The sequence below is a fragment of the Chelonia mydas genome, chromosome 7, assembly GCF_015237465.2.
Source record: "Chelonia mydas isolate rCheMyd1 chromosome 7, rCheMyd1.pri.v2, whole genome shotgun sequence".
In the NCBI taxonomy this organism is placed as follows: domain Eukaryota; kingdom Metazoa; phylum Chordata; order Testudines; family Cheloniidae; genus Chelonia; species Chelonia mydas.
In genome coordinates, this window is record NC_057853.1 from 54,292,690 (window position 1) to 54,581,047 (window position 288,358).

The 288,358-nt window shown below is 48.8% G+C and overlaps 1 protein-coding gene, 2 long non-coding RNA genes and 1 other non-coding gene across 8 annotated transcripts; 1 reads left to right on the plus strand and 3 right to left on the minus strand.

Moving 5' to 3' along the window:
- Window positions 1-78,894: 78,894 nt before the first annotated feature.
- LOC119566836 lies at window positions 78,895-106,059 on the minus strand. 3 transcript variants are annotated; one of them, XR_006292280.1, is made up of 6 exons: window positions 105,956-106,059; window positions 105,102-105,390; window positions 103,552-103,629; window positions 84,692-84,753; window positions 79,518-79,890; window positions 78,895-79,102 (listed from the first exon to the last, which is right to left on the minus strand). It is a non-coding gene; the product is annotated as an uncharacterized LOC119566836 (long non-coding RNA). The 3 variants fall into 3 exon arrangements; XR_006292279.1 differs by lacking the exon at window positions 78,895-79,102 and having other exon boundaries at window positions 79,219-79,890; XR_005226263.2 differs by lacking the exons at window positions 78,895-79,102; window positions 79,518-79,890; window positions 84,692-84,753 and adding an exon at window positions 88,841-88,945.
- A 5,948-nt stretch (window positions 106,060-112,007) lies between these two features.
- Window positions 112,008-215,954, plus strand: PAX2 (paired box 2). Of its 3 annotated transcripts, none has more exons than XM_037905329.2 (10): window positions 112,008-113,551; window positions 116,955-117,123; window positions 118,571-118,768; window positions 156,003-156,088; window positions 158,053-158,172; window positions 183,785-183,960; window positions 185,706-185,832; window positions 205,111-205,212; window positions 210,665-210,751; window positions 212,263-215,954. In XM_037905329.2, exons 1-10 carry the CDS (start codon window positions 113,509-113,511, stop codon window positions 212,382-212,384), a joined length of 1,230 nt encoding a protein of 409 aa, XP_037761257.1. In that variant the 5' UTR covers window positions 112,008-113,508; the 3' UTR covers window positions 212,385-215,954. The 3 variants fall into 3 exon arrangements, with proteins under 3 accessions (XP_037761257.1, XP_043407564.1, XP_043407563.1); XM_043551629.1 differs by having other exon boundaries at window positions 116,958-117,123; window positions 212,244-215,954; XM_043551628.1 differs by having other exon boundaries at window positions 116,958-117,123.
- Window positions 136,346-138,529, minus strand: LOC122466623. The gene is made up of 3 exons (XR_006292282.1): window positions 138,386-138,529; window positions 137,214-137,320; window positions 136,346-136,764 (listed from the first exon to the last, which is right to left on the minus strand). It is a non-coding gene; the product is annotated as an uncharacterized LOC122466623 (long non-coding RNA).
- A 31,944-nt stretch (window positions 215,955-247,898) lies between the features above and the next one.
- Window positions 247,899-248,005, minus strand: LOC114019754. Its single transcript, XR_003564758.1, has one exon. It is a non-coding gene; the product is annotated as a U6 spliceosomal RNA (small nuclear RNA).
- Window positions 248,006-288,358: the final 40,353 nt, after the last annotated feature.

The window sequence follows — 288,358 nt, forward strand, 5'->3', positions numbered from 1 at the left end:
TCTTGCTAGATTTCATCATTTGGGTTGAAATCTGGTGAGCCATCTATCTGACCCTTAGACCTGAATCAGGACACAAAGCCCTAACCCCACACTGATTTTGGATCGAACTCTGGCCAAGATCCCTGGCCCATATCTGGCTACTATATGATGCTGTTCCAGCAATTTCTTCTTCCCAGAAAATGTATATATATGACCATAACACCTCCCTACATTAAAAGAACATTATTCAGGTTGCAAAGTCAAGCATTCAAAAGTTAGGAAATGCCTAGAATTAAGGATGCCTGTGGAACCTTAATTCAGCCCCCTGTACATATGCATTATGATACAGTCCTTAATGACATGATGACATACTATTTTTTTCCCACAGGATCCCTGCCTCATTCAGTGCACAGGATGGATGGTGCTCAGCTAATGAGCAGTTATTCAATATTTTGTTTTCTCATTGTTCAATGTATGTCCATAGGCCTTATGTACAGCAGTCCATCCAAACCCTGCTCCAAAGACAGAATTATTTATTTCCGCAGAGACTTTTCTATGACACACAACATTCTGGTATATGAGTGCTTCAAACATTAACACATTTATTTTCACAACACTCCTGTGAGATGAGAGGGTGGCGTTATTCCCGTTTTACAGATGGGGAGCTAAGGCACAGAGACATTAATGTCAAAAGTTTTGAGTGCTCAATTAAAGACCCCCTAGGACTTGATTTCTCAGACTATGTAGCATTGTGTAGCACGTTCCACGTTCAGAGCACAGCTCCAGTTGACTTCAGGTGCAGCTGGGAGTGCTCAGCACTTCTGCAAATTAGACCCCAGAGTCTTCAGTCAGGCACCCAGAAAATGGGGAACACACAACTAGTGACCTTCCCTGAAGTTTGGTGTAAGTGACTTCCAAGCATCACATAGAAACTCAGTGGCAGAGGCAGGGATGGAATTCAGTTCTCCAGGGCAGCATTCAATTACCTTAACAATGAGGCCCTCCTCTCTCTCCCCACAATCCCCTGACTCTTTCACAACACACCTTCCAACTTCTGCTACAAATGAGGCTGTATAGACTACAGTTTTCTTCACTAAACAGTCCTGAATCACCCCCAAAGCAGTTCCATCCTGTGCACTGAATGAGGCAGGAGCCCTGGGGAAAATAGAAACTGATCATGCATAGGCAACCTTAATTCTGGCATTTCCTAACCTTTGAATGCTTGACTTTGCAACCTTTCTAATGCTCTTTTAATGTACTTTTTTGGCCTGGAATTTCCTAGGTTTTTAAAAGAGAAAACTGGTAAAACAGAAATGGCCTCATATTGACATTCACATGGGTCATCAGCAAGGTTGGAACCGTTAAATCTATCACACAGACCTCTGACACTTCGGCTAACAGAGTACCTGACAGAAGTAGTAGGTTGTCATCTTCTGTGTGCACCAGCACTAGGTTTCACAGATGTTTGCTGACAACAGTGGAATGGTGAGACTCAGGAATCTTGGGTTCCAATCCAGACTTGTTTTGGGCACAGAGTGTTCTGCCTTCCCTGTCCCCACCCATATGCTTGTCCCTTTCTGTCCAATCCCCTTTCACCCGTACCTGCCCTAGTCCTGTCTCTTCCCACCCTGGCTCCTTGTCCCAATCCTGTTCTCCTAGCCTTCTCAGTCCCAGTCTCCACTTCCCAGGCTTCTTGGTCCAGTCCCAGTCTCCAGGCCCAGCCATTCCTAGCCTCCCCCTCTGGCCTTTCTGTCTGTGTCCAAGTCTTTCCCCACTCCCAGTCTCCCCTCCTCCCCACACCCAGCACCAGTCTCCCTGCCCAGCCAGTCCCAGTTCCTCCTCCTGGCTCCTTGTCTTGTCTGTCTTTCCCTTCCCACTCGCACTGGATCCCAAGTCTAGTCTCCCTCCCCAGGATCCTCATGAAATCTCATTCTCTCCCACCTCCCGCCCTGTTTCCTTGTCCCAGCTCCCCAGCATCCCAGCTCCTTGTCAGATCTCTCTCCACTTCCAGTGCCCCATTCCCACACATACATGCTGGTTCCCATCCTGGTCTCCTTGTTCAGCCAGTCCCAGTCTTTCCCCCACCCCCAGCTCCTTATCAAATCTCTGTTCCCTCCTGCCTCCCAGCCAATCTGGCTTCCAGTCCACCCACCATTTCCCTCACTGGCTCTCAGTCCCCCATGAGCTCCCAGTCCCCTTTCCTTACCCAATCAGTCCCAACCTTCCCTCCCCTACCACCCAGTCTCCTTGTCAAGCAACTTCTGGTCTCCACCCACACCTCCCAATCAGTTTCATTCCCCCCACTATCCAGTCCAGTCCCACCAGACTCCTTATACCATCTACTCCCTTCCCTCCCTCCTGGATTGTCTTTTGTCCCCTCTGTATTCAGATCAGAGAGTGTCCTCCTCCAGGCTGCCTTCATAGAAAGAATATCAGGGTTGGAAGAGACCTCAGGAGGTCATCTAGTCCAATCCCCTGCTCAAAGCAGGACCAACCCCTGCTGGGGGGTGGAACAGTCACAGACAGCACAGGAGAGAAAGCTCCCTGCTCTCAGTACCCAGCCCCACCCTGGCCCAGAGCAGCAATTACAGGGAAATTCCTTCTGATCCCCTATAGCCCTGGGACAGGAGTATGGTTCAGCTTCTTTGTGGGAAGACACACGGGCAGTCTTAGATGTTGTGTCGGGATGGAGCATGCTCAGGGAGGATGGAATCTGCAGAGATTTTAGCTGTTATGCTCTAGAAAGTCTAGAGCATGTGCAAACTGTGATTTTTCACTGACTTATAACTTGGCCAAATGTGGGCAGATTTCCATGGAGATGTCAAAAGGCACATCCCTGACACAAAGGCCACCCCAGCCAAATGTCAAGTCTCTTCTCCAAAGCATGGGGTCATTAGAGCCTCTCAACAAAAAACCTTCCCTCATTTTTTTTAAGTTGGGCAAAACAAAATATTTTCCCCTAGTTTTGTTCGTGGAAATGGCTGAACTGTTTGGGTGACATTTCCCAAAATATTCAGCCTGTGGCAGGCACCAAGCATCTAAACTTTCTGCCCAAACAGTCAAAGTTTGCCAAAGTTATAAGCAACTGAAAACAGGGTCTTATAATGGGAAGTGTTGGCCAACCTCAATAATAGGGAGTGTTACCAACACCACCTATCACACAAAGGGTTAATACTGTTCTGAGACAGGCAGTGTTTATAGTAGGCCCTTGGTAAACAGTCCTGAAATCACTCTTAACCCAGTGCAAGGGGATGGCCAGTTGGCCTCACAACAGATATATTCCAACTCAGTAATGCCATGAATTCTAACCTGATTTTATTACTTATGGTTTGTACCATGCATATCATTTCTGAGCAACTTGTTATTTTTCCTAGAACAAGAGTCCTTCAGCTCTTTAATTCTGCAGATCACTTATAAAGACAGACTATCTGAGACCTTCCCCGAAGCCACCCTCTGCTTGATTCTCAAAACATGTCATCCTACAGGGCACCAGAACCCATGGGATTGCTTTACCCATGGATGACTCAGGACCACACTTAAAGAAACACTGTTGTAAGAATACAGCTAGAATCCAGGTTTTTACTCCATTCAGAAATATATTTATGAGTCTTCCAGCAGCCTTTGAATGGATAATCTTATAGAAAATGTGTCATGGTTTTAGAACAACAGGTTTCATTCAATGGCCTGTTCTTCAGAAAGTTTCTAGGAAAACTATAGAGAAGTTATACAAGAAGGGATCTTTCAGCACCATGGACAGAGATCTGACCTCAACCCTGCTTAGAATGACAACCGCATTCAGAGTAATAAATATACCACAAATCAAATATCAATGGGCTGAATCTCTTAGCCCTGCCTCCATTTTTATATGCTTCTTGCTCAGGCAACTTGCACCCAGCTGAAGCCAGTGGGTGTTTGTCTGAGTGAGGACATCAAGATTTGGCACTCTAAGAGCAACAGCATCAACTGCAAGATTAATCTGCATAATGATCATACAAGGGCTGATGGCTGTGGGCTCTCCAGTGCCAGGATCCTTGTGATTAGTGATGGGCTCACACTAGAACCTCAGATCTTCCTGCATCCCATCCACACATGAATTTGGGAGATGTTTAACCTCTTGGACCTACACTCCCTCATACAGTTCTGGGTGAAGGCCAGATCCAAAGGCAAAAGGAACCTGCCAGCTAGATCTGCTTTGAATGCAGCCCACTACCATGGAAACCATACAAGGGCAGCTGATCTCACTAGATTTCATCATTTGGGCATAAAACTGGTAAATCATCAAATCTGACCCTTAGGACACAAATTCTAACCCTACACTGATTTTGGATCCAGTCTGGCCCAGATCTCTGGCCTAAATTATGTTGTAATATTAGATGACGCTGTTCCAGCTATTTCTTATTTGCTCACCACCCTGCTAATCAGAGATCCAGCTTGTTAGTTGAACAATCAGGTAATTGCACCTTGCGTTTTCAAAGTGCCTTCAACAACCATGAGCTAATTCATGTTCATAACACTGCCCTGAGCTAGGAATTGTTATCTCCACCTTACAGATGGAAAAGCTGAGGCAGAGAGATTTGCTCAAGGATACAAAGCAAAGCAGTGGCAGAATAAGGATTAGAAGAAATTCCCGTGGTTAATGTTATTAACCATCCAACGAAGCAACCATCAGCTGCCCAACCATTGACTAAACCATCCATCAGCCTAATAATTAGCTAATTAATTGAAATTCAGACACTAAACTTCCAGGGCTGGATCCAGCATCACTTACTCAGGCAAATTTCATGTTGGCTTGATCGGAGTTTGATCTGAATAAGATCAGGGCTTCACCCAGCCAATGGGCCATCAGGCAACTAGTCAGAAAGCAACTGAATAGTCCCCCATTTAAGCAAGGGACTCTGCTTAGACTGAAAGCTCATGGAGGCAGGGACTGTGTCTCCCTATGTGTTTGTACAGGACCCAGTGTGAAGGAGACACAATCTCAGTTGGGGCCTCTATGGGTGACCATAATATAAATACTACTGATCGAATGCCAAGAATGTCCCTGCCAGGGAGATCTGGATTTCAGCTTGTTGTGTTTACACAGGACCAGATTTTGAGCCACCCCTCCCACCCGTGTACCAGCTGTACTGGTGTGCTGGGAATGTACACTGTACCACATCCATGGGTGTGGGGATGCAGGTATGTTCCCCTCCCCAAAGCAAGGAGAGGCTGCAAGGCAGAGTGCATGCTACTTCCTGAGTCACACTACGTGTCCTGAGCTGTTCCAGGTGCAGTGCAACAACGTGGTGCTTCATACACAGGGCTCATGACAAGGCCACTGCTGAGCCTTTTGCAAACTATTTTTTGGCAATACAGTCTTAATGCACTGACGTTTTGGGCCCCACCAAGTCTGTGGTTCTCAATTGCAAAGGGATTGTATGGTTATTTTCCTCAGAGTGAATCCTTATCCCCTTTGGAATCTCCCAAGGTCGGAAATCCCGTTGAACCAGCACAATCATCAAAACTGTAAGGCACTGGCTGGAATTTCCTTCTAACAAACACAAAAAAATCCGAAAGCGCAAACATTTTGCAAAGCAGTAAGAGGTTGTGAACTGCACTCTAAGTGGTGCCGTGTTGCCTAAGGCTCCATCCACCAAACCGTACTCACTCAAATAATTCTTACTCATGAGAGCCGCCCAGCTGAGGTCTACGGTGCTGCTTGCATGAGTCAGGGTTACTCAAGCAAGTAAAGCTTACCGTGTTGGGCCCTCCATTGTGGTGTGCGGATGAAAGGTGCTTTATTGTAGGAGAGCAAAGTATTATTTGTATGAATAAATCATGATTATTAATAATAATATATAGGCTCACACAGCACGATTTGGAGCCAGATTAAGAGGAAAAACCCACCCTTCTAGAAGTTCTTGGAGCTTCATCTCTAAAGTTTTGGTTCCGCTCAGTATAAAATAAATAGGGGCTGCTGCTGAATTTGTGTCTGGGCCAGGCTGGATTCTCAGCCCCCTCCAATCACCCCCAGATTCAAAGCTGAACAGTAAAGCTGGTTGGGAAAGGGTTTTTGGTTTTTTGTGTTTTTGGGGAGGAGGCGGAGGGGGGAGTTACCTGTAAGAAATTTAGACAAAAATGGAATATTTTGCTTTGTTTTGGTCTAAAATGCTCTTTGGGATTTGGGGGAGGAGGGGAGAGGGAGGGTTGCAAAAATAATTATTTTTTTCAGTTTGGGGGTTACTGACGAAACCCTGAAAGTGTTTGATGAAAATGGACGTTTTCCATCAAAGTTTCTGTTTTGTCAGAAAAAGCCATTTTCTATCTTAAACAAAAAAAGGCGTTGATGGAAAATGTCTGATCAGTTCCCAGTGACCAGCTCTGTACAATGTTCCAGGCTCACCTCTAAGAATAAGAATAAAAACTTGCCACAGTTAGGCTGAGATTTTCAAAAGCAACAACTGGGTGCCCTAATTTTTGAGGGGTGCAACTTGAGATACCTGAGAGGGGCCTGACTGGCAGAGAGCAGGGGGTTGGCATATTCTGATGTTTGGGTGTCAAGCTGGGCTCCCAAAATCACTCGTCTCTTCCAAAAATCTTGGCTCCCACCTCCAAAAGCGGGCAGAAAAATAATGAAACCATCCTGCCTCTTGCTCCCCAAAATCTGTAGCGCTAGAGCCATCAGTGCTCACCATTCCCAGCTAACCCCTGATAACTGCCCCGCGTCCCTCCATTGCAGGGGCTCGTTTGCTGCTGGGGCTTCAGAGAAGGATGGGAAACGGGCCGAGGACAAGGAAAAGTGCAGCATGCAGCTTCCTGCGGCCAACCTGCGTGCGGAAATGTGAAAAATAACCCTGACTGGTTAATCCTGGCTGTGAGCAAACAATTAGCAGGAAGCAGAGGCAAACAGGAAAGCTGATTTAATTATGTGACATTGATACAGCCAGTGATCTGAAGGGGACTGGGGGGAGGCAGGGGGTGAGGGGGTCAAAACAGTTTGTAAAAATCTGTTTCACAAAAGCTGTTGTTCCCCTCGGGGCAGAGAGATTATTGTGGCTCAGTGTCTATCAAACATGAGGAGAGAATAGGGCCAGGGGCAAAGAGACAGCTTCTGAGTATGAAGGGCCCTTCTTCTCCTCAGCAACCAGGAGCCTGCCAAAGAATTCCTGTAAGCTCCCCCTGGCTTTGTGTGACCGCCCCGGCTGTGGGGAGCAATACAGCAGGCCTGGCTATTGTCGGCGCCGCTCAAAGGGAGAGCAGAGGGGTGGGGGTGGGGGGGACAGGCGAGGGGGCTTAAGAGGGCTGGTTGTTATCAAAGCCGGGGAGGTTATTGTGCGGGGGCACAATCGTGCTGTTTCTGAGCTCCCTGAATGTGACTGTTAATGGAAAAGCTGCAGGGAGGGGGAGGGGGGGCTTGCTCAGAGCAAACTTGCAGGGCTCTTCGTCTCCAGGCCTTTGCTCACCCCCCGCCCCTGGACACACGTGTACATGTTACAGGCATGCACCTATGGAGACATACGTGCACACACACAAACACATGCACACCCCCCCGAGACCCACAAAGACATTGCCTGATGAATATAGACATGGGCACGCGCACACACGAATGCTCGCGCAGACCCATGCACACAGACATATGATAACAGACACAGACATATGTGCTCACACACATGAGTGCACACACAGATATATGCCAGACACAGACACACGCACATAGACATAATGCACACATAGGCAGACACCCAAAGATGTATGCCAACAAACACAGCCATATGCGCGCGTACACACACACACACGAATCAATGCACCTACAGACATATGACAAGACGCACAAATGTGCATCTGCACAGCCACACACGTAGCAAACGTACACACACATGCACAGATGGCACACCCCTCTCTGCAGCTCTGGCCAGTAAAGTCCCCGCAGATCATCCCCCCCATTAGGAAGGCCCATTCTCCTACCACATGGGACCACGAGAGGACCACAAAGCTCTTGAGAATTTTTGACACTGAGCAGTCCTGGAGCCTCACAGCTACACCTGTGCTGCAGTCCAGGAGAGTTGAGCCATTTGTTATTCAACAGAGATCAGTCTGCTGGGGAATGGGATTTCAAGGCCCCAGGTCTGTGTGCGCTATACATGGGCGACATATTAATGATTACTTATGGTGATTATTATGTACGTACTGTCAAAAATGGCACTCAGCATAAGAATCCTCTGAGGACCTATGCCCCAAAGCCGCCCCGAGATGATACTGACTGAAAGCAAAGGAGAACCTCACCCAAGATCCCTCCAAGTCTTCTGGGGGTGTTTGGATGAGCCCATCACAGAGAGGGGCCAGATGGTGACTCAGATTTGGAAGCCCCACTCAGTTCAGGGGTGCTTGTTTGTGTGTAGACATTTCTACGGAGCTTGGCACTTCATAAACAGTAAATTGAGTCCAGCCCGTTGGGTGGGGAAACTGAGGCACATATAAATTACTGTGACCTGCCTAATGTCACACAGGAAGTCTGGAGTGGAGCTGGGAACACAGCCCCAAACTCCTGAGTCCCTGGGCTGGATTCTCCATTGCCTTGCACCTCGGGTAGTTACTAGCAGCTGTGCATAGTGGGCGTCAAATGATGTCACAGCAGAATTCCCCACTCATGCCAGATGTCGCGATTTCTAACCAGGGCTGTGCTCTAAGTGCATGCTGGTGAGCCCTCCTCCCCGCAGTGCTGGGGGTTGGGTTCTGGCCCATCTCTTATTCAAAGCTGGTCCATATACAGGAATGACTTTCAAAGCAGGAATGTAGCCTCTTTCTCTATGGGCCAGGGGATCAGCTGAGTGCCCCAGTGTCCCAGGAGCTCTGTTCTATGCCAATCAACGCCCAAGATAGCCAAACACGAGAACCGAAGCTCATCTCAGCAGAACTCTCACCCCTCTTCTCAGTAGAAGCAAAAGGGACCTCCCCTTCTCCGGCTGGTCTAGTGCCACACGCCAGTGAGGTGCCCCGTCACTGGGATCAGTGCAGCCCTCTGAGACTGGGCCCACATGATTGCATAGTCACTCTCACACGTGTGCCAATCCCCCCCCAATATAGTCAGTCAGATGCACCCCTCTCCTCACGCATGCACCTGTGTGCACCCCCATGTGCTAGGAGCAGGCCCGCCCACACACAGGGGCCACGCAGGTGTACAGGCAATGCAGACCCAAATGCGCGTGGAGGTGTGCACTCACCTCTCTCTCTCCTAAAGCCCAGCAGCATCCTTTCGGCAGATCCCCAAGTGTCAGTGGATGCTGCTGATCCAGATCTGAAAGGCAGGCAGGGAGTTGGGGAGTGGGATTGGGAGGGACCCCAAGAGAGAAGGAAGCAGCCTCTGACAACACTGGCAGGAAAAGTGGGGGGGCTGAGGCCGTGGGGGGAGGGGAGGGGAAGCAAGACAGGGAGGGCTTCTCACTGTGAGGGAAATTTTATTTTTAACAGATGCTAAGGCAGATGGCACAGAATTAACAGAAAATGGGAGAGGAAAAAAGAGGAAGAACATTACTGGCTCCAGAGAGAGTGGACATTAAAAAAATAAAGAATAAGGGAATGAAAACAAGTTTAAGTACTCTCTCCAGAGGAGGGGGAAGGGAAAGAGAGAGGCAGAGCAGGGACGAAGCAGCGTGATAATAACCAAAGGCGTGAAATTGCAAAAGTAAAATTTGTGGCACTCGGGAGGGGCTGATAAGGCCCCAGTTTCATTGCAAAACTCACTCAGAAATTACTGATGTGATGTTTTAGCCTTTATCATTAATAATAATCGAGAGCGGGGAGGGGGAGGAGTAAAGGGAGGTATGAAACAAAGGGGCAGCAGAGGGAGAAAAATCGGGTGAGTGTGTGAGAGAAGGTGAAAGTGGAAGGGGGGAATGGAGTGATGGGAGAGGAGGAAAGAAAGAATGGGAAAGGGGAAAGGAGGGAGAGAAAAGGAAGGGGGAGGAGAGGAAGAGGTAAGAAAGAGAGGGAGGTGGTGGCAAAGGCAAGGGGAAGAGAGAAGGGTGAGGGGGAAAGAGGGAGGTTAAAGAACAAGAGGAGAACAAAGGGGAATGAAAGGCACAACCTGGAGTTAGGGAAGAAAATGCCAGACTGAGAGGAAAAGATGGACTGGGGGAATGATGAAATAGCTGGAAAAGACAGACTACAGGACGGGGAGTAGAAAATGGGGAGACAAAGAGATATGGCCATTCTGCTCGCCTCCCAAATTAATTGAGGATACATCAACCCAAGCCACTAAAGCAGAGCTATTATGAATGGGTTAGTCACAGGTGGAGTTAAAGGCCTACAGAGGGATATTAGCCAAAATTGAGTGGCTTTTAATTTCTTTCTAACGAGAGACTGTGGCTGGGGAGTCAGACACTGCCTCAGCTCCGCTAGGCCTGAAGGCAGCAAAACACAAGAGCCGGCAGCATCCCACAGCCATGCTCAACGTGGGATGACCTGTGTGGTACATGCAGTGAGGTGGAAAAGGCACCCGTGAACTGACCTGTCGGCCACATGTGATTAAATGGCAGAGCCACACACAGGATGATGGGGGGCGCAGAAATTAGAGCTGGAAAAGACCTGGGCCTGACCTACACTTAAAAATTAGCTTGACCTCGCTACACCACACAGAGCTGGGAAAAATTTCGTGCACCAAGCACCATGCTTGGTGGACCTAGCCCTCAGTATAATTGTGGCTAAGTCAAGGGAAGAATTCTTCTGCCGACCTAGCAACTGCCTCTTGGGGTGGTGGATTTACTGCAGGAATGGAAGAACCTCTTCTGGTGCTGTAAGAAGCATCTATGCTACAGCGCTACAGAGGCACAGGATTGTGCCCTACAATAAATTGCCAATGCTTTGTCACCTACCTGCATGACGGGGTGCCGCTGGGCCCTGGGAGAGTTTTTTCCACAAGGCATTCTACCCCACTGGTAGGAAGTTTCCCCTGATATCCATCCTGTTTTTTCCCTTCATTGAGAGAAGGAAGGATCTGTGGTCCAATGAGTTGGGCACAAGAGCAGGAGCCCTGGGCTCTAATTCTGGCTTTGCTGCTTGTAATTCACATCATCACTTGGTTTCCCCATCTGTTCTTTGGCAATAATGCAGTACTGTTAACCCTGGGCATTCAAAAACGATGCATCAGACCCCAGATCACAAGATTGGCTTAAAAATCTTGAGATTTTTAAAATGACACACCAGGTTCACTTTACTTGCCTTTGGGGGGGGGTTGAGCCTTTAGGATTCATGTTTTCAAGCTTTTCTGCACAACTACATGGGCTAGAAACTTTTTCTTTTTTAAACAAAAGTTGAGATTCTTACATAATCACATGACTCCAGAAGCTGGAGATTTAAGAAAACCATCAAATATCATGAGAGTTGGATACCGAGAGTAACGATACCTTTCCATTAGAGTTGGTTGGGAATTTTCTGGCAAATGTTTTAGATTGTCAAAATCCCCTGATGAGATATTTCTGAAATGAAAAGTTTTGCTTTTTTATTTCAAAATGACTTTGTGTTTCAGAATTTTAGTCAATTTATACTAAAAAAAAAGTTAAAAATTCTGTAAAAGGTTGAAATCAAAATGAAACATTTCAAAATTATAAAATAAAATGTTTCAATTGACAAGAGTCAAAGTATTCACTAAAAATATTTGAGATTTTGACTTTTTCCTCCATTTCAGGACGGGAAAAAAATTCTAAATCTTAAAAACGCTTGTGGGAGACAAAAAAACAACTTTCCGCCCAGCTCTGCTTTCCACCTTTGTGAAACATTTTAAGATCTGCAGATGGTATGTGCTAAACATTCTTAATTTATGTACTAATTTCATCCCATTACCGATATGATCCAGCCTAAATAATTCCACTCTCTCCTCGGTTTTTTTCACTGTTCAGATGAATTGCATGTCCACTCCTTTAGCTATATTTGGATTGGGTTGTATGGTCTGTTATGGCTTTTGGAAGTTACTTAGGAACTGATGCGCTTTCAAGTGAAAGGCACAGATTAGATGGTTTGATAATGCATGTGATCACTGATGGTACAGTTAATAAACATGTGCAGAACGTGTATGAAGAACAGCAGCAAGACGGCCTGGAAATATGTAAGATCCCACATGAAAATTGCAGGAAAGTACCGTGGTACATGTGATAACATGCATAACACAATTTCGCTTGTGCGAAACATATGCTAATGTGTACTTATATATAATATGAAAGCCACACAGATGCTGGCCTTAGTATGTGTAACATCATATAAAACCCTACACCACTTGCCATGTACAAGGATATGCTGAGCACTGACCATATATGGAAGTCACATGCCAGTTCATCTGAGAAGTATCTATAAAGAAAGTCTAATATTCACTGATATATAAACCTGTGCTACCGAAACACAACAGCTCACCTGTATGTTACTTACACTTACCTGGGGAAGCCTTAGCCATCTGATACAGCAGATCATATAAGAAGCCACTAAGGGACAATGTTATCTACTGGTTAGAGCTAAGGGATGGGAGTCAGGACTCCTGCATTCTATTTCCAGGTCCCACTGTCCTTTCAGCTTTCTGGGTCTCTGCATCTCTCTCAGTAAATGGGGGGTGATGAGCCCGATCTCACAAGAGTGCTGCAACTAAGGTTTCAGTAACCTTTTTGTAAAGCCCTTGGGACTATTCATTGAAAAGGTGCTAGAGAAATGCCGCATACTTTGTTATTATTATCTAACAGTGACTCCTGCTGGGACTCCTGCTGTAGCTCCGAGAAGGATTTCCCCACAGCCAGCACTATCGCACCATTCCTTACGGCGCCTCCTGCTGGGCAACAGAGTATCTGTGCTGAAACACCCCAGAGCCCCGATCCAGGGCTGGAACACCTAGTGCTGGGCACAGAGAGCTCCAGATTCCGGAGTTTGGAATTCAAATTCCTCCAGGTTTCTGAGTGGCCATTCCCATCCCAGCCCCTTATGGAGAGAGGCCCAAGTCTTGCCTTTGGCTCAGAGCGGGAGCAGGATCCAACCTCCCGCAGAGCTGAGAGGGGCTGGGAAGGGATGTGAGGTGCACTCCTCTTGCAGGAGCCCATCTCCAGAGCTGGATGCTCCAAGTGGGCAGGTACTAGTGCTAGAAGATCCCTTGGGCATGTTTCACTCTAGGCTACTCTGGGTGGGGCAGGCTGTCCTCTTAAAATCCCCTCCGGGCAGGTGACAGAGAGAGTGAGACAGACGGTAAGTTCCATAGGCCAGAGCAGTACATGGCCTCTGCTACATGCTATGGAACATACCATACCACTTTGCCTTATGATAATGCCCCTGGCGGGTAGCTTCACTCTGAAATACCCCCGGGGCAGGTCCTCTCTCGAATGCTCCAGGCTTTCCTGCTGCAATAACCCGGCAATGGGCTGGGTCGAAGGGCTGGGCTAACCCAGGGTCAGGTTTTCCAGCTGACTTCCCTGCTGGGTTGTGGTGGGGAGGGATGAATTTCCTGCTGATTTCAATAGGCCTGTGCTCCCCTGGGCTGCCAGCTGAGGCTGTTCCCCAGGGAGCTACGCCCCTCTCAGAGTGCATTAATGCTCAATTACTGAGGGCTGACTGGCCCTGTTGTCCGGGCAGGGGTGGTAGCATGGCCCCCTCCCTTCCGGGGTCGGGGCTGGTTTACCAGGGCCCAGGTTGCTCCCATTAGCATATCAGTTTAATAAGATGTAATTAAGTACAAGGGGTTATGGCAGCAAGAGTAGCAGTCAGCCCAAGGCCTGGGAGCCAGCGGTGTCAGATTGCGCTTCCAGTACTGCACTCACAAGGGCTCCTCTGCTTTGGCAAGAGCGGCCCAGAGCTGGGGTAAATCAGTGTAGCTGCACCGGAGCAATGCCAGTTTGCACCCAGCTGGGGATCTGGCCCATGAATTTCAATGGAGCGATGCTGATTGACACCAACCGGGGATGAGGCCTTTTGGCGTCTAGGGAGCTACATTGATTTACACCAGCTGGGGATTTGGCCCTATATGTCCTTCCTGCTCTCTCCTCCTGACTCCCAGATCCGTCCCTCCCCTTGCAGCAGCAGCCAGGGCCATTCCCTCCCCATAGCATGCACAACATGGTATTTCTTCCCCCTGGGGATGCGGGGGAGGTGGGCTGTCTCTTTCCACCTCTTTCTTTCCCATTTCCATTTAGCAATTTTGCCTTTCCTGAATAGATTTTCATCTCTGGTAACAGAGCCCTAGTGCGTTCCCGCTCGCCTTGGTGATGGGCTGTCATCAACAACAACAAAAAGTTGTCTAGGATAAATATCCTCCCAACTCGTCCACCACTTCCCCCCTTCTACGTGTCTACTGAGGGCTGAGTCCATAGACAGAATTAGACAAATAGATCAGTCGTACAGATAGCAGTCGTGTTTCATTTGTTACTCAGATTCCTATGGGCAAGGCAAATAAAAGAGGCTGAAGAAAATGGAAAAACGTTTATTTCCTTCTCATCCCTTAAGGACCTGCATTTTCTGAAGTCACTTGCATCAGAGAGTGAGAGAGGCTATTCCGGAGAAGGTCTACATTTGGTTTGTCATTTCTATTGCACCTTCCACATAGATTCTCAAGCCCTCGCCGATGTGAACGAGTTAACCTGGTAGGCAACTGGGAAGCTTTATTATTATTGCCATGCTACAGGTGGGGAAACTGAGGCAGGGAGCCGTCTCTATGTGATTTATGAGAGTGCAAAGTGGTGCCTCCTTATGACTTGCCCCAGGTCTCTCAGCAGCAGAGTCCAAAACAGGGATCCTGGCTCCACCCACTCCTGTTCTCTGAGCACTAGATCACATAGCCGGCCTTCACCAAGTGAACACCTGCCCCCACTACCTTCCGTTTAGGGAAGCGGCCTGCAAATGCCTCCCTTAGTCACTCCACCTCCAGCAGGGCTCCAACTCGCTGAGAATGAACTCAGGCCGCCAGGCCCGGAGTCTGGTTCCCACTGGGGTGAGTAGAACGTAGCTTGTGAATGGAAGGTGCCTGGCAGCCCAGCCCACTTCACAAGGAGATACCTAGGCTTTTGCGTTGGCTCTTCTAAGGAGGGGAAAACAAGTTATGTTTGCCAACTCTCGTGATTTTGTCTTGAGTCCCACACCATTGGGTGCTGTTTTTAAAGCTCCAGGCAGCCGAGACCCCAGGGCTGGGTGAGAATCTCCACCTTCATTGAAAACAGGAAGTTTCTAGCCCTCTTGGTTGCAGAGTAAAGCTGGAAAATGGGAGCCCTAATGTCTCAAAAAAAAAAAATCCATGGAAGGCAAATAAAGAGAACCCTGGATTTCTTGTTTTTAAAACGCTCGTGATTTTCACACCAACCTGACGATTTGTGGAGAGAGGGGGCAGACTCATGACTTTTGGAGGCGTTGTCTTGGCCATCCTGATAAAGCTACCAAGCATTCATTCAGCGTGAACCTCACGGATCCTAATGCCTCCGAGATCTAGAGCAGCTTGGGTCCCTCTGCCCCTTTAATGGTTAAAGATCCCCAGCATGGGTCCTTCCCCCAGTCCTAGCCCAGAGGGAGCAGCAGGAATAGCTGCACTAGCCAGGAGGAAATGTGCTAGCGAGGTGATTGACGAAGAGCTGAACCTTAGTTTAAGAGGAGTCTTGGCTTGGTGCCCTCCCTGTTTTAAAGTCTCGAGCCACAGAGGTTAATATGTACTTGACGGATGTGCAGAAAGAACCTGGGTGGGGGGGCAGGTTGCAGAGTCCAGGTCACCACGTTTGTTGGTTGGGGAGGGCTTGAAGACTACCCAGCAGAGCTGCCGAGGTCTGGGCAGCTCCAGTTTTGACAGTGTACGCAAATTGTTTCCTGGTCTGATTTGCCTATTTGCATCTGATTTGCATCTGGCCATAAACTCCAGCTTTGCAAGCAATCATGTAGGTTTAGTGCCAGTGCAGCCCTGGTGAATGAAGCCCTTGGTTTATCTAGAGGGCAAGCGCCCAGCACATGCTGCCCTGCCAGCAGGCTTCACCTGATCTGGAAGGGGACTCCCGCTTCAATCTCCACGGCCCATGCAGTTCTCAGTCTCGCTGGGGTGTCTGCCAATGGGTGTGAAGCACGGTGATGAGTTTGTGACATGGGAGCTGAGTCCAAGACAACCCCTTTTCCCCCGCCAAGCCTGCTGCTAGTATCAAATTCACAGCGGATCTGGTCCAAACTCACTGGGGCAATGATCCCACCTGTACCTCCTGCCTCAGCCTTACGCATGGGTCAGCCAGAGCTCCATAAATGGGACTCAGGGCAGCAGCTTCAGGCACCTAAGCAGGCGGGTAGGAGCCAGAGGGCAAACAGGGTAGAGGAGCCAGACACTGAGTCACCCTTCAGTCCAGCAGGGATGTAAGTGGACGTAACTTATATACAGTTGTGAAGAGCATCAAAACTAGGAGCACTGACAGGAGGAACCTACCAATCCAAGGCCATCACGCGTATGCTAGAATCACTACAAACGGCATCCCCTCGAGGCCCCATTGTGCTCGGTGCTGTACATGCACAAAGTAAGACACAGGCCCTACCCCAACTAGCTCACAACCTAAATGGACAAGACCAACAGAGGTGGGGAGGGGGTGAAGTGACATGGCCAAGTTCAATCAGCAGGTCAATGGTGAAACTGGGAACAGATCCCAGACTTACTAGTGTATGCCCTAGCCACTAGATCATGCTGCCTCTCTACATCTGAGAGAGGCAGGATCTGGGGCAGCGAAACACCTAGCCCAAGCCTGCCTGGCACTGTCATCCATCACAATCAAGCTGGGCATCACCTGAGTGCTCTGTGAGAGCTGCAGGTGGAAGGCGAGGTCACGCCAGCGGAGACCCAAGGTATGGGGTCCTTTCTAAAACATTGGTGAAAAAAATGCCCCCTTGACCCAAACACCTGCCCCGAGCTTTGCCACCTCCCTGCCACAGGGCCAAGGCCGCCTTGGCTGGGTACGGGGTAGATGTCCGGGGGAGGAGAGCGGGATTTTTTAAAAAAAAGGATGAAAGAGACAACGAGCAGAGGCATAGAAAGAAAAAAGGAGTGGGAGGGAAGAAAGTGAGAAAAAGAGAGAGTGAGAAAAATGACAGGAGCTGAATTTTCGGCACCCTCACTTTAAATCAAGATAAAAGACTGAAATGGAAAATAACAGTCCAGAGAAACCCCCGGACGGCTTTGGGCGCTAATGGAAACACATGGCTGAAGGCTGTAGTGTTGTCAGCTTCCCCGTGCTCTGACATTCCTTTCTGATAATCCGGCCTGCCATAAAATTAGAATAGCAAATACCTCCTGACAAAGATGCATGTTTCCCTCTATTGTGCCATCATAAAAAAAACTCCGCTGGTGACTCGAGGAGCCGCAAACTTCAATTTAAATTTACAGTGCGGCGGAAGGAAAGTGATATGCACTCAAAAATTTTAATAACCTATTAAGTTACGACTTCAATTTCATTTTATGAATATTTTCCTTGGGGAGCACTGCTATCACAGAGAAAGATAGAAATTTAAAAAAGATAAATAGTGCCATTAATCTCCAACATTTCTCTTCCATTATCCTTGAAAATTAGGAGTTATTTTTGTTCAGATCTTCATGTAATTAGCTCCCTACACTTGATTCACTAGCCAGAAAATGACCATGTTCAGAAAATTAAAAATTTGTCATTAAGTGGAATTTAACATAATATCATTTATCTTTATCTATTCCCCAGCTGACAGCAAGAGCCTTGGAAGTGATACAGGCTTCTGTGTCAGAGTGTAGAGGCAACTGCTCGACATCAGAGGGAGAGTGCGCAGGGAGGGGGGGAGGAGAGAGGGATGTGGGAGGGCAGAGGGAGACGGGGAGAAAAGGGGAAGAACAAAGGGGAGGGAATGTAGCAATGGGAAGGGAGGTGGGAGACAGGGGAGGAAGAGACAGATGGGGGGAGTGTGGAAGACAAAAAGGAAGTGAGAGTGAGTCAGAGGAAAAGGGGGAGGGGGAGGAGAAGGGGGTCTGGGGATAGGGGAATGGATGAGGGAGGGAACTAGAGGCATGGGGAAAGGGGGGTGTCAGAAGGAGAGGCGTTTCAGAGGGAGACGGCAATGGAGAAAGGAGGTTGAAGTGGAAGAAGTCTGGCCGAGGAGGGCTGGCTGCTGGAAGATGCTGCAGATCCCTGGGCAGACGGCAGCCCCATTGACATGGGTCACCTGGGATATATCACAATGAGAGAGAGTCAGGGGGACTGGCTTTGGAGGGTTGGCATGAAACCCTCGCCCCTGTGAAGTCAATGGGCCTTTTGCCATTGACTTCAATGGGGCTAGATTTCACCCTGTATATCTAAGCAACCTTCTGTCCACTCTTCTGGGGAGAACTCTCTAAGCCCCTTTTCTAAATGGCACTGTGGGAAACAGGGGACTCAGGACCAAACTCCGTTTTCAAGGATAGAGTTGGGCCATAGCTGCCTATTAAAAGACCAAGGGCCAACATTTATTAAAGCACCCCAAAGAATAACAGAGTGACTCATATTGGTAAGAGGCCTTCTCTTCAAGGGCCTCAATGTGATCCCATAACATGACCTGTTTAAACTTCATAGCACCTCTCTGAGGTAGGGATTATCATCCTACATGTGGGGAAACTGAGGCACAGAGCCGGGACATGACTTGTCCAAGGTCACACAGGTAGAGCTCGGAATAGAATTTATATTTCTTTGGTCTACTCCCCAGTCAGTCATAATTATCTATGTGGCGCCAGTTATATTGGGAGATGGATCTACCCGAACCAGAAGACTGGATCCAAACCTTCTTGAACTTTTGGATTCCTCTTCTGGATCTAACATATTTGCCTCCTGACCCACTAATTTAATCTATCCGTATCTATCTCTCCATGGGCATAAAATCTCTCTCAGAGGAATGTGAGACAGCAAGTAGGATGAGGGAAAGGAGAAGAATGGCATGAAGCAAACACCACGGGCAGGAGCTATTTTAAATAAATGGCTAGCTAAAAGAGCCAAGGACATTAGCTACTCAGCAGTTCTAGCACAAGAGCTTCGTGCTATTTTAAGCAAGGCTCTTTGCTTCTACATCTTGAGTTAAAGTTTTTGGATTTTTCCACTGTTTCCAAATATGTTTTGTGGATCCATCTTTAGCTGAAAGTATTCTTCCTTCTAAATCTTTATTTGCGAACTCCCAAAGTTTTGTCATGCCTTGGAACTCAAAAATAAGAATGGGCTGTTTTACAACTATAATAAAATTTGGGGGAATAGTCATAAAGATATACTCCATCACAAACAAGGTGTCCCTCTTACATTTCATGACCTTGTACCTTGTTATGTATTATTCCATACCAGAATATATCATAATATATATTCTTTATATAAATAACTACTGTATTCTACATCAGTAAGGAATAGTGCATTTTATGACCTTGCGCCCTGTATGTAATACTCCATACCAGAATATAATATCATAATATATGTTCTTTATATAAATATAATACCATACTATACATCTGGAAGGAATAGTACCACAAGGTGCAAGGTCATAAAATAAATAAGAGAAACATTCTATTATACGTGTTATACATAGTGCTATATGGCTGGCAGCCTAAGGGAGTTAGGTACCAAATACTCATGTAATTTTAATTTCCTGTAGACACCTTTGAAAATACTAGTCCATAGGTGTCATGTACAGACACACATATATATTTTGCATACACACATAATCCTGTATCTTTCTATCTGAAGAGACAGAGTGAGCTGAGGTGGGCTAGTACTATTGTATACATTCTACAGATGGGGAAACTGAGGCACAGAGAACTGCCCCAGATCATGCCGAAAGTCAGTGGCAGAGCCAGGAATGGCATCCAGGCATCCTGGCTCATTCTGGATGGTTCACACTAGCCGACCTTTCTAAAGCAGAGTTTAATTATTGCCATGCTATAGGTGGGGAAACTGAGGATTAATTCAGTCAAAGTATATACTTGGGGTATGGCACGTGACTTCAGTTGGTTCCCTCATGCAATGGCATTTTACCGATCTATCTTTATGTGCAGAAAATTTGGGCCAAATCCAGGCTTGGTGTAAGCACATGCAAGCCCATTGACTTCAATGGACGCTTACACAAAGACTGGATTTGGCCCTGGATCAGATCCTTAGCTGGTGTAAATTGGCAGAGGTCCAGTACCATCAATGGAACTGTGCCACCTTACATCAGCTGAGCATCTGACCCAGGAGGTTCATCTCTAGAGATCTGCAACGGGAAGAACCTTGGACCCATTTCCCCATCAGAGTCACGCTACCCCCTCAAACCTCTTTTCTCATGTAAGGAGCTCAGGGAGTCAAGCACACACACACACACACACACCAACAGGGCCTGCATCCTTAGTGCCAGAGTGGGGAATTCCCAGGCTGGCAGGGAAGAACGGTGAGAAGGAATTTCAAAGGAAAGAATCTCAGAACACAATTTTTGGCATGTGTGCTGAGTCATCACAGGGCAAATCCCCTTGTGCCCAAAGTTACTGTCTGGCACCTCCAGCAGGTGGCCTCCTTCACACTGTTGGTGGGCAAAGCCATGACAACAGGGATCTGTTTTCCCTAACTGGGCCCAGCACGGAGAGGACAAGATGTGGGTGTATGGGGGACAAGCCATCTTTGCTGAGCTTCCACCCTGGTCATACTGAGCTGACCTGCAGGATGTTCCATAACCCGCCTCCCACTCGGGAAGCCAGCTGGCTTGGAGGCCATGGCCTTCTGCCCTCTGACATGGTGGCCAAGCAGCAGAGAGCCTGCACACAGGCACAGACACTTGACAGCGAGGGGACACGACCTCTGCTCTCTCACCCCGGCCTTCACTACTCTGTCATGGCCCCCTGCATTGCCACTCTGTCCTTGCAGAAGCCTTTCCTGGGTGGTTTTCCTGATGCAAGCTCTTTCCACTCCCCGCTTCCCATATACCACTCTTCCCCTGGTCCCTCTCTCCAGCTCTCTCTACCTCCCCTACCCCTCTCCATCGCGTAATCTTCCCCTCCCTCTCCTGCCTGGCCTCCCCCTTTCCCTATAACCTCATGCTCCTCCATTCTACTGCCCTATCTCACCCCACATTGTCTTCCCTCTGCCTTATTCCATCTCCCTTCACCCTGCCATACCTCCCATGCCCATCTCCGCTCTCCCCACCTCCACTTTCCCACCCTCTCCACTAATCTGCTTCCCCCACTTCCATCCCTCTGATTCCCCTCCTCCAGCTCCCCTTTATTGTCCCGTGAGCTCAGCCGCCTGTCCCCCTTCCCTCGTCCCTCCCTCTCCCAGCCCCTCCTGCCTCTCCCCTCCCTCTCTCCTGCTCCCCGGCTCCCCCTCCTTTCTGGAGCCTCCACGCTGCAGCCTTAAAGCAGGATAAATGGATATGGATATCGTACAATAAAACCTTCAGAATGGAGAGTTTTGTGCAAGTGAACGGCAGCCAAGCCTGAGAGACTGAAAATTGGATAAAGGGATTAAAACAGTAGCACATTAACAGGAGATTTAGAGTGTAATAAACTCATTTCATAATAATATGTGCGTTGGGGCTGGTAATAAATCATCGCGGGATCCCTGCCTTTCGCGGTGCTGGAACGAGGCAGTGACCCGAATGCGGGGTAGGATTTCAGCGAGATGTGGATTAATTTCACAGGGTTCTTGGCCAGGAATAGAGCGGCTGCGCCATTGCTGTACAGCTGCTGCCGCTGCCGCCTTTCGCAAAGCACAAAGGCAAACAAATGAAACCAAACAGGAGGATCTGCAGGAACTGTGGGGCCTGGGGCGCTGGTTGTGGGTCAAGCAACGCCCACACCCCACCGAGCCAAGGGGACGGTGTGATGGGGATGTATGATCTTCATTGCGCTCCCAGAAAATGTCGTCCCCCCAGTTGCCCCCAGAAATGCCAAGGAAAGGGGGCCAGAGCAGCAGGAAGCAGCTGGTTGGACACAAATGTTAAACAGGTGACAAGATCTGCAGGATCATGTCCGTGTGGTAACCTTGCTAGACACACTAAGGGAAAAGACTGAAGAACTCAGTAGCCAAAAATGGAGATGATTCATCAGCCCATGGGATGTCGTATTCCAGGAGCATAAGAACAGCCCTAGGAGATGACGTGGGAGAGCTGGAAACTGTTACAGGCTGAAATCCCACTAACCTCAGATGTGGAGAGCTTGTGAGAAGTTACAAAGGAGCTGAAGCCTCAGGCTCAGCAGAAATGCTGAGTTGGGACATCTCCAAAAGTAAGAAAACAGATGGCTCAAAGCCAGACGGAGATTAGATGAGGCAAGCACCTTAGAGCAGGAGATAATGAAGGTGTAGAGAAAAGAGGATGGAGACAGGACATCCAGGAAGAAGAGATTACAAAAGGATGAGAGGGTGAAGGGAAGACAACACAGACCTCTGAAGAACAGAAGGTGGAACGCTCCCAAATAGAAAGAAATTTTAAAAATTGGCCTTAGTATCAAGTAGAGACAATGTGGCCTAGTGAATAGGGCACCAGATTTGGTGGCCCTGGGTTTTGTTCCTAGCTCTTCCACTAACCTCTTGTGTGACACTTCACAAGTTATTTCAATCCTCAACAAAGAATAAACATTTCTTTGTCTATGTAATCTATTTAGACTGTAAGTTGTTTGGCAGCAGGACTGTTTCCCAAGGACTGGAGTCAAGACAAAGGTATGCCAAGCCAACTGGACAAAGATAGAAATGGGATGGAGAACAAGAAAACTCTGGGTAAAGAGAAGACATGACTGGGTCAGACCTGAAGGAAGAGAATCTGAAGGTAAACAAGGACTTGATTCATCAGGAAGAAAGAGAGAGTGAGCTAAGGGTGAGGATTAGGGAGTTAGATGGAAGATTGTGAAGAAAGGCAAGGCTCCAGAAATGAGGAGATGGGAAAAGAGTGATCAGCAGCAAGAAATAAACCAGAAGGATGAAGAGGAAGAGCAGAGATGGGAGGGCTGGAAGGAAAGAAGAAAACAGAGGGCTGGAGACATAGATTGAAATCATCAATGTCTTCTTCAGCATGAAACCCACAGGATTAGCCCCACAGCAGCTATTAAACCACTGGCATCAGACCTACCTCTGGGGACTTTGCTGAAAATATTAGCCCCTTCTCCAGGCAGCCCAAATCTAATGGAAGCAAAAACACTACAGTTCACAGCTCAGCCATCTGCCTGTCTGAACAGGCTGAGGACGTTCAAACCAAACAGGGCATGTAACTGCCATTGGGATGGCAGTCCAACTGTCAGAGGCAGCTTTCTGCGTCTGATGCAGAGAATTATGTCCATATGCAGGGCTGGTTTACACACACATGATGGCCTCTCAGAGTCTGTGTGGCAGGCAAGAATCCCTCTTTCGTTCCCAAGAATGACACCTGTGCGGCATCAGACAAACTTCGACGCAGTACAGTGCAGTGCAAAGCACGCTGACTCGCCCGGTGTGAACCGCGGGCCAAAGGCAGAGGCGATGTGAGTCTGCAACAGTCTGTTGATTTTCGAGGAGGTGCTGTGCCTCAGATCCATGCATTCACATTCATTCCCAAAGGGTGGGATTTTCCAGTGCACTCAGCATTGGCCTAACCCTGCACCCCTTGAATCTCATGGGAGTTTTACCACTAACATCAACAGGAGCAGACGCAGGCTAATGCCCAGTGCTTTGGAAAGTCCTGAGTATAATAATCTAATCATCATTGCACCCAGGCCCCAGTGATTTGATCCAAAACATTTCATGTATGCAAAAGGAACAAATTAGAAGCAGAACAGTCCACCCATACAAAGACACAGGAGAAAATTAATCCCTGGTGTAACCCCATTGAAGGCAGTGGATTTGTACCAGAGTTAAATTTGGCCCAGGATGGTTGGAAAACAGCCTATCTAGGAAACAACAGCAGTAAAGTTAAACAAAGGAAAAGGTGTATTGTTTCAAAGCTGTCAGCTTGCCCCCCTGTGGAGGGCGGGAGCTGAAAATCCCTCTGTTGTCCCCTAGCCAATACCATATTTAGTGGGTGAGGAGGTCACCATCTCAGGAGACCTCCAGAAGAGAAACAGGGGGTGGGGTGGGGGGGGGGGAGGGGAACTAGGGGAGGATAAAAACAGGTGGAAGACAGAGAGGCAGCGTTGAGAGAGAAGGCACTGAAGGTTAAAAAGAGGGAGAGTAAACCAAATCAGCACACAAAAGGGTGAGATTTTCAAAGCTCCCTAAGAGATTTGGGCACTCAATTCCCATAGAAATGGATGTCCATATCCCCAAGGTAGCTTTGAAAACCTCAGCCAGAATGTCTCAGAGGAGGAGTTGAGAACAGGAAAAGCATTGCCTCTCTCTGGAATAGAGACAGGTCCCAACTGGAACAAATTACCTAAACTATCAAGCTTTCTCCAAGGACACCAGCTGGCTAGAAAACAACAATGCTGATTCACAAAAGAAATTTGTCAGGAAGAACAGATAAGCAAGAGACTCACCCCAGAATAGCCAGGTGGTTAAAGCACTCAATGAAGCTGTGGGAGAGCCAGGTTCAAGTCTCCTCTCCTAAAGTGGCTGGCCAGGGACTCGAGTGGCTTGGCCGCCAGGGAGGGAGGATGTCTCCTTCTTTCTGGTTGTGACCAGCAATTCCATCTTGTGCCTGAGAAACTTTCTCAACTAAATGTTCATCAAAACCAACATGTTTCCACAAAACATCCACTTTGACAAAATGGCATTTTTGGATAGAAAAAAAGAGAGTTGTGTTGAAAATTTTCCAGCCAGCTGTGTTGGCCTGGCTACCAGTCCCATGGTGTTCTTGCTGCTCTAGGAGGCAGGAGGCTGGATTCCCCCATCAGTCTCAACTGATTTTACTTCACTGATTTCAAAAGAGGTTCAAATGACACCGAAAGACGATGCGTCTCATCATTCCTAACTCCAGAGGCTCCTGTAGGGCATGGCCCTCTCCTAAGCCTACAGTGTGGAACTGTGGCTATCTAACACAATCTAACCTGTTGCATTTAAGAATTAGAGCTGGTTGAAAAATACTGATGATTTTTCATGGGAAATTTTTTCCAATCAACAAGAAAATGTCCAATGAAATTTTTAAAGTTTTTCCATGAAAAACTGAAATTGAAAACTGAAAAAAAAAAAAAAAAAAAAAAGTTTCCAGAACAAACAACATCTAACAGATTTTGGCTTTCAGTAAACATTTTCAGTTTTTGAAAAAATGTTCTTGGTCAAAAAAATAGCTTTTTGGTAAAAAGGTCTAGTTTTCGACTACCATTTTTGTTCAAAATGGTCAGAAAAAAAAGATTACGCAAAATTGTTTGGATTTTCATTTCCAATTTTTCAATTAAAAACTGGAAAATTTGGCTGAAAACACTATTAAGAATCCAGAGGCAAGTTAGGAAAAACAATAATCTCTTACTATTTCTAGTGTTCAATGCAGCTAAACTCAATTTAAATTGCATGAGCAGGCTGGAGGGGCAGGATTCCAGAAACTCCTCCATTCACCAAAGCAACTCCACAGGACACCTGGAAGAGGAGGATGCTACTTGCTGAAGATAGACTCCAAAGGCCTTTCACGTGTGTGACATAGGCAGAGCCTCGACTGCTCAGCAAGTTAAACTGCATTATAGGGTCATGGTGGTGACGGCTGTAGGTAGGTAGAGTAAGAGAGCCGCTGTTCCTGTAACCTGGCTTTCAGTCATTACCACAGCTCTCAGCACCCTAGTGAAGAGTAAATTCACGCAGTGACTCATGCCAGCTGTAGCACTACAAAATAATATTCAGAAAGCACTAATAGATTGGGAAGAATTGTATTTGCACGATTTGAACTCTACCTGCCACATCAGCTGTCAATCACTGCCATGAAGGGCCTGCGTGTCTAATCCAAATTGGATCAAAGTGCGCACCTGTCAGCTTCTACATCAATATACCACCAATATGCTGGCAAGCCACCCCACAGGAGTGGGCAGCAGCAGTCCAGACAGCTTGTGTAACCTGAGAGAAAATACCGGGCCAGATTTTCGGGTTTGTTCCAGTTACTTTGTGCCACTTTGGTGCAGTAAAGGGGACAGAAAACTGCTAAATCTCCCCAGCATGGGAGAGATCCCAGCTGCAATAGCCAGCTCCTACACCATGCCTGCCTGTGGCCCTGTGTATCTATCTGTCTTGGTTTTTGTACAGTCACCCGTCACCATGATATCTGAGTGCCTTCCATGCGAAGTAAGCACCAACTACTAGAAGCAAGCCTGTGGGGTGGTAGGGGGCGTGGCCAAAACACAGTGTGAGAGCCGCCGTGGCTAGACTGCTAGTGTGTTCTAGCAAGCCCTGGCTAAGAAACAATGCCTTGGAGGCCATAGATAGCCTAGATTAGAGCAGCCCAGAGGCTGGACTAATCTATATGGGGACCTCAGAATCAGGGAGCCACAACTGGTTCCTTTGATGAATCCTCTCTGAGCTGTGGCCTAGGTTTTGTTCCTAACTTTAACACTAGCCTGCTGTATGAGCTTAGGAAGGTCATTTCATGTCTTTGTGCCCCACCCTTTGTTTTGTCTAAGTCTGCTTAGATTGTCAACTCTTTGGGGCAGGGACTGTCTCTCGCTGTGGGCTTGTACAACACTTTGCATAATGGGGCGCCGATCTCAACTGGGCCCAGAGGTGCTCCCACAGTACTCCTCATAGTACCCATTTCACAGAGAAAGAAACCAAGGCAAAGAGAGGCTGAGCGACCTGTGCAAGACCACACAGCTCATCAGTGGCTGAGCAGGAGTTCCAGGATCCTCATTCCAAATTCATTGCACTAGATTATGCTGCCATCTCAATTAAGACCTTCAAAGTGCTCTGGGATCCTGAGGTTGAAAGGCTCTATAGAAGGGCAAAGAGCAGTGAGTGTTCTTACAGACATTTTATTTTAGTAAGACAAAGATCCACTATTAGTCGTTGGCTGACTGTTTTCTTTCTGGTTAAGATAACAAGTTTGTTGATTTTGTGTAAGAGCAATGTTAAAAGCATCCATTGCTTTGAGCTGTGTGCACCTGTTCCTCTTGTGAGGTCACACCCCCAGGGCTCTGTGGGTGGAGTTATGCACAGGAGAGGGACCTGCCCACTTGAATGAACAGCATGGTCCTTGTGAAATCCATTCATTTATTGGAATAGTGCCCTCTCTGTTGCTCTGGGGTGACTGCACCTTGAACATTATGCTAATTTCTGGATGCCTCTCTGCCAGAATGATATGGAGCCCAAATCATCACATACAATCTTTTCTCCCCTCCCCAAATTAATAAGAAATGTGTTCCCTCCCCCACCGCATTTTTAGTTTTACAAATCCAATTATCCTGTTTCTCAGTGGGCCAAAATCGTCCATTCTGTCTTTCCTCTATTGAGGCTGGAACAAGCTGTATGCACCCCTACAAATAGGGCTTACGTAGCATGTGTATGTAACGCTGACAGACCCCGGTTGTCAGCAGGAGGGATCGAACCTGGGATCTCTGCAGCTTAGTGCATGAGCCTTTACCGCATGAGCTAAAAGCCAACTGGCTGTTAACTAAGGCTGTAGAGCAGGCTCATTTTACCTCTCTCTCTAAGTGATCTCAGTGCCACCAGATGGAACAGAACACAACACCCAGGAGGTTTGTGGGTTACATGTGCACAAGGGTGAATTATATTCTCTTGTCTAGATCCTCAGGTAGTGTAAACTGCTGTCAGTGCATTAGCATCAACAAAGCTGCAATGATTTGTACAAGCTCGGGATCTGGACCTTCGAGTCCAACAGCCCTCCATGTTTTTAATGCCTGGACATCAATATCTCCCACTAATATTTCATTCACCCGAACAATCTGTCCAGCCTCTTTTTGTCAAAGCAACAAAACATAATAGACATCATTGAGTCTAATTTCCCTGAAATGTCTCATGCATGTAGATCTTGCCATGAACTACGGAATATACTTTGTTTGAACTTTGCAGCCATCATATTCCGTGTATTAGTCATTCTCAATATGTTTCTGTTGCATTAATGGAAAAATATGGGAGCCCTCCGGTGGTAAAAATAATACCTTTAATTTCCCATAGATGATAACCAGAGACTGTAACCTAGCAGATAAAGTGCCTACTTCAGCTTTTGAAGGTACAGCCACGAGTTTAAGATTGTACTTTCATTAAATGCTCTTCACTTTATTTTATTGATGTCAGTTTAGATTAATTAGCTCTCATTTTTCTAAGGTAATAATAATAATAATAATAAAAGACAGTGGGCCAAAGTCAGAGGTGATGTAAGGGGGTGTGGGGTACAGACAGGCAAAAGGTGTGAGTGGAACAGAGCATGAACTGCTGGCAGGTGGGGCTCGCCTAAACTAGGGACATATTCATTGATGAAGGTATAGCATTGCACTGGTGCAAAAGTAAATTACTAGGCTAAATTGCAAAAGTGCAAGCGCCAACTCACACCACTTCAGTATGTCTACACTGAGGGTTTGCACTGCTTTTGCTTCACCAGTGAAAAAATACCCCAAAAAGCAAAAAAACTCACACCAAACAAGACAACCTCTGATACAGATAGGGTTGGAAAAGGTTGACATGGGCTGGCCAAAGCTGTGATATCATCTGGGTGAGAAAAGGGCTGGTCATTTCATTTAAATCAGAAGTGCCCTAATGCTCCAGAGGCAACGGTGTCAGATCACAAGGCTGCTCCTACTAAATCCACCAGGTAACTTAATGGTGATCACCATGCTCAGTGCCAGGATCGCTCGGTATCTCCTGGCAGCAGCACCCAGAGCTCAGTTCCTGCTGATCTGCAGGTATGTCACTGAGGCAATTCACAACACAGGGCCTATGACACACCATTGAGCCATTTTGATTCCATCCAGCAGGGGGCAGAATCTCAAGCTGGGCACCATCAAAACAAGCTGGTCAGTGACCACCTTCGAACATTTTCGCCTTAAAAATGCAGTTTTATCCTGAAAAGCGATGGAAGAAGCTGCATTGGGTTCTGTCTGTTCTCTCAGTGACTCTAGATCAAATGCAGCCCATCTGCAAGTAAAAACATGGGTCTTTCTAACTGCTAGCCCTGTAAACTCAGCCTGAGATCTGACAGTCGAGCTGGGTTCTTTCCTGCCTGTGCACCTTTAATAGAGTAAAGGATCTATAGCCCAAATTAGGCCACTCACTGACACTCTGGCTCCCCCTTTGGCTTGCACAGGTATAACAGATCAGTCAGGTAACTGGAACTCAGTTAATAATTCTCCTGATGATGCATGAGCCAGAGCGAAATGCAGGTCATGCCCTCCTGGCTGTTTTGGCTCTGTAGGAGGGAAGAGTAGCTATGACTCAGAAGGGAGTGGGAATTCACATCTGCTCTGTGGCCCCTTTAAGCAGCCATGCAGCCCCCACTGCCTTAGGAGCACTCTCATCATAGGGCACCTCCCCAACAGGGCCAGAGCCAGGGGGGCAGGTTCACAACCCGCCCTGAAGAACTTCCCCCCACCCCATCCCTGCACATGTGGCACCAAGGGCAGGAGGAGGCATGGCCATGCTGCTCCTAGCTTTTTTGCATTGGTGCAAACTCTTAGAGAAGCACAAGGCTCCCCCTCCCCAATCCTGAGCCGGGCTCAGCATCACACTGTCGCAAGTCAGAGCTTATAACAGCCCCTGCCTCCTTACAAGGCAGAACTGTGCTTTGACTATCTTGCCTGTTCTTACATGCGTGGGACACTTTGACGTTCGCACTCAAAGACGCCAGCCTCTAAACAGCTCCAGGTGCAGACCTAATGCTGAGGGGGAAGAGAACTCACCGCCACAGCGCCCCCTTACACCAGGATATGGCCTCATAGGGCTTGTTCTCCGCGAGGGCCCCGTCTGGCTGCCAGTCCAGATCTCAGCCCCTTTAGGTCCTTCCCTTCCCTGCTGTAAACTCCCAGGTCACGTTTCCTGCCTCTCACTCGCTGAAGTCCTCTGCTCTTCAGCCCTACTCCCAGGTCCTGCAAGGTGCTTCTTTGACTGAGCACGGTCTCTGGTGCTTTCTCCCTCTCCAAACCCATGGGAGTCAGCGAGGCAGCCTGGGGCCTAGGTAAGGGCAAGGCATAGTCTGTGTCTCCAATTCAGATTTAGTGAAAATGTTATGGAGCCACATTCTCTCCTTGGTTACAGCTGCTGTAACCCCATTAGTGCATCACTAGCCCCTGTGCTACCAACCGAGTTGGCTAGATCCAACCCCAGTTTCCACCAGCTGAGGATCTGTCCCTATATTTTTAGAGGCTTTTCCATGGTGCTAGAACACATGGAGAACTACTGGATAGAGGTGCAACATGGCTGCATCAGTTTGACAGTTCCCATATTAGAATGTTTGCTGGGGCGCCTTAACTGGAGTGTTATTTGTTTTTTAAAAAAAGTGTTGTGGGAAGAGAAAAGATAGTGCAAGGCCTTCTGGGAAGAGTCATATGCAAATCAGCTGACACAGGAGCAGAGAGGAGGTTTAGCTGTTATCATTTCACTGCATTACCAAAAGGCAGCCACTCCCAGCCACAGAGAGCAAAACACTCCTCTCAGCTCTGCCCCGGGGATTCTGGACTCTAGTGTCCTGCCCTCCCAAGCATGCACGGATCTCTCATCAGGTAAGTGAAAAGCACAAGGAGGATCCACTGTGCAGATCTAAGAGCACAATGTTGTCCCAGTGGCAGTGGCCCTGCGCTGCGTCTGTTCTCCCTGCTTATTAAATAGGCTCAGCTCACCCTGACTATCTTCAGAGCCAGTTGCTTGATGCAAACACCGGAATGTTTTGCATCAAGGTTTTTCTATTGCTCACTGTGCCGGGAAAGAAATTTCCCAGAACCCCAGAGCCATTCTGAGCTGTGTGTCAAGCAAGGGAGGGAGCAGACTGGGAAAGTCTGTACAGATTTTTGGGTTCACATTCCATCGTGCAAGCTCTATGTCCAATGCCTGGCTAATTCACTTTGGGTCCCAGTCTGGCTGATGCTGGGGCTAAAGTGGTTTCACAGGGGAACAAGAGGGAGCTCACACCGGTCCACATTAAAATCCCTGAGTCAGAATGAGGGGGAAAGGAAATACAGTCCTGGTACTCAACCAAGTCCCACCCAGAATCCCCAATTCCACCCATAATCCCAGAAGAGCTGGATGTTTCTGCTGAAAGAATCAGCAACTAAATAGTTTAGGTTAAGATTTAAATTGTCTTCTTTCAATTTCATAGTTAACAAGCCATGGAGAGGAATAGGGACAGGTCACTCCTGTGTTATACCCTCCTGGTTCTGATTTTGAGACATTTTCCTTCTGCTTTCTGCTATTCTGGGACAATAAAGTAGGAGGAAAGCTGGTTTAACCAGCCGCCAGGGAATGCCCTCAGGTGCAGAGGGCTTTGAGCTAGTGAATGACTCCATGCCACTGCCTCTCTTAGCCCATAGTGTAGGGGCAGGATGGAAGTGATGCCAGGGGAGAAGGGAACCTGTCCCGCGCACCATTGTACTCAGGCTAGTCTGAGGGCCATTGCTGCCAATCATCAGTCTGAGCATCCCCTAGGGTCATAGTACGGTCCATTGTAGACAGGACACAGCTGGGAAATTTGGATCCACATCCAGGTTTGGATTCTGAAACTCCCAAAGTTCAGGGGTGTTTGGAGCTGATGTTTCAGATCTGGCCTGTCTCCTCCCCCATGGAAACAGTTCCATGCTGTTTAACAATGTCACAGCTGCACGGTTGGGGAGCACAACCCACCTCAGAGTGGGAGGGCCGAGTGGGGTCAGAGACCTGGGGCCACTCTGGGCATGTTTTTACAAATATTTGCGCTTTCACAACATGCTTTTGAGGCTCCCAGACCATTTCCTTCATCCTTCAAACCGTCATTGGCCAAGGGATGCATAACAAAAAGTATGTATAGAGCCTCAGCGGGCGTAAATTGCCCTCGTCTTGCTCCATTGGCGCTCTGCCCTTTTACACCAGGTGGGGATCTAGAGTGTCAGAGATTGGGTCTTTCTTGGATCATCATAGAAATAATATATTTATAACCATGCTGTAGCCCAGAGCCAGACGCAGCCCTCAGCTCAGCATTGCCCAGTTCTGTTCTCCATCTACATCCCAACAGATCTATAGTCACCTGTCAACACTGGGCCCAGGGAAATGTCCATTGACACTGCGTGAGCGCGGTGGGCGGGGGGATGTGCATTGCCAATGAACTAGGGCAAGGGAAGAGGCCCATTGACATTGGGTGCACATGGAGGGAGATTCCTGCTGATGCCAGTCTTGATGCCTGGTGAGCATGAAGATCAGAGATACCCCGACACTCGGCAAGAATGGGACACCATGCCCAGAAATATCCTTTTGCCAGGGGAATGAACAACCCCAGATCCCTTCCCGCACCTTCCTAAGAGCTAACCAAGAACCTCAAAGGAAGGCAAGCCTTTCAGGGCCATCTCTTCAGCCTTGAAAGCCCAGGAGATGCAGAAAACAGAGCTCTTCTTTTCCTGAGGCCTCACACATGCTCCTCCATCCACTCCCCACATCAAAGGCATGTTTGCTTAGATTAGTGTGTCTCCAGCCCTTTCGTTCTGCAGGCCACCTCTCTCTCAGCTCGTCTTCCTTCCCTACCTGCCAGGTCCCCATGCCTCCCAGGACCTTCTCTGTCCATTCGGGAGGTCTCCACGGACAACACTCTAAGCTAATTGGAGGGAATTCCCCAGCAATTGCCAATTCTCTTCCAAAAGTCCATCATTAGAGCCCCACCCGAGTGGTGGGAGGAGATGTGAATGTGGTTGGGTTTCTCCAGGGATTGAGCTCTATCTTTCTCTAAGGCCCAGCAGGGAGGGTTTCCTACACTTCCCCGGGGCCTGCACCAGCGGGTAGCATGGCAGCCTACACTTGCAATGAAGCAGTATTCCAGCCCGAGATTTATTTTGTTCGCCCATCTCCAAACCCTGTTTCTAAAACAGCATTAACAGCACAGCAGCCGCCGCCGCAGCAGTTCCGTACAAGTCACATCAATCCCATTCCCAGGGGGGCAAACCAATTTCTCTTGTTTTTCCGCCCGTCTCTCTGGCTGAACCTCCAGCAGCCTTCAATCCCATTAATCCAAGCACTGCCGGCGATGACGAAGACTGATTTCACCGGCAAACGATCAATTTGTATCTCTCTCCCTTTTTTTTTTTGGTGCGGATGTACAAAATATCATGAAAAAGGTGTTAGTGGTGATAGTTCCACAGCAGTGAAATAATAGAGTAATAAGGCAATCCACTTTTGACCTTGCAGGACAGCTAATTCATCTACCCATCTATCTTAATTATTCCCTGGGTTACAAAAGAGAAACTGTACAATTCATTCATTCCATTGTGACAATTCCATTTTCCACCCCCAGTAAAGCACCATCCTTTCTCAGCATTGATCCTACCATAGGACACATCCCCCAGCCAGTCCACCCACACCAACATACTCATTCGCTTGGGGCCCTATCCAAAGGCAATGGAGATGCTCCCGTTGACCCCATGGGCTTGCTGCAGCAGGTCCTTCCACATTTTCCCAAGCAAACAAGAGAAAACACCTTTATAAGTTGCATCAAAACCTAACCAACAGCAGCTCTGATCCGCATCTCAAACCCACCCCCTACCCTCCAAAGCTGGATCCTCTCAGTCCAACAGCCCTCATCATACTTAACTCCCAGGCAGGGAAGAGAGGGGGGCAGAAAGCATCACTGGGCTTGGAACAGAGAAGAGATGCTTAGGAGCCAGGGGAAGAGTGGGCAGATAGAACCGAAGGTAGAAAGAGGAGGGACATAGAGATCCTTGAGTGTAAAGTGAGACCACATGGTGCTCCAGGTACAGAAAGGACATGGCTCAGAGTCTGGAGATGGCACATGAAGCCCTGGGCACAAGAAAGCAGAGAGAGCCTAATTTCAGAGGGAGAGGCCGGGACATACTGAAGAGACACAGCTCAGGCACAGAAAGGGCACACTGAACCAAGATACTGCAAAGGCATTTAGTGCTTGGGCTATTGCTCAAACAGTGTCTGCTTGGCCAGGTCCCCAAACTCCATTCCCCCCTTTCTTTTGGCCCCGTTCTAGGTCCTGCCCTCTCTCTCTCTCTCTGCTGTATTTTAATGTGCCCATCACCTTGATATCTGGGCACCAAATATAACATTTGCAGCTTCAAGGCCATCCTGGCAGGGCTGTGTTCTCTGCTGCCCCCTCCATCGGCTGCCCTTCTTCAGGCTATGAAAAGGAGGAGAGGACTCACTGGCAGAAATGTCACTGCCGCTGTTGAGAACAGGCTGATGTAAACAGATGTGTTTTGCATGGCTCTTGGAAAGAGGCAATGCCCTGTGGCAGAGAAGGCCACAGCTGGGTGACCGTCCTCATAACTGCCTCATTCCCAGCACTGGTGGGGAGCTTCCTCGCAGTGACATCATGCCAGCTGTTCACAGTATGGGGGCAGAGCAAAGGGAGAGGTGGCACTTAATCTAACTGGGCCCTACCTCATGGAGGGCCTTGAAGGTGAGGATGAAGGCCTTGGATTGGATCTGGTACTGAATGGAAAGCTGTAGTCTCATCCCACATGTCCTGCCTAGGAGATGGGCACCTGCTTTCTGGACTAGCTGTATGTATGGCTCCAGACAGAAGGCATTGCAGGAGCAAAGGTGTGGATCACCGTGCCCCAGTCTGGGTCCGAGAGGAAGGGGCGCCATTTTCATACCAATTGAAGATGGAAATAAGTGGCCACCTGGGCATTCAGGTGTAGAGCTGGGAGTGACTCCCTGGATGTTGCCAGACCCGCTCAGTGCTTCCCCATGCCCTCTTCAGCACCTTCATCCTACTGGGGCTGAGCCTGAACCAGTGTTTGCTCATCCTGGTGCTAGTATGTGCCCCTCCCAGGGGGCACTGAGTGACTGCTTTGCTGCTGATGGGGAGGAAACCTACAAAGATTTGTGCTGCCAATATATGGCTGGCGTCTGAGGCCCCAGCATCTCACAGTGCCCTTGTGAAGAGAAGGGAAAGAACCGAATCCTGTGGGACTCCACAGAAGAGAGCTCTGGGAGGGAGGGACCTGCCTTAGAGGCGTGAATAGAACCACCCAGTATGGACTCCATCAACTGCTGCTAGGTTCTGCCAACGGGCTAGGAATGCCTGTGTACGAAGACAGCTCTGTAGCCTTGCTGGGAGGAGTCCTGGCTACTGGTGGACACTTGGCAGCCTTGCACACTCCCACTGTTTCAACTACCACTTTTCTGTGGATGATTCTCAAAGTAACATCTCAGCTCCACAGCCTCTCCCAGTCTCATGGCTCCAGACTCCACTCTGACATCTTCTGACTTAGCTTCCCCCCAGTCCTCTGCCTGTCTCCCTTCTACCACTCCACTCTCCTGCCCCCGAGACCTGCATCTCTGACTCTTCCCTCCAATTCTCTCGCCTTAGCTAATCTCTCGCATTAACGCCTATCACTCCTTCCTCTTTAATATCACTGAAACCTGCCCCTTCCCTGCCCTCAGGTTCTCTCTCACCTGGGTGGTTTTTCTTGGTGTTCCTGCCTCTTACCAGCCCCCTCTGGTCTGTGTAGAATGCCCCTGGGAAAGTTACCTTCCACCCTGACCACATTGCCTCTCCCCTCCATTGGCTTCCTGTCTCTGCCTACATCAAGCTCCTCATCCTCACCTACAGTATGGGACACCACCTAATCCCACACCCACCTAGATCTCTGCTTTTATGTCCCTCATACCCACTCCCATCCCTCCTCAATAACCTCTCTTCCTTCATCTCCTTCTCCCACTCCAGCTTCGTGCCGTGCCTCATGCTGCCCCTTATACCTGCAACAGCCCCTCTTCTGGTCTCCCAAGTTCCCTCTCTCCCTTCCCCTTAACTCACTTCTTCCAGGAGTCTTTCTTCCTTCGTTCTCCTTGCCAATAATCCCTACACGCTCCCAGTGCACTGGAATCCCATTTCTGCTCCGAAACTCTTTAGGGCAGGGAACATGTCTTCTTACTCAATGTTTGTACAGTGCCTGGTGAACATACAATGCTGTAAGGGATTAGTAGTAGTAGCAATAACCACAAATGATCATCATATTGGCAAATACAGAGAAGGCAATTAATGCGCTTACTGCCAGCGACAGAGTGGGTACATAGAGGATGAAGGATACACAGAGCCTATGGTAGAGAGTTGGGACCTAGAGTCTGGGACACAGAATGAGTCAACACCATTGATCTGAATGACTCACAAATGTACATGAGATGATCTGGGGCCAGGGTGCCCAGATTACAGTGAGTAGTAAGCGGACATAAGCCAAGAGTCTCTGGTGAATACTGGAGTACTTGCTGGAACAGTGGGGCATATAGAGCTCAGTGGATAGGAATCGTGCATGGAAATGAGACACAATAGAAAAATGCATGTTAAAGCTTTGCAAGTTTTGATGGATTCAGGGGGCTGGGATTTTCTTCCCAGCTCTACCGGGCCTGTTTCGGATCTAAAATACACCACTGTTATGCAGGAGTAACTCCCTCTAGCATGGGTTCGAGATCACAGCTAGGCCCAACTTGCCAACCTCTGTAAATCCTGAGTAACCCCCTGGATTTCAACAGAGTTACTTGGATTTCATACCGGTGGAGCTGAATGCAGAAAATGGCCAAACTCTTTCCTCCTGTGTCTACGTTTCTCTATGGGGTACTGCAATCTGGACTTTGGATTTCCAGGTGCTCTTTTCCATCATGTTAGCCTGCTTCCTGGCATTGGAGATGAAGTGCAGCTAGACAGGTTAAGGCTTGCAAATAGGCTTATCATTTACCACTTGTGTGTAGACAGCATTCCAAGCAATGTCTTTGCTCCATTTCTGCCTCTTGCTCAGTTGAAAGTTAACTTTAGGGTTCCATCCTTGGGCCGTCTCCTCTCACTGATTCTCAATAGCCTTTGAAGCAGCTCCAAACATGTTCTCTCCCAGCAACCCCATCCCCAATCTCCCTTTCGTTCTCTGCACAACTACCAACCCAGACAACAGAAGGGACGGAGAGGGGGATGCAGGAGGAAGAGAGAAATCAAAGGAGGGAGGAGAGAAGGAGGCAAGGGGAATGGGCAGAAGAAAATACTAGAGAGAATGGAAGTTTAAGAGAGAAGGAAAGAAAGAATGAGAAGGCGGAAGTGAAGGAGAGAAAGAGATGGCGGGAGAGAGGGACTGGCAATAATAAGGTCATTTGTTACAGGAGCTACTTCTAGTCTGTGTATGTAACACAATTTGAGCTAATTGTATAGTCCTCACTTTGGGGACACTTCTGTCTGTCTCTGAAGCTTTTTCTAATTTCCCCCCTTAATGTACGATTTCAGAATCTTTCATTCTAATGATTTTAATGCAATCAGCAAAACTATGCATGTAATTGGCTTTGGCACGGCGCTCGGGTGGAGTGGCACTCGGGGAGCGCTCCCTGAACCCAGGACTCCGGCAGGAGAATGCAAAACAGGCCCGTTTTCAATCACTGCGGCAGAAGGCAGCCGGCAACGTCTGCGAAAGGCTGCCGAAAAAAAACATTTGTCGGAAGACAATGACAAAAAAGGGGGTCTCAGCTCGGTGCTATTCAGAGACAATTTGTAAGCACGGCTGTTGAAGTCGATCCAAAGGCTCCTGAACAGCTGGAGCTCTGCAGTGATTGATAAGTGCGCCCAGGAGAACTTCATTTCTGCCTGAATGAAGACAAAAGCCCCACGATGCTGGGCGGATGGGTAATGTCAGTATCATTAAGTAGTGAGAGTGGATATGCCAGACCTTCAGATGGGGACACAGTCAGGGCTACGACGAGAGGTCAGGGCACCCTCCCTCCCCACCCCCCAGTCTCAGCACAAACACACCCTTTGCTAATTGTAATCACGGTGTAATAAAAGGCTCCCAGTCCTCTGAGTCCCACACAACGGGTTTGTCTCCGTGACTACTGGTGAGGCACTTCTTCCTGACTCAGCCAATGGTGATGCAGAGCAAGCTGCCGGGAGCATGACCAATGACTCCTGCAGAGAGATTTGTGCCACCAAGCCTCCAGCAACCTATGGCAAAGGGGTGCCTGCCCACGTTTCCACACCAGGAGAAGCACCAACCACACTCTGGAGGGCAGTCATGTTTCATCTATGACTGGATGGCTCCCCCATGGCCGCCCCACTCCCACTGCCCCTTAGCACCCAGGGTCCCCCAGCCCTACCCTGACACCCATAAGCCAAGCTAGTAGGGGGGCAGTCAGTCAGAGTGAGACGGGGGCAGGTCCCAAGTGATCAGAAGCTGACCAAGATGGTGCCCAATGGGACCATGTATATATGCTTTCCACAGACCCTCATGAGCCCTAGGACCAGTCCTGCTTGAGCCATGCACCATTGCTCACAGTGTCTCTTCTTGAAGCGTTGCCAAACCTCTTGCGCAATATTTGGCATTTTCCTAAAGCCCAACTCCTGGAGCCATGTGATTAGGTGCGGATCTCAGACTGCATTTTACCAGTCAGTCCCCTGTCAGCCCTTGTTACAGAGATAAGCCTGAAAATGTGTCCCAAGCATATTCGACAGGTTCAAAAACCAGAATGTAAAATCAAAAGTACCCAACATTTTAAAAAAAACTCTTGATTTAAAAAAACAACAACAAGGAGTCCAGTGGCACCTTAAAGACTAACAGATTTCTTTGGGCATAAGCTTTCGTGGTAAAAAACGCATGTCTTCAGATGCATGGAGTGAAAATTACAGATATAGGCATAAATATATATTGGCACATGAATATTGGCACATATATATTTATGCCTTTATCTGTAATTTTCACTCCATGAATCTGAAAAAGTGAGTTTTTTACCCACGAAAGCTTATGCCCAAATAAATCTGTTAGTCTTTAAAGTGCCACTGGACTCCTCATTGTTTTTGTGGATACAGACTAACACGGCTACCCCCTGATACTTAATTTTTGAATATCTCATGATTTGGGGGCTAAGCCCCAAAATTCATGATTTTTGAAAGCTTGAGGTTGGAATACTGCTCACTCTATCAAGTCGAATTCATGCACGCTGTCCTGACCTTCAAATTGCTCAGTGATCTGGGCCTAGGGCACTTAAAAGCTCTCTGAAGCTCCAGGGTGAGGATGGTGTTCGACAACTCCACCCATCAGGGATGATGGAACTGCCCACCACAAGCGTACAGTCTGTGCAGGAGAAAGAGCTGTTGAGGAGTCAGTCCCAGAGCGTGGAACGAACTCTCCCAGTATCTAAGAACAGCCTCAAATGTCGCCAACTGCCCACTCCAAGTGCCAGGCCAATGTCCTACACCTGCCTTCTCTAACACACACACAAAGCACAGCAGGCAGAAAATACAGATATTTTTAAAATCCCATCATTTTCCCCGTAGAGAGAAAGAAAGGGGACAAATATTAGTCAAATCACTTAATGCGTTGCTGGAAGGTGCTCAAGACGAGATCCTCAAAGGTATTCAGGTACCTAAGTCTCTTGGATTCAAGGGGCCAACAAATTTACTCTAATTGTGAGTTTGGCTATAAAAAGTAAGTTCATAAAATGTCACAATATCCTATAATCACAAATGTTAATGGGAAGAGGAGCAAGGAAATGAGACAGAAAAACTAAATTAGTCGAACCAAACAGCCTTCTAATATAACTCAAGGACTGTGTCAAAGGCATGGTAAACAGTACAGTGTGGGCCCACAAATTAACAAACCAAAGCTGGTGCATCAAATAGTAGGCCGAATTGGTGGACAAAATAATAACAGAGTGGGCTAGTCCACCCATCACTCTTTTCTGGGGCCTTAAAGAAAGAGACTTTGGGTGGGGGGGGGGAGAAAGAAGAACAGATGGAGGCTAATGATGCAAGCTTCACAATCATGGCTCCCACCCTCATGTTCCCCTAGAATAGCGCCGAAATATATCTGGGCCTCAGATATTAGGTGATGATGGGGGGGATAAAACCCCCAAAAGAATGTAGCAGAGGGTGTCTCTGCTAAGATAGCCCATTCAGCCCATCTCCAGTGGTTTCCCTATAGGCGTACTGGGCCAAATTCTCCTCCTGGTTATTTTGGCTCTGGTGGTACTGCACAGGGATAACTGAGGGAAGAAACAATGTCCACCCTTGGGGTTCATCATCTTTGCTTCCCTTTACCCCATGTCAGGCTGGCAGTGCAGGAACTAAGAAAGAAGAGAAGCAGCATGACCTGCAGGACAGGGCTATGGCCTAGGAGTTCTGTGAACTGGGCTTATCCCTAACTCTGCCACTGCTCTGCTGTGTGACCTTGAGCAAGTCACGTCCCCTCTCTGCTCCTCCACCTTCCCTCCCACCCTTCTCCTGACTTCTCTGTTAGATGGTAAGCTCTTTGGGGCAGGCTGGATGCCTACCAGTGTGGGGCCTTGTAGAAGAGTGGACTCCCCACGTGGGTATCCCTAGGGGCTGGACATGAGGTAGCAGCTCTTTCTGCTCTAGTGCCCCCTGCTGAGGCCACCCCAGTCCCAGGCAGTCCACCTCAGCCCCCTGGCTGGTTTAGTCCCACCCCTTCAGGGGTAACAGAAAGTCCAACACAAAAAGTCTAGTGTCCTTACAAAAGGTCTTTGGCCCTGACTCTATGCTGTGTGGCCCTCACACCCCACTCTGGGGCCTCCTGCTGCCCTCCCCAGTGGCTGGTGGGGGGACCCAGGCACTCCCACTGCACCAAGGTCCAGGCCAGGGGCCCTACAACCAGCAGCCAAGGTCTGTTCCATCAGACTCCTTGCTGCTGCCTTCCTGGACTTCTTCCTACTGTAGCCTTCTCCCAGGCCTTCTCCCCACAGGTTGTCCCTTCTTTCAGGGCAGGACTTGCAGGGCTCTCCCCTGGAATCCCCAGCAAAATCCCAAACCAACAGTACAAACTTAAACCAACCTCTGCCCTCCTCCTCACCCTGCAGGAGCCTTCCTGGGCTCTCTGCTACCAAGGCACCAACTGCAGAGTTCCTCCATCTCTTCCTGAGAGCCTTCAGCACCAGACCTCCTCTCTTTATAGCATCACCCAGCTCCTCCCCAGCTGGCCTTCATCTCTAGGTAGGCCTGGCCCACTGCCCAGGTACAACCAGGTGTGTAAATTGGTCTTTCCAGCCCACATTAGCCCTTTCACTGCCTGTGCCGGGTAGACACCCCATCACAAGCTCCAATCCAGACTGGGGCCTCTAAGCACTACAGCGATACCATTTAAAAATCACAACAGAGCCTAGTGTAAGTAGGAGCAACCCCAGAGTTGCTCTAACTTGCACCCCCTAGAACCACCATCCTAGGGACTGTTCCAACAGCCCCCAATCGGCAGAGCTCAATGTCTTCCTGCTTTTCCTCACCCGGCGGCGCTCCGGGTCTTCGGAGGCACCTCGGCGGTGGGACCTTCAGTGCCGCCGAAGACACCCGGAGCGAGTGAGGGCCTGCTGCCGGAGCGCCGCTGGGTGAGTAAAAGTGCCGCAGCGGGTGGCTCCTTTTTTTTGGATCGCTCCCCCTGTTTCCTCCACCTGGCTACGCGGCTCGCCACACCCCCAGCATGGCAGGAGGGACAAAGCAGGTGGCATAAAGCCCACCAAGGGATTTCCCTGTGCAGTGTGGGGGTCCCTAACTGCCACTTGAGGGCATCACTCCTTCCCCTTTATGCTGCCAGCCTGGCCCAGAGGCAACAGAGTCGGGGTCTGAATCTGAGCTCAGTGATCCTGAACTGCCATGTGTTGGTGGCCTCGCATTGTTTCCCTTTGGCTCAGTACCCACCGTCAATGCACGCCCTTATAGAAGGATCAGCGCTAAGAAACCACAGGGAGTGAGGGCCCAGATCCACCAAGGTATTTAGGCTCCTAAAGTCCATCGATTTCAATGGAAGTTAGAAGCCTAAATACCTTGGTGATCTGGGCCTGAGTCCTTTACGGGTTGGTCTCTAAACACCAGTTATGTCCTGGTCTCTAGGCACTAACAGTAGAAGTGGAACCTACCAGAGCATGGAAGATAAGAAGTCCTGCTTCTCCACAAGGTTGTTTTATGACTTCCACAGCGGCAGCCCAGTATCATCTCAGATTGTGAGCTCTTTGGGGGAAGGGGCATCCTTCTTGTTCTGTGTTTGTACAGCACCTAGCGCAATGGGATCCCAGGCCATGACTAGGGCTCCTAGTCGCTATGGGAATTAATAGTCATAATCTCATCAATCCAGTCCGTCCATACAGAGTGCTGCCTTAGTCAGGTCTTCCTTGCTAGCACAGTCAAATATCCTGCTCCACTTCTTACTGAGGATAAGAGTAAAGACCACTGACTTCTCCACCTCCCATGAGTTGACCTAAAACCCAGGAACCTTCTGCTGCAGAGGCACCATATTTTCAATTTGCCTGAATCCAGACTACATCTGATTCTCTCCATAGGGCATTAGGCCAACGATCAGCAGGAAATCTGGTTTCCATTGGTTTAGTGAGGAGCTTTAGCCCAGCTGTTATTTGTAAACGTCATTTGGAAACTCAGCATCAGCACTTGAGTGTCAGCCAAACCCATCACCAAAGCGTACGCATTGTTCCCTAATCCAGCCGTCCCCAGAGCTGGCATTGGTTTATTGCTCTGACTTCAGGCTCAGTTTGTAAAGCAGCCATGCAAAGCACTGCAGTGTTATTTGCTGTCAGGTGGTTGGACTTCCATATAGAACTGTCTGGGTGTGGTCCCCATCTCTCACTAACATTTGGGGAGCTCAGCGAGAGCTAGTCATCTGTTTGTTTGCAATAGTCATATAGCAATGCCCTCAGCATCTGTGAGGTAAGTATCATTAGATAGGGAAATTTTACAATAGTTTTACGCTAGGGAAATTGAGGCACGGAGCGATGAAGTGACTGTCCAAGGTCACATATTGGTAGATCCAGGGATAGAACCCAGGTGTCCTGATTTCCAGTCCTCTCCTGTAACCATTAGACAATGCTCCCTCCATTTTTGCATCCTTACTTTGTAAAGACTTGGAGAACACCAGGATGAAGTGGGTCATGGTCTCCTAAGGTAGCGCAATGTCTTTTACTAGGGAATTGGAACGTGTGACTCGCTCACAATAATGATGATATTGGTAGCACTTCATAGCAAGGATTCCATGTCGAGTCACATTTATCTGCCCTTAATTAATTTATCTGAATCTTTAACTAGGGATGAATCACTTCAGACCAAATAGCAAGCAACCGAACCTTCACCCAAAACCCAGACCCAACAGGGCTGAACAGTCATTGAGGTTTCTAAACATGACAATAACCTTTTGCATGTTACTTTTCATATCTGTGGCTGCCTCTGAATTTCTAGGGTCCGGCTCCTACAGGAAGTGCTCTGAATCCCATGGTAAACATGCTTTCAGATTTCCTGCCCAGTGTTGCAGACTTGGGATGATTCGGTGAAGCCATTCAAATGAACAGAAACCGGGTGTCCAATCTTCTAGGTGGCATTGCAAACTTCAGCCTTAGGTACTGGTTCAAAATGAGCCTCTCTGCATTTTTCTTCTCACCACCATCCTTCCCAGGCTTGACAATAGCTTTACTCCATGCATTAAAAGTACACGCATGAAGTGCTCAGTATATTGGAATCATTATATGCCCACATCCTACAACATGTGGCAGAAGTAGAAGCCCAAATTCCAGAGCTGGATTCTGAACCACACCTAAACTGGTACCAGGGATTTAGTTCGGGCCTATCTCTAGTTATAAGAGCATTACCTGTTAATGGCCTAACACTGGTTCCTGGCCATTTGTCCCATATTTTAAGAAGGGCAGTGTCCCTCCTTGGTGCTTCAGTGAGCCAAGAGGACAGCATTTGAACACTCAAGGATGGGTAGATTTCCAAACTCTTCTCCAGCCTCCCTCAGTCTCCTGTTCATTTTTGAATGTAATAACCAGTGATCACTCTTGACAGAGAGCAGCGAAGTGTCTAGTGCTTTAAGCAGGGTGAGGGCAAGGTGTTCCCCAGGGGCTGTGTTTTATAAGAGATGGTCCCCAACCTGCCTTTCGAGGTGACCCTCCCAAAGGTGATAACACCTTGTGAGTCTCCAAGCCTGACTGGCTCCTAGAGTTAAAACCCAGTGAACCTGACCGGATCAGTGATCATGTCAGAGCTCTGCTGAATTGGTCATTCCCACTCTCTCTGCCTGACCTTTCTCTTGCACGGTTCATGAAATCGGGAAAACTCTCTGACACAGAAACTGGAAGACACTCGATCTGTCTGTAACAATTTCCAGCAGCTTTGTCGGGAGCAGACACGGTGCTGGGAGAATAAAAAACAAATACATTCCTCCCGCGTTTGATTCTTCTCGCCTGCCGTCACTCAATCATTTCTCCTTTCGTTTCCACTCTTTTCCACTGCTTTGCAGGTGCCTCCTTTCTTTTCCCCTCACCAGGCAGCTGAAGACACATTGGAGGGCTGCAGGAGGGATCTCCACTCAGTTCATGAATCGGACTTGTTATTCACCAGGGATGAACCCACCCCAACACAAGGGGCTGGCTCAAAGCCTGGAGGTGGTGGGACAATCAGTGGAGCAGCTGGGGTAGCAGGGTCATATCCATGCATGCTATTATCCTTATTCTTTGCTTTGCCCTGAGCAGGATTACGTGTTGTTGTGCTAGGTGCTGTACAAACACATGGGAACACACAGTCATGTATGTGTGTACAGCATACGCACATGATGTCAGCACTGTGTTTGTAACCCCCTGTTCTGCTTGATATCCACCGCCATACTGGCCAAGTATGGGATAGGACTCGTTACAGAGTTAGTGAGAGTTGCTTGTTAATCAGCTGAATGGTGAGCCATTCAGAACAACTTTTCCTTCCTCTCCCCATCCCACTCCAAGGAGATGTTCCTGGTAGAGGGTGAACATCAAAAGATTTATGGTCAGGCCATCAGCTGGTGCGAAATGCCATAGCTCCACTCCATGGCATAGCATCACTGACTATACTGATGGACCTGTGGCCCTTACAGGCCAGTTTGTGTTCAGAATGGGATGCTTATCCAAACCATTTGAACCTGGGCTGCAAATTCCCCAAGAACAGCCTTTCTCTTGAGAGATACAGCACATCTGCTTCATACCCTGGCTCAAAGACAAGGAGAACATCTGTCCTAGAGGGTTTGGTCACAGCTGATTGCAGTCCTGTCCAGACCTGGGAAGTCTAAAGATGGTGGGGGAGTTTTTTATGTGTCTAAGTATCTCAGAACCCTAAAGAACTTTCTCTTCTAGCCACAGGGGGCAGCTCAGAGGAAGGGTTTGGACCCGCTCCCCCATCCCTGTTCCTGTGCCTGTTTGTTTCAGAGATGGGTGCCAGGTTTGGTTCCAAATCCAAATGTGCAGGTGGCCAGAGCTGGGATTTTATGCAGACCATTTTAGTGACAGAATTCAGATGGGCAGTGGGACTCCAGCTCCAAACTGTCCCAATGCCTGGCGGTGCTTGGGTCCAGAGCCCCGGAGCCCATTGATCTGAGCATCACATTATGCAGTGTGAGAGGGAACCCAACAGGTGAAGCTGTAAGACCCTCCCTGCCTGAGGCAGCTGATCAGAGCTGCGCCAAAGGCAGCTGCTGGTTTCCTCCTTGGGAGATAATTACGGCAGCTAGAAAATGCCACTTGCCGTGTTGCTTTTAATTCATGTCAACAGAACTGACAGCTTCAGTTACACTCATTCTAGGGCTTCAGGTAAGAGCCTGGGAGTGCTGGAACCGCGCCAGCGCAGCACGGATTCAAGGGCTGGGAGCCCCTGTCTGGCTCTGCAGGACTTAACCTCCACCTTAGCCCTGCTCTGCGGTCACCTAGGCAGACTGTTCTGTTTGTTGTGCCCAGGCCATGTACCATTCAGCTAGAGTCAGTAGGTTCTCCAGGTGGCGCAGGGAGGCTAGATGGCTTTTCAGTCACGGCACTGGCCTGGCTCTAAGAGATCTGGGCTATATTCCCAGCTCTGCCACTGACCCCCTCTGTGACCTTGGACGAGTCATTTATTCTCTCCGTGCCTCGATTTCCCATCTGTAAAATGGAGGGGAACAACACTTCCACGGTCTGCCTTGTCTGTTTAGACTGTAAACTCTTCAGGGCAGCAGCTACCTCTCACAAGGCATTTGTACAGCCCTTGCCACAAGTGAGATCGTGGCCTCTTGCCCCAAATAACAATAATCCCACAGAAAGAAAAGGAGTACTAGTGGCACTTTAGAGACTAACCAATTTATTTGAGCATAATAATCCCACAGGAAACTATTCCCTTTGTCCCCAACCCACAGGGAGCATCCTTCAAACACAATCCACAGGCGGACAGAGCCAGTGACAATTAACTGGGTCAAAGCGATTTCTTTTCATTCATAATCCCCAGTCTCTTACATGGGTGTAAATCAGGAGCTCGGGTAAGAAAGGTGAGAATCAGACCCTAAGTATTTATATTCTCCATTAACATGGGAACATATAGATGGCATTAGCAAAGCCCATTCTTGAGTCACGCCGATACCCCAGGTTGAACTAGAGAGGGAAAGAGACAGCTTTGTAGCTTGGAAAATAAAGAAATAGTAATAAAATAATGATAATAACAGACCCTTCAAAGCAGGCTCTCAGAGCACATTACTTACCTTCATTCATTAAACTTTCCAACCCCCATGTGAGCTGGGTAAGTACCATTATCCCAATTAGAAGGGTTCGGCCCATCCCATACCCAGGACAGGTTGGATTTCCTATACAGTGAACTATAACCCTTCCCATTAGCTGGATAATAACATTTCCTCCTCACTGGGCAGCACAGTCTACTTCACATCACCGCCAGCCGTCTAGAACACACCTCCTTTCTGTGCCTGGGCTGCGGTCTGAACCTCTGGATGGGACACAGTCTCCAGGATGAGTCAGTGCTTGGAATACGCTGTGCTGGGAACTAGAAAAAGGGATACAACTCTGTAAGCCAAGAACCGGCTACCCAGCACCACTCTTAGAGTAGTCTGCTTCAGAAGTAGCTAGTGTAACTGCATCCTTGGCATAGGCTCACCCATTACTGGGCTGTGTTATTGTCCGCATTCGAGAGAGGGGTGCTTTAGTGTGATTTCGTGGGAGATGGGCAGTATTTGGTGGGATGGGTTGATATCACTCAGGGATATTTGGTATGATAGATCAGTGTCATGCAGGGTTTCTTTAGAAAGCTACTCTGAGTTGGACAGAGCTGGGTGGGAAACGTTTTTGTGAAAACACACCAAAAAATGAGATTTCAGGAGTTTTCCCCGTTCTGAATTGGGACGAAAAGTCAAATTTTTTCATAAACCAAAAAGCCCAAAAAAATCTTTTGTTTCACATCATTTGAAATCTTTCAGTTCAATAATTTCGAAATATTTTGTTCTGATTTTAACCATGTAAAACAATTTTTTAATTACACTTAAATTAGCTTAAATTTCAAGTAATTTCGAACCAGAAAATGGATATTTTTTAATTTCAAAAATATCCAAACAAGAGATTTCAACAGATTAGTCATTTTATTTTTCCAAATTTCTTCAAGTTGAGCCAGTCATCAGAATTGAACCTTTCCCATGAAAAGTTTCAGTTTAGCCAAACCTACATTGTTCTGGAAAAAAAACAAAACCATTTTGTTGAAAAATGCCCAACCGATTCTCGTGCTGGTGTGCTATAGGGGGGACTGCGGGAAGGAGGTTGGCACCAAAGGTCAGGCACTCTAGTAACGTATATTGGTGTGTACCAGGCTACTAGGGCCTGGTCTACACTGGGTGTGGGGGGGGTCGATCTAAGTTATGCAGCGTTAGCTACATGAATAATTTTGCTGAAGTCGACATACTTAGATCTACTTACCATGGTGTCTTCACTGTGGTACATCGTCTGTTGACGCTCCCGTCAACTCGGCCTACGCTTCTCGCTCCGGTGGAGTACTGGAGTCGACGGGATAGCGCTCGGCGGTCGATTTATCGCGTCTTCACTAGATGCGATAAATCAACCCCTGCTGGATCGATTGCTCCAGAGGTAAGTGTAGACATGCCCTAGATGAGCTATGCTATTATATTGGTGTACTGGGTGAGACATGGCAGTGTTATGCCAGGGTACGTAATGAGACATATTACCATGGGGTGAGCCCTCAGTATCACAAGCAGGTATTAGATGAGATACATGGGGATCTGGTATGGTTTAAATAGCTGTTGTAAGATAAACATTTACAGCCCGATCCTCAGATGGCATAAATCAGCCTAGCTCCACTGAAATGAGTAGAGCTAGGCCCATTTACACCAGCTGTCTTCTCAGCATCCGCAAGCTACAAACGGTTCTCGTCACAATTGCCTCCCCTCGCCCCCCACTCCCTAACATTATGGGAAGCAAAGGAGCAGGAGAGAAACTCAATGGGAAATTGTCTTGTTCTTTAGCAGTCCCTGGTTCTTTGTGGGCAGACAGCTCCACTTGACAGCAAATTGAAAAAGAAGCTGTTTTGGGTTTGTTCTGTCTCCCCCCTTCCCTGCTTTTCCTCTCGAAAGTTCTTAAGTGAAATGTATCACAGATTCATGTCCATAAAAATGGGCCTGGTTTGATTTTAATTTTGAGAACAATTTCAGTACCCCTTCTGAGGAAGAGGAGGAGGAGGTAGGATGGGGTCATCCATCGTGCATGGCAGACAGAATTCCAGCTGCCAAGCTCTGAAATGAGAGACTAAATGTTGATGAAGTTGGAAGAGGAAGGAGCTCCACGGCGCTGCTGCGAGTGCGTTTTCGGCAGTTCTCCCGAGACAACGGGGAAAGAAGCAGGTCGGTGTCTCAGGGGAACCCACACCTCCCTCAATATTCAGAATAGTGAATATGAAACGCAGGCGGAGTTATCAATCTTACTTTGACGGCACAAGGAGCTTCATTTGTTAGTGTGGGACGTGAAGGGGGCCGCTCAGATGCATTCGCTGATTCTTCAAAACACATTTAAACAGGGTGGCTTTGCTACCGCTCATTTCACCGCAATATCAACTCAGCAAGAAGGGAAAGAGACACGTGTCCACACCGCAGAAAGAGAGCAGGAGAGAGGCCTGGGTGGGCGGAAGCATGAAATATACTATTAGAGTGGTGTACACTTGGTGTACACAATTGCAAGCATACTGTACTGATCAGCAATACTTAGGGCCAGATCCTAGCTGGGGTAATGCAGAGTAAGCATCTCTGAAGCCAGAGGAGTTAGGGCAACTTACACCAAATGACCAGCTAACCCTTAGCATTCAACACAGTGAGCCAGAGTCTCATCTATTCTCTGTAGATTCTTAAACTGCGCTCACCACTGTAGGATCTGAGGCCCTGGAGCAGCTCATTTCCTCCTACAAATGGGCAGAGCTTTGCTGAAACCAGTGGAGCGGCACCGTTTATACCAGCAGAGGCTCTGGCCTATTTTTGTTTTGGTTTGGGGGGTTTTATTATCATCAGCTAATTAATCCTCACCACACCCCCATGAGGCTGATCACTACTACCATTCTTCCTATTTTACACATGGGGAAACTGAGGCGTGGAACGGTAACCAGCCTGTTTTTGCAATAGGCTGTACCCCCACAGCTCTAACTGCAGCCAGCTGTCACCACAGGGGCTTGGCTCTTCTGAAAATCAGGCTCAAGGTGACTCAGCCAAGGCTGCACAGCAAGTTGGTGGCACAGCTGGGATTTCCTCTTTAAACCAATGGAAAATAAAGATCCTGATCCAGGAACACAGAAGTCACTGGGGTCACCACCTAAAACCATATCATTGCTACAAATGATACTTGTAACACAGTCAGAGCAACAAGGAAGTTGGACAGAATGGCTGCTCTGTCAAGGTCTTCCTCCCCTTCCCAACCGGTGGTTAAATATAACAATGTTTCATGCTGGGGTCAGCCTTACAGCCTCTGGATTTGTCTTTATTCCATAGCACACAACCCACAATTGAGGAGTTGTGCCATTTATCCCTAATTCCACATCACAAACTGCACAAGCATTAGCCCCAGAGTTTGGAGAAAGATCCCAGCTAGTCCCAAAGTCAGGCATGTCCAGATGGGAGGTTTAGATTCAGGCCCTTCTCTAAGATGTGCATTGGGTTGATAGCTGGTTTTTGCTGAACACCACCACCGAACTAAACACCATAGGGCCTGGCACGCCGGCAGCTCCTTTAACGTCAGTGAGGGTACTTCCAGTTCACACTGGCTAAGTGAGAGGAGGATCAGAGCCCTTGTTTCAAACATTTGAATGGAACAGTAGTTTATGTGCGATATACTGGCCAGAGAGTACAAGAGCTAGTAGTCATGGGACAAAGATCATGAGGAAGACCTCGAGTTTGAGCTGCTGAAGGAAGACAAGACAAAGCAAGACAAAGCCCTGGCTGGGATGATTTGATTGGGGATTGGTCCTGCTTTGAGCAGGGGGTTGGACTAGATGACCTCCTGAGGTCCCTTCCAACCCTGATATTCTATGATTCTATGATTCTATGAAAGGATGGTGTCAGCTTGAAAGATGCACTTGACAAGAACAGTTGGCAATGAAGAACAAGAGCTATTGACCCCAACTGATGGAATAGGACAAAGAGAGAAGAAATAAGATACAGTGGTTTGTAACAGATCACACTCCCTGGCCAATGTGATAGCTCAAGAGTTCCAAAGCTGGGTGCTGAAGGTTGGGCTCCCAAATCCACACATTGGCACCTAAATAACAGTGGCCTGATCTCTAGAAGTTCTCTGAATCCAGCTCTCCCGCTGAAGTCAATGGGAGCTAGCAGATGTCAGCACCTTTGGAAACCAGGCCAATTTTATTTCAGTGCCTACGTATTAATTTAACATCCTCAGCTGGTGTAAATCAGCATAACAGCACTGAATTCGATGGATCAATGCTGTTTTACATCAGCTCAGGGTCTGCTCCAAAAAGATCCTAATTTTACTCAGCCAGGTTTGAAAATATTGTCCCTAACGACGAAGTTTCCCACTGACCTAGAACAGTGAAATTTGGTGTCCTCATTTAGGGTGAGCTGATGTCTACAGAAAATATCTCAGGTCTGTAACTTGACCTTTCAGAACTCACTGAAAAGTCATCAACGATTTCCTCTGACATCGACCAGTCAAGTGTCTTTACATATGTATTAGGAGTAACAATTTACCAGTTATATTAATTTGTTAGTGCAAGCCAGTCATGCCAGGCACAAGACCTCCATTTCAGTCTGAGCTCATGAACTGGATTTATCAATTTTTAGCCCAGAGCATTTTCATAGCTATGTTTGTTGGATCAGTGATTATCAGAATTACATTAATTCCAGTGTTATATGCTGGTGTCCAGGGACAATGAGTCAGATCCTCAATTGTTCCTCAACTGGAGTAAATCAGCATGGGTCCACTGAAGTCATAGAATCATAGAATCATAGAATATCAGGGTTGGAAGGGACCCCAGGAGGTCATCTAGTCCAACCCCCTGCTCAAAGCAGGACTGATTCCCGACTAAATCATCCCAGCCAGGGCTTTGTCAAGCCTGACCTTAAAAACTTCTAGGGAAGGAGATTCCACCACCTCCCTAGGTAACGCATTCCAGTGTTTCACCACCCTCCTAGTGAAAAAGTTTTTCCTAATATCCAACCTAAACCTCCCCCACTGCAACTTGAGACCCTGTCAGTCTGCTGATTTACACCTGCTGAGGATCTGACCCAGTGTATTTACTCTTGGACTGTTTGGCCCTGGGTTGATATTGGCGTGTCAGTGGCAAATGGAGCTGATTGAATAATACAAAAGTAATTGGTGAATATTCTCATTTGGGGGCTGTGACCCAGGGAGCCCCTCCATTCCAGCTGGCAGGAGACCCGCCCCATACTGTAGCTCACATCAGGCCTGACACACTCAGTACCCTCAACACAATGTTGTCAGAATATGTATCTCAGAGGTGTCATGTAAGCTATTGTATGTAAACTGGTGACAAGCTGGTCCAGAAAATTTGTGTGTGATGTATGTACGGGTATGTACAAGGAGATCTGTATGTGTGCTGGAAGTATGCTCTGAAAATGTGTTTGGGAGGCAGTGTACATACCAAGTCTTCCCTAGACAAAGGAATGTGAGTTACATGTCTGACCAGCTTGGTTACAGACAGAGAACAATGAAAGTGCATTTACATATAAGATAAACAAAGCCAACAAGCAGCACAGGAGACAACCTAGCAAGCGTGCCAGGGGATGGAGTCTGCACCCCAGCAAGCCTTCCTGGCTCTTGAGGCAGAGACAATGGACTTTGGGAAATATAAGCAGAGCAACAGACATTTTAGTTATCCATCACTTTAGGGACAAGAGAGACCAGCGCTCTTGGAACATGTGGAAGGTGGATCCTTCACCCACATGGGTTGAAGATGCTGAGAACTTGATGTAAGAGAGAAAACTGCTTAGGCAAAGGTTGTGTCTGTAAGGGTCGGGGGCACAGGCAGTCTGACCTAGCAATCACACCTGGGCTGGGGACTGCCCACCAGGGACAGTACTCACCAGGCGGAGTTGGAGGAATCACAAGAGCCAGGTTCTATAACCAAGAGTCAGAGTCAGGCTGGGATCAGAGACTGGTGATAGTACCAGGTTAGAATTGAGAGGCAGGAATCAGGGTCAGAGTCAGGCTGGAATTGGAGACTGGAGATCAAGCAAAGCCTGGCATGGCAGCAGACCAAAGTCTATAGGCAGAGCCATCCCTTTGGTACAGCAAATCGGGGCGACCGCTCCGGGCCCCGCGCTTTGCGGGGCCCCAAGGGCCAGTGACATTGGCCGGAGTGGTCGGTCCTGGAAGTGACGGATTCGTCACTTCCACACCAGGCCCTGTACCCCCCTGAGGATGGCCCTGTCCATAGGATTGCCCAGACAACTTCCTGGGGCAACTCCTGGGGTTAAAGAGGGCACCTGGCCAATCAGAGGGCTCCGGGGTACTGTCACTCTGGGGCTCTTGGGCAGTACTTCCTACAGCGTGCGCCTTGGCCAGGGGTGCTGGAACAATGTGTATAGTGAGGGTGCTGAGAGCCATTGAACAAGACTGTAAATCCTGTATAATGGAGTTCACTTCAAGCCATGGGTGTGGTAGCACCCCCAGCATCCTAGTTCCAGCACCTATGTCCCTAGTTGCACAGTTATATAGTGGAATCATGGAGTTATCAGCTGTCCCAGGCTCTTCTGACCTGGGTTCTAGTCACTTGGTCCTTGTATCAGCTTGCTAAAATTAAGTTTTAGTCACTAGAAAGCATGTTTTATTTGTAACTAGCCCTGCTTCTTTTTATTTTGCTTAGTGTCACTGTTCTTTATTAATAAACTTATTCTTAGCTTTACTGTAAACCATTTCCATGCTGTGATCATGAAATTGAGTATGAGTCCTCAAGTAAACTAACAGACTGGTGCGTGCTCTGTCTCTTTGGAAGCAGATTTCGAGTGCCCTGTGAGAGGGACTGGACATGGCAGGAAGACATCTCTGGGGATCCTGGAAACTGGAGTTCACTGTATGTTACCTGCAAGGCAAGGTTTAGACCGGCAAAGACTCCAGGAGTTTGCTAGTGAAGCAGATAGACTGGGTGGCAGGGACCTGACACACAGTCTAGTCTCCACCAAAGCTCTCACTTGCTGACAGAGGGATAACACGATCGCTTACAGTACTGGGTGTCCTGAACAGAACATCACAGGGGCCGGTACTGTCCATCACTATGTACATGTACAGTGCCTAGCACAATGGGGTCCTGGTCTCAGCTGGGGCCTCTGCACTCTATTGTAATAATCATAAATGAATGTGATATGTATGTTGTTATGATACAACAATAACCTGCCCAATGGGTTTTACAGAATAGTAAGGGATGCTGAATTTACCCCATTCTATTTCCAGCATACATCTGAAGAATCGTAAGCAGTGTTAGCAGGAGGATGCTCATGCCATTCCAGCTCTCTTAGGCTGGATAAAAGGGCTAGGGGTCATAAAGCAGCCTCCGAGGAGCATTCCCCCGGAGCAGGCTCTGCGAGAGACAACTGTACGGCTGCCTCCCGAGGACCCCCTGGCAAGCCCCAAGGTAGGATGCATGCAGGTGGTGGTGCTAATGGCAGGAGGGGCATATTGGTAGGTTCCAGGTAGCGCTTCAGCCAATAGCATGGCCCAGGGAGGCTGCCATAACAGACAGGCCCCCAGGGGGCCCCTCCAGGCCCTGGAGCTGCCCACTATTGCTAGGGTACAAAGGTGGTTTAAAGCCACCACAGCTTTCCCTCCTGCTGGGCTATGAGTTCTGTGCTGTGCCTCCTAGAGACAGCAGTGCTTCCACCCCATGTGCCCTAATGAATCAGGGTGAATGATCCAGGCAAAAGCTGCCTTTTAGCAATCACCATCTCTTCTCTTTGATTAAAATGATAAAATTAAATAATAGCACGGTGCCGGTGAGGCCAAGATGAGCGAGTAGGACCCAGGCTTCGATAGCCACATCTAACCACAGGATGGTCCACTATCAGCTAGTACATAGCTCCCAAGTCATGGTCACATGGCCAAGGTGCACTTCAATCGATGGTGTGTTATTCATTTTCCTCCTCTCCCCCCGTGCACTTCAATGTGTCCATTTGTTTCCTGACAAAGAAAAATGGCATGTTCAGATCTGAATAATAAAGAAATAAAATGAATGTGTATGTAATTCTCACTCATGTTCAGACACAGTGGAAAACTACAGTTGGACGTTCCTCATCAGTTTCAGCTCACAGAGATCTCAACAACATCCTTACCTATGTCTTGTTTCATGTGGTTCCTACAGGGTTTAGGGTCCATTCAGGCCTGATTTGGTGCAGGTTGGCGTGACAATGCAGCAAACTCAGTAATGTTGCACTCAGTGCATGATTACAAGTTCATTAGGCTTCACTTGGTTTCATCTGAAACCAGAAGTGGGCATAACCTCTCTTTTGAGCTGCTCTTAAGCAAAAGAGTTTTGGTCTTTTCCCTTCAACTATGAGACCAAGAAGTTTCCTTTTTAAAAAAATAATTAAAGTTAAGGTTTTCGCAAAGCAACATGACTCCAGGAGCTGGGGCTTTAAGAAAAACACTAACAATCACGAGACTTGCAATAAAATCATGACAGCAGGCCACCCTTTATACCCAGAGTCCACCTGGTCTGGATCTGTCTTGTCTATTCAGATTGTCAACTCTCTGGGGGCAGAGATTGTCTCCTATTCCATGTCTGTACAGCGCAGAGCACAATGGATCCCTGATCTTACTTGCGGTCTCTAGGCAGAATTGTTATACAAATAAATAAGTTACAGTAAATAATAATAATACGAAATAACCGATTCACAGCATATGTCCTCAGCACAGGCCTGATTCTCATCTTACACCAGTGTGACTCCGTCAAAGTCAATGGAACTATGCTGATTTACACGAGCAGAGGAGCTAGCCCACTGACTTCATTGGGATTCCTCCTGATTTACCCCAGTGGACGTGAGATCAGAATCAGTCCCTATCTATGCTGAGTGTCCCTGCTCAGCATATCTCTCACAGGCCCACCCTCAGGGGATTTGCACACTGTACTTTAGCAGATTATCATTAGACTCTCTAGTGACTCTGGGAGAGCAAAGTAAATGGCAACTATGCAAATACAGCATGCCTGCAATATGGCAAAGCCTGGGTGAGGCAGACTGCAGAAGTAGCTGTATTATTTTTATGAAATTATTATTTACTATCCCAAGCAGGAGTGATGCTGCCTCCAGCAAGGTACTTTACAAAGACACACAAAGATGTCATCCCCTGTGGCTTTGGCCACAGAGTAAATGACCTCTTCTCTGGTCGCTCGTTGCCTTCTCCCAGCTCCTTCCTGGTTAACAGAAAAGCAGAAGGAAAGTTAAAGAGCAGCAACAGCTGCTCCGGTATCTTCCCAGATGTTCAGCTACTTCCAGCCCATTAATGGTTTGAGAAATCATTCTTCAGCGCAGACTTCGCCCCCTCGCCAGCTTCGCTCAGAGCTAACATGATGCCAACAACAGAAGCGAATGGCCCTGCCACACTTAGCACCTAGAACCCTCCTGTAATTCCCTAGCCCCAAATGCAGTTAAGGTAAATATATATATATATATATATATATATATATATATTCCACACTGTGAAATATAAACCTGCAAGGGCCTGGACATTCCCAGCGAGGGGGTGCAGGTGTATTAATGAGAACTTTTCTACCTTATTTGCATATTTAATAAATATGAAACATTAACTCAGTCCTTCTGGGTTTCATCTTCTAGCATATTGTAGTCCTGCCAGTTTGACATTCTTCTGTGGATTATAACTCAGTTACCGTTATGCTCCTCAGTTGACTGCCAGGGTCAGTAATAGGGAGAATTACAACAGCTTAGTGCCAATGTCAAGATCAGTGGTATGGCTAATATTAGGGCCAAGCAGAGTGCCACTGCTCAAAGCTACAGCAGGGCGAATGGTGGTAGCTAAAGGCCAGTTAAAATAGGTCAACATTAGGACTTCTTAATAACAGCCAGTATGGAGGAGCTAGAACTAAACCAATTACAGGAGTTAATTGCAGGAGGCTATCGCCAGAAACAATTGCAAGTACTAAGAGCCAATTAAAATCACAGGGGCCAGTAAGAGGGCCAATATTAAGATTGATAATGGGTCAGTATCAGGAACGATTTACATCAGCTGGCCCAGCAACTTTATTGTGTCCATGAAATGGCTCTCTTAGAGGGTGGCTTTGATGCTGCTGGGGATGCAGGGAATGGGACCTGGGGTGCAAGGAAGGTTTGGTTACTCTCACGGTGGTGTTAACTGCCCTGTGTTTGTAAATGCCTGCCTGGGGTGGGGTGGGAGGAGGGTCTGCATGCTATACTTACAAAGGAGTCACTTCACATGTGAAATCTAGCCTTCCGCCTCCTTGCCTTTGGGGAGGATGATACTGGAGAACCTAGCAGCCCTGGTTCTGATCCCTTTCCACGGTTAATTACTTGTCGATACAGCGGCACATTATGAAGAAATAATAAAATTCAAATAAAATTGGTTAGTCTCTAAGGTGCCACAAGTACTCCTTTTCTTTTTGCGAATACAGACTAACACGGCTGTTACTCTGAAACCTGACATTATGAAGAGTGTGTGAAAGGCCTTATCAGCTTGCTGAATAACCTCAGGGTTTTCACTCCATCTCTACAGCTCACACATTGTTCTTAGCACCTCGCCCCCGTTCCCAGCTAACCTGTGCGATTGCATCAGCTAGACAGACATCCGTCCCTCCCCAGCCAGGCCGCTTCCCGCACAGCAAGGTGGGCAGTGAGAGCCATCAGAGGAGGGGAAATGCTACCTCCATGAAAGCATGAAAAGCATGCCTCTGCCACACTTTGCCCTCTAAGCCAATTCAGAGGAGCATGTGGATGAGGAAGAGAGATTAGAGTACCAGACAATGCCACATGTGACCACAGATGGAGATTTCTCAATGGGGCAAACCTTGATTCTGTTAAAGTCAACATCAAAAATTCCATTGGCTTCAATGGGCCTGGGATTAGGACCCAAATTATTAAGCTGCTCTGGATCATTTTATAGGAAGCTTGTTGGAAGGTGTAGGGGAGTGGTATATGCTCCATTCTCTATCTGTTTTGCTCACTCTTTGGATAGCTCGTTAGTGCCCTAGGTTAGACTCTGGAAAGTCTGGCACCCTGCCCCTCAGAAAATAACTATTACCCATTGGCATCACATACGTTTCAGCCAGCAGGACGTTGGGCAGACTGACCATACTGTATTCACAACCAGATCTGGGGTGAAGCACATGGCAGCTTGTAACAACACTAATCAACGTGAAATATACATCTAATGCAACTGCAGCTCTTGGAGAGAGCGGACTTACCCAGAAGAGAGCATAGCTAGGACTCCAGGCTAACGGTCATACATTGTCTACAATGCCATTGAGCCAGTCATTAGCATCACCCTGCACTTGAAAGGCAGCACAGTACCCCTAGCAGGGTGCTGTGGGAGGGGATCAGTACCTCCTAGCACACCAATTCATCAGCACCACCTGCTTTTCTCTTGAAGCTCTCCCCTCCAAGTTCTGGCCCATGGTAGCACCACTTAGCTAGGAGAGGCATATGGCGCAGGTTTGTATGGCCTTAGGTCCGTAAATTACCTCCCCTTTCCTGGCTCTAAGACATTCCCCCGAATCCAAACTGCAAGTCCATCTCCATGATGAAGCAGCCAGTCGAAATTCTGCCGGCTTTCCAGCACACCTCAAAGAGGCTGATGCAAATCCAAAGAGACACTGACTTACCTGCCACAGAGCTACCTCCATGACTGCCAGCACGGCACAGGGACTGGTGAAAAATGCTGTAAATTAATTAACATCAGACCTCTTGTAGCTGTTCATTTCTGTAAACAAACATTTTAATATGCAGTAATTAATTATATCTGCCATGCTGTCCCCCTCCTCCCATTGATCTTTCTTCAGTTTTCTTCAGCGCTGCCTCATCTCTTTTCGCTTGGTAAAACAGATCACACAAGAGACACTGCGCTCCCATTAGCCTGCCAATTATGGCCTGCTTCAAAGGAGGTTGTTTTACTCTTCTTAATCAAACATTGCCTTAGTGCTTTCTGTGCCTGGCCTGGGTCCCCCATCCTTCTATCCATCCCATCCCCACCCCTTATCCCTCCATTTCTCTCTCTGCCTAATTCCCCTCCTAGCACCTGTGCAGGAGGGGAGGTCTGACCCAAAGGTTCAGTGAGGGTGGCATGTCACCCTCTTGCGTGCAAGGCCAGTGGAAAAGGAGCATGGCAGTGGGCATGGGATCTACAGGAAACCCAAATCCCAGAGCTCCATGGCCTCCCCATGCATAGCACCTAGCCCCCGTAAGCTGCACAGGACCCCGCGCTCCCTTCTGTGGCCATGCAGCTCCCCTCCCAGCCATGGCTCCACCCTCTCCAATGGGGTTTGTGTGGCTCGGGGGGATGGCAGCTGCCACGTGGAGCTCCGGTTACCTACACTACAAACTGCAGCTCAGGCACTGGGGCTTCGGGGGGGTTGGCTGAGGTGGCACAATCCCTGCTTCCGTATCCCTCACCACGAGCAGGCCAGGCCCGGTGCAGGCGATTACACACTGAGGGGGAGAACATACCCACTTACCGACTTGTCTCCCCTGCACGGATCCCAGACTGCACATTATTGTTGATTACTCTTGTTTTAGTATACACATATGCCTTAAATCTCCGAGCTGCTTTACAGAACACAGAGAACACCTGCTTTCTGCACGCCGGCCTTCTGCACAGAGTAGGGGAGTGGAATATGCTCCATTCTCTATCTGTTTTGCTCACTCTCTTTGGATAGCTAGCTAGATATAATTTTAGTCTCTCTCTTTTTTTTTTTTGGTGTCATTGTGCATCTCCTGTCTGTCCGTCCAGCCACCTCCTCTGTATCACAGCACCATAGAAAGGGATGATTTGTCTCTTAGGGTCACAGTGATATAGCCGCAGAATGGCCTCTTGCTTTTTAAAATTCAGATCCTTTCCACAGAACAGTTTATCCCCTGCTCTCCTACTCTGCCCTCTCCACTCTCTGAGCCCCTTACCCCCACTCTGCTCCCCATAACCGCTTCTCCTTGTTACACCTTCCTTTATTTGCCTATGTTTCTCTGTGCTCTGTTGTGAAACAAGGAGCCGCTGAGGCGAACCCACCGCCGTGCCTAACTGTGCAGGAGGAGCTCCGGGAAAGCCGCCTTCCTGCCCGTCATGAAGGTCTTGGGAGATGTTCTCTTGGCCCCCATGGCTGTGTATGTCTGACATGTTTCCATGGGGCCGACCAGTCAGCTGATCTCAGCGCCTTTCCCAGGAAGAGTTTGATTTAGCAGCAGCAGAGGGCCAGGCAGCTTGTCACTGCATGTCACTCTGACAAGCCCAACAGCTACCACCTACGGTCCCATCCTCTCCTCTCCAGCCCTGCTGGGCCAGCTCGGCTCCTGCCAGCTGGAGAGCAAAAATACGGCAGAAGTGCTCCACAGGAAACCTGAGGCCAGGTATCTGACAGCACTTTTAATAGGAGGATGCAAATTTTAGAGCAATGGCCCTGACTCTGAGCACCCCCCCCCATTAACCTCAAGGGCCCCCCTTCCTAGTAAATGGGGTTCCAAGCAATGCTCAAGCAGGGGCAGCCATTGGTACCCCTAGTGGAATGTGCCACTGTCCCAGCCAGTCTCCAGCATTGCAAGAAATGGCTACAAAAAGCTTCTGTGGAACTGGATCTTCCTATGGCAACAGAGCTAATGCACCAGGAGAGAAAAGGGCTCAAGATAATATGGATGATCTTTCTGCCAGGGAGATCCCAGCTCACACACGTGTGTGTGCTCACACAAACACACTCACACTTGCACAAACGCACACATACATGAATGATTACCCAGGAATTCACACACCCACACAAATACCTGCACTCCAACTCCCAAATAGGGATTGGCTCATACACAAACACACACTCACGCACACCACACCATTAGCATAGGTAATCACACACGTACATTTGCACACACATGCCCTATTACCCCAACACACACACACACACAAACATTCACCAACAACCTTTCACACACAACACACAAACATTTACAGATACACGCAGAGTCACCAACACTATAGCACCCACAACACACAGTCACAAATAACCAAATATACATCATCTGCAAATACACCTGTTTGTGTCCACACAAACATTCACACACACACACACCACACGCACACGTGCACACACGCACACAGAGCTTTTCACAGATCCTCCCATATTCTCTCTCCCACACACAGACTCACACATCCACACACACATTGTTAATTAGCAGCAGCCAAACATAGCAGGGCCTTTGATCTGTGTGTGAAGGGTTAAAAAGGAGAAGCAGGTTGTGGCAGGAGTGTCCCCATAGGGAAAAAACCATGGACCAATGGTGCTCTTAGGATGTAACTATTAATTATAGAGGTGGAAAGGGCATCAGAAGAGCAGCACTGGAGCGGAAGGGGTGAAAACAGAAAAATGAGACCCTCTCTTTCTGGTAACCTCCCATAATCTCTCTCCACTGCCAGCCCCAGTCAGTGTCACCCACTGAACCCACAGCCAGCCCAAGTGACAATGTAACAGAAGACAGGATTCCCCAGTGGTGAGCAGGCCAAGGCCCCCATGGAGGAGCCAGCTCCCCTGTCATGCCACCCGCTCGGTTCTGAGCGACACTGATGCTTTTCAGGTGCTTATCCCAGTGGAGCCTTTCGCAGGGGGCTCATGACAGATGAGTGCCACTCCAGGCCATCGGGCAGCAGATGGGAAACAAATAGGCTGGGGATCTCAGGAGACCTGAGCGGCTCTGCAGAGGGGATGGCCAATAAAGAGCTAAACAGTATTCGGGGTGGGGGGGGTTATTTTAGCTCACTGGAGCTTGGCAGTAGGACTGGGATTCCCTCCCCCCACCACCCTCAAATTACTCCAGCCTCCTCTGAGCCTGGCCAGAACACACAACATCAGCAGCCTCGGGTTCGCCTCCTGGGCAGGGATCTGTCTAGGCACCACAGGCCAATGACAGATCCCCGTTGACTTCAATGGACTTCCGATCAGGCCCCTTTCACTCGCAAGGAGCGGTGCGGGGCCGGCGGAGTTGTAGGAAAGAGATCTCTAATGAGCAGGCCGAGAGGCCGGGGTTACGTGCTGAAGCTCTAGTCTGTGTGGTAGCAGCCTAGCCCCAGTGTCCATCCTTGTGCCCTCGGTATCATCCTGAACTAGGTCCCCCCAGCAATCTGGCCGTCTTCCTCCACTTCAGCTTGTCACGCGACAGCCGCAAGAGCCATTCTCATTGCTGCTCCTTCACGCTGACCTGAACATTCAGGCTTGGATTTTAATGGGGTCAAAAGGAGTTAGGACACTGGCAGCTGGGTGCCCCACTCCCTTTGGCTCATTTGTAACACGAGCCTGGGTTGCTTTCTAAGCAGACTCGGGTGGTAAAGGTGAATGGGCCAGAGGCTGCTCTAAGTTACACCCCCGCAGCCCACTGGACATCCAAGTGCGACAGGCAGAGAATGTCACCTGCTGCATCTGGTGAGCCCAAAGGCAATCTCAGGGTGCTCCAGGGATACCTCCTCTTGCCAGTGTCACAGTGACCAGCTGCCCGGGTATAGCACAGGTTCCATGCAGCGTGCGCAGTGGCTGATTGTTATTCATCCAAGACGGAGTGGGGGTGGGGGGAAGGGGGGAAAGAGGGCTGTATAGGGTGTGGGATGGGGATTCATGTCTCCCCTAATGGGTTTTAATGTCAATAAGACTTTGCATTTCCATGGCACCTTCTATCCAAGGGCACTTTATAAACACTGGACTAAGTTCTACTCTCTGTGTCACCCCGGCGCACCTGTTAGTTTTGGTGGAGCGGGTTCAGTCTGAGCAGCAAGTAATATTAATATCCACATTTACACCTGGGTAAATTGAGGCATGGAGCGCTTTGCCTTCTTAGCCACAATCACCCAGTGAGTTAGTGGGGGCCAGGCAGGGACCCCAGGAATCCTGACTCCTAGTTCCCTTCTCTTACAGCTTGATAACAGTCTCATAGCCTCCTAAAGGATAGATTATCCTTCTAACTAATGGATCCACTGCCAATATCTACCCTGTGCTAGAAAGAAGGCAAGGCTTATTTTATTACTCTGGGGCACTCTCCTATGGCTGACAAGCCGCTGGGGAGTGAGTATTGCTGCCCACCTTTGACAGGTGCTAGGGATGCTCTGGACCTTTCAAACTATGGGCCTGATCCTGAGTGGTGTCACCACTCAAGTCAATGGGAGTTGTGGACACGGCGCGCCTCTCAGGATTGGGCCCCACATTTGCAGTTTTATTATCCATTTTTCTTTTAATGTCCTGCACACTTGAGAAACTCTCTACAAGAGCGAGGGAACAAGGGAGAAGGAGAAAGAGAGGGAGAGGGAGCTCATCACGCCCATAAAAGGGATGGATTCTGATTAGCTGAAGTTATAAAAATGATTTATACCTGCAAACATTATTTCTACTTGTATTGTTTGCCTGCGAGCGTTTGCATCATGTCACGGACACTGTAGCCAGCCTTGGCTGTCCCTGGAGACAGGACAGATGGCTAACATCCCATTTGGATCAAAGAAACCCCAAATGCAGAGTCGGGGTGACCAGAAGAAAGCCTGTCAGCAGCTTGGAGCCTCATAGCAAGGTCCAGCCCAGAACAGCTAGAGCAGAGACCTGGGCATCAGAAAAGGGATTCTGATGTCAATTTCTTTTCCTCTTGCAGTGCCAGGCTTTGCATTTTCTGATCATGGGAAGCATGCTGAGTCCTGCCCATATTGTGTGCTTTCCCCGCCTCCCCGCCAGCCCAGATCTGGGTTTATTTCCTCATCCGTGATTATTGTAAAGAGGAGCAGAATGAAATGCAGATGCAAAACATGCTCGTAAGAATTTCCTCGCTCTCTCCCCCATCTGCCAGAGAATAGATTTTAATCTTTAATCCATGAGCAATCAGCGAACACTAGCGAATTGCAAATTACAGATGTTTTACTGTCTTTGGCATTTTTAGCTTCCCCACTGCCACTCAGTGTCTCTCTCACATCCTCCCCTCTTCTGCATTCATCGGATGCCACGCGCCATCACCAAAACCATATGACACTGTCATCATTTGGTAATTAAACCTTTACTCACTTTAAATACGCAAAGCTGGCTAGGGGAGCGGTACTTAACCCTTTCTTGACGAGCTCTGCCTGCCTGTTGGCGTCGGGGAGTGGGGCGGGAACGGGGAGGTTGAAGTCACAGCCATGTTTAGATTTGTTTCATTGAAAGCACTGGGACACCTGGAGACGCAAAAATAGGTGCTGATGGTCACTGTTCGCCTGTCAGGACTGGGGACGTGGGCAGTCAGGCCTAGCAGTCAGAGCTGGTGTCAGCGACCAGGAACCGTGTTGAGGGTCAGAACCCAGAGTCAGGAACTGAGCAGGGCTGGGAACAAGGGGCGATGACAGAGGCAGGCAGAAGCATTGAGCAGCCAGCAACCTGCTGGCGCTGCTGGGCTCAAGAGCAGGCTGGCTGGCTCCCTGCAACCAATCAGGCAGTTCTGCTGCAGCCCATCTGGGCTCCGAAGTAGGCCTGGCGACTGAACTAGCTAGTGCCAGGTCCAGCCGCAGGCCCTCATTCCTGGCTGTCCCGGCCCACTCGCCTCCACTTGTTTCTCAGGCTTCACGCATGTGTAGCACCTCTGCCCAGTACAGGCGCCTCAGACAACAGCCGAAGTGGCTGCTGGGAGACGTGGGAAGGCCCAGATAAAGGTCTCCAGGAAGGTGCAGGACTAATGTAGCCTGCTGGTTCGTGTGTCTTATGCAGCTGCTCGGTGCTGGCTCCATAGAGGCTGTGGGATTGATACAGCCCCCACCCCCTAGCAGCTCTCTCTTCAGCTCAAGCTCTTATGATGCCTGCTGTCAGCTGTAGAGGTCCCCGGTTCAATCCCCAGTATCAGCCAACATGGCAGGCTGTCATTACCAGAGATGCTGCAAATGGATGTGCTTCTTCAGTTCATCTGCCCGGAATGGTGTTCCTAACTCCCCTTGGCAGACAGGGCATCTTCCAGCCATTAACACTCGAGGGGGGCAAGCTTACAGGTGTTACAAGCTGCCCTGCTGCCACCTCCAGCTGTGACCTGATCTGCTTTTCTGGGCTAAAATGGATCAGCATTATGGCTGCATAGACGGGAGAGTTCCAAGGAAAACCCAAGTGCTGCAGGAACAGGGATGGGCCACCTTATGGCAGCTCTGCAGGCAGAGAACAGTGGCTTTGCCCTTGGCAGCCCCAGGATCAGGGCAGTTGAGACGGTGGCTTAGGGCCACCCCCAGCTGCACCACACATGAGCTGAGCACAGCTGAGATCCTGGCACATATTCTAGTCCTTGCCTCCCCTGGCAACTGTCATTCTAAGCACGTAACAGGAGCCCGGGCTATGGAGAACTTCATAACTATACCAACCCCCATCCCTTCGGTAGGAGCTGAGCGATGGTTTCGGAGGCAATGGCTCTGAGGAGCAGAACATTACTCCAGCAGAAGTCACTGTAGCACACTGTGAAGGAGTGTTATGGGCCCTTGACTCTACCAGCAGGAGTTGCTGCAGGGAAGCGTGTAGGAGCGCCGGCTGTGTCGGGGGACCTCACAGCCACGCCAGTCCCGGCCTTCCCATGCTACGGGATGATGACACAGGAGGCTCACTGCTCTTCCAACCCCTGCCTGTCCTAGTGGAAATCCCAGGGCGATGGGGAATACGTGATGGTGTTTGCATTATAGCCCCGCTCTTGATGAATCCGGTCTTTTCCCAGCAGAGTTTGGCTTAGAGAGGGTTACATGTGGCGCGAGAGAGGGGACAGTACCCATTTCGCAGAGGATCGGCGGGCCTGTTTCCCATACGAAGGCTGCGACATTTGGAGAAAACATAAACAACAGCTGACAAGAGACGGCACCGCAGAGACAATAATTGTTTCACCTCCCTCCACTCCCCTCCCAAGAAACTACCTTTTCGATTTTAGCTGAGGGGCATCAGCGCAGGCCCCCTCCAGCCTGCAAATAGCTAGAGCCTTAATCATTTTCTACAAGTTTGTCAATGTAACAAGTGTTTGCCCAAGGGGCACCTGCCTCCTTCCTTCCTTCCTTCCTTCCTTTGTTTGTTTGTTTGTTAGATGGAAGGTGCATTCCAGCCACACCCACCCACCTTCCCCTCCTATCAGTAGGCCGGGAGACGTGATTCCAGTTCCGGATAAGCAGAGATGCAAACAGGATGCAGGTGTGGGGCATAGCTATGGCTGCCAGCATGTGGCTGATCAGAGCTCCGTGTCTGTGCCCTTCGTAGGTTAGGAAGTGGTGCTCTGTACTCCTCTCTCTGTCCTCTCCCGCCTTTCATCCCCCTCTTGTTCATACATGCATCAGCCGCTGCAGCACCATGCTGCAGCCCTAGGGGAGCGTAAGCCTGTGGCCACAAAGTGACAATTCTTCTCCTTCCTACTTACTCCGCTCAGCTTGTGCCATGTAGAGAGGATGGAGCAGAAGGCCCTGGCTGTGCTGGAGTGAGCTGGTCACAGCCAGGACACAGAATCTGCTGCATTCTCCCTGCAAGGTCATGAAATGACTCCCAAGGACCTACAGAAAGCGTCAGGGACTCCAGGAGAGTGGTCGAAACATTTTTAACAGAAAAATGCTTTTTTGTTGAAATCTAAATGTTCCACACAGATATGTCAATTTCATAAGAACATAAGAACAGCCATACTGGCTCAGACCAAAGGTCCATGTAGCCCAGTATCCTGTCTTCCGACAGTGGCCAATGCCAGATGCCCCAGAGGGAATGAACAGAACAGGTTAACATCAAGTGATCCATCCCCTGTCACCCATTCCCAACTTCTGGCAAACAGAGGCTAGGGACACCATCCCACAACATTTTTGACTGAAAAGTGTCAAAACCAATCATATTGACAGCCTCCTTTCGGTTTGATAATGTCGAAATGCTTCATTTTGATACGATAAAAATGTTTCAGTTCGACAGTCTGGTTTTATTTCAACTTTGATGTGACACTCTAACATTAGTATTGCCTAGAGTATATGTTATATTTAAGACATTATATTACAATGTATCATGACCAAAATTAAACATTTTTATGTTTTTAGGTCAACATCTTTCAGAATTTCCAAGCCACAAAAAAATTCAAAATATCACCTCTCCGTTCCAGTTTGGAAAGAAAACAAATTTCCAAATGTCCAGATTTCCCTTCGGATGGAAGTTCTGCTTTCCAGCCAGCTCTGATCTGGATTCTGCTGCAGGCCAATGAGCAGCTCTGTCACTCCTGGAACCCTGCACTGGGATACAGTTACAACCTCGGCAGTTCCATGGGCTGTTGCAGTTATTTGGGCCCCAATCCTGCTATGTGCTGAGCACTGTTTAGAGACACTGAGTGCCCTCAATTCCCATTGACTTTAACAGGAGATGTGAGTGCTCAGCACCTGGCAGGCTTAGGCCCTGTATGGGCCTGATCTCCATGTTCAGAGCCATCAGCAGTGGGAGCTGCCAGTGCCCATCACCTCTGGGTGCCAGGACCAAATGTCTCCTGGAACAAAACCTGAATGCAATAGATTGTCTAAGCGCAGGGCTGTCTAGCTGACATCCTCTCCCCCACAGTTATGCTGGGAATTCTTCACAGAGGGGGAGCCTGGAATAAGAATTAGCAACCCACAAGTTTAATAACTGTCTGTACAACAAGGAAAGATGGAGAATTGAGGGATCCTGGTCAAGGTTCCCCCACAATTTGAAGCATTTGATGAAATCAGAGGGAGAACGTAGAGGATCCAGCAGTGTTACTGTTAGCCAGTGAAGACACACTGACATCAGCTGGAGAACATGGGGACCTCAGAGCTCTGAGAGCTTCCCAGTAAATTCAGAGCTTTCTACCACCGGCAGCACTGTTTGTCCTTGTTTATCCCAAGGATAAACAGCCCTGGAGGTTTCTACTCAGGTGAGTCCTAGACAAAGCTGACCTGGAAAGGGCAGGAGAAACTTCCGCTTTGCATCAGAGGGTCCATGTTCTTTTCCCTGCACAAACTTTGGGTGAAATAGGCCAGCGGTGAAGTTGGAACCTATTCAGCCGAATGAACAGTCAAAGCCAATGGAAATACACCTCTACCCCGATATAACGCAACCCAATATAACACAAATTTGGATATAACGCGGTAAAGCAGCGCTTGGGGGGGGGGGAGGGGGCTGCGTGCTCCAGTGGATCAAAGCAAGTTCAATATAACGCAGTTTCACCTATAACGCGGTAAGATTTTTTGGCTCCCGAGGACAACATTATATCAGGGTAGAGGTGTATTAGAGTAATCCTCTTCACAATATTTACCCAGTCCTCATCCCCATAGTAACTGAGCAACTCATAATCACTAATGAATTGATCCTCAGAGCACCCTGGGGGTAGAGAAGAATTATCCCATTTTACAGATGGGCAGCAGCAAAAGAAGGTAGATTAAATGATTTGGCCAAGAAAGTCTGTAGCCAAGCCAGGAATTGAATCTGGGTCTCGGCACAGTTCCCTGACCACTGCGTCTCGCTCTCATTACACACCACGCTTCTATCTGCGTGCGCTCTATGGGCCTTTTCAGTACTAGGGCCCTCACAGCTCACATCCTGACCATGTGCAATCCCATCCACAAATCAGGACTTCATCTCAAGGGACCGGCCAAAATGGGTTGCCGATGGCAGAACTGATTTTCAATTATAGGTGAAACCAATGTGGACTTGTATCCTGGATAGATACGTAAGGAGGCTATTCAAAATGGGGAGAGGGTGGGTGTGATCTCCTGGAGGTGCAGCTTTTACTGCACAGAGAAGTTGCACAGTGAGCACAGGGCTGAGGTCCACATGGTGGCCTGGCCTTATGGCCCCCGCCATCTATCGGGCAGCACAACTCCCGGATGCAATGCTCCCTCTTGGCTGCAGCCCCTGGCGTGAAGAGGAGGCAGCGGGGGTAAACGGGCTGCACTGCAGGGACTGTCATAGGCTCCAGCTTGGTCACAGCCAGCCACGGGTGTTAACAAAGGCTGAGAAAGTGTTGAGCATAACCCGAAATGTGGCTCCATTTCTGTATCACCCTTCTCTCAGCAGGGCCGGTAAAGGTTCCTGCTCTTCCATTTCCCGCTATCAGTCGAAATCTCCACGAGTTCCCCCGGCACCACAGCACTAGCTGCAGCTCAGCCAGATTGTAAATGACCCCGGTGAGCTGCTATTCACCAAGGGGAGAGACGCTCTTGATAACGTTGGCAGGTGTGGAATGCCCCAGTGAGCCTGCTTTGGCCCTGTCCATCTCCGTGTCAGATTGTAAACACACTGAGAGCTCGTCTGCTTCCATCTGAGTAGCTCTGGGCTCAGCTCCAGGGCCTTGTTTACAGTATGGGAAGTGGACTTTCCAGTTTCGCTGCTGCATCAGGATGTGTGAGACAGAGCGTCCACTCCCGTCCTCCCTCCCCCCGTCAGCCCTAACGGTGATTAATAAGGACACATCTTTCTAGGGGTTTGCACCCATTTTTCTTAAAATACTGCCTGACAGTGGGAAGGAAGCAGAGACAACAAACCACCGCTTACATGCCGAAGGGCCCTGGGGCAGCAGGTCTTGGAAACGCTGTGATGCTGTTCCATACACAGACAGGGCACTGGGCTACTTCCAATGACAAATTCTGCTGTCAGCCTCGGATTTCCTCATGCAGTCGAAGGAAGGCACTGGAACGACTCCAGAAGCTCCTTGTGTCATGGAACCATTGTTATTCACATGTGATAACTTCTAGGAGATGACAATCCGAGCAGCAGCTTCCATGGTCTTCTGGCATTCCCAAGAAACCCCTGAAGCTTCCAGCAGAGGGTCAAGAGGTGGCACAGGGAGGATTCCCTGGAAGATCTCTGGGGCAGGAATCCCATTTGTTCCTCAGGGGGCAGCCAAAACTATCCCAAGGGCAGCGCTATCTAGGGATACCTCTGTCAGTGCACCCTGAAGAGATATCCTGTCCCCAGGGCCCTTTCCCAGGGACTTCATTGGCAGAGGCGGCCACCTGTCCCAGTAGTAACACTACCTTGTAATAACCTTATACTTTCATTGTGCCTTTTGTGCCAAGGGATGCCAAGGATATGTGCATAGTAATTTTTGTTTGTTTCCCTTAAATAAATGAAGGAGGAGGCTCTGGCACAGAGGATTGTCAAAGCGGGTGGCTGGATATGCACAGTCACAAGCAATGGACTGCATCGTGGGTGTGTGGCCCTGGAGCAGAGGCAAAGCATGGGAGGGAATGCGGGGTCATGTGCCGCCTGCCGCCCTCCCTCCCCGCCCCCAGATTTGCTGCTTGGCTTGTACTGAGCATGCTCAGTAACATCTGCTGAAGTTACTGCCCTCCCGCTATGGGCAGGTACAAGTCGCCTCTGCCCTGGGGACAGGCACTCACATCCTCTTTTCAGCATTCCATGGTGATCTCTGTCCAAGGGCTGACTCACCATCACAGATTCCTGGATTTCAAGGCCAGAAGGAACCACTGTGGTCATCTAGTCTAACCTCCTCTATGACACAAGCCAGGGAACTGTCCCAGAATAATTCCTAGGGCAGATCTTTTAGAAACACATCCATCTTGATTAGAAATTTTTTCAGTGATGAAGAATCCATCACGACCCTGGGTAAATTGTTCTAATGGTTAGTTACTCTCACTATTAAAAATATACGACTTATTTCCAGTCTGAATTTGTCTAGCTCCGACTTCCAGCCATTGGATCGTGTTCGATCTTTCTCTGGTCGATTGAAGAGCCCATTGTTAAATATTTGTTCCCAATGTAGATGTTTATAGACTGTAATTAAGTCACCCCTTAATCTCAGAGATGCTGGAACTAGGGGCGCTGGGGGTGCTGTCGCACTCCCTGGCTTGAAGTGGTTTTCATCATATCCATGGTTTACAGTTTGGTTCGGTGGCCCCACCATACAAATTGTTCCAGCACCCCTGCTTAACCTTCTCTTTGTTAAGCTAAATAGATCGATCTCCTTGAGTCTATCACTACAGTCTATCACCTCTCTGCCTGGTAGGTGCTTGACACCCCGACCCCCGCCCCTGTACTGCCTCTGGCCCCGCCCCTGCCCCACCCCCATTCGCCCCCTTCCCCAAAGTCCCCGACCCACCCTGACTTTTCCCACCCCGGCCCCGCCCCCTTCCCGCCCTCATTCCACCCCCTTTCCCCAAGCCTCCGCCCCTGCCCTGCCTCTTCTCCGCCTCCTCCCCATCCCTCCCGGAAAGTCCTAAGCACCACCAAACAGCTGTTAGGCGGCAGGCTGGAAGCATTGGGAGGGAGTGGGAGGACCAAGGACGTGGTGCACTGCAGGGGGAGAGAAGGAGGTAAGGAGGGGGGAGCTTGACTGCCGGTGAGTGCAGAGCACCCGCTAATTTTTCCCCGTGGGGGCTCCAGTCCTGGAGCACCCACGGTGTCGGCGCCTATGACTAGAAGGCATGTTTTCCAATTCTTTAATCATTCTTTTAGCTCTTCTCTGAACCCTCTCCAATTTATCAACATCCTTCTTGAATTGTGGACACCAGAACTGGACATGGGATTCCAGCAGCGGTCACATCAGTGCCAAATACAGAGCTAACATAACCTCTCAGCTCCTACTCGAGATTCCTCTGATCTTGCATCCCGGGATCACATTAGGCTCTTTTGGCCACTGGGAGCTCATGTTCAGCTGATTCTCCACCATGACCCCCAAATCTCTCACAGAGTCACTGCTTCCCAGGATAGAGTCCCCCATCCTGGAAGTATGGCCTACATTCTTTGTTCCTAGATGTATACATTTACATGTAATGTATTAAAACACATAGTGTTTGCTTGTGCCCCCTGTACCAAGCTATCCAGATCGCTCTGTATCCGTCTGTTTCATTATTTACCACCCCCAGCAGGTTTTGTGTCCTCTTCCTCTCCACTAACCCTTTCACCGCCTGTGTGAGGTAGACACCCCACCAGGGTCTCTCAGGCCATGCAAATTACTCAGAGGCCAGAAGGTATGAGCCAGGACTGACGGGGCAAGTAGTTTCCCATCACCCCTCTGCTGGTTACCCGGCCATCCAAAGAGGCAGCTGTGGGGGCACAATGGCATAAGTTCCTCGCTTGCAGATGTTTTCTCTGGTTGCTCACCGGTATGGTGTCCTGACCTCTGGCCCCCTGGATGCACAGGTCTGCTGCTGCTCCCCTGAGCCTCGCCTAGATGACACCATTCTCCAGCTGCCCTTCACACGGAGGTCCTTCCTTTTCTTCGCAGTCTCTTCCACCACCCTTCTGTGGCCCCCGCTTTGATCCCGGGGGCAATTACCTGCCACGACCTTGCATAAGGACGTAGAACTGGAAGGGACCTCCTGGGTCATCGAGTCCAGTCCCCTGCCAGGGCAGGTAGCTGACTCCTATAATCCCATTCCCAAACAAGCCATGCTTTCCTTCTGAGCCGCATTCATCCCGGTAGGGATTGGAGGAGGCAAGAGCACAGATTCCTGCACCCGCATTCCCACCTCTGGCTCTCTACCCCACTTCCCTTCATGGATCTCTGAACAGCTGGATGTGCCTTAACCCACCCTGCTGCTTGGCCTGCCGGTAGAAAACTGCTCTTTCCTCCTTTTCTTCCTTTGGATTACAGGTGGGGCTCCAGCTTTGCAGCTCTAGCTCCTTTGAGGGCCAGGGAGCATCCTGCTCTAGAGAAGAACCCAGCAGGCTAGTGCTTGGAAGCATCTGATCCAATTGGCCAGCAGCAAGTGATTGGGGTTGATGATTCCCAGCTCGGAGATACAAAGGAGGCCCCAGCCTAGGGCTAGGAGAGGCTGGCCATGCACTCAGATGTGGCTGCAATGGATGGTTGTGAGAGATCAAGCAGGCCCGTAGACTGGGGCAGAACTGGACCAGTCAGCTACTCGGGGCCAGAAGGCCCCACAATCCTGGTTGGGAACAGGACTGTTACTTGATGTAATAACATCTATGTTTCTTTTTCTTTGTGTTGAAGAATAAGCATGGCCCAGCAGCATGGGCAGCAGATTAAGCTGGGTGTGGGTCCCCCAGCCCTACATTCCTGTTCCGGGGGGCGCTGGCTCCAAAGTAAGCTAGGATCCTAGAGCAGAGAGACAGGGTGGGACAAGTGGGCCTAGGCACCCAGAAGACTTTCATCCAGACCTGAGTGAAAGCTTAATCGCAGGAGTTCTTCCAAAACTAGCCTGGCCAGAGCATGGGGGATGCGGAACATACTGCAAGCGATGAGCCAAAGGGGGGCTGGCAAGATGGGACTTCCAGGGAATTTCCAGCTCATATATTGGTGTCTATAAGTGTCCAACTTTAGCAGTCTTTGCTTCATCTCTGACTGGCCTCCTTCCCCCTATGGAGGCGACAGGACAGCTCCTCACCACACTTCGCCTGAGGTCTGGCATTTCCATTCATGTCCATTTGTGAACCATGCAGCTGGGATGTGGGCGCCGCCCGGAAAGGCAGAGCACCCTCCCAGCCTGCACTGCTCTCTGACATGCCCTCCCTTACAGCACAGCTCCTTTGGGAATGGCAGGCAGGGAGCCAGCAGGGGAGAAGGGGCTGGGCCTTGAACTCCCTCAGGAGCACTGAAAAAACATATGGCATGGGAGGGCCGATAGGGCTTAACAAGCAGAGAGACGCCAGGGGGTTAAGTGCCGGGGAGCCCTGGATCTCTAGCCACCTCCTTCCCTTTCACTGTCATGTGCAACCCACTCACTTGTCAACTTCAGTTACTCCCTTAGGGCCTGATCCAGCACCCAGCTCAATCACTGAAAAGACACCCTCCTATGGGTTCCAATGAGCTCTGGGCCACGGCCTTACAGACAGTGTTTGCCAGGCACATTTCCATTGTGGAGAAGTGCCGGGGTGGGGGGGCAGGGGCGCAGAGTGGGAGATCAAGGGGAGGTGGCTGAACTTAATTGTTTTAAGCAAGGCAGTGAGCTAGGGCAAGGGAGGGGAAAAGATGGGGGGGCACAGAACTATGTAACCTCAAACCCTGTTCTGGGATGGGTAATGGAGCAGGAGAGGTGAAGAGCATAATAACAATTAACAGATAGCCATTAATAATACAGATACTTAGTCCTGCCTTGAGTGCAGGAGACTGGACTAGATGACCTCTCGAGGTCCCTTCCAGTTCTATGATTCTATGATTAACAAGTCAGTAGGTGCCACCAATTACTCCTGTGTGGTAGCTGAGACTTCTGCTTCCCCCTCCACTCCACCAGGCATTGGCTGGGGTTTCTCAGGTGGTACTACAAGGTAACTGTGCACAGTTCAATGGCAATCGCTGTACTTTGATGGGCACTTTTCATCGGCCAGGCACTTAGCAAATTGATATACCATTGCACGTAAGGGTAGTTTCATCAGCCACTGAGATGCAGCCAGCTCTAGGGCAGTTAAAAGCACCCTACATGGCAATGCTACAGGGTGGTTTGAAACAAGAACTGCTGTATTCTCAGAACCAAGCAACTGTGCAATGAGACGGTGCTGGAATAGCTGTTCACAGAAGACTGGGATAGCCTAGCTTGGGGAGCAAAGGATAGTCCTCTTTGGGGTGGTGCACAGCCTTCCTCAAGGCCATTGGGCCAGCATCTGACATAGACGCCTCTCCCAGACATCCACATACCATGTCCATTCAGTGCTCACCATAGGCTGCAAGATGAACCTCTATGTGCCCAACCCTGTAATCTTTATTAACAACATTTGCAAGGCAGAAAGGACAAGGTGGAGGAAACACCGTTCAGGTGGAATGCACCGTGACCTCAAAACACTCGAAGGAGAGCATGTAGCTTATCTCGCCATGTGCTTGGGAAACGGCGCCTGCCAAGCAGTCTAATGGTGACTCATCCCAAAGTCCTGAGAAGACCCCATCACTTCACGCTTCGCTTTGCCAGCTGCTCCTTCCCCTGGGATGCAAGGTTGGGACCTTCGCACCACTTCGCTTCAGCCCCTCACCTCTATTTCAGGGCAGTTCATTCAGATTCCTCTCTTTCAGACTCCAGGGTCAGATCCTCCCCAGTATAAGGTAGCAGAGCATCACTGAGGTCAATAGATGGCACCAGTTTATAGCAGCCGGTGATCTGGTCCCCATGCCCCAGGGGCCTGCTTCTCCACTTCCTTATGGAGCCACATAAACCAGTGAAGGGTGGATGTCAAATACTATTAAGTCAGAATAGTGACACTTTTCACCTGCTTTGCCTTAGTATAAAAAACTTCACGCATGCCAAGGAGTGGGGAATCCGATCTATGCACTGAAATCTGCTCAGCTCTCGTATCAAGTCTCAATTAATTTTAAAACGAAAGGAGAAACATAAGTTGCAAAGACCTATTGCATCACAATTTCCCTCGGGGTACGGGGACAGCCATCTCCAGAGAGGAGGAACCCACTTCCAGGCAGAGCTGACAGATCTTTCCTTCCTCCTGCAGAGCTGACAGATCTTACTTTCTTCCCCCACTGACAGTTGGTTTGTTCAGTACCCCTCCGCACTTGGCATGCTCCTGGGATCTGCGCTCCACGCGCCCCGCTGCTCGCACCTCCAAGCTTCAGGTTGAGTGCCATTGGTCCAGACAACCAGGGAACAATGGGGTCCTTGTTGCTGCAGATGTTGGTTTAAAAACAGAAGAGGAAGGGGAGACTTGGAAATATTAAACATAGCAGTGGGTGCAGGTGGCTCCCATCTGGTGTGCTCCAGCAACTGATGTGACCATGGGCAACTCCCTTCTCCATTCTGTCCTCCTGTTTGCACTCCCAGCCTTTGTCTGTCTTATCCATTTAGATTGTAAGTTCTTCATGGCAGGGGCTGTCTCCTGGTATGTGTATGTACAGCGCCTAGCACTTCGGGCCCTTATATTGGTTGGGCTCTCTAGGGCTACTGTAATGCTAATAACAAATAACACCAGTAACCACGGCATGTCACTTGGGCGGAAAGTCATGGAGAACTGGAGAAACACTGGGACAGGCATGACCTTCAACAACCAGCAGAGAGACCAAATGTTCCTGTAGCTTTGTAGCGGCCCTTGGAAAAGCGTCTGGCAAAATCCCACTAGAAAAACAATGTCAGAGCAACTTGGGTAGAAGCAGGATCATGTGGACTGAAAACAGGCTGCTGGACCAGAAAGCCAGGGTCTGGTAACACAGTGGTGCACCGAGCTGAGGGAGACGCCCATTCGGGAACTTTAGGGTTTGGTGTTCAAATATTGAGAGGGAGTGGGAAAGGGAGTGAAAAGTGAAATGAATGAATGTGTGGATGATACTAAGAGGTGACAAGTTGCAAAAGCCAGAGAGGACAGATAAATAATGGGCTTGAAGACAATGGGAGCCCTACCATTGACTCCAGTAGGCTCAGTAACCCAAAGCAGCCAGGAGGTTAGAAGCATGATCAAGAGATGGTCAGATGAGGTTAGAAACCTGTTCATGAAGAGTCCGCCAAGTGAGACAGTGGTTGTCAGTTTGGCCTGTTCGTATCCCTGTTATTTGCTGTTCATGGACCTTCGGGTAACCAGATACGGGCCAGCAGCTCCCAGAAAGTGGGTGTCAGGTGAGCCACCCAGATTCATGTGATCAACAAACTAAATGAGCTGGGCTGCAGAGCTGGGATAGACACGGGGCAGTTACGAAGCAGGAAGGGAATGGGCCTTCCCTAGCAGAGTGAACAAGAGTAACAAATAATGCCGGAGAGTCTTATAGGATCAGTTCAGGAGGGCAAGTTACAAGAACTAAAGGGGCCCGATCCTGAGCTAGTGCAAACCAGCATAGTTTGGGTGACTTGTCGGCTGGCCAAGGGGGTATCAGGGAGGAAAGAGTCTCTGCAGGGCATCCAGCACAGTGAGGAGCCAGATGAGTTATTTAGGGTCTTCCACGGGGGTGACGCTAAGAGTGATGGGGCGGAAAGGAGCAAAGGGAAATTTGAGCTAAATATCAGGAGAAACTTCCTGGCAAAAAGTGAGATCTCTGCGGCTGTGGAACAGCCTCCCCATGGAAGCGGAGGAAGCCTCGGGGTTTGAGTCATTTACAACTCGACTGGACAAAGCACTGGAGCATATACTGAAAAGCGCAACCCAGCGGTGGCCCAAGGGGAAGGGGGTGATAAAACGACCTACCAGGTCTTTTCCATCCCATTGGCAGATTAGGAGATAACAAGGTACAACTTACAAGGCGTGCGGCTCTACCACAGAGGGGAGCATTGCAGCGCATCCAAGCGAAAGCCAAACTAGTGATTAGGACGCCTGTCAGGACCCCCAGTCCTCGCCGAGAAGTTTGGCTCATCAGCCCACGATGTGAGTTCCTTCCTTTGCCCAAGCAGCCTGCTGATTAACTAGGAATTAAGCTGGCATGAGACAAGAGCTTGTTGATGTCTCTATAATGCTTCAGTTGATAGACAAAAATAACTTTTGTGACATCTATTCTGCTTCATCTTCTGCAAACATGTCCCACGCTGCTGGGCTGTCAGCCAAGGTCCTCCTGACAGTGCAGCATTATACTTGTACTGCAACAGGAAGAGATGTGTACACTCACTCGCACATCCAGCCCTGCGTACTCACACAGATAACGCACAAACATGTCCCCCTCCCACACCAAACATATATGCACACATTCACGTGCAAAGACTGAGGCACCCACACATTTGTATGCAAATGCAGACTTACACACTACATGTGTCATTGTATGTCTGTGAATGTGCATGCTTGTGTACAGGGGTGTGGATTTGAATGTGTAGGTCCCTGTGGATTTGTATGTTCTGTGTGTGTTGGCCTGTGGATCTTTGGACACTCTAGCACCCACACATCGATGCACAAGTACATAGATAAACACACACACATACATATGTGCAAAGATGCACAAACTTAAAGCTACACATTCCCACTCACACACACACTGGCATATAAACATGTCTATGGATGCACACTAACACCACACATACTAAAGACATACAAACACATATATACCTGCAAAGATGCATAAGTATCTACACACAAACACACTCACATATGAACATATTTACCTACACGCACATGCAGGGACACACACACTACATACATATTCAGACATGCCTGCACAGGCTCACAGAGTGCATGCAAACCCCTAGAGAGACTCTGGCATTTTCAGAAGCACACTTACATTCATGTACATGTCCGAATGAGGATGCACTGGGAAATGAAGTGATTCCAGTCCCATGAGAGAGGGAACAGAACTTCCCTTGCTAGGAATCTGCTCCTTGCTGCATACCCCTTCAGAGCCAGATTATTGTGGCAGGAAGCTGGAGTAATTTTTTAATTGAAGGTTTTTGTCACCATATTAAGCAGCAAAGAATTTAATATGAGTGTGTCTAAAAGTGTTTTCCTTCCCACAAACCAACCTCTGGAAAAAGTCAGAAATGCCACCCTGTTCCTGGTACATGCTCCCTCTCCCACTGCTTCTCGCCTGCACCTCTGTGCGCAGTGCAGCATGACACCTTTCTCCCCTGGACCTGGCACAGCACGCCACCCTGCACTTCCGGGCCTGACACTGCATGAGAGTAAATGACTGGTATAAGCCCCGTTTTGCACCGGTGCAATAAGTCTGTTTGCACTGGTATAACTATGAATATAGTTCCCTCGTCTAGACAAAAGCATAAGGCTGCCAGGCCTAAAGGCCCAAGATTGCAAGTTCAAGTTCTTTTGCTGACAAATACCTAATTTTCTCTGTCACACAGCCTGTTCTCCATGGTTGGCTCAGTGACACAAATCCAGCCATCCTCTACAGATTCCATTTCCCCTCCACCGACTCCCTATTGCACACTGGGTTCTCTGCAAACTCTCTGATGCACACTCAGTTCACCACAGATGTTCCTATGCGTGTTTACTTCGCCACTGCGGTACCTGCTGCATATCTAGTTTTTCAGTCTCTGATGCAAACGCTGTTCCTCTCCAAAGTGGCTGCTTCATAACCACTCCATTCACATTAAAAGCTTTAATAACTTTTGAGTTGGAAAACAATTTCCTTCAAAAGTAGCCAATGCACCGGCTAGTAGGAAAATCTAAGAGCATGAAAAGTTTGAATTTATTAAACCCATCTGTGTTGGAATCAGGACACCACAAAAATATGTGAGATGCTAAGAGGAAGTCAAAAACAGGCTTCATTTTCACGAAACACAGGTGAGCACAACTGCTTCCCAATAGCCACAGGGATCATTCTCGGGCTTGGCACTACTCCCCAGCCCTTTCAGGACAGGAGCAGTGGGTTTGGGAAGAAAAAGCAGAGTATAGAATGGAACAGTTCTTACCACTTTCATTGTGGTTTGACTGTTCAATGAAAACCGAGGCTATCCCTAGAGATTGCATCCTAGTGAAGTATAGCCTAGGCTTTTAGGGTTTCCCCTTCAGCTGACCCCATTGTCCATGGCTTCTACCTTCACTTGGTACCCAGCAGCAGCCAGCCAACTTCTTATTTTCTTTGAAACAGCTGAAAAAGCAGGTTGGCTGGTTCTCGTGGTAACTAGGAAACTAGTAACGGGACATAGAGTCTTGCATGATTTCATCACCACCACTCTGAGTACAACCCAGATCTACAGAACGTGAAAACTGTTACCATCTCGTGTCTGCATTTCACTGGTCTCTGTGAAAAAGGTCTCCCTCCAGGCTGGACAGGTGTCCTCATCACACAAACCAGCACCACTGATGGGCTTCCTTTTCCACGATCTCTACAGCAAGGCCAAGGACTGCATGGGCCACCCTTACAGCTGGTCCTTCCAGGCCAGACTTCAGGACATGGATAGGGACAGCACAGGGAATTTTGCACAGTTTCTGCCTGTGGATAAATGAAAAGCATGTGCCTGCCTCATCACTGTGTTACTCCTGTTTTATGCCAATAGACGGTTATTATTTATTTGTGTTATTATTAATAATATCATAAGCAGCCAGCAGGCAAACTCTGAATATCAGCTCTGTGCCCCAAACAAACCCCACATAGAACTAGAACCCATGTTAGGTTCTGAGTTCAGTGCATTGGTTATTCGAGTCCGAGTTCAATGCTCCAAAGCCCATTGAAATGGGTGGAGAGATTCCCATTGACTACAATGGACTGTTCCTGAATATATCAGCGATCCCTTCCTGCATCATGTCCACCTTCCCCTCTTTCCTCCTCAAGGTGACCCTGGACCGAGTCCCTTTCTGAGATAACAGGAGTTGTTGGGGATCATATTCCTGCACACTCTCCTCCTCACCTTCTTCTTTCTCCAGCATCACCGTAATCTCTGCCAGTCTTGCCCCTTCCAGTGGTGCTTCCTGCAGCTGTCTGTCAATAGATCTATTCATCTGCTCGGTCTTCGGCTGACACGGTCACATCCCTTCATGCAGCAGAAGTCTTCTTTGTCTTCATAGCAGAACAGGATCCCAGTGCATCCTCTGCACTGGCCTGCCCTCATTCTGTTGCCCACTAGTCTGTCCTGGTATTGCTCAGCTTCGCCTTGTGGCTATGCTCCCTTTTATTTCTCCATGCCTTCCAGGAGTTATTGGGGCAGGAACTGTCTTTTTGTTCTGTATTTGTATAGCACCTGGCACAACGGGCTCCTGGGCCATGACTGGGGCTCCTAGGTTCTACCACAAAACAAATAATAAATGATACTCATAATGCGGCAACAGATACTTCTGCTCTTCTCTGTAAGGCCAGGGCAACCACCGGGGACAACCTGCAGGACTGGGGCCTTAATATGAACCTTCCACTATAACTGAATTAGCAGCATCCCCTTTATGGCAACCAAGCCCTCTTGCCACCTTCTACTTTGCCCTCCTACTTTGTAACTCCAGGTTAACTATATCCCTATGTCCCTCTGCTGAACCCTCAGCCTTGTACTCTAAATACATATATTCACTGGGCTTGAGGGCAATAGCAATCAATTATTGGCCAGAGTTTAATTTAGCTTTGGTTGGGCTTTATTTATTTCACTTAAGAACATAAGAGCTCCTATATTGGGTCAGACCATGGCCCATCTTGCCCAGTATCCTGTCTCTGACAGTGGCCTGTACAGAGCTTCAGGGGGAGTGTACAGAGCAGGGCAATTATCAAGTGGTCCACCCCATCTTCCACTCCCAGCTTCAGGTAGGTAGAGGTTTAAGGTTGCCCTGAGCGTGGTTGTGTCCCTGACCATCTTGACTAATAGCCATTGATGGACCTACCCTTCATGAACTTATCCAGTTCTTTTTTGACTTGCTAGTAACAATAACTACAAGCTATTAGCCAAGAGACAGTCATTAGCCATTGGAACAGCTTAGCAGGGCTGCCGGCCATTCTCTATCACTGCCCATTTGTAAATCAAGACTGGATTGTTTCTAAAAGCGACGTTCGAGTTCAAACAGGAATTATTGTGGGGGAGGTTTCTAGCCTGTGTTGTGCAGGTGTCAGACTTGATGGTCACAGTGATCCCTTGTGGCCTCAGAATACGTGAATCGATATTAAAATCACATTCAGACAAGGCGGGCTCAGCACCCTCCATTCAGGTTGCAAAACCACCAAACCACCAAGCAGCAAATCCAACTCTAACCCCAGCAATACCCCTATAACTTCATTCAGGATCACAGCTGCTATTTTCCACTTAGCTCTAAAACTAGAGGTAAAATCCCCTGTGTTAATAGGCTGGGCTATGGGCTCTACTGCACTAACAGTGTGATAATATACAGCCTCGCACCAGAGCCCTGAGATTTGGCCATCAGCACAGAACCAGCTCTAGGCACCAGCAAAGCAAGCCCCTGCTTGGGGCAGCACAATTCCAGGGGCGGCGTTCCGGCCTCCCCCCACCCTTTTTTTTTTTTGCTTGGGCAGTTGCGCTCTCGGAGCTTGGGGTGGCAAATTTTTCGCTTGGGGCAGCAAAAAACCTAGAGCCGGCCCTGCATCAGCCTCTTCCGAAGGTTGTAACTCCTTGGACTACCATTCCAGGGTGAGGAGATCTCTGACCTGTAACACTGGGAATGTGAACCCTGGCACCGGATGCTGGTGTGGGGATCCTTCTGCACTCTCAGACTTGGCGTTCTGGAAAGGCTCTTTCCTCTCCCCCCCTTCCCCTGCCGTGTGCGTGTGTGTGTGAACATCATGTTGAATTAGCACAGTAAGATCCACACTTGCTTAATTCTGAGGAGTGACTTTATTATTTGTATTGTTGCAAAGCCTAGCAGACCAGGATGCCCAGGTGCCAGGCACTGGACAAACAGAACAAAAAGACAGTCCCTGCCCCAAAGAGCTGACAATCTCAGTGTGATGTTGTCACAGGCTGGCTGGCCCTTTACAGCAAGCTGGGCTCAGTCTTGCCTCTGACCTACCAGCCAGCCCCCAGCTGATGGTGATATGGCAACTGAATGATAATTTGTGACCCCACCTGTGAAAAAGCAGGGAAAAGACTATACAAACCCAGTGGAGAACTTGCTAGGAGGAGACACAGGAGAGAGGAACTTGGTTGGTTCCCTGTTTAGGAAATGCCTGAGCACATCAGGCTGGAAGAGACCCATGGACAGTAGGTTCGGGTCCTGTAGGGGCAGGGAGACCTTGGAGGTGAAGTGCTGGAGTCCCCTGGGGAAGGGAGGCAGTGGGGGAATCCTGCTGGGGAAGAAGCAGTCTAGGAGGCATTCTGCAGGGCCCAAGGGTAGGGGCAAAGCAGTAGGCTTTAGAGCAGCCTGAGAGGGGCAGGAGAAATTATTAGCTTAGAGATTGATTTTGAACTAACAGTGGGACCTTTGTTACTTGCCAGGGGATTGAACTTGTAAGTGACCTAGCCAGAGGCCCAGACCACAGAAGACCCATCAGAGACAGGCAAGGATCGTTAAAGACAAGGATCCCCTGCAACATCTTGCCATGCTCTGCAAGGACCCAGCCATAGCAGATGTATTCCTGACTAAAGTGCTTACAGGTGGTCTGAAATGGGGAGGTGGAAAAAATGCCTTGAGCCCTTTTGTTTTCTCTAGGATGGATAAAGATGGCCTGGAAGGCTTTTGACCACAAATAAATAAATCATTTTGGGGCTTGGCTTGTTTCTCAATTCATTACTAAAGCAGGTCTCCAATACCCTGGGAGAGTCTATGGCTTCTACATAATTAGTGAGACAATGACATCACAGGAAACTAAAAGCTGAGAGGGAGAAGGATTTTTCCTCAGACTATGTACAGTTCTTGGGTTTTGTGAACACCTATTGAACTCTGATGGCTATTGAACATGTGCAAGAAAGGACATCTTTGTTAAACATTCTACACTCCCTGTGTCTCCAAGTCAAGCTGTGAGAGGTCACCAAAACACTGGTGAGATCCCAAATAGTCCTCCAGCAGAACCAGACTTCCCCACCTTCAGGCCTTCTTTGTGCAGTATAAATCATCAAAAACTGGGGGAGGGGAGCCCTTCTGCATCAAATGTGCCCCTCGGCAGGCAGCAATTCTGTGCCTCTGGCAGTCGATCCTATAGACATGGAGGGGCTTTGTCAAAAAGGGGCAAGGCCTACCCAATTCCTGCATAGCTTTCTGTGCAGAAGGGCACACCACATCGTGCATGCTAGTTTGGGCACCTCTTGAGGCAGAGTAGACAGGGCTCACACGAGCCCTTCACTAATGTGGAGCTGGCAGGAGCCAACTGCCAGTGTGTGTTTGTGCAAAGGCATTAGCTGCTGCAAAAAGCCTGATGCAAACTAGTGCATCCAGCAAACATGTTCTTGAGCGTCTTCTTTGTTTTATTTATTAACTCGTGAACAGACTTTAAGGCCAAAAGGGACCATCATGATCATCTAGTCTGACTTCCTGCACATTGCAGGCCACAGAACCTCACCCACCCACTCCTGCAACAGCCCCATCATCACCTCTGGCTGAGTCACTGACGTCCTTAAATCTCCCCTCCTGATGCAATGGAAAAGTGGCCTGACTTTGCCCAGGGCAATTCCCAGGCAATTAAGACATTTCATTTCATAATCCCTTATAAAATAGTAAGGCAAAAATCATGAAATCCAGCATGAGCACCTGACTAAGAAACCAGAGAGGGGTTTGATCCAAAGACCATTTAAGTCAATGAGAGCCAATCCACTGCTACGACTAGGCCCTTAGAAAGGAAGGATGGCCTTGTGACTTAGGCACTTGTCCACCCGGGCTCAGGAGAGCTGAGCTAATTCCCAGCTCTGCCACTGACTTCCTATGTGACCTTGGGCAAATCACTTGACATCTTCTTTATGTTTCTGCTCCCCAGCAATAAAAAGGGGATAATACTCCCTTTTTATGCCTTCTCTGTTTAGACTCTGATTCAGGAAAGCCCTTAAGCACATGCTTAACTTTAAGCATGTGCTAAGTCCTGTTGACTTCAATGGTGCTTAAAGTTAAGTAAAGCAAAACAAATGGTCTTAAAATTAATCACGTGCTTTCCTGCATGGGGATGTTTTCCTCAGTAAGGGTCTTGGACTGCAAGCTCTGCACAGAAAGGGATGTCTGTTATTAGGTGTTTGTGTGGTACCTAGAGCAACAGGGCCTTAATCTCAGATCGAGGTGCTACTGTAATACAAATAAATAATAATAATAATAATTTAGTTCCACTAAAAGATTATAAACCCTCTTGCTTTTTTAAAGAGAAATTTGCAGCTTTGCAACTCATTTGCTTTAAATTAAGAGCATGAAATAAATAACAAACACCTACACTGTTACAATTGGACTTGGAAAGATTAGATTTTTATCGGTAAATGTCGATTTTACTGCACACTTACAAACCAACAAAAAAATATTTCCATTGATAATAGCAGAAATTTACAGATAGAGAAAGTAAGAACAATGCTGCTTGAGAACTTAGTAGGGTTTAATTTAAATCTATCTACTCTCGACATTTTAAAACGTCATGTTGCCAACGGCTTTAAAGCTTTAACTTTTTGAAATCAACGTCGACTGTCTTTAAATATTTATTGTCTGATGCCTCCAATAATTTCCCCAACTGTGAAAATTTAAATTGATAAATAAATGTTTAAAAATAGACATCAGTATTATCTCTCAAAATTATAATAAAACCAAAATCTGCCAAACATAGTTATAATAAAAATAACAAAAATTAAAATGAGAAATCAGGAAAATTGTATATATAATTAAACTGCTTTTGCTTGTTTTGTTTTCATTTTCAGGTTATTCTTTAGACTCTGAACTTAAAACAAATTATGCATATGTATCAACTAATAGCATTCTAAATTAGGGAAATGATCTTTGCCATTCAGATGACTGAAATGACCTGTTTTGTATTTGCAAAGAAGGTAGAAGCTGTCTTAATAACTCTATAGCAATATGGCCAACCCCAAGCATTCAGAAATCACACGTCAGGCCCCTGAAAAATCATGAAATTTGCTTATTGATTATGAAATATTAAAAGAATAATAATAAAATTTGGATTCTTTTTATTTACCTTCTGGTTTTTGAGATTTTAGGTTCCATTTTGGGTTCCATTTTCAAGCTTTCTTCCTTTAACTAAAATGACAAGCAACATGCTTTTTAACATACAGGAGAGCTGGGATTCTCGCATAACCACTTGACACCAAGAGCTTTAAGAAAAACACCAAATATTGTGAGATTTGCAAGTTAGCTGCTCTAGGGGACCGCAGCCTGAGATATAGCCCTAGCTAGTAGCTGACTCCTATTCATGCCGCTGTCATGAATATGCAAGCAATGCCTATATTGCACTCTCAGCCACGGTCTAGGCTGAGTATCAGAACAAAGTTCTGAAAGGCTAACAACCAAGGGAAATACAAACCATCTCATCAAGTTAGAAATACATTCAGAATTCCCCATTCACCAGGGGTGGGGGCATTCAGTCTGTTATTGGGATAGGATTCTTTTTCCTGTTGGGTGGTCATTTTCCATTGCAAGTCTAATTCATCATCATGGCACCGACAGCTTTTTGTCTGGGTGGGGTTTTATTCCTATTTAAATCTAAGGAAGTATGGGGGGGCAGTTAATATAATAGGTTTCAGCACATTATTAACTGAAAATTCACCTCTGCTAGGCTGGTATGGTTCTAGATCCTGTACCATCCAGCTCTACTGGTGTCTAGGGCTTGGGGTCCTCTGGGGGGCTCCCCAAAGGTACTTACACACCTAAGTCCTGTTTTTAGGCACCACTGTGACCCACAAAACTCTCACTTAGCTGCCACCTACCCTGCAGGTGCCTAAACGTGCTCGTTGCCTAAACATTTGGAGTAAAAGGTCCCCAGGTGCCTGCGTTTCTGCCTCACTCTAGGTGCCCAGACACCTTTCTCTCACCTGTACTTCACAGCAAGTCACAAACCAGGGAAGATGAGCGTTCAGCCACCTAACTCATGTGCAGAGCCAGGTCTGTTAGGCATGCCCAGAGGCCACCTATCAATCAGCCCCCGCATACAAGGTCACACAATACAGCTCTGAGGAAGAAGGGGCAGGAGGTGCTCGCTCCCTCATAACCATTAACCTGGGGCCAGGGAACTGAACCAGATGTAGGAGGCCCCTAGTTCAAGTCTCCCCTCTGCCTGATGAAGACAAGGAATCTTCCACGTCTCCAGTGAGTGCCCTAACCACTGGGTTATAGAGTCCTCCTAATGCTTTCTCTGGCGCAATGACCAGTTAATTATTTAAATAAAACAGAAAAACTTCCATGGGAGATGCATATCAGAATAGCCTCCAGCCATGTGCAAAAATGGCCCTACCCCAAAAAAATCCTGGAAGAGGCTCTATTGAGACCTGCCAACTTATGACACTCAGCAGTGCAGGAGGATTAGCTGCTCGGTCCCTTTCCCCAGCAAATCAGGATCAGGTGAACTGGATAGAGCTTGGCTAGGGAAGGAAATGGGACTCCTTATTTCACACCCCATCATGTGGGGGAATAAACCAGACCTAACAGAGGCAGCACAAGAGACTGGGAGAATGGAGACTTCTGAATACACCCCCCCTCCCTTCTCCCTTCGAAGGGAAGCTGAAATAAAAGGCAGAGGGAGCCTTGTGTGTGTTTTTATTATTATTATTTCTGATTAAAGAGGAATTCATTTCATCTCTGCCTCCTGCCAGGGGCTGAGGTGCCACCATTGAGGTTAACGGTGCGGAAGAATACAAAAAAATTTCATTGAGGAGGATTATAAAAGTTACTAGCTGGAACATTAACAGAAGAGTAACTTGTAAAAAATGCAATATTACAATATTCACAAGGACGGTAGAGCGTGGTAAAGCCATAAAATTCAACATTAAAATCTTCTACAGCCTAGCTAACCTAGTTAACAAACATTGTATTGGAACTACTTTTCTGCAGGGCTGAGGGATACGCTTGGCCCTGGCTGGAGTGCTGGGGCCAGCCGGGAGAGGAGGCAGCTGGTGGGGTGGGTGCTGGGGCTGGGTGGCCAGTGGCGTCCTGGGAGGGACGCTGTGGGGTGGGGTCGGTGTTTCTAACAGTGCATGGGGAAGGCGAGGGGGTGGGAAATGGCCTGATCTATGGATCCCACTTGGACCAGGGCTCCAGCCCCACGGCATGACATCTAAGGCGTGGCATGCAGCCGGGTGCTCGGTGGGGGGCAGAGGGGCACTAAGGATGCCCCAATTGAACATCAGAGGGACCCATTCCCCAGTCCCTCCAGGGGGCTCCTTACCCCGCCGCGCAGCGCCTTCGGTCGCAACGTCTGCCCCCCCCTCCCCCCGGTCTCTTTAAAGCCATTCCCCGGAGCTAATTGCACTTGTAGGGTTTGCCTAGCTCGCCCAATTCACCCCCGCCCCTCCCAAAGGTTACGTCCAAAGAAAACGTCCAGGCGGCCAGTTCGCTTCTGGTTGCAGGGATTGGGGGGCGGGGATTGGGGGGCCGGTCTGGGTCGGGATTGGGGTGGGTGTTTCCGGTCCCTTTGCAATGGGCTTTTCCCCTATCGAGGGTCCTTTTCCTCTGGGGATGATGCCAGCACCAGGAGGAGGCTGGGGGGCAGCGGCTCAAGGGACGGGGAACCCCACTGTTCCCCCCCCCCAGCTCCCGGCCTGCCCTGCTTCGCCAGGGCCATGCCCCAGGCCCCTCGGGGTGCACGGATCTCCGGGCAGGGAGAACAAGGCACAGCTGTTGCAGGGGGGCGAGTGCCCGAGGAGGGTCGGGAGCCAGGTCTCCGCTGGAAAGGGTCATGGGAAGGGGGAAGAGGAGACGGAGATGCGGGAAGAGTAGGGGTGCGGGTGGGGCAGAGAAGGGGAGGAAACCAAGCGTGCCAGGGGGTAAGAAGGTGAGGGTGAGATCTCTGCAGTGGGTCTCCGCACGACCCATATGTCACCCTCCTCCCTGGAAATGGGACTGCAGCGATTACAAAGCCAGTGTCCACTACACACGTGGAGTCGGGAACCATGGGGCTTGAGCCCCAGAGCCACACGGCTCCAAGGTCTGGCAGGCAGGAGGGGCGAGCATCTGGGGATCCGGAAGTGGCACCAGGCCTGGCTATGCTCAGCCTTGAGTTATTTTGCTGGTGGCCACAGAGGGAATTATTATCTGAATGCGCTGGAAAGTTACTTTAAACCGTGAGGCCAGTTGTCTCCGCCCTAGTTGAATAGTTAGATCCACAAAAAAGTGGGATCTAGCCATTAAAAAATGGATAGCCAAAGAAAGAAAGAGAAAAAGAAAGAAAAAGACAATGCAAATTGTATAGCGAAGGAAGGAATAGGAGGGGGAGGGATAGCTCAGTGGTTTGAGCATTGGCCTGCTAAACTCACTTTCCACAGTATGCATCCGATGAAGTGAGCTGTAGCTCAGGAAAGCTTATGCTCAAATAAATTGGTTCGTCTCTAAGGTGCCACAAGTACTCCTTTTCTTTTTGCGAAATACAGACTAACACGGCTGCTACTCTGAAACCCAGGGTTGTGAGTTCAATCCTTGAGGGGGCCATTTGGGATCTGGGGCAGAAATTGGGGATTGGTCCTGCTTTGAGCAGGGGGGTTGGACTAGATGACCTCCTGAGATCCCTTCCAAGCCTGATATTCTATGAAAAGCAGTAATGCTGGAGTGGAGTTAGCCCACCTGTGCATTGTCTGATCAGCAAGGCGCATTAATGCCCTGGGTCACCCCGGTCCAATCTGCGCCTCTGGGTCATTTGGTTTCCCTCTTTGCGAGGAATTTGGTCTTTACACAACAATTCCTCGGGGGTTCAGTGGGGGCCCTGCACTGATGCGGAGCCGATGAACTTCTTGTCATTCGCGCGGCTTGGGCAGTGATTTGTCCGATCCAGAGCAGCAAACCCAAAGCATCGATTAGTTTGATTTGTCGCCAGCCCGATGTGCCCAGATAAACGGCAGCCAATATATTTTGCAGCGCCGATTGAATTTTTCACGCCAAAGCAGTCGCGGTGTTTTAAAGGTTGCACGGAGGAAAATCAGGTTATTCCATTATTGTGTTATTCTATTACTGACTTTATTAAGCGTTATAATAATAATAATAATTAATAATTAATAATTAATTGAGAATTAATCGGGACAGTTCTGTTGTAAATACGCCCAATTAAAGGGAAAGTACTCCGGCTGCTTCCAAAACTGTTACTGGCAGTTGTGAACTGTTACGGCATGAGGCGAAACTTACTTCTCTTGCAATGGGGGGGGGGGGGGCCTTTCCCTGTTGTCTGTCGTTTTAATGTTGCTTGTGGCTGCATCTCTCTCTCTTCTCCGCTCTCTCTCCATTCTCAAGGCTGTTGAGATGCAAGAAGCAGGGAGTGTGAAAGGGCCAGAAGAAAGACAGAGGAAGAAGGGGGGCGGGGGGGGGGGAGGGAGAGAGAGAATTGCCATGAGCCGCTATGGAGTGAAATTCAGTTCCCTGGGGAGTTAGCAGACAGTTTGTGGAGATGTTACTCCAGAGTTTCAGACTATGATAAATATGATAATTTGTATAAAATTTGAATGGGTTCTTGTTTTCAGGGAGAATGCCTCTGATGATGAATGTTCATGATTTTCAGATAGATGGCTGATAAAAAGTGTATTGAATTGTTGAAAGCGATTTTAATTTTAATTCTCTACCTGCAGATGTCTGCTAATAATAATGTCTCCTACTAAAATAGGAAGGTGTCAGTTTAAGCAGCAGTATCTCGCTTCACTTCATCCTTCCTATCCCCAGACTGTGGCAACATTAACCTCTTCTTATAAAAAGGCACATAAAATTATTATAATTACAGAGTTATTAATTTTAAAAAGAGGGTTAGCAGGGTTTTTTATTATTATTAATAGAGCTCACACACTACCCCTCGAAGTAAATCCCTCTGTGAAGTGATGGAACCGATTGCTAATTCTATTATTAGATATTGCCAAGGAATTGCCTTTCGGGTTTTTAATTAGAGCCATTGAAACCCAAAGAGGGTGGGGCTAATTATTTTTATTCCCCCCCCCCCGTTTGTTGTTATTTAAAAGCCACTGATAATTCTCCTGCACTCAGATTTCCACCAAAGGGGAAATACGGTATGAAGATCGCTGCGTTTGTAGGTTTTTCTCCCAAGCAGCGTGTGGGTTGCGTTAATTGGGTTCTGTGGGATCGCCTAGACAGGGGTAGTTGGGCCAGGGATGCCGCTTTGCACCCGCCTTCAAGGGCCTCTGATCTGGGCTGAAATTTCACTTCTAAAAGCCAACCAAACAAACAGAAAAAAAAAACCCCACCACAGCTCTGGTAACATGAAATCAATGACCTGGCAGTTACACTCCAATTAGCGCCTCCTGCGAAGCAGCCCTGAGCCAGTGCAAGAAAATCAAACACAACACAGAACTGACATTCTTCAAAGGGTCCAGCCCCCTGTCTGGGCAGCCCAGACACAGCCAGAAACTCTTTGGGTTCCTTTCAAATAAGTTTGCGGGGGGGAAAATGTATTTGCACACACACAAACACACAGAGAGACAGTATTCAGCGCTATCATATTTGGGGCTGTGGATTGAAAATGAATCCGTTTAAACCAACAAAGCAAGAATCAAACCCACTCCGATCCCTGCGAGGTAGCCATCAAATAGACCACGATTGTAGTGTCCTTTGCAGGGCTATTCCCCCCACCCCCGCCGAAATGCACAGACAAATGTTACATTCATCAGAGGCTGAAATGTGGCGCTTGTGGTTAATTCAAAGTCGGATGATACAGGACAAGAGCTGGAGAAATTATTCAATATTGTGTATTAGTATTTAGGGTGACAAACCCCTGAAACAGGAGTTTCTTTGAGAAATAGGAGTGTTGTTTTAGCAACAACACAATCATCTTGCGAAAGAGTAAAGAATTGTGCAGATCGTATCAATTCTTTATACGACGACATCAGGTTAATATTTTATATACACATGCCCAGAGAAAGCGATATCCATATAAACACACGGAGCTAGATACACTTATGTCTATACACTTGTGTACCTTTCTGTATGTGTATGTGTGAAATATTAACTTGGTGTCTTAAAAATAATTGGTTATCTCCAATAATACATTTACATATTAAATGTTTTATATTTTATAGAGAATTGGTTACTTATACATTTCACTGGACACATATATACAGGTCTATCCAGAGAATCAGAGAACTGGTAATACAACGAGTTAGAATTGATAATATAAAGAACAGTCATAGATAGTCATATACAAAGAATTGGTAATATATATTATAGTGTGTGTATATATATATATATATATATTCTCAATTCTTTATATGACTAAAATAAGATCCACAGCGATGAACATATGTATATGTGTGTATGCCTGTATGATATATAAACACACGTATATAGAATCATATGTCTTTATATAGATTCTCGAGTCTTTATATGACTATGAAGAACTATGTAGACAGGTTTCCACTCGGAATTAGAGCAGTTGTAGGTTTCTGACCACTGCCCCATCGAGGCAATTACCAGCAGGGTTCAGTTGTCTGGTCACCCTCAGCTCTGTATTCAGGGCAATTAGAGAGCAGGTACCGCTTCAGAAAAATGGGTATAGTAAGGGGGAAAGGAGTTCAAATTATTGTAAAAAAAAAAAATGCACATAAACGATCCCAACAAAGTAGGGAAGCAGAAGCAGCTTGGCGTGCAAGGTTTCATACTGGAGCTGCTTCTGCTTTAGACCTCGGGATTAATCAAAGAAATCGGTGCATTTGATGAGGAGTTATTCCGCAGCTGAGCTCTGGAAAACTGCATCCCTGCTTTCTTTATACATTTTATTATTTTCAATTGGGTTGAAAAATTAGGAGTGTTTAGAAAAAAGAAATACACATTTCTTCTTCCAGCGGGCTGGAAAGCTTTTATTTATATTCCCCCTCTTCTTGCCTTTCCTTCCTTTTCTATTCCCCCACCTCCCCCTTCTTCCCTGTTTGGGAGGTGGGGGTGAGGGGGGGAGATGCATTTGAGAATGCCAAAGAGTGGACTGGATGTTCATGTCCTAACTGAACTTGTTCCTGATTCTAGCCTCCCGCTCCAGCATTTGTTGTGCTGGTTTCGATTTAGAAGCCCAACTCTCTGCTTGGCCCCTCCATGCCAATGGGTGCCAGAGAGATGAAGGTGGTACACTTCTGGCTAAGCATGTCAGCTTCTTTTTAAGTTTCCTTAAACTTCTCTCTCTCTCTCTCTCTCTAAAGGCTCGGGCAATGTCTCTGTGTCGGGGTGGGTGGGGAATCCCTCCACGACTCTGCAAAACTTTAGTCTCAGGGCAGATTGAACTCCTGGCCTGGCGACAAATTATCCCTGCAGCCAGAGGTGCCCATCACACACCGCCCTTAGCAACTTTCTCTGCTGAAATGCGCTTCCAGGGCTGGCAGCCGTTGGGCGGGTTGCTTTCTTTTGCTAATGCAGCTGGTTGTTTGTGCGGGACCGCGCTCAGAAGCTGCCCCCGTCACTTGGCTGTGCTGAGGGTGCAGCAAAAGAGATCTTGGAAAGGGACACATGCCCAAGAGGCGAGTCCTGTCGCGCAGTTGCTAAATCCTGTCCTTGCTTGCACAGGGATCGCTTCGGAAACAAGGGAGCTTTTCTATTGACTGGCTGGAGAAAAGCAAGGATTTTTTCCCTTCCTGCTGCATGGGAGTGGGTGGAGATCTTGAGCCAATTTGTCAGTTATTAAAGGACCCTGCCTGGACCTGGAGAGCTCAGGGGCATTTCTCATCTCAGCTCCAAGTAGGAGAGAAAAAAATGGCAGTCAGCTATCTGTGATCATTGACTCGAGGGCACATTTCACATCATCTCTCAAATCTGCATTTTGTATGAAGTGGCCAAAACGTGTGCTGGGTGCCTAATTTTCTCTCCCTTATAGACGTTAAGGAGACTAATGAGAAATCGGCTTGAAATTAGCTTGTTCCCACCCCTGCAGCCTTTTCCCTCCCTGGGGGAGATTGGAACCCCCCCTTTATAGCAACTGGTTGAGAGCCGGCCGTAACAGGGTTAGGAGACAGACCTGCAACTTTCCTTTTCTCTGCAGCTCCCAGACCATAGCAGGGACACAAGGTGCTGGTCCTGGGATAAGGTGGCAGGCCCAGGAGTTAAATCTCCCCCCCCCACCCCCGCCTCTTACAGTCTCTAGTGATGTTCTTAGCCTCCCCCTAAACACAAAAATCTTTGTCGCTCTCCGAATATGCAGAGAGAGGCTTCACACAGCAGAGCTCAGCCAGTCCGGAGCGACGAGTGGGGGTATTATTACAATTATTTCTACTTATAATCATTTGTTTTCCTAGAGCATGTCTAATCCTCCTCCATTCAAAGCAGACTGTCAGGGGAGGGTACACTGTATTTGGAACTTCTACAGTTCTCCACACCTCCAAACCTCCAAATCTTCTTTTCCCCGCTGGGAGGGGAGAATGGATTCCAGGCTATTGAACTGCACGTGTGGTCACATAAACCACCGAGGGTGCAATCCCGGCTCCATTCAAACCAGCAGCGGGCCCGGATTTCATCCCTGCTCTTTTAGAAATCAGTTCCCTGTGAAAGGTGGCTGTTTCTTCAGCTCTCTATTGGTTTTCAAACTGCTACCGCTACCAAGCTTATTTTTCCTCCTTGGGTGTGAGTCCCCTTCGGCAACTGAACTTGTAGTAGGAACGGTATCAGATGCGGGGATCTCTGTGTTAGCCACCCAGTTCTGGCTCCGGAGAGAGGCAAGCGACTGAGAAATACCAGACTGTGCCCCGCAATGTCCTCTGGGGGTTATATTCAAAGGCCGAAGGCTGTAGTCAGCTCAGACCAAACTTCCTGGCAAAGTTTTCTGGGAGTCATACAGGGCGTTCGATTATTGATTAGAATCATGTATTATTGTTTCGTTGTGGAGGGTGGAAGAGAGGAAATGAACTGGCATAGATATAAATGGGATCTCCAGCACCGCAGAAGGACAGGAGCAAGGCCCGATTCCCTAATCAAATCCCCAGTTCCTCTAAGAACTGTCAGGGGGTCACTTTCTGGAAAAAAGGGAGCGTTAAATACCGTGTGTGTGTGTGTGTGTGTCCCTCCCAGGCGGCCGTGTGCGCGCACACACACACACACACACACACACTCAAAGAATCCTAAACCGAAGAATAAAAATTCAAGCTAAAAAAAAAAAGTGTGGCAAAAAAAATCTTAAACTTGAAAAACAATTTAAAACAGCGATTTAGGGGCTTCATAAAATCCCAGTGTAAAAACCACCTCGTCTTGATGTGTGATAAATGTTGCCGCTTTTCCTTTCTCATGCTAATATCCACCAAGAGTTTGACTTGCCCTTAAAAAAATCTCATGTCTCTGCTTCCCTCCTTCCTTTCTCTCTCCCCTCTTTCCCCTCATTCTCTTGGTTTGTCTTTTTCTTTCTTACTAATAAAATACTATAATCTATCTATTCACCCTCTTTTTCATTTTCTCATTCAGTTTGCCCTTTTTATTCTCTCCCTTTGTCTTTTGTTAGTAATATATAGATATATCTATCTCCTGGTTTTTATCCTATCATTCACTTTTATCCTGCTCTTATGTTCTCCTTTTCCTTTCTTTTTCATGCTGCTAAAATTTCCTCACTCCCTTTATATCTCTCCCTCCTCCTTTTGATTTTCTCTCTGTTTCCCCTTCCGTTTCTGCTAAGGACCTTAGCCCCAACAAATTCACACGGACAAATCCAGGCTATTAACTTTATAGTAGGTGTTTCCCTCCACCCATCCCAGGCTGTCCTTTACAGAGGGCAAACCCAGCCCACCCCAGCTGACAGCTCCTCACCTGGCAAACCCGATCTCTAGCGAGAAACTATTCAGAACCCACCCGGAAGAAGAGTAATAATAGTTCACCAAGCCATGTGCTTGCAACCTGCCCGCTTCCAGCAACTCCTCCTCACTTTCGTGCTCTGAGCAGCCACCTAGGGGAGTTTGATTGCATCTCAGAGCCACTTCGCTGGGTTTTGTGCTCGGCTGGGTGGGGGCTCTGTGTGGGGAGCGGCTGGGAATGGATCTTGATTTATCACCGAGCTGCCGGGGGTGTCCAAAAATATCGCCCACTCGTCCGTGCTCCAGAGGACCTGACCTGGGGGAGACACCGCAGAAGGGAGCTGCAGCCTGCAGGAGTTTCTGGGTGGGGAGTAGCTCCCCGCACGGGCCGGCTGCACTGCCCCCTCTGGTGAACGGATCTGCTCCCAGGGCAGTGCCCGAGCGGAGTTACTGCGGGGGCTTTAGCCTGAAATAGCAACCGGCTAGGGCAAGCGTCCTCCTCCCAGGGCCTGGGTCAGAATCGACAGGCATCGGGTATGGCTTTCGGGAGGAAGTTTAACCCGCGGTTGTTTCAGAAGGGAGAAAACTCTCCCTTTAGCAAGGATGGATAGAGCCGCTCCAACTTTGTGTGTGTGTGTGTGTGAGAGAGAGAGAGAGAGAGAGAGAGATGGTTAAAATTCCCTTTGCGAGGGCAGGTGTTTTAATTGCAAATGCTCTGAACAGTTTGGTTAATCATTTCCTGGAGCTCCAAACGATGATGCTAAAGATACCCCGCAGCCCAGTACTGCCCCCTGGGCTGAATCCGCTCTGCTGTGCCTTCCAAATGGCCCTGCCCCACACGCCCGTTTACTCCGACCGCAACTTTAACCCCCGACCCAGCCCGTTCGCTTTCTCTCTCCGCTGGGGCCCTGCCTTGCGCCCAGCCATGTCACTTCACGTGTGTCCCATGCAAATCCCAGAATAACGCCCCTCAGAACTCCCAGACACTCGGCCCAGCCCGGATCCTGTAGCCCCAGGGGGTCTAGTCACTGATCCCTCAAGGAGCAACGCACTGAAATCCCCCCAGGCCAGGCCAGGCCAGGCCCGGCCAGGCCCGGCCCAGTTCACCCAGTAACCTGGCCTGCCTTGCCCACATCCTGGTCCTGCCCCATGGCAGCTCCTCTACCTGCTCCCTAATCGCCCAGGTCCTGTGGGTCCCTATTCCCTGGCCTACCCCAACCCGCATTGCAAACCACATGCACCATCTCTGCATCTCCCTATGGCATCAGATGAGCATCCTCATCTACCCCACTCCTAAACCCAAGAGCCATCCTCTTGCCGACTCTCTACAGCCCCAAGCATCGCTATCCCCGAACCCTGGCGTTCCCCGCCCCGTCTCACTTCAGCCCAAACCTCTGGCTCAGTCCCAGCCCCGCAGCTAATTCCAACCTAGCCCAGCCCCGGCCTACCCAGCCCATGCATGAAGCCGGCCCAGCGCTAATCTCACAGCAAACCAGCTACAGTTGGATCCCAGCGCAGTTTCACCCCCAGCGGACTCCTCATCCAACCCCCCCCCCCCCCATCCCACTCCTGCTCTAGGTGGGACCTACTTGAAACGTGGACCCCGTTCCCACCCGTTCCCTCTGCAATGACAAAATCCCGCAGTTCCAGTCTGACAGTGCCCAGGAGCACCCCCTTCTTCCTTGCTACCCCCATGACACCAAACACCACCCCAGCGGCAGGTTCACACACAGCCCCTGAACCAGAGGGAATCCCAAACCACTCTGCTCCAGCAAGCCTTATTCCAAACGCAGGCTCCTCTCAATCTACCCCTTAGCCTGGGCAGTCAGTGCTCAACCCACCTTAAAGGATCAATGGCAACCCCAGCACCCAGCTAACCTCCCTGCACCCCTGTACCAGCTCACCCCACTTCTAAACCCGGAGCCCATCCACTCCAGTCCCCTCGACCAGGCCAGCCCGAAGGCGCCTGTCCAAAGCAGCGCCTGTCCCAAGCCAGCGCTCACCCCGAGCTACCTTCCTCCTCCGACACTCCCTGCTCAGTGTCCGGGGAAAGCACCCGGAGGAGGTGGGGAGAATGAGCCCTGGTTTGTGGAGCCTGGTTGCTAAAAGACATTGGACTAATCGGTAGGCAATGGCAGGAAAACGGAACGGTCTCGGCTTCCTGGCGATTCTCTACAGGAAAACAGGCGAGAAGCCTGCATTTTCATTCTACACCAAAATGCATTCTACACCAGCCCCACCCAAGGAAGCCCGTTGCTTGTGACAGTGTTGCCTGTTGCAGTGAAATCTTTCTTGACCTATGGAGAAGGTGATTTGTGCCATCACCCCCCGTCTCCTCTATTTCTTTAAATGTTGGCTCCGTGATTTATTTCCTAAAACGACCAGAGTCAGCTGGTGATCTGAGCCCGGAACTAAGGAGCAGATTTCTCCAAGAGGGGGTTTTATGAACTGAATTATCGCAGTTATAGGAATGAGTGCCAGGTGCTCACACTTTGCAGGGGAGAGTCGCTTCTCTCTCGCTGCACTTCCCTGGGAACTTTCTCTTCTAGAGTTAACTATTAACTGCTGGAAAGCTAGCAATTTTCTTCGGAATGTAAACTATTTCCTTTATACGGGAGATAGACGGAGTGATTGATTAATCTGAAAATAGATATTAAAATTAAATCTGGCTAATATGTGTGTTCATTTTAGATATACCTCACCCAGAGAAATACAAATATAGATCTATGCAGACCACAGGAAAAGAAATTAATTCATGCATTCAAAGTGATTCTCTCTTTTATTTGTGTTTGCAGGGCGGTATTTTAATTAATATGTGCACTTACTAATGTAATTATGTACTATAGGAGATTATGTACTGCATGCATGTTATGACTTTTAAACCAAACTTTGTACTTTGGGATAATTTAAGCATTAGACCCAGATGTACAAACACTCTTTCCTTAACCTGTGTATTAGATCATTTTAACATTAGCTTTATATTTAAAACAATATACATTTAGATAGATAAATAGATGTTTATAATACATTTTAAAGAAAAAGACTATGTATAAACGTGTACAGAATATATGTGTGTGTACTGTTTGTTGCCTATATAGGGATAAAATATAGAGAATATATATAGTTCGTGTGTCTTTTTCTAGCATCTAACTATATATTTACACGCATATCGATTTGAGTGTACATATATAGATATAGATGTATACATTCAAATCGATATGCGTATATATCTATATACACACACACATACATACACTATGTAGAAGTATATGCATGTGTATAGTCAATCTAACGAGATATTTACACACATACAGATGTGAATGTGCACAGCGTGTAAATATATATATAGTGTAAATATCTCGTTAGATTGTATATACACATGCATATACTTTTACTTACACGTACTATGCATAAATATATACGTGTGTACCCTGGATGTTCATATAGGAAGAAAATAAATGATACAGCAGGTGTGTCTATATTTCTAGATTCTAATTACTGGTATATCCGTTTAGCAAATATAGCTGATATTTCTGTGTGTGTACATACATAGGTACACACACGTACACATACGTGTCTGGCACTCAGGGATTTACGGAAATTATTTCGGTAAGCACTTTTGCTTTTTGTTTAAGAACAAAGGATCCGTGCCCCCTTGCCTGACCCCAATAGGAAACGTTACATCCCGGAAATCTGGGAAGAGAGCGATCAACATCAATCCGGATCCTTCCATGTGTTGCTTTTATCCCTCCGCCAATCCCGCTCTAATTAAATGGTGCCTATTTGAATGAAGAGGAAGAAGGGTTCTTTGCAGAGAAGCGCCCAGCCCCACGCTGCACCTGAGACACGCGCGGGGCTCTGCGCCCCGGTCCTTGCCCAGCAGCGAGCTGGGACTGCCCCGGTATACAGCACAGCCCCACAGCCCCGGGCATGCGGAGACACCGCACGGGTCTCCCTGCGATACTTGGAGCCCCTCTCTCCCCCAGCCAGGGTTGGCACAAGGACCCCCCCCCCCCGCGCTTGTCGTCCCACTCTGCCTACCTTTCTCCATTGCTCACTCTCTGGTTCCCTCTCCCTCCTGTCCCACCCCTCGCTCTTCTCCTGCCCCCGTTCGTTGTGTCTCTCCCTCGCCCTTTTATTTTCTTTGCTCCCGCTATTTTTTCTCTTTCATCCCCCTGATTTTTTCTTTCTCTCTGCCCTCGCCCTGGGATCTTCCCCTGCCCCTGTTAGCCTCTCTTTCTCTCCCCCTTTCTCTCTCTCATTCCCCACAGGCTCCCTTTCCCTTCCCCTGCGTTATTGCTGTTTCCCCATCTCCCCCCAAGTACCCCAACACACACCACACCCCCCCTCCCCGTTTGTTTGTCGGGGGGCCCGGACAATGCCCGCGGTGTGCGAAGTTCTAACTGGTTTGTGTCAGGCAGTTCTTTCTCACTCCGATGTAGCCTGGCGTGACGGATTAAACATCAACTAGTTAAATAAAAATTAATATCAACTGCCTCCAAACTTCTAATGTCATGTTGTTTATAACTAATGAACTGATTAGGGGATAAACACATCAGGAAGACATTTCTGCTTCCCTGCTCTTTTGAGAGAGGTTTGCAGAACTCAAAGTAAATCTCCCAGAGTCCCTTTTGCTGTGTTTTCCCCCCACACTAGCTGGGGAGGGGTATCCTTCGGCGGCTGTTGGGGGCAGGATTGGAGGAATCCGGGGTGCGCGTGTGTGTTGGGGGGAGGTATTTGGAATTATTTAACTATCTCCCCGTGGAGGCATGTTTCAAAGCAGCGATTCTGCTTTGCTCGGAGCAGGATTCTGCCCGGGTGAGGGAGCTGGTGAATTTCACTAGACAATAACACAAAGTAGCCTTTGTGATGATGACTTCGGAAAATAATCATTCCTGCCATCACTGACTTCTTATTGTCTCCTATTTTAATATTTAAAGGGCAACTTTTTTCTTTGCTTGAAGCGACAATCGATTATTTTTAACTGTGATGAAACCAGCGTCTCATTCCACCCCTGTATTTTATACAATCATCTACTTCGCTGCATTTGGTCCCCCTGTATCTGGTGTTAACATTTTCCTAAAGACTTGAGGGAAAAACAACAACTCAGCCTCATTGTGGGGGAAAACAATCCCAAGCTTTTAAATACTGTTTGCCCAGTACTGTCGGCCCTGACAAGACAATAATAACAGGGGAAGCTTTTTAAAACCAATTTAGCAAATGCAGAAATGCAATTTTAATGAAGAATCGATAGGAGAATGGTTCATTTTCCCTGGGACTCCTTGTTGGAGCTGAGAGAGATTTTCAATCAATGCAAGGATGGAGGGGGGAAGCGAAAGAGAGAAAGAAAAACATTCGCTCGGGGGTGTCTTTACCCCTGGGGATTTTTCTTCTCCGCTCTTAGGCTTTGAAACCGTGAGGTCTTTAGCAGGGCTTCCAACATGGGACAATCGGATATAGATAGCTCGGTAGATGGGTGATTTAAAACCTCTCGCTGAAACACACAGCCAAAACTCCATCATGCCAGACAGAGACTTTACAAAACTGCCTGCATGTGTACCCAAAGTGAGCTTCTCCCGCTAAACGAGCGAGCCCCGGGATGTCTGGAGACTGAAGGGGCAGGGTAGCCCCTCAGGCCAGCCTCCAGAGGTGGCCATCTGTTTAGATGAGCTGCATTGAACCCCGTCCTCCTTGTCCACTTCCCAGCCTCCCCACCCCCTTTCTCTCCGGCCGGGAAACCTGCCTGGCACCACGCCGCCTTCCCTTCGCTTGCACCCAGTTCTCTCCCCTCCCCCGCTGGCCCAGCACCCTCCCTGTAAACTTCCAGGAAGTTCCTCCGCAGCCCTGCCTCACCTCGCGCCCCTGTCCCTGCCCAGCCCCGCTGCCGGGGTCAGGTGAGTCCCGCTGCACTTTGCGAAGCGGCAGCGCTGCATTGGCGTCGGGTGTTATTTGTTTCCCCCTCCTTCGCGCCTGCCCCGGCTCAGTGGAGCGGCGGCTCCCTCTCCGGGGCTGGCTCTTTCTGTGTGTGCGCGGGGCGGCTGGGTGCGCGCTCTTATCGAGACCGTTTAGTTGTGGGTGGTTGCGCCCAGATCCTGCGAGTCCGCGGGGGAAAGCGGGACACCCAAGCGGGGAGGAGGCGCAGCAAGCCAAGGCCGCGGCGGATCTCCTGGGCTGCAGCCGTCCCGGGGAGACGGACCATTAGGCAAAGGATCCATGGCTCAGAGCTCAGGGAGAGCAGGTAAGGGGGCGGGGGCGAGAGGGTGCAGTGAGGGGGCGAGCCCTGAATATTCAGGAGGGAGGGGATGAGCCAGTCACCCCAACTCCCTCCCTTGACAGGAGGCAGCCGCCTCACCGCCTGGGCCTCCTCTCCTCCACCAGGTCCCCCAACACTTCCATCCCACCTGCTAAATACCCCTCCCCCCGCACACTTCCTACAGCCTCCGCGCTTCAGACCACGTCAGGCTTGGTTTCTCACCTTGTTTAGAGTGGGTGCTTTGCAGGCAACCCGCAAGAGAACGTCCAGATGGGTGTGAGAGACATACACGCCTCCACTGTGTCTGTGTGTGTGTGTGACATGCATGCACTTTGTGTGTGTGTGGGGGAGAGAGAGAGAGAGAGATATGCATGCATTGTGTGTGGCTGGCACACATGCAGTCCGTGTGTGTGACATGCATGTACTGTGTGTGTCTGTGACATGCATTGTGTGTGTGTGACTGTGCGTGCAAAATGCATGGATTGTGTGTGGCTGGCATGCATTCACTCTGTGTGTGTGTGTGACCTGCATGCACCGTTTGTGTGACATGCACTCTGTGGGTGTGAGTCTGTGACATGCAGTGTGTGTGTGTGTGTGAGAGAGAGATGCATGCATTGTGTGTGGCTGGCACACATGCACTCCGTGTGTGTGACATGTATGTACTGTGTGTGTGTGACATGCATGTACTGTGTGTGTCTGTGACATGCATTGCGTATGTGTGACTGTGCGTGCAAAATGTTTGGATTGTATGTGGCTGGCATGCATTCACTCTGTGTGTGTGTGACATGCATGCACTGTTTGTGGAACATGCACTCTGTGTGTGTGAGTCTGTGACATGCAGTGTGTGTGCGCTAGTGTGTGTGTGCTCAGCACACTGTCTGGGCTCCTCGTATTTACCCTCGCTCGCTCTCCCCTTCCCAGTCTAGCTGGCTGCATCTGTAGCAAACTGAACCCCCTCCCTACCCAGTAAATAATTTTACTTCTGAAACTTCTACTTTTCCTAGCACGAGTTTTGTCCCGTCTGGAGAAGGTTAAAGTCATTGTATCCAACTCCTCTCGGACGCTTTTCCCGTGGGCTGCTTGGTGCGTGTGTTGGGTTTCCCGCGTGTGTTGAAGGTTGTTTGCGCCTTGCCAGTGGGAGTGTGGGGTGTGAGGAGCGAGCAGTTCTCGCGTGTGTGTGTTGTGAGCCCTGAGTGTGCTGAGCTTGTTGTGAGTCAGTGCATTGGTTTGGGGGAGCGGCATTGGAGAGTCCAGGTCTCAGCGCTGGGATCTGGAGCTCGGAACAGGGATTGCGAGGTTTACACTGGGAGCTAATCATTTGGCTTCATTTAGCTACTTCACATCCACCTCCTGCCCCCAAACCATGCCGTGACAGGGAAATCTTCCTTTCCCATTGACGGGGTTTTTTTGTTTTTGTTTTTGTTTTTTGTTTGTTTGTTTATTTTATTTAATTTTTTATTTTTTACTGATTTGCAAACAAAGCTTCAAATAACCCCTTCTGTGCAGGAGAATTTCCTCGGGGCTCCTGACCGGCTGATCACGGGCTAGGCGCACAATTGTGCAGTTTGATTCTTTTCAAATTACATCTAGAGCTGGGGGTTTTAATTTCATTGTGAAAAACAGAACCCGAGTTGAGGTTTATGTGACAAACCTTGCTGTGCGCCAGAGCTGACTCGTTTGCTGTCTTAGCGTCTAGCTGCTGCTAAGAGCCAGGATTTGGGGGAGGGGGGGGGTTGGGGGGGGGGATTCCATGTTACGTTTGGTAACTAATGTTTGTTGCTATGATTTTCTTTTGCCGTTTCTGATCGAGTCCTAAAATGCAATATCCACGAGCTAGGAACCTGGGAATGCGGGCGCGCATGTATACAGATCTAGGCAGAGAGACAGAGAGATACATATACATATATACATACATATGCACACACCCCTGTGGCAGGTCTAGTACATATATATGAGTAGGATTATATATATCCATAATATAGGTACGTTCATTGTGCATATATAGTGGATTTGATTGTGAATATATACCCTGTGTTCCTTTTCCCTTCTGTGTTTTTAAAGGGTCTGCCGAAGTCCCTTTGCATCTGAGGTTTAAGTAGGGAGATCAATAGCAAACAGTTGTAATGATCTAATTAATTATGGCAAAATTAAAAGCGAGTAGAAAATCAATCTCTGATGGTGTTGAAGATGGAATTAAATTGATAGTCCATCTGTTCACCTCCTAGACCGTATAAATATGCAACCCAAGGACGGAGCTAATGGGATCAGGCTGCCTGGGAGACTTTCTCTCTCTCTCTCTCTCTCTCTCAATCTCAATCTCTCTCTTCTTTTTTACTTCTCTCCTTTCTGAAGTGCAAACCTGTAAAATCAGCCTCCGCTGCGCTTTCCCCTCTGCTCTGTGTTTACACCGCACATTAGAGACTCGCAAAAGTGGCTTTTGCCCCACCACCAAAACCAGCACCAACCGCCATCGTCCCTGAGTGTAAAAAAATAAATCTCGGTTTTCAGGGTGAAACCACGTGCAATAATATGAATTTTCTCGTTCGCTCCCCTTTATTAAGACAGGCGGCCGGGTTATTGTTATTATTGTGTATTATTTCTTTATTTAGCTATTAGTACTCAGGTTTCTCGGGAACCTCGCGCTCTGTTTGAAGGGTCCTTTTGACTGGCTCAGCTTTGAGAAAAGTGATCAGTTCCTTTAGCACTATTAGTCTGAAATGGCATGTGAGTGCTTCCCTGGAGGGAGGCGAGGCGGGCAGGAAGGGACTATGCAGATAGTTGTTGTCTGATTTTGTTCTGGCCATAGGGAGTAACCTGGAAATGTAGCCAGTTAGGGGGCTTCACAACCCATAACTGCCCCGTCACCCACCCTCTCCCACCTCCACCACATACCTGCACCTGTCCCAGCTCCGCCATCCTCCGCCAAAGGGGCCGCTCGCCTGGCTGGGAACTTCTTGTGGCTTCCTACAGCTACACAAATATTCACAACATTTGTTTTGTTTCGCATTAGCAGAGTCATTTCAAAGAAAGGAGACCCGATGTCACGGCTACATTACAGAGCGACATCGAAGTCCTACGACCCAATCCCGTATGCTCTACGTTTACCCGTTTCTTTTAAAAAATAATAAAGCCACTATTCCCCCCCCCCCCCATTTCCCCTCTGATTTGTATATGTGGAGAGCGTAGCACGAGGAGAGAGAGCAACCAACCCACCTAGGATGGATTGCCAGCTTGGAGGAGTTTGGTAGCTTCCTGGCCCCCTTTTAATTATGAAAAATGAAACCTTGGGGCTGCAGTTCACTTTGAAATTAACCGAACAAAACCGATGATGTTTATTCCCCGGGTTAGAGTTGCGTGGCGTGGGGTAGGGAGAGGGGGTGTAGTTTAAATAAGTGCAGGCTAAATATAAATAAAATAACGAGGGGAATTTACAGGCCCTGTTCTAATCGGGTGTGTATACACACACACACTCACAAAATATTCGCCACTGAGCTATCTCACTAAAGTGTACTAATTTAACTACACGGGAGGCTTAGAGACTCATCCTGAAGGCTCCACTTCGGGAATTCTCTCTCCTTTTCATCCCCCCCTCTCTGTTTTCTTTCTTTCCCTTCCGTTCTTCTGTGTCCCCCTTTCTAACACCGGGCTCGTTTCCCACCGGCCAGGGCTTTATACTGGCTCCCCAAACCTTTGCCTCGCCTGAGATCTCATTCTGGGTTTGGCTGGGAGATCCTTGTACTTATTTTTAAGCTCAGGATCTGAATGCTTCTCAGGACATGCCTCGAGGAGGGGGGAAAGGGGTCTGGCTGCTATTTGAGGACAGTTTCCTTCTAACTTCGCCGTCCCCACTCACTTACCCACCCACCCAGAGAGGTACCCTGGAGGCGCTATCACCAATCGGATTTATTAATTGGTGTATTGAAAAGGATTGATTGGCATTTCCTAATGGAAAGTACAACCTAGTTTTCTGCCGGACGCTGCGCTCCCGGCTATCCCTTAATAAAGGAGCCCTGGAGGCGAAAGGTAGATTTTCATTTAAAGTGGCCCCGACCTCAATGTCATCGAGTAGATACATTTTAAACACACAAACACACACTCTAAATTAGAGCTAATTTAATTAGAAACCAAACCTGGGCATACATGTGTATTCGCCCCCAAAGAATGAATGCCGCAGTCTTCCCCCTCAGCCTGGTCAATTAAAGATTTCTTTCGGTTAATCACAATTCATATAATTTTTAAAATTATTGATTCTGTATATTGTTAACAAAATCCACAGGGGCTGTTTTGTTTGCCCACTTTGGGGCGGCAAACCTGCGTGTCAGAAATTAACTGATCCCCTGCTGGTTGTTTCTCTCCCTCCCTCCCTCCCTCCTTCCCAGAGAAAGGATACGCTTACAAAGAAAAGTTTGCATAGAAGTAGAAGGTTGTAATTCTGAACTTACAGGTAGTGAACGAGTCGGGAGCGGCAGATTTGGGAGTCCGGCCGGTCAGGATCACACACACACACACACACACACACACACACAGCGAGAGGCTTATCGATTGGTGACGTTTTGTTTGCAAACCTCAGAGAGAGGAGAACGGAGGGAAGGGAGCAGGATGGCAAAGGAGAGGAGCGGCAGGCGAGGTGGGCAAAACCTTCCGCAGCTCAGTGGAGATCCTTTCTTCCTTTGCCTGGCTCTCTCTAGCCCCGGTGGTTTTTCCCCCGATGTCTCTCTCGCTTCTCTGATCCTGCAGAGGCAAAGGGGGGATGGAAAGGGTTGGTACCTGCTTACAGTTTAGATCTGGGGAGCCGGAGTCTGCCCCCCTCATCCTTCCCTGCCTGCTTTCATCCAGTCACTCCTTTTGGGGGGGTTCGTTTCTCTTTCCTCTCTCTCTTTCCCCTTCCCCCCCGCTCTGTAAATTCTCCTTCCCTTTCCCAGTGGCTCTGATTAAATCCGTTCTCGCCTGCTTCTCTCGACTCCCCTCTCTCACAGTCCTGTGCTCGGAGTCACTAGAACTGCGAGCCCGTTAGCAGCTGATGCTAAAGATGAATGACTCTCGCTGCCACTCTTTTTAATTAGGCGTCAGACTCGGGCTTTCGCTCTGACCGGTGGTGGGAATCGTCACCTTCAAAAAATAAAGACGATCGAAAATCGCCATTTCTCGCTGCTTTCCCAGAAGGAAAGTGGGGGCTCCCCCAGAAACTTATGGCCCGTTTGTGCCCGGACCCTGAAAATGCCCCCATATGCAAATACACTCCCTAGACCGGAGTCCCTGACTGCGCCTGGCAAATTTCCCCAAGCCCTCTCCTCACCTGCGTCTCCCTCACTGGGGAGGGGGATCCCTTTGTTGGTTATTTTCATTCTTTGTTCAGTGGCGAAACTGGGCCTTCCTTCCCCAAAGAAACTCCCCCTCAGATCCCCTCTGGTTATAAACCCAGCCAGTTCCGAAACGGGACCGGGGGGGCGGGGGAGAAAAAGTGTGGAGGGGGGGTGGGGGAGCGGCAGGGTTACAAAGAGACTGGAAAGAGCTGCTAGAAATGCCACATTTTGAAACTTTCTTTCTTTCGGATGGATTCATTTACCTAAAGAATTGGCCTTTACGTAGCTCTGAAAGAAAGAAAGAAAGAAAGAAAGAAAGGGAGGGAGGGAGGGAGAGCAGTTACTGGGAAATATGTTACTTTCTTACGAGTGTGAAGAAGTCTCCACCAAACTTGCTCGCCTGGCCCTGTAACATGGGGTGCCGGACGCAGTCGCTGCCTTTCTGTCCTCAGGTCTCTTTGTGCGATGATTTTTGGAAATGAATTCCAGGCAGTCATTACCCACCTCGGCCCCTGGGACTGCTGGAATTACCCCTTCCAGGGACTTTAATGGGAGAGCGAAGGGGTTTTCGCTGATTCGCAGCACTTTTCGCTCTCTCCCCGTTTTATGGGTGCATTATAGTGGGGTTATAGAAATGGGTTTGTGTGTGAGAGAACTGTAAATCCGAGCATTTGCAAATGCCCCTAAGGCAAACCAGCCTTGGACGGGCAGAGAGAGAACCAGAGACGAAGGGGAGAGAGGGAGGGTCTCCCCTTAACGCTGATTAAAAGGAGACTTTAAAAAGCGTCTAATTCAGTCATCTGGAGTTTTATGGAGAAATTAGAGGAGGACAAAAAATATCTCCAGCAGGGGAAAAAAATCCCAGGCCCTACCCCTACCTCCTGCCCGGAGCAAAGGGAAACCCAGCACAGGCTGGCTTTATGGCTCCCAGAGCTCCATACCAAAATCAAGATACATTTGGACCCCGTTTGTCTGGGACAGCCGAGCAGTGTCCACCTCTCTCTCCCCGCACATACTTATAAGAATCACCCTCCGTCCTCCCTATATCCCCAGGGGAAGAAGAAATGAACTAGGATTTCAAATATTTTGATATTCAGGGGAAATATAAGAGATCCGGCAGGGTTTTATCCCTACATCTCCAGATGCCACAGCTTTGGGACTGTGGGTATGCTGTCTGCCTCTGCATGCATGTTTGCTGTATGTATGTGCAGCAAGGGGTCTGTCTAGATGCATGCAAGTTTGCAGTCTGTTTGCAGGTATGTCTGGTATCTGTAAACATTTCACCGCAGTCATGATAAGTACACACAAGATCACAGTCAGCATGCCTCTCACATGCATGTGATGTCTGCATGCATGTTTGCCATCTGTTCGTGTGCCGGTGTATTGGTGGTGTGTTTGCATGAATGTTTGCAGTCCATCTGCGTGCATGCACCGTGACGAAGTGCACACATGCATGAATATTTACAGTCCGTCTGTACACACGTGTGTTTGGTGGTGTATGTGCATGGTACTATTATCTGCAGACTGTATGTTGATGGACGTTTGCAGCCTGTGTGTCTGCGCGTTGGTAGCGTGCCTGCATGCATGTATCTCTGCTCTCTAGATGCACGCTCAGGAGGGGGTTATATCCATGCACTCAAGTTTGCACTAAGGCTGTCCTTATGTCCATGGCCTGGGAGGCTACTTGCTGTGTTTTTTCAGCCCTGGCCAGGGTCTGCCTCCAGCTCTGGCCGGCCCAGTGCGTTAAGAGGTGGCTTTGTTGCAGAAGTGTCTCTCCACAATGTCGGCTCTCCCCCCCCGCCCAATGAGGCTGTAAAAGGTCTCCGGCTTGTCTCGTTTTTGTGGCAAACGCTCTCTTGTAAAGAGGAGAGGTTAAAGTGTCGGTTACTGAATAAAGAGCAGCACACGTGGGCTATTACCATTCAGGGCAAACAAATGCAGAGAGGGGAAAGCCAACGGTAGCAGCGGCAGGCAGAGCAAAGGAGCAGAGCAAAGCCCCTTCCTTCCTTTTCTGCCCAGTGCCAGGATGCCCAAGGATCCTGTCCCCCAGACATGGAACCCACCCATGAGTCACAAAAGAGAGAAAGAGAGAGGGGGTCTTAGATGGGAGGGGGGAAGAAAAAGAAAGAAAGTAGCTTTAGGGGGAATGTGCTGTGGAGTGTGAAATTGCAGCCCATGGTGCTCCATATTGTACCAGAAGCTCTCCAAAAAACTCATCCTCCAACGTGACCAGAGGTGCTTAGAGAGAGGGGGGCTCGGAGACACACGGGGGAAGGGCCGAGACAAATATTGGGCGTTTTTAATTGTTCGTTTGAAGCTAACTTTATTTCAAAAGGGAAGGGGAAAAAGCAGTGGCCTCGTGTCTCCCCGATGCATCGATTTCGGGGTGTAAGTGAGAGAGCGCCAGGGACTTTAACCAGCACCCCCCCCCAATTCCTCTCCCAGGGCTCCTTCTCTGCTCCAGCTCCCCTGAAGTCCGGAGTCCTCCCTTTGAGCCGCCCTTAAATTTCGGAATTTCTTGAATGCAATCCTCTCCCTACCCCCACCCCCCCCAAAAAAAAATCCCCCGAGGGCAGCTCCCTAGGTGGGTTGTTGGGAAGAAAGAGGGAAAGCAGATAAACAAAAAGTTTTGGGTTTGGGAGTTCTCACACACCCCTCCCCAGCGTGTGTGAGGGGGATACGGGCCGGGGTGCTGGGTGGGGGGTATCAAGGACAGATCCAAGGTGTATCCCCATCCCTACCCCCTCAAATCAGACTCTAACTCGGGGGATCAAATCCAAGTAGCCACACAATGGTTCCATAAACCCTCAAACACCTCACCTTGAGGCAACCCCCTTCCTCCAAATTGACTCTCTCCCCAGAAGCAACCTACAGGATCGGGTTTTCTTCTTCCTTGGGAATAAGGTTCTTGACCCTCCTTTTCCCACTTGGGGTGAAAGGAGTTTGCAGAGTTTGGGAAGGGAGGGTAGTCAGGGTGGATTTTAATGTAAAATCATAAAGCGTGTGTGTGTGTGTGTGTGTGCGTAGCCCCCCAAAATAAACCACCTAACAACGAAGGGTATTTACAATGACTCATTTCACAAGCCTGCAAAAAGAAAAGTTGATTTTGTGGCGCTCGGGAGTTAGCAACATTTTTCGATAACATAAATATGAGAATTGTCCCCACAACAAGCCGATTCCGTAGCAGTAGATTCGGCGCCTTTCCAACCCTAGAGCCGTATATACAACGACGAGACAAAATGGGTGCGGGCTATGGGTTTGGACGTAAGGATCCCAGTCAAAACTATTTTTTAAAATAGGCCCGAATCCTCAAAAGAACTGGACAAAAAGGCTCGGGTCATGAGTCCCACCCTCCTCGCTTTCAGATTCGCAAATCGCTTCCGCTCCCCACTTTTGCGGGACTGGGAAGAAGCGGTTGTCCAAACTAACGTTTCATTAACTCCCTTCCAAGAGAGACTACAAACCTGCCACCCTTGAGGAACAGCCCCAGAGCATTCAGCGAGAATTTGAAGGGAGCTGAGCAGGGCATTGGGGGGTGTGCGGAAAGGGGGGGGTGAGTGGGATCAATAGGAAAGATTTGGGCTTGATCAGTCGGCGAAAAGCAGCTAATGAAGCAAATCCAAAGATCGGTATCACTTCAACTCCTCCAAAAGTTTATTTTTCTTGAAATTTCCGCAGAGAGGCGGTCGCCTCTTTTGAAGTGTAAATGTTTCTAGCTGGGGGGGGAGGGTTGGGTTAGGGGAAGGGGAGAGACTCTCTTTGGAATAAAAAAAAAGAAAGAAAGAGACAGAAAGGTTCATTTAAAGTCGGACGGGGAAAAGCACCCAACCCTGACTGAATGGGAGCCCGGTTTGGGGGGGGGGGGTTACCTAAAAAGAAGAGTGGGAGCTCTCAACAGACCCTACAGTTCTGCATTGTTCCTGATCTCGGATTATTAAACGTGCGCGGGGAATATTCTCATAGATCCTCGTGGATATTCATTCCCCCCTCCCCCCGCAAATAGAAATTGTTCTGTGGATTTGAATGTTGACAAAGCAATTCTTCCAGGAAGCCGTGGGGAGGGAAGGGGCACCAGGTGACGATGCGATATGGGCGGGGGGGGGGGAGAGCTCTCTGAGTTTATCTCCTCCCCTCTTGGGGAAGCAAAAGGCTTCCTTGTCCACATGGGAAAATTGGCCCGATTTAACTGGATCAAACACTTGGTTCGTTAAACTGGCTAGCCGCTGGCGCCGACGCGGCTCCGGAGTCACTGCTGGTTCCTGGACCCCTTTCCTAATGCGAGGACTGTAGTAGGGGAACAAGGTCAAAGTGACAACTCCCGCAGGCTCGGGGGGAAATTCGTCTGCTCCCCCCTCCCCGGCCCCACCCGAGGAAAGTTGCTGTGTCCTTAACACACAGCCAGGAGTGAAAACTCCCCAAGAGGATCTGCGTCGCGGAAGCTCCCACAAAGGACTCCCCAAGCGCTAATGTCCCCCAGCAGCGGAGGCCTTTGGGGCTCGGTGATCAGGGAAAGGAGCTGTCAGACAGGGAGCCAGCGGGCTAAAACTAGGACAGTCACTGGATCTCCCAGTCCCCAGTGCAAACCGAAGTTATTGGAGGGGGGGAGAGTTCATGGCAAATGTCTTTGTAATTGTGTGTTTATCAGTCTCCCTCCCTCCACCCCTTTCCCTTTCCTTCTGCCCAGCGCTGGCCGGTGAGTGTCAGAGGTTTGTCAGCCATTTGCTAATATTTGCTGCGGCTTCTGGGTGGCAGATTAAGTTCAAATCCGGTTAGTCTGAAACTTTTCCCCTGCGATAGAAGTTGATGTGTATCAATTTGGAGCCATAGGCAAAAAGCAAACCGGAGAGCGCCATCTACAGGCAGTGGGAGGGAAAGGAACGCCCGCCCCCTTCCCGCACACCTTACACGCGGGTTGATTCTGGGCAGTGAGGCCCGCTTCACCTGCAGCCGTCCAGTCCTGAACGCTGCCCCCTTCCTCCTCCCTGCCGCCTCCCCCACATGCTCCGTGCGTGAGCGGGGAAAGGATTCCTCTTTGATCTACCACCTCAGCCGGGCGAGTGGAGAAAGGCAGCTAGCAAAGTAGGAGGCAATGAAAAGAGGGGAGGGGTAGGATGGATGGCAGGGGTGGGGGTTCAGCATGGGGAGGAGTGAGTTTGCCGGTGGCAGACTAGGGCTATGTGAGCTGCAGAGGGGAGAAATGAATCCTCCAGAAAGGGGCACAGATGCCCCCCGCCCCCAAACCAGAAGCAATAATGCTCAGTACGGAGTATTTCCGTACGCACACACAGGGGCTCTGAACCAGAACTGCTCACAAGCCTCTTCCAAACTTTGCACCTGGTGGAAATTCAGTCCTGGGATTTTTCTCCAAAAATCAGGGAGGGAAATCACAGTCATGCCGGGCTTGATAACAATAATAATGAGCATTCATAAAAATTAGCATTAACTGTAACAGCAATAATAATTATTATTACTGATCCGACTACAAATACTCCAACCCCCTATTAAAAACAGAAGAAAAAAGTAGCCTTCGGAGGAGGTGTTTGGATATTTTGGTTTCAGCTGGTTTAACCTTTTTCTTCTTCTTTTTTTTAAATGTACACACTGGAAAGAGGGATTGTTGTCTTTCTCTGCATTTAACCATATATAGTGTCGGAAAGATTTTTAAATCAGGCTTTGCAAACTCAGGGGAAAGAGAGAGATAAAACATCAGCTGAAGTGCCAACATGATTTATGAGATGGTGGAAAATATTTCATAAAGATCTCTGGGAGATTCTTTACTTAACCAGTTAGAAAACAAAGGGGGTATTTTGTGACAGATAAGCAAAGGGGTGGGGAAGGAGGGACCAAGAAAGGAAGAGGGGAAACGAACAGTGTTTCATATGATAATAAACACATATGGAAACAAACATTGAGCTCACTGCAAATTGCCCCATTTTCACGTGTGTGAATTTATTTATCCCGAGGTAGGCGTTTCTCTTCTGCTTTCTTGTTAGGTCAAAGCCGTCTCTTTTACTTCTCGACCCGTTTCCGAAATACTTTATAAATCCTCTGCCTGAAAGGAAAAAAAATATAAACAAATAGTGGGTTGGGGGGCGACTCGGGATTGTTTTATTTTCCTTATTTTGACGCGCGCGCGCGCAAAACCAGAGAAACTTTGTAACCCCCGGATTTGTCATCTCCCAGTCCCAAATATGCCACTTCAAAGCGATACAACAGGAGGGTTTTTTGTGGGTTTTTGTGTTTTTTTTTTTTTTGAAGTTAAACACCGAGAAAGCTTTGATGTGGATCAAATCCCAGCCGCTTTAGCTCGAGAGATCTCCTGGATCCGGAAGGCGGAAAGCACTTTCATCGGCGGGTGAGGGTGCAAAAAAAAAAAAGAAAAGAAAAAGAAAAAAAAAGAAAAAGAAAAAGAAAAAGAAAAAAAAGAAAGAAAGAAAAAAGAAAAAGAAAAAAGGCCGATGAAACTGACAAGCGCCGTGTATGCGTGGGGGAGAGAATGTGCTTAAATAGGGGAGTTGGAGGCGCCGGAAACAAAGCAGGGAATCAGGCTGTTTAAGCTCAGCGCACCCTCCAGTGTCCCCTCAATTTCTGATCCCCGTCCCCGCTGCAGCCCTTATCTGGAGTTTGTCTTATCCGCTAGTTTCGTTTTTCTCTGTAGTTTTGTTCCCCCCCCCCCCCTCCCCGCCCCCCAGCGCCCCGGCACTCCCCCCTCCCCCTCTCCTCTGCCCGAGTGACAGAAGCACGGACCTCCTCGCCCGGGCTCCGTCTCCGCGCGCTGGCGAATCAGAGAGTGTTGGAATCTATTGCCTTTGTCTGACAAGTCATCCATCTCCCGGCAAAGGGGGAGGGCGAGGAGGGGTGGGGGTGGGGGGTGGGGGGGGAGAGATCTGGAGGGGGCTTTGCAGCTTTTAGAGAGACACACGCGGGGAGAGGAGGCTCCATTCTCCAGCCAAAGCTCCTCGCAAACACATCCCACCTTGCCAGAAAGTCTGCCAGGAGCGGGACCCTCTGCCTGGGGAGCAGAAGGAGGCGAGGGGACGCAGGGAGGGGGCTGCCGGTGCTCAGAGATCCCGGGGATTTCTACTCCACTTTGAACTTAAATGAACTAGCCCCAGACTTGGCGGAGGAAGAGGAAGGAAGCCGCATCATCCTCTGCCGCTGCTGCTTCACCACCACCATCATCATCCTCACCTTGCTTCAGACGCGCCCAAGCCTCCAGCCCCTTGCTGACCCGGCTGCCAGGGATGATCTGACCCGAGCGCTCCAGCCATGACATCCACCTGCCCCCCGGCCGCTGCCTCTCGCTGCCCGCTGGGACCCTGCTGACCAGAACCATCGGGCTCCGCTTGCTCTGCCCCAGCTCCAGCCAGCTCCCCGTCCACGGCCCCCGGAAAGTTCTCCGCTCCCCGGGCAGGGCCGAGCGCCCGCCCCCCGCCTCCCCTCGCCCTGCTGGCTGCTTTTTTGTTTTCTCCCCTAAGTCTTGAAGTTGAGTTTTAGAGGCGACACGGCGGCTTCAGCCGACTTCTTCCCCTTCCTTTGCCTCCCCATGGATATGCACTGCAAGGCAGACCCCTTCTCAGCAATGCACCGTGAGTACCGGAGCCCAGCTCCTTCTCCTGCATCCCTCCATGCCTCCTTCCCCAACCCTTCTTCCTCACCTGATCCTCTTTCCAGGCCATCCTCCCAGCCGTCTGCCGCCTCCCCCAGCCAAGGTGGGCTCCGAAACCCCTGCCTTGCTTTGCCATCACCGGCCACAGCTGCTCCCTATCTCCTTCGGGGCTAAGATCCCCACCAAAGGGGATCCCGGAGCCTGGGAACCCCCCAAACTTACTGGAGGGAATTAGTGTATGTGTGAACGTGAACAACAACAACAACAAAATCAGGTCTTGCTCCAAATCCACTTTGCAAATTTGTGCCTCTGAGGGGGAGTAGCTGATTCCGACGCTTGTGTCCACTTGTATTTTCGATCGTTTATATTTTAATCTGCAACGTGGGTCAAAGCTTTATTTTTTAAAATTTTAATACATATATATTTGTGGAACCACAGTTCTCCCTGTCATTTTTTGTTCTTTAAACTGAAGAGGGGGTAAATGTCATTTTTAAATGACTGGGAAGGTGATTGTTTGTTTTAAGGATGAATTAGAGGAAGAAAGAGGACAATTATATTGTTTGGAAATCCGGCATTTTCGAGGGTTATTAAGAAGTCACAATCCCCCTCTTTTTCTTTTTAATTTATTTATTTACCAGATCCCTCGGGTGCATTTTAAATGCATTATTGACATACAAGAAAGTGGATTTCTGATATGTTTTCAGTCTAGAATCTCATTTCAATCAAAGGAGGGGGGAAGGAAAAAACAACAACCCATGACAATTATTGTAATAATGAAATTGCAATTCATTTGAGCTAACCGCAGGCAGGGAAAATAATTCAGGGATTTAAAAAGACAGAAGGAAAAATAAAAATCTGAGCTAGAGACCATACTGAAGTCAGGAAATGAATAATTAAGAACAATTTGTAACTTTCCACGGCGAAACTTTTCAAGACGCTGCCCTGCCAGCTGTTAAAAATAACCCAATATTTAAAGGATACACAGTACAATATGTGGGGTTTTAAAAAATGATTTGCAAGAAGAAAAAGAGCAAACATATAAAGCCCACGAAGAGGGTTGGATGCAGCTTTATTTCTTTTTCAAAATTGCTGCTTTCTGAGCGATTTTGTTAGGGGAAAAAAATATTGTTTCCCAAGTATATTCACTGAAAATACGCCCAGCGTTTGGAAATATTTTGTTTGCACGGCGGCGGCTTTCTTTTTAATTGATTGCAATACCTTTGAATTTAATTTAATTTGGAAAATGTATTTAATCGATAAAAATATTTCACAACCCAGAGGATGATTTAAAGAAAACCCAGGCAGATCTGGGAACGTTTTATTTTTGCTGCCGAATTTTGAAAAGAAAGCGTGATTCAGTTTGGGCCCTATATATAATCCATATATGAGCGGGCAATTATAATACACATAAGCGCTGATTTCCTCACGCGCTCACACATGTATACAGACTCCAGACTGTGTTCTGTTCAAAGGGACAGATGTGTGTGTATATATAGAGAGAAAATAAGGTTTGAAAGGGACCGATCTAAACTAAAACAAGCCCGGGGGTGGGGGGAACCACTGGGTGCAATAATTTGAATTATTAATTTTTTAATCTTTTTTGCATCTGCTGCCTTTTAATATTCTGTAATGCGAGTTATCCAAGGTGCCTTGAATTATTTATCAGCGAGGTGTGGAAGAAACGGCTGGCTTGTAACTTTAGAGGCAACATGTGCAAAAGGTGGTCTGGACGCATGGAGACAAAACCCACCCGCACCATTCCTGAAAGACCCAAAGGATCCCGGGGGGTGGAGGGCAGGAAGAAATGCCCCACTACCACCACCCAATAATCCCAAGTATTTTTTTTTCACAAAGGGGTTTTAAAAAAATCTAATCGGGCCAAAAAGAGCAGTCTAAAGAAACCATCCCGGGGTTAGGCTCAAGGCATTTTGGAGGGTGTTCCTTGGGTTTTGATGGGGGGCACGGGCGGGCGGTTGTGAGAGATGAAAAACAATATTTGTGAAATATTTGTGAAATATCTATTTGTGAAGAAGGACTTGGATCGATCGCAGGGCAATGAGAGTTCCCACTAAGTTCAGAGCCAATGAGTCAGTGTCAAAAGCAGGAGAGAAAAAAAAACCCAGCAAAAATATAAACAGATCATTTTTCAGCCAACTGCAAAACCAGCGGAAGATCTCTGCAGCAGGTTAGCTCTGGGTGAAAGGAAGGCTCGAAACACAGTAGACACACACTCCCCAGTTCTATCGCTACAGACACCCAGGGATCGTGGCAAATGAAGATATACCTTCTCTAAATATTTATGGGCACACACACATATCTACGAATGCGCATTTGGAGCTCTCGCGCACACACTTAGGTGCGAGCGTCACAAATACAGCTCGTATTTTGCTAATATCCGAATGAAGAGATTTCCTCATTCCTGGCAGCCGCTTCCTGCCTGAAACATTTAGCAGGTGCAAAGCCCCATCCTTCCCGTATTCACCCAAATGATTACTGAAAAAAGGCAACTCGGGCACCCCATGGAAGACCGAGCTGGGGTTTTGTCTGAAGAGGGGCGAATGGGGATTTTTTATTTCCCCTTGAACAGAATCCTTGTTTAAAAAAAAAATCAAAGCGAGTTTTTTTTCTGGCGGATTTTTCCCCCCTAAAAGACCGAAAGCTTATGAGAGAGAGAGAGAGAGAGAGAGAGGTTTTGTTTATATAAACTGTAATCGTTTGCGGGACACAAAGACAGCTTTCTTTCTTTCTTTCTTTCTTTCTTTCTTTCTTTCTTTCTTTCTTTCTTTCTTCTTTCTTTCTTTCCCTTTCCCCTTTAATTCAGAGCTATCCGAAAATAAATGGAGAAAACGAGCTATACCAGGTAAAAATTCTCCGGGGTGAGGGGTGCGGAAAGAAAGGCAGCAGGCAATGTGATGGAAAATCATGGCACGGGAATGAAGTGAGAGGGGAAGGAGCAGCTGCAGGAAGAGGGCTCTGCCTGGAGCCTCTAAAAGGGAAACTCAAGAGTTTGGGAGAAAATCTCTTCCCAACTCGCCGAGCCGGCACGAGCCTGGGGATCGATGCTCGTCCCCAGAATAATGACCCTGGCATTCTGCTGCTCCATCAGAGATCCTGGGAATAAAGGGGCACAATCGCCGCTGGAGAGTAGCTGGGTGTGTGGACGAAGGAAAGTGACATTCGCAGGAAATTCACTCCTCTGGGTTAGGGTGTCTTTCTTTCTTTCTTTCTTTCTTTCTTGTCCTTCCCCACACCCTTCTCCCTCTCCTTCGCCTCCATTCATAGCTAGTCACTGGAGATGTTGCCCGCGGGTCGCTAACTATCCCCGACTAACGGTCTGTTTCTGGGGTGCGTGGGTTGTTGTGTTTTTTATTCTCTCTCCCCAGCAGGGCATGGGGGAGTGAACCAGCTCGGGGGGGTGTTTGTGAACGGCAGGCCCCTACCTGACGTGGTGAGACAAAGGATAGTCGAGCTGGCTCACCAGGGAGTGCGACCCTGTGACATCTCCAGGCAGCTGCGGGTCAGCCACGGTTGTGTCAGCAAGATCTTGGGCAGGTAAGGCTCGGGCGAGCAGCGGGTGCATCCCCTCCCCTCCTCCAAACTGCTTCCTCTCCCGTCCCCCGGGGCCCCCCTCTGCGCCCCCAGGTTGTCACGCAGCCCGAAAGGGGAGAAGAGCAATTTGCAGGACAAACAGCCCCCCTCCCCACCCCCAGCCACCTCTCCCTCCCCTTTGCCTGGGAAATAACCTGAAGCAGGAACATTTTGTGAGTAGGAAAGAAAAGGGAAAAAATCCCCACCCCACCCCCACTCTGCCGAGCAGCCTTAAAAAAACGGTCGCAACCAAATTTGGTGTGAAATCTCCCGGGAGGCAGCTCGGGTGGGGGAACCTGCCTCAGCCCGGCCTTGGGGTTCAGGAAACAGGCTGCCTGTGCCGGAACCTCCCGGGCATCCTCCGACCTGCCCTTTGCACAAGCGGTGTCCAAACCGTGCCGAGCTAACGGCCACGGGGGGACGTGGGGGTGCCAGGGCCAGAGATGAGCCGAGAGGGCGGGGAGCCCCGAAATCCCCGCTGCGCACCCAGGCCAAGCAAACCGCTCTTCACCTCCTGCGGCACAGCCAGGCCCTTCCAGCGGGGGAGAGAAAATATGGGGGCTGGGGTGAGAATGGGGGGGCCAGGGAAGGAGGAGAAAACATCAGCGAAAAGGAGGGGGGTGAGCTCAGCGATCGGCTGTGTCCCTGGGCCCCTCACTGGCCCCCATCCCCCTGGATTTTATCCGGGGGGCGGTTTCCGTTTTGTTTCCCCATCGCTGGCTGGGCCTGGAGTTCGGGTGGAAAAAGGAGCCGCCTCCCTTCCCCCCCCCCCACCCCCCCCACACACAACACACCCCGCTGCCGCACAAGGGCACAGCCCCACCTCCCCTGCCCCCGGGCTCCCCAGCACACCCCGCTGCCCAAGGGCACAGCCCCACCTCCCCTGCCCCCGGGCTCCCCAGCACACCCCGCTGCCCAAGGGCACAGCCCCAACTCCCCTGCCCCCGGGCTCCCCAGCACACCCCGCTGCCCAAGGGCACAGCCCCACCTCCCCTGCCCCCGGGCTCCCCAGCACACCCCGCTGCCCAAGGGCACAGCCCCACCTCCCCTGCCCCCGGGCTCCCCAGCACACCCCGCTGCCCAAGGGCACAGCCCCAACTCCCCTGCCCCCGGGCTCCCCAGCACACCCCGCTGCCCAAGGGCACAGCCCCACCTCCACTGTCCAGGTCCCCCCGCCCCAGGGCAGCCGCCCAGGAGGCAGGCAATGGCGCCCCGAAGCCGTGCGCCCCCAGGCCCCAGGCGGGGGAGGCTCCGCTCGGCAGCAAGGGCAGATAGAGTTGCGGGGCGCGGGGGCGGCGCGGGGCCGCGGGCCGTGGGGAGGACATGGCATGGCAGCCGGTGGCCAGGTGCGGGTGAGCTCGGGCAGGGGAGCGCAGGCCCCGGGCGCTGACCGCGCTCTGCTCTGGAGCAGGTATTACGAGACGGGCAGCATCAAGCCCGGCGTGATCGGCGGCTCCAAGCCCAAAGTGGCGACCCCCAAAGTAGTGGATAAAATCGCCGAGTACAAGAGACAAAACCCGACCATGTTCGCCTGGGAGATCCGGGACCGGCTCCTGGCCGAGGGCATCTGCGACAACGACACGGTGCCCAGCGTCTCCTCCATCAACAGGTAAGGGCGCCCCTCGGCCCGGCACCCAGCGCCCTGCCCCAGGGGCCGGCCATGCGCTCGCTGCCCGCGGGCCAGTCCCCGCTCCCCTGCGCCCAGCCCGACCCACCTTTCCCACAGCTCCCCTCCCCCCACGGCCACTTCCCTTTTATGGCCCCCATAAAGCTCTCCCCGCCGGCAGCCAGCCAGTTCCTTTCGCCTCCGGGTTACCCGGGCCGGGGGGCTCTAACAGTCCCCCCTCCAGGCACCCGCCTCCTCTGCGGCCCTGGAGTTCCCCGCTCCCCCAGGCCCGGGGTGACCGAGCTAGTCCCTGGAGGCAGCGCGCCCCCTCCGTGCCCCTGTCCCCGCGGCGAACCCCCAGCCCGGGGCTTTCCGCTCCTGGGGCCTGCTGGTGCTGGAAGCCTGCTCGGAGACGGCGCGCGGGGGCGGCCCCCGCAGGGGACCGGCTGGGCAGGGAGCTGGGTGAAATGACTGGGTGAAAGTGCGCGTCGCGGGGTGTTGCATGGCAGGGCTGGGAGTGCGAGGGTAGGCACCTGCCAGGAGACCTCCTTCCTTCCTTCTGTCCTGCTTCTCTAGCGCTCTTTCCCTCGTGTCAATGGATGCCAGTGTTTTCAGTAATTAAGACTGTGAGATTAAAAGCGCCCATATCTAAAGACAATCACAGCCCGCACTCCTGAGCCATTAAACCACCAAATGTTTGTTTATCTTAAACAAACAGACTTAGCTTCCCAAATGCGAGGCTCCTTCCCCCCACCCCCAGGGGCAGCTGCTAAGCCAGCAAGGACGCCTCTTCCGAAGGCAGGGAAGAGCTCCACGAGGCGTCTAGCTGCTGTTCGAACCTGCACAGATCACAGCACCTTGCAGAAGTTTTGATTGCAGCGGGATGGATGTAAAACAAACCACCCACCCCTCCCCACCCCTTAGGGAAAGAATCCCTTCTTTGGTGGCAAAAAGGATATATTCCAGGTGACAAAATGGGGAATGCTGCAAGATGTTGTGATGCATATAATCATGTATGAACAACACACACATGCATGAGAGTCACACATTGGCATCACACAGGTAGACACGCGCGCATATACAAATATCACACCCACCCAGATAGAATAACACAAAGATACAAACACACACAAGACTGTATGTACTTACCCACACATATGCCACACTATTAGAAATATTGTAACACATATAGTCAGGCACTTACAAAAACATACACATTTATGCACTCGGATACAAATACCACTCCAATAGAATAATACATATATATACAGTCTACACACTCACAAAAGGAGGCCCAACCTCCTTCTTGTTCACCCATTAACTTTGTGTGGGGCTCCCAGAATCCCAGACTTGCAAGGAAATGATTCCTTTAATGGCTGCAGACAATGATAGAAAAAATACACACATTACATGGAGTATATATACACATACCTTAGAGACACATGCACACTGACCAGCATGGTAGTATCTGGTGAGTGCATACATGCATATGCCTGTATATTTACACTTAGGTGTAGCCAGGATGTTGAAAAACCCTGGATGTTCACACCAACATCAGGAAAAATAAACACTGGGGAAACACTACAGTATTTTTTGTCTTGTGCTATCCATGGGAGATTTATCAAAATAAGTCTGATAACCCAGGCAGCATATAAGTCCCAAATTCACATCCTATATAAACAGCTTTACATATTTTGCAAATGATATGGAATTATTCCACATCATCTTGAAAACAGCAGGTAGAATTAGCTGGTAGAATGTACCTTGGCTAAAGAAGATTCCCTCAGACACACAGTCTCTGTAATATACTGCTAGGCTACCCCAGGAAATTATCCCTGTGTGTGCCATCTGTATTAAAATGGTTATTAAGTTATGAACAGGGTAACATAATACTGATCGAGTAATTATACACCCTCCTAAAAAACCTCCAGGTCCCTGTTACTCTCTCAGTCAGGTATTGAAATAATAAGAGTTTGACATTCAGACACCTTACAAGGCAGCTGTGGAAGGACAGCCAGATATCCCTGAAAGGAATTAAGCCAATGCCCCAGAAGTCCAGAGGAAGGGTTTTAGGTTCTTTGAAGGAACAGCACATTCTTTCAGAGAGGAGCAAAGATGCAGTCTGCTTAGCTGGAACATGCATGCTGGGTTAACTAGCCCAAAGCAAATTGACATCCAATAGCCACTGAAGGCAGGGACTTGTAACCTATTTGGGAAGAGTAGCACATTGCAGCGGGCCGCACGGTGTCGTATTCATGCACAAGACCAGAGCCACATGCTTTCCAGGTCTAATCATACTTTTGCTGCTGATTTATTGTGCTGCCTTGATGTTATGTGCCTTAGTTTCCCCGCTTGTAAAATGAAGATAATAATACTGACATATCTCAGAGGGGTCGGGGACATTGTACGTTAGCTAACTACAACTCTTTGGGGATGTATATTGATTTATAAATGGTAAATATTATTATATCAGATAGGCCCAACTGTGATGCCCCAGTTCTCACCACTGTGATATTTCAGTGTGAGATTGCCAAGGAAGAATGGGATCTTTTCAGTTTCTGCCGATTAAGACTCTCTTCAATCTCTTTCATAATGCAGGCCCAACCTCCTTCTTGTTCACCCATTAACTTTGTGTGGGGCTCCCAGAATCCCAGACTTGCAAGGAAATGATTCCTTTAATGGCTGCGGACAATGACAGAAAAAGCACCATTTTAGGATGTGTGCTGGGGAAGAACACAGCAGTGTGTTGTGAGAGAACCACAGCAGAACAGGAAATAGGGAGAATACAAGGGCCCCATCCTGCTGCCATTAACAATGCAAGTTTCACCATTCACTTCAGTGGAAACAACACTGAGAAGATAGTAGAAAGAGACAGGACTGCGTTTACAATTAAAATGCAAATTCTCATTCTCTTCCATTGTCGAAACAAACATTTTGAAACAACCAGACCATGTAGACATCGCATATGTGTGATAAATTGCCGAGTCATGTGACAAACTGCATTTATCATGCACCTGTGTCCACCTCACCTGCCCTCTGATCACCAATTTGGCCCTCCCTGGATTTACTCTAACATTCCAACTCCCTGAGCGGCTTCGGACAGACGCCATTTCTTAAAACCAGCCTGACACAAAAAACATTTCATTTCCCCTGCAATGTGGAATTTGCCCCCAAAACTGTATTGGCCCAAAGTCCATCGCGGGCAGTTTTCAGACGTGCACTAATGACAAGTTTAAAGTCCAGTGTCTAGGGGCTCTAGAAATTAGATCTTTGCAGAAATGGCAGAAGCCCGGTTTTCGATCAGGAAATGAGAATAGCATTTGTCCCTGGAAAGACCAAATATATTAGACTTTAAAGCCATGTGTGACATTTGTATGTATTAAAAAAAAGCTATTCTAGGGCATTTTAAGAGGTTCTGAAAATGTATTAATTACATTTTGATTTTGCTCTTTCTGAATTCTGTACAGATGGACTAAGACTAACAAAGGCACATGGGTTTCTAGGTGCAAGGATACAAAAAATAGTCAACGTGAAATTTTTAAAATCTTCCTAAAACCGTTTTAAATAGATTTTCTGTTAAATTTGTGGCACCTACAGAATACATGTTGGACTGTAAAAGTTTGATCAGCATGCATTTGGGACAACACTTATAACTCACGCTCGGCTGGGCCACTTGTGAGTAGCACGATCATCCCAAACTTGTGCCAATGTAACTCCTATGCTGCAACACTGTGTTTTAGCTCTTCATACAGAGTATATTGAAAAACCTATCGTAACCCTCAAGACACCAGCAAAAATCATTTGCCTACCAGTTGGTGGTCTTCTGTTAACGGTGGCGAATAAATATACACAATGCGTTAGTCAATGGACAAAATAGACTTCAATTGGTAGTCTCAAGATGGGTGGTTGTCTAATATGGGAGATTTCCAGTACACATTTCGTATATTAAATAATATAAATTAGTGCAGGTTTAATGTATTATATACCTATAAGTCAGATATTGTATATATATCATTGAGAAGCAATTAAGTGGCATAAAGTTCTAATTCCATCAACATAGCAAACAATGAATGTTGATCTCAAATGACTAGAGAGATTTTCCATTATCACATGGAAGCAGACTGGTTATCTCTGATCACTTAAATGTGGACTATTTAAATTGGGATTGCGTCCGCATTGCTGTTAGCAGTACAGTGGCGTCTCTAGTATGAATTGGGGTGTCGGATATCACTTCCCACTGGGACAAGGCTATCTGATGTCAATAGGGGTGTTGGCTTTGTTTTGCTGCTCTTGGAGAACCTTAAGAACCCAGGTTGTGCATGTTATGATAACCCACTGAGATCTGTATGAGCTATGCTGTGTGCTTTAGTGGGAACAGCACATCACGGAACCATGTTCAGAGTTCTGTAGTTAAGGATTCAACCCCCATTCTATTCTAAGCATTATTTTTTTACCTCCCTCTAACACTCACTATATTGTACAGTCTCCCAAGTGTGGACCCGGCCCACAGACAAAGTGCCCCTCCATTCAGGTACTGAGGTAGCTTTCACTACTATTAGATTTGCAGTTTGGGAGAAACAGGCATGATCCCTATCTGAGGAATGCAGGAGTCACAGGCTTGTGGAATAATATTATAGTCAGTTTGCATGCTTATGGTTACTCTTTGGACTGTGCGTTTCTCTGATTCGTATAGCAGGATGTGCAGTTTGCTGGACATGATAAACCTCAGCTGGGTTGTCACATGCTAGGTGGCAAGATAAAGCTTTTTCAGTCCCTCCCAAGAAGTATCTAGTATATGTTCACTTCTAGAATTATGTGATTGGTTTTGGAAAATGTTTTCTGTTACGTTATTTAATAATTGGCCAATGATTCCTAGTTATTGTAGATCTTCACACTGCCTCCTTTTATGAGGTTCTTTTATAAATACAAATGGAAAGACAGACATTGATTCAGGTGATATCATCCCTGGAACTGTGTTTGTTGTATTGTGAAATATTGAGCATGTGGTTATAAACCATCAGTGTCCACAGGCAGCCTTGTCTAGCAATCGGAGCAGGGGATTTCACGTAGGGAGACTTTGGTTCTCTTGCCGAAGCTGCCACTGACTCGATATGTAATCTTGGGGAATTCACTTCATCTCTCTGTGCATTAGTTTCACCCTCTGTAAAATGGAAATGAGATACTTAGTTACCTTCATAAGCCACTGTTGTGCAGTCTTTGCCTAAAAGATCCCATATAGCTCAAAGTAGAATTATTACAGATCCAATCCTGGAGCACTGCCGATTTACATCAGTCAAGGATTGATCCATCCATCCATCCATCCATCATTTTATCTATCTGTCTAATCTCTATACACACCCATCTCTCTCTTCCTCTGTAGGACACAACTTTTGTAATTCAATCTGTGAGTTTTCCCAAAAAAATCCCGTACCCATCTTTGTCACTTGTGGCTGAGTCCTGGAGTCTCTGCCACCTTCCTCATCCCGCTAAGTAGATGTGAAATCTGGAGGATGGATAATGATTTTTCTGAGGACTCTGGATTGCTGAGAGCATCAGTAATGTGAGCGAGGTCAATAACGACCGAAAGTAACAACTACTGGATGGTCTATATTAAACGAGTTGGTGCCTCTCAGTCCAGTTCCTAGTCAGCAAGTGTCCACATCACATAAACATAGTGCCGTAGCTGGTGCTAATCTGCCACTTTCTTGGTTGTTCTAGCAGAGCGGCCAGGGATTAACCCGCCCAGGTACAACGAACAAGCCTCTGACTCGAGGTGGGTTCCTGTAATCCAGTGACGGAGGGCAGGGGTGGGGAATGCTTGCCCTAATGCTGTATCTGCTGTCTGGATAAATAGGGGCCGTGGCTCTCAGGTCTCTTAATCTGGCACCTCTCCTCACACACAAAAGAAACTCTTTCTGGATCCCAGCAAGGGACCGGCACCTTTTACGATCTCCCCATTGGCCTAATGCTGGATACCAGGTTTCCATTCAATTTCCCACCCCAGGGAGAGCAGCTCCTATTCCCAATTGCTTTCAACTGAGCGGAGAATGTGATTGGGTCATGTAGGACTTCATTACATCCTCCTTTTAAACCCAGATTCCCCTAGTCACACACAAACCCAGTGTTACCTCCTTTCCATCATTGCAAATAAAGGATAGGCCCATAAAACTGAGGTCATACACAATGTTGCTTCAGTTAAAGGAGTACAGTTTTGCTTGTGGCACCATTACTTGTCGTATTCCTCACATCTGGCCATTGGCAGGTTGTATCGTGATGCATGGACTGAGTTAATCATATTCCCTCTGATTTTCCTATCTGGCCCAATGAAGGGCTGGAAAGGAGAGATCTTAGCTCCTGGCATTTATCTTTCCTGCTCTGCAACTCTATATGTTCAGAGACTGCATGTACCTTTTGCCTTTTAAAAAGCTCAACCCTTTCAGTCTCGTATGGACTAGGGTGTAGTACAGCAGCCATTCGCTAGACGCAAAAACTTGCACAAGCTTAACTCGCAACAACAGTGCATTGTTGTTGCGAGTTAAGCTTGTGCAAGTTTTTGCGTCTAGCGAATGGCTGCTGTACTACACCCTAGAGGCAGCTGCATTTCAGTGTTGGGTGAATGAGTCCTATGCCATCAAACCTCATTTATCAGAACCTCTGTTATCCGAAAAACTCATTTGACTTTGGGGGAATGAGTAAAGTAATAAGTAGCTTGGCTAAGAGACAAATAAATAGGGGGACAAGATAATGATCTGCAAATATCTGAAGGGTTCAGACCCTCTGAGGGAGAAAAGGAGTGATTCAGGCTTGTACAAAGTGGTATACTAGGAGTAAAGGGATTAAATTAAGAAAGGAAACATTTAAATTAGTAGCAGAAGGAATTTCCTGGTAGTGAGATCTATTAGGCTGTGGAATTGTCTCTCACAGGTATTCTTCACTGTTTAGGATTATTTAAAACTAGATGGGATAAAAACACGAGAAAATGTAGGGGACACTCCTGCCTTGGCTAGAGAAATGGACTGGATGATTTAATAGTCCATCTGTAACCTTTACGATAGGATAATATGATTGATTCAAAAGGAAGTCATGTAGCAAACACATGGAAAAGCCCCTGCTTCTCCATAACCCCATCTAATCAAATGACTTTCATGTTATAGCAAAAAAAAATCCAGGATTTGACTTTGAAAACATTTAAACTAGGCCAGATCTTGGCCTGAATTAAATTGGCATTGACTCCAAGGGAGGTGTGTCAGTGCTCAATCTGAGGGTCTGGCAGGCAGGGTTCAGTCAGCAAAGTACATGGGCATCCTTCTTGATACGAGGGGCCACTTAAACATACATTCTCAGCATTGGCCTAACTGTGCCCTCACTGAGGTCAATAGGAGCTGAGTTAGGCCAAGGATGAATGCTGTAGAAGACCCCACCCAGAGTATGGATGATTATGACAATGATTAGGGCTACTCAGAAAGGTTCTGCTTGGCTTTGTCAATCCATCATTGTTGAAACTGAAAAAGCTGATTAGAATGAGTGCGCCGGGGGGGGGGGGGGTCTCACCCATCCCCAATTCCTTTGTCATATGCTATTAATCTACAGGCAGATTTGTCAAGCCCAGGTGCTCAGAAATCATGAGTCAGGGCCCAAAAATCATGAGAGTGGCTTAAAAATCCTGAGTTTAAAAAATAATAATAATCCATTTGGGGGGTGTTTTTATTTGCCTTCTGGTTTCAGAGCCGTTGGGTCACACTTGGGTCACTTTTTCCAGCTTCTCTCAGGGCAGGTCTACACTTAAAACACTGCAGTTGCCCTGCTCTAACGCACCAGTGAAGATGCTAGCTATGTCGGCAGGGGAAGCCCTCCCCTCTGCATAGCGCTGTGTACACCAGGGGTTAGCTTGGTATAACTGTGTCACTAAAGGGTGTGGGGGTTTCCTGAGCTATTTAGTTTTGCTGATGTACGTGTATAGTGTAGATCTGGCCTGTGCAACCACAAGGGCTAGCAACTCACTATTTTTTAAAAACTGAGAGCTGAGCATCTCATGTAATCAACTGACCCCAGGAGCTGGGGCTTTAAGAAGAACAGCAAATACCATGGCACCTCTGATAAAACACTACAGGGAGCGATTTTTCAGAAGCAACCTCCCATTTTCACAGTGCGAATATCTGGGAGCACGTTTCATACCATGTAGACAGCCATCTTCCTGATTGCAACCTGCAAATCAGGTCTCAGGGCACCAAAGTGCTTCAGAATATGCCTGGAAACATTCGCACCCAGGAAATTTATGCTTGCAATTATTTGTGGGCTCCCAAATGTGGGTACCGACTCAGAGGCTGAGTTACTGTTGTTATTTATCGTATGAATTGCATCCCATTCACAGATCAAGACCCCATTGTGCTAGGCACTGTGCAAACACTGCATCTGAGTCTGAGTTGAGGCTGTTCTGGAAAATCAGCAAGTGGACCTCAACATTCCTCTCGCGGGCAGTCCAGAAAAAGTCTAGCATTTTAAGGGTTAAACAAATATACATGGCTAGCTCCCGGTCAGATTTGCAGAATAAGGGAGCTGTTTGTGGCTAGGGCTCTCCCACAAAAGCATCATCAGCATCGGCCTATAAGGAAGAGCAAAATTGGAGGGGTCCTGTCCATTCCTGTTCCCCTAGGGCACATCTTAGAAAAAGATCAAAGGTGGACATTGGCTAGTGCTACAAAATAAATAAATAAATGGGGTCCTAACTGTGCTGAGAACTCAATAAAACAATCACATCAAATACGAGGCGGTATAAATCCACGTCTGCACAGGTAACCCACTCAATTGCTTTTATTATGGCTCAGCCTGGCTCCATTTATTACTATCCGCGGTCTGGGTGAAGGATGCTGGCGTGGAGGGTGGTCTCTTTGTGCAATCCTATCCCCGGAGCTGCAACAATCAGCCCACAGAGAGGTGGGTTTCGATGGGCGACCAGGACGGATCCATCTGTCTGCATGAAAACCAATCAATAACCCTGTAACTAGACCCCTTGTCACTGGGAAATGGACAACACAATAGTTCAATATCGGGGCCATGGAGGAGATTAGCTGTTGTTGGGGGTGAGGGAGAAAAAAGAAAAAGATCATGTGTGATGTGTGGACAGCACATGTGCATGTGTCCCTATAGATATGTGTGAGGAAGAGTGGATGAGTGTGTGTGTGTGTGCATGTGCGCGCACGTGTATGCATGCGCATGCAGATGGGTACATTTGTGTATATGTATATGTAAATTGTGGGTGAGTTTTTGGGGGTGTATGTCTGTTCTGTGAGCGGCATTGTGAGTATAGTGGATGTGCGTATAGGGACTGCATGTGGAGTGTGTTTGTGTTGATTGGATTATCTGTGTGTATCTAAGTGTCTGTATGCAGGGAACATATAATCTTTGGGAGGTATATATACATACATATGGGGAGAGGGAGTGCAAGTAAATTGACAGAAGTAAATACCTTGGCTATGTATGCTTGTGGGGAGTGTATATGCGGCTGGAATAGTGTATTCCTTGGGGCTTTCAGTGTATGTGTGTGTCTGACGGTGGAGAACGTATGACTGATGTTGTAGTTAGTGTATGTGTGTGCAAAGCAAGAGGGAAGTATAACATGCTTGCAGGTATAACCCTGAGCTCGCAGGCTGTTACACAGAACAGGCCATTCAGAAACATCGCCAATGAAATCTACCCAAAGCTCCGAGTGAAATTGGGGAAAACCAGAGAAAGTAGGTTCTCATCTCATGTAATCCCCCTGTCCAAAGACCAGAAATTTAACATTGCCGGCTCCTCTCATCCAATAGCAATGCCCCTCCCATAATCTCACTGGCTGTGGGCGGCACCTTCTCTCCAGGGCCCTTAGCAAGCCCCCCAAAACACACACACACACACACACACTGGGGTTTGCCTCCATTAGTTGTGCTCTCTCTGGAGTCAATCACAGTCTTTACCTTGCACTCTCCCTGCCTTGTTCCTGGCCCCCACCTGAGCCGCTTTTCTTAATTTCCAAGGCTAAATCCCCTTCCCTCTCTGTAGACTGCAGGGCACAGGGTTAAACTTTCATCTCTGGCAGGGGGAGCAAGTCCCACAAAGGTTCGATGTGAGCCCAGGCCAAAACCCCAGAGGCAAACAGCCTCCAGCTTTGGCTGAGGGGGAAGGTGTCCAAACTTTGTTGATCAGGCTCACCTCTGATCAAGCTATAGAAGGAAAAGTGAATAATGCAACACAAAAAGGGGAAGAAGGGACAAAATAAACAAGCGAGGCACAAAATGTGTTAACTTATTCCGTAGCAAGTTTGCTCGACACAGAATCCTGACTCTCTGATTTCAGTGGTTTAGCTTATTCTGTCAACACAACAAAATCCCCCCCCCTTTAATTAGAAGGATTAGCAGCTAGAACTGCTCAGAAAAAATTGCTGAAACAGTTCTCTGTCAGAAATGCCATTGCTATGCGACTGATTTTTTTCCAAACTTGTATTGATTGGGTGAAATTTTGTTTACTTCCAATTTTTTCAAAACATTTTAGCATTTTCAGAATGAAAAGTTCCATTTGTTTGTTTTTGTTTTGAAAACATTTTTCCATTGGCAATGTACTTCCTTTTATATTGGGAAAAAATAAAAAAGGACTGAACTCAGAATGAAACATTCTGATTGACCCAAACCAACAATTTTTCAGAATTTTGTTTTGTAAAAAAATTCAAAATTTTGGCTTTTTGTCCCAAACTCCGATGGAAAAACCCTTCAAAATGTCACCATTTTTTGTAGAACAGAAAACCCATTTTCTGACTGGTTCCATTAACATCCCAGTCCTTTGTTTGCTACAGAGAGCTGTAATTTTTGTGATGAACAATTAACAGACCTACTATTTCCTTTGGCTGGGGCTGAGATACAATGCAGGGTGACCTCACGCAGGGTCTAACTGATTCTCCTATGTGGGGGCCGGAAATAATTTTCCCCCAGGTCAGATTGGCAGAGACCTTGGGGTGGGCTGTTTGCCTTCCTCTGCCACATGGAGTGCGGATCACTTGCCAGGATTATCTGAGTATGTCTCCAATTCTCTGCCATAGTAGGGGCCTCAAGCACCACTGCACCTCAGTCCCTCCTATTGTCTCTCTGTGGCACATAATAGTCTAGTCTCCTGTGGGCTGTAATATTTTGGTCTAATTTTAGTTGTGGGGTTTAGCTTGAGGGCGATGGGTGGTGGTAGTGGCCTGTGAGATATGGGAGGTCAGATTAGAATTTAGATCATCTGGTGGGCCCTCCTGGCCTTATACTCTAAACTGATGTCCATTTCCAAGCTCTTTCTTTAAATTGCCATGGAACCTTCAGACATTAACATTTGGATGCCTCTTAAAGGGACCAGCACCTTGTAAAGATCCATTGCTCTTCTAACAGTTTTTTAAAGGATCGTTTCTGGCCAGTCTGCCTTTAGAAAACACTGCAGCCCAATGCAGCCGCATAATATTGTTTATGGCTAATATTTCCAAAGCATGGTGCCTGAAGCTAGGCTCTCAAATTCACATTTAGTTGCCTGAATACGGATATAGAAGCCCAGCTTTAATTCTACAGGACTGAAAGTGTTGACCTTTATTTATAAAATGACCGGGGAGGCAAATGATATAGGGGGGATGTGGAGGGGATTATTTTTGCGTGAAGAAGGATTTGTCGGGGGAGGAGAGAGTGTGTTTGTGTATGCACTGCCTACACAGGGACCACGCCTATGGCAGTGGAGGGAGACTGGAATAGGAACAATGTGATGTAGGCCCTCCTCCCACCGATCAAACAGCAAATCAAAAGTTTGAAATAGACAAAGCATGTGGGGTTCTGTCCCTTTAAGAGCCGCTAAATTGAACGTTGGGGGTCTGACGGTTCTGTAGCAGGTGGGAGAAAGCAAAGGTGGCTACTGGGTGGGATGGGCTGAGAGAAGAAAGAAGCATCTCATGAAGTCAAGGGGGTAGGAACAGAGTGAAAGACTGAGCAAGATTTGGCCAGATTATTATCACTGAACATAAATCTGGGGTGTCTGTACATAGCATTGCTGTGGCCACCCTCCAGTTCCTCTTAGGGATGCGTGAGATGCGGAGAGGGAATGTACAGTATTGGCAGATGGAATGTTGGTGCCTGAGGGTTCCCAGGCAGCTGTAAGCGCCAGGGCTGGTGGGGACAGCGACCCTGCAGCTCACAGGATGTGTGTGCAGGGAAACAATCCCTGAGCCGGGTAGGCAGGGGCCAAAGTGATCCTTGGGAATGCAAAGGGTAAAGAAGTGCTGGAGAGCAAGAGTGGAAGGAAGAGGCAGGGGCATTCAGGCTAATCATTTGTATAACTCAAAAGACCATCTTTGCCAAAGAGAAAGCGCTGACTGCACCACCCGTACATGCCACTGCGTACTTGGATGCACGCTGACTGATCTGTGCGTGCACATGCAGTGGCTGGGAACACAACAGACACATGCATTTTTGAGGGCTCACCATGGGGCCTGTAACATTTGATCAGATGTTCTTCCCTGTAATGGATATTTAGGTGAGGCATGACCTCTACACCACGACGTGTAAGAGAAGGGGTGTGTGTGGGTCTACGAGGAAATGTGTCTGTCTGGGCATGTTATGTTTGTAACTAGAATGTGACTGTATGTATGAGGGGTCTATATGAGGAATGGGGAGGGTCAGATCTGTAAGACTGTATCATGTGTCTGTGGGCATATGCTAGGAGTCTGTGTTCATGTGGCGGAGCGTGCGTGGGCATAGATAGGTGCTAGGAGGATGGTTTTTTGGGGATCTGTTTGTGTTTCTGTCTGAGTATGTGTGTGATATCCTGTCATTTGGGCAGCAGTGTGAATGTATTTGAGGAGTTTGTTAGTGTCTATTGTACCACAATTGTGTGTTTGGGGACAGAACATGCATAGCAGTGTACAATTAGTACTGGAGGTGTTTGAGGTAGTCTCTGTGTGCATTCGGGGACAGTGTGTGTTGTAATATGGAAATCATATCACATATATGTGTTTGGGGAAAATATGTATGTGTGAGGTGGGTAGTGGGTATAATGCAAGTGTGTATGTGTAGTAGTGTGGGCATTGCAGGGTGTGTACGTGGTGAAATTGGGTCAACCTGTGTGTGCTACTGGGCATGGTAGTGTGTGTATGTGAGAGAGACTGTATGGGTGTGCATGTGCTGAGATTGTATGGGTGAGCGAGTATGTATGCATCCGTGAGCATGGTAGAGTGTGTGCATATTGAGATGATGTGGATGGATAAGTGTGTATAGCCCAGCCGCTATGTATTTGTGGGATATTGTGCATGAGGGAGTGTGCGTGAGTGGTAGGGCCTAGGACAGAGTGGGAGTGTTAAGGCATTATGTTCGGAAGAGCGTATATGTGTGGTAAGGAATTCTTGTGTTGGTGGATTATTTGTGTGTGAGGGGGAGTGTCTTGGTGTTTGCAGGGAGGGTACGAATGGGGGTAGGGGTGGTACAAGATATATCAGACTCAGCCCCCACTCTCCCCTCTCCCCTCACACTTTCCTCCTCATTACCCAGGTTATCTTGTTTGGGTTAAGAGGCCAGTCTCAATAGACTATAATTGAAGAGCGAAGAGAAGCTGATAAGATAAGGAAAGGACATCATTCCTCAAGGGACCAATAGAGGTTTCATATTCCCCCTTTCTCTGCTGCGTCCCTAACACTCTCTGTCTGTCCACAGGCCCAGTTTAATCATTCTGCGTGTCTGCAAGTGAGAGAGAAAGACATGGACGTGTCTGTGTGTGGGGTGGTGGGGTGGCTGCAAAGCCCCATCCATCACAGAATTGGCGCAGGAAAAGAGGAAGTGGGAGGGAACAGTCAAGAATATTTGTGGCAGGTGATAAAAGGCGATTGGACAGGTGTAGTACTCCTGGCTCCAGGAGGAGGCAGGGATGCGACAAGTGTGATTCCCTCCTGATGCTGGAGTGGGGCAGGGAGCATAGGTTCACACAGTACTTAGGACAGGTGGAAATCCTCGACCCTTTATCTCTGTGTCTTACTCTGTCAGGGGAAGGTACTGAGCAAGAGCAAAAAATCAGCTATCTGTCTGTTTCTCTACATTTCTAATGGGCCCATCACCGTGGTTTTTAGGATCATTCTTCTAGAATGCCTTCCATCAGAGGATTTCAAAGCACTTTACAAACATTGATGAATTGCACCTCACAGTGCCCCTCTGAATTAGGGAAGTGCAATTATTCCATTTACTAGAGATGGAGGCAGTAACTGGACTCCAATCTGGATTAGATTTACGTTAGGGTTTGAGTTTCAGGCAAAAGGCTGAATCAGCCCTATGGGGTTGGGAATAGATTTGATGTGCTGAAACCTCACAAGCTGTTCTGATCCAAAATGTCAGAGATCTCATGATGGAAGCTGCTCTAGAAATATCTAGAACCCAAACCACCGAGCCAGGCTCAGATCCAGAGATCTGGATCCAAGATCCCCTGAAATGCAAAGGGCTTTGGATATGAGAGTCCTTGTTTTGGCTCATTTCTCTTTTAAAAAAGCACCTGGGGAAACGGACTCAGAGAGCAACTCAGTCACACAGCTAGTGTGTGGCAGAACTGGGAATATAACCCTGATCCCCTGACAACCAGCACTGTGCTTTAACCACTAGACCATGCTCCCTCCAAGCCACCTTGAACTTGTCTTGGTATCTAGGGGCTGCTGAGCCTCTGAGGGCTGCAGTTTACCAAGCTGTCAGGAGTGTGCTCACTGGACCGCCTCACCAGAGACAGCCTTCCTCACACGCGCTAAAAAAGTTGAAAAGAAATTCATTTCATGGACGGTGGTTGCTTAAAAAAGGCGACTCCAGCATATGTATGTGATAAATGTTAACCGTGCATTAATCGCATTAAAGAGGGCCCTATAAACTTTTCATTTCTAATTAAATTCCGGCCGGTGATTCTGGTGAAGCCGGCACACACTGGGCCTTTGTTTATGTGGAAAATTAAAATGCAAATATAATGGAATTTATTTCCATTACCCGAGTGATATTCTGCGTTCCTCTTTTTAACAGCCTCAAAATTATTTTCAACCAGGTCTCTTCCCCCTGCCCACCCACCCCCATGCTGCTCCTCCTGAGTGGGGTGAGGGGTGTGTGTGTGTGTGTTTAATAGGAGGGAGAACTAAGGATAGAGTTGCATGTTCAAGGTCAAATGCAGAAGGGAGGCAGGGAGAGTAGAGGCGGAAGGGAAAAAGAGAGTGGGAGAGAATGAAGAGGAGAGAGGGAGGTAGCAGAGACAGTCACAAGGACTTAGCTAATGCAAGGAGGAGTTGCCCTGTGAAAAACTTCATAGGGAAATATCAGCCAGACTTACTGGCCTGCTGAGTCCGTACACTGCAGGTGGCTCCAGAGCAGGGTATAGGCCATCTCCCGGTGGACTACCTCGGTGAAGGAAGAAATCCGAGAGCTCCCTCAAACAGTTTCCAGCCCTCTAATGCCCCTGTGATGACTTTGCTTCTAGGCCAAACCCTGATGGCACCAAAATGAATGGGAAACCTCAGTGTCAAATGCACTGGCAGTATGTAGCAAATAGACAAACAAAATAAAAACCCTCATCATCGACATAAAAATAAACCATGGAGATCACTCACTGATTTCCATGGGACCCGGATTTCAGCCTCGTCTGAGGCTAAGTTGTCATGGGACAATGGATCATAATATGTCTACAAAAGCGAAAACACATTGCACGCACACACACGCGCATATATCTACATTCACATATATTGCATCTTTTAAAACATACTAGTATATACACACATACAACACAGGCTTGCTGACACAGAGACAGACACATGTATTCTTGCATATACCTATAGTCCTCTACACAAATTCATACATATAGTTTTATATGTGTGCAACAATCACACAATCACTCATGCCATGTAACACATGCACAAACACGTATGCATTCATACATGTACGCACAGAGAAATACATATGTACATGCACACACTGGGCCTAGAGACATGTACAGGCAGCCATACGGACCCACATATACACAAGACATACACACAATCATGCAGATGCACACAATTAAGTGACTTCACAATATTCAGTGAAGCAAGCAGCTGCAAGCCATGTCCTTTCTCACACACAATCCTATTTGTACACACATATGCAAGCACTGTAGTCTGAGCACAGCCCAATAAAGAGGACAAGTTGGGTGCTGAGGAGACATTTATACTTCATGTGAGCACCTTAAAGAATCATCTAGTGTAAATTAGCCAACCCCAGCACAGACATGGAAACAGGAGAAGGACACATTCACTCACAGCACTGAAATGAGGCCATTAGTCAGTCAAACAACAACACAAGCCCTGTCATCATTATTCAATACACAGGAGTGCTGCGATGCACACTAACTCAATCACGGAGACACACAATTACAAAATCATCCCGATCAAATCAATGAAACAGACATGCAGTCATACAAAGCGCACACCTGGGGATTAATACACAATAATGGCCGCCCAGCTGCCTAATGCAGAGCACAGCCATTCAAACACACAGTTCCAAACCGTGTGGGCTACATTTTAAAGGGAATCCTGAAGTGTGACCACAAAAGCCGACATAAGCACAGGGGCCTGTGGGTGAAAATTAGTGCCCTTGCAAAAGAAATACAAACAGTGACAGAGAGCCTGAGTCAGAAAGGTGCTGAGCACACACAACACAAACATATCACAGTTACACTGCTATATGACACAAAACCCATCCCTCACAACACAGTAACACAGACATCCCCATGCCGCTGTCTCCCCCATGCACCACATCGGAATGCAACGGGGCACCCCCACAAAACACGGTCACAATGACACAAGCCTACACTCCAACACAACAGCAGACCTCCCTCAAGCTCATCAGTGCTCCCCAATGCTAACACAACCGCTCGGGTGCCCTGGCCAGAGCACACCAGTGCAACCACGTAACACAGAGTCAGCACATCCAGTCTTTGCAAGTCCTATGTGATCTTAGTGAGAGTGAGAGAAGGGAACCAGCCTCTGAGTCACTTTTCAGGCACTGGACACATCAGCTGTAACCAGTTTTTGTGCATAAAATGATTTTGCTGTTATTGGAGATGACAACAAGGACAGGGGAGGAGCGGATGCTGTCGGCTGTGTGCGTGTGTGTAGGAATTCCCCTTCCTCTACCAAACGCTTCTGTTCATAGCCATTAAAAAGCCCAGCTCCTCATGCTGGGTGTTCAGTGGGTATTGATTCAGTCTGCAAGCAATTTTAATATTTCTTCAGGGACTTTCCAGCAGCAGCACAAGTCATTAATTCACCCTCCCAAATTGCTTATTCAATAGCGGGAACATGGCTCCTGAATAAAGTCCCAGAATTTATGTGACTCGCCTGAGTCAGGAGGTCAAACAACTGTTATGGAGCGAAGTTAAAAATCCAAATAAAATATTGACACTTTTTTGGGGCGCTGGGGAGGCATGGGGGGAGGGGAAGCAAAGGTATTTAAAACAGGGCTGTGGTGCAATGCCCCCAGGATAAAGAATGGAAGGAGACTGAAGACAAGTTGGAGTTTGTAAAATCAATGGGATTTATTGCCTATCCGCTTGGCATTTAATAACTCTTTGATTGCCATCTCCCCTTGCCCTGCACATACGCATAGGGAGATAAACACCCGTACAAAGCTAGGAACACACACACACACACACACACACACAAGTGAACACATACACACATTCACTGGTTTGTGAGTGCATATGCACACAGAGATGATGATTATTATAATGCAATTACATTAGCACCTAAAGGCCCCAGTCAGGATCAGGGCTCCATGGTGCGAGGTGCTGCATACGTGCAGTGAGATTCAGACCGTGCCCCAAAGATATTTGTCTAAATAGACGAAAGGTGGGAGGGGAACCAGAGTTGAAGTGATTTGCTCAAGGTCATACAACGGATCACCGGCAGAGCTGCACCTCCTGATTCCCAGTTCCGAGCCCTGTCCACTAGGCCATGCTGCCTCTCAGAGCTGTGAAGGGTACATAAAAACACAGAGATTAATGCAGAAGATCCCCCCTCACAACAGAGACACAAACACACACCATCTATAAACCAGTAAATATAGGCACATCCAGATGCATCACACAAGCGCACACATATACAGCTATATATGCACACAGAGAGAGATGTACACAAATATATAAACACATACACTGCCATTATCCCTATTCATAAAACACAGAGGCAGATTCAATGTAGCGGTAGAAACATACATACAGATTGACACACAAACACAAATGGATGTGTATACAAATGCATATACAGATACAAATTAAATCTCTGCACATACAGATGTATATACACACAAATACACCCAGATGTTCATGCAAACACATGAAATGATTCAAATGCATATTTTATTTATTGCTATTTCTGTTCCTCTAGATGCACATGTAGCTATAGATATATTGTACATACATATATGAACACGATGGACCAGATCCTCAGCTGGTATAAACTGGAGTAGTTCTGTTGGTTTCAGTGGAGCTATGACAGTTTACACTACTCAGGATGTGGCCATTATACTGAGCCTGCAAAACACACAGTGATATAAATCCGTAAGCACATACCCCTATAGAAACATAAGCACGTATAAACACAGCAACAGATATGCACGAAGTTTCATAGCCCTGTAAATAGAGAGCACATGATGGTGTGGATGATACAAAGGGTAATTTTTTCAGCCAGAGTTCAGGATGGGTGCATTGCTCATGAATAGAACCGGCTGAAATTTTCTAGATTTTGATTTTTAATGAAATTTTTCATTACAGTTTTGAATTTTTGATGAATTCCCTCCAAAATCCCTCTAACAGTTTGACAGTTTTTTTCACGATTTGGTGGGTTTTGACCAGATGCAGAGGTGTTTTTTTTTTAATTTCAAAAATCTCATGAAAAATGTCAAGAGTTTGATGGAAAAATATATTAAAAAGCGAAAATTTTTGCAAAAAAAAAAAAAAGAAGAAGAAGTTTTCTTTGTATTTCCTAACCCGCTCTGCTCATGGTTGATTTTGCAATTCCTCTTTTAAAAGTGTAGGTAAAATCTTCATGCCACCCCAGGCCATCAAGTATTCTCTTTAAACCACATATTTTGCAGAAAAAAACAAATGTAGAAATAGCTTAGGGTGGTTTTACAGATGTCTTTGCCCCTGTTCTTTTATATGTCTTTACCTACAAATCTATCTTCTCAGGGCCTGTCTACATGCTAAATGGACTAACTAACAAAATAACTAAATCAGTTCTCATTCACACCCGTAGTTATTTCAGTTCAATTCTGTGAGCAAACACTCATTTCAGAATAAGAGCACCCCATTGGAAATAACTGCATTAGGTAAAAATGACCTAACCCAGGTCCTCTACAATGTCATGATTTTAAGAAGCAACTTCTTGTGACCTGTCGGGACTCAGAAGCAAGTGCTGTATCCCACAGGCAATGGGACATTTTCAGCTCTTTAGTAGTAAAAAGTTTACAAGTCAGATCTTCATCAGGGAGCCACTGCAGTCAAGATTTACACCTGTGAAGACTTAGACCCACTGAGCAGTCGGCCCATTATTTCTAGCCCTGGTGGCTTGTGACATATCAGACCTGATACCTGTTACAAGTCCAGCATTGAGTATTGCCTTTGTCATGCGTCTCAGACCAACATCATGTTGGGGGAGAAATGCCACATTTTGGAGGAAGAAGGGGGGGAAGGAAACATTTTGGAGTATGTAATGGGGTGGCCTGGAGCTGACCAGCCCAGTCTAATTAGCCCTGCCCCCATATCTTAGAGGGAGTGTGGGGCTTAATTAATAGGAACTCCCCTATTCCAGCTGGGTGCTGGGGAGATGATTTCCCTATAAAGAGCAGCAGGAAGGTGCAAACCAGAGTAGCTGCTAGAAGTGAGTAAATCCTAATAAGGAACCCTGTGGTACTGGGGGGAAATAAGAAAGGCTTTGCTGGGAGTGAGTAGGATGTAGGAGGGATCCAGAGGTGAGCAACAAGGATAATCAAAGGGATGGAGTGCAAGCCATATGAGCAAAGGCTGAAGGAACTGGGTATGTTTAGTTTGGAAAAGATGAGATTAAGGAGGAACATGATAGCAGTCTTCAAATACTTGAAAGGCTGCCATAAAAAAGATGGAGAAAAGTTGTGCCCTCTTGCCACAGAGGGCAGGACAAGAGAAAATGGGTCCAAACTAAGCACTAGAATGGGTGACTAAGGGAGGTGGCAGAATCTCCATCCTTAAAGGTTTTTAAGGCCCTGCTTGACAAAGCCCTGGCTGGGATGATTTAGCTGGTGTTGGTCCTGCTTTGAGTAGGGGATTGGACTAGATGACCTCCTGTGGTCTCTTCCAACCCTAATATTCTATGAGTCTATGATTCTACAGCACAGCAGATTTAGACTAAACCTCAGGAAAAACTTCCTAACTGTAAGAACAGTAGGACAATGGACCAGACTGCCCAGGGAGGCTGTGGAAGCTCCTTCTCTGGAGGTTTTCAAAAGGAGACTGGGCAGTCATCTGTCTTGGATGGTTTAGACCAGGGGCAGGCAAACTCTTTGGCCCGAGGGCCACATCTGGGTATGGAAATTGTATGGTGGGCCATGAATGCTCTTGAAGTTGGGGTGTGGGAGGGGGTGAGGGCTCTGGCTGGGGGGGCAGGCTCTGGGGTGGGGCCAGAAATGAGGAGTTCAAGGTGTGGGATGGGGCTCTGGGCTGGGGCAGGGATGCGGGTGGGAGGGTGAGGGCTCTGGCTGGGGGTGTGGGCTCTAGGGTTTGGAGGGGGGACTGAGGGGTTTGGAGGGTTGGAGGTGGATCAGGGCTGGGCAAGGGGTTGGGCTGTGGGAGGGGGTCAGAGGTGCAGGCTCTGGGCAGAGCTTACCTCAAGCAGCAGCATGTCCCCCCTCTGGCTCCTATGCGGAGGCATGGCCAGGCGGCTCTGTGTGCTGCCCCATCTGCAGGTGCTGTTTGCTGGCCCTGTTTGCTGGCCAGTGGGAGTTGGCGGGGGGGTGCTTGGGGCGGGGGCAGTGTGCGGAGTCCCCTGGCTGCCCCTATGCATAGGAGCCAGAGGGGGGACGTGCTGCTGCTTCCGGGAGTCATGCAGAGAAAGCCCCCTACCCCACTCCCCGGCAGGAGCTCGAGGGCTGGATTAAAATGTCTAAAGGGCCGGATGGAGCCCCCTGGGCAGTACTTTGCCCACCGCTGGTTTAAACCCAACAAATCCTGCATCTTGGCAGGGGGGTAGGCCTCAATGACTCTTGTGGTCCCTTCTAATCCTATGGCTCTATGAGGTGAGAACCCTGAGCCTTCCTGGAAAAGGCTCCAGGCTGGGAGGGCCTGGGAGACTCCCAGTAGAAGCACAGATTTGATGTAGCTCCCAGAATGTTATTTTTAGGAGTGAGTTTGTTTTAATAAATCCAGCCCTAAGGAGGAGTATTGCTGAACAAGGAGAGAGAGAGAGAACCCTGAATAAGGGAAACTGAGGCAGGACTGCTGTATTGTGAGGCCATAAGGGGGTGCTCAGGAGTTGGCCAGCCCTGTCACAAGGCGGGTTATTTTTATTTAAGTATGGCAACTGTTTGAAAGGTGTTCAGAAGTTTGGCATTTTAGAAGTAGTTTTTGGTAAGATGGCTGTGTTGGCAGAATGCAGTCTTGGACTGCAAACTCCTAGGGCAGGGACTATATTTATACAATGGCTAGCACAATAGGGCCCAGATCCAAATTGGGCCCTCTAGCTGCTACTGCAACTGGAACAAGATGTGTTATAAACAATAGCACAGTTGTCTAAGGTGCAAGTTGTTATATGGTTCTGCAAATTAGCAGAAGGATGCATTATATGGGCTTTTAAAAAAAATACAAATGTATGCTCACTAATGTGCACAAATATCAGACCTTCTATATTAAGATTCCATTTAGAGCTAGCACATAACATCCAAGTCATTTATTAGTCTTTTATCACCATGTTACAGAGTTGAATTTCAAGTATTCTAGAGGGTTATAAGGACATATGTATAAACTGCTCTTGATGATTATAAGACAGTTAGAAACAACCTATGGGCTTCTTGGACTCTGACAACTGAGCATTTAGTAAAGCATCGATTATCTGCAGTGTTGGTCCCAGGATATTAGAGACAAGGGGAGCTTCTTATTGGACCAACTTCTGTTGGTGAGAGAGACAAGTTGGACTCAGACCCGAAGAAGAGTTCTGTGTAGTTCAAAAGCTTGTGTCTTCTAACAGAAGTTGATCCAATAAGAGAGATTATCTCACCCACCTTCTGTTTAACTCTTTATAAAGGGGATCTTAATATAAAGTGTGACCCAAATGTCTAACTCTAGATAGATCTAGAGATCATGGAAATGTAGGGCTGGAAGTGGTCATCAAGTCCAGCCCCCTGCGGTGAGGCAGGGCTAAGTAATCCCAGACAACCCTGACAGGTGTTTGGTTTTTTTTAAATTTTTTTTAACAGTGATGAGAATTCCAACAACCTCCCTTGGGTGCCTATTTTGAGAGTTTAGCTATCCCTTAGAGTTGGAAAGTTTTCCCTAATATCTAACCTAAATTTCCCTTTGCTGCAGAGTAAGCCCATTACTACATGTCCTACCCTCAGTGGACATGAAGGAAAAATGGATCCCCATCGTCTTTATAGCTGCTCTGACCATATCTAATTACTGTGATCAGGTGTCCCTCTCTTCTCTCTCCCCATTCCCTTTTCTCAAGACTAAACATGCCCAGGTTTTTTAACCTTTACTCAAATATCAGGTTGTTCTCCTCTGGATTCTCTCCAACTTGTCCAAATCTTTCCTAAAGTGTGGTGCCCAGAACTGGACACAGTACTCCAGCTGAGGTGTCATCAGTGTTGAGTAGTGTGGGACAGTTACATTACCCCCTCTGTATTACATATAACCCCCCTCCCCGCCCCGTTAACACACCCTGGAAAGATATTATTTTCACAACTGCATCACATTGTTGACTTGTATTCAATTTGTGATCCACTCTAACCCCCCAGATCCTTTTCAGCAGTACTGCCACCTAGCCAGTTATTCCCTTTGTTGTAGTTATCTATTTGATTTTTTTCCTTCCTATGTGAAGAACTTTGCACTTGTCTTGATTAAATTTTCCCTTGCTGATTTCAGACCAATTCTCTAATTGGTCAAGGTCATTTTGAATTCTAATCCTGTCCTCCAAAGTGCTTGCAAGCCCTCCCAGCTAGGGGTCCTCTGCAAATTTTATAAGTATACTCTGTATTCCACTATCAAAGTCATTAATGAAAATATTTAAAGGTACCAGATCCAGGACCCACCTCTGTGAGACCCCCCCCCCCCATTTTATAATCCCTCCAGTTTGATAGCAAACCGCTGATGACTAGACTACTCTTTGAGTACTGTCTTTCAACCAGTTATATACACACTTCACAGTAATTTCATCTGGATCTCATTTTCCTGAATGTCATGTGGGAGTGTGTCAAAAGCCTTACTAAAATCAAGACCTATCACATCCATTGCTTTTCCCCATCCACCGGACTAGTAACCCTGTCAAAGAAGAAAATTAGGTTGGTTTGGCATGAATTGTTCTTGATAAATCCATGCTGGCTATTCCTTATAACCCTGTTATCCTCTAGGTCAGTGGGTCTGAAACTTGTTCCACCGCTTGTGCAGGGAAAGCCCCTGGTGGGCCGGGGCAGTTTGTTTACCTGCCACGTCCGCAGGTGCGGCCGATCGCCGCTCCCAGTGGCCGCGGTTCGCTGCTCCAGGCCAATGGGAGCTGCTGGAAGCGGCACGGGCCGAGGGACGTACTTGTTGCCGCTTCCAGCAGCTCCCATTGGCCTGGAGCAGCGAACCGCGGCCACTGGGAGCCGCGATCGGCCGAACCTGAGGACGTGGCAGGTAAACAAACTGGCGCAGACGCAGCAGGTAAACAGACCGGCCTGGCCCTGCACAAGCGGCGGAACAAGTTTGGGAACCACTGCTCTAGGTGATACAAATTGTTTATTAATTTGTTGCAGTATCTTTCCAGTTGTTGAAGTTAGGCTGGCTGGTCTATAATTCCCCAGGTCCTCTTTATTCCCCTTTATTAAAGATAGGTATGGTGTGCCCTATCTCAGTCCCTGGGACCTCACCCATTCACCATGAGCTCTCAAGGATAATTGTTAAAGATTCCAAGCTGGCTCAAGCTAATTCCTTAATTACCCTAGGATGAATTTCATCAGGCCATGCTGACTTGGATACATTTCACTTATCTAAATATTCTTTAACCTGCTCTTCCCCTATTTTAGTTTGTGTCTCCCCTCCCCCCCAGTTGTTAATATTAATTGTTGCATATCTAGTCATCACTCACCTTTTTAGTGAAGACTGAAGCAAAATAGGCATTAAACACCACAGCCTTCCTGATGCCATCAGTTTATTAGCTGTCCTTCCCTGCTAAGTAGAGGGCCTACACTTTCTTCATTGTTCTTTTGTTCCTAATATATTAAGAACCTCTTCTTATTGCCTTTATGTCCATTGCTGGGTATAACTTATTTTGTGCCTTAGCCTTTCTGACTTTGTTCCTACAGGCTTGTGACATTCTTTTGTAAACATGTATGCACAGATACACATGCACCCATATACACTACATAAAACATACACTGGTTTTTCTCCCTATGTATTTCCATACACAAACACAGTGCATACTTCTCAACCTTCATTCCTTCCGATGATTTCAGTGGAGTGAGGCAGATTTCCATCAGCTCAGGATCTCTCCCACAGTTTAAAAAAACCCCAAACTAGTGCTGGTTAGAACTCAGAATTTCTGTTCTGTGGGAAATTCTGACATTTCAAAATTTGTTTTTTTCATTCTGAATCTGAATTTTTTTAAGTTTCCTGCCAAATGAAATTTTAAAATTTTTGGTTCAATCAAGATATTCTGTTTTAAGACTATCAAAATGTTTCCTTCTGATTTTGACTTTTTAAGGATAATATAAAAATTTGAACTGACTTGGTTTTGAAATGAAGAATTGAAATGTTCTGTTCTGACAACAAGGTTGAGATCTTATCTAGATGCTTCATCTCAGTTTGTTTGTTTTTTCCCAAAAAGCCTTAGGTTGAAAGCAACACATTCTGCATCAAAATTCTATTTTGATTTTGACAATGGCATTTTCTCACAGAAAAACATTTCATCAGAAAATCTTTGACCAAATCGATCAATACTCAGACACGCTCCTTTACATACACACAGAGATACAACCAAATACAGAGACAGAGGTTACAAAACCAGCACATGATCCAGCATGCAAAAATACATCAACATTTATAATGTATCCACTGCCATCTATTTATTACCTGCAGTGTTCCAAACCATAAGCATTCAAAAGTCATGAAACTGGCTTAGAAATCATGAGATTTTGAATAATAAAAATTAATTTGGGGTTCTCTATCTTTGCTGTCTGGTTTGAGCCAGTAGGGTACAATTATGTCACATTTTCAAGTTTTCCTTTACAACCATGAGGGCTGGACGTGTCTTTTCCTTTAATAATAATAATAATAATAAAAAAAACACCTCAGATTCACACAATCAGTCACTTCCAGGGGCTGGGGCTTTATATAAAACACCAAATCACGCGAGACTCAGAATAGAATTGCAAGAGTCGGCAGCACTTACCTGCTTCTTCCTAGTTCAGGACTCCCTTCGTAGCATGCGCCTGTCTATTGTTAATCAAAATGAAATGTCCATGAGGAATTCAGCACTTTAAATGTGAACTTATTAACTGGAAATGAGTTGAAAGCAAAAATATTCAGGTAATGTTCCAAGGCTCCATACCAAGGCATTTGATTTTGGAATGCCTCAGGACATCTGCAAGTCTTCTAAACTCACCTGCTGGCACAGCTACTGTCTGACACTTCCAGGCTGAGTCAGACTCTCCCAAAAGGATTGACTCGTCATTCCTCAAAGACAAATCAGGAGCCAGCAAAGCCCATGTCATTTTTAAGAATTTCCTCAGTTTCCTTTCTAGTAGGGATGCCAACCACTCAGCCTCATGGCTGAATGCAGCCTGCTTCCCATACTTTTGTGGCTTGCACAGCATTCTGTATGTTGTGAATATGGCCATTTACTTTTGTTTAATAGAAGTTTTCAGCATTCATGTTTGCAAAAAAAACTTCTCAAATGGGAACTGAATGTAATCAAAGCACTGGCTGCCTGAGTCTGCAGCCAGCCTGAAATAATCACTTTGAGAAGTGTGAACTCCCCTGCCCTCTATTGATCTCTGGAACATATCACCTCAAACCTAATCACAACACTAAATTAAACACAACATTTAAAAAAAAATGTAACCGTTTATTTACTATTTCACTGCTGGATACTGCTCACCAGGCAGTCATGAGCTGAAGAGAAGGAAATGTAGACCAAAGAGCAGGGAAAATGTAGAAAGATGGGAGAGAGAGAAAACCAGCAAAAGGAACAGAGGGCAGAAACAGAGGGATTGAAAGGAGAGCATACTTTCCCACTGAGCAATACTAAAGGTACCAACCAAGCCAATAATAAGTAACAAGAGTAATTAAAAGTTAAGTTCCTGTACAAAAACAAAATATTCTATCCTGGGTCTTTGTGTAAACTACTGATTGACCCCAGTGGGAATTCTGGGGTGGGTTGATGGTCAGGGGTAGTCCTAAATGTACGTCCCAGCCCATACCTAAAATAATTAACCCATCCTTCTCCCCAGAGTGACTTTGACACCCTGCTTTGTCATCTGTCTTTCCCAGTAGTATCCCCCGCATTGCCTGGATTCTCTAGCTGTTCTGTGTGCCAAGTCCTGGATGCTTTATAATACCCCAATGCAAATAGAGGGGCTGCTTGGCTGGTGATTCCGAGGGCTTGGTGTAGGGTGGGTCCCTTTCCCAGCTCCTGGCACAGAATTCACAGAAAATTAACCCAAAGCAAAACTACTCTGTAGGGCCAAGTAGAGCCAGGGGTATGGCCAGATAGGACCAGATCCTTGCTGGTGTAAATCAGCATCGATCCATTGACTTCAGTTAGTGGAGTTATGCCTGTGTTTACAGCTAAGCATCTGGCCTATTGAGTGTATAAATACAAACATACCGTGACCTGTCGGATAAAATAAAAACACAAAATAAAAAAAAAGTTGATGGCAGTTATGGTAGCGAGAGCCTGTTTCCCATAATATAACACAGCTGTCTATTCAGCCAGACTAGCGGCTACATGGTGCAATCTTTACATGGCTTATGCCCTGTCTCCACTACAGGTGCAGTAGCGCAGATGCTTCCTATGTGGATGGAAGGGGGTTCTCCATCAATGTGGTTAATCCACCTCTCCAAGTGGTTGTAGCTAGGTCGATAGAATAATTTTTCCATTGACCAAGTTGCATCTAAATCAGGGGTTAGATCATCTTCACTATGCGGCTCCAGGGGGTGAATTTTCCCCCACCCCTGAGGAATGTAGCTAAATTGATCTAAATGTGAAGTGTTGCCCAAGTCTTATGCTAACTAGACCCACTAAAGCCAATGGGATGCACTTGGATCACTGCTCGCCCACATGAGTTAGAGCCCTCACAATCCAGCCCTACAGAATTGCCCCCCCCCCCCCGCAGTCTGGCAGCTGCTCTTCCTTTCCTCCACCTGTCTTCTCTACTTGGGGACCACATAGCAGAGCCAGGATGGCCAAGGAGCTGCTACAAGCTGACGTTAATGCTTTGCTCAAATTAAATGAAATAAAACCGTATGGTGTCATCATGGGTCACCGATTTAAAACAACAAAACTCCAGCCCCTCTAAGCCTTTCAGATGGTAAAACTGCTGAGGATTCTGCCTGTCTCTGGCATGCCAGGAGCCTTCTCAGTCTCAGGAAAATCTCATCAGAGACTTGCGGGGGAAGGGAAGGGAAGGGATTGGGCTTCTCTCTTGCACGTGGGTTGGGTTGAGGCTAAGTTGGGAGAGACTGGTTCCTTTTTCCCAGATCTTCAGTTGGTGTAAATCAGCATAGTTCCATTGAAGTCAGTGGGGTGACAGTGAATTACACCAGTCAGGGATCTGGCACCCAGAGCTTATCTACACATTACTGTTTGCCAGGCTAGGGTGTGACTCTACAGAGCACCAGCTTGCCATGTAGCAATGTTCCGTGTGGACACCGCCACAGTGCAGCATCTCAGAGTGCAGTTCGGTGCATGACTACTTGCAAGTGAAGTAGGACATGCTGCATGGCGGGACTTTCGCTGTCCATGTGGAATGCTGCACAGCAAGCTGGTGGGTGTAGATTCACACCTTGGCTTGCCGCACAGTAACTCACTGTGTAGACGTGCCCGTAGTGTGCAAAGCCGGACAGGCAGCATAGTTTGACTGATGTGCACAAGGAGAAGGTATGAAACTTGAGTGTGTTGATCAGAGACTACTGAATTCACTACTGAATTCCTTCCCCACCCTCAATCACCTCAAAGCTTCAGAAAAATACATCCCCTCAGCCTGTCCTCCCAAATCTAGTATGTAGTTACCCATTCCATGCTTACCACCACAGTATCTGAGCTCCCTTCTTGTCTCTCCCCACCTCAGCAGCACGAAGAGGTGCATTTGTTTTTCATTGTCAGGGAAAGTTTGGGTGAATCCACGGGTCTTGTGTTTCCTCCAGAAAGCGCTGACGTTTGGGGACATTCTGAACCCAGGGCAGGGTGTGCCATAGCCTCAGGCCAGCTACCAACTGTGTCTGCTGCTCCTACCAGCATCAACCATTGTTCCTTGGATCATGGGTGTCACGGTACATCTTAGTAGCAATTGGAGAGGCTATTATCCATGTCACACCATGGTGGAAAATACACTATGGCTATAGTACACAGCAGCAGAATGGAGCAGCCACTTCTCTGGCTGCATCTGCACTAGTAAATGCAAAGCCGCAGTTCACGACCAATGCAGGTCCCCTACTGGGAGCTTGAGTGTAGATAGGCTGCAGGTGTTCTTACCAACATGATGTCCAATCCTACCCTTAGAACACACAAGCCCTGTCTACACTAGACATTCCACTAAGCAAGGAAGCTACACCAGTGCTGAATTGCAGCTATTTATCATACTTATTTGACCTCCACTACTGTAGTATCTGAGCACTTCACAATCTGTAATAGTGTTGTGCTCACGACTGCCCTGTGAGGCATGGATGTGCTATTATCCCGATTGTACAGATGAGGAACTGAGGCCCCCAGAGACAAGTGACTTACCAAGGTCTCACAGAGTGTTGGTGGCGGAGCTAAGAATTGAATACAGTTCTCCCAAATCCCAGGCTAGTGGCTTAAATGTTAGACCAGCTTCCCTCACTAGGCTATGAAGTTTGTGTCCTTTGCTCTCAGCTATGAAATTTGCTTGTACAGGGAAGGCCTCTTCCCTTTCTCTTTCACATATTGTGATTTAAACTGAAGCCAGATTCTTGCATAGAAAAGAAGGGACTTTCTCCTGTTTCAGTTCAGGGCCAGATTTGGACCCCTTACTCCCATTGAGTAGTACCTGCTTCCATGAGCAAGCCTGCTAGCTTCCCTGGGGCTATCCCAGAGCAAGGTGCTATGCAAAAGGAGTAAGTGGGAGCAAATCCGGCCCTTACTTAGTAATAGGAGTCTTTTTCCCGCTACGTTCTTCTAGACCTACCTCTTCTTTGGACATGCTCCCTTGAGAGTGACCATTGTGGGGACAGACACCAGCCTGTTTTAAGGAACTAATCCGGTGCAGAGCAGATGCCACACCGGTCTTTGGTAGTGGCTGCTCTTTCCCAATACTTGGCCGTGCTGCCTTCTGGGCCCTCTTCTGTATTGCCCATGATGCAGTGGTGCAGACACATGCTAATTAAGCACTGAGACGAGGTAGGGTGCATGTTCCTCAGCCATTAACTCCTTCCTGGGCTGTGTTGTGGAGAATGAGGCCGAAGGCATCGCAACTTTAACCTCCCGAGAAGTGCTGTAAATGCCCAGTAACCCACACCTTGAGGGCTTCTAATAGGCTGCTAATAGGAAGCCTTAATAATATTTTACATACACACTTTAAAAAATGAAAAATACTTTGTGTGCTCTGTTGAATGTATCCTTCTGGCCTGAAAAATAGAGCATGGCGGAAGGGTCTGATGAAATTGGGGGGGGACTTATTCGAGTCAGCAGCTCTGTAGAGACCTTTCTTTGGGTGGACGGGCACTCTACTCCTCTGCTGCCCCCAGGGGATGCTACTTGGTTCTGGTAGGACCACAGGAATTGCCAAATTGGATCAGAACAGGGATCCATCTAATCCAGTATCCTGTCTATGACAGTGGCCAGGACCAGAAAATTTGTCCATAGGGAAATTTCTCTCCTAAGCCCAATTGTCTAGTGGTTGTTTTATGCATAGAAGCACAAGGATCTATCTTTTCTGTCATCTTACCCTGACTAACATAACTGTGGATGTTTTCATTGTCTGTGTAAAAGTGCAAAGCATTTCTGAGTTCTTCTGTGAAGGAAAAGTCCTTACCGTCTACTTCCATAGAGCAGGGTCTCTGAGTGATGGCAATGGCTTAGTCTGCTGTGCGCTGTGTTGCACACGCACCACACTGTTACACCCACCCTGGTAATAAATGGGGGAGGGAGAATGTGTTTGGTTCATCCATTTTAAATCACCTGAAGGCAGGACGTGTGAGAGCTACGGTGACATAACATGGCCACACTGCATGGCGTGCGGATTTTAGAATATAAATAGCCTAGTAAATTACTTATTTAGGCCTCAGTTCATGCAAGGTGCAGAGCACTGGCCTCTCAAACCCTTGTTTAAAATAAATAATACTAATAATCCATAGTTGAGCACCTAAATAAGTAAATTAATAAGCCGCTGAGCGTCTTTACTTCCCATGCAAGTAAATGGGAATGGTGGGTGCTCACTGCTGCAGTAACTCAGGCTATTTATGTAAATGCCTACATGAATGTAGGTGCCTCGCTTTTGGCATCCAACTTTGAAAACATTGACCTTCAGTTTTGTAAAGAAAAAGACTCTGAAGCATACTGTAGAATGCGGCACAAGCTGCAGAAACCCTGAAATTCTGGACTCCACAATTTTCTCCTGTGGCCAACACTGTGTCAATTTCTGGGAAGATTTGACTGTGTGTGTGTTTTCCACTGAGGCACTTACCCATTTCCTTTCACAAACCATCCCAAGCTGCAGTAAGATAGAAGTCCTAAGGCCTATCAGGCTGGGAAGTGGGAACATGTAATGATGTCACAAAAGGGGGTAGGGCCTTTCTTACAGTCGATCACAATCTTGGATTCTCACTGAACAGAAGGAATTTTTCAATCACTTGTTTATCGGGGGGAAGGGGGGGTGGGAAATGCTCTGCAGACAAAGCATAAGTGCTACACTTGAGTGAGGATTATGGCCATGCGGCTGAACTTCACATTTTATCAATCATTTTTGTTGTGTAGCCCCAATCAGATAAGCCAGCTTAGCCGATTTATGCTTAATAACAGGAGAGGTGAATTTTTGTAACTCTCTGAACTCAAAAATTAGCCAAAGGGACATTCCAAAAATAAATTTAACCTCAACTTTAAACTTAAACTTTCCAAAAAAAATAATCACCTCTGGGCAGAGGCCACGCATGGAAAATTTCAGTCCAAACGATGAATGTTTCAGGAAGTTATGAGCATTTGAAAACGGGGTTGGTTTCAGTGGAAACTGTTTTGCAATATAAACTATAGAGGGTGATACCAGGAATCAACTACAATAACTCACAGGTTCCTGAAAGAGACACTATTTCACAGTGTGATGTCATGTCCTATAATGATGTAATATACCATCACTTAACATAATATCACATATTAAACTCAGTTGGCAAAATGAATTTCAGTTTCTTTATTGCCATCAAATGTCTTTAAATGTCCCACAATTTAAAGCTTCAGAAGCTTATATATTAAATCTTGTGCATATTCTACTAAACTTGAAGGAGCCGTGTTTTCAAAGACCAGTGTCAGAGTTGCACCTGTGCGATTTGCACACTCACTGCTTGTGCAAAAGTCTCCCATTGGAAAATGGGAATTTACAATAACTACCAATTTGCCCATGTACTGGTAGCCAGTTTGCCCTCAGTTAAACGCAAATGATGTTACTACATCAGTCATTGACTATGAGGGGTGAAACCAGGGATGGCTCTAGCCCAATGAGACACTGTCTCAATAGAAGAACTTTGAAAGGATTCACGTGTACTGCAAGGAAGTTAACTGCATTGGCTGGGTGACAACCACTGATTTGAGTCATTGAGCATTGTGGCTTCTCCCCATTTTGGAAGGACTCAGGGAGTAGTTGTGCAAGAAGGTCAAAAGCGCGGCTGTTTCCAGCTTCTTGGCTAGGGAATGTCAATGCGTCAGCAGCAGCAGCAAGAGGTGAACTGGACTTCTGCTCTCCCGTAGCAGTAAGCCAGAAGGCCCAGGTTTCAGGGACACCTAGGGATCACATGTGGAAGAAGTTTCAAAGTTCAGAAAAACCCTGGTGTGTGAGGGTTGCATTGTTATGCTGTGTGGGTTGCTGCTATGGCCAGGATTGGGTCAACTCTGTTCAGCTTTCATCAGCTGTTTCCCTGGGGACCATGCTTCAGGTGTGCTTGTTCACAGTGGGCTCACTTTACCTCTTAAAGTGACAGAAGTAGTAGTTAGTAGGGCTGGGCAAAATTTCTTCATACAAAAATGCTGATTTGACAACACCAAACCATTTTGTGAATTTGTGTCCCGCCCCAAAAAAAAGTGAAAAAAGGAAACATTTCTTTATGTCATTTTCTAAGTGGAAGGTGTCAATGTTTTGGTTCAAGACAACTTTTTGCTTTCAAATGTATTTCAATTTTATTAAAGGAACAATCAAAAATGTTAAAAAATGCTCCAAATCAAAACAAAACATTTTGTTTGAGCCATATTTTTTTTACACTTTTCAAATGCACTGAAAATTATGGAAAAAATCGTTCAACCCGAGATGATATTTTCCTCCTGATTTTCCAGAATTGGCAGAAAACTGGAAAAAAATGAGTCCTTCACCCAGCACTAGTTGTTAGGGTGACTATTTAGCTCCATCCACAGATAGACTGTAAGGTAATGGAATGGCCACATCCTATGTTCCAATTCAGAGTTCTAGTCAATCCCATCCAAAAGCTCCATTCTTTCTTTTCCAACAGCGTCGTGATTGCAATATGAGGGTTCTTTCAGGGTTCCAGGCTGTTTTTAGCCATAGGAAATGTCTTCCATTCTGAGACCTCTACTGGGTTTATCCCTGGTATGCCAATAATTACTACGTATGTAGCGTTGTTATAGCCGTGTTGGTCCCAGGATATTAGATAGACAAGGTGGATGAGGTCATATCTTTTAGTGGACCAACTTCTGTTAGTGAGAGAGACAAGTTTTGGAGAGGACACAGAACTCTTCTCCAGGTCCTTCAGCACTGTGTCAGCTTGAAAGTTTGTCTCTCTTACCAATACCACCTTGTCTCTCTAAGAACTACTTGGATCAGATTTATTGGTGGGTTGCAGAAACACAACCTCAGTGCTTCTACCGACTTCCTCGTGAGCCTGTGACACAAAACCAGCTTCATTCTTGAGATAGGAATGTTTTCTACAGAGCCGGTCACATCCAGGTCACTGACTGAACTCTGGTCCTGGTTGGTAGTGACCAAAAATGACCAGCTGCTGGTGAGTCTAGATCCAGTTCCTAATGGACACATCTCAGCAACCACCATCCCACCTGGGCCTACCTGGCAACCTTGTAATGGCATTCCCAATGGAAAGTCCAAGGTGTGGGTGGATATGGAGACTGAGTTTCCCTCCTCACCCCTGCATGGGTTGGTGGGACATCGCGGGGGAATCTTGCATGGCTATTGTTCCTGTTTTGTGGATAAGGAGGCCTTTTGGCCCCTGGACTGTCAGTCCAAAACCTTTCACCGTGCTGAATTCACTAAAACCTCCCAGAGAGTGACATGAATACTACATGTCCAACCAAGCTATGAAGGATGGTGCGGTAGGGAGGGCAGGGTGTAGTTCTCTGGAGGCCTGAGTTCAATTCTCAGCTCTGCCATTGGCTTTCAGTGTGATTGTGGGTAAATCACTTTGTCTGTTTGTGGCTCAGTTTCCCCTCTGAGAATGGGGCTATAGCTTCCCTGCCTTCCAGGGGTGCTGTGAGGTTAAATATGCTAATGTTGTGAGGTACCCAGGTAATATGGTGGTGAGGGAGGGAGATACGTTTCCCTGTAGGACAGCTTCCCACCCTGTGACATCAGAGTTACTTCACTGGTATGTTAAATGCCTCATCCGCTCTTCCCCTCTGCCCAGCTTTCATCAAGACTCTCTGGAGCAAGGTGAAAATCTTGGGAATCAAACTGAGTAGAAAACCAACCATGTAATACCAAGAGTTGGCGAACAGAGCTTGTGAGAGAGGCTGCCCTCAAATCAGAGGGGCTATGTCTTGTAACAGCAGGCCAGGATATTTCCGTTTTAAATTTAATTTGTTTATATTTCTCACTTCAAAAAAGTCCTGCTGGCATCCCTGTGAATGGAAGCATTTCAGGTCACCTTAGTACGAATGAGGGCCTCTGAAGTCACTCCAATGCTCTTCTAACTGTATTTAGGGTAAGACTCAAAAGGAATTGTTTTCACCTGTACAGAATAACTTCGTATAGTATGAGGTCATCTCAAAATATGAATGGGGATGTCTGATGTCATCTCCCTGCTAATAGGACTTTTTACGGTATGTCATCTAAGGCTGCAGGGGAATTCTTCTAACTCGCTCATTTCAATATAGTACAATACAATGTAACACGGTATAATGTGTAAGTTAACTCAGACCCCATCCCCGTCCCCCCCACCCCACCCACCCGGGGCAGAATTTGGATGGATGGATAGATGAACAGATACATTTATACTAAGCATACATACATTATATCACTCTATTGATTTTTAAAAAGTTCCAGGTCTGCCTGGCTGTAATGAGATTTTTTGAACTTTGTGTTGCGATCAATGAGAGGAATATTATTGGCCTGGAGAATTGATATACCCGCTCTGTGTGGCTTGTTCTGCTCCCAGTCTGCCCCTGCCCCCTAGGTGTACGATTCCATCAGACACTTAACCTCTTTTACAGTGTCATCAGGCTAAAAGGAATCTAATAGTGACACGGGACTTGTGCTCAGCTCTCTGGCACTATTGCTTTCCTGTCACAAATAATTTATAGCTTTCTATTTCCAGCCCCGTGCCTGCACCCCAGCCCCACTTTCTGCTCTCTCTGGGCTGGACGGAATCAATAAACTCACACAAGCACAGTGGCACTTCAGGGTGCTTCGAGGGAATGGGGGAGAGGGGAGAAAGAAAGAAATTACAATACCTGCCCCTTCATGGACTTCTTAGGTGAGCTCCTCAGCTGGTGTAAATCAGCATAGCTTCAGGATCTGGCCCCATATGTACAAGGCCCTCAAATACCTCCTGACCAGATCCTCAATTGGTGTAAATCAGCACAGATCCATTGACATAAGTGGAGCTATACCAGCTGGGCCTCTTCAGATACAAACCTTTACATTACCTGCCTCCACATACATCCTCTGCAACACCTGCCCCTTCCAGTACACTTCAGGCTCCATCACCTGCAACGCCTAAACATCCTGATGCTTCTCAGGTGCTCAGCCCCACAATACCATTCTCTGGCCTGGGAACAGCCCCCATAATCTCGGCCTTACCTACACTATCCTGGCCCTAGCCCGGCCTCCCCCTAGCCCACACTGGGCCACGGAACATGCCTTTTCTCTTTGAAGTCTGGCCAGCTTGTTCTGTAGAAGGAGCTCTGCCACGTATGCGCCTCCCACCTTAGGTGGAGCAGGGGAGGATGCCAGGCACCTTCAGTTGTTTGCTCTCACTTTTAGGAGGGACTTTAGGGCACGATTTAAAGTGAATTTAATACAGGACTGACAGTCCTGGAAACCAATCCCTGAACAGCATGGGCAGCCCTCGCGCAGCCCCCCACGCCCCACCCCATGGCTCAGCCCTGACCTGGAAAGACCCCCATTTAGGGTCTGAGGGGGATTCAGCCTTCATGGCCTCTCCAATTCTTGGTGGCTTTGCTGAGCTCGCCAGCAAGAGGGCTAATAGCACGGGCTAGGGACCTCTCCAGCCCTTTTCACCAGCAACCATCAGGAGGTAATGATTTTCTTTCATCACTGACCTCAGCTGGATTTGAACCAGTGATCTAGTGGCGAAAAACTTCATGTAACAAGGACAGGAACATAAACTGAGCTTTAACTTTCCATCTTCATTCTGGGATGTCTCCTCTGCTCTGTCACATTCCCCAACACAACTTCTCTATGCTTCTGAGTTATGTTCATTCACTGCCCGATAAATGCCGAAGCCGCATACTTGTGGGAGCTTTGTCTTTGCTTATGATCTATATCCCACTGCCAGTTCCTTCGGCTGCCCTGTGCCCCCAGTCACTCACTTATCCAGGGAAACGCCCCTGGTAATACTTAATTGGTTAATAAGTGCTTTACTTTATTAAAAAAAACCAAAGTACTTTGTATTTCTAGTCTCTTGCTCTCTTGGGTCAGAGCTTCTTGATCATGTAGTATGATGTTGACACCCAGATGGGTCATAATTACACATTATTGGGTTCAATACAGGGGAAAGTGGGTGAAATTCTATGATCTGTGACATACAGGAGGTCAGACTAGATGAATTAATGGTTCCTTCTGCCCTTTAACTCTATGAATCTATGTCCTTGGGCCCTGTCACCCTTCACACATATTTCCCTCTCAGTCACATTACAGATCAGATCTGCACCACTCACACATTAAACAGTGAGTCTGCGAGTTGCTAAGGCTGCCGGAGTCTGGCAACTGAGCTGGGTTCGTCCAGCCTCTCACAGCATCACCGGGAATAATGGTCCTGAACAGTCAGTACATCAATGATAACCTAGTTGCTGACACACAAGACAGGCTGCTACTCCTGGTGCTCGTTCTGAGCTGTGTTAGCTCTGCAGTGAAAACTCCCATCCGAGAAGGACTCAGAGGGAATCTCATTGACATAGCTGGCGAAACCCCCATGACCATGTTGTGGCCATGCTGAGTCAGAAGAAGCCATTGCACAGGGTTATTTCCTGCTCGGGGCTGCGCATTGACAGTAGATTGGGCCTCCTGTTTGGCAGTTGGGGTTGGTGAGGGCCGCGCCAGCATTTGATGGGCTCTGAGGGGCTGGAGGAGCTGTGGAAGGAGCTGAGTTCTGACCCAGTTTCACTCTTTTACAGGATTATCAGAACCAAAGTTCAGCAGCCTTTCCACCCGACACCAGATGGGACTGGGACTGGAGTGACTGCACCTGGACACACGATCGGTAAGAAGGCCACGGAGGGGCCGGTACAGTCAGGGATGGGGCAGGTGGATCTAGACACAAGGGAATAAGGATGGGGGGGGGGGAGAGAAGAAAGACGGATACTAGGGCAGACTAGCGTGAGAGAGGCACCAAACAGTCAGCACAGCTAAAGGCAGAGGGACGAATTCTCCACTGGCCTCACTCCAGTGGGGTCAGTGGGTTACGTCCAAGTCAGAATGCGACTCAGCAGGTAGACGGCGTTGGAATCTCATACAGTATTGAGTCACTCTTTATCCTTCTACCTCCCTTTGTCTGTCCTCTCTCTCCTTTCCCTCCCTGTATATAAAGTGTCCAAGCACATTTCTCCCTGTCCTTCCCTTTTCCTGCCTCCTTCACACTCTTCCTCTTCTTTCACCTCTCTGTTTATCCATCTCTCCCATCCCTGGAATGAGCCCATTTCTCAGAGACAAGGATACGCATGTAGCAGGAAAAGACATTCCCGAGAGCTGGCCACTGAGTCCAGCAGTGCCGGTATTTCACTGAGACGTTAATGGGAGATGGTTTGACTATGACGTGTGCAGGATTCTGAGCCTGTAATAATGTCTGCAGAGAGTTTGCTAGTCTATAGTGTTACCGAGTCTGTGCTAAGGGCGTCAAAGGCATTTTTTACTGTTGGCTCTGTGGTCTTGTCTGTATGTTCTGCTCCTGCGGGTACAGGGTGGGGTTGCTAATCTGTGCTGGAAGAACAGTGCTGTATGCTGGGGAAGTTGTGAAATGTGATGGCCTGTCTAGAGAGGGGTTGGTGGGTGTTTGTTCCTGGAAATCAAGCACCGTACGGGGATCTCTTGGGAAGTGCTGGGGTCTATACTGGATGGGGCTGGTGGGTTCTGTTCTGTACTGGAAGAAAAGTGCTGTGTCCTGCAATGTGATAGAATGCCTTGGCCTATATGGAATGGTGTTGTGGGTACTGTCACTGGAAGTGTGATGCCATATTGGGCTGTACTGGTCTATACTAGATAGGGCTGGCAGAGTCTGTACTGTACTGAAAGGTTCCTATTGCACAGAGGGGTGTTGATCACATCAGTACAATGTTCGTGGGGGTGGGGGCAGAGGTGTGCAGGGGAGGTTGCACAAGGGAGCACCGATGTATATCTGGGCTGTGCTGCTAATTGCTAGGACACATACAGAAAGTGGTGGCATGCCTCCTGGAACGCAGTGTACTACCCTGCACACCTGCACTCTTTCTTCTGAATGAGTTTTCTGAGCGGATACTGGGCTATACTGGAAACTGTTGAGAGATGATGGCCATGACTGGGTTGCAGTGGGAGACTTCTAGCCTATACTGGAAGATGGTCCGTACTGGGATGCACCACAATGGTGTTAATCTGTACTGGGATACGTACTGTGAGCTCTTGATCTGCACTGGGAGATTGTGGAAGGTGTTGGCTTGTACTGAGATGCACTGAAATGCTGTGCACCAGTGCTTGGCTGTATCCTGGAGGGGAGGCTGCACTGGGAGGATGTCTGGGATGTGATGCGACAGGTACCTCTTGAACGGGGCATACTGGGAGAGAACGCTGTACACTGGGCTTTCCTGGGAGGCACTTGGCTGAACCTGGACAGACTGGGTGGCCATTAGCTTGTGTGGCACATGCAGACCTTGCATGGGACTCCACTGGAAGGCATTTGGGGAGCTTTTGTTGCTCTAGACTGGGATCTACTGGCAGGTTGTAGCTGCTTGATGGTATGCACTGGGGTCTGTGGAGCTACTGTATGGTGAGATATGTGGCAAGACTGAGAGGCAGCAAGAGGCAGTGCCAGTCTATGGAATATCAGTCTATGGCTCCTTTGCTGACACGAACTGGGGGCTGTTTGGTGCCAGGGGCTTTCCTAGGAGAGCGCGGGGAGGGGTAGCTTTCGGCTGGGTGCTCCCTGAGTGCTGTGCTGCTCTCCTCATGGCCCTTTTCCCTTTTCCTTTTGTCCAGTTCCCAATACAGCATCCCCTCCCGTCTCCAGTGCCTCCAATGATCCAGTGGGTTCTTACTCCATTAACGGGATCCTGGGCATTCCTCGGTCGAATGGCGAGAAGAGGAAACGTGATGAAGGTAGGGGGAGGGGAGAGGCTCATCCTCCCCTTTTATATTCTTTGTCCCCATGCACAGGCTCCGATTTCAAACCAGGCCTTGCAGCTGCTCCAGGGCTAGATCAGTTTTAGCAGCAGCGGCCGATTCCCCGCACCGCCCTGCTGGCTTGGAATGTTCTTCTTCCGAGGCCTTTCGTGACAGGCTACATTCTCCAGACATCTGCTCGGCGGGCTGAGCAGCCGCTTCCATTCCTGGAGCTGATCCCAAGCCCATTCTCCGCTGGAAAGGGCTGGAACCCAACTCCCCAGGTGCCAGCAGGTGCCCGCGCTTTGAACTGCAGGGAAACCAGGTCATTCTGACTCACTTGCTTCCTAACCTGACGCCATCTCGGCTCAGCACCTGCAGTGGGGTGGGAGGAAATGTGGCTCTCAGATTCTCCGTGCAAGCAGCCCTTTCTCTACAACGTGCCATCAGCCATGTATTTACAGTGACATTAAGGGCCCCAGTTTCAGCTGGCCTCCTTCATTGCGTCAAACAGACTTGCTTGCACAGTACAGGAGACCTACTAAGTATTTGGCCCTGGGGTTGGCCACAGTACAGGAGACCTACCAAGTATTTGACCCCCACCCTCAAACCCACAGAAATTAGGGATTAAGATTGCTCCTTCTCTTCTCCCCTTCCCACACCGGGGTGGATTAATGGCTAAATAGATCTTGGAATGAGCAAAAAGCTGGAGAGCCAAGCCCACCCGCTGGTGTGTTTCCAGGTGGGCAGCGTAAGGAGTGGGAGCGGAGTCTCAGCATTCGGGGGCGAAGGAGGGGGGAAGGCTTGCATACTTGTTGCCTTAAATCTGCTCTTGTATTTGGATGCACTCAAAATTGAGGAGGGACTGTTCAGAGTGTGAGGCCTGAGTTGTTTGACCCGTTCAATTGTGCCTTAATTGAGTGGTTATCAACATTTCCAGACTACTGTACCCCGTCAGGAGTCTGATTTCAGCCCTGGGCAGAGGGCTCAGGCTTTGGTATGTATCTTAGCTTTGTAGGGCCCCTGCTTGCCACTCCTAATGCCAGCCCTGCACTTGAGACTCCTCTAAACCCATCCCATGACTCCCTGTTGACACACCCAGGTGGAGAAATGCTGGCATAGTAGATAGAGCAGTATAAACAAGTTGTCTGAATGAAATTTCAGTTTGTACTGACTTTGCTAGTGCTTTCTATGTAGACTGTTGTAAAACTAGGCAAATATCTAGATGAGTTGATGTACCCCCTGGAAGACCTCTGCAGACCCCCAGGGATATGTGTATCCCTGATTGAGAACCACTGCCTTAATCTGTCACTTCCCACTCTTGTCTGTTGTGTGGATGGTGCCTCCTAGCAGTAGGAGACTGACTTGCCTACAACCCCCAGGCCAAATGGGGGTAAGTTAATGGCAGGGAGCCCGTGTTATCTGGTCGGCTGGGGGGAGGTGGAGGCTATATCTCAGCAGAAGAGCTGTATGGGGGGTTGTGCCAGCTACTTCCATGGCTTCGGTTCTCATAGGGTTCACGCACTCCTGAGTTTCACTTTGAGTTTCAGGTTCAAATGAACCCGGTAACCCCTAGCAAAACTTCGCTCCGGCAGCCTCATCCTGCCAGGTTACTGGTGAAAACCAGGGACCGCGTCATTTGGAACGCAGAGATTCAGACGCCATTAAAGCAAATGGGAAAACTCCCGCTGACTCCACTGGGAGTTGGATCAGGACCCAGGTGCAGATCCAGTCCCCAAACTGATGGCAGTGAGGTCCTGGGACAGTCCCACTATGGAAAGGGGTGGACATTAAGGGAGAGGTTGAGAACTACTGTCTCAAAGTTTGGGAGTGCTAGGATCCAGGGTTTTGGTTTTGACCCGTCGCTACTGGAATGCAAACCCTCCGGTAGTTTTCATGGTTACACCTAAAGCATAAATTGACCTGGATTCACTTGAAATTGAGGGACCAGGTTCCCCTATAGATTTGCAAACCTCTAGGTACACCACGGCTGTGTTTGGCATTGTCAGGAAAACCCAGATTTGATAAGTTTCACCTGCAGTGGAGTTTTGCGGTGATCTGGCTCTTGGCAGGATCCCTTAGTACTTGGTATAATGCCAAGCAGATCATCTGGCATCAGTACTTTGCTCTTCCCAAACATCCCAAACATTGCCCATGACAGACTGATCCACTCCCTAGATTTCAGTCCAAGAATCTGAGCTGTTTGGCGCAGCACAATGAAAGTACCAAAAAAAAAAAAAAAAAAAAAAAGGATCTGAAACCCAGACATACAGGGCAGCTTTTACTGGTTGCTCTGATTCCTCCCAGATTTGATTTATTAAGGAAAGGAGATTCTCTGCAGTCCCTGCTTCCAGCCAGAAACCAGGAGAGTTGTCGGACGTTCACTGTGTGGTGCTGAGCACCCTCAGCTTTCAGTGCTGCCAGTGGCCGCTGCATCTTGTAGCGTGTGTTCAGTGCCTTCGAGGAATCTGCCCTTATATGTCTCCATCCTGCCCTCCCAAGGATACCCCAGCATCATGCCCCACCGACCAACAGTACTAACTGGAGGTCCCTCTGCTTCAGATCTCTTTTCCTGGCAGGAGCTCTCCCAAGGTGGTGTGTCTGCATCCAGCACCTTTCTCTTGTTCTCCAGCAGTGCTCTCCTAACCTGGCAGGTTCCAGTTTGCCTTAGCTGATAGGTGGAGCGGGGTGGGAGGCATGGGAGACTGGAGGGGGTGATTGTTGGCAAGCCGCTGGTATTTTGTACTGTAAGGAATCATTTTCCCGGTGTGTTCCGTGGGTGCTGAATGATGTCCGTACCCGTGATCTACTTGCATCTGTTCCCGGCTGGGGCTTGCTTCTTGCATTTAAAGAGCAAGAGTTTGCTTCTGAAGGCAGATCTGCAGTCCCAGCCGTGCTAGGGGGCAGGGAACAGCCCTGCCAATTCCTCCTCCCATCTATGGGGTAAGTGGGAGTGCTCTCTCGGGAAGTTCCAGTCAGAGCAGAGGGGACAAGCCAGGCTGCCCCTGGTTCTGAAAACGTCATTAGCAGCATGTGGGGCGACTTGGAGGGGAAAGGGAGCAGACAGGAGCCTCCGCCCTTGTCCCCTGCTCCCCTCCCGCTCATCCTTGCAGCAGCTGGTGCCTGCATTAGACAGCGGTGCAGATGATTAAGAAGAGGGGAGATAATTATGTGTCAGGATGATGTAGCCAAACTCCCGAGTCAGGCAGAGGTGCCAGACGGCTGCATGCGTTGGGCTATGTGAGGGACACTGACAGCCAGGTGTCCCTGCAGGGGAGGACTTTCAGGGGGCTGATGGGGGGCTAGGTGGAGGGGATCGCTTCGGGCTGTAGGAAGGGATGCTGTGTGCCCGCTAATCAGAGTCAGGAAGGGGACAGTCCCTAAAGGCTGCGTAGGGATTGCAGGGTCTCTCCCCCTATGAGTACTTAGCACTTCTTGTCATTCCAGCCCCTTGTAGACATTTACAGGTGAATCCTCAGCCCTTTTGGGGGTGCGGGGTGTGTGTGTCTACACTGCAATAAAAAACCTGAGACTCAGAGCCCAGGCCAGCTGACTTGGCCTCAGGCTGCGGGGTTATAAAATTGCAGTGTAGACGTTCGGTCTTGGGTTAGATCCTGGGCTCTGAAACCCACCCCTCTTGCAGGGTCCCAGAGCCCAGGCAGTCAGCTGACCCGGGCCAGCCATGGCCATGCCGTAGGGCAGATGTATCCATTATTACCACCCAGCCGTCCCCAAGGAACCGGGCACAGAGAGGGGAATGGACCTGCTCAAGGCCACAGAGAGCCTTGTCCCCATATCACAGCCACAGTAGGATCCCTGGCTCTTACTCCTGTGGTCCCTGCCTTAGGCTGAGCCCCTCTCCCTGCTGCGCGCCGCAGGTCCAGCCGGGTATGGCAGCACTATGGCCGTGGGAGGGAAGACATGAAGGCCCCCAGTGACACGGTGGTGAGAGCGATTGGCTATTCCCCTCCTCCTCTCTCCCTCCTTTCAACAGGGTCAGAAGGGGCACGTGAGAGAATGGGGAGACCTTGTTCAGACCCACCGATTCTAATAAAGAAATGAGTTCCACTCAGCTGCGATGGTGAGGGGCATTATATACAAACTAGATAGCTAGATGGACACGTATGGGGATGGATGGGTAGGTTCATATGGGGGAGATGGATGAATGAATAATCAAAGCACCATTCCCAGTGCCCTCTTGTACCCCTTGGCCTCTTCAGGCTCCCAGGAGGACTTTTGCTCCATATGATAGGCGAGACCACTGTGATCGTTAGAAAACCGTCATGATTAAAGGCAGCTCTTTCTCTCAAGAGCAGGGCGTGGGCAGATTTCTTTTATAGATCCAAATTCTCATTTTGGATTCCCGTTCCAGTGTTGATAATTCCTCCGCTGTAACAACGGCAGCGTTTATTCGTAGTGGCCCGCGACAATCATAGCAGTATTTGCTGGTGTTACCGGCAATCAGATCTGCGGTGCTGACAATGGCAGCGATATTATCCACAAGTACTGTCAGCATTAGCAGGGATCATATCGGCGGCATGTTATTGGCAGGAGCAGCCGTAATGTGTCTAGTATTATTATTATCAGCAGTAATAAAACCCACAGGGCTGTTAGCATTATCAGCACTACTATCAGCAGTGGTTTTGTGGGAGAGGAGGTGGACGGGTGGTTGTTAGTATAAGTGGCAATAATACCCAGAGTGCTTCCAGTGTGATATCCCCAGGAGGAGAGAGGCTGAATGCAGTTCAGTGTTTTCCTTCTCTTTTGTAGTCTGACGTTTGGATGATTGGAATGATATACATCTAAGTGTGGGGCACAGGGCTGTGTCATCACAGGGGGTGCAATTGTGCTGTTCCAGGCGGGGCGGTTCTGTCATTGCAGGGGGTGCAATTGTGTGGTTCCAAGTGGAGTGGCTACGTCGTTGCAGGGGGTGCAATTTTGTTGTTCACGGCGGGTTGTGTCATTGCAGGTGGTGTGATTGTGTTGTTCAAGGTGGCTGCGTCATTGCAGGAGTGTGTGTGATTGTGGTGTTCAAGGTGCATTCTGTCATTGCAGGTGGTGTGATTAATTTGTTCAAGGTGCGTCCTGTCATTGCGGCGGGAGGGTGGGTGTGATTGTGATATTCAAGGTGCGTCCTGTCATTGCGGCGGGGGGTGTGTGTGTGATTGTGATATTCAAGGTGCGTCCTGTCATTGCATGTGGTATGATTGTGGTGTTCAAGGTGCGTCCTGTCATTTCAGGATGTGACTAACATCCATCACATGTGGTTCTTCCTCTCCCCAGGGGGAGAATCGTCGGTGTGGCAGAGTGGTTTGGTTTTGGAAAAGGATTTGTTTTGTTCAGTTGGGTTGGTTAGTTTGGTGATTGGTTTTTTTCCCATTAACATGGCTCCGTGTTTACGTGAGCAAAGGCCTCTTGAAGATATGCGCCTCGCTCTTAGAGCGGAAAGCAGGGAGGTTTGGGCTGGCACTTAGCTCCTGGGGGAGTTCAGTCCATAGTCCAGAACTGGCAATCGCTGCACAGATGGGCTTTACCCTTATTATAGAATTCCTTGGGGTCAAAGGAGTGGAATTGTCGACCACCATCTCCATCCAGGAGCTCTGGGCTCTTACATACCCCAGGCCCGTGCTGTGAAGATCAGGATGGAGACTTTTGCACAAGGACAGGTGTGATGTGAGTGCAGAAGCCTGTGCTTGTGATGTGCTTGAGCAGACTTGCTGCAGCTGGTTGTGTCACTGACGTTGTGGTACAATTGTATTGTTCGAGGCTGCCTGGTTATCGCACTAGCGGTGGTATGGTTGTCATTGCAGGTGATTTGGTTGTGTCATTGCTGGCAGCATGGCCGTGGTGCTCATGTTGGGGGGCTCTACCATTACTGCTGGTGGGATGGTATAGCTGCATCACTGCTTGCAATTTTGCAGTATTGCAGCTGAAGCAATTGTGTTGTTCGAGGAGGCATGATTGAATCATTCCTGATGGTGTGTTTGTGTCACTGCAGGCAGTGAGGTTGTTCCATTGTAGGCATCATCAGTACATCATTGCGGGCAGCATTGTTGGGTCATTTCCATTGAGGATGTTGTGTCATTGCAACAGATGTTGTCATTGATTGCAGGTGGTAGGGTTGTACCATCTGGTTGTGATACTGTAGGCAGTGTGGTTGTGTTATTGCAGTGCTGGGATGTTGTCATTTCAGGCAGTGTTATCATGTTGTACCATGGTTATTTTGGGGAGTGTAGTTGTGTTGCTCCATCTTCCATGATTGTGGCATTACAGGTAGTGTATTTATGTTGTCTGTAGTGTGATTATCCCATTATTGGTAGTGTGGTTGCTTTTTGCTGGTTGTATCAGCAAAAAGAGGAGTGTTTGTGTCATTACAGGGATATGCCTTTGTGCTTTTAAATGCAGTGCTGCAAACAAGGTGCTTGTATCACGCCATGGGAGTGTATCGCTGCATCTGATGTGTGTTGGTGTGAGTGCAGTTGGATAAGTTTGTGTCATTCCGTGTGGTTGTGTAAAAGACACCTGAGTTTGCGGGGTCACTGCAGGTAAAGCCTGGCAACATTGTCTGTGGTGTGATTGTGTTGTTTCATGCTGTGCTTCGGTGTCACCCCAGAGGGGTGTTCACATTATTCTGTACGATTGCCTTGTTGCAGGTGAATGATTGTGTTTGTGGCACTGCAGATGGGTGTAGTTGTGTTGCCCCATGCGATAGCCATGTGTTCTTATTGTCGTAGGTGGGTGTTGGATGTGTCACTTTTGGCAAATCTGGTTGTGTGAGAGGTGTGGTTGTGTTGTTTTGTGCTGTGATTTTATCCCCCTTGCCCTATAATTGTGTTGTTTCAGGCAGCGTGGCTGTGCCTGCCCGTGGCCGTGTTGTATCCCTGTAGGCAACAGTGTCTGTGCTGAACCTACAGCGTGGCTGTGTCAATGCAGGCAGGTGTAGTTAACAGCTCCCTCATGCACCAGATGAAGTTGTAGCTCCAAGAGGCAGTTTATTGTCTGTGAAGCCCCCATAGTCCTGACGCTGGTGAGACTCCCAACAGCAAGAGATTAGAATGTAGAAATGAGCGACACCTGCCAGTTGCCCCGCACCTCTCTGAGCGAAATGCGGAAGGATGGCCAGAGTGGGCAGAGCATGCATGGAAGAAGAGAGGAGGAAGAGGTGATGGCAGAACAAGGCATAAGCAGCACAGCACTGATGAAAAAGGGCAGAATTAGCAGGTGCCAGCGTGACTGTGCCAGAAATATGGGTTGTGATTGCATGAGATCTGTCTGTAAGCAAAAGAGACAGCTCTGAAGCCAGCCTGAGTGTGTGTGTGCGTGTGCGCTAGGGATGGTGGGGAGGTGTGTGATGGATGTGCCTCTGCTGAGCAGAATTGTAGGTAAGACAGACTTAAAAGAAGGCTGGTTAGGCAGAACACATGCAAAGCTGGAGTTGCTGTTTAGTTTGCCATGGATCAGTAATACTGAGGACAAGCGGATCTGTCCTGGAGTGTGTTTGTGTGTACCTCTCTGCATTTGTATTTGTGGCTCCAAGAACATATGTGTATTTGTTTGTTATGTTTGTGTGTGTTAGTGTGACTGGTTTCCACTTGTCTGTACATCTGTCCTTGGCAGAGTGGAACGTGTGTATTTGGATTTTTGTGCATGTTGTGCGAGCAGTGTGCATATTAATTTGTGCATTGTGAGTATAGGCATGTTGTACATTTCTGTGAATGCTGTGTATTTCTGTGAACACTGCATCTGTGAGCATATTTTGAGTGTATTTGTGTGAACAGTGTGAAGTTTTGTAGATTTGTGTGAGTATTGTGCATTGTTGTGTGTAGCTGGATTTACGTTAGTGTTGTGTATGAATATATATTTTGTGAATGGGGTGTGCTTGTGTGTATATTTTTATGTATGTGGGTGGGTGCTGTGTACGTGTATGTATTTGTATGTATATTAGGTATAGGTGTACTTGTGCAAGAGTTGGGCATTTGTGTGCATAGTTTGTGTGAGTGTTGTGTATTTGTGTGTTAACATCAGTGGATGTGTGTTCAGGTTGACAAATTGCTGTCAGAGCCTTGCGCAGGTTAAGGTATTACCCTAAAGAGAGCAGGCATTCTTTGTTGCTGTGAGCTGCAAGGTATACACAGTGCTTGAAGGGGCGAGGGGGCTGCAAGGGGTTGCAACCCTAGCAAAAAGAGAAATTTAACAATCAAGCCAGCTTGCTGAGGGGCTTTAGCTCAATCTTATCACAGCTGCAGCTCCCGGATTCTAACAGACCCCCCATTTTTCAGACCACTTCCAGCCCTCTGTATACAGAAAGCTGGAGCTGGGGGTAGCAACTGGCTGTTGTGGAGTTGTGTTGGGTAGAGCCCAGGAGACCTGGACACAGGGGATTACACGTGTCCATGGTGGAAGAACTCTGGAGACCCCCTCTGTCTGTGTCTCTGAAGGTGAGTTACTTTAGCTACCCAGTTCCCATTGACATGTCCAATGGGAATTACGCAGCTAAAACTCCTCGCAATGCTTCAGAAAAGCACCTTCCCGGGTCCACCTTGTGTGTCCTCTCTGTGTGTTTCATCCCAGATCTCTTGGTGGACATCCATCTCTTGGGGTCTCAGGGTCTTTCTGCCTATTGCAGTCCAGGTATTCACTGGTGCTGTCTGCATGCAAAGAGGTGGATGTTTGAATCTGTTCTGGACTTTAAGTGGGATGGGGGTCAGGGGTAACACGGTGGTTGGAGTCAGGGCTAAGAAGGTGAGGAGGGATGGGGGAGCACAGTGGTGGAAATGGGTGGTAGCATGGCAATGGGGTAACAGGGCAATGGGGCGCCAGGCGATATTGTGACAAGGATCAGCAGTAACAAGGCAGTGCAATGCAGGGGTGATGTTGTGTTGGGGATCAGGGGTTATATGGTAATACGTGCAGGATGATGCAATGAGATCAGGAGTAACGTGGCAATGGGGGACCGGTGTAACATGGCAATGGGGCTCTGGGTGGTGATGTGACAAGGATCAGTGGTAACATGGCAATAGGGTGCAGGGGAGAGGCTGCGATGGGGCACAGGGCTAACATAATGATCGGCATGGGTGATGTTGTAACATGGCAATGGGGCACAGGGCTAACATGGCAATGGGGTGCAGGGGTGATGTTGTAACATGGCAATGCGGCACAGGGATGAAGTTGTGATGGGATCAGGGGAACATGGCAGTGGGGATCGGGATGATATGGCAATGGGAATTGGGGGTTATGTTGCAATGAGGCAAATGAGAACATGGGGTAACATGGCGATGCCCCAGTTTGATGTAACATTACAGTACAGTCGGGGTAACAGCACGGAAGGTCAGTTTGACGTGGCAAAGGAGAATAGGAGTAACACAGTGATGAAGCTCCTAAGTAGCAAAACTGGATCTGTGTAACATGCCAATAGGAGCCAAGTCTATGTAGTGACAGGCCCAAGTCACAGTGATGGGGATCTGTTGTAGCGTGGGGTTAGAGAATCAGGGTAGCCTAATGACTCGGATCGGTGGTGTTAGAGCAGGGGTGGGCAAACTTTTTGGTCCGAGGGCCACATCGCGATTGCAAAACTGTATGGAGGGCCTGGTAGGGAAGGCTGTACCTCCCCAAACAGCCTGGCCCCCACCCCCATTCGCCCCCTCCCACTTCCTACCCCCATCTGCCCCCCTCAGAACTCCCGACCCATCCAACCCCCTCTGCTCCTTGTCCCCTGACCGCCCCCTCCTGGGACCCCCCACCCCTAAACACCCCCCCAGGACTCCACCCCCTATCCAACGCCCCCTGCTCCCTGTCCCCTGACTGTCCTGAACCCTATCCACATCCCCGCCCTCTGACAGGCCCCCTGGGACTCCCACATCTATCTAACCCCCCCGTCTCCTGTCCCCTGACCCCTATCCACACCGGGATCCCATCCCCTATCCAACCCTCCCTGTTCCCCGTACCCTGACTGCCCCCCCCAGAACCTCCGCCCCATCCAACCCCCCCTGCTCCCTGTCCCCTGACTGCCCCCCTGGAACCCCCTGCCCCTTATCCAACCCCCCCCCCCGCCCGCTCCCCGCCCCTTTACCATGCTGCTCAGAGCGGCAGCACGGAGCCAGCCATGTTGCCACGCTGCCCGGCAGGAGCGGCAGGCCAGAGCGCTGGCGGCGCAGTGAGGTGAGGCTGCGGGGTGGGGGGACAGCGGGGGAGGGGCCGGGGTGAGATTCTGTGTTAGAGAATCGGGGTAGCCGAGTGACTCGGATTGGTGGTGTTAGAGAATCGGGGTAGCCGAGTGACTCGGATTGGCTGTATCACAGTGATGGGGGCTCAGTTGTATCATCGCGGTAGCATTGGGGTAGCATTGTAATGGGGACTGGTAGCCTCTCAGTGATGGGGAGCAGCAATACTTTGGGCGAGGTGGGGAATCAGGAGTAATGGGGTTAACACCGTGATAACACCAGGGGTATCACCATGATGGAGGTCGTGTACCTTGATGATGGGGCAGGTAGGGGCACTAGTACCAGCTGCTGGCAAAACAAACAACCTACCGGGCAATAAAACAAAAACAAAGGCAACTTGGAAGCACCTGACAGCGCCAATTCATCACAGCCCAAGTTTTTGTTTTTTTTTTCATGTTCCCATTATATTTGTTTGTAAAAGTGGAAATCAATTTTGAAGGTAATTTTCTGGAAAGAATGGAAGGGAGGTGGGAGGGCCGGATAAGGCAGAGATGGCAAAAGGGAAAAAAAAAATTTAGGCCAGGCACAGCCCAGGGGCAGCTCTTGGCAAGGTGAAAGAAAATTGCATATTCAATCTCCATCCATGAATCTCCCTCACTGCTGCCCGCCTCCTGCTCGAAAACAATGAAGGCTTTCTCCCCTACGCCATGCAGCGCCCAAGTACCCGCGCTCACTTTAACTTCAGGGTCATTAATTCACCTGATTATTGCAGGAGAAGAGAGGGCTGCAGCAGCATCCGTTCTAAAGCCCTCCCTTAAAAACAATCATCCTTTGATTAGTCGGGGGTGGGGTGAGATAATGTGTTGTCTTGGACTAGAGCTGTACATGTTTGAAATGGGGCGTGAGGTGCAGCGGGCAAACTGTCCGGGTTGTGGCCAGGATGGTTGGAGCGCGCAAGCCTGGTGGCACACCTTTGTTGTGGTGAGATTGCGAATTAAAAGTACCATGTTCCACTCTGCAGCTATCTTTTGGGGAGGGGAGGTGCACGGCAGTGTGTGTGTGTTGGGGGGTGGTGGTATGTGATCGCTGCTTCTTCAGCAGCCCAGCCGCAGTGTCACCGGGCGAGGTGACATTTGAATTTACAATTCTGCTGAGAAAAGCCATTAATTCACAAATTAACATTTCTCCCTCTCTCTCTAGCTCTCTCTCTCCCCCCCTCTCTCTATCTCACATGGATGTGCAAGCAATTGAAAAGACAAAGGAAATAGCCTTAAGGAAGAGACTTTACTGCTAGTCTGTCTGTGCAGAGATTGCTACCACTGCTTCTAGACAGATAAACCAATTACCTGAGCTGCTCTGTGCATGGCAGCCTGCTATTACTTCCCTTTGTAGAGCTGAATCCTTTGCCGGATTACACTCTGTGTATCTCATTAATGTAAACCAGCAAGACAGTGGGTACTGCCCCCTTCATTCTTTGCAGCTGGAGGGGGTAGGATGGGGAGTGAGGAGCAGGTAGGATGTATCTGGCAGCGGGCAGGGTCTGGGCCTCTGACTTTGCCGGCCTGGAGAAGGCTGAGTCTTGGGAGTGTATGTGAACAGCTATGGTCAGCCTATCACAGCCTCAGTCTCTGACTTGGACGGTCCCACCACACATACACCCCGAGGTGTACATATATAGGTAGATGCACAGGTATGCGCAGGCCTTTGTTGATGCACATACACGGGGTAGCCAGACAGAGATACACACATGTATAGCTGTACATGCAGGGGCTTATACACAAATAGGCATGTGGTGTGACTATAAACATATGAATGTACTGGGTCACGTTAATCTCTGTCGCAAGCCCACTGACATCAGTGGAATGATGCCCAGGGTGAATTTGGCCCATAGAAACATGTAGGTAACTGGGCTTGGCAGAAGTCAACTTTTATTTTTTTTATAATTTCAACGGATAACATCAATGTTTCTTTTTAAGCATTTTTTTCAATTTTGATCGATTTAAATTTCCACAGTTGCAGAAAATCGGGGAGAGGGGCAGATAATAATTATTTAATGACCATCAACATCACGTCAAAGTATACAAAGGAAATAGCCTTGACCTCTAAGAAGTTCGCAAGCAGCATTTTGCTTACTTTGCCTAGCTGTAAATTTCAGTTATCAGTGGAAATAATGTTTCATCAGTTTGCGCGTGTACAGTGACGTCAATGTCCATAGACCTTCACCAGTGAAAATGGAGCCCTTCCAAGCCTATATGTAACATACAATGGCAAAGCCTATTTACGTGAGTCCACTATCACTCTGTCGTCCCTGCAGGTCACACTCATTCGTGTGCACATTGTCACCCTTGCCCGCATACTTTCACACCTGTTTTGCATGCAATGCACACACACATGCGCCCCCTCACGCTGGCACCCATGCTGCTTCTCTCGCACAAATGCTGGGGTGACCGTTACATTTTCAAGTCATGTCACTCCTCCCTACAGAAACTTTGCACCCTAGCCCAGCAGTCATGTCCCCTTGGGGGCGATGAATCTAGGAGCACACTGAGTTAGCTCAGCCCTTTATTCTCCTGTTCACACATATAGCTGTGTTTGGGGCAGAGGACCGCCCTGCAATATGGTTTCTGTAGAGGCCTGCATATCTTTCCATGCTCTCCGACCTCTAAAGTCATGTACACAGAACTGGATGGAGCTCATGGCCAACAGTCCCCCTCTGCACCCTCGTAGGGCTTGGTAAATTTTCGTTCCCATCATTTCTGTAGAGGGTGGAGATGGGGGGTGGGGGGAGTTCAGAGATCTCAGGGGAAAGGGGACCAGGGACGTTCAGTCCCCAGAGGGAGGTGAATATTGAAAGCATAATCTCCAGCTGGGGTGTCCTCAGAGTCATGGGATATGCATCTCTCTCCGCCTTCTCCCTGTGTGCGGAGAGTGTGCTGCGGGTCCCGCACTCTCTTTGACTTCGCTCTTGAAATGTGGCTGAAAACTCATCTCCTTTCTGGAGAGCTCCTGCCTCTCCCACGTCCCTGCGCGTCCCCCGTTCCCCCCCTCACTGTGCATGGCACATAGGCGGGGAACGGCATCCCACGGCCAGGCGCTGGAAGACGGATCGCAATCAGCGAGGGAATCGGCAGGCAGCGCCGGTAATTCAAACCGTCCTGACCGTTCAGTGAACCCGAACCTGCTGACCTTGACAGCAGTAGACAACGGCGGCCTCAGAAATCCCAACCTTTATGGAGGCGTCGGTGGAGGATGGCTCGTGTTCTCTCTCCTCGACCACATCCAAGCGGCTCTGGGGCCTGACAGTCAATCCCCTGTGTGCCGATTCGCTCCTAATTTGGCCGTCTCTGTGCTCCCAAGCCAACAGTGGAGATGACGTAACATTAAGCGTTGTTTGTTGCCCGCAGATGGAAACCACCCCTCCAGAGGCAAGTCTTCGTCTGCTAAGGGAACACACTGAGCACCTTGTTCTTGGTCTGAGCCAGGGGAAATCCCCCGAAGTTGGGGATTTTAGAAAGGTTGTCCTTATTTGAAAGAAGAGCAGGAGCTCTTTGCTTGTCTGGGGACGGCATCAGATCCTCCAGCTGCATTTCCACTTGATCCCAGGGGAAGGTGGGGAGATCTCACCTAGCGATTAGTCCTCTATGAGTGAAGCAGAGGGGGGAAGGTGATTGGAGATGGGGAGAGAGAGAAGGCGCTCTGGCTGAATTGTGCCACAGGAACTTGCGTTCAAGAAAACACAGTTTATGAAGTTTTAATTCACCTCTCAGGGAACATTGGATCCCCTCCAAACGCCGGCATTGCTGCCAAATGGCTCCTAGAACAGACGCGCCCGCTGGCTGGGTCAGCCTGCCGAGGCTGGGGCGAGGTTATGATCCTGTGCATCGAGGACGTCTCCAGTAGTTGTAGGACCCTGGGGATGAATTACCTGCCTGTCTAATCTGCCTATAATTCTTTGAACCTCATTCTCATCTCTAGGAAAGCCCCTTGGCACTGCTCTGGCAGCTTCAAGTGGGTCCCAATGTAATTTGTGCCCACTTTAAGGCTGCCATAGTGGTGTAAAGCGAGGGGCCTTAGTGTCAAGGAGAATAAAGGCCTCAGCAATTGCCTCTGTCCACCTTCCTACTTATCTCTCTCACTCTCCCTCCATGTAGCTCTCTGCCGAGATGCGTCGAGTGGCCAGCTCCATGGGCTGTAGGGGTTGGTTCTTCCCCTTCCCCCAAGCCGGGCGGGAAGGAAAGAGCCTGCGGGGGCTGAGAGTGCGGAGGGTGTTGTTTGGTTCAGGGAGGCAGCCAGGCCGGGCTGAGGAGCTTCCCTTCTCCCCCTCGTGCTGTGTTTGTCAGCAGCTCACAGGTGTCATACAGCTGCTGAGGCAGAGAATTTCCATGGGCGCAGCTGGTGGGCTGAGCAAGGGGGTCTGCATGTCTCCCTGGGACAGGCTCCTAATGAAGTGCCTTCACTAGGCACTTAATTAAACTTTAACGTGACACCAATTGCACATGAAACAAGCACCAGGCTCTGGAGGACCTGCTAACCCTCCTGGAGACGCTTCTCCACAATCAATGCCGTTGCAGGAGGTGGTGCAACATTTCCATAACCGGGCTCCCAGGGGGTGAAGGCTTTTGTGGCTGGGGGGAACACTGGGCTGGGGGGAGAAGGCAGGAAGTTCTAGAGAGATGGGCCCCAAGCACAGAGTTTGACCCTGCATTCAGATCTGAACTTTCCCATATTTTGGAAGGATTTGGTTGAGTCCCATCTGCTTTCACCTCTATGACACTGGGTGCATCTCAGCCTCCCAGTGGGAGAAATAAATATCCTGTAGGGCCTTAAAGGTCTTTCAGGTTCTTTTCTGCCCTGCTCCCTTTTGTGTATCTGGAATTGTTTTGCTAATGATGAGCAGGCCTCATATTGCTTTAAGGGACTGTTTTTCATCACTTTCATTTTACATTGATATGGCACCTTTCATTTAGGAGGATCCCAAAGCACTTTCCCAGCTAGTTACAGGAGTTATAGGGAACTAGGGTACAGTGACACTCTGTTTATATGGTACTGAAGTAGAGTGCACATCCCAGATAGTTGCAGTGTTTTATAACATTGCATGCATGCAGTATTTCACTGTGTTGCACTTTTCAGTGACCTTTCTGTCACAGTTCAGTTGCTTAGTGAGAGAAAAAAACAGGCTGTTTTGGAAAGTTTCACTGTATAGGAACCACTTTAGTCCTCGCTGAAATGCAGCTAAGTCTGGGGTGGAGCACAGATGTTACTGAACAGTGCAGAGCAATGACACAGCAGTTTAGGAAGGAGACTGCTGTGTCCAATTGAAACTGCACAGGGGATTTAGCTAGGCAGTGTGTAATCACTCAGGTTGGAATTTGTCAGGCCAGCCGGGTTAATGTCTGCACTCTTGCAAAAAGTGCCATGGGAATTTTAACAACTCAGAGTGATCAGAGCCTTTGTTTTATGGCACATCAAAAAGATGGCAGCCTCTAACAACACCCCCTCTGGGGCACTGGTTCACTGCTGACTCAGCAGAGTGTCCAATAAAATGATTCACTGGCACCTGGCTCAGGACTGGAGTGTGCGTTTGCCCCTGCTGGTGTGTACGTGAGGGAAGGGGAGAATGATGGGAATGGGGCAAAAGGACGGGGATGTGTAGGTTCTGAGGTGACCCAGGGTAGGATGATGTAGGGGGAATGGGGTCTGGGATTGAGAGAGAACAGAACGGAACAGAAAGGGGAGACGAAGTAAGGAGTATTTTATTGGGAGGAGAGGATGGGTGAGACCAATAAAATCTGGGGAGTGCATAGAGCTGCCTGGGGCTTGAGTCAGGTCAATTGAGCTCAGGCAGCCAATAGCTAAATCAGGCACCAGCGCCCTGACTGGGAACCCGAGCCGCTCAAGAAGCAGGGAGATGGGGTTGCAAGGGTACCACCGTCCCCTCCTCATCTTTATTGGTTCCCGTAATGGTGTTGATTTGCATGTCAGGCAAAGCGCTGCTTGGGGAAAAAAAATCCCCTCTGAGCGTGGCGGTGTCAGCGCTCGCTGTTGTTCGACAGTGTAAAATTAAATTAATAAAGCCCCCAACACAGGAAAACATAACAGGAAATTAATGGCCTTTACTGTCGATCTGATGCAGTCATTTGCAACCCTGCTTTCCGCACCAAAGGCTTCATAAATGCAAGCAGTTTCTCTAAACAAGCATAGTTAGGGCTGCATGCAGTGTAATTTTTTGCCTTGCTTGTGTCCTTTTGAGCTAACAAAAGCCACCATTTTTAATAAACTCACCAAGGGATCCTCAGCAGGTCCAGCACCACGACACACAGGCTCAAGATCTGAAGGGAAAGAGCTGTACCCCATGACAAAGCCAAGTAGGTCTTCTGTCCTGGGAGACAGAGCTGCAGTAGCCCTGTTTTCTCTGCATTAGCTAGGCAGCAGCATTCTCCCTGCCGGCTCCATGCTAGAGGAAATGTATGCACCACCTGGGGAGAGGACTGGAGGGCCAGATACTCAGCTGGCATAAATCAGCATCGCTCCATTGAAATGAATGGAGCTACACTGACTTATACCAGTCAGCGGTCTGGCCCATTGTGTAGTACCATTGCTACTGCTCCATTGATATAAACAAGGGAAGTGCGCACACCGAGGACAGCCGCATTTCTATCTTCTAAAGGTCAAAACTAACACAGTTAGCAGGAGTTACTGGACCCTCATTCTGTTTTCCGTTACACTGGTATAAACCCAGAGTGACTCCACTGAGGTAACTGGAGTCATTGCAGGTTTACTACAGCAGAATTGAGAGCAGAATTTGCCCCGTCGGCTCCAATACAGCACAGAGAGCCATCAAGCTGCACTGGATACACATAAGTGAGCCACCAGTACACCCTACACTGAAATAGCACAGCCACAACCACCAACACTACACACCAGCATGTGCATGCTCATTCAAACACAGCCATGTAGCATGGTTCTACATGTTGCACATGTGCATACGGCAGTTGTGTGCATGCTGACACAAAAGTGCCTTTACTCATGCACACTACAGCTGTATTCAGTAAGATGAGCATGCTCTCTCACAGCCTGAGGTGTACAACCAGACACAGAGACCGTGCTCAGTACCTGTGGTATCCCGCAAACCCTGTGCTGAATTTGAATTTGTACATTTGCAAACTGTATTGAATGCATTTTATTTGTGTATGCACACACCCACTTCATTAAATGCACATTTGCATGCTCCACAGTAATCCAATGCACCTTTGCACACATACCTTAATGCATATGAATTTGCACACGTAAACACAGCATTAACTGCATGCTCTTTGCATGCACAGACTTCATCCAATGCACATTTGCACACTCACACAATATTAAATGCACCTTAGCCCCCACAATTAAGAGTATTTTTGCACCTCCTGTATTAAATGCCCAATGCACATACCACATTATCCATTCTGTACCCATGCACATTTGTGTATATGCAGTCTTCCTCACTCATAGATTCATAATCCTAGCTGTATATTGATGCCAGAACACACAACCTTGCTGCCCTTCGTCCCTCCACCTGTCCAGATACACAGCAAATGTGCTTAATTTGTATGCTGATTGGTGACAGATATCCCTGGTTACAAACTGACATAGGTTTGTTGACCTGGGGTTTGCATAAAGAGGTTCAGACACATAGGTTTACCCGATGCATATGGACATGGGGGTTGAACACATATTTGGTTCTTTTGAAGGCTAATATCCTTTTACCAAGGATAGGTAAAAGGATACCAATCCCCCCCACCTACTATCCCTGCTTCCCTGCGAAACCTCCCACTACTGCAATATTCTTAACACACCCCTTCTCCACCTCGTTACCCTCCCCACCTTCCTGGCACCCTTCAAACATTGCTCCCATCCCCGTGAGCTCCTTCCCAGCTGAATTGTCAGCATACCTGAATCCCTGCCCTTCCCTTCCACCCCGTCTGTACCAATATCCTCAGTCAAAGCCCTATGTGTTCTGGCAGCCCTGCTCGACGTGGAATTGACTCACCCAGAGACGATGATACCCTAAATGTAGGGCAGAGCCCTCTGGGGGGAGCTATGACCCCCATATTTCAGCCTCCCCTGCTGGATGGGCCCAGAGAACGGCACAGATAAGATGCTTTCTGCCCCCTGCCACGGGTAAAGGCCTCCTCGGTGTCACAAAAGCTTAGTATTGATATAAGCATAGAGGGGCCAAACTGAGGTGTCTGGAAATGCAGGAGCTGTCAGACTGGATCAGGCTCCAGGCCCACCTCATCCAATATCCTGTCAGTGGCCAGCACCAGATGCATCAGAGGGAAGTGGAAGAACCCTGCAGTGAGCAGAGGTGGAGTTATATGCCCTGCTGTGTTTCTTCCTGGCGTCCCATATCAAAGACTAGCTTGAACCCTGAGCAGGAGGTTTAATCTCCCTTCCAGAGCTGGGGCTTTGGTTCCTCTCCAGGAGAGCTGCCCTAGGGCTTTGGAGCAAAGCTCCGTGGGCCTGTGCTGAATGCAGTGAGAGCAAGGGGGTGTGCAGGGCTGGCTGCCGTGAATGACAAGCGTTGCGTATTGATCGCGTTCTGAACTCGGCCCAGCCGATGGAAGGTAATTAATGACTCCATTTGCCTCAGTACCGAGGAGAACAATTGAGTTTGAAACTGCAACAACTGGCACTGCTGTGAAAGCCCCCTCAGGGGATGTCCAGGAAAGATACCTGACAGGCCCTGGCTGCACTGGGACCTGGCAAGACATCAGAGGGGAGAAAAGAGAAGGGGAAAAGGAGGAAGGGAAAGAGCAGTGTTGCTGTAAGGGGAGAGGTGTGTGTGTGTGTGTGTGTGTGGTTAGAACAGAGCTGAGGCAGCTGTCAGACAGAGGGCCAGGACAGGGAGACCAGACAGCAAGTGTGAAAAATTGGGACAGGGTGGAGGGTAATAGGTGCCTGGATAAGACAAAGTCCCAAATATTGGGACTGTCCCTATAAAATCAGGACATCTGGTCACCCTAGGCCAGGGTAGCACTGGGACAGACAGATGGGAGGGGACCACCCCCAGGCTGACAAAGCTGGGGAAGAGGGACAGCGTTTCTGTCGCAGCTTCGCTTACCCAGATGCATTCCCCCTGCACTTCTGATGAGTGTTGCTGTGTCACCAGGCAGGTGTCCGCAGGTCAGATACATCCATTTTTGTTATGAGTGTGAATATTATTGGTAATGCCACCGTGCTAGGCGCTACACAAACACACAGTGAGAGAGTCCCTGCTCCAAAGAGAGCACAGTGTGAGTGTTATGTCATTTGTATGGATGTTCTCATGAGAGGCGTAAGTGTTTCTGTGTCACCTGCAGGTCTGTTTCTATGATACAGGGGTGTCCCTGTGTCACCTGTAACATGGAAACCATTGAACTGTAGGGCTGTTTCTGTGACATGCTGGGGATGTCCCTGTGTCACCTGTCAACACGTTTCCATGTTACCTGTATGGCTGTTTCTGTGACACCCATGGGGGTGTTTCTGTGTCGCCTGGCAGCGTGTTTCCATGTTTCGTGTAGGGCTGTTTCTGCGATACCCATGGATGTGCTTCTGTGTCACTTGGCAGTGTGTTTCCGTGTTACCAGTTGGGGTGTTTCTGTCACACACACAGGGGTGTTGATGTGTCTCTTGTCAGGCGGTTATGCCAGTTGTGCAATTGTTTTCGGGTTCTCCTGGCAGCCCGTTGGGAGCAGATGTGGTTCCCATTATGTGTGTAGGATTGGTTCTGATTGTACTTACACCATTCACACACTGTTGTAAGAAAGATTGTGACTGTGGTCTGTGGTCCAGCTCTCAAGCTGTTCGTGCAGGCCTTCCTAATCCAACATGGGGGCCCTGTGTTACAGGGCTGGTGGGGTCCCTGGGCCAGGCACGAATGGGGGGTTCTCTTGCCAATCCCAAAAGTGTTGCCAAGTTACCTGCCTGGGCACTTTCTTGCCTGTCACCTGTCCAATAAGCCTGCCTGCAGCTTCACTTCACCATAATAACGACCTGCTCTGTCATTCCTTCCTTTCTACCAAACCTAACAGTGGTCCCTCCCTAGCTGAACCCTGTCTCCTCTCAGAATCTCCCGGCTTCCCGTGAGCCTTCCCCATGACCCTCGCCCTCCTCCAGGAGCCCTCCCACCCACAGAAGCTCTCTCACCCCGTGAGCTCTTCTCTTTGCCCTTCCTCATTCTGAACAGCCCCAGGCTCTTTCTCCAGCATCCTCTACTCCTGAGCCATCCCTCGGACCTCCCTCTTACGTCTCACTCTCTACAGTCTCCCCTGGCCCATCACGATGCCCATTCTCCACAGTATCTCCTCCCCTTTCCCACCCCGTACTCTTTCCCCCAAATCCTCCCTTCACTCTGACCCAGGGTCCTCTGTCATCGTCCATCCCTTCTTCATAGTGTCTCTCTCCTCTGTTTCTCTCCCACCCATGGTGCTGTTAACCCTGGGGATTTTATAACAATTCTCATGACATTTGGTGTTTTCCCTATGGCCCCAGCTCCTGGAGTCATGTGATTAGGTGAGAATCTCAGCTCCCTTTTTTAAAAAACAGAAGTAAGTTTCTAGCCCTTGTGGTTGCAGTTGAAAAGAAAACCTGACAGGGTCTGATGGCAGCAGGCAAACACAAATAATTATAGAACCTCCTTTACGTTCACTTTATTTTTGAAGGCCAAACTCATAATGGTGGAACTCTGTGAGCTGGCGACACTCCACCTGGAAACCCCCAAACCTTTGACCTTCCCTGCTCATAAGCCACCTCTCAGGGGCAGTGTAGGGAGCTCAAAGCACTGCACTGTAGCCCTGCTTCCTTGTGTGTATAATAAAAACACCTACCTCCTGGCAGTGGTAGATCTCAAAGCATGTGGCAAGTTTTTGAATGTATTTGTCCTGTGAAGCAGGGAGGTGGTATGATCTCCATTTTACAGATGGAAACTGAGACAAAGCAAGGCTTGATAACTTACCCCAGGTCATACAGAGCAGGGAATTAAACCTGGTTCTCCCAAGCCCTAGGCTACAGAACCATCCTTCTTACCCTGAGGGAGAGTTTAGGAGGTGACCCTAGGCCAGACCAGCCTTCGCTCCTCCTTTCTGCGCTGTATTCCTCATCTCTCGTACATTTTAAGGTTAGCATGGGCCATTCTGATTGCCTACTCTGACCTCCGGTTTAGCCCAGGTCAGAGATCCTCACCCAGCGATTGTTGCACCAAGCCCATAACTCCTCTTTGAGCTAGAGCATTCCCTGTGTCTCTTTCTCTTTATAACTTTCCTTATGTCCCTGGCACAAATCCATTTCCCATCTAGTCCCTCCTCCTCTCTCTTGCTTTGGCCCTTCCCTCCCTTCCTCCCTCCCCCCATTCTCGTCCTTTGCCCCGTCTCTCAGGGACTGTGCAGGCCCTGTCTTATCACCAGGTCTTGAGTTTACCAACAAAAATAATAAATAAATAAATTAAATAAATAAAAAGGTCAGTGAGCAGAGCAGCAATAACCCCTAAAAACAGTACTATCAGTGGGACATGATTGATCAATTGAATTCCATAGCGGCTGAAAAATGTGGGATTAAGTAGTGTATTATACGCACAATGAGTTGAGGCATGATGTTCATTTCAAGTTCATTTCGCCAGCCCTCTGCCACCAGATCAGGCAATCAATAGAGGCAGCAGATATCATATATCACCTCTCTCCGTGCTGGGGAGAGAGCACCATAATCTCTCGCAAATTTAGAGTGACAGATTTGTCAAGATCTGAAGGGCCCCTGAATAAATGAAGGAAAAGAGACTCCTGCAGCAACTTAAGAAAGCTCCTACACACACAAGCCTGGCCAGTGCCCGTGCACATACACACAGAGACGTTGGAGATACACAAGCGCAGAATCATAGCAGATACACAGATGTACACGCATAAATTGCAAAAAGCACATGCACACAAAAGCATGTAAACTGCCAAGCAGAGAAACAGAGAGGGTGAAATCTGGCCCCACAGAAGTCAGTGGGAGCTTTGCCACCTAGATATGCCATGGATATGCAGACACACTGGCATGCAAACACACAAATAACTGAAATAACAGGTACACATATTGATGCAAGCCCTCATAGGCCTAGAATCACACATTTGTACGAGTACACACAGCACCCAGGTGGAGAGACACACACAGTGACATACGAGGTACCACACTTGTGCAGACATGCCCACTGACTCAGACACACCCAAAGAGATACACATCCTTCTCTCCAGAGAGATGGGGGTCTCTAGAGATGCAGACAGGTTGAGGCACACACATACATCAACACACACATGCTCCTCTTTCTCAGTGTGGATCCAGATTTTCCAAAGAGCTCCGCACTGGCTTTCCTTGGGATCTGAACTGGCAGCCTGCATTTTCAAAAGAGCCTAACCGCTGCTTCGGCAACTGGAGAGATGATTTTCAAGCCCATTGAAAGCCACTGAGACTTGTGCTCCTTAATGCCTGAGGTACTTTTGAACATCGCCCCCTGACATAACAGCCAGTTCACCCAAAGCTCACCGCACCCAGCACGCCTAGCTCTTCAACAGTCAAGCCCTGCACACTGAAATCCTTGCTTTGCCTGAATAAAGACTTCAGGACATGGCCCCATGGAATAAGATCAGAGAGAGGGGAAAAGGGCTTAGTGCCAGGAAATGCTGCCCCCCTCCCAGGCCGAGGAGGGAGAGAAAGAAGGGGCTGTTGCAGGGGAAGGCTGCCAGCTGGGACAAATCAATATGTAATATTTTCTATGGTCGTGCAAGTGGCACTGTACTAGGTTACTGTATATAATGTACTATTGATTATATCATATCGTATAATCACCTATAAAGGGATATATCTTACAGCCAGGAGGGAACAGGCTGGGCTATTCCTCTGGGCCACTGCAGTCTGGTCTCAGGTTGGGGTAGGAACTATGCCGGGGAGGCAATCGCTCCAGGGCAGGAGGGTCATACAAGAGACAGCAGGGCTCTAGGGGGCAAGGTGCCCATTGGGACACTGTCCCTGCCACAAGCAGGCCACCATGACATGCAGCAGGGGGAGGCCAAAGTGGGTGCTTGCACCCTGCACCATGTCCTGAGGGATGGGTTTCATTTGGGAGCCTCACAGATTGGGCGACTCAGAGAGAGCCTGGCATCTGGGGAGATGGCACAATCCCTGGAATGGGGGTGTAATAGAGAGGCCTGCCAGAGAGGGGTTAACAAACAGAGCTGAACGCAAACAGAGGGGAGGAAGGGGAAGTGAAAGAGGGAGATCCTGACCTCGGGCCGGACGGGGGTTAGAACATAGACAGACTGACCTCAAGCGGTAAGGGGCTTAGAACGCGGACGGACTCGCCTCAGGCGGGATGTGGGGTTAGAACACGAACAGACTCGCCTCCCTTCGGGCAGGATGTGGGCTTAGAACGCAGACGGACTCGCCTCTGGCGGGAAGTGGGGTTAGAACACGGACAGTCTCGCCTCTGGCGGGAAGGGGGGTTAGAACGCATGTGGACTCGCCTCTAGCGGGATGTGGGGTTAGTACGCGGACGGACTCACTTCCCTTCGGGCGGGATGTGGGCTTAGAAAGTGGACGGACTCGCCTCTAGCGGGATGTGGGCTTAGAACGCGGACGGACTCGCCTCTGGCGGGAAGGGGGGTTAGAACGCCGATGGACTCGCCTCCCTTCGGGCGCGATGTGGGCTAAGAACGCAGATGGACTCGCCTCAGGCGGGAAGTGGGGTTAGAACACGGACAGAGTTGCTTCTAGCGGGAACAGGGATTAGAATGCGGATGGACTCGCCTCAGGCAGGAAGGGGGGTTAGAACGCGGACGGACTCGCCTCAGGCAGGAAGGGGGGTTAGAACGCGGACGGACTCGCCTCAGGCGGGAAGGGGGGTTAGAATGCGGACGGTCTCGCCTCTAGCGGGATGTGGGGTTAGAACGCGGACGGTCTCGCCTCTGGCGGGAAGGGGGGTTAGAACGCAGACGGACTCGCCTCTGGCGGGAAGAGGGGTTAGAACGTGGATGGACTCGCCTCTAGCGGGATGTGGAGTTAGTACACGGACTGACTCACCTCCCTTCGGGCGGGATGTGGGCTTAAAACGCGGACGGACTCGCCTCTGGCGGGAAGGGGGGTTAGAACGCCAACAGACTCGCCTCCCTTCGGGCACGATGTGGGCTAAGAACGCAGATGGACTCGCCTCAGGCGGGAAGTGGGGTTAGAATGCAGACGGACTCGCTTCTAGCGGGAACAGGGATTAGAACGCGGATGGACTCGCCTCAGGCGGGAAGGGGGATTAGAACGCGGATGGACTCGCCTCAGGCGGGAAGGGGGATTAGAACGCGGATGGACTCACCTCAGGCGGGAAGGCGGGTTAGAACGCAGACGGACTCGCTTCTAGCGGGAACAGGGATTAGAACGCGGATGGACTCGCCTCAGGCGGGAAGTGGGGTTAGAATGCAGACGGACTCGCTTCTAGCGGGAACAGGGATTAGAACGCGGATGGACTCGCCTCAGGCGGGAAGTGGGGTTAGAATGCAGACGGACTCGCTTCTAGCGGGAACAGGGATTAGAACGTGGACGGACTCGCCTCTGGCGGGAAGGGGGGTTAGAATGCGGACGGACTCGCCTCAGGCGGGAAGGGGGGTTAGAACGCAGACGGACTCGCTTCTAGCAGGAACAGGGATTAGAACGCGGACGGACTCGCCTCAAGCGGAAAGGGGGGCTAGAACGTGGACGGACTCGGTTCTAGCGGGAACAGGGATTAGAACGTGGACGAACTCACCTCTGGCGGGAAGGGGGGTTAGAACGCAGACGGACTCGCTTCTAGCGGGAACAGGGATTAGAACGCGGACAGACTCGCCTCTGGCGGGAAGGGGGGTTAGAACGCGGATGGACTCTTTTTGGATGGAACAGGCTGTTATAATACAGACAAACTTGCCACATCTTTTGATGCCGCACCACAGCACTCCCTAAATTCCAGATGTTTTTGGCATGCTGTGATTTGGCTACATGTCTCCACCCTCAGGCCCATCATTTTGGCATGAGTTGCATCTCTGGTGGTCCCTAGCAATGCTAATCTCTGCGCTTTGCTCCCATTTTACGCTCCACAATGGAGATTTGGCGATTTTTAACACTGCAAATCAGCGGAACTGAAACTCATCTCTGAGCTGAGTGCCATTCTCCATGGCCCCAAGCGTGCTGGGTGGGAGCACAGTAATGTTCCTCATGGAAGCCAGGGGTGAGGGCAGGGCACAGGAGCTCACCCCCAAGGCCTCTCAGACCTTCCCTTCCCACAGGTGCAGCTCCCTTGGAGTGGGGGGGGCAGCGGGAGTGCTTCTTTCCTAGCCCGTTTGGGCCTTGCACTGCATCACGTGCTGATCTGAGCCAACAAACACCTCTCCTGAGGGACTGGGTGGAGCTAACTCCCTGTTCTCTCTGTCTGTGTCCCACAGATGTGTCTGAGGGCTCGGTTCCCAATGGAGACTCCCAGAGCAGCGTGGACAGTTTGCGGAAGCACCTTCGTGCCGACACTTTCACCCAGCAACAGCTGGAAGCTTTAGATCGAGTCTTTGAACGTCCTTCTTACCCTGATGTCTTTCAAACATCGGAGCACATCAAATCTGAGCAGGTGGGGGCTTTGCCTGGCAACATGGGTGCAAATGGGTTCTAATCAGGCACATAGGGGACATGGCAGGGAGTGAGCTCCTTCACTCACCCATGCACCATTGACACCCACACCAGCTGCATGTATGCCTATCTTGGCACTTATGTATGTGTACACATACCACTTCATGGACAAATGCATGCATATGCATCCCTCTCTGCATGGACACAGATGTACAGCTCTCTCCACATGGACACGTACATGCACCCCTCTGCATATCCACATGCACACGTCATTGTATGGAAACGTGCAACTTCAGAATGTATCAGTAACCAGGGAGCTACGAGCTTGTTCCAAAACCCATGGGCTTCTCTCTCACGGCCCAGCTCTGCTCTGTGCTTCAGCAGCGCCTGCCCCACACTCTGCCTTTTATCCTGAAAGCTGTTTGTCTTAATAAAATGAAAATCAAAAGTCTTTTTAAACCGCCCCAAGCCATAAACCAACAAAGGAAGGGAAGGAGAAGCTGGCTGTAGACTCCCTTCATCCCCGAGTCCCTGGCTTTATTACAATGAATAACCTTTATTTACTTTCATTAGACTATTAAACACCGACACAGTCATTTTTCCCCCTGAAACTCTGAGCAGGGCCCATAAAGCAAATCCAAAGCCTAATTGAGTTCATTTTAATTTCTCTCCGATCACAGTGAATTACTCTGGTGATAAATCAGGGGGCAGGCTCACCCCCAGTAGAAGGCCTAATTTGCAGCTAATTACAAAACTGATTTCTACAGGAAGATCAATACGAGAAGGAATTGGAAATGACTAGGCAATCGTGGCCGGACGGGGACAGGAGGGGGCAGAGAGGGGGCAACTTGCAGGCAGCATATGAGCGGGTAGGTGGGTTGGGGAAGCGGATGGAAAAAAACAGAGCAGAAAGAGCAGAAAATCAGTTTTAATTTAACGTAATATTAATCAGAGCAACTTTTCTTGTGTTTTTGTAGTCCCTCTGGTTTCTCTGGCTCCGCGTCTGGTCTGGAGGCTGCCACAATAAAAAGGCAATTACCAGAGCCTTTCGGACAGGACACCCTTTCAGATTCAGTGGCTCTCCCCCTCCTACCCTTCTGTTAGCCATGTGGCTCTCCCCCCTCCCCAATTTCATACCCCGATGCACAAAGTGACAGAGGTGGGGGATGAGGCTTCTTTGTTTCTCAAGAGCCAGGAAAGAGGTGGAGGGAATCTCCGAGCAAACTGAGCTCAGATACAATGGCCACCGGCCTACAAGGCCCTATTTATAGCAGAAGTGCCCCGGCATCCCTGTCATTTCACTCTAACATCCTGCCCCAACCATGGGGACGTATGTGTTAGCCATGCCCCTACCTCTCCTTCACCAGAGAGGCTGCCACATCCCTTCTTGCTTCCCCTTGAGCTTCTACCCACAAACTTTCACCCTCGCCCACAGGCCTGAAAGCTTGGCCACACCAGAGAGAATGGGCCACATTCTGTGCTCGGCCACAGCAGAATAACTCCTATTGTTGGTCCCTCTCCATCACTGCTACCCAGATGGGGAAGGAGCCACTGCTCACAGCAGAAGTGAGGGTCTCGTCCACAGCTCCCTGCCCCCCGCCACCTTTTTCCTTCATCTGCTCTGTTTCCTCCTCCTTTCCCATCTGTGCAGGATTTGGCGTCGCTCCTCTTCCACTCCCCATCTGTATGCTGTTCCCTTCCTCTCGGTGCATCAGTAGTGAGCTGTCTCTCTCCTCTCTTCCCCAGGGTAATGAGTACTCCCTCCCAGCTCTGACCCCTGGTCTTGATGAAGTCAAGTCAAGTCTATCTGCCTCTGCTAACGCAGACCTGGGGACCAACGTCTCAGGACCCCAGACGTACCCCGTGGTGACTGGTAAGCTTCCTGCCCAAATGGCACTCCTAAGACTTTCGTTTATTCCCAAGTCATCACCATTAGCTTCTGCTTTTTCTCCCGATGCAAGATGCAGCTCTGTGGCTAACACCGGAATAGACAGAGAGAGCAGGGGGGCCTGGGGAATATAAGAGGTAAAGACAAGGTTAAAATTCACAGCACTGGCAGCCAGGGGTATCATAGAATCATAGAATATCAGGGTTGGAAGGGACCTCAGGAGGTCATCTAGTCCAACCCCCTGCTCAGATCAGGACCAATCCCCAATTTTTGCCCTGATCCCAAACGGCCCCCTCAAGGATTGAACTCACAACCCTGGGTTTAGCAGGCAAATGCTCAAACCACTGAGCTATCCCTCCCCCCATACATACAGGTGTGCCCAGGTGTGTCTCAGGGACAGGTCTGGCCAGCTGTGAATTGAGATAGGACAGGCAGACAGAGAAGAGAACCTGTGTTGCTATGTCCTAGATTTCTCCTTCATGTTTGGAACAACAGACTCATTGCTCACACCTGGACTTCTCGGGGAGAACTAGCTGTTTAGGTTTGTATTTGGCCCTAACATTTGGAAGGGATACTTGCAAGCTAGGACTCTCCTTTGCAAGCGAGGGCTGCTAAACTATCCTGGCTAAGCTCCCCCACCCCTCAGCACATGTGCCTCCTACAGCATCTGTCAAAATAGCTCAGCTCCCAGCTTCCCCTCTCCCTTATAGCAGGCACATTAAAATCAGGTGTTAGTGGGAAGCCAGAGGGAGGAAATGAAACCAAATGTGAGACAGCTGGGGGACCAGGGCACAAAGGAGCAACGGACAATTTGTGAGCCAGCAGGCTCTTTCATTGTTGCATCCTCATGCCGTGGATGGCTCAGAAGATGCTAGTGCTGGGGGTGGCACCCTTGTGCCGGAGTTAGACTGTCTAGATCCATAGCAATGTAAGATGAGGAATGGCTAAGGGATGGCTTGATTAGTCTATACGTATCTACATTGGAAACAAGTACTCAATTAAGGGCTCCTCAGTCTAACAGAGAGAGATCTAACACCATCCAATGGCTGGAAGATGAAGCTAGACAAACTCAGGCTAGCAATAAGGCGTAAATGTTTGATAGTGAGGGTAACTAATCATAGGAACGATATACCAAGGGGCATGTTGGATTCCCCATCGCTAGCCATTTTTAAGTCACGATGGGATGTTTTTCTAATAGATCTGCTCTAGGTATTATTTTTGGGGCAGTTCTCTGGCCTGTGCTATACAGGAGCTCCCAATGGCCCAGGTATCTATGAGTAGAACAAGCCAGGGACTCAGGTCCTATCAGCAAGAGAAGTAGCTGACTCATGGCCACAGAACTGGCCTCAAATCATCCAACAGGAAAGGGAGCTGGCCCCAACTTCTCCTGGAGGCCTGTAGCCTGGTGCAGCTGCTTGCAGATAGAGCTGGGGAATCCTACCCTGGGGGAAAGGCTATGTGCTAGAGAAAACTCTGGTAGGTGAAGCATTTGAGGCTCTAAGAGAAAGGGGCAGCTCCCCAGGAGACAGGAAGACTGAGAATGGCGGAAGATGCGGAGGTATCTCATGACTGAGTGAGGAATAGGGGAAGTACAGGGAGATGCAATGACCTCAAGCACAATGACACTAAGGACTGGTGGTAATGACAAAGGAAGCAAGGTGGAGCTGAGCCACCTTCCTCACTAGGGAAGCAGCTGGCTGGGATCTCAGGCTGCGCCCAGACACTCTTGCTGATCCTTCAGAGGAAATGCACCAGTGAGCCATGGGACATAGCCTGTCTTTAAGGGCCAGGGCACTGCTCTCCAGCCTTCAGAGGCAGCTGAGCCAGTGGGTGGATGGCTCTAGTACCCCAAATCTCCAAGGTTACATTTGCCTAGGTGATTTGTTTGGGGAGTAGTCCCCTGAAATGGAAAAAGCTCTGTGGCCAGTCAGGGGACAGTTCCGGGGGGACCATATGCCCTCACTCATCCTTTGTAGGAGACTCCCACATTTCCTTGCAGCAGTCTTGCCTAGTAGCCCACAGGGTCAGTGTGGCTGGTGGCTGAATTGGGTACGGCTCCTAGGCAGCCAGCATGGCTGGCTCCAGCATCACCCAGCTTCCCCCAGAGTAGTCACTGACCACAGGGGTTTTGCAGGATGCCATGTTAGGATCTGGAGACCTCTGACCGCCGGGTGGGATCCAGCAGTGTAAGTGAGCGTCACCCACAGATACATGGGCTATTTGGCCAGAGGCCTGGAAAGGGTTACTGGGCACTGGGGCAAGGTCAGGGTCTCGGTTTGAGGGAGCCAAGCGATGTGAGTCCTGAGACTTCCTGGGGAATAGGTTTTGGTTTGGCTGATATCAGAGCCTGACCTGGGGTATGTACGAGGCTGACCCAGCCCAGCACTACAGAGCTACTTAGACAGCTGGAATTTGTGGGACAACTGTGCCTCTCCTCCTTCCTTCTCAGATATATATGGCTGGAGATGCACCTCTGGGCACAGACCAGCTGAGGGGGCCGGACACACCTCTAACAGAGGGTGCTTCCCTGACAAAGAGCACAGGATCTGGGGGACCTGACCTTGCTCACCTATGGGGCAGTGCCAGAGGAATAGGGCACCCTTATCTCTCTCACAAGAGGCACCTCTCTGACCCGGGGGGCAGGATCAGACACAGCACATCCCCTCTTTTTCCTTCCACTGGCCTGTGATGAGGGAGGGGAACAAAGCTTCATGGCTGTTAAGACCAGAAGGAACCATCAGATGATCTAGTCTGACCTCCTGCACAGCACAGGCCAGAGAAAGTCATCCATTGTGGGACTTGAGCAGAATCCCAGTAGGCCTGAGACTCTGCACACGTGGATCTGACCCTCAGGAATGGGTTGGAGGAGAGGGGGCTGTAAAAAAGGCCCTGAGCTGCTGCAGAAACTGAGCTCAGTGCCTCCCCCAGGCATCCACCCACCCTGCACCGTGGAACACTCCCAGCTCAGCTTGGGAACATCCCCGCCTGATCCATCTGGATCTGAGAGTGAGAAAAAGTTCATTTCAGGCCCAGCTTGACATTCCCAGGTGGCAACTTAGCACTAACATCTCAATCTGTATGCGACATTTCAATCAGGCACAGAGTAACAAAAGCAGAACCATTAACGTTGGGAGCTGTTTGCCAGCGGTAATGACGGGGAAACTCAGATACTGGAAATGAAAAGAGGATAAAACCCAACCCAGGAGGCACGGGGAGGGGCAGAGAACAAGGGGTGGAGGATTATTCCTCTGCACTTAGGCCGGGATCCAACGTTTGGATTAATGGCGCCATTACTCGGGAAAGGGCTGCAGATAATGCTCATTCTTAAAATGTTTTTCCTGGCAATTAAACGGCTGCAGTTATTGATCTTCATTGATTTGATGTCCCCCCTGATTTGCATAAGCCATTAAAGATGAATGGTTCACAATGTGTTTGTTATGGGGACAGGCAGAGTTTTCTGGAGGGGCTGTCAAGGTGAGGAGCGGCGCATCACTTCCTGATCATCCACTGGCCAGGAGCTATGGGGGGGCAGGACCATGAGGAGGTACTCTGTGGCAAAGCAGGTTCCCCTCCAGCAAAGGGACACTGGATGTGCCTGCCTGGAGTTCAGGGCTTTGGCTGCTCAGGGTGCTTGGAGGAGGCAGTGTGGCATAGTGGATGCAGCACTGGACTGGGACTTAGGAAAACTGGGTTCTGTTCCTGGCTGTTTCTAACTTGGACTGAAATTCTGGCCCCGCTGCAATTTTGCCATTGACTTCAGTGGAGCCAGAATTTCATTCTTGGTGTGTAACATTGGGCAAGTCATGTGACGTTTCAGTGTCTCAGTTTACCAGTGTGTTGCGTGGGGATGACCATCACAACTGAGCGCTAGGATGACAGCCAAGTTTTATAAGGCTGGGAGATGAGATAAAGAGGCTTTGAGGTCACCCATACCTAAGGGACCCTTTTCTTCTGTACTGTTGGGGGTCTCTGTGACTCCCAGGAGCGCGCCATCTCAGCTTGTGGAAAGGGCGATGCCTCTGAACACTGGACATGCTACACTCTGAGACTGTAGAGTGCTGCCTGTTGTCCAAGCTCTGGCCAGTTTAGGAGGGGGCTGGATGGGGGGAGAGGCTCTCCAGGGGCTCCGGCCAGCTCGGGCCAGAAGGAACAGCTCTCTCTGAAGTCTCCAGAAAGAGTAATATGGTGAGTAGCTTTACTTTGGCAGGGGTTGATGGTGTCTTTTCTGTCTGTGAAATCGGATTGGGAGGTGTGTAAATTAAATATTGCAGCCCGTAACCCCAGAGGGATTGCAGAGCATGGCTTGTGTTCCTCTGGTGTCCCATGCAAGGGCAGGTTCACCAGTGGGCTCCTTGATCCACAGAGTGCTCTAGAGAAATACTGAGAGTAAAGGGAAGTGTGTGGTGCTGAAAGTCAGGGCCACTGGTCACCGGCACTGCATGATGTTACTGGAAGCAAAGAAGACAGGGACCTCCCCACCATGAAGGGAAGAATCTGCCAAGAGCACTAGCAGCATATCACAGTGCATATTCCAAGAGCAGCTGCAGTGGTGTAGTTACAAAAGGCAGAACCTTGCTTAGCACGGCCAACACTGAGGACTAGCCTCCAAACAGTGAATCTGGAACACCTTTGATGATCTGTTTGCCCCGTCACCTCCTGAAGAGACACCACCTGATGTCATTGGTTCACAGTGGAGTGGGCGGACCACCCTTACGCTTCCTCTGGAACATCGGCTGGCCGTTTCCTTCCCAAGCTGATGCCGTGCAGTTGTGTAGTGTGCTGCTGCTGTCCCCCAGGTGCCAGAGGATGGCCTCAGAACCGCTATCAGCCACATTTCCTTCAGCTCATCTCCTGCATGCGTAGGGGGATAGGGCAGGCTCCTTCATGCCAGCGAGCTGAGTGCTCGGGAGATGAAACTTGGGGCAAATCCCAGATCCTTGGGAACCGAACAGCTTTCTCAGAAACCAAGGCCAAGCTTGATGGCCTCAAGTTAGGCAGCTGTAGCCATATCTGAGAACCTAAGAAAGAGCGAGGACTGATTTTTAGAGGTGTTTTACACTGAAGTCAGTAGGAGCTGCAGGTGCTCAGCACCTCTGAAAATTGGGCCCCTGACCTAACTAGGAAGTGAGGTGCCTAATGTTGAGCCACCCACATGTGCCAATTTTTTTAGATTTCAAGGCCAGAAGGGACACTTTTGATCATTTAGTCTGACCTCCTGCATAACATAGGCTAGAGAATGTTTCCCAGTGATCCCTGCATCCAGCCCATATCTTGTGACTGAGCTAGAGCATTTATTTTAGCAAGAGTTCCCATCTTGATTTAAAGACTTCAAGTGATGGAGAATCCATCACGTCCCTTGGTCATTTTGGCCCTTCTGTGTGTTTTGATAGTCCCCATAGACATGTGAGTGAAGAGGGTATGTAGTACTGGGAAAGCAAAGAGCAACACTAATGCGACAATATATACAGTGTGAGCTGATTTTCAGAGGTGCTCAGGGCTTGCAGTTCCCATAGACTTCTATAGGAGTGCAGCACCCCAAAAGTCTGAGAAATAATAACTCAGGAGCAACCAGAGTGAAATGGTAGAGTGTTCTTTACCTGTGGGTGACAACCAATAAGAATATTGTCCTCCATGGGGTTGTACACCATTCATGGGATTGATAACATAGTTGGAGCCTAACCCAAGTTTTGGGTCTCAGTGCATGTGCATGGAGGAGTTGAGACCATGGGTGCAAGGACAGCCTGTCTCCCTTCTTTGTAACTACCAACCCAGAAGCAACAACTCTAAAAGCCAGTAGGCAGGGAGAAGAGATGAGTGTGCACCTGGAGGGGGAATGTAAACCCAAAAAACTTCAGCAGGTTGTTCTCATCCATCATCAGGGGCTTCACAGATCCCCATTCTTGGAAACTGACAAGTAGTTATCACACAGAGGGGAGCAGAGGAAAGCTGCATGTTTCCAGGAGTGCTGGTAATGGGATGTGGAACTTTTCAATGAAATAAGGAGGCTTAAAAAAGGTCCTAGTTCTACCAAAACAAAAATTAAGGGCCCTCCTTTACATCCACCATATGGAGGAAAGTCTCCCCTTTTGGAATATGCACCTGAGAACAGAAGAGAATAATGAGATGGAATTCTCAAGTGGCTTTCAGTAATAGCTTGGTATCAGGACGGAGGTCCTTCAATTCAATCAAGGAGGGTTAACCAACAGGATAGCCATCAGGAGGTGTGAGAAGGCCAATCCTGAGGAAACTAAAACCCAGTGAACACTCACAATTGGCTTGCAAGCTTATTTGAGAACATTCTATTTCGCAGGAGGCTGTATCTGAAGACAGCCCTTTGAGAAAAGTTTCTCTGTAGGCAAGGAAAAGAAAAAATTTCCCTCAGTTCGCTCCTAGAAAGGTGCAGTATCAGCTAAATGAACCTTAACTGCAGCCACCTGCAGTCCAGACTAAGCTATGATCCAAGCAAAGGGGCAAACAGGTACTTTAAATCACGTTGTGATCAACTGAAATGGAAAAGGACCTCCATTTGTCTTCTGACATGGAGGATTCCGAGATACTGCAGTGATATGGTTAGCATGTATGGACAGAAGCAGGATAGTCTTCACATCGTGCTTCTCACCAGCAAAGCCACCAAGTGCCAGGGCTCTCAAGGAAAACCCTTCTCTCTCCCTGAGAAAGAAGGCCTGACCTTAGAGGAACAAATAGCATCCAGAGTGTCAAGGCCTGAGAACTAACCCATGATGTGCCCAAGCAGAGGCTACCAGAAATGTGCAAGTGCCCTAAAGTCTCACCTTCCTCAAGACCTTGTGCATCAGAGGAAAGGGAAAGAGGATTTCCTCATGGAGAAAGGATGGAATGAGTGTAATAAAGAACCTGATCCTGTTCCTTTCTGGAGCAAAACCACATGCATTTGAACTAGTTCCTGGAAGCACAGCAATGTGCTTGTGATGGTCCACATTTAAGAAAATAGAATTCACCACCTGTTGCAATGGTGACCTCCTCTATAGCAAACACCTTCAGCTGCTGTCTTTGCCACTTAAGCAAGCTGCAGTGAAACAGTTTAACAGTGAACTCCAGTTAGAAATAGTCTCTCAAATGGCACGGTGAGAGCCCCAGTGCTTTGGTGGACTGAACGAAGAACTTGAGACAATACTATAGCCAGGGATTAAAATGAGGCAGAACACTCCCCCTCCTCTCCCTGGCTTGGGATAGAAGCAACCTCCCCTGCTCCTTGCTTGGGTTGGTGAGAATTCCCCTCTTGCTCCAATCTACTGTAACTACTGACTATAGGGAACAATTCTGCTCAGGGATTCAGTTCCTCTGCAGTTAACTGCTGGTAGTTAGGAATTTGCTTCATAGATGGCAAAGGCTAGAGAAAGACAGACCTTTGAGCTTTTACAGGTCACTCTCTTGGCTGGAACTTCTTATGCCAAACGCTCAGTCCTGCATACCCAGTGCCTCCACTGAATGGCATTCACCAAGAGGCAAATGACAAATACACATGGTGCTGCTGCAAGCCCTGAGAAGATTACTTGTTACTGGGAATGATTCTGCTCCTCCAGCAGAATGGAGATACTTTCTGTTAGAAAGGACAGACTGCAGCATGGAAATATGTCAAATTAGGTCAAATGCAAAGAGCCAGTGCAGATTAAGGAGGAAAGGGAAAACTGCATTGAGGATGAATATCCGCAACTGTATCCTTCCAAGATACCTGTTTAGATTTTGGAGAGCCAAGATGTAGCGTAAGCTCCTTCTCTATTTGGGATCAGACGATAGCAATAGATCTCACGGCACGTCTGCAGACAAGGAGTGACTTTCCAGCACCAGGAGAGATGTTATCTCCTTATCTTATCAAAAGAGGTGGGAAAGCAAAAGGCATCACTCTGCTCAATGACTTCCAGGACCAAATGGCCCAAGGTGATGGTTGGCCAGACAGCTTAGCAATAGCAGGGAGAGGACAGGAATCAGAGGAGCTAGTTCCAAGCTTTCAGGGGAAGGTTCATTGAGGATAATTGTGAAGGCACAGAGGAGGGAATAGACAAGGATTTTGAAGAGGAAGGACTTAGTGAATCTCAGGCTTGAATGAGCGTGAAAGGCAGATGGGCATGAAAAGCTGGATGTGGCTGCACCTGCAAGAAATGATGCCACATTTAAATTAATGTTTAAGTTAGTTTGGTGCTAGAGATAGTAGTGAATTGACATTCCTAGACCTGTTTGGCCTCAGTGCAGGTACGACCTTGCAATTGTGCCTCAACCCTGAACACAAGGGGCCACCTCTAGGGAAGAAGATTATGTAGTCCCCATGCCCCCTCAGTCCTAGGCTTTTCTTAAGAGGCTGCCAATGAGTGCCTCCTGTGATGACGATTTCTGTGACATGGACCCACCAATCTATTTTACATCAAAGTCAGTCAACAGCTATCATTAAATGGCAGTGAGTTTTCAGCTCCACCAACCTGGGCTATATTCAGACAGGCCATCTGCCAGTAGAGTGGGAGCTGCTCCTGCATGCTTTCAGAGAGCTGGATAGTGTGTGGAAGGCTCTGGCCTTCTCTCATCAGTTTAGAATTGGGGAGGGACTCTCCAGGAAAATTCATTGTGCCTCAGTATCAATAGAAGAATATCTCTACAGAGGAAAGACTGCACATGCCTAGGATGGCCTTGGAAACTGACATGTCTCCTGTTCTGACAGTATTTCTGAGCATACTTTGAAGGCACCTTCATTTAGTTGGCCACATTTAAGCCCCAGTGCAGCAGAGCACTTAAACACGTGCTTCACTTTAAGCATGTGAATATTCTCATGTGAATGCAACATCCCAATGAACTAGGAGTCAACAAATGAGGCTGCACTGAATTAATGCGTTTGCCAAATTTACCAGGCACATCATTCGTTGTCCAGGTTTTAACAGTTGTATCTGCAGATAAATGTTCCTAGAGCCATGTAGACTTGACTTCAATGGGGCTACACCAGTTGATTAATGTTAAGCATGTTCTGACAGAATGCATACATCCACCCAATATACTGGAAGCTTCATTCTGTACTGTATTTGAGGACTACAGAGCCTCAATTTTTCCAGCAGGTGAGGAGGTGGAGATAACATGTCAGTTTATTTATAGAGCTACTGTCGACCCCAAAAATGTAGATTTTGTAAAATACAGTTTTAAAAAGGAAGGTGCAAGGGCATTACAAAACCTGATATAAACATCAATAAAATCACAACAGCTTTGACTTTCAAGAAAAACCAGGTCTGGGGTTGTTCCTTTGCATATGTATTTCAGCAATTCCCTGCAGTGCTGAGAACTCAAAGGACAGCATTGGGCTAAGGCTTGGAAAATGGTGAATGAATCGGAGCAGAAACAGAAACTAGCTCTGCACAGTCCGCTGTCCACCCAGAGTGCAGTGCAAACAGAAAGCAAGAGCAGTGGCCCTGAAAAGCAGATTAGGGTCTTCGCATCCTTTCCATTGTTATAACCAAGGGAATGTTAGCAACACAGGGAAAGGGGGAGAGAGTTTTAAATACAGTATGATTTTTAGCTGGAGCATGATTTTCATAACATTCTTGCAAAAGGAAGGTCAAGGAATGAGGAGTGGAAACAGCCACCATGCGAGATACAGTATATCACACCTGCAGGACTCATAAGACCTCTGGAGCCAGATCCTGACTATGGAAATTGGCACAGCTCTGTTGACTTTGGTGAAATTTCATCAATTTACAGCAACTCAGGATCTGGCCCTGCCAGTTTGCACTGGACAATCTGTTCTAAGTGAGGGGGAGTTGCCATGGGAAAGAAGTCTGGTTCGATGGTTAGGGCATTAGCATAGGACTTGTGAGAGCTGGGTTCAAGATCTGCACTGCTACAGATTTCCTGTGTGACCTTGGGTGAGTTACTTAGCCTCTCTGTGCCTCAGTTCTGTGACATGGACCCACCAATCTATTTTACATCAGAGTCAGTCAACAGCTATCATAATAGCTGATAATAGTGCTCCCTACCTCACAGGGGCAGTATGAGGATAAATGCACTAAAGATCAGGAAGTGCTCAGATACAGTAGGAATGGGGGCCAGATAAGGACGTTAGATAGACCAGGGAAATGCTGAGGGACTCATAAATATTGGTAAGACAGTGTACAGGAGTGCATTAAGAGGGTGTGCCTAGTGACCCCTTGAGTGGGGACATGCCATCCAGGAATTCCCTTCCTTGTTTTGTGTAAAGAAAAGAAACCCTGAATGCAGCTAGTTTGTCCTCCAGGAAATCAGCACTGAAAAACAAGCAGCTTATCCCTCCTGCAAACCAACCCGCTTCCCCCACTCCCCCATCAGCCGCAGAGAGGGCAATAAATGCCGAGATGAGTCTCCGAAGGAACCCAAAGCTGTGAATCTTCCTCTCACTGTCTGGCCAAAATCGTGGGGGGAATTTAGGTCAGAGATCACCAATTCCTCCTGCCCGCCAGGATAACAGAGGAGAGTGTTAGGAGGGAAGGAAAACAGCCATAACTCAGCCAGTGCAGGGGGGAGAGAAGCGCTGAAAGTGGGGAAGATATTTAGTTCTCTGCTGTTCTGTCACAGATGAGTGTCCTAGTAGCTACACCCCCTCACACCCTGGCCCCCCAAAACTTTCCCCAACATGACTCTGGGCAGCATCAGGACACTGAGTGCCCTTTACAATGTGTAGGGAGCCTAGGATGAGGCTCTCCACTTCTTGGGAGGGGTCACAAGCTGTTCCATTTCTGATTCAATTGCTGGTCAATTTCCATAGTAATAAGACATTGACAGATACCGCCGGGGTTCCCTAATGCAATCTTATCGAGGGACACCCCTCCCAGTGAGAAAGAGACAAGCCAGCGTGTTGCAGCACCACGGCGTCGGACTGATGCTAATGCCAGGATGTGTGTGCGTGGGGGGAGATGTGGGGAGAGGTCTGCCTTCCTTTACCTGAAATACCACAACATTAAAGAGCTACAGTGAAAATCAATGGAAAGGGCCGACAATCCAGACTGAATCTGCAACTGAAATTTGGGATGGGTTAAAATGAAAAATGGGTGTCTCTTCTAGGTGCTTAGGTGTGTGTGTGAGAGAGAGAGAGAGAAAGATTCTTAGGAGGATGGGATCGATTGATCAGTCTTGTCTACATGGCACACTGAGTAGCTGTACTTCACTACCTGAGTAGCTCTACCAGTGGTAGAAATGGGGAAAGCTATGTTGCAGACAAACATAGGTGCTTTTACTCAGGACAGGGTTAGATAACATGATGGTAGACGTGTGTATGTGTTGTCCACCAGTGGAGTTGTGTTGCAAGTGAGTTACAACTATGCAGTTTCCTAGTGTAGAGTGACAGACAGATGCTCATCTTTGGCCCTCTGATGATTCACTCTTTGCCCACCAGAGGAAGGTCTTTGGTATATCTGCATCCCTGTTGCCCATGCCGTGTTGCTCTCCACCCCTATATCCCCCTCCATTGAGTACGAGGTGCTGCCTTTGAAAGGTGTAAGGAATTTTTCTTCCTAAGCCCTGATGTGTGCAAGTGGGGTCTGGGATCATCTCCACTGCAAGTCTGGCAGGGGCTTTAACCACCTCAAAACACTGGGACAAATAGCTTCTGGTCCCTTAACCCTGCCCAGCTTTGCAAGGCAAGGCCTGGTGCTGTTGTTCCCATTGCGAGGGCTTTAGTCAGCCTTTCAAGCTGAAATCCTCTCTGTGGTGGCGGGGCAGAGAGGAAATCCAGGGGCTGGATCAGATTGGCCTAATGCTGCAGCAGCTTAAGCAGTCTGTTTTACCAGAGATTATGGTTTCACTTACACAGAGCGCCTGAAAAATGTTGCGGTTTAGAAGGGATTAGAGCTGAAAATTCAATGCTTTAAAAGAGAAATAAAGCAGAGGGGGGACTGGAAAAACTCCATGTGCCTGGGGGCTGTGCAAACAGGATTAACCTCTGCCCATATCGCCCATCACTCCTGCCCACCCACGATTCCTTCCACCAGCCCTGCTCTCTGCCCCCCTCTCCTTCTGGGTGCCAGCCATGCCTGCTGTGCTATGCTGGGATATAGAGACCTGCAAATGCCTGATGCTAATCTATCCTGGGTTGGTTATTGAACCCCAGTTTGGAAGGGCATCTTCTCTCCAGTTATGTGAGAGATGCTCAGCTTCTACGCTGCTGGGTTGCCATGCAAATCTCCAGGCTACAAAGGTAGGGAGTGATCACGCTTGACCACAGTGCACTTGGTACAGGTACCTGGGCACTAATTCACCACATTTGTCATTTTGCACTGAAATGTGTCATATACTTGTGTCGTCACTGCAGACAGACTTATTGCAAAGAGGTCCCAGTGCTCAGGGTTCCTTGCTGTCTATAAAGGTTCCAGAGCCCTGGAGGAGACCATACATAGCAAATTTGCCTTTTTGACTACCAGCAAACCTATTTGAGATAGATGTGCTGGAGGCAGACATGTTGGGGATCGTATGGTGCACTCAGAATAAGCAGCACTCAGAGATAGAAACTCTCCCCTCTCTCACCACCTAGACAGGCGCTATAACCTAGCATCGATTCGGGCACCTGAAGTTGATGAGGCCCGTCCAAGTGATAAGAGAGTCTGAAAGACTTTGCCATCTATCACATGCCTAACTCTGTACAAATCAAGGTCACCCAAGCTGACTCACCTATATGCCCCTGGCAATACCTGCCATGATGGCAGAGTGATTCCATTCATTGACATGAGGGTAGATGGTTTGCCATGTCAAACTTGGATTGGGCCTGAGCCCATCATACAGTCTTCTCTTCCAGATTTTCTGACACTTGCCTCATTCTTGAGGGCACAAATGACCGTGGGTGCTATGCTATAGCCACATTTTAGATCTTTGAGCTGGGTGAGTCCCTGACAGAGACACCTAGGTTGGGAGCCCAGGGTATCTGTCTGGTAACCTACCTCCCTGAGAACTAGGTTCTACCTGGGTCTTCACTGAGTACTCTGATGGTCAATTTGACCTGGCCCATTTCTGCCACATCTGGGTTTCCCATTCAGAAGTTTCTCAATGGAGATGTACCATACTCCACCAAGGAACCCTAGCTTGGGTCTGAGATGACACAGCAGTGACTTCTCCTAGGGAAAAAGGTTTTGGCACCACATCGCCATGCACCCTGACCCCACAGAGAGGATGGAGGAGCAGGAAGGACAGTCCAGAAGCTTCAGAGCATCCTTCTCCCATCCCTGCCCCCTGCACTGCTTCCCCCCACACCCCATCCTGTCCTGATTGCCTCTTCTTGCATCCCACTCCCCACACCCTCCTATGCGTCCCTCTCGTATTTGGAAAGTGCCCAGTGCAAACAGTGCCACCTCTACCTTCTACTTCCTATGTTGTTGTTATTCCCTCTAACGCGCAGGTGGGCAAAGTACGGCCCGCGGGCCACATCCAGCCCACGGGCCAGTCCTGCCCGGCCCTTGAGCTCCTGGCCAGGGAGGCTAGCCTCCGGCCCCTCCCCTGCTGTCCCCCCTCCCCTGCAGCCATGCCAGCAGTGCGGCTGGCTCCGGTCGGGCGGTGGGGCTGCGAGCTCCTGTTGCTCTGAGCTGCATGGTAAGGGGGTGGGGAGCGCAGGGGTTGGATAAGGGGCAGGAGGTCCCAGTGGGCAGTCAGGGGACAGGGAACAGGAGGGGTTGGATAGGGGGTGGGGTCCCGGGGGATGGTTAGGGGGCGGGGGTGTGGATAAGGGTCAGGGCAGTCACAGGACAGGGAGCAGGGGCGGTTGGATAGGGGGTGGGGTTCCAGGGAGGCAGTTAGGGGCGGTGGGTCCCGGGAGGGGGCGGTCAGAGGATAAGGAATGGGGGGGTTGGATGGGTTGGAGGTTTTGAGGGGGGCAGATAGGGGGCGGGGGCCAGGCTGTTTGGGGACGGACAGCCTTCCCTACCCAGCCCTCCATACAGTTTCACACCGCAATGTGGCCCTCGGGCCAAAAAGTTTGCCCACCCCTGCTCTAATGTCTCCCTTTTCATCAAGGTTTGCATTGTTAAAATCTCTATTCCTCATTTTCTGGCTCTTTTGAAGACCTCCCAGTAGGAGACCAGAGAGCAAAACAGTATTGTGAGCTCTCTTGGTCCAAGCTTTAATGCAGCCTCGTGGTGCTTCTGAGTTCTGTGTCTCTCCAAGCCCAAGCTATCTCCAGCAATGCTCCTCTAGTTGCACATTGGACAAGCAGCCTCTGGAGCAGAGCACGGTGAAATGTTTCAGGAGATGCAGGTTCCTTCAGTATCTCTCTGCCTTCAGGCCAGGCAGGGAACTGTAGATGGGAGAAAGCTCAAGGTTCCGCTCTCTAGCTCAGAGCCACAGTTGAGTCGAGGGCTCCGTTTTGATCACTCAGGAGGTTCCTGGGTTGCGGGAATGGCCTGGCAATGGGGGCTTGTCAGAAATCGGACAGCAATCTGACTTTGTCATTGACCTGTGAGCTCAGGTGGGTGATGAGCAGTGTTCCCTCTATTTTTTTACATCCATGTGCAGAATGAATTTTGTTCTGTGCACCAATCTGGAGGTGATGTGTGGTGGGGGTGGGACTGAGGGGTTCGGAGTGTGGGAGGGGGCTCAGGGTTGGGGCAGAAGATTGGGGTGTGTGGGGGTGAGGGCTCTGGCTGGGGGTGCAGGCTCTGGGGTGGGGCTGGGGATGAGGGGATTGGGGAACAGGAGGTGGCTCAGGGCTGGGACAGAGGGTTGGGCTGTGGGGGGGGTGGGGGTGCGGGCTCTGTGGTGGGGCTGGGAGTGAGGGGTTCAGGGCTGGGGAAGAGGTTTGGGGTGTGGGAGAGGGTGCGGGCTCCGGCTGGGGTGTGGGCTCTGTGGTGAGGCCAGGGATGAGGGATTTGGGATGCAGGCTGCCCCGAGGCTGTGGCAGTGAGAGAGGACTCCCCCCAGCCTTCTCTCGCCACAGCAGCTCGGGGCCAGGTAAGAGGTGCCTCTCCCTGGCCATGGCAGCTCCGGCAGGCCTGGGCTGGGCCAGACCAGGAGAGGGGCTCCTCTCCCCAGCAGGTCTGGCAGGCCTGGGCTGGGCCGGGCCGGGGGAGAGAAGGGGCTCCTCTCCCTGGCAGCTCCGGCGGGCCTGGGCTGGGCTGGGCTGGGCCAGGCAACAGGCTCCCGCAGCTCTGATGGCGCTGGGCTGGGCTGGGCCGGGCTGGGTTGGCAGATGGGCTCCTCTCCCCGGAAGCTCCAGCGGCGCTGGGTTGCGCTGGGCTGGGCCGGGCCGGTGGATGGGCTCCTGCCCCCGGCAGCTCCTGCGGGCTTGCGCTGGGTCAAGTTGGGGGAGGGGCTCCTCTCCCTGGCAGCTCTGGCGAGCCTGGGCTGGGCTGGGTGAGGGGTGCCTCTCCCTGCCTGCATGGTGGCCACGCAGCTTACAGGGAACTTAGGTGATGAGCCTGTTTGCGCACTGACACTGAAAGCAGTATGCTTTGTATGCAGGGCATGCTCAGGGCTCCACTGCAGAACCCTTATTCCCCTTGCCGTTCTCTTTATTTGAGTAGTCCCACTGATGTCAGTGAGTGTTCACCACCCTGAAAAAAGGTTCCTCAATGGGGCCATTGATGTTTTTTGAGAGGCAACCAAAACACCATCTAAAGAACTAGGCAGCTTTATCCCCCGCGACCCCAGAGTGTCACGGTTCTACCAATCTACAACCAAGTGAAACCCAGCAAAGTAAAGCAGGGCCCCTATGTGATGTCAGCAGAGAAACCCACGGAGAAATGCTGATGTGTAATCTGGTCTGATTCCACCACAGCCAAGATGGTGGCACCGTCTGCATCACCACACTGACCGAGATGGAGGAGAGCTGTCACCTTCTTTTTCCAGGTTGGCACTATTGAAGGAGTCTTAGGGAATTAGGTGTCCAACTCCCACTGTATTTTCCACATCTGGGTGTGAATGTAGGCTGCGGGCTGTGCTTACATCTGGGTATGAATGTGAGGGTGGGGATGCCTATACTTGGATGTGAATCTGAAGGGGCTGTACCTAGATCTGAGTGTGCCTAGATCTGGGTGTGAATCTGAAGGGCGTGTACCTAGATCTGGGTGTGCATAGATCTGGTGTGATTTGTGTGCATGTGCCTGCATGCCCACATCTGAGTAGGAATGTCAGTGTGTATGTCCTTCACCTGCCACGGCAGCATTTCAGTACAGGGATGTCAAGCCTAGAGTTCTCCACCATTTTTCAGTGACATTTTTCCCCACTTGACACCTGCTATAATGTGCCAGGCTGCTCAGCCTGGGAAAGCCCAGTGAGTCCGAAGCCTGGACGCTCCAGTGTACACACAATTCTCCCCCGAGGGAGAGGATGAAAAAAAGAACAACCCACACATGACAGATGTTAGTTATGTTGCTTAATCATAGAATCATAGAATATCAGGGTTGGAAGGGACCTCAGGAGGTCATCTAGTCCAACCCCCTCCTCAAAGCAGGACCAATCCCCAACTAAATCATCCCAGCCAGGGCTTTGTCAAGCCTGACCTTAAAAACTTCCAAGGAAGGAGATTCCACCACCTCCCTAGGTAACACATTCCAGTGTTTCACCATCCTCCTAGTGAAAAAGTTTTTCCTAATATCCAACCTAAACCTCCCCCACTGCAACTTGAGACCATTACTCCTCATTCTGTCATCAGCTACCACTGAGAACGGTCTAGATCCATCCTCTTTGGAACCCCCTTTCAGGTAGTTGAAAGCAGCTATCAAATCCCCCATCAGTCTTCTCTTCCGCAGACTAAACAATCCCAGTTCCCTCACCCTATCCTCATAAGTCATGTGTTCCAGACCCCTAATCATTTTTGTTGCCCTCCGCTGGACGTTTTCCAATTTTTCCACATCCTTCTTGTAGTGTGGGGCCCAAAAGTGGATGCAGTACTCCAGATAAGGCCTCACCAATATCGAATAGAGGGGAACAATCACGTCCCTCGATCTGCTGGCAATGCCCCTACTTATATATCCCAAAATGCCATTGGCCTTCTTGGCAACAAGGGCACACTGTTGACTCATATGCAGCTTCTCGTCCACTGTCACCCCTAGGTCCTTTTCTGCCGAACTGCTGCCGAGCCATTCGGTCTCTAGTCTGTAGCTGTGCATTGGATTCTTCTGTCCTAAGTGCAGGACTCTGCACTTGTCCTTGTTGAACCTCATCAGATTTCTTTTGGCCCAATCCTCTAATTTGTCTAGGTCCCTCTGTATCCCATCCCTACCCTCCAGCTTATCTACCTCTCCTCCCAGTTTAGTGTCATCTGCAAACTTGCTGAGAGTGCAATCCACACCATCCTCCAGATCATTTATGAAGATATTGAACAAAACCGGCCCGAGGACCAACCCTTGGGGCACTCCACTTGATACCGGCTGCCAACTAGACATGCAGCCATTGATCACTACCCGTTGAGCCCGACAATCTAGCCAACTTTCTATCCACCTTAAAGTCCATTCATCCAGCCCATACTTCTTTACCTTGCTGGCAAGAATACTGTGGGAGACCATGTCAAAAGCTTTGCTAAAGTCAAGGAACAAGATGTCCACTGCTTTCCCCTCATCCACAGAGCCAGTTATCTCGTCATAATGCATGACTGGAAATCACTAGGGTACCACCGTGATGAGGGTGGGATAAGAACCTATAGAATAGAAGAGAATAGAATGGCATGATGCACTCTTAGGCATCACCTCTGGGGGATGGACAGAGTGCAGCAGCCTCTGGGGGATGGACAGAGTGCAGCAGAACCAACACACCAATTCCCACCATCAAGGGTGAGGCGAGACGGCAATGGGTGAGGACCCTCTCAAGGGACAGACCAAGGTTTGCATTTCTTCTTATTTTAACCAGTCTGGTTCACCAATCACTAATCAAAGCCCAAAAGCCGTGACACTGATTCTACCCACCACATCCTAGAGAGAACTCACCCTCTGCTGGGAAGTAGGGTTCATTTACTCTGAGTGCCGGGTGTAAGGCTGGTTCCAGGACCAGTCCACAGATTTCACTTCTCCCATAAGCTGAGCTGAAACAGTGGGCCTGGTTTTCCTTACATTTACATACACCAGTGCTACTGTGTTGACTTCCGGGGGGGTTGCTGGTCCTGATTCACATGGGCACAGATGAAGGAGAATTGGGACCCAGGTCTCCAAACAGAACAGAGAATGGATTTAATAAGGCAGCAGCCAACGGCACAAGCTCCATGGCAAGCTACAGCTTAGCAGAGGAATCTGGAGGGCTGGTGTGGGCTGAGGGCTCAGTAGGTAGCATAGGAGGTTGAGCTGGGAAGATCCGAGCAGCTGTGGGGAAAGGATTGTCTTAATTTATTTAGAGGGATTTTTATTTTGGTTTTGGCTTGAAACTCCCAGCAGCTTCTGAGATGATTTTAGTTCATTTAAATGCAATGAGCACTCACAGCAAAATGCCCTTCTTGCTGGCCCGCTTTCAGGCAAACCCAATGAGGACATGCCTCTGGCAGCAAGCAAGGACCCTACAGCTGCACTTACTCAGTGGTGAAAAATAAACCCCTATCATCTACTGGCCTATGCCCCTCTCTTCCTGCACCCATCCCCATGCCCATCCCCTGGAGGGGAAGGCGTCCTGACTCTGGGGCTTGCAAAAGAACCAGTGAAAACTTGTATCTGTGACAGAAGTAAAGAGGGAATCAAATTAAAACCCCAGGTCCTATTTTTTATTTGTATGACAGCAGCACCTAGAGGGGCCCCATTGTGCTAGGTATTGTGCACGTGTGGGAAGAGATGGTCCCTGCCCCAAAGAGCTTATAGCCTAGACGGACAAATAGTGGGAGGGGAAACAGAGACACAGAGAAGTGAAGTGACTTGCCCAAGGATGCACAGTGGCAGAGCTAGGAATGGAAGACAGGTCTCCTGACAGCTCTAGGCACTGGACCATGCCACCTCTCTCTGCCTGCATCACGTGCAGGAGCTCACCTACTCCAGTGATGAATGTGGTAGAACTTCCTATGCAGCTTAGATTTGCTTCAATTAGGTTAAATAGATCCAAGCTGCCCAAGAGGCTTCGGTGTGTACTGTGGGACGAAATGAATAACTCTGAGCCTTGAAGAGGCTCCTTTTCAGTGCCCTCTTTGCAGCTTGGACTCAAAAGCATCAAGGTCTCCAAAACAAAATCTTCCAATGAAAAGGAAAGTCAGAGGTCCCAGGCAGAGTGGTTTGCCCAAGAGGCTCCTGGCCACTTGGTGTGGACAAAGGAGACACCAGTTCTGTGCTGAAGGATCTCAGTTCAAGACACTGCTCATCCTCTGTCCCCACTTCCTTCTCTCTCCAGGTCGTGACATGGCGAGCACCACCTTGCCCGGTTACCCACCCCATGTCCCACCGACTGGACAGGGCAGCTACCCAACCTCAACTCTCGCAGGAATGGTACCTGGTAAGTCAATGACAAAAGCATTTGTGTTGTGCTTAGCCAGTGTATAGGCCTTGATCATTCTGCTCAGGCCCTGGAGTGTTCTGCTAACGCTCTAAATCCCTTCCCATCAGTGTCTGTGCTGCCCTTAAAGCCCTGCCTGCTACCCATGGCTCACAGTCAAACATAATGCACTACCCACTGCCCATGAAAACTGATTCATCACAGCTAAGGGCAACTAGCTATCTATAACCTATGGTAATTAATTAATCTTAATATTCATCAACAATCATAGTTAACTTCCAACTGTCCATGTAAATTATTATCCACTATTCATGGCTCATAATAATTAACTACCCACCTGCCTAGGGTAACAAGCTATCTTTTTTCCAAGCCCAGGACAGCTAAGGACCAGATGCCAATGGTAACTTAATATCTACAGCCATGGGTGGCTACAGTGCTACAACCTAGACTCACTAAGAACCCATTGCCCACATACCAGGAATAAGTAGTCAGAGAGACCCTTAAGTCAAGGGTAAGGGAATTCAGCTTATTCATATGACAACAGAGTTGACACCCAGAGCATGCAGACACCAAACAAAGAATAGAAGCAGGAAGGTAAGGGGAAAAAAACAGGCTAGTTAAATTACAATGTGTAAGACAGGTTTCAGAGTAGCAGCCATGTTAGTCTGTATCCGCAAAAAGAAAAGGAGGACTTGTGGCACCTTAGAGACTAACCAATTTATTTGAGCATAAGCTTTCATGAGCTACAACTCACTTCATCGGAAATTATTCAAGCCAAATAGGTGTCCTTCTGAAAATGAAAATCCAACCATGTTGGGGCTTAAGCCAATCTGAGGGTTAGGAAGAAATTTTTCCTGGGACCTACTTGGACATGCCTCTCTATGAAGTGCCAGGTGCTGGCCACTTGCAGTCACAGGATACTAGACTGGATGGATGGACCACTGGTCTGGCAATTCCTGTATTCCAGTCCAACTGGAGCCAACATAACTGTGTTCCATAGAACATAAGATAGATGTTGATAGGCCTAATGGGGAATGTGAAGTGAAAACATCCAGAGACTTAGATACAAATAACAGGAACTCTTTAAGTGTATCAGAAACAGGCAGTGTGTAAGAGAAGGTTCCCTGCTGACCAATCGGAGAACATCTTTGTGGTATGTAATCAAATGTGCCAAAATGCCAGAGAGTTGCATCGTTCAGGTGCTTTGAACATCCACTCCACTGCAGGGATCTTGAGGCTAGATCCTCAACACTGGAACCTCTTTGGGTCCTCCCTGATTTACTGGTTCCTGTGTCAAGCTGCCATGATGCAGATGTCAGAGCACAGATGTGACTCTGTGGTTGGACATGAAGTGCAGATGTATGGCCTAAACTTAGAAATGAATCATAAGGGACAACATAGACTTCTGCGAAGAAAGGTTCAGATTCAGTGAATTTCATTCAGGATCCAAAGGCACACACATGGAATTTCTGTCCTGCAGGAAATTCCAACATTTTAAAATTTGTTTTTATCTCAAATTGGGGCAAAAAATCAAAATATTGAAATATTTGGTGGAACAAAATATTCCAAAATATTTTGATGCAGTAACATTGAAACAAAACATTTTGATAATATCAAATTCTTAGTTTCAATAATATATGTCAAAGCAAAATAAAACAAAAGAAGAAAGTTAAACGAAAGAAGAAAGTTAAAATGAAATGAGAAAGTTGAAACAAAACAAGGAAGTCTAAACAAAATACTCAATTTTGAATCATTGTGAAACTTGTCTGTTGAAAATTTAATTGAAATCTACACATTCCTGTGAAATATTTCAAATTAGTTGAAGCAGCATTTTGAGAAGGAAAACTATTCCATCTAAAAATTTTTGACCAGCTCTAGCCAAATGTATCTCTGTTATATCAGTAAAACCCTGCTGACATCAATGGGTTTGCATTGGTATAACAGAAGGGAGTTTGTCCCCCTTAAAGACACACAGGCATGTGCAAAATGGGTAATCTGGGGTGCACGTATCCCTTTGGCTCATGCAGATGCTGTCTTAAGATATGTCCTGCATTCACAGTCACCTGTTTGCACACATTTCACAGCTGCAACTTAGGCTCACTGGCTCTAGAGATGGATGGAAGCTACTAGGTCACTGAGTGCATCTTCCTGCAAAGGGCAGGAATTGGTCAGTCAATGGAGGATTCATCAGACATTACTTTAATGTTATGCTGGATCTGAGCATGTTCCAGGCTTGGGAGGCTTGTGCTCAAGTGACAGGACACCTTCGATCCCTGTCTCCCTTCCCCCTCTTTCTTAGAGAAGATGTCAGCCCCAGCCTCAATCCCTTTGCCTGCTGGAGTTGCTCTGCAAACCCTCTAGAGGACTCTCCAAAAGGAGAAGAGGTTTAGAGAGAGCAGCATGGAGCCTGCAGAGGGCTGGTAGCAGCAACGGGGGGAGCATTAAACAGAATCCAATGTTGATGAGGAAATTACACTTGTTTCATTAGCGATCGGGAAAGGCAATAGCTCAGTTCTTCTTGGTCACAGTTGAGCTCAAAAGCTCATTATCCTGCTGCATGCATGCTTTCACTCCTCGTCAATAAACACCGTTTCCAGTGGCTGCCCTCCATCCTCCCCAGCTTCCCATGGCTGCACCAGAGTGGGGCTCTTTCTCCACTACTTAACCTGTGGTTCAGGATCACAGTAACAGTTTAGGATGACAACAGAGGAGAGAGAGAGAGAGAGAGAGAGAAGCCTTGAAATATCAGAATTTTGCTCTCCCCTGCAGCCATACTGAGACATGGGCTAGCCAGCTCAGAGCAGAAATGCCTGTCTGGTTGGCCTTTTCCTTCTCTCTGGGCTAGGTTTCTCCCTGGTACAACTCTGCTGAGCAGCTCACTTCAGTGGTGTTACATCAGGGCCATGCTTGGTACTCTGCCTCTGTGTAGTCTCACTCTGCCTGCCCCCCATGGCATCCCGTGTTCTCTCTAGCAGGGATGTTGTGACTATCCCCCATCTATCCATCAGGGTTTCCAGGGCTGGATGTTTCTGGGTTGGAAGCACACTCAGTGGTTGCCATTATAAAGTCAACATTTGCCAACAGCTCCCACTTGGTAGAATCTGAGAATCTGAACTATTCCCCTATATTTAGGCCTGGTCTACACTAGAAAATTAGGGCGTTTTAACTACATCAGTCAAGAGTGTGAAAAATCCACCTCCCTGAGCAGCACTGTTAAGCCTACCTAAGTCCCCGTGTAGACACCACTTGGTTGATGGAAGAATTCTTCCATTGACTTAGCTACCACATCTCAAGGAGGTGGATTACCTATATTGACGGGAAAGCCCCTCACATTGGCATAGGTAGTGTCTACACTGAAGAGCTACAACAGTACAGCTGTTGCATTTCAAGTGCAGACAAGCCCTCAGAGTAAAGAACTCCTGTAACTGCAGTACCTCAGATCCCAGAGAGGGGAGGATGGAAGAGGGGTGTAGCTCTTGACAAAAGTTGACCTTTTTATGGTGACTACTTTATGCTATTATTCTGAATTGCTTAGAAAACCCAATAGAACCTTATCAAGGGTAAATCATTGTAGCTGTGTTGACTCCATGGACTCAGTTTCCACCAGCAGAGAATATGGCCCATTGGCTCTAATGCTCCTGAGAAGGAAGCACTGGCAGAGATTATAGAATAATGAATTGAAATCTCTTTGATAATTGTGTCCGAGGCATTCCATGTACTTTGCTTTATTCCTTTAACCTCCATGTTATGGATCTCTATTAGAAGATCTGGATGCTTTCTACACTGATTGTTTCTCTACCAAGGACTCTGGTCCCTACAGAGAATAGCTGGCAAGTTATTATCAGACTGTACAGACCAGGCACCATGGCCACTTTGTTCTTTTCCCACTGTCAAAGTTCAGACCTATGTTTAGTGTCATTTGAGTGCATTACATAGGCTCTCGGCTGGCATTCCTCTTTCCCAGCCTGCCTGCAGTTTCATTAAAGAGAGGTGATGATCAGACAAGTATCTATTTTAAAATGCCATCTCCTTACTCAACAGATTCATAGCTTTTAAGATCAGAAGGGACCATTATGATCACCCAGTCTGACTTCAACATATGTCTTCCAGTCATATCTTCTCAGTTGCAAATTCATGAGCCCTGAAGAGCCCATATAGCTACGGGAGGTGCACTGGGTGCTCTTCTGAGGCAAAGCTGTAAAATTTGGATCCTGGTCCAGATTTCCAGCATTTCACAGAGTTCATAGTCATGTTGGTTTGGGCCCATCTTAGGCAAAGATGAAGAGACAAAGAGAACCCAGTTCACCTTTCAAACCCAAGCAGCATCCATTGCACTAGCAATTGGAAAAATCACCTTTTGACTTGTAACCTGAGCAAGTTTTGTATGGAAGTCATAGAATCATAGGACTGGAATGGATCTTGACAGGTCATCTAGTCCAGTGCCCTGCACTCATGGCAGGACTAAGTATTATCTAGACCATTCCTGAAAGGCGTTTGTCTAACCTGCTCTTAAAAATCTCCAGTGATGAAGATTCCACAACCTCCCTAGACAATTTATTCCAGTGCTTAAGCACCCTGACAGTTAGGAATTTTTTCCTAATGTCCAACCTAAACCTCCCTTGCTGCAATTTAAGCCCATTGCTTCTTGTTCTATCCTCAGAGGTTAAGAAGAACAACTCTTCTCCCTCCTCCTTGTTACAACTTTTTATGTACTTGAGAGAGTCATTGAGAGAATGTCAATGGGGCGCCCATCACATCCGAGCCACTCTTGTGGCTTGGATGATGCTATGGAGGGGGGAGGAAAGAAAGGGCTGTGCATGCATATTCCACTCTGCAGTTCATATATAGCATTTCCCCTCACCTCCCTGTGAAGTGCTTCTGATGACCACCACCCATGATTTCCTCCTTAACAAACTTCCCCATTTCACAACCCCCAGCATCCTACTAAGAACAAAACTGACCAACGCGAGTTGCTATTGGCAGTGTTGCCAATTCCTGTGGTTTTATCATGAGTCTTGCAATATTTGGTGTTTCTTTTAAAGGCCCAGCTCCTGGAGTCATGGGATTAGGTGTGGCTCTTGGCTTTCATTTAAAAAAAAAAAAAAGCAAGTTCCTATCCCTCATGGTTGCAGAGTGAAGCTTGAACATATGACCCCCCAGTGCACCTGCATATCTGGAAACCAGGTGGCAAAGAAAAAGAAACCAATATTTTAAACATTTTAGAAAGATCTTGTGATTTTGAGGGCATGACTCATACTTTTTGATTGTCCAGGGTCGGCAGCATTGCACTGAACATTAAAGAATTGTATATCCTTAAATTGTACTTCCAGGTGGGTAAAGAAACTACATAAACTGGTATGGCCTGGGTCAGACGGACCTAAGCACCAGCTTGGGGGAAGGGTAGAGACATCTCTTTCCCACTGTGTTTCACTTCCCACTTTGTTCCTTGCAGGGAGCGAGTTCTCGGGGAACCCTTACAGTCACCCTCAGTACACGACCTACAACGAGGCCTGGCGATTCAGCAACCCAGCGTTACTAAGTGAGTACCTGCCTGCCCACACACACACACACCCGCCTCGCGCTCCTTCTGTGCGTCTCTTTGTTTTCTTTTCTTTGTTTGTTCGTTTGTTTTCTGAAATGGTCTGCAAGTATCTGGCCAGGCTAAAGGTCTTTCCCTCACTTCCAGTCTGGCCTCTCAGTGGGTATTTTCATGACATCTATTTTTTCTCCAGCCTGAGGCTGCTCCAAAACTCTACTTCAGATGGGGTCAGAAATCCATTTCAGGTTCTCCTTTCTCCATGGGTTGCACCCACAGTCCATTCCAGATTAGGTCAGAAATCCACTTCAGGTTCTTCTTTCCCCATGGGTTGCACCATTCCAAGGGTGGTCAGCAAGTTCTCCACCCAGGAGCAATGCCCACAATGCCTGGGTCAATTTGGCCGAGTTTGTCGGTGGCTGGTGTAGTCTGTCCAGCAGGGCTGGAGCCCCACTGAACCTAATGTTCACAGAAAAACTAAAATTTGTCCCGGGCGGGGGGGGAGAAAAGCCCTAAAACTCTGTCCTCTCACACAGCATTTCCTTGTATGGGAACTGGAGATTTATTGTATGTAAAATAAATAAGCTGTGATTATTAACTACATATTCACTAAGGTTTAACAACTGGGTAATAGATACACATTTTATTCCAGTGTTGTTAAACCTCAGCAAATGTGATCTTAATAATCAATCACTGTTTAACTCCCATCCAATAACCGCCCGGAGGGCTTCTGTTCCAAGTGTGACCAAAATCCCAAGCAATGAAACAAAGGACAATTGTTTTGTTTCTCCCCCAGCTGCGTTTGGAGATGGCTCGCAGCTCCATATCACATCTGTTCAGTCAGTCCAACCCCTAGAGGCCTACTGCAGATGAATTGCTGCAGCTCAGGTACGGGGTGCTGCCAGAGTGATACTCACACACTGACCTCTCAGCCCCTGTGCAGAAGGGCAACAGCAACAGGTCCCAAATGTTTTGCCTGCACGCCCCCATTTGGAGACTTATTGATTCCTGCAATGCCAGACAGCAGCAAAGCAACCAAAGAATCCAGGGCCAGGTGCTCATTCTGCAGGGCCTCCACAGGGCCCCAGCAGAAATAGCTGTGCATGCAAGGTGCATGCAAGATCAAGCAGAGGGCGCCATTTGGCAGAGGCATCATCATATTCAACTGGGATCGCAGTCTCATCTGCTGATGGCACAAACCCAAGTGGGGGCGGGGCCCATAGCATGGGAACCGCTGGTCTACAGGAACGAGGATTTCCCAGCCCTGGAGAGACCAGCTCTGCTGGGAGCATGATGTGTGGCAATGTATCTTCAGAGAAATACAGCAGTTGGGTGGGAGTGTTGGCCCACCTGCTCCTGGCCACAGGTCTTCCCTTTGGTCCTTCTCCTTTTGTTCTTTTCTTTTGTTTCATTTTCTTTTCTTCTTTTTTTTATTTTTATTTTTTTACTGTTTGTCCTTTCAACCAGTCCATTCTTCTCCTGTGTTAACTTTCAGGTTCCCCTTATTATTATAGTGCCACATCCCGAGGCGCTGCACCTCCCACTGCTGCCGCTGCCTATGACCGCCACTAGTTACCATGGAAACCACATGAAACTGCAGGGCGACAGCTTAGGCCTTCATATTGTACCTGTCTGATCAACTTTCTCCATCCCTGGGAAGAGTGAAGAGAACTTCTCCGTCCCCCTCCACGCCCAGCTATCCCTTCCCTTCCCCGCAGAACGTGTTGGATTGAAGCGCTCACGACATCAGACTGAGAAATACGCGTCCCCTGCACTCTGTCCCTCGCCCCAACCTAACTACTTCCATGGGCAGCCGGAAAGGCCTGTGGCCAGCTCACCTGCTGCTGCAGTCCGTCAAACAATCCCAGGCACAGTTCAGCCATGCAAGGCCTCCCTGACTTTGAAGACTGAGGGGAATTCCAGCAATGCAACCTGCCACCCTCGTTTATACAGGACCCTGTTCTCCAGGGAGTGGTAGAGGCAGGGTGAAGCGGGGAGGAAGCCACCTGCAACAAAGTGTTCCCTCGAGAAACTTTCTTCCATGGTAGAAGCTTCAAAATGCTAACCGACAAGCCTGTTTCAGAGGCCTGAGGGAATGGTCTGGCTAGCATGGGGATGGCAGCACAGAGAGGCAACCCATCTGGCAGTGAAGGAAAGGCCCAAGTGCAACACTCTCCATTCCCCCCCCACCCCCCGGGTCTCTCTGTGTGCTCCATCCCCACTCTTCCCTTCATGCCTTGGCTTCCTTCAAGGTTCCGTTTGAAGGACACACCCGGCATGCTGTGACCTCACAGGGCAGAGTTGGGTTGAAACACACACAAACACGATTTCTGTGACACACAATCAGCTCAGACAGGAGGATGGAGCGACATCAACCAACCGACCGATGAAATGAAGAAATATATAAATAGATATATAAATATAACTGTGTTTTTATGCTTTGTCATGAAGGTCTGTAAAAAGGAAAAAAATGAACAAATCCCCAATTTTCTAGAAAAAAAAAAATCAACAAAAAAAAACAAAATAAAAAAAACCCTGCAAAAATAAACCCAAATCCCCTCGCCCGAATGGCACACAAGTTCCTCTGATGTTTGATGCTCCCCATTCACTCTTGGGTTTCATTTCCTTTCTGTTTTGCACTAGAATGTGATGGTGGAGAGGATTGGAAGCCAGCTCTGCCCCATCACCTCCTCTTTTCCTAATCTCAATCCCATTCTCGGGGGAGCAGTGTGGACAATTCACATCTGGCAAAAAATAAAATTACCAAACAAAACAGCCAACTAAACGCACCCCATGGGAAGTCAGCATTTTCTGTGTCCATTGTCATCAAACAAAGAAAACAAACCCAGTCTCTTGCTCTAACTGCGCTTGTGGTAGAAAGGAACGTGTGGGGTTTCATGCAGGTCCATTAGATCTCCCGTCAGCCAGCAGTTCTGAGACAGACAAATTCAGAATTGGCTGGGATTGTTGCTTGGTTCCCTACCACTTGGTTCCCATGTGCTTAACCTTGCACCTACTCCCTTCACCCATACCTGCCTCAGTCAGCCTTAACTCCCACACCTTAATACTTGTGCCCTACACTGGTCCCCGAATACCTACACCTTAATCTCTACAGCCCCATTACATGTTCTACTCTCAATTCCCAAGCCCCTACAGCCTTGCTATCTATGCCCTATCCCACTCCCACAGTCCCTTTACCCTAATCCCTACACTTAGTTATCTGTGTTGTGCACCCTAACATCTATCCCCTATACCCTCATCCTTGCACCCTCAATCCTATATTTCACACCGTAATATTCACTCCCTGATTCCTGAATGCTCTTGTAATGATTCTGTAGTGATTCTCTGCTCTCTTTGGTTCCCCAGTGATTCTCAAGCACTGTTTTTTGAAAGGCTGATTGTCAGCGGAAATGCTTATTACTCCTGTATTGCTGACAACTTCAGCTGCTCCTGTTCTTTGGACTGACACTCCCAAAAAGCTAGTCAAAGAAAACATGAAGGCTAGAGCCGGTTTCATGGGCAGCAAGAGGTAGATTCTCATTGCTGGTTTAGAGAGGATTGGGATAAGATGAGTGCGCCAGTGTCCATGAATAAAAGCAGGATAGAGTCAACCCATTGAGGGTGGAAATGTGAACCATGGAGCAATTTCTGAAACTAGCATTTGTATAAAGCCCAGGGTTCCCAGCCCCTGAATGAAATGTGCGCATGCACTCAGCTTTGTCTCCAGGGTTAGCCTGAAGGCAAGAAAAGTCCATCATCAGCAACTGGCTGTAATGGTCCCAAAGACCCCACTCACCCAGAGCTCTTCTCAGCACTTGCACATCTCAGGCTGACTATATGGATGCGTTTTCTGCAATGGGATGGCCCAGAATGCTAAGAGGGAGTGTTTTTGTTTACGCAGAAGATAAGGGCCTAAAATCTGTTCTGGTAAATCTTGAGTAACTCCAGTGAAGTCAACAGAGTTACTCCACTCCCACTAAGTCAATGGCGTTGCTCCAGATTCATTATTGTGAACCCACCAAAGTCAATCGTTATTGGAATTTATCCAGATTTATGTCAATGTGACTGGGTCGAGAATTTTGCCTATTGTCTCAGTCTATCTCAAACGAAAAAAGAGACAATGGTTAATCATTTTAAAAAACTCACCCTCATCATCCCCTCGGTTTGTCCCCCACATACTAGATAAATGCTGGATCATAAGCTGTGATGTCCCCATTTGATTCTCTCAATAGTACCTTTGTTCTCCTTGTCCAAAATCCAGCTTCACTCAGCATGCGGTCAAGGCCAGAGGTATCTAATGCCAACCATGACAACTAGAATAACCCAAGGGGCTAGAAAACATGAGACTGACACACCTCACACTGGACAACCTGCAGTTCAGGAAGACTGTTCCAAAGCAGCTAGCTGCTGAGAAAAGTCCACTCTTATGATGGCATATCACAGAGAGACAAGATAGGCTGAGAAGGCAGGATTTGGTTGGCTCAGTCATGGCTGGCTTAATTTGATGCTCAGAGGGCCAAATTCATAGTTGGTTTAACTCCACTGATGCAAGGGGATTTCCCCCACTCATTGATTTGGCCTGGAAAGTTTAGAAGAACAGCAAGTGGGTTTGATCAGGAAAACAGAAGGACAAAGTAATATGCAGAGGACCAGGCAGTCTTATCCTCTTCCATCACCTCCCCCCGTAAAGCCCCATGCGAATGTACTGAATTACATTTGCCAAAGAGTTTCTTGTGTTGGTTGTTTTGAGTTACAGTCGATGGATGCATTGTAAAGCAGTATTATAGCTAAAGTCTAGTAGCTGACACGGGGATTTATGTGGTGATATTATGCAGAAGAAAACCATCAATATTCATATAGATTCCATTAGATTGGACTATGCAGGAAACACAGAAATTCTACCAATTATTTAATATTATGTTATTTGCAAAAACAATTGCTGCTTTGTAGGAAGATAATGTGTGTAATGTGAAGGCAATTCCTCTTGTATATAAGTTCATCTCCATCTTCATCATGGTAGTTATTAAAACAGCCTCGTCTCATCCTGTACATAAGGAACGCGCTGTCTGTACTGTGCAAGTCTTGTTGTGCTCACTGAAAACAAAACTATCTGTTCAATAAAGCACAGCACAAACCCAGAACCTGAGGGAACAGCCAAATTGTGGAAGGGCTCCTTCCCCAGGAGCCTGGGAGTTGGTTTATTTTAGGTGAATTTTTTTTCATTTTTCTTAAAAAAAAATTACAACAAAAAACAAACAAAAAATAAAGTTTGGAAGGAAAAAAATCACTATGCAAAATCCAGCTAAATCTGTCGCTGTGTTTCACGTCTCTCCTCCATTCTGCTTTCTTTCCTTCCCTCACTCTCCTTTATTTTCCTCTCCCTCCTTTCATTTCTTCTCTTTATCTCCCTCCTCAACACTCTTTATTTCTTCCTCCATTACGCCTTCAGTTGTAGCCCACCATCACTTCTGGAGAGGGGATTGGTGTTTCCAGTGGTCAGAGAAGATGACAGAGATAGGACTCCCGAGATTTCTTCTTGGCTCTGGGTAAACATTGTCAAGCCACATCATCTCTCTGCACCTCAGTCCCCTGCCTGTCAAATGAGTATGATAATACTTCCCTACTTTACAGAGGTGGGGTGAGGCTGAATTTGTTACATTCGCCAACTGCTTTGAGGTCCTTGGATAGATAGCTCAACAGAAGTGTAAAGTATTATTAGCAACAGCAATGATTTCCACTGCACTTCCCTCTCCTTTTCCTTTCCCCTTTTGCTCTCTCGCTCCTCTTTATTGTCGTTCTTTTCTTTACTCTTCTTGCTTGCTCTCCTTGTCTTTTCCATTCATTCTTTGCTCCATCGCCACGTTTGCTTTTTCTAACAGACCAAGCAGAAAGGTGGCACAACCCCTTTTTTTTCTCTTTCGGGGAAAGAATCCCACGAGCTGTCGCAAATGACGTGCTTTGCTGGAAGGAACAGGAAGTGTGGCATTTGGAACCAGGTGGCACTTGAGGCCTGTTCTCTGAATTCCTGTGTCCTCTCATTAACTGACCTCTTGTTTAGCGGCCTTGCTGGGATGTGGGGGCAATGGGGGAGGGAAGGGGGGGAGGGACAATTCCATTAAAGCGACACCTTTTATGACCTGTAAATGTGGGGTTTTTTTACCTCGTCGTGCTGAAAAGGGGCCATGTCTGCATGCTTTCTGACCCATCAATAGTGCTGAGTCAAATACAGAGCAAGGCTTCAGAACTAATCCCAACATGAATGTGAGGATATTACACAAACAAAACCCAAACAACCCTGCATCCATCTCTCCTTGTGAGTGTTATTCTGGATACATTCCCCCCCGCCCCCAAGGAATCTTGTTTTACTGAACTGTTGGAAAAAAAAAAAGACTTTTTTCACCCAAAGGATATGCAGTCCCCTAGGGAAAGAAACAACAGCCAGACCCGTCCTGCTCGGGATTGACTGGATGAGGGTTTCTGTAGGACCCACCCATGCCACTGCAATGTGATCCTCGCTCAGGTCTGGGAAGGTGACAAAGATTTGAAAGGCAGGAAAAAGGGATCAAATAACAATTCTAGAACTGACAACACAATCAAACCAGAACCAGAACTAGCGGCGGCCACTGGGAGGATGCTGGGTGGGAGAGGAGGGCATCATCAGGCGTAGGGTCATACCTGTTCTAGGCTGTTGCAGCCATTCTTGGCTTTTCCTCATTGCTTCAATTCTGTTTGAATCTTTTCTTCTTTCTTCTTCCTCCTCTTCTCTTTTGTGTGTGTGTGTGTGCGCGCGCACATGAGAAATAAAAACAATTTTTTTTTGTATGTCACCCTGGTGGCTCCTGGCTTGTTTCTCTCTCTCCAGTAGATTCACCCCGGGATTTCTGGGTTGTCACACTTCCCGCACCTACACCTTTGGGCACCCTGTAAACAATAAACACCACTACTTCTAACTGTCACACTGCCTGATAGAAGGCACCATATGCATTCTAGCAATGCGTCCCGCCTCTGTGAGCTTCCACTAGCCCAGCTTCCCAGCCCTGTGAAGTGCCAGCGGAACTCCCTCTTCCACTGATCTCTCTCAATGGACTCCCAATGATACACTTACATTTAGTGTCTCCCAAGCAGTCCAGATGTTATTGGGTTAGCCATTGCATTACAGTGACCTAGGGCAGCGGTCCCATTTCACCCCTCTCCCGCCTCCTTGTAGTCTCATTTGGGGGTTAGCATCACTTGCTCAAGGTGTTTTCCGAGCGTATTTTAACCTTCCAGAGTTAGTCCCAATTCTCAACCGAAGTGATTGGACAGAGTGGGTGTACTTTGCAAAGCCTCAACAGAAAGCAGGGTGATTGACAGCTGTCAGAGCTGACGCCTGCCACTCTGCTACACTAACAGACATATGCTTTCTTTCCATGAGTGGAATCCCTGTAACCTGGTGCTTTATCGCACCCTCCTCTCTATTCTGAATCATCCTGGTCAGTTGAGGGCAAAACCTAATGCAACATCATTAATAGCCCAGTTACCAGCCTTAGTATTCATCCTCTGCATAAGAAATAGCTGTATGTTATTTTAAGGAGCATCGTAAACAGGCCAGATCCTGACCTATTTACTCAATGTTTCCTCAAGCATCAGCTCAACATGAAGTCCAAGGAAGTTTAACTTAGTATAGGCCCAGTGAAACCCTAGCAAGGTGCTCGCAATTTGGCCAAACTAGGTTTGCATCCACATTTTTCATGCTTCTTTAAATTGTTTTTACACAAAATCAATGGGCCAGATCCTCAGCAGATATAAATTTGCATAGTTCCATTGACATCAAGAGACCAGATCCCCAGTTTATGTAAAGCAGCATAACTCCTCTGAAGTCTGGACAGAAATGCTTCCATGAAATTGTTTTGGATTTGGTTTTTGTAATCAAAACAGTTCAAATTAAATTTTGCTTTCTCCAGAACATTTTTTCTTTCCGAGAATGCCGATTTGTCAAAATTGACGAAGTTGCAACAGAACCACTTGGTGGACTGCTTCAGAGCCAGAGACCCCAGTGCCTCCAGCCAGCATTCATGGCAGCTCCCCAAGGCAGGCAGGCAGGCAGGCCCAGAGCCACCAGTCCCTTTCACAAAGAATGTTGGGGTTTTGTTCCAAATGAGAACGAGACCAAATTTTGAAATATCAATATCTTCTACAAAACGAAACTACCTTTCTCTGCACAGCTGCAGGTGTTAGGAATCTGCCCAGGCATAGGTGAAGGAACTAGGGGCGAAGGGGGTGCTGCTGCATCCCCCGGCTTGAAGTGGCTTCCATCATATGCAGGTTTTACAGTTTGGTTCAATGGCTCTCAGCACCCCCACTATACAAATTGTTCCAGTACCCCTGCACCCAGGACAGCAATGGGCTGATGTGTGAGAACTGGGAAGTGAACCGGATTACAAACAAAGGAAATTGACCAACCTACATTCACTGTCAGAGACGAGTATCTGACTAAGAATCAACAACCAGTGTCACTGGTGGAAAGGAAAATGGATTTTCAAATTTCATTCTGTTTTAATAATAGCTACATAGAATTTTAAGGCCAATCTGTTCATCTAGTCTAATCTCCTGCGTAGCACAGGCCAGAAAATTTCACTCTAATTCCGGCCTCTAGGCCTGTAATTCATGGTTGAACTACAACATAGTTTGAGAAAGACATCCAGTCTCAGGAGCTGTTATAGCCTGGAAAAAAGAAATAGTAGAAAGCACCAGATTCTGCCATCCTCTACTAATCCTACTGCAGCCCACAGCCATTCTCAGGGCAAGGTACTATGCAATATGAGTAAGGGCATCAGAATCTGAGCCTCAACAAGGAAAGGGATGAAATAAGGGATTGCACAACAATGGCCGAAACAATGTACTCCTTTTTATAGCTACTGGGACAAGAAAAAGAGGCATTGGAACTATTCTGACATGACGAAGGCCCTATAAAAAGAGATTTGAATAAGAAGCAGGTAACAGAACGCTTGGAATCCATGAGCGTGTATGGTCCCAGCCAACCTGTCCTGATGTATGCATCTGAAGATATTGAGTTAGCTAATGAATTCTGTCCCTCCGGCAATCAGTTCTGAAAAACCGTGGCGACTGGGGAGGATGGAAGAAAAACAAATATGGTACCCATCTTCTAAAGAAAAGAAGAATGATCCTGCTAATTAACAGCTCACATGTCTACATATTAGTCCTTCTATCCGGAGTAAAATACTGGGGAAATATGGGGGTGAGGGGAAGACTCATGGAACAGCTAGAGGCTAATGGAGACATGGACAATAAACTGCACAGATTTGTAAAGAACAAAAACTAGACTGCATTGGCATGGCAGCTGGGGGCAGTGTCTGGCCAATTAACTTTCCATGATTCAGCACAGAGGAGCTGCCCCTGCCCCCTGTGATGCATCATGGGAAGTTTGTCAAACCCAGGATTGCCAAGCCCAAGAGGCAGAGCTGCTGAGGAGGGCCACAGCATAGTGAGAGGAGCGGGGGATGGAGGGGCACAGACTCCTCAGCAGCTCTGCCTCTCCCCGCAGTGGGCCCCTTCTTTCCCCCACCCAGTCTTTTGTCCCACTCACATTGTCCATCCACATTCTACATGATTTTGCCATACACATGGGCCCCGTGTTTCTGCCCCTTTCCTCTCCCACTCTCCTGTCCACTCAGAATTCCTCCTGCATCCACCATGATCCCCTGACGTTTTTTTTTCACTATAAAAAAATGCAGTTTGGGGTTGACCAAAATTGTTCATGAATTCTGGTTGAATTTGGCAAATAGCTTCAGCTGGAGAAAAAAATGGGGGAAAATTCTGAAAAAGTCACAATATTTTGTTTCAACATTTTCTGAATGAGATGGTGTGACTTTTCACCTCTCAATTTAGCCAGATTTAACGACAAACAAAAATGGTTAAAAATATTGAAAACAAAACATTTGGTTTCATGTGAAACAAAATGTTTCTTCAGCCTGAAACGATACCTTTTTGGGAGAGAGTTATTATTTTGGTGAGAAAAAAAGGAAAAATTGCTGTTTCGTGTCAAATAAAAAAAAATTTGTTTTTAGATATTTTGGTTTGACCACGAAACCAAAAAAAAAATAAAAATCAATGACTCGCCCAGCTCTATCTAAGAGTCCTACGTCACAGTATCCCTCCGGTCCCCTGGCTGGGTTCTGATGACTAGCCCACACTCTCAACCCCTGAACAAGGAATAAAACCTAGGAATCCAGATTCCCAGCATGCTAGAGAAGCAAAAGTAGAGTGTGTAAATCACACCCCTGGCTAAGTGTGTAAGTCACATCTCCCTAAGTGGCTTGTGCACAAAGAGGATAACAGCCTACTACTGCTATCAGCTAACAGCGTTATTCCTGTAGTTCAAGTGGTAATGGCTCTGTTGTTAAGCTGAAAGGCCTAGGCTGATGCCCTATGGGCAGGACCGTTACACTTGCACATGATGGCGATTTTTTATTTATTTTTGTGATCTATGAAGTTCCATACAAAAAATGAAATTAAAATTAGGCTGTAAAACCAAGCACTCGGAAGTTAGCAGATGGCAGAATGAACAAGAGTGGATAGAAACCTAGACAATGTCCTGTAAAGAACAGTCCAGCATTGGCAGGGAGATCAATTAAACCACTCTGTAGTTCTTTGCCATCTTTAACTTCGATGATTCTGTCAATAACGCAGCTCTGGATTACCTGAATTAGCAGGGAGAGAGGGATTAGCTGCCCTCAGGCTTGGGTCTCCACTGCCATGCATCTTTGTGCAGTCATGTACATCAATGCAAATGGATGCAAACGGCTAACAAAGCTGTGTTACACCGACTTAGCACTCACTTTGCCCTGATGTAAATGACTGTGAAGGATCCGGCCATCTCTCTCCCTCTAGCACCCCTGACTCTCAGCTGATTCTAATTCAATTTCTCTGCCTATTGTTTATTTCACCGCTCCCCTGTGAAGTGTCAAATGCTGATGTTCCGTCAGCCTCGAACTGTCGTTTATATTTGTCATTCAGTCCTTGTTAAAAAATAAAACAGGACTGCGCCTGCCTTGGCGCGCTCTGCCTGGGAATTCCCTGTGGTAAAATTAGTCCATTTAGATGGAAAGTTTTGTGTCACTCCCCTGTCTAAACTGGCAGATCTGGCTCTTTTGCAAAAACCAATAAACTGTGAACCTTGATGCATCTGTCAATCAAACGCATCTTTTGCGAGCAAAGCCAGATGACAACAAAAGCTGAGCAGGCTCTTCCTATTGGCTCTTCTCATTTAGGCATATCAGGAGGCACCTGTCACTCCTCCGGTTCAGCCCTGTGCTCAGAGGGACTCTCTTCATGGAGCCTTGAATCCCTATTGGCGGCTGGGGCTTGGGAAGAGGGAGGGGGGAGTTTGCCTTTTTCAGTTTCAATAAAATCCGCAGCTTGTCCCTTTCCTCCTGGCCCTGGGAAAGGCCTGGGGCCCTCATCGGCTTTGTTCTGTACATCATTTCTCATGTAGTGAATTAAAGCCACGACCCCTTGGCGCAGGCAGATTTTCCGATGACTGGAAAGGCGTTGCAAGACTGTTTGATCTGGCAGATTATGCCATCGGGATTCTGGGAGATGAGCCACAGCGGAGCCTGGGTGGGAGGTGACACCACCAAAGTCCTTCCCTACACTTTTCTGAGCACCCCACCAAGGTCCAATTGCCCATCCAATGGAAGACACAGGGTCCTGCCAGCCAGGACCCTGGAGAAAGGAACTGTGCAAAACCCTGGATATGAGAGGGAAGGGGTGTTTAAGACGACACAGGAAGGAGAGGTTGGGTAGCAAGCATCAATAATCTACTCCACACACTCTGTGGAAGTTAGAGCAGTGGGGCGGAGGTTGTTCCTCACAGAGGCTGGAGTCCAGGGAATTTCACACCCTGCCCACTGAAGCTATCACCTGTTTAGAGGGGATTTCAAGTGACATCCAAACAGGCACTGTGAGGCTGGGCAGGGCTTGGGTCTGCAAGCAATGAGTGGCCTGGTATGGCCATAGGACTTAGTCATGGTTCGTGTGAAACTCACACTCTATGACAGCAAAATGGGGAGCCATGACCCAGCCTTCTCTCCACTTATGGTCCCGCCTTCTCTCCACTATGGCCCCACCTCTTCCCCACTGTTCTTTCGGCATTATGCCCCTGGGAGAAGAGCAAACGTGAGCACTCCGCAGAGTTCAGGGCCTGCTGGTGTGGGGCAGTTCCCACGCAGCTGCAGGAGCAGGGGAAGCCTTCTTGATCACTACATCACCCCCCATGCAGCTGCAGATGGGCCACTCGCAGCTGTGTAGCCAGTTCTGATGGTGAGTCTAGTGATGTCTGATGTTTCTCTTAGAGCCCCAGCTCCCGGAGTCTGGTAGTTACATGGGAATCTCAGGTATTTAGAAAAAAAGTTTGTAGCTCTCCTTAAAGGTTTCAAAACTAGATGGCAAATAAAAAGATCCCCACATTTGTTAGTTTGAATCTAATCTCAGAGTTTGTTTGCATGCCTGCGTCCTGATTTTTGGACAGGCGGAGTTGGCTGCGCTGTCACAGTCTGGGCCATAGCGTGGCAGAAGAGCAATAGGTAGCTGAGGGCTTTCAGTTCCAAGGGCACCCAACAGATGTCTGATGCTGCTGATCCCTTTCTGCCATCACTGAGTAAGGCTAAGTTTACAATACAGACCTTACAGCAGCACAGCTGTACCGCTGTAAGGTCTCCCGGACAGCCGCTCGATGCCAGTGGGAGAGAGCTCTCCAGCCGGCATAATTAAACCACCCCCAACAAGCGGCGGTAGCTATGTTGGCAGGACAGTGTCTCCCACCGACGTAGCGCTGTCCGCACTGGCACTTTTGTCGGTCAGGGGTGTGTTTTTTCCCATCCCTGATTGACAAAAGTGCTCGTGTAGACAAAGCCCATCCCTTCCGTGCTGGGATCTTAGGCAGTGCAACAATCATGCCACTGATTGCACCTTGTTGTTGTTTGCTTTCAAACCTGTAACTAACTCATCGCTGCTTCCTTCCTGTTTAGTCTGCTATTGCAGATTCTCAGCAGCCAGCCCCTTTGAACTGCTCCCACCAGTTTCTGCTGTAAGATTCTGTACTTTTCTCTGCTGCCCACAACAAAGATGTCTGGCACACGGTTCCTGGAAGCTTCTTTAGCCCTCAGCAAAGATGGCAACGGCACCCCCTGCTCTGGAGCCTCTACCACAGTTTGGGTGAAAGTTTTGAGAGGGTCCGAACCGGAATGTTCTCCTCACACTAGCTCCTTGCCTTCCCAGGCAGCTTGTTCCCCCTGCCATGCTGCCGTCTGACTGCAGATCCGCCTCTCAAGCCACCCCACAAACCCAGCCCCGCTCACTTTCTATTTTCTCTTTCCTTCTGTTATGTTTCCATCCCCCCTTTGTCTCTTGTACTGTCTAGTGGGTGCTGCTGCAATTTGCTTAGCACAGCTGCAGCTAGCCACTTCTCTCAGAAATCGATTGTGTGAAAGCGTTGCTAACTCGTACGCTTTGATCACAGGACTTGTAATATCTGGCTCTTTAAACCTAGTTCCTGGAATCCTGGGATTAGGGGAGAATCTCAGCTTTTAGCCCTCCAGGTTGTAGTGAAAAGCTTGAGAATGTAAATGTGACCTACAGGCACAGAACCCACAAGGCAAAGGGAAAAAAAACATTAAAAAAAAGCTCATAATTTTTAAGCTGCTCTCAGGATTTGGGGAGTCTGACTCTTGATGTTTGGATGCTTGGACTTGGCAATATAACGCATCTAGAACATATGACTTCAGGCAAGTGAGAGATACACCAGCTGAGACACTGGCTAGTTTCTATGCTAGATTGCGCCAGCTATCACTCACATGGAAGCTTGCTGGCGTGGCTCGTGAAATCAAGCTGCAAACTGTGCATCATGGTTCATTGGTCAAGCTCTGGAAAAGAGCTCGGAGAAAGTCAGCCCTTTTAGCAACCAGCACTGGGGTACTGGATGAGCCTAGAAAGTGGTGAAGTTACAGGTGCCAGGCATGGAAAACAACGTGCAATCTATGTGCATTCTTATTCATATTACAGGTTTCAGAGTAACAGCCGTGTTAGTCTGTATTCGCAAAAAGAAAAGGAGTACTTGTGGCACCTTAGAGACTAACCAATTTATTTGGTTAGTCTCTAAGGTGCCACAAGTACTCCTATTCATATTACAGTAGCACCTGGAGGCACCAGCTGAGATCAGGGCTCCATGTGCTAGGTGCTGTACAAACACAGCATGAGAGATAGTCCCTGCTCCAGAGATTTTATACACTAAATCAACATGATGGAGAGGGGAAATGACTCAACCAAGGTTATTCAGCAGTTCAGTGGCAGTTCCAGGTCTAGAACATAGCTCTCCAGACTCCCACGGTGGTGCCCTAGCCACTAGATAATGCTGCCCCTTTATAAAGCCACACAAGTCTCCAGAAGAAAGACTAGATCTCTGACCACTCGCAGAAAGTCCAGAGGGTCACACTTCCAGCTTGGTGGACATTTGGAAAGGAGCACAGTCTGGGGCAGAGTCCAGCTCCCGCTTAAGCACATAAAGAAGTGATCCGATTTTCATAAGAGGTCAGGACATTGGGTGCACGTTGGGTACTGAGCCCTTTTGACAACCCAGCCATAGGTGTCAACATGGGAGTTGCGGGGTGCTTTGGAAAATCTGGCCCTTCTTTTGGTGCCTAAATGAGAGCTGGGCATTTGGCTCCCCCCAAAACTCTGTCCTTGAATCCTTATGAAAAATCTGCCCCTAGTTCTCCAGCCAGCTGGGTATACGGGACATTTCTCATGCTCCACCCAAGCTCTTTTTTGGTTCTGTAAGTTCCTGGGATGGGTTGTGTATCCCACACAGGTAATGCAAGAGTTAACTGGAGGTCACAGGCAATTAGTGCACCTGGTTGCACCTGGAGAGAGGGCCTGGCCCAACTGGAGAGGCAGTCCAGCTGGGGGAGGAGCTGGTGGTGAGTATAAAGGGAGGGGATTGGCAAGGAGGCTACAGTCCTGCTAGTGTGTGAAGGAAGGACCTAGAGAGAGGTGAATGCACAGCAGGCCCACAGAGGAGCTGTGGGAAAGGATCTAGACTCAGAGGCAGGTCAAGATAGGAAGGAGTCCAGGGACACAGTGAGGAGTCTGAGGGAGCAGGGCTTAGCTGCTTGCCATGCGGTCCCTGGGCTGCTCCCCTAGAAAAGGTGGTGCAGAAATACCCTGCCACAAGGGGAAGATGGACTACTGTGTCTGGAGCTAGGCCCTGGAGCTGTAACCCCACACAGAAGTGGGAAGCAAGCCCTACAGAGCATGGAAAGGGGTGAAGAGTTCAGCTGATCTGAGTTCAGTTTATTGCCTTCTTTGTTACCCCGGAAGGGGTGGGTCTAAAAGTATCCAGCAGGAGGGCTGAGTCAGAGGAAGGGGCAGACCACTGCATGGCTGAAGAGGTTGTCAGCTGGGGGTGGTGAATGAGGAGAACCTGCCATGCCTGGCTATGAGAGGGAGTGCCAATGGTGTCACCTTTCTGTTGTTCCTAAAACCACTTAAGTTTGTACAACATAGTATTGTATAGCATTGTACACAATCTGTTTCCTTGTGCTCCCATCTGCCTGCTATCCCTTGTCTTACTAAGATGGTAGCTTGCAGTGAGTGGTGGTCCCAGGATATTAGAGAGACAAGGTGGGTGAAGTAATATCTGTGATTGGATCAACTTTGGGAGTGAGACATTCTTTGGAACTCCCCACAGCTCTTCTTCAGGTCTCAAGCTCTGTGTAGCTTGAAAGCTTGTTTCTCTCCAACAAAAGTTGGTCCTGTAAAAGATATCACCTCACCTGCCTTGTCTCTCACTAAGCTTGTAAATTGTTTGGGGCCAGGGACCATCTCTTTGTTCAGCCTGTACAGGGCCGAGCACCGCGGGGCCTGGTCTATGACTGGGCTCCGGGCAATACCGTAGTAGAAAAAACCACTTTTCACTTGGTGGAGAAGCTCCAAACCAAAAGTCCTGATCCTGTGGCTGGATAGAGCCCTAGTGAAGTCCTACACTTTTATTGCTTGAGAACAACTTTTCTGATTTTAGTCCCTTTCCAAAATAAGGCTTTCCTGGCCTGAGAATCCACATGAGACACTTTTGAGCCAAAAGAGGTGGGGGTTAGGGACACCCTGGGGTTGGGGGGGTATTACTGGCAGAAAGGCAGACCCTTAACTATGCAGCTGCCACTAGGGTCTCCATAATCATCCAGGGTGTCTTTCTGGTTTTTATCTCTGGGTTTGGATTGCATGTTTGGACCTGTTGGTGGTTCATGTGTTTTACTATTTCTTACGTCTTTTGCTTGGCTGATATAGCAAACGCCAAAAATCAATGCTGTTGTGATTTGATTTGAGACCTCTTTGCCCCCAAGGCCAATAATAGATGTCACCTCCTGTGTTGGAGGAGAGGGAGATGCAGGGCATTTGGGGGTGGGGGGAGGAGGAGGAGGCTTGCATGGTTAAATGACAGACCTGGAATTTCTCAGCTTTCTGCTCAAGCCAAAAGTGAATGGGGTGGCAGGGTATGTTTTGACCAATGTAGAACCAGCTACCCCTGTGGAGGTGTCAAACATCACCCAAGGAGCTGGATTTGTGTAGCCCTTGAGCTAAGAGGATAGAGAAGAAATTGCTCCTTGTGCCAGCTTGCCCAGCCACCCAGAACAAAGTGCAATCAAGTTGGGAGTATATTTGTATCAGCTCTACAAGGGCCTGCTCCAAAACTAATTGAAGTCTTTCCATGGGGCTTTGGATCAGTCCAGAGGGTTGTGAAAACTTTCACGCACTCATAATTTTCCCAAATGTTGTCCCGCTAGAGTCATGCTCTCCCCACCCCATGTGATTCCTATTGTTGACAAAAGTCCCTGATGGCCCTTCTGTGTTATCTGAGCCAGGGAAGGATAGACCTCTGAGGTTGGGGGAAATTCCACGGATTTCCCCCTATGCTAATAACTCACAAATGGCTGAACTCAAATGGCCAGATTTAGCAGGTTTTCTGGTGCTCTTCATCTGGTGTCCTACAAAGCACTTTCATGATGGAGAAGAATGTTGTTGCCCCCATGTTACGGATGGGAACTGTGGCACAGAAGTGAAGGGACTTGTGCAAGGTCACATGACTGGTTTGAGATGAAGATGACAGCCAGGAATCTGGGCCCAGCTTCACCCTGGTTTAAGTAGGCATAGCTCCTAGAGACTTGTGCCTGCTTACGCCAGGGGCTATATTGGGTCTGAGGTGTGGGTGCAGGCATATGGAAGCATACATTTGTTCATTAGGTCTTTGTCTGGAGGCCAGAAGAAGCTCAGGGGATTGCCATGTAATGGTGGAGCCTTCCCGGGGGAAAGGAGGAGGCTACTTCCATGAAGCCCTTCTGACTGTCTGCTTTGCTCTGTGTGGGAGGGAGGTGCATGGTGTTTTGAGGAAAAATTACAGTGGCCAAGTGTCCCCCTCTCCTTCCACTCCCATCAATATTCTCTTCCCTTGCCCATGAAGCATGCCCTGTGTCAGACTCCATAAAGGCCAGAGATGTGGCTTCTGGCTTTTAAATAAGTAAATAATTCAAAGAAAGAGAGGTAAAGGTATTGGATGGAGTTGGAATTAGGATGAGCTGCAGTAGGAAGGGGCTGGAAAAGATCCACAATGACCCCTCATCTATAGTAGCGTGTGAGCTACTGAGTACAAAACGCAAACTGGAGTTATCCCCTGATGCTAGCCCCAGCCTTTGCCAGCTCCCATCAGGGTGGATTCTCCGGTACTTGCAGTGTTGATGTACAATTGGGTGTCTTTCTAAAAGACAAGCTCCACACAAGAACATAAGAACGGCCATTCTGGGTCAGACCAAAGGTCCATCCAACCCAGTATCCTGTCTACTGACAGTGGCCAATGCCAGGTGCCCCAGAGGGAGTGAACCTAACAGGTAATGATCAAGTGATCTCTCTCCTGCCATCCAGCTCCACCCTCTGACAAACAGAGGCTAGGGACACCATTTCTTACCCATCCTGGCTAATAGCCATTAATGGACTTAACCTCCATGAATTTATCCAGCTCTCTTTTAAACCCTGTTATAGTCCTAGCCTTCACAACCTCCTCAGGCAAGGAGTTCCACAGGTTGACTGTGCGCAGAGTGAAGAACTACTTCCTTTTATTGTTTTAAACCTGCTGCCCATTAATTTCATTGGGTGGCCCCTAGTTTTTACATTATGGGAACAAGTAAATAACTTTTCCTTATTCGCTTTCTCCACTCATGATTTTATAGACCTCTATCATATCCCCCCTTAGTCTCCTCTTTTCCAAGCTGAAAAGTCCTAGCCTCTTTAATCTCTCCTCATATGGGACCTGTTCCAAACCCCTAATCATTTTAGTTGCCCTTTTCTGAACCTTTTCTAATGCCAGCTTATCTTTTTTGAGAGGAGGGGACCACATCTATATGCAGTATTCAAGATGTGGGCGTACCATGGATTTATATAAGGGCAATAAGATATTCTCAGTCTTATTCTCTATCCCCTTTTTTAATGATTCCTAACATCCTGTTTCGTTTTTTGACTGCCACTGCACACTGCGTGGACGTCTTCAGAAAACTATCCATAATGGCTCCAAGATCTTTCTCCTGATTAGTTGTAGCTAAATTAGCCCCATCATATCGTATGTATAGTTGGGGTTATTTTTTCCAATGTGCATTACTTTACATTTATCCACATTAAATTTCATTTGCCATTTTGTTGCCCAATCGCTTAGTTTTGTGAGATCCTTTTGAAGTTCTTCGCTGTCTGCTTTCGTCTTAACTATCTTGAGCAGTTTAGTATCGTCTGCAAACTTTGCCACCTCACTGTTTACCCCTTTCTCCAGATCATTTATGAATAAGTTGAATAGGATTGGTCCTAGGACTGACCCTTGGGGAACGCCACTAGTTACCTCTCTCCATTCTGAAAATTTACCATATATTCCTACCCTTTGTTCCCTGTCTTTTAACCGGTTCTCAATCCATGAAAGGATCTTCCCTCTTATCCCATGACAACTTAATTTACGTAAGAGCCTTTGGTGAGAGACTTTGTCAAAGGCTTTCTGGAAATCTAAGTACATTATGTCCACTGGATCCCCCTTGTCCACATGCTTGTTGACCCCTTCAAAGAACTCTAATAGATTAGTAAGACACGATCTCCCTTTACAGAAACCATGTTGACTTTGCGCAACAATTTATGTTCTTCTATGTGTCTGACAATTTTATTCTTTACTATTGCCTCAACTAACTTGCCCGTTACTGACATTAGACTTACCGGTCTGTAATTGCCAGGATCACCTCTAGAGCCCTTCTTAAATACTGGTGTTACATTAGCTATCTTCCAGTCACTGGGTACAGTAGCTGATTTAAAGGACGGTTACAAACCATAGTTAATAGTTCCGCAGTTTCACATTTGAGTTCTTTCAGAACTCTTGGGTGAATGCCATCTGGTCCCGGTGACTTGTTACTGTTCAGTTTCTCAATTCCAAAACCTCCTCTAGTGACACTTCAATCAGTGGCAATTCCTCAGATTTGTCACCTACAAAAAACAGCTCAGGTTTGGGAATCTCCCTAACATCCTCAGGTGGGAAGACTGAAGCAAAGAATTCATTTAGTTTCTCTGCAGTGACTTTATCGTCTTTAAGTGCTCCTTTTGTATCTCAATTGTCCAGGGGGCCCACTGGTTGTTTAGCAGGCTTCCCGCTTCTGATGTATGTAAAAAACATTTTATTACCTTTTGAGTTTTGGCTAGCTGTTCTTCAAACTCCTTTTTGTCTTTTCTTATTACATTTTTACATTTAATTTGGCAGTGTTTATGCTCCTTTCTATTTACCTCACTAGGATTTGACTTCCACTTTTTAAAAGATGCCTTTTTATCTCTCACTGCTTCTTTTACATGGTTGTTAAGCCATGGTGGCTCTTTTTTAGTTTTTACTGTGTTTTTTAATTTGGGGTATACATTTAACTTGAGCCTCTATTATTGTGTCTTTGAAAAGTGTCCATGCAGCTTGCAGGGATTTCACTCTAGTCACTGTACCTTTTAATTTCTGTTTAACTAACCTCCTCATTTTTGCATAGTTCCCCTTTCTGAAATTAAATGTCACAGTATTGGGCTGTTGAGGTGTTCTTCCCACCATAGGAATGTTAAACGTTTTTATATTATGGTCACTATTTTCAAGCGGTCCTGGTATAGTTACCTCTTGGACCAGATCCTGCGCTCCACTCAGGACTAGCTCAAGAGTTGCCTGTCCCCTGTGGGTTCCTGTACCAGCTGCTCCAAGAAACAGTTATTTAAAGTATCGAGAAATTTTGTCTCTGCATTTCGTCCTAAGGTGACATGTACCCAGTCAATATGGGGGTAATTGAAATCCCCCACTATTATTGAGTTTTTTATTTTGATAGCCTCTGTAATCTCCCTTAGCATTTCATTGTCACTATTACTGTCCTGGTCAGGTGGTCAATAACAGATCCCTACTGTTATATTCTTATTAGAGCATGGAATTACTATCCATAGAGATTCTATGGAACATGTGGATTCATTTAAGATTTTTATTTCTTTTGATTCTACATTTTCTTTCACATATAGTGCCACTCCTCCCACATGACCTGTTCTGTCCTTCCAATATGTTTTGTACCCCGGAATGATTGTGTCCCATTGATTGTCCTCACTCCACCAGGTTTCTGTGATGCCTATTATATCAATATCCTCCTTTAACACGAGGCACTCTAGTTCACCCATCTTATTATTTAGACTTCTAGCATTTGTGTACAAGCACCTTTAAAAACTTCTGTTTATTTGTCTGCCTTTTTCTGATGTGTCAGATTCTTTATGTGAATGTTTCTCGTCTGATCTGGCCCATACTTTATCCTCTTTCATCCTCTCCTCCTGACTAAAATCTAGTGAATCTCTATCAATAGACTGTCCTCTAAGAGAAGTCTCTGTCCGATCCACGTGCGCCTCTGCAGCAATCGGCTTTCCCCCATCTCTTAACATTAAAAAGGTTGCAGAGCAGTTTTTAAACTAAGTGCCAGCTGTCTGGATCCACTTTGGTTTAGATGGAGCCCATCCTTCCTGTATAGGCTCCCCCATCCCAAAAGTTTCCCCAGTTCATAATAAATCTAAACCCCTCCTCTCTACACCATCGTCTCATCCAGGCTCTGCCGGCCAACCTGGCCCTGTGCGTGGAACTGGTAGCATTTCTGAGAATGCTACCGTAGAGGTCCCGGATTTCAGTCTCTTTCCTAGCCGCCTACTTTTGGCCTCCAGGACGTCTCCCCTACCCTTCCCTATGTCATTGATACCTACATGTACCATGATCACTGGCTCTTCCCCAGCACTACACACAAGTCTATCTAGATGCCTCGAGAGATCTGCAACCTTCTCACCAGGCAGGCAAGTCACCATACGGTTCTCCCAGTCATCACAAACCCAGCTATCTATGTTTCTAATGATCGAATCTCCCATTACTAACACCTGCCTTTTCCTAATGACTGGAGTTCCCTCCCCTGGAGAGGTAACCTCAGTGCGAGAGGATACCCCAACATCATCTGGAAGGAGGGTCCCAACTATGGGGAGGTTTCCCTCTGCTCCTGTTGACTGCTCTCCTTCTCTGGGCCTTTCATCCTCCTTAACAGTGCAGGGGCTGTCTGACCGGAGGTGGGACAAATCTACAGTGTCCCAGAAAGCCTCATCAACATACCTCTCTGCCTCCCTTAGCTCCTCCAGTTCCAGCACCCTGACCTCCAAAGCCCATATACAGTCTCTGAGGACCAGGAGCTCCTTGCACCAAATGCACACACACACCACCCGCTCACAGGGCAGGTAATCATACATGCTACACTGAGTGCAATAAACAGGATAGCCCCCACTCTGCTGCTGGGCTTCTGCCTGCATTTTCTCCTATAGTTACCTAGGTTAATGATAGGGAGCTCTAGCTCAAGCAGAAGTCCTGGTTTGATGTAGAAGTTACTGGGGGAGGTTCTCTGGCCTATGTTATGCAGGAGGTCAGGCTTGATGATCAGAATGGGCCCTTTGGGTCTTAATCTATTCATGTGTCCTGCTGTATTGCTGCCTGGTTCATTGCCCTTCCCTGGACCTTTTCAATCTCTGTTGTGCTAAGCTTAAAGTGAGCTAACCAAAACAGGGTACAGTCCTCCAGCTGTGGGCAACCATCCATCGGTGTAAGGTCAGGATAATCTGTGTATTGTCTCCTCCACCAAGCATCCCATTTACTTTAGCTGCCACTGCACCCTGGGCAGAAAGATTATCTGAACCATCCACAATGACTCCAGGGGGTCCCTTTTCAAAGTATCCTGAAAGTTCAGGGGCCATCAGTGTCTACAAGGACTTCAGCTCAGTTTTGCCCCAGAGCCATTCCCTTACCTCTAGCCGTGCCGCATTTCATCAGCCATTGAACTGGTTAAGCTATCTGCATAGCCCAATGTCTCAGGGACATTCCCTGGCCAAGGAGGACTTATTTGACAAGCAGTACATGGTGCCTTATTCTCTAGAGGCTGAGCCTGCAGCCTCCTTAGCATTCCCAAGCCTGGCAAGTCACCAGAGCACAAGGAGACATTCAATGAATTTAAAGGGTAGCAAAATTCAAAACTGATCAAACTTTTTCATACAACACAACTAGACTGTGAAACTCACTGCCACAGGATGCCCTTGAGGACAAGAAGTTACCAGGACTAAAAAGGGATTGAATATGGATAACAAGAATATCCAGAATTGCCAGAATTAATGCCAACAAACTTTGGCAGGATATTAAATCTTATGCTTTAGGTCAATCTCTAGCTATTAGCAATGAGGAAGTGTCCTAATGCAGAAGGCAGGTTATTCCACATCAACTTACTCTGTGGGTTTTCTTGCACCTTCCTCTGAAGCATCTGGTGCTGGCTACTGTTGGAGACAGGATAGTGGGCTAGATGGGCCTCAGGTCTCATCCCACCTGGCAATTCCTATGTTCCTAAATCCACAGTGTGAGGGAATGGGTGGAGATCTCACCAGCCCTCTTTCATTAAATGCTAACAACAATCAGTTCTCCAGCCCATGCAGATTGTGTTGAATAATTTGTTAATCTTCTGTCCTATTATCTTTGGCTATTTGTCCCTCATACTCTAGTTTCAATGTGCAGCTTACTTGGTATCTGTGCTATTAAAGCACAGATTTTAATCGATGTTTTTTTTCAACCCTAAAACTGACATTCATCTCCATTTCAAATGATAGGTTTTACTCACCACTTTAAGAACATAAGAACGGCCATACTGGATGAGACTGAAGATACATCTAGCCCAGTATCCTGTCTTCTGACAGCAGCCAATTCCAGGTGCCCCAGAGGGAATTAACAGAAAGAGGCAATCACCAAGTGATCCATTCCCTGCCGCCCACTCCCAGCCTCTGGCAAACAGCACCATCCCTGCCCATCTTGGCTAATAGCCATTGATTTCTTAAAGGGACTTTTATTATGTATCTCATAAAAAATAGGAGTTTATGACCCAATGGACCAAATTCTCATGTGGCTTAAATTGCTGTATTTCTATTGACTTCATGAAACAATGTCCTTTTACACCCAATGTTCTCCTGGCTGGTTCCATAAAGTCCTCTTTCTCAGAAGGCCTGATTCTCTTTCAACTTCCACCATGTAAATCAGGTATCTGAAGTCAGTGGTGTTATACTCATGTAAAAGGGGGCTACATGAGATTGGAATCTAGCTTAAACTTTTCAAGTTCATTGCCACTGTTATCCCAGGGCAGATTCATAATCACTTCTTAAGGCCAGAAGGAACCACTGTGATCCTTTAGTCTAACACATGCCACAGGATTTCCCTGCATTAATTCCTGTTTCAGTGGCTGTTTTTCTGAGATGTTCTAGTTCAACCACAGCCAGTCTTGATTGTAAAAATCTCGAGTGATGGAGAATCCATTTGTGATGTTCCCCTCTGGTGTTATCCAGATGGGTGATCTGCTAGGTCACTCCAATCCTTGACTCTGGGAGCCAACCTCACCCTGCTCTCCTGGGTTGTTCACACACAGCCTCTGGCATGTAAGCTGCTCCTTGGATTGTAATGGAATGGAATGGAATGGAATGACACTAGCCAATATCTCCGGTCCCAGACACAACCCTAGGAACCTCTCTCTTGCAGTGTCCAGTTATGCCCGCTGGATGCTGCAAGCTTATGAGTTCATCAATTTAACAAAGAAATTGATATGTACCAGGCTTGTTATCCCAAGGGGGGTCTCTGACACGCTTCAAACCAAACACACTGCTTCAGGTAGAATAAACAGATTTATTAATACAAAGATAAATTTTAAGTGATTATAAATCAAAGCATAACAAGTCAGATTTAATCAAATGAAATAAAAGCAAAACCCATTCTAAGCTGATCTTAACACTTCCAGTGCCCTTACAAACTTAGATGCTTCTCACCACAGGCTGGCTGGTTGCCCTTCAGCCAGGCTCTCCCCTTTGATCAGCGCTTCAGTCACTTGGTGTGGTGTCTGTAGATGTAGATGGAAGAGAGGAAGAGCATGACAAATGGTCTCAAGTTGCAGTGGGGGAGGTTTAGGTTGGATATTAGGAAAAACTTTTTCACTAGGAGGGTGGTGAAACACTGGAATGCGTTACCTAGGAAGGTGGTAGAATCTCCTTCCTTAGAAGTTTTTAAGGTCAGGCTTGACAAAGCCCTGGCTGGGATGATTTAATTGGGGATTGGTCCTGCTTTGAGCAGGGGGTTGGACTAGATGACCTCCTGAGGTCCCTTCCAACCCTGATATTCTATGATTCTATGAAATGTCTCTCCCTTTTATCATGTTCTTTCTTCCCTCTTGGCTTTGCGCCCCCCGCCCCCCCTTCAGAGTCAGGTGAGCATTACCTCATCGCAGTTCCAAACGGACCAACAGAAGGGGAGTGACTCACTCAAGAGTCCAACAGATCCATTTGTTGCTGCCTATGCCAGCGTCCTTTGTTCCTGTAAGGCTGGGCTGGATTTGTCCTATGCCTGCCCTGACGACGTGTGAACTGCCTCTCTGCTCTTGGAGAGTTTTTGCCTGGGCTTATTTTAAGCCATGAAGACACATTTTCAGCCTCAAACTATATACATGAAATTATAACCTATAACATCACTATAACAAAAATGCTCAGTGCATCACGAGCCTTCCGAAGACACCCGAGATGTCAAACTTTGCATTGGATACCACACAATCATTTTACAAGGATGAACATGGGGGTGCTGGGTGTTCCCCCGAGGTACAGAGCGTAACACCTCCATCTCTTGGTAGGGTGTTCCGGTGCTTAGTTATCCCCACTGTTAACCACTTGGGCCTTATTTCCAGTCTGAACCTGTCTAGGTTCAACTTCCAGCCATTGGATCTTGTTATACCTTTGTCTGCTAGACTGAAGAGCCCTCAACTATCAAATTTCTGTTCCCCACATAAGTACCTATAGGCAATGATCAAGTCACCCCTTAACCTTCTTTAAGATAAATATCAATGATCTGTATTCTGAGGTCAAACCTATTTGACCACATTGGATCTCAGCTTCTGTACAAATGGCTGTGTATTATAGAAAACCATTAGGCAGGTATTTCTGTTACATGAAATTTGTAACCAGCTAGATTGCACCTTCAGACACCCCAGGCTGGAATGATCCCCTTTCTATATCTCTCTCATTCCCCAAGCTCAGTGTGCTTAACTCATCCTTCCTGTATAACTTGTAACAGGGAAACCTAGTGCCCCATTTGCTATTTATTATTATTGTTAGTACCTAGGCCCCATTGTGAGGTTCTGCACAAACAAATGCCGGGCCCTGAAGAGTTTACAATCTAAGTCCCATCAGCAATAATTGTTGATCTGTCCCCTTTGTAAGACAAGAGCCCCAAGTCTTCCACTGCATCTTGGACCTTCTAGCATTAGTAGAAATGTACCTGTATTGCATGCCAGGAGAGCTTTGTTAGCCCATTGCAGATGAATCCTGGCTGGTGCACTTCCTGTGTAACTTCAATGGTTCACCATCCTCAGTTGGCCCTGGCCACTGGAAATTCAGTGCCTCTCCTGGCTCCACTGGCCAAATGCAGGTCCCAGCAGAGTCCAGACTTTCAGAAGCAAACAGCATTGGCCTAACTCTGCTCCAATTGCGTCAATAGTAAAACTCCCACCCTCAAACTGACTTCAGCAGGAGCAGAGTCAGGCCAACAATGAGTGCTCTGGAAAGTCCGAGCTCCATTGTGGAGGGGAGAGCTAGGGCTGTGGCAGGGAAGTAGCATGCGGACAAAGGTGAAGATAATGTTTGGGGCTGCTACTGACACCCCAGAGACCTGGCTTCAGCACGGGGGTTTCCAGGCTGTGTCCTTAAGTTACGCAAAGGCCTCCCAGCTGTCTGGAAGAGAGACCAGCGACTTGATCTAGATTATTTACCCAACTCGTTCTCTCTCTAGGTCCCAGTTCATTCCCTCATTGCTGAGGTTGGTTTTAACTCTTTCCATGCTGAGCCCATATCTCTCCCCATGTAAGTGTCCTAGAACCCACGGCCAGAAAAGATACTTGTGGTCACCTAGCCTGACCTGCATAGCACAGATCAGACTGTCACCTGGAGATTCCTGTAGCGAGACCTATATATATATATGTATGTCCCTGAGCTACAGGAAGATGCCCCTCCCCCCATGTTAAGTACAGTGACAATTCCCTTATTGTCCAAAACCTGGATGACCTGACATAATGCCAAGGTTGAGATTGTCAAAGGCCAATTCCCATTAAAACTAGTGGCACCCAAATCCCCTTGCTGGCTTTGATAACCGTGGCCAGCAGGGGAGTACTGTGGCTAACCACGCCATGAGGGTAACTCAGGTTGTGCCTTATTAGAGGGATGCCACTGGAGTAGCTGTCTGGGACATGATGGCATTATAAGGGTTAATCTGATTTGCCCTGTGATCCTGCTGGTGGTGCAGAAGTCTGGGGCTAAGCCTGGAGCTACCAGGAAAGTTATTTTGTCTTTGTTATTTGTCCGGCCAGTGGTGTGACTTTTGGCAAGGAGCCATCAGAAGGCAAACAGCCACCCCATTCTCATATTCACAGCACCAGGCTGGGGTGGGGGAGGGAGCAAAAGATAAATAGAATTTTATTTTCCCCCCCAAAACAACCTCCTCCTTTCCCCTCCTCCTCTTTCTTCCACTCCTCCTCCTCCTCCTCCTCATCTTCCTGTCCTCCACCCCCACCCTGTCCATCTCCCCTCATCCCACTCACCCCACCCCCCACCGCCACTCTCCAGCACTGTCAACCCAAACACATGATAAATTGCCCTGTCAACAGAATTCATTCAGGGACCAATTAATTCCACAGAAATGAACCAGGAGCCATCAGTTGCTGAAAAACTCCAAGTGCAGGGAGCGAGGAAGCTAGCTCTGTGAGTGAGAGAGAGAGAGAGAGGCTTGGGAAGTTAGTCTGACAGAAATTGGTCATTTAATGCTTAAGTGCACCGTAGACAGCCCTGTCATAGCAGCCGCCATGGCAAAAACTCCCCCAGTGCTTTATTTATTAATTATGTGGAGCAGCACGGCGGCCACTTCGCTGTCTCAGTACGGACTCATCAACTTTCCTTCTTGTCACTGGGAAGCGATCCCACAGCATGTGGGCAGAAGGGGTCGTTTCTGCACCCAGCCCCTTCCACTGCCCCAGCGTGATCAACCAAGGGGGCCAGCCAGCAAGAGCAGTGCCGGTGCTCTGGGTAGACATACCTTTCCCAGGCAGGGAAGAGTTAAAAGCCATGGGGGTGGGAGGCAAAGTGGCTGGAACGGGAGTTTGGAGATTTGTCCCTTCACTGTGCCTTTAAGGCTAGGAAGCACATGCTTGATGCTTCCCCTTTAAAGAATCTGCACAGGAACTGGAAGAGTCTCCTGACTAAAGTCCTAGACAGGAGCATGCAACTGACTTGCAACCCTGTTTGACATTTGTCATGTACTGGTGCCTGCCAGGGGTTTACACATCAGCCTTGTGCAACCCCTTATCTCCCATCTCTGGGTGGAAAACTCTGGGGGAAATGTTGGCCCCTTGACTTCATACAAGTTTTGCAATTGACTTGGGAGGCGGGGTACTCTAGCCTCACTTACCTGTGAAAGCTTGAGCAACGTGTCTCTTCACTGCTAACTAGCCCCTGGCAGCAATGGTCCTCTTGCACAGGAAGGCAGCTGTGGTTCCCCAGCTTTCTCAAACAAGGGTATGTTTCTGATTCAAGCATCCCAGGGAGGAATAGACACTCCTCCCTCCATCCTGGGGTGGTTTGCCTTCCGCTGACAAGTACAGAGCTGCAGGTATCTGTGCACCTCCTATACTCACCTCATTTACTCTAGGCCCAAGAGATACAGGGCTTCTGCTGAGTGTTTGGCTCCTGAGACAAGTCTGAACTTTGGGAGTGTTCAGCTCTGGGGTTTGAGTCTTGGTCCATATCTTCTGTAGAGAGAGAAAGCCGTAGATCTCCTCTATAAACTTTTCGTAAATGCCCCGTACCTGCTCTCAGTGTGTGTGGAATCCAGGCCCTGCTCACTGGGGTACCCTGTGCAGCTAAGACTCCACTGGTCTGGCTGGAGTGGGGAGGACAGACCCATCAGCCAAGATGAGATGGAACTCCTGTGTCAGCTCAGGAAGAGGCCACACATTGTAAATTCAGGCTTTTATTTTATCCCAGCACCGAGGAAACCAATGTAGTTTCAGGGACTGTTTGTAAATGATTCCCTGCCTGGGGAGGAGACCATTGTGAAATGTACAATGTGAAACCTCCCTTGTTAGAATCTTGGAATAATCTAGTCCCTCCCTCACCACATTGACCAGCCCTCAGAGAGCCATTGTCCAGAATCTCTCTAGTGCCATCTATTGCACTACCTCCCTTGGTTGGCACCTTGCCCCATTCTCAACCTGTCTGTAGAGTCGCAGGCCAGGTCCTCAGCTGGCATAAACTGGTGTAGCTTCCATGGAGCAATGCCGATTTACACCAGCTAGGACTGTGGCCCCTAGAGATTTGTGAATTCATATTGCTGCACCTAAAGTCCCTTTTGCCTTGTTCTGTCCTCCTGGTCCACCAGTGTGCCTCGGGAGCAGGTCACCTGTGCTTAGCAAGCAACAGGAATAACCCCTAACCACTTTAGAATGACACTCTACATTGATTTAGCTTCTTTCATCCCCAAGGATCCCAAAGCATTTCACAAACATCAGTGTGTGCAAGGGTCACTTTAGTCACCCCTGAAACACGGCCACTTCTGGAGGGGAATGTAACGTGTTTAACAGCAAACAGCAGCACTGCTTGGATCACAAGACCATTATGCTGCCTATCCTATTTAGCTAGGGTACTTGTAAGGCCCCATTGCCATGGTAACTGAGCACCTCGCTATCTTTAATGTGGTTATTCTCACAGCACCCCTGGGAGCTAGGGACATGTTGTTATCCCCCGTTTCAGAAATGGGGAACTGAGGCATAGAGTAAGTGACATGACCAAGCTCATGCAGGAAGTCGGTGGCAGAACAGTGACCTAAACCCAGGTCTGCCAAGTCCTCAGTTACTGTCCTAACTACTGGATCTTCCCCCCTCTCTTCTGGCCCCCCTGCACCCACACCCAGCTCTTACTCTACCCTGGGGAGATTTGTTTCCCAAAACCCTGGGATCACTTTTTTCATTTGCTCTCCCCTTCACTTTTTCCAGATTTGTCTCTTTAAAATGTGGTTCTCCAAACTGAACCCACCTGGCTTGTCTGACATGCAGTGCATAAGGGTGAGTGTACCGAAAATTTGCCCAAGTGCATGAATGATCTTCATGTTGTTCTCAGCTGATGAACAGTTGCCTAGCCCACGAGCCGGGAGCAGAAGCAACTATGCCTTGCTCTCTGCCTGCCCCTAGAGCCTGCTCCTTCCCACCAGCCAAACACGGGCATGGGAGTTAGCAGATCCCCTGCAAGAAAGCTCTCAGTGCTCCCATCCATTCCCTGGACTCAGCAGGTGAAGGGAGAGAAGACCCTGATGTGCTCGCCTTGCTTCCTGCCCACACAGGACCTACCTGAAGGGGAAGCAGAAGAACATATCAAGTCCTAGCAGCTGAAGGAGCCAGAAGACACTGGGTCAGCAGCCCCTACCATAGCCATCTCCCTTCATGTGCCCCTCTGCACCACTTCCCCTTCCCTGTCAGATGTACACCCACCTGTTGTGTAAGTGAGCTCTAGACAGAGCCAGGTCTCTATCACACCACTCCATGTCATCCCCAGCCCTGTTTAAAGCCTTGAGGCCTGCAGTCAGAATTGATCCCCACTCAGCGCGTGGTTTGGAGTAATCCTCAATTCTGACATAGTAGCTGTCCTTTATAAAGCACCTTGCTTTTCGGCGGAACCCCCAGCCTTATAACCATATATGGAGAGTGCCTCAACCACCACTGAGCTGCAGCCACCTCTGAGTGGAAAGTGGCAGCTGTTTAGCAGTACTGCACAGCAGACAGGGAAGGACAAAAGCCCGTGGAGCTGAAACAATAGGTGGACTTGAGGGAGGCAGGAAGTAATTGCTCAGACTGATCAGGATAGTAAGGCTAACACTTCTAGGTGCCACAAGTACTCCTTTTCTTTTTACTTCTAGGAACGTAGGTATTGTCAGACCAGATCAGACCTGATGCCCATGTAGTCCAGTATCACTAACACTAATCAGCACCAGCTGCTTCAGAGGAAGGTGTAAGAACCCACAGAAGCAGACATGAAATAATCTGTCCCCCATTAGGTCTCACCCTGGTCTCTAAAGGCTTGTCTACACTACTGCTTAAGACGATGTAAGTTACCTTGCTCAGGGCTGTGAAAAAGCCATCCCCTGGAGCCATGTAATTTACATTAATTTAGCGCCGATGTGGACACCACTTTATGTCAGCGGGAGATGCTCCATCACTGACATAGCTTCCGCCTCTCATTTGAAGTGGAGTAATTATGCCGATGGGCTAAGTTCCCTCTAAGCTGTGCGGCCACGCAGCTGCCTATTAAGTGCCACACAGGCGCTCAGGGCTGAGGCAGGGAGAGATGCCTCTCCCCAAGCCCCGACCCAGCCCAATGCGGAACCTGCAGTGGCCGGGGGACAGGCACCCCTCCCTGGCCCAGCCTGGCCTGGAGCTGCTGCGGCTGGGGGACAGGCGCCCCTCCCTTGGCCTGAAACCAGCCTGGCCCCCGACCTGCTGCGGCTGAGGGACAGGCACCCTTCCCCCTGCCCTGCCCGGCCTGGACCTGCCACAGCGGGAAGAGGTGCCTTCCCCCCACAGCCCAGGTGCTGCTGCAGGGACAGAGAGCTGGGAGGGAGTCCTCTCCCCACTGTAGCCCCAGGGAGCCCCACTGCACTCCAAACCCCTCATCCCTGGCTCCACCCCAGAGCCTGCACCCCTAGCTGGAGCCCTCACCCCTCCCAACCCTCTGCCCCAGCCCTGAGCCCCTCATCCCCGGCCCCGCCCCAGAGCCTGCATCCCCAGCCAGAGCTCTCACCCCCCCAGAACCCCAACCCTCTGCCCTGAGCCCCCTCCCACACTCCAAACCCCCCAGCCCCACCCCAACACATGAATTTTATGTGCCTCAATATGAAGGTGATGTGTCACACATCCCCTCCATATTGGCGCACATAACAAAATTCATTCTGCACATGGGTGGGACAAATTAGAGGGATCACTGCCAATGGGAAAGCACTCTCCCATCAGCGTAGCACATCTTCAGCTTTGTGCGACAGCAATGCAGCTGTGCCGATGTAGCACAGGAGTGTAGACTAGCCCTAATAGTCAGAGACTGGCTTAAGTCCTCAAGCAGGAGGTTTAATATCCTTCCAGTATGTTTATCATTAATTTTGATGATAATTCTGGCTATTCTTATCCATATAAATGTCCAATCTCTTTTTGAATCGTGCTAAATTCTTTGCCTCAATGACTTCCTGTGACAGTGAGTTCCACAGCTGAGTGAAAAAGTACAAGGTGTCCTTTCAGTTGTGAGTTTGCTGCCTTTCATTTTCCTTGGCAATCCCTTGCTCTTGAATTACAAGACTGGGGGCCTCTGTTCTACCTGTCCACCTTCACTAGACCATTCATTAGTTTATATACTTTTATCTTATCCCATTTTATTCATCCCCTTTCTCAGGCAAACAATCCAAATCTCTCTTCCTCCAGAACCCAAATTTTCCTTGAAGGTTATCCACCCAAGTGCTTGCCAAATGCAACTTCAGCTGTGACCTGAGCGCTGCCCAACGTGGCATGGCCTCTGTTAGTGTGTGAGGAGTTGATCTGGTTGAAAATTTTCTAATGACCATGTTTTTCAACAGAAAATGGTGGTTTTTAATTAAACAAATATTTTTGTGAGAAGTTTGTCTTCCACAGGAAATTTTGACACCCTCCCTTCCAAAAAAACCCCCGAACACCAGAAACCTGAAATATTTCGATTTGGAAATGCTGTCATAGTGCTTCATAGGAGAGGAAGTTTGGCCTAAGCTTCCCAGCTGGTACCCTACATCTCCCATGATGCACCATGGCCAGGGAGTTCTCTGATGCACTGCTGCCCTTCTCCAAGAGGGGAAAGTGCGGTGCATCAAGAGAGGTGTAATTAACCAAGAAGCTCATGAGGCACCCCAACCTACAACTCCATGGCACAATTTCTGGACTGAAGTATTTCAGGGTTTGGCTGAAAATTTTCACTATTTAAATTTTCATTTGAAAAAAAAAATCAATTTTCTATGGAAGATTTAGAGCAGGGGTAGGCAACCTGTGGCCCGCATGCCAAAGCAGCACACGAGCTGATTTTCAGTGGCACTCACACTGCCCGGGTCCTGGCCACCGGGCCGGGGGACTCTGCATTTTAATTTAATTTTAAATGAAGCTTCTTAAACATTTTAAAAACCTTGTTTACTTTACATACAACAATAGTTTAGTTATAGATTATGGACTTATAGAAAGAGACCTTCTAAAAACGTTAAAATGTATTACTGGCACGCAAAACCTCAAATTAGAGTGAACAAATGAAGACTCGGCACACCACTTCTGAAAAGTTACTGACCCCTGATTTAGAGGGAAAAGATTTTTCTTCATCAAAAACTTCCAGGAAAAAAGCCACATTTTCCAGCTAGCTCCACCGAGGAGTGCACACAGATAGGTTTCAGAGTAACAGCCGTGTTAATCTGTATTCGCAAAAAGAAAAGGAGTACTTGTGGCACCTTAGAGACTAACCAATTTATTTGAGCATAAGCTTTCGTGAGCTACAGCTCACTTCATCGGATGCATCCCTAGTACTGGTACTTGAAGCCAGGCAGCACGGGTGAGTGCATAGCCTCATCAGCACTTACCTGTGGTGCAAGGCTTAGAGTACAGAAGGAAAGGGCATCATCTCACCTCTCCTTGTTGGGTCACTTCAGAGAGCCTTTGGGCCAGGGAAAGAAGCCATTTTTCCTCATGACAAATAATTAGATCTAAAATTTAAAAAAAAATGTGACCTTTTTGTTATTAAAAAGTGTCTGGCTGTGGAAAGAGAGGTGCCATGGTGATGCTATTGTGCAAGTACCCGACATGGAGAAACAGGGTAAACAAGTCTTCAGCCCATCCAAGAACTTGGGTTCCTCCCCTTTCTATAGCACACCAGAGCTGCACTTCTTCAGGGACCAAATTCATTCAAGACACTTCTCTGCAGCACCCTTGGAGTGTACTGGGAGAAATCTCATCTAGTCTATTGCTTTGGGCACCAGCCTCGCCCCACCGGCAAACAGTATCAGAAGCAGGGTCTTGCAGGTTGGCTCCCCACTGAATTAGAAACCAGTTACATGGAGTCGGGCAGTGTCTACACTTATATTTCGCTCCTGCCAATGTAACTGTCTGGCTATGCCAACTTAACTCCACCTCCATGAGCAGCATAGAGTCAAGGTCGATGTAGTTAGGTCAGCGCAATGACAGTGTAGACACTACATTGCTGACATTGACTGTTACTGGCTTTCAGGAGCTGTCCCACAATGCCCCACACTGACAGTGCAATCGATACACGCACCACCAACACCAGAAGCAAAGTGTAGACACACACAAGCGATGTAGTTACTGCAGCTGCTGTATGCCAACATAAATTAGGTTGGCATAATTTTGTAATGTAGACATGGCCTTAGTCTAATGCAGTAGGCTTCCCTGAGCTGCTCCAAACCAACCCACACTTCTCTTACCAATGTTGCCAAGTTCTTTCCTGATTTTATCATGAGTCTTGAAGTATTTGGGGTTTGTTTTTGTTTTTTTGTAAGGCCCCAGCAGCTGAAGTCTTGGGATTACAGGAGAGACTCAGCTCTCCTCTTTTAAAAGGAGGCACCTTTCTAGCTCTCGTGGTTGTAGAGAAAAGCTGGGAAATGTGGCCAGTAAAGAATAAAAAAATAAAATAAGCAGGACACCAAAGCTATTATTTTGAATGTCTCTTGATTTTTAAGCCAAATGTCATGATTTTGGGGGGCCTGACTCTCAATTTTTGAATGCTTGGGGTTTGCCATATTATATGTCAGAGATGTAAGATTGACAGTACTGGAGACATGAGTTATCTATTCCTCAACACAACTGATCCAACAGCAGTAATGTCAATGTAAAGTTCCCTGCATTGGCCTGCTAATGCACGTTAGCCCATTTCTAGGAAAACTGCCTCTATGGGAAAGACAGTGGTTCCATCTCCCAATCCCGTGCAGTGCTTGGTCTCTCCTTGTCACTCCGAATAGCCCTGCACTGCTGCTATGAACCTATACAGGGGCCATCACAGCATACCAGCACTGTCTTCCTGTGGTGTGTTTCTCAGAGCACTGTCCGCTTGCAGTGCATGGCAGCCTCCTTCCCTGGGTTGGTGTATAGGTGATCAATTGGTTCCCAGTCCATGTGAGATGCTTCACGGTACTGCATCAAGTCACTTTAACGGCCACTGGAGAGTTACTTTGTAGCGTAGTTTATAGTTATTTGCAGTAACGCGGCAGCGTCCTTTGAGGTTTGCAGTGGATGCAGATTATATTGATTTGCAGCAGTATATTGCAAGGACACTGCACTGGGATGCAAGTGGTGCTGACAAGCTGTTGGGCAGCACAGATTACAGCTCAGGGACACAGTGCACTGGGATGCAGATGTCCCTGATACGCAGCAGGGCAGAATGCTGCAGTACATCTTCTCATTCTAGCAGACCAGTGGGGAAAGTGACTTCTATAGCCCAGATCCCCCCAGGAAGACCAGTCGCTCACATCTATAGGCTGATAGCATAAGCAGCTCAGCTGCAGCAGCAGACCATGGTGATGAGACATTTGACCAGTGAGTATTGTAGAAATCCATGTTTTCACACACAAGCATCATCCACATATAAGATTATTTTAGCATCATGAAATTTTCAATAAATGTTGTGCGGGGAGGTTCTTTGCCTTCTGATTTCTGAACCTTTAGGGTGCACTGAGGACACATTTGCAAGCCTTTCCCTCAGCAACCAGAGCTAGAAATGTATCTGTCTTAAAGAAACAAAAGCTGAGATGCTCATGCAATCACCTGACTCAGGGAGCTGGGCCTTTAAGAAAAACACCAACTGTTGTGAGACGAGTGATAACATCAGGAGAGTTAGCAGCATAAATGCCTGAGATTGTCAGACAAGGTAGGTGAGGTGGTATCTTTTATTGGACCTATTCTGTTGGTGAGAGAGACAAGCTTTCAAACTTACACAGCACTCTTCTTACACAGAGAGGTCTGGGAAAGGTACTGAGAGTGTCACAGCTAAATACAAGATCGAAGAGATAATTTAGCATTAGTAGTTAGCACATATTCTAAGGGACCATTCAAGGTGAAGTGACCTGTTAAAAGCCCTATAGTCACAGGACAAAAAGGGGGGTTAAGTGGGTTACAGATTGTTGTAATAAGCCATAAATCCAGTGTCTTTATTAAGACCATGATTTTTAGTATCTAGCAAAGTTATGAATTTAAGCTCCCAGGCTCATCTTTTGAAGGTATTGTGCAGGTTTCCTTTGAGGATGAGGACTGAGAGCTCAGATATAGAGTGATTGCTTTGTGATTGCTTTGTCTGCACCCCCAGGTGGTGTGGTGTTTTTGTTTCAGCTTTGCTGTGTGAGTTCATCTGAGAGGATAGTGATTGTCTGCAACACCCATATAGTTGCTATTGGGGCATTTAGTGCACTGGATGAGGTACACCACATGCTGTGATAGGCATGTGTAGGACCCATGGATCTTGAAAGGTGTGTTATGGGGGATGTTGATCATTGTAGCAGTGGAGATGTGTCTGCAGGTTTTGCATCCGTTGTTCTGGCAGGGTCTGGTGCTGCTTTGAGTTGGAGTGCCCTGGGCTGTGGGGAGCTTGCTTGTGATGATGAGTTTGGAGAGGTTGCGGGGTTGTTTGAAGGCCAGAAGAGGAAGTTTAGGAAATATTTCTTTCAGGATGGGGTCCCCCTTGAGTATGGGTTGTAGTAGTTTGATACCTTTTATGGGTTCCAGTGTGGAGTGGTAGGAGACAGCTAAGGGTGTGCAATCGTAGCAGGTTTTATTTCTTAATTGATGCAGGTTCTCTTGGGTTATTTGGGTGACCCATTCCATGATGCAATATAATTTTCTGGTGGAGTGTCCTTGTCTGGTGAAGGCGGTTTTGAATGTGTTAAGGTGTATATCCCAGACTTTCTCTTTGGAGCATATTCTGTGGTATCTGAGTACCTGGCTGTAGAAGACCAATTTCTTGTTGTGTTTGGGGCTGTTCACTAGATCTGTGAAGGTAGGTGTGGTGATCTGTGGGTTTCTTGTATGTAGTTGTCTGTAGGGGTCCATTGTTGAAACTGATCCTGGTGTGCAAAAAGTTGATGCTAGTGTGAGAGTGTTCCAGAGAGAGTTTAATGAAGTTGTGATGGAAATCTGAGGGAGTTTGCTGTCTGTCCAGAGGATGAAAATATCATCAATGTATCACAGATATATCATTGGTTCTGTGGCACATTTGTCCAAAAATTCTTCTTCAAAGTGACCCAGGAAGAGGTTGGTATACTGGGGAGCCATCCTAGTACCCAGGGCTGTTCCCAGGGTTTGGACAAAGTGTTTGTTGAATATAAAATTGTTATGGGTGAGGATGAAAGGGATGAGTTTGACGATGTGTTTTTGGGGTGGAGAGCTGAGACTTGTCCATTGTCTTGTAAATATTTGAATTTGCATGTCATCCTTGCGCAGGGGCAATGCAAATCTTCTCTGTATCGTTGCAATTTTAGTATATGTGCTAGGCAGGCAGCAATGTCGTCCTTGTGAGAGATGTTGGTGTATAGGGAGATGACAACCATGGTGGCAAAGATAGTGTTCTGAGGGAGGTTGTTAATGTTGTGGTGTTTATGAAGGAAGCCAGTAGTGTCCTGGAAGAAGCTGGCTCTTTTTGTGGTGAGTGGCCTTGAGGATGGTTTCTGTGAGTCCTGACATTCTTTCAGTAAGATCGCTGTGGCCAGATATGGTCTGTCTGGGTTCCCTTGCTTGTGTATCTTGGGAAGCATGCAGAAGGTCCCTGGGGGTGGCTTCTTGGCAGATGAGCTTGTAGAGTTTCTGTCTTGAAGTTGTTTGGGGAAAGATTTGATGATAAACTTAAATTCCTGGGTAAATTGTGGTGTGGAGTACTTCTTTGAGTACTTTTTGGTAGGTGGTGTCGGAGAGTCAACGATTGGCCTCATTAATATAGTCATTGTGGTTGAGGACTACAACCTTTATCTGTGTGGTGGTTAGATTTCAGGGACTGCATAACTGTCCTCTTGGCAGCGGAGAGACTGTGGTGGATGTGATGTTTGTTAAGGATTTCACAGTCAGTATTTTTTCTGAGACAATCAATGAAATGATCAAGTGTGTGACTTCATGCACTCTGTCCAGGGAGAGGATTCTTATTTCTTATGATTGTTTGTGGGGACATGGTAACTGTGAACTAGTTGTGAAAGAATTTTTTAGGTGGAGTCGGCAGAAGAATTCTCCACGTTAGTACAGTAAAAGGTTTTGTAGTGAGGCAGAAGTTCATTTCCCTTAGAGTACAGCTAATTCAGCTCCAGTTCGGGGTAGTCTTGATAAACTGATGTTCAGGTGTTGTGTAGTGTCCATGGGGTAGATATGGGTGCCATGGCTTCTCCCAGATATGGTGTTCTGTGGCTTGTGAAGTAGTTGTAGTTGGTTCCACTTTCTTTTTGTGTTGGATGGCTGTCATCAGGTTTTTTGGTAGCTGTTTTGGACTTCTCACATGATTTCCAGGTAAATTTCCTGATCCCTTCCCCCCCCCCCGCTCTCCACCTTGCAATGTGTGGGAGCATGTGGTGATTTCTTGTTTGAGGTGGCCCCTTCTGAAGTATGTGAGATGCAGTAAGTGGTTCCTCAGTTTTTCTGAAGTCCGTCTGCAGAGCTGTTCGGCACATTTGGAGTTGTGTGTAGCGGTCAGGAAGTTATAGGTGGTGAGACCTCCGGCAATGTTTTGTTTCTTGCATTTGCTCAGGAAGTAGATGGCATTAAATTTTGCTTCCTTTTTCTTCATTTTGTGGCGTTTCCATTTTATGTGGGCAGTTCCAGGCTTGGCTGCACACACAAGGCTGAAACACAGGGTACATGTGTTGTGGGGACAGAACGTGGTCCCTCCTTGCAGGACAGCTGCATCTGCCAACACTGAGATGTCTCTGCTTCAGCGTAGCCTGTGGGTTGCTGTCCTCACACCTCACAAACGGGAATCGCCAGCAGTTGTTCATGGGTGGGGAGAGACCTGACCCCACTCCAGTTCCTTTTCCTAGGCTTTTAATCTGCCTAAGTGGTGCAACTGTTAGGATTTCATTTTCTATGCCTGGGAGGCTGCTTTCACTGGAGGCAGCTGCCCGGGCATGGAGCAGGGCAGATGCAGTGTGGTGCCGGTGGAGAGAGCACAGAGCGCTCGCTCTCATGTAGGCTGCACTTTGGTGCCATCTTGTTTGCTCACCTTTAATGTAAAATAAAAGCCCTCCGGACCAAAATGACCGGAGAAACGGAATGCCATGAAAGGGGGTGTGCCAGAAGCTCCCTTAAACAAAAGGCGCCGATTTCCACAGGACTGAAGCACTATGGAAGGCAGCACAAAGGATGCTGGGATACATATCAGAGGTGACAGGTGGATGGGGGCATGCGGGGTCAGGTGCCCCACCCCAAGACTTGCTGCTTCGCTTGTACTGAGCATGCTCAGTAAGGCTGGTGAAGCCGGCTGCCCGCACTCTGCCCCCCTCCCACCCTCTCAGCAGGCCCCAAGTCGTCTCTGGATCTGCAGAGCAGGGATGGGCTGTGAAATGGGCCTGATTTTATGCTGTTCTAAATTGGAAGCTAATGGGAGTGGAAGGAGCACTGCATGTCACAGGGCCCTGGCCTAATTATGAGGCCTGGTGTGATGAAGGGGGAGAGCTCTCCTGCCACTGCTGTTGTGTGTGCAAAGGAGGAGTGAGACTTTGCCCTGCTGCCTACGATGAGCACTTCATTCCTAGCCAAACAGCCTTTCCTTGCCGCCATAGGAGAGCTTTCCAGGGGCACCTGAATAATCCAAGATGCCTTTGATCGAGGTGCAGGTGGCTGCAAGCAGGAGCTGGTGCCCGAGGCAGCTGGGAAGCAGCTTCCCGGCACTGTGCCTTCGCACCTCCTGACACCCGATCCCAGGCCGGTGGCTCTCTTGGCTCCCACTGTAAGCAGCTCAGTGACATGATCCCTAGCTCTCCATAGAGCCCTGAATAGCTGCTGGCGCCCAGCTTTCTGAGCCGCCTGAATTACTCAGCACTAGAGAGACCTGGTGGAGGCCTTGGACCATTCCACAGGCCACCTCTCCAGGCCAGTTGGGATGTGGAAACCCCAGCACTTAATGCACATGGAGACTTGATTCGCCTTTGACCCCACCAGTGAGGGCAGTCTCTGCAGGCCAAGGTTGGGGTGTGGAAGGGGGTTTGGGGTGTGGGCTCCAGGAGGGAGTTTGGGTGCAGGAGGTGGCTCAGGGCTGGGGGTTGGGGTGCCAGGTGTGGGCTCCAGGAGGGAGTCTGGGTGTGGGAAGGGGCTCATGGCTGGGGGTTGGGTGCGGGAGGGGTTGCAGGGTACAGGCTCCAGCTGGGCGGCACTTGCCTCGGGCGGTTCCCAGAAGCGGCCGGCATGTCCGGCTCCAAGGCTCAGGGCAGCCAGATGGCTCTGTGAGCTGTCCCTGCCTGCAGGCACCGCCCCCCCCCCCCCAGCTCCCATTGGCTGTGATTCCCAGCCAATGGGAGCTGTGGAGTCAGCTCTCGGGGCAGGGGCAGCACGTAGTGACCCCCTGGCCACCCCTGCACCTAGGAGCTGAACATGCTGGCTGCTTTCGGGAGCCACGCTGCGCCGCCCACCGGACTTTGGCCTATTAAAATCTCCCGGGTTGCCATTAATAGTCACCGGGAGATTGAGGCTGGTTCTGGGAGACTCCCAGCCAATCCTGGCGGGTTGGCAACCCTACTATCTAGGAATGTCTACAGCTAGACTCCCCCATCCTTATGCTGGTGAAAATGCAGAGGAACCCCACTGATGTCAGTGGGATCGTCCATGACTTACACCAGTGCAGCTGAGAGCAGAATCTGGCCCATCCTGGGTAACGCCTGTCTTCTTAGGCCTGGTCTACCCTTGCAGTGTAGGGAATGTGTAGCTACAGGCAGCAGTGAAAGGCTTCGGCAGCACAGAGGCATAGCCTAGCAGCGTAGATGGGCAAGGCACTACTTGGGCATGTAGAGAGCTGTGTAGGGTATATACCCTGGGGGTTCAGGCCTGTCTGCTCTCCACTCGCCTACGAAGTGCCTCACTGTGTACATTGCTATTTATACCTGGGCTAGGGGGGTGCTCAGTGTCTGTACTCTGCACCCCACTGTAAAAGCAGACCATATCCTGTGATTGTATAAATGGGGACCTAAGGCAGCTTTCTGGGGCAATCACTGTCTGCTTGGTCTGTGTTTGTTTAGCACCTAGCACAATGGGCTCCTGGTCCATGACTAGGGCTCTTAGGTGCTACGGTAATACAGATAAATAATTGGGTTCTTGTACCACACCCACATCTTTGTGTCTGGGCAACTAGCACCTTGAAGAGCATCTTATGCCACTGAAGTCAATGGACCAATCACGGAGTCAGGTGCTACTCAGCATGATTTAGGGTCTGTCTCCAAGGCAGGAGAGGAATTACTGGCAGTGAGTCGGGGGTATAAAGAGGAGTAATGGGGTGGAATTAAAGGAGGAGAAATTCAGTGCCTGATGCTACAAACACTTATGCATGTAACTAACATTGCTCCCATGTGTAGGCCCATCTGAGTCAATGAGGCTATTCAGAGGAGTAGTGTGTGTTTGCTGTTCAGCCCGAGGGTCCGTCCTCCAGTGAGATCTAGTCAACTATGGAATGCTCTCCGAAGGGAAGCAATGGCTGCCATAAGCACAGGGCTGTCCCTTCCCAGAGAAGCCAGCCTGCCAAGTGTGCCCCAGACTGCTAGGCTGTGAGGACGAAGCTGCCACCTGGCCAAAGTAGAAGTGTGTATGGATATATCTGGTCTATGTGTGGAAATTGACCAGAACATGTCTCCACATGGACACTCCATTCCAGAATAATTCTAGATTAATAATTCTTTATTCTGGAATATTAATGTACTTCCACAACATTCTTCTGGAATCAAGTCACTTTCATTCCAGAACAGTGTCCAAATAGGGAGCTATTCCAGTCACTTTCTCCATACCAGCCAACCCTCAATTCATGAAAGAATAGAGAATTTCACGTACAGCAGAACTCGCAGTCCTGACCCTTCAGGAAACCACCACCACCCAGGGGGCTGCCTGCAGTGCTGCGTCTAGGGCTGCAACGCTGTCCTCTCCACGAACCCATCTGCTGGAATGATGGAACTTCCCACCATACAGGGCTCTTGTATTTGTTGATGATCCAGGGCTGGTAGCCTATGTGGGGTGGAAGGAACTTCACCTTGGGTGCTGGGGTCAGTGTTGATTTGTCTGGAAATGTCTTATTCAAGGAATCTAAGTCTAAATCATGGAGGTGCCAACCCATAACAAGAGGTGTGTTTCTTTACAACAAGACAGGAGAAATCTGAATGAGTGCTAACAGCACATGGGGAAAATAGAAGTGGGGAAATCAGTTAGTAGAAAGGTACGGTCTGAAGAGTGAACACAATGAGAGAGGGCAAGGTTAGATTGGAATATACAAAACAAGCTTGGAACTTGGACTGGGAGCCAGGAGACGTTGGTTCCATTCCTAGCGCTGTGACTGGGCAAGTCTTTTAACCCCAGAGGAATAAACAGAGGCCCAGATGCTGGAGGCCTTATTCAGCCCTTGCATGGGCCGCACTTCCACAGGAGTGCTGTCTGAGGGAGGATTGCAGGACTGGACCAGAACACATCTGGGGAAGGTAAGGGGAGAGGCAGGGATACCAGCCTGAGGGAAGGAAGGAAGGAAAGAGAGGGAGAAGAATATCACTAATGAAAAGACGTTAATGAGCACCAGAAGAGCAGGTGCCCTGGGCAGTAGAGGCGGGCGACAATGGAGTTCTGCTACATTCCCCAACCAGCACAGCCACCTATTGCAGTGGTGTAGCTTTAGCAATAAACCAGACTGGCTTAAAATTATGTTCACCCCGGTCATGGTGTGAGTGGAAGGAGGGACTCTGGAGATCTGGCTTTGCCGTAGATGCCTTGTGTCACCTGGCAGAGCCCAGTGCTCCTTTTGCCTGCTGGACAAGAGAATGGGTCACACGTTCTATTAAGGTATGATTAAACCCGGATAACGCCTGATGAACAGATGTCTTAATAAATGGCCAATCTGCTGTTACCAGTTGTTAGAGTCCAACAGTGGTTGCTTCTAACCATCCCAAACACCTTTTACTGCTGTGCTTGTGGCCATCGAAAACACATGCTCCTCATGTCTGTAACATGCCTATAACAGCTAGTGATCCTGTATTAACCCTCTATAAACCATGTATAGAGGGTATCATCTTATGAAGTGTATCCCGGGATGGTCTTTAACTGTGTGCATGCACAGTGCCTAGCACCCAGGGGGCTCTGATCTCAGCTGAGAACCCAGGTGCCACCAGAATACAAAGAATGACCATAATTCCTTGCTGTGAATACAGTGACTGTGATGGCCACTTCTCTGTGTACCAGAGTATGGCATAAGGATGGCCATGGAGTTGGGGCACTGGCCTGAGACCTAGATTCAATTCCCTGCTCTGCCACAGATTTCCCATGTGATCTTGGGCAAGTCACTTAGGCCCAGGTCCGCAAAGGTACTTATGTTTCTAACTTACCTTGATTTAATGGAATATAGGAATCTAAATACCTTTGAAGATCTGAGCCTTAGTTGCTCTGTGCCTCAGTTTCCCCTCTGTAAAGTGGGTGATGATAGCACTGCCCTACCTGCCAGCAGTGTCAGGTGGGTAAATACATTCATCCATGTGAGGTGCTCAGATGCCATGGTAATGGGCTGCAAAGGAGCTAAGATAGAACTTGTTTCTACAAGCAGATCCCTTTTAGTAACTGGGAAACCCTCAGCTGCCTTCAGACTCTCCAAAGAGAGAGAGCCCAGCAGGCAGCTGACCCCCAGCACTGTCCAGGCTCAGTAGGACTCACCTGGCGTGGAGGAGGCAGAGAAATGTTTCACAGTTGCTCACACTGCTACTTTAATCCTAGACCGTGAGGAGCCCGTCTTGTGCTTCAGGGACAGGACTGGGAGTCAGGAGGCTGCGAGTCTGTTCCCAGCCCAGACGCGGGGTGACATTGGGCAGGTTGCATCTCCCTGTGCCTCAGTTTCCCCAGATGTAAGATGAGGATAATGATACTGACCTAGCTCCTGGGGCTGACATGAGGATGAACCAATTCATGTTTGTGATTCCTGCATGGAAAGTGTGAGGGGAATGTTGTTAAACCACCTTCTGGTGTATGTTGCCATGCTTTAAGCCCTGCTGTTGTACGGAAAGGTGCCCCGCCCCTTTAAGAAGTTAGTTGTGCCAGGCTCTCTGCCTGGCTGCTAGGCTCCCCGTAGGCTTTCAGCGAAGAAAGTCAGAGCCTGGGCTGCTGCAGTCTATTTTATCACAATTTACTTGGTAACAGGTTACAAATGTGGCCTGTGATGAAAATAATGAGGCTTGATGTCACTTAGTGCAGGGGGCTGTGTGTGTGTGTGTGGAATAGCAAAGGAGAGCCTGGCTGGCCTCCATGCTTCCACAGCAACCCCTTCTGCTGCTCTTCCTCCCCCATAGCGGGACCTCCTTCCCCTAAGGGGTCTGGGCAGTGCCACCCCCTCACACAGGGCTCACGGAACCGACTCTACTAGAGACCTATTAGAGCCCCTACTCCATCCCTGGAAGGGCCCAGTTCTCTGTAACTAGAGCACTCAGGGTCCCACTGCTTCCTGTGGGAGATCATATTGGGTGCTCCGTTCCCTCTGTGCCACCCCATCGGAGTCATGGGCAGGATCTAGCCCATAGCCAGGAAACCTTCCCCTGATGGCCAGCCAGATCTCCCCATTGTCCTGGGGGGGGACTTTCAAAGGCACCGAAAGCAGTTAGGTGCCAGCTCCCAGTGGCAACTGGATCCCCAACCCTGTTGAATCCCCCTCTCCTAGTTCAAGCCCTGGACTATCCCTAACAATTCTTCCCATTCTTTTCACTCCCAGAAGCAGATTGCCCTGAGCCCCTCTTCATTAAACGCCATGCAGTTCCTGCACTGCACACAATTCCTCCCAGGCCTGAGCAAAGGGACAATAATTGGAGACACTCCACAGTTCCTGTCCCTGCCAGTGTCCTCCCTGACCCCGGTTTCCCTGGCCACTGGCACCCACCCAGCCGCTTACCTGGCACTTTCCTGAGAAACGAGTGAAAGTGCGACTTCTACTCATGCCCGAATTAACGGTTGTGTTTCCTGTGCATATATTTTACTTCGAATGGCACTGAATTAGCTTCCGCTGGAGCAATGCGACAGGTGAAGCTATCACCACTGTTCGGTGGGACGGTCGGTGCATTAGTCTTAATTCCATACTGTGGCCCTTTAAACTGAAACACTGGACTTCGCTGGAAACATTGTGCTGGTGGGGGAGAATGGGGCGTGCAGGGCAACCTCAGTGCTTGGAAACTTGCTGCGAAGGATGGTCGGACTCTGGGCTAGTTTTGTTTGTTTGGGATCTAAACGTGGCTGCTGAGTCTCTGGGCCAGATTGCTCTTCACATGGGTTGTTAGTGAATGAATTCAAACAAGGCTTTTGACACAGTTCTACATGACATTCTTATGAGCAAACTAGGGAAATGGGGTCCAGATGAAATCATTATAAGGTGGGTGCACAACAGGTTGCAAAATCATACTCAGCTGTCAAACTGGGAGGACATATCAAGGTCCCACAGGGGCCGGTCCTGGGTCTGGTACTAGTCATTATTTTCACTAACAACTTTGATGGACTGGAGAGTACACTTACAACATTTGCAGATATCATACCAAGCTGGCAGGGGTTGCAAGCACTTTGGAGGACAGGATTAGAATTCGAAATGGTCTTGGAGCATTGGTCTGAAATCAACAAGATGAAATTCAATAAAGAGAGGTGCAAAGGATTCTACTTAGGAAGGAAAAATCAAATGCACAACTACAGAATGGGGAATAACTGGGTAGGTGGTAGTGCTGCCAAAAAGGATCTGTGGATTATAGTGGATCAGAAACTGAATATGAGCCAATGGTGTGATTCAGTTACAGAAAAGGCTCATATCATTCTGGGGTACGTTAACAGGAGTGTCGTATGTAAGAACCCTGAGGTAACTGTCCCACTCTACTCAGTACTGGTGAAGCGTCAGTTGCAGTATTATATCCAGTTCTGGGTGCCACACTTTAAAAACGATGTGGACAAATTGGAGAGAGTCCGGAGGACAGCAACAAAAATGATAACCAGGTTTAGAAAACACAACCTGTGAGGAAAGGTTGAAAGAACTGGGCATGTTTAGTCTCAAGAAGAGAAGGCTGAGGGGGGACCTAATAACAGTCTTCAAATATGTCAAATGTTCTTATAAAGAGAATGGTGATCAATTTTTCTTTGTGTCCACAGAGGGCAAGACAAGAAGGAATCAGCTCAGTTTACAACATGGAAGATTTAGGTTGGATATTAGGAAAAACTTTCTAACTCTAAGGTTAGTTGAGCACTGGAACAGGTTACCAAGGGAGGTTGTGGAATCCCCATCACTGGAGAATAGGTTACACAGGCACCTGCCAGGGATTATCTAGGGGTATGTAAGCCTCCCTCAATGTGGGGGGTGGAGTAGATGACCTTTCTGAGGACACTGCCAGCCTGACATTTCTATGATTCTGTGCTAAACAACTTGGGCACTATTACAAAGCCATGGATCACCCGTGCAACTCTTTCACCACATTGAACATTGACTAGTTACTCTTGGGTTTCGACTCCTTAGCCCATTTCTGATCCAGGACAGTACTTTGCCTCTCACCGCATGGCTACTTTCTTTCCTTAACATCTCCTGTAGGGGACTTTGTCAAAGGCTTTTTACAAGTTCAAGCCCTGGTCTACACTACGAGTTTAGGTTGAATTTAGCAACGTTAGATCGATTTAGCCCTGCGCACGACGAAGGGTAAATGGCCACACGACGAAGCCATTTACTTCGACTTAAAGGGCTCTTAAACTCTATTTCTGTACTCCTCCCCCGACGAGGGGATTAGCGCTGTAATCGACCTTGCCTGGTCGAATTTGGAGTAGTGTGGTCGCAATTCGACGGTATTGGCCTCCGGGAGCTATCCCAAAGTGCTCCATTGTGACCGCTCTGGACAGCACTCTCACCTCAGATGCACTGGCCAGGTAGACAGGAAAAGGCCTTCGAACTTTTGAATCTCATTTCCTGTTTGGCCAGTGTGGCAAGCTGCAGGTGAGTGCAGATCTCATCAGCAGAGGTGACCATGATGGAGTCTCAGAATCGCAAAAGAGCTCCAGCATGGACTGAACGGGAGGTATGCGATCTGATCGCTGTATGGGGAGACGAATCCGTGCTATCAGAACTCCATTCCAAAAGACGAAATGCCCAAACATTTGAAAAAATCTCCAAGGGCATGAAGGACAGAGGCTATAACAGGGACCCGCAGCAGTGCCACATGAAACTTAAGGAGCTCAGGCAAGCCTACCAAAAAAACAGAAGCAAATGGCCACTCGGGGTCAGAGCCCCAGACATGCCACTTCTATGATGAGCTGCATGCCATTCTAGGGGGTGTAGCCACCACTACCCCACCCCTGTGCTTTGACTCCATCAATGGATTATCATGCAGCAGGGATGCGCATTTTGGGGACGAGGAAGATGAGGAGGAGGAGGAGAAGGTTGAAGATAGCGCACAGCAAGCAAGTGGAGAAACCGAGAGCCAGGAACTGTTTCTCACCCTGGACCTGGAGCCAGTACCCGCTGAACCCACCCAAGGCGGGCTCCTGGACCCGCAAGGTGGAGAAGGGACCTCTGTATAGGGTACCTTTGTAAATATAATACATGGTTTAAAAGCAAGCATGTTTAATGATTAATTTGCGGCCAGTACAGCTACTGGAAAAGTCTGTTAACGTGTCTGGGGATGGAGCGGGACATCTCCATAAAGCTCTCCTGGATGTACTCCCAAAGCCTTTGCAAAAGATTTCTGGGGAGGGCAGCCTTATTCTGTCCTCCATGGTAGGACACTTTACCACGCCAGGCCAGTAGCACGGAGTCTGGAGTCATTGCATAACAAAGCATGGCAGCGTATGGTCTTGTGTGAAACCATCTACACCTGGGGGCTTGTTCTAATATACTTTTCTAACACCTCAGTCTCTGACAGTGCCTCACCTTTCTTGCCCGAACAGACTAGGTCCAGGGAAGGGATCTCCACAACATCATCTGCGGTGAAGATTGCCACAACGAGATGGTTTTAGTTTCTCTGCAATGTTCTGATCCCTCTCATAGCTCCTGCTGATTCTTTGCCAGGTGTTATGTTTCTGGGCTATGTAAAGGATGTCTGGCTATTTGTTGAATGTGGTTGGTTATTTGCTAGACAAAGTTCTTCATCACCGCAACCCGCATCTTACGTTTCTCCCAGTATAATTGACGTTCCTTTCTCATGGTGTGGCTGTGACCAGATTTGATCTGAATAGCTTCTTGAGCCACTGGGCCATTAACCATATCATGCTTGGGTTCCCTGCCTCCATTGCCTTCCTGCTTCCATACAGACTTTGAAACTCCCCATCTGCCCCTTCTCTCAGCGAATGTTTCATGATCATGAATTGAAGCACAGAGGGCAAGATTTTAACAAGCCTTTAGGTGTTTAAAGCTGTAGATAAGGGGACTTCTAAATGCACATCAACACCTCAGTTGCGTGGGATTCAATGAGAGTTAGGCAGCTAGGTGCTTATCTGCCTAGTTAGGTTCCTAAATACTTAAGAATCTGGCCTTGAGTAAGGAATCAAACCCAGGGCTGCTAAGTCTCAGCCCTGGGCCTTACCCACAAGACCAGCCTTCCTTGTAGGAAGCATGGTGACAAGTTTCCTGCCCCAGTGAGCTAAATGGGCACCGCCTATCTTACACTCTGGAGTCCAGGACATTAGAGCAGGAGTTTAGAACTGCTACCATTGCTCCTCCCTCCCCAACAGCAGAACAAAGGCCAGCTCAACTCGGTGCACCCAAGGAGCAGTCGTTTCCATCTTCAAACGCTGCAAGCCCTGGGGCCTGCTGACTGCGACAGGCAGGAAAGCTCCCTGCAGCACAGAGGCTGCTGAAATGTTTTTTTTAATTATCTCTGGAAAGTATGGACTGTGTATCATCATTAACTGGCCTAAACACTGACGGTCAGTGAGTCAGGTACCAGTAAACGGTGCAATTAACAGCCAGAGGAGAGAAGTGTATTCAATCTGAAAGCTTTCTTTCTCAATCCATCTCCACTCATCATCCAAAGTGCTGAGTAGTGGACTTTTACTTTCAATTACATTAATCAGGTTAATTCCAAGTTAAAGTCAACATTTTAATCAAGAAGCAGCAAATTCAGGCAGGGGAGTGGAAGGCAGAGGGGGAAGAGAGAAGGGAAAGGAAGAGTGGAGGAAGAAGAGGAGGGGGGAAGGCAGGATATTAGGGTGATGGGCACACTCTAAAAGCTTCAGCTGTGACAACGATAAGGCTGAGGTTCTACGTTGCACCTCCAAACAGAAGGAGGTAGCTTTAAGCCATTTTTGGCACCCTCGGGATGCTGGGCTATGCCAGGGATGAAATGGGTCCCCAGTGTAAATCAGAGCAGCCCCAGGAATGCTCTAATTCATGGCAGCCCCTTAAGGATTATCTACTGTCCACAGCAGCTCAATCTCTGTAGCAGTGTGAGTAACAGACCCACCCCACCATGGCCTCCCACCTCTGGTCCTGCTCCTGCCACCCTGCCTGTGCTGGGCTTTGTACCAAGGCAGTCAGTGTAGGACTGCTGTGACTCCCCTGGCTCCCAAATATCCTGCCGGGGCAGCATAGAACGGCTGGAGGGGAGGACTGGGATTGGCCCCAAGGCTCCACAATGGAATCGCCTGCAGGAGGCTGGGTGATGAGGAGAGAAGAGCACCACAGACAGCTGATCCAAAGGACACTCCCTGACAAGTGAGGCTCAGGTAGGGTGGGGTAGCCCCTCCCATGCCTTCAGGTAACCTAGCGTAGTGCTTTGCAGATGGGGATCAATGACTCCCACAGACAGCTTCCCCAAGGCCTTGCTAGTGTATGTTGCCAGGCTTGGCAATGACCAGCCTGGCTCCCCTTCCCCAGCGTGACCGTGCAGGTCAGTCTGGCCAATTGCATGACCACTGGAGAGCAAGGCTGGACTTCAGGGTGCCTAGGTAATTGAGGCGCTCCAGTCCTATGGGGGCATGTGCTCCTTAGGCACTTAGGCACTTTAGAAAATCCCCCCGCAGTCCATTAGGATCACAGCCTCAACATGAGCCAGCAATACAGTGCTGGGGTGAAAAAAGCAAATGCAGTTTTGGGTTGCATTAACAGAGGCAGAGCATGCAAGTCACGGGAGGTGACAGTACAGCTCTGCTTGGCACTGGTTAGGCCTCCGCTGGAGTACTGTGTCCAGTTTTTGGTTACCACCATATAGAAAGGATGTAGAGAAACTGGAAAGGATCCAGAGGCAAGTGACAAGGATGATCAAAGTGATGGAGAGCAAGCCACGTGAGCAAAGGCTGAAGGAACTGGGTATGGTTAGTTTGGAAAAGAGGAGATTAACTGGGGGGATAGGATAATGGTCTTCAAATACTTGAAAGGCTGCCATAAAAAACATGGAGAAAAATTGTTCTGCATTGCCACAGAGGGCAGGACAAGAGGCAATGGGTTCAAACTACAACAGAGCAGATTTAGGTTGAATCTCAGGAAAAGCTTCCTAACTGTAGGACCAGTAGGCCAGTGGAACAGATGCCTAGGGTGGTTGTGGAAGCTCCTTCACTGGAGGCTGGGTAGCCATCTGTCTTGGATGGTTTAGACCCAACAACTCCTGCATCTTGGCAGGGGGTTAGACTAGATGACCTCTGTGGTCCCTTCTGACCCTATGGTTCTTTGATTCTGTGGTTCCAGGAGAGCAGTGAGGATGGGAAAACCCCAGAGGCTGGATTTCCAAAGCAGCCTAAGGGAGGTAACGTGTCAGGGCTTCCCAGAGTATGGAGGCAGGGCGCTGTGAGTCTCTTGTTGTGCACAGCTGGACCCAGAATACAGCAGAGCGCTCCCAAGCACCTTAAGCATGGGAGGGAGGTGCCCAGCTCCCATTGGCTGTCAGTAGGAATTGGGTGCCAACTTCATTCCGCTCCTTTGGGAATCCCAGCCCCCATGAATAAATATGATGGTGGGGTCTAGGCCTGGGTTGGGTGGGCACTTGGGGTCCACTGGTGGTGGAGGAGGAGGCTTAGGATTGGATGAACATGGAGACAGAGTTCACCCCCTCTTCCCAGGAGGAGCAAACCTCTCCAGCACTGGGTGGGGGGATGCAGGGGTGACTAGTCCTGTGTGGTGACGGAAAATCGTCAGCCTTGTCCTCACCTATAAGCCATTCCACTTCCTGAACCCAAATACCTCCCCTCCCCACCCCTCCGCCCGGGCTGAAGAAATGCTGGTGTTCTAGGCAAACGGGGCCCCTTCCTGGCTACTCCTTTCCAAGGTAAAAGAAGCCCAGCTTGTAGCCTTGGGATGCTTCTCGCCTGGTGAGTCTCCTGGGAATGAGGCAGTCACTGTTGCCATAGAAGGCAAAGGGGAGGATGGGCCATAGGACAGATGGGAAGGCATTCAGGCGGGGGAGAGACGGACTAGCTGCAGTGAGACCCAGGGGGCGCTTTTGCCTTTGACGTGCCTGAGCTATGACTATGACAGGGCGCAAACTGTGGGCAGGATCGTCAGGTGCACCCAGCACTGGCCTAGGGTAAAGGCTGAAGAGCCTGTTGATCTCCATGTGAGGGCAGAGTTGGCTCAAACTCTTGCCCTAACCCAGCCTCATCCCTGTCTCCATGCACCACCCCGGCTGCTTGTTGTGACATGTCCGGTTTCCATAGGGGGAGTTCAGGCGTGGTGTGCCACGCCCATGCCGGTCGGGAGCGCTGTAACAGCAGGACTGCCCCAGGGGAGGAATAAGGCAGATGTCTCCACTTCCATGAACAAATTATCAACCCCAGCCCAGGGTGGGGAGGCACAGTCCGAAGTTGGAGTGGCCCGTCCAAAATACTGATCTAGAGTTGCTACTGGAAACGACACTATAGTTGAAGGGCACTTTGGAAGTCCAGTTTGTGCTGCATGCCGCTGTCACTGGGAACATCCTGCACCACAAGCCAGATCCACCCTAGCTGAGGCTGTGGCCCATCATACCCATTCTTCAGTCACCACACTGGTTTACAATTCACAGGGGCAGTGCAAGGCACTGATTCTGGTTTACAGAGCCCTGTTCAGTGCTATCTGCCTTTGCTCTGCTGATGGAGACCAGCTGGCTGCTCAAGTTAACAGTCCTTAGATTGAAACATCATGGGGCTGGCTGCTAGGAGCTCTCAGTGGAGAACCTTTGACTGTGGCATCTGCTTCCCCAGCCAGAAGCTTAGTTTATTACCTTTAGAGCATGGTGCATGGCCAATCTCTTCGCTCAAAGGTCTGCAGTGGGTGTGGGGACAGCTAGATGAGGAGACAATCCATTTTTCTAGGATGGCAGTGTAGTGCAGGGGATAGGTTACTGGCCTATCAGGAGCCTTGGGGTCTATTCCCAGTCCTGCCACTGCCTCACTGCGTGCCCTTGGGTGAGTCACTTTCCTCTCAGTCCCTCAGTGCTTCCATCTGCACAACGGGGCCCATAATGCTGTTACTTCCCTAGAGCACTTGGACAAAGAGCGCTAAGCATTAGTGTTCCCTTGTTAAAGAGGGGATTGCATGTGATTTTAATTAGATCACACACTAGTCCATGTTCCCTGAGCCACATGTGCAGGAGCATTTGACACCTCTAATAAATACAGAATAAATATCTGTGGTGTCTATAGCAGCGCAGCACGCAGCAGCCAAGGGAAAGGCAGGCATAAATAGAGGAAGAACCCATGATGGGAAGATATCTGCCTGTGTTACCTATGAAAATTCAAGCTTAGGGGCCTTTCAGATAGCAGCAGGCATTGCGGTTCCAGGCCCCTGCTTCTGAGGTTTGAGCACATAATGAGGAGCACGTGACCCGAGCGAGCAGAATGGTACCTGCCTTTGGAAGGGAGCGGGAATCAATGAAACATTGCCATCCGTTCCCAAAGCCATCAGGAGCAGAGCTCCAGGACTTTCTCCCCAGCGGGAGCCCAGCTCCAGCACTCCGGAATTTAAATTTTAAAAAGTTTCTCGCTGTTTCGCTCGAACGGGGAAACAAATGATGCAAAAATGGAAAGATTGGAGGAAATAAAACAAGAGCGAGCAGTTAATTAGAGGGTCTGATCAGAAATGCCCCGCCGTGCTCACTCCTCCTCCAGCGCCCCCCCACTCCCACCCCCTGTGCTGTGCTCCCTGGCTCAGACCAGCACTGCAGAACCACAGAAGTGGGCCTACTTCTCTAGCCATTCCCTGGGCCCTACTCCCCAGGTCAGCCCTACTTTGCTCCATGTCAGGAGTTCTCCTGCTTGGTCTCTCCCCTCTCCCCTCACCTGGTCTCATCACAGCACCACCCCCGCATCCCCATCTCCCCAGCAGTGTCCCAGGCTCAGCTTAACAAAGCAATCCCCAGCAAGACAGAAAGTCAACTCCTGGTGGGGGCAGGAAAGAGACAGATCTGTAGTGTGGTCCAGAGGGAACACTATTGGCTCCGGACTCTGGAGTCTATTCCTGATTCTGCCACTGGGTGACCTTGGGCAAGACCCTTTGCCTCTCGCTCTCCTCCCACTGTTTGCCTGTCTTCTCTGCTTAGTTTATAAACTGTTGGAGGTAGGCTGGGCCTTTCCCACACTGTGTGCCTGGGCCGTGCCTTCCAGGTATTACGGCAATAGCGTGCCCTTCCAAAGCACCTCAAAACGCATTGCCAATGTTCACACCCCCTCTGCACAGTAGTAGCATTGTACAGGCAGGGAAACTGAGGCACCAGGAAAGGCAATGCCCACAGCAAGCCTGTGCCAGAACCCAGATCTCTTGATTCCTGGTTCTGTGCCTGCCTCCTGCTTGTGCATTCTCAGAAACTTTAAGACCCAAAGGGACCGCTATGATCACCCAGTCTGAGAAATTTACCAGCACCCTTGTTTTTCCCTGAGGATTTGTACTCAGGCCCCTAGTCCCCCTGAGACCAACAAGCTGCTTTGACTCTCCTCGGGAACCTGGAATCAGCCAAAAGTTGCTCGGTCACCTGCCACCTCCCACTGACCCCCTCACCCCAAGGAGAGGAGCAGAAAGAAGTGCTGTTGCTTCGGGGCCTTTTGGCTAAGATCTCGTTTCTAGGTGCTCCACGGAACAGCTGTAAAGGAAAACCCCTGGGAGGTCAGGCTCTCTGCCCCCAGCATCCTGACCACACCGCACGCTCCAGGAACATTGTCGACCCTGCACCCCCCAACAATGCAGCGGGTCGCGGGGAGTGAGAGTTGCTTTTCCTATCCACTTCCCCTGTGGACAGATCAGCTCTCAGAAGGACGGATTCTTTATTAATATCTCTTCAGCTTTGCCCATGGCAGGAGGTCTGGGCCAGGTGGAGTCTGACTCAATCATAATCACATTTGCATAATACATTTTACCTTTATCTCCTCTACTGTAGTTTTCTGAACTTGCCGAGTTACAGGCTGACCCCGCCAGCCAAGGCGTGATTAAGTGAGAAATTCACAGCAGCGCCGCTTTAATCAAAGGGGACAGAGGTTACAACAGCTCAATATTAGTGATAACCAGCCTCTGATCCACAGAGCTAGGCCAAGCCAGGCGCAAGGAAATGCAGCGTCAGGGCTTTTGCTGGGAAATAATACCTTATTAACCCCTTCATCTAACCGCCAGGGCTGAGCCGAGCTGGATTGCCAGGCAAGATTTCCCTCCCGCCACTTTAATTACAGACCACCAGGCTGCTGCTTTCTAAGTCTCCACCCAAGGGTGTTGGGCTCTAGCCATGAGCTAGCTCTGTCTTCTAAGACTGAACTCTGGGTTCTAGCTAAGGTGATAGCTTCTAACCACCCCAGTTTCTTGTCTACACTGGTCTCTGGCTTCCAGCTGAGGGAGGTGCTGTTAGAGAGACAATGTGGTCTAGTGCTTAGCTCAGTAGAGTAGGAGTCAGGAGACCTGAGTTCTGTTCCAGGCTCTGCTACCAACCAGCTGCACAGCTCAGCCTGTGCCTTAGTTTAAGGCCAGAAGGGACTTCCAGATCCACTAGTCTGACTCCTATATGTCACAGGCCCCTGCCTGCATGCTAAACCCAATGACTGGAATGAGACTGAAGTATTACAGTCCTCAGGAGGCTACACTCTGGTGTACTACAGGCAGAGAACAGGAGGGCTTGAGCTGCCACTGATGCTCTTGTGATAGCAGGCGATTGATTGAGATGTGCCCACATGATCCTACTATGTGACCTGCACGCTTGCTGGTTACTGAGAGTCCCTTGCTGCTCTGGGACACTTCACCCCTCTATGCCTTAGATTCCCCTTCCATGCTCTGTCTATTTAGATTGTCAGCCCTTTGGGGTCAAGGACTGTTTTTCTTTTTGTGTGCTTGTACCAGGGCCGATGAACAGGTAGCTGATTTAACCTCATCTCAGCCTGGCTTTTTGTGGAATAACTAATAATCCTCCTCAACTTCAGTTTCTACCCAAAAGACTGATCCAGTGTAAATGACAAGCAAAAGCCCAGTACAGATGAGAGACATGTGAGAGTTAAACATCTAAAACTTGGACTATCAACTACTTACAATGGCACCAGCCCTATAAACCAGTGATGGGATTATGCCCTGATGCTCTCAGGGGTTCATTCAAGAGCCCTGAATATCGGAGCTGTGCAGGAGCCAGAATTTCCATTTCATGGGAAATCCTTGTGATTTCTAAATTTGTTTCATTCCGAATTGGATTGGAAACCACACACTTCAAAATTTCCCATGAAACAACATTTCAGAAGATGTTTTGTCAGGGGGTAAATTGAATAAAAAATCGTTCTGATAAAATCAAAATGTTTAGTTTGGACACAGATGTTCCGATTTGTTTGTAAATTTCATATGGTAAAATAAAAACCATTGCTGAACGAAAAGCTGTTTTGAAAAGGAAAATCACAACATTCCATTCCGAAAATGTCAAAAGAGAGTGTTTCCACCTCATGGAAAGGCTTTTTTTCAGTGGGAGCCAAGGGGGGCAGGGAATTCAGAAACAAAATTTCATCAAAATTGACATGTTCCCTTGGGAAGTTTCAGATTTGACGAAACAACGTTTTCTGAGGGGAAAGCATTCCATCCAAAAACTGTCCACCAGCTCCATTGATTCTTTTAGTTTAATGTCCCACCAGGAAAGAGAATGTGCTTACTCACTGAATGGCTGGTCCTACCCAACCAAGTCTCATCAGCTTCACTGGGGCAGGGTCCCTCCCTGAAGATCTAGGCTGGAATCTCACCTTTGCTGAGACTAAGAACAAAGCAGAACTTCTACATTTAGCAAAACAAAGGTGTTTAACTGTAAAGTGAGGGAGCAACCTCCTTTCAGCACCCCACTGGGAGCCAGCAATGCTGAAGGGGTTACCGTTCGGAAGCACTGAGAGAGGTGTGATGCTGGAATTCTATTTGGATCTGCCTGAGACATGCTTTCCAACACACCCCTGCCGTGATAGATCCCCAGTTCTGCCCCCCTCAACTTCCCCTCTACCTTCCTTAACACTTGGTGGTCCTTCCTCCTTCTCTCCCTTCCATTTCTCCTCTTCTCTTCCTCCTGTTGTTTCTGTCTCTTGTCCCGCCCTCCATCGACTATGTCCAAGGAAAGGGAAGGGGGAGCCCTGTTCCGATCTGGGGTGGAAATAAGAGGGTAAGGATTCATACAACTGCAGTTTTCTGCACCCCCACAAAAGAATACACAGCTCATCAGCGTCACCCATGATGTTACCAAGCCCTTCATCCCGCAAAGGGAGACCGCAGTCCAATGGCAGAAGACATAACAAATATTATACCAATCTCACTGGCACAGTGACCTGCTGATAGGCCAGCATGAGACATTGCTGTTCTTTCCCCAGCCCCCCCTTCATAGCCACCCATTAATTGATCCCCGATCATCTCGGAAATACATTTCCTTGTTTCCCCAGGGCAGGTCCACCCCCTTTCCCCCCTTCCCTCCCATTAAGGTGGGTCTCACGTTGCGGTGCGCAGCAGCACACGCACCGCTCCAAACACCTCGGGGCAGGCATATCATTTCCAATTGTGAGCAAATGCTGTTGGTTTTCATTAATCTGCAGACACTATATTTGCCAATTTCTCCGACTTTTCTTGCTCCCTCTCTCTTTCTGCTCCGAGGCAGGTGAGTGCATCAATTCTCTTCTCATCTGTGGCAGTTAAATTAAATGGAATCAGCCTGATTGCTGAGAATCAAAGAGAAGGCTGATAAAGCAATTAAATCCCTCTAATTCCTCCTCTTGAAAAGGTGCAGCTTGGCGCAGAAGCTAATTAACTTCATAATGAAAATCCTTCTCCATCCTTTTAGGCTTTCTTTCCTCCTGGTTTTTGGTAGAGGTGTTGGGTTGCCTGAGGAGTGAGGGTTCGCCGTAATGGTTAACATGGCTTCCTTCAACACAGGAGGGGATGGGACACATGGAGGTGTCTGATTCACCGGTAGCATCACATCCCCCATCCTGGTGTGCCAATGAATATGCCTGGAAGAACTCCTGCATCCCACCAACCTGGGAACCACACACTAGAAGGATGCCAATTCTTGTCCCTCTCTGGCAACCCGCAGCCCTCATAACAGGCTACAGTAAGGGCACCCCCAAATTGTACCCATCCAAGGTCCACATTAGAAAATCAAAGTAATCCAACTTGTTTGTATCAAACGGAGTGAAGTGCAGCCCTTTCCCCATCTTTAATGCAGAAAGATTGTCCACAGAGACTACCTGTCCCAGCACACACAGCTCCATCTTGCTCCAATCAGAAGGCCTCTTGGATCAAGATGAGGAGCACCACGTGTAGAGACCAGCAACCTCCAACAGCCTCACCTCTGAGGGCAGCTGCGGTGGCATCCCCTTTCACATGCCACAGCTCTGCGACCCGTCTCTGAATCAGTAGTGTCAGTGTGATAGATGCTAAATAACACCCCTTGCTCCATGGTGCCTGCACCCTTAGGAATTTGCAGATGGTCATATCTACTTTTTGGGCCCAGTCGTGGGAGGTGCTGAGTGCAGTCTGGTGGGGGATGGGTGTCCTCAACTCCTGCCAAAGCTAATAGGAGTTGAGAGTGTTCAGTGTTACCTTCTGGTGAGTGTAGGGTACAGAACCCAAGCTGTATCCAATTCACCAAAGGTTGGACTTGGTGCTAGCTCTAGCTGTGGTGCTTTATCCCAAGCTGTAGAAGCTTGTACTTTTAGCTCTGCAGGTCCCTGGTTCAATCCCCAGTGGGGTAGGCAAGATGATGGCCAACACCTCAATATCTTGTAGGCCCTTAATCATTTCTAGGTCAGGCTGGACTTGCTTAGACATTTATTCTCCTCTACTTAACGTTCAGTGGGAGTGAGGTGCTTCCCCCTTGGGTGAGGAGATGCCTTCCAGGTCTCTTAATCATTCCTCCTGAGATCACTCCCTCTGCACCCATCCTGCTCTTTGCTGGTCTCTGAACTCCCTCCACTTCGTCAAGGAAACTCTGGCAGTGAGATACCCAGAACTGAACACGATATTCTAGGTGCAAGCACACCGGAGTCATGTAAAGAGCGAACCCATCCCCTCCCTGTTCCATGATGTGATGCCTCAGACAGAGGGGTTAGGGTGACCAGATGTTCCAACTTTACAGAGACAGTCCCAATATTCGTGGCTTTGTCCTGTATAAGCCCCTATCACCCCCCACCCCCTTTCCTGATTTTTCACACTTGCTGTCTGGTCACCCTAAGAGGGGTCCAAATCAAATGCACTACTCCAAGGGGGTCTCACTAGAGCTGTATGCAGAGGGACAGCCATGTCTCTGCTCCATGGTGAGGTGCCTCTCCTAAACTCACACTGGGACTGATTCGCTATTGCCTTGCACCTCAGCAGTTAAAAACACCAGTTCAGTACGGGTGTACAATGCTGCTAAAGCAGATCCACTTCACTCTTGCTTTGCACAGGTGTAAATGGCTTAAAAAGTGTTGAGGAAAGGAGAACCTGTCCCACGGCTTTATAGTTCCTGGCATATCCCAGGGTAAACTCATGTCTAAGTTACTGCTCACTCTCACACCTAGTTCTCCTTCAGCATTATTGCTTTCCAGGCTTATTCCTCTCAATGAATATTTATGCTTTCCGGAAGAATGTTGATACATTGAAGAGGGGTCAGAGAAGAGCCATAAATTAAAGGATTAGAAAGCATGCCTTATAGTGAGAAACTCAAGAAGCTCAATCTATGTAGCTTAACAAAGAGGCGGTAAGGGGTTACTTGATTACAGTCTAGAAGTACCTACATGGGGAAGAACTATTTAATAATGGCTCTTCAGTCTAGCAGAGAAAGGCACAGCATGATCCAATGGCTGGACGTTGAAGCTAGACAAGTGCAGACTGGAAATAAGGTGTACAGAGAGAGCAGTTAACCATCACAACAATTTACCAAAGGTTGTGGTGGATTCTCCTTCACGGACTGGCAGTTAGACTAGATGACCATTGCGGTCCCTTCTAACCCTGTGATTCAATGACAATTTTCAGATCAAAATTGGATATTTGTCTAAAAGCTCTGCTCTAGGAATTATTCGGGGGCAGGTCTCTGGCCTGTGCTGTACAGGAGGTCAGATTAGATGTTCACAATGGTCCCTTCTGGCCTTGGAATCTATGAATATTCCCCCTGTGCATCAGGATCAGCTGTAGTTTTCCAGGGTAAGTCTCTCTTTGTTACTTCATGTAAACTTGTACTTTGTGTATTCTGTCCTTTCCTGTCCATTGGAATTTGTCCCCTACATGGAATGCGGACGAACCCCCTTAATTCTAATGGCAATTACCATGTGGCCACTGGGAAGAGGGAGCCATCAGCGTTCTTTTTCTCCCTCTGTAGTGCCTCTGGAAAGGCAAAAGTATATTCAATCTGGTTGGAACTGAAGGGGGAATTTTAAGTCAGCTAAAAATAATTAACTGAGCGGGTCTCCTGACTGATTAAACTTGCCAGGAGATCTTTAATTACCACAAATTATCCGACCTGTGCTCTTATATTTATCCAAAGAACAGCTCCCTTTAAATAGGGCAGCATGCCCAGCAAAGCCCCCACAATCGTATTTTGGACATCTGCACCATGTATTCTGTGTCTTGTCTTGGCACTGCAAGTGGGCGGCGCTGCCTTTTGTGGGTGGAGTTTTTGTGGCCAACACTTGGGCAAGTACCATTATTCCAGTTTGATCCCTGCCAGGTTCCACCAGCACCAGGGAAGGACATTGGGTCAGTCCTGTCCCAGAGGGAAGACCTCCCCCTACCAAGTCACTAGCACTGCTTCCTCTAGCTCTAGACGTAGGATTCCTCGTCAAGTCCTGGCTAGCCGAGTCCTGACTGAGTCACACCTTGCCCAGCTCATGAGATCTAAGCAGGTCACCACCCAGGTTGGCCCAACCTCAAGTTGTTTGCATCCCTTCTTTCTCCTCTCTATGACAAATGGTATATTTTCGCTGTAGCAGGAAATCTGGCTGCCATTGTTTACTCTTCTATCTGTGCACTCGTCAGCAGGGACGTACCTGGCTCCGCAAACCCTGACCTAACAAATGGCTGAGCGCTCATTAATGCTTGCACTCTCTTTATTGGGAAGACCCCTGCTCCCATGCATTAGGGGACCTGTCGAATGAACTCCTGGCCCCAAGGGTGGGCAGGCAGGGGAGCCAGGACACTGACCCCTACCTCATCTGTAAATGGGGAGGAGATGGGACTTCTTAGAGGATTAGAACCCAAATCACCAAGCAACCCAGCAGCAGCTGTCCTATTGCCCTCCCGCAAGAACAGACCCTTTGGGTCTAGTCCAAACATCACCCCACTGATGATCTCAGCCTTGCTTTTAAAAGCCCCGGTGACACTTTGTTAACCTAAGGAACATTTCTTCAGTGCCCCCAACTAATCACGGCCTTTAAAATGAATAGCCAGCTACAGTCAATTGTCACTGACAACAGTATTGTGATCTCCAGTTGCACCGTCATCCAGCAATTTCAAAGCACATTATAGCCATTAGCCTAGCAAACCTCAGAATGCCCCTGGAGGCACCTCAATATCCTTATCCCCTTTCTACAAATGAGGAAACTGAGGCACTGAGCTGCTAAGTGACTGACCCAAGGTCACACAAGAAATCAGTGGTTGAGCCAAGAATTAGGACCCAGGAGTCCTGACTCCCCATCCCCTGCTCTACCGAGAAGATGAACTGCATCCCCATTTAAGACCAGCCCATAAGATAAGCCACACACTGACAGGGGACAAGAGTTTTACATATGTAGCCAAGGCAGAGGTCACTGAGGATGGAGAACAGCTAGAGCCGTCTAAGTGCACCCTGCTTGCAGCATCTGGGCCTGCTGTACAATCAATCAGACTCACTAATACTGCCTATTCCTTCTCCTATTGAACTCAATGGGAAAGCTTCCACTGGCTTTGATAGTGAAGGGGCAGGACCTCCGTGTGTCATACTAAACCAGTGTGTGTTGTGTTTTGGAGGGTTGCACTTCTATGTTACCTTCCCCTGTATTTTTTTCCCCCTTAATTCCTTCTGAGTCATTCTTGATCTTCACCCAGAAGCCCCCTGGTTCCTTCCTGTGCCACTCTGTTCTGGGCAGTGCAGGAGAAATGAACAAAGGCAGGCCTCAGTTGTTGATTTGTAAGGTCCCATCATAAAGAGGGGGAAATACCCAGCACAATGAGACTAGCATGCATGGACACCTGTGCAGACACATGAATTCAGACACAAGTAGAGACACACAGATATTCACTTGCAGTCACTGGGAGACACACACACCATGCACATGCACTCACAGACTCACAGAGATACACAAATGCTCGCACACGCCCATTGAAAGAGACACAGGCAGAGATACATGCTTGCACACATCCTTTGGCGGATACATAGACCCACACACGAACACAGAACCAGAGCTATACAAATACACACACCCATTGGAGACACACAGATTTACGCGCACACACAGACAGGCATATCAATGCACACGCATGCAGTAAGAGACACGGAAACACACAAAGCTGGAGACACATGGATTCATAGACAACAGAAACATACATGGTCCTGAACAGAATGGGAGCCCTATGCATATGCGCATAGGCACACAATCAGAGACTCATGCATATGCAGTGGTGGATTAGCCCCGGCCAATTGTGGGGGGCGGGAGGGCGCCCTGAAAAAAATCCACCACCAGGCAGCAGAAGCCCAGAGTCCCAGCCTCCAGGCGGGCAGGGAGGGGGAGCCCCCCGGTGGTCCCCAACCCCGTCAGAAGCTGCGGGACAGGGGAAACCACCCCAGCAGCCCTTGACCCTGTCCCTGGTAGAAGCCGTGGGATGGCAGGGGAAGCTCCTGCGCCCGACCCCACTCTTCAGCAGAAGCAGCGGGCGGGTGGGGGGAAGCCCCAGCACCTGGACCCCCGCTGCAGCCCTGGGACTGGAGGAACTCTAACTCCCTGCTGCGCCCCGGGGCCGTGTCACGGGGACCGAGCTTCTCCGGTCTTGTGGCTGCGAGGGAGGGTCAGAAAGGAGCAAAAGGGGTTGTGGGGCTGCAGTGGGGGTGGAATGGGGGTGGGATCCTGGGTAAAACAGGGGCAGAAGGCCTTGGGGAAGGGGCAGAAAGGGGTGGGGCTGTGAGCGGGGCTGCTGGCAGAAAGGGGTTGGAGAGGCCCCCCACTTGCTCTGGGTCCAGGGCCCCAGGAAACCTGAATCTGCCTCTGTGCACACACACACACATACCCCCACAACTGGAGACACATGCACATGTGAACACACACGTGCATGCACACACATACAATCGGAGACACATGCACATGTGGACACACACATGCACACACCCACAACTGGAGACATAGGCACATGTGAACACATGTGCGCACACACACATACAATCAGAGACACATGCACATGTGAACACACGTGCACACACACATACAATAGGAGACACGTGCACATGTGAACACACGTGCACACACACACAATCGGAGACACGTGCTCAGAAACAAAAACACATATATTCACACTCTGAACCGGGAGCACAGAGACACACACGTGTGCATACAGACCCGTACACACGCAGGCACTCGGACACACCTTGAGAGCACTATGGGGTTAGGGACATCATGTTTGCTGAGGCCCCACTCCCTCCCGTTTCACTTTCTTTACACAGCTGATACAGATGGTTTGGGACACCCCTGAGCTCAGGGTCTTGCTACAATTCCCCCCACCCCCCCTTCAATCTCTCTCATCAGCCCCATACACACACACACAGTTCAGGACTAAAGGCCATTCTCTCTTCCTCTGTTATCAGGAGCAGCGTTAGGCACTTGACTCTGGCTGATGATGTGAAGGAGGAAGAAGACTGACTGTAGCAGGGCATCCTACAGCTAAGACTGTCTTACCCAGGGCACCTCTGGGTGGTTTGGGATGAGGGAATGAGGCTAAGCGGCTGGGGCAGGGGGAAGGAGTGTGTTTCAATAACCCAGGGCCTCTTACACACTCTGAACTGAAGAGCTTTAAGCCTTGTTAAAAGCAATGGTGCAGCATTGTAACCGGAGGGGCCGTGTTGTCATACAAATGAGATGAGTTTATTTTCTGTGCTGTACCATTTGTTCTGACAGGCAGGGCGGCTGTAAAAGCTGGCGAGGGCACAGCGGGGGGCTCGGCTCTGCGCACAGCAAGAGACCGAGGCGAGGAGAGGCAGAGCTGCGCCAGAGTTTGGAGCCAGCCCAAGTCCCTGCCTCTACCTTCTGTAAGCAACAGCCTTGCATAGACAGAGAGCCTGAGAGAGATGAACCAGCCGGCTGTAATATCCTGGAACAAATGCATCCTAATGAGAGGCGCCTGGCCGCCCCCCGGGCACACACCTCACGTGTGCCCACCCCCTCCTGCCACCGACACCTCCTGGCTGGCTGCTTGGAGCTGCCTCATCTTTCTCCCAGCAGCCCAAGATGATGTATGACAGGATCAGCCACGCAGTGGGTGTCTTATCCCAGCCCAGTGCCAGCCTGGCTCGCCCTATGCCAACCTGCCACTAGATGGTTAATGCAGCAGCAGGAGGTACTGCGGTGCCACTTGTGCCCCCAAGGTAGAATGTGCCAGTGGGTCTCCTGGCCGGGGCCGTATGTCATTTGAGTTGTCGATGACCAGGGAAGGGTGTTTGCTTCATTTCCTGCCTGTCTCTCCCAGAGCTGGATTAACAATAGCAAGCACCTAGAAAGCACTTCCCCCAGCAGAGAACAAAGGGGATAGGACAAGCCCTGGTTTTACAGCTGGGGAAACTGAGGCACGTGAAGCCACGTGACCAACCCGAGATCCGACTGGGGGTCAGCAGCAGAGCCAGGCCTAGCCTGTCCTAACTGCTGGATACCTAACTGCTTCCTCCCTTTGCAAACGTATGTCCGTTGAGCAGTCGTGGAGGTAGCACTGGGGCACTGCCAGCTAGGCCCCTGGAGATAAAGGCGTTGATGTGGCAGAGTGGTGACTGTAGATCGGTGATGAGTGGCAGGGTCTCATTTTCACATGTAGCATGTGATTGTATGGAAGAAGCTGTTGTCACTAATCACATGACACTGGCGCCTGGGGGGTCGTGTCACTTCCTGCCCAAGTTTTCAGCGCAAAGGCCGGAGGAGAAAGCACCATGCCATGCCAGGAAAACCAAACCCATGCCAGCGTCTCTATGGCTTTGATTTCCCAGGCTGGCGGGAATGCAGAGAAATCAGCCCCTCCCAGCCGCAGAGAGCTGTGTGCTCACTGAAACACCCCCCAGCTTGGGAATGGAGAGCGCCGTCTGTCCAGGAACTCCCACATGACCTGTGTCTCCGTGGGCCACCCAGGCCCTAGCCTCTCTGTCCAGGGTGCCAACAGAGGTGCTGATTTTGTAGGAACCGAGCGGAGGCCCCTGCACAGCCATCAGAGAGGGGAGGATGTTTGCAGTCCGTCTGGTGACGTAGGGGTTGAAGGCTCCATCTCCCCCCATGAGTTCCAGGGGTCCCACAGTGAGCCATGAATGAACACCCGCAGGCCTGGAGATGCAGGATGGCTGGTTACTCCCCAAAGGACAGCTGTTTTCCTGGATTCTCTCAGTTGGTCTGGGAAGCTGACCTGCCCAGGCTTCATTGTGAGATTTCTCCCTCCACCCCCTGGCCACAAGCATGGGCCAAATCAATCCTAGGTGTACTACAGCGGGGTGAATTTGACCCCACAGGGCAGCCTCACATCTGGAATTTCTGCACTGGTGGTTTCAGCCTGGGGGTATTGCTGAGGAATTGAAGGTCTTATCCAAACAATCCCCAACCTTCCCAGAAGTTGGGCTGAGGCTGGCTAAGGAGCATAAGGGAATTAGAGACCTACTCCCTTAAGCTGCTTTGAAAGTCCCAGCTTTAGTTTCTAGAAATGGGCCTTATTTTTCCTGGTCCTGTTAACCCATCGCTACCTATGGTCAGTGGCACCTGATCTCGCCCCTGCCTATATCAGCTCCCCATGCACCTCCCACTCACAGCCGCTTAGTCTGCTGGCTGCAAAGCAAGCTCTCAATCCCGCTAGCACTGCAGAGCCACTACAGCCATGGGGCAATGCACTGGCTCTCCCGTGGCTAATGCAGTGGCTGCAGCTCCATCCCAGGGGTTTGGTTGAGGGTGGAAGTGGACCAACTCTTGCAATTTCACTTGGTTTGCATTCAACTGACTTGAAATTCCAGGGGAATCTCCCCGCCTCCGACCCTTGGCTGGCGCACCCTCATGCTCCAAGGCTCCCTCCTGACCTTAGATGCTCCAGGGTTTGTTGGTGGGGAAAGGGAGTGACTGACAGGGAGAACAGAGGAGGTTCTCAATCATCCTAGGGTTTACAAGAGTGATGGCTGCCATCTTGGCCGACGCACCAGGGACTGAACTGGGGACTGCCACAGCTAAAAGCCAGAGCGGCTCTAGCTTTCTAACAGCCTCTTAGCATCTGCAGATCAGGCCCAGATGGGGACCCGTAACACACACACACCAGCAGGTTACACACACACCCTGCGTCCAGCTTGGCTGACTGTTCCCAGCAGGGGAAGAGGGTCATGCCTGCTCCAGGCCCCAAACCGAGGCTGAGCTGCAGCTAAGCCAGTGCTGAATATTTTGCAGGGCTCTACGGGTGAGCTGGAGCTCTCTGAGGGAGACAGCTTAGCAGCACTGAAAACCAGCAGCCCCAACCAGGAGTACGGCTCATTTTCAGGAGCGCCAAGCCCCACATGCTCCTGGGGGGCTATTTTCAAAGAGCGATAAACGATGCTTTTAATTAGCACCTTCCTCTTCACTTTCTGCCGCGGGGTCTTTGGAGCCTGCTCCTAGCTAGGGAAGAGGCCGAGAATCCTAGGGAAATCAATCTTAATTCAACTCAGTAATAAAACCCAGCACTCCGTGGGGTCTCCTCGGTGTAACTTCTCCTGCCTGACCTACGGCCTCTGAATGTAGTGGGTGAGGGACAGACCCTTGGCAATGTGGTTTTTTCCCCTTTCATTCCATTTTGCTCCCCTTTTCATCTCTCTCCACAGGGAGGAAAGCAGAGGCCCAGGCCTGTAATAGCTGTGGGTCAAAAACTCCCATTGATTTTGGGGGAGAACTAGCTGTGTGAAGGATGCAGGATCCAGCCCCACATCTCCAGGAGCTCCAATTTTGCCCAGAGGTGATGGAAAGTCTCCTCTCTCCTCTGCTAGGCATGGACCCTGCTCCATTCAGAGAGGTGCTGCTGGCTTGCATCAGGCTTGGGTTGGTGAAAAGATGGGTGAAACCTATTAGGAGAATAAAGATTTCTGCCTAAATCTGAAAACCCCCATTTGGGTTTTAGGGCTGGATTTTTGGAAGAATTCAGCCCGCTGGGTGCACAGCTACTTTGGAAAAGCTATGGCTCTTAGGTGATCTCCATTACTGGAGCATCGAAGCAGGGTCTTCACTGCATTCACCATCCCAACAACCCTGGGAGGCAGGGCCGTTTTATCAGCCCCATTCTACAAGTGGAGAACTGAGGCGTGGAGAGATTCAGCGAACTTTCCCAGGGCCACACAAGCTGTCTGTGGCTGAGCAGGGAAACTGAGCCCCGTTCTCCCATGCCTGAGGCTAGTGCCCTAACCACTGAGCCATCCTGCCTCTGCTGGCCTGCAAGTGTCCCAACAGGAGCTGCTGGGTGCGGAGCATTTTTGAAAATCTGTCTCCTTGTCGCCCAAGCTGGGTGCTGGAACCCGGACACCTGAGCCAGCCTGAGGGAACTCAGAACCAGACCACCATCCACATCTTCAGCCTTTGGCACAGTGCCCTCCAGGGGCCGTGAGTTCTAAGCTCTGCCTATGTGCATCCTGCCTTCTCCATCCTCAGTGTGACACACCGAGTACATCTCCAGCTAGCCCCAAGGGTCAGCTGGGAACCAAGGGCAGGAGAGGCTTGGAAGAGGGAATGCTTTCTACTAGCACAATGGAGGCGCGAAGGCACAGCCCCTCCTCCCCGGACGGCTCCCCAGTGCTGGTGTCTGCCCACTAGCCAAGACTTTGAGGGGAGTCCCGTCAAACAGCAAATTACAAACCCCAACAGAAATCAGCGAACTAGACCCAGATGAGAGCAACAAACTTAGAGGAATCCACTTTCTTCACAGCTCGGTACTGGGGAAGCAACAGAGCAGAAAATACAGATGCTTCTTGCATTCAACTCCTTCATGATGGGCAGTGCCCTGTGGGCATGGGGGTAATCACTAATACGAATGATTTAAAAGAAAGGGCTGCAATGACAGGAGAGCAGAGAGGATTCTGGGATTGGAACAGGGTGGTCTGCTCTTGTCACCAAAGTCTTTGGAAAAGGGATGCCACAGTCTGCCAGAATGCTGGCTCCAGGCCCAAACAGTAGGTGGGAGCTGCCACGGGCTCCCAGAATGCTGGCTCCAAACCCCACGCTGGGATGCCAGAATCCTGGCCAGACAACCTGCCACATGCTCACAGAAACCTGCTGCCCTAATTTGTTGCAAGCTTGTCGAGTTTTGTTTCAAGAACCCATTCTGGGCACTAGCCAGCAACTGGTGCAGACTCACCGAACCACAGGTGCAAGGTGCCCAGGAGATTATCCATCCCGTGTTTGGGAGCGGCCACAAGCTGATGGAATCCTGCTTCTAGAACCCAGTCTGGGCAGTGGTCAGAGCCCAGTCTGCTACACATCTGTAGAACCCTAATCCAGAACCCCTTTGGGCTCACAGAGTCCTGCTCCAGAGCCCGCCATGGACTCACAGACTCATTTCTGGGACTCGTTGGGCACACTAGCCAGGAACTGCCAGGGACTCACAGAATTCTGGATCTGAAATCCACACCAGAACTTCTGGGAGCTTGTGAAACTCGGTTCCCATCGTTCCCTCTGGGCTCTAGCCACGACCCCATAGCTTGGCAGTATTCCAGTTCTGGAACCCTTTCCCAGACACTCCCAAGAATCACCATGAGGTTGCAATGCACAGCCGCACTGCCATTTATTCGGGTTTTTTACTCACAAAGTGGGGGTTTTTACCCACAAAAGCTTATGCCCAAATAAATCTGTTAGTCTTTAAGGACTCCTCCTCACTGCCATTTATTTATATGTTATTTATTATTAAAACGAAGTTGCAAAGCCCAGAGATTGTTCCTTCGGTCAAGTATCCCAGCTGAGGTCCAGTGGCGAGGCCCCCTGCTCATCACATAGTTATCTGCATCTGCCTCTTTAAATCCCATCGGCTTTCCTGGGCAGGCTCTAATCAACTCCTGCTCAGCCCAGCTGCTGTGGAAAGAGAGCAGCAGACAGCAGTGGCCTGGGACAGACCGGGCCGGTCAGTCCTTGGGGGCCTCTTCAATAGGCTTTAGAGGCCAAATGAGGTGTAAGTCTATTAAAAAAGAGTTTGTGCACAGATCTGAACTCCTCAGGGGCCAGTGGCCTGTCACTCTGGGGTGGTTAATTTCACTCTGATATGTGCACTGGGGTTGGGGGTGTGGGTCATGCTGATTATAAGAAAGAAAGGTTTCCCACTCAGTTCCTTTGTGGGGATCCTGCTATGCCCATCCCTCCAGCCCCAAACATGGGGTCGCCTCCCCCCCCACACCCCACTGATCCCAAATCCCAGTCCTCCTGGCCCTATACCCGCTGCCTGCATCCTCTTTCTCCCATCATATGGCATGCAGACCAGGCCCACACCTCCAGCTGGGGAGAAGAGAAATGCTGGAAGGGCTGCTCCTGAGCCGGTGCCGCTGGCGTTCTGTGGGGCTAGAGCGAGAGACAGCAATCGCCACGCCCACTCGGCGCGCCAGCACGGCACCTCGGCTCTGACAGACGCTGTCACCTTCCCCTCCTGTTGTTCCCCCAGGGCTTTGCTCTGTCCCGCTAGCTCTGAGGCAGCGGGTGTTAGACGCAGTTTTGAAGATGGCTGCGTGACATAGCTAGCGGTCCGGGCTAGGTGGGGAGTCTTCCCCAGGCCTTTCCACCTCTCTCCCTTCCTCTCTCTGGCTGCGTCTATACTCGCCTTTCTCCTCTAAAATTTCCCACTATTCTTCCCAAAGTTTCAGATCCTCCTACGGCAAGGCTCCCACCCCTTTTCACGGTGGGGTTTGCCTGGCCCTATCACAAGCAGCTCTAGACAACACAGTGTTTAAAAGACCAATCACTGCTGTGGTTTTCTCTACAGGACACATGCTCCTTCTGTTGCTACCAAGGGGGAACTGAACCAGCGTTAGCCGTGGTGGGAAATTTTGAGGGGACGATGGCTAGTGTAGACACAACCACTCTCTGGCACATATCCTGGCGGCTGCTATGAACTGCTGCATAGTTTTCAAAGCAGATGTAGGGTCAGTTTAGCCAGTTCCCACAGCAAAGAAGAAGCCTGAAGTAGCATAGTGGTGCTGGAGCAGTTCCTATTCCTTTGCGGCCTATGGCAAGGGGAGCTTGGCCAGAGGAAGGAGAATGTGGCCAGGGCATGACTCAGGGCTGGCTATCCCTGGGTGGCACAATAACCTCTGGGGGCTGTAGGCAGAGCACAACAGTCCCGGTTCAGGACAACTCCTGAGGTTTTGAGATTTGTTTTCATTCCATGTTGGAACAAAACCAAAAACCTTTCAGCTGTTTTTCCAAAACGGAACTATGTCCGAACATCCGTTTTCTGCATAGAAAGATTCAGGGCTGTGCTTGGTTCTAGTCTCTCTCTCTGGTCTCTCTCTCTCTGAACAGCGAGCCATGAGCCTAAGACACCTTCCCACTGAAAACTTGGCTGAAACCAGCACGTCTCCTTGAAACAAGTCTGAAGAAATTTCATTTTCTCTAAACGGCTGCGCCCAGTTCTAGCCATAGCCCGCCAAGCATTGGCTGGAGCAACCCTGAGGCTGCTCTAGATTACACTGGGATTGATCCAGTCCCAGGGCGGATCCAGGATTAAGGTGGGTAGAGCAAAAAAGGTGGCGTAAAGCTACCTTTTCGCCCCCACTCCCAAGCAGCACTGAACGCTGCCTGGACGCAACCCAGGATCAGGGCCCATCTTTCTCTCGCATCTCTCCCCATCCCTCGGGCTCTCTCTGGAAATCCCAGGTGGGGGTGGGGCACATTTCCATGACAGAATACGCCTCTTTGTGCAGCGCGAAGGAAATGCACAGAGCTGCTAATAAGAACAAAACTGGAGAGCGAAACCTCGTGAAGAGACTTCCGCTGTGATCAGAGACTGGCACAGAGATGCCAGCACCGTTGGCTGCAGCAGCTTTGTCAGCTTGCTGAGGGGTGGGGAGGGCTGTTTGTTGGGTGCCCTGCGCCCTCTGCTCTCTCGCGTGCCTGGCTGCTCAAACTTCCCTGCCTTTTGCAGGCAGGCGGCAGAGAAGGCAGCAGAACAGCCTTTATCATGCAAATAACAAGAGTAAATGGGCAAATTCCCCAGTGGGCACTTGAGTGAAATGCAGAGCTTCTGGCAGTGGGGCTGGGGCGGGGGGAGGCACGGGGAGTGGGGGCGCTTTATTTGCAGGTCTTCGTTCTCATTTAACTGAAATGGCAGTTAAAGGAGGCACCAGGGAGCCGCTCTCAGCCTCAGCACTTCCCGCTGCCTGCCAGGGGCGTGGGGAGAGAGATGGGGAACGGGAGGGGGAGGGAGGCGGGCTGCCCACAGTCACACAGGGCCCAGGGGTTGCAGCCTGGAGCTCCCAGCCAGAACACCGGCTGATGCCCCTTTGTGGTAATTCCTCTTAGTCGCCCTATCAATGATCCCCAGCCATGGGGCTGGTAGATAGTGGAGGAGGGGCAGTGAAGAAGTGGGAGTGAGGGTCTTTGGGGGTGGGCTCTGAGCTGCTCTTTGCTAAGCCAGGTTTCTTTGAGCCACTCATTTGCTGGCTAAACATTGCTGCCCTCCTTGCCTGCTACGGTGGACCCAAGAGTGGCTGAGTCAGCAGTTCCAGGGCTGCAGCCAGCTGGCTGCTTGCTCTGATTCAGCAAAGGAGGGTGGAGATCAGCAGCCCTTACACTGTATGGGAACAAGAAAGCTAGACCAACAAGATGCTCCTCTGGTTAGTACCTATAGCATCCTCCTCCTCCCCTGCTCAGGGCGTGGTATCTGGCTTAGCAGAACTGAGCAAGGAGGCGAAGGAGAGTCTGGGACCCAGGGTGCAGGATGCCTGGTGACCTCTCCCATCTGTTCCACAAGGAGGCCCCAGTTCTGCTGCAGAGGGAGAGCTATGCAGCGGTTAGCGTTGGGAAGAAGAAACCTCATCCCTGTTTCCAGCACTGCCACCACATTGATCCAGGACCCCGGGAAAGTCACTTTGAACCCCAGTTTCCCCTTCTGTACGTGGGGGTAATACCACACTGCCCTCTCATGGTGGGGAGGGAGGGCTGGGGAACCGGCTCCGTCCATGTTTGCAGAGCACTTTGGGGTTGACTGGAGCACGTGGAGAATATCTGTTGTCTGAGTAAGGGGGACAGCCCCACTGCAGAGACAGAGGGCAGGGGCGGGGGAAGGGTAAGAGCCCGGGGTGAGGGAGCAACATGCACACAGAGCAAGAGAAGAGAGTGGACACAGAGAGAAGCAGCCCAGCTCCCTCCCACGAATAGCTGGAGATGGGCAAATCCAGGCCTGACTGGAGCTTCCCCAAAGTTATTGTGCCAGTGGCTGGTTGGAGCTTTCCAGACCCTCACTGAGAGGGGCCCATGCCCCACTCCCAAGGGTGCTCAAAGCCATGGGGAACAGGGTCAGATTCAGCTCCATCTCGTCACACTTTGCAGGCGCCTAGTGCCATCCCAGCAACTCAAAGCACATTGCACGCCCCCCAAGGAACTCCGCACAGCCTCCCCAAGAAGAGGGGCAGTCGCTGTTAGCAACTGTGTCGGGGTGAGAAACTGAGGCACGCAGAAGCTAGGTGATTGAGCCAAGTCAAAGGCAGACTTGAGATTTGAACTCAAGTCTCCCAGGCTTGTGCCACTCGTTGCCCAAGGCCCCAAACTCTCCTTCACAACAGCCAAGATGCCAGGGATCCAAGACACCCCACCTTCAGTAGTCAGAGCCGGGGGCCAGTTACTCTGGGAGCTGCAAACCCTGGGCTTAACCAGCTCCAAAAGCCTCCCAGCTTCTCCCCTCTCCAGGACTGGAGTGAGAGGCTCAGCTTCGTCCTCTGAGCAGCAGCGGGTGAGACTCGGGGTCCCCCTCGCTGCCCTGGGTGGGCCTGGGGACTGCACGCCAGCCACGACTCATTTGGCATTCCGCGAGGCTGGCGAGCAGCATTCCCGTGCCAGCGGGGGGTAAATGAGAGCACAGACATGAGTTATGGGAGCACTTATGCTCCCAGATCCTCCCAAACGGCGGGAAAAGGACAAACTGTTTCCTTGTAAAGAGCCCGGGGGGTGTGAACGGGGGAGGAGGGAGCTGTGTTAAACCAGCTTCTCAGAGCAGAGACTTTGAAATTGAACTCATAAAAGCTATGGGGTGGGGGGTGGGGGTGTGAACCAACCCTCCAGAGTGGATACAGGCAAGATCTATGGGACCCAAACACTAAGGTGGAGGAGCAGCTCAGGCCGCAGCTGACTACCTGCACTGGGAGGGCCGGGCTACGGCACATTTCCCTGAAAGCTCTGCTCTAGGAGTTATTGTGGGGCCAGTCTCTGGCCCGGGCTAGCCAGGAGGTCACATTAGACTGGGTCGTGTTGGTCCCTTCTGGCCTTGGAAACCAGGAATCATTTGGGAGGAAGATCAAGAACTGGGCAGTGGCAGGAGGATGCCTTGGGGAATCTGGGAAGGCAAGTCCAAGGGGATGGGAGGGATTCCATCCTGAGGGGTCTGTCCGTGGGGACCAGAGAGATTTTAGAGGGATCCAAATATTTTGGTGGATCTGGGCCTTTTTCAGCCTTAATTTATCCCAGCATACCCCACCCAATCAGTGATCTTCAGCCAGGGCCATCAGAAGCAAGGACAAGCCAGCTGCTAGAGAGCTGGTTGAGTCATATCCCTGGCTGCATCAAGTGGAAAGGCAGAAGGCTCAGTGCTGCCCAGCAGGGATCCCAGCCAGATCTGGCACCTGGTTCAGACTACGGGTGGAAATTCCGGTTGCTGGGGAGGTTCCATTTGAAGATGTAGCATTTCCCATCAAACAACCATCAGCTTATGAGCAAGGAGAGCCCTGAGAGTCTATCTCCCCTGCATGCCAGTCTTCAGGCCCATGGGTCTGGTGCTAATGGGGTTCACACTAACCACTGGGGTGACCAGAGCCTGAGGGTGATCAGGGAGAGCAGGGTCCTCAATGGCTAGAGAAGAAGGTGGAAAGGATCCTGAAGAACAAGGCCTGAAAGGGAACAAGATTAGAGATGTGGGAGAAAGCGTGGCTTACCCAGAGCTTGGCCACCAGTTCTTTCATGATGCTGTGACTTTTGCTTAGCAGCATTATGTGTTAAGTCGTAATGATGCTGTACTGGCCCCAAAGATCTCCAAACCATGACAAGTCCCCATCCCCCGGGGATGCTCCCTATATGATTTTCCCCAGAGTTTTTGTCCAGTCTAATGTCATATCTTGGGCTGGGTTTGATGCCCCATTAGCAGGGCAGCCCTACTAGAAATCCTCTCATTCCATCTCACCCAAACTCCCTGCCTTCCTCAGCCCAGCTACCATCCAAGACACACACCCTACAGAATGGCACTGCAGTCCCACTGCTCCATTCCACCACTGGTGGGCTGGCTCCAGCACCGAGCTGACATCGCTTGGGAGACCTTCTGCCTGGCACTGCCTTTGAAAAGGTAATGTACAATCCTTAGCATGGACACTGCCCAGCCTCTAGCCCCATTGCATGGAGGAACTGCCCCTCCCGTTGACGGCTCTGAGAGTAGCAGGTGCAGGATCGGGCCCTACGTGATGGGTTCTCTGAACAGGTCCAAGCCAAAGGGCCAATCCCTTGGCTCATCATGCAGATCTGAGTGGAGATGGAGGGTGGGACCACCTCGCTGACTGAGCTGCCTGCCAGATGCTGTTCCCAGGCATCAACAGCTGCAGGGATGACCCAGGACCGGGGACCATTAGCGAAGGTGAAGCAGTCTGGCACCAGGAGTTGCATGTCACCATCCTCAGCATATCCGTTCCTCAGGTGGGGCCACACCAGCAGTAGCACACGAGCCCCTCAGATTTCACCTGCAGGGTCCCCCTGCTGTTCTGTTCCTGGGCCTTTCCCAGCTGGCCAAATCTCCTCTCTGGTTTCTTTCTAACTGTGTCCCTTTGTTCCCATGTTTCCCAGCTCCTCATCCCTCGCTCCTCCCCATCCACGAGCTGCAGCCCTTTTCTCCTCTCACCCCTTCCCCCCAAAGCTGCTCCTCCGATTTCCTGTGCAGCCTCCCACTGCTGAGACTTGCCCTGATTCCCCTCTCAGCCTCTTACCAAAGGAGCAGCTTCCCCTGTTCTGCGTGTACCACCCCTCCCTTCCCCATTTCATCCACCCCCCAAATCCGCTCTTCACACCTCTCTCCCAGGAGCCCTCCTCCTCTCAGTCTCTGTCTCTCCCAGCACCCCCTGATCTCCCTCCTCCCCCACCCTTCTGTACACATGCACCCCACCCTGCTTGCTCATTCATTTTCCATCTGCATCTCTCCTCCCGGATTCTTCCCTGAGTCGCAGTGATAAAAGTGCCAGATTGGAGTTGCTGTGTAAAGAGGGTTCATTTGCCATTTGCCACCATATGGGCCCAAAAGCAAAATCGTCAGCTAAGCGATTAAATCAAGTATGTCGAACAAAATGTTATGAACTGACATTATGGGTATATAATTTTACGCCATTTGTTGCCATCTGTTTAGCTAAACAGCCCCCATTCCACACAAACACACAGACGCCTCTGCCATGCTCACAAGGCTCTCGGCACAAGGGTCACAGTGCCTCTCTCGCTCAGTCTGGCCTCCCGTTCTCTCTGGCCATGTCCACCAGGGAGTCAGGCTTGGAGTCAGGCCACGGCTAGATCCTCCGCTCCACACCAGTACGGATTTAAAGGGAACCATCCCATAATAGTCAATGTTCCCCAGGAGAACAGGGGGTGTTCGCTTGCCTGCAACCTCTGTTGGGGTTCATTTCCCTAGCGGGGAGACAGGTGTGTCAGAGGAGTGGGGGCTGGGAGAGCTGGTCAGGAGAGATCTGCAGAGGGGCTTTGCCCTTGGCTGTTGCTGAGCCGGACAGGGTTGGAGGGAGGCTGGGCTCATTCTTTGCTCTGTTGACCTTCCTCCCTTATTTCATCTCACTTTCACTTCATCTCCCAAGTGGGTCAAGTGCTCGTTAAAGGCCGGGACACGAAGGGAGCAAGATGCTAAGGGACCACATGAAGGCTTGTTTAAAACCTTACCTTGCATTGGCCTGGTGGTTTCTCGGGTCTCCTCCTGTCCTGCTTTAATGGATCATTTCAGGGCTTCAGTTAAGGTCCCATTCTCTAGCCAGGGTCGGGAGGTGTGAGCAAAGAGGGGGCTTGCACAGTCTCTCTGGCCTATGGACTGGATCAGTTTCTCAGCTATAGGGCTGGCTTTAGGGAGCGCTGTGGGGACCCAAAAAGCTGTTGCACAGCCAGAGATTGGCCCTTGCTCGCGGAGGGGGCAGAGCTCATCAGCCATCCAGCCTCCAGTATTGCTTTGTTCACCGGGAGGAGATGTAGTGCTGTGATTTCTGCTCGGCCCTGGCAGGAGAGGGCTCGTTCCTTCCCACTTCACATCGCAACTGCAGTCAAACCCCCTCACCCAGGCTCCTCAGCTTGGCTGATGTCAGCATCCCTGCTGGTGATACATTGGGCCTCCATGACAGCCATAGGACTAGGCCGCATGGGTTTTGGCTTGGCACATACAGGAACTGGGGCTGGAGATTGTGGGGTATTAACCACCCTTGAACCATGGGCAGATCATTGCTGCTGGGCTGAGGTCAGGGCGTACCCTTGGGACCAGTAGGGCCTCAGCATCCTATGAGGGGAAAATACTGTCCAACCATGTACCTGCCCCACCTCGACTGATGGCCTAGTAGGACATTATGATGGTCTTTTGTCCTTGAGCATTAATGGAGTGTTTCCTAGCTGTCTCCTCCCTGCATGCTCCCCTCGCAGGTAGCCCTAGTGTAGCCAGGACCCATGACAGATCGAGCATTCTGGGAGAAGACCAGCATGCCAGCAGCGGTTGTACTGCTGTGAGCCTGATTGGTGAGGATGCCCTGAGTTCTCCTTTCTCCTATCACAGCATCCACAAAGTCGGTACCAGAGCAGCCTGTTTGCAGGTGGAGAGCAACCTAGTGAATTGAGGCTCGTAAATAGAACTGACAGTGGATTTCACCATCTGCCTCACAGGACCCTGGCCGGGTTGAATGCTCCTACGGGAGCAGTGTTGGAAGAGGACGCGACAGTTCCCACCAGCCAGGCTTAGGAGGAGTTTTGAAGGTGATGGGGGTTTGTAGGCTAGGAGCTGGGACATGAACACATGCCCCCTAGGTTAGTGAAAGTGGGGGACCTGCGGGGTTGTTTCACTTACTGATGGAGAGCAAGATCTCAGCCTCTCTCAAGTGACTTGTGGGTAGGCTTTGCTCAGGAAGCCATTACTTGACCTCAGCAGTTTTCCCATGTACTAGCTGCCCTTGAACCTTCACATCTGGTGAGTGAGAAGCAGTTGTGACATGGCAAGCCTTGCTCTATAGGGCAGCCTCTAACTTTCTTGATCCTGGTTTTAGCCCTGGGATGTGGATGGAAATACATAGCTAGTGCTAAAGCATATCATGTGTTGCTATATTACCAGGTCTGGTCTGTGTGCAGTCCTGGTTGTCTGTTAGACATTCCCAGAATAAACTCACTATACTTAGAGTGCTGATGCTCTCTTCTATTTACGTCTATACCAGTTTGGCAACAAAGATGGCTGTTCCCCTACTTACACCTTCTCCTGCGTTACCCTATGTCTTTTGTTAACTGGTTTCCTGTGCTGAAAAACTATTATCCCCATTTTAGAAATGGGGAAACTGAGGTACGGAAAGAGTAAGTAATTTGCCAGGTCACACAGGAAGTCTGTGGTAAAGCAAGGAATCAGTCTCAGGTTTCTCAAGTCCTAGCCTAGTGTCCCAACCAGTGGACTATCTCTCCTGTCTAATCCGCTGTCTGATTATCAGATACTCCTGCAGTTGCAGCTTCACAGAACTGGTTCCTCCAATAGATTATTTTTGATCAGGGCAAGTGCTCCAGACTATTATCTTCCAATATTAATTCACAGCAAATTCACTGTGACTGTGTTTAATTTCTGCAAATGTTCTAACAAGCTGCTGCACCAGCCGGAACATTCAAGGAAATGGTGCCTTTTAAGCAAAGAAGGCCCTGTATTTGCAGGAAGCAAATTCTGAATTTC

Coding starts and splice junctions, on each gene's coding strand:
- PAX2 (XM_037905329.2), top strand. CDS start 113,509: ATGGATATGCACTGCAAGGCAGACCCCTTCTCAGCAATGCACC. Junction 118,769..156,002: donor AGCGTCTCCTCCATCAACAG/GTAAGGGCGCCC, acceptor ACTCTTTTACAG/GATTATCAGAACCAAAGTTC. Junction 158,173..183,784: donor GAAGAGGAAACGTGATGAAG/GTAGGGGGAGGG, acceptor TGTGTCCCACAG/ATGTGTCTGAGGGCTCGGTT.